This window comes from Rhinatrema bivittatum, chromosome 12 (genome assembly GCF_901001135.1).
Source record: "Rhinatrema bivittatum chromosome 12, aRhiBiv1.1, whole genome shotgun sequence".
NCBI lineage: Eukaryota > Metazoa > Chordata > Amphibia > Gymnophiona > Rhinatrematidae > Rhinatrema > Rhinatrema bivittatum.
The window spans coordinates 1,726,572-2,014,929 of NC_042626.1; the positions used below are offsets into that span (position 1 = coordinate 1,726,572).

General features: G+C 44.4%; 7 protein-coding genes and 1 pseudogene across 9 annotated transcripts; 2 read left to right on the plus strand and 6 right to left on the minus strand.

Annotated features, from left to right (window-relative positions):
* Positions 1 to 19,182: 19,182 nt before the first annotated feature.
* Positions 19,183 to 40,613, plus strand: MDFI (MyoD family inhibitor). The gene is made up of 5 exons (XM_029573712.1): positions 19,183 to 19,295; positions 19,468 to 19,487; positions 28,545 to 28,724; positions 37,233 to 37,502; positions 39,980 to 40,613. The coding sequence occupies exons 1-5, from the start codon at positions 19,285 to 19,287 to the stop codon at positions 40,234 to 40,236; spliced, it is 738 nt and encodes a 245-aa protein (XP_029429572.1). The 5' UTR covers positions 19,183 to 19,284; the 3' UTR covers positions 40,237 to 40,613.
* LOC115074231 (vegetative cell wall protein gp1-like) lies at positions 40,608 to 86,445 on the minus strand. The gene is made up of 3 exons (XM_029573520.1): positions 86,019 to 86,445; positions 41,086 to 42,146; positions 40,608 to 40,622 (listed from the first exon to the last, which is right to left on the minus strand). Exons 1-3 carry the CDS (start codon positions 86,443 to 86,445, stop codon positions 40,608 to 40,610), a joined length of 1,503 nt encoding a protein of 500 aa, XP_029429380.1.
* Positions 86,446 to 89,892: 3,447 nt separating this feature from the next.
* TFEB (transcription factor EB) lies at positions 89,893 to 164,304 on the minus strand. 2 transcript variants are annotated; one of them, XM_029572330.1, is made up of 9 exons: positions 164,158 to 164,304; positions 115,051 to 115,270; positions 114,645 to 114,902; positions 114,254 to 114,334; positions 107,156 to 107,276; positions 106,546 to 106,602; positions 105,869 to 105,944; positions 95,677 to 95,824; positions 89,893 to 95,172 (listed from the first exon to the last, which is right to left on the minus strand). In XM_029572330.1, exons 2-9 carry the CDS (start codon positions 115,240 to 115,242, stop codon positions 94,777 to 94,779), a joined length of 1,329 nt encoding a protein of 442 aa, XP_029428190.1. In that variant the 5' UTR covers positions 115,243 to 115,270; positions 164,158 to 164,304; the 3' UTR covers positions 89,893 to 94,776. The 2 variants fall into 2 exon arrangements, with proteins under 2 accessions (XP_029428190.1, XP_029428189.1); XM_029572329.1 differs by having other exon boundaries at positions 164,090 to 164,261.
* Positions 164,305 to 169,024: 4,720 nt separating this feature from the next.
* Positions 169,025 to 175,740, minus strand: LOC115073694 (gastricsin-like). Its single transcript, XM_029572326.1, has 9 exons — positions 175,618 to 175,740; positions 175,259 to 175,415; positions 174,843 to 174,960; positions 173,711 to 173,829; positions 172,439 to 172,638; positions 171,482 to 171,589; positions 170,948 to 171,095; positions 170,541 to 170,639; positions 169,025 to 169,661 (listed from the first exon to the last, which is right to left on the minus strand). The coding sequence occupies exons 1-9, from the start codon at positions 175,671 to 175,673 to the stop codon at positions 169,509 to 169,511; spliced, it is 1,158 nt and encodes a 385-aa protein (XP_029428186.1). The 5' UTR covers positions 175,674 to 175,740; the 3' UTR covers positions 169,025 to 169,508.
* Positions 175,741 to 184,326: 8,586 nt separating this feature from the next.
* On the plus strand, positions 184,327 to 248,790 carry LOC115073693 (gastricsin-like). 2 transcript variants are annotated; one of them, XM_029572325.1, is made up of 10 exons: positions 184,327 to 184,344; positions 220,485 to 220,623; positions 230,665 to 230,782; positions 237,208 to 237,326; positions 238,315 to 238,514; positions 244,106 to 244,159; positions 244,244 to 244,366; positions 247,647 to 247,794; positions 247,933 to 248,031; positions 248,445 to 248,790. In XM_029572325.1, exons 2-10 carry the CDS (start codon positions 220,510 to 220,512, stop codon positions 248,595 to 248,597), a joined length of 1,128 nt encoding a protein of 375 aa, XP_029428185.1. In that variant the 5' UTR covers positions 184,327 to 184,344; positions 220,485 to 220,509; the 3' UTR covers positions 248,598 to 248,790. The 2 variants fall into 2 exon arrangements, with proteins under 2 accessions (XP_029428185.1, XP_029428183.1); XM_029572323.1 differs by lacking the exon at positions 184,327 to 184,344 and adding an exon at positions 217,837 to 218,233.
* LOC115073698 (gastricsin-like) lies at positions 186,513 to 191,760 on the minus strand. The gene is made up of 9 exons (XM_029572331.1): positions 191,459 to 191,760; positions 190,862 to 190,991; positions 190,442 to 190,559; positions 189,999 to 190,117; positions 188,800 to 188,999; positions 188,612 to 188,719; positions 188,041 to 188,188; positions 187,639 to 187,737; positions 186,513 to 186,906 (listed from the first exon to the last, which is right to left on the minus strand). The coding sequence occupies exons 1-9, from the start codon at positions 191,512 to 191,514 to the stop codon at positions 186,754 to 186,756; spliced, it is 1,131 nt and encodes a 376-aa protein (XP_029428191.1). The 5' UTR covers positions 191,515 to 191,760; the 3' UTR covers positions 186,513 to 186,753.
* LOC115073697 lies at positions 195,019 to 201,628 on the minus strand (annotated as a pseudogene).
* A 15,135-nt stretch (positions 248,791 to 263,925) lies between the features above and the next one.
* LOC115073695 (gastricsin-like) lies at positions 263,926 to 269,827 on the minus strand. Its single transcript, XM_029572327.1, has 9 exons — positions 269,660 to 269,827; positions 269,046 to 269,184; positions 268,521 to 268,638; positions 268,180 to 268,298; positions 265,963 to 266,162; positions 265,245 to 265,367; positions 264,964 to 265,111; positions 264,615 to 264,713; positions 263,926 to 264,268 (listed from the first exon to the last, which is right to left on the minus strand). Exons 1-9 carry the CDS (start codon positions 269,713 to 269,715, stop codon positions 264,116 to 264,118), a joined length of 1,155 nt encoding a protein of 384 aa, XP_029428187.1. The 5' UTR covers positions 269,716 to 269,827; the 3' UTR covers positions 263,926 to 264,115.
* Positions 269,828 to 288,358: the final 18,531 nt, after the last annotated feature.

The following is a 288,358-nucleotide window of genomic DNA, read 5'->3' on the forward strand; positions in this document are numbered from 1 at the left end:
TGAACAGAAGGCACGGGGGTAACCTGCATGGAGCGGCAGTTGCTGCTGCCATTAACGGAAGGCAGGGGGTAACCTGCATGGAGCGGCAGTCAGTGTCGCCATGAACGGAAGGCGGGGGTAACCTGCATGGAGCGGCAGTCAGTGCCACCATGAACGGAAGGCAGGGGGTAACCTGCATGGAGTGGCAGTCGCTGCTGCCGTGAACGGAAGGCAGGGGGTAACCTGCATGGAGCGGCAGTTGCTGCCGCCATTAACGGAAGGCAGGGGGTAACCTGCATGGAGCGGCAGTTGCTGCCGCCATTAACGGAAGGCAGGGGGTAACCTGCATGGAGCGGCAGTCAGTGTCGCCATGAACGGAAGGCGGGGGTAACCTGCATGGAGCAGCAGTCAGTGCCACCATGAACGGAAGGCAGGGGGTAACCTGCATGGAGCGGCAGTCGCTGCCGCCATGAACGGAAGGCACGGGGGTAACCTGCATGGAGCGGCAGTCGCTGCCGCCATGAACGGAAGGCACGGGGGTAACCTGCATGGAGCGGCAGTCAGTGTCGCCATGAACGGAAGGCAGGGGGTAACCTGCATGGAGCGGCAGTCGCTGCCGCCATGAACGGAAGGCAGGGGGTAACCTGCATGGAGCGGCAGTCGCTGCCGCCATGAACGGAAGGCACGGGGGTAACCTGCATGGAGCGGCAGTCGCTGCCGCCATGAACGGAAGGCACGGGGGTAACCTGCATGGAGCGGCAGTCGCTGCCGCCATGAACGGAAGGCACGGGGGTAACCTGCATGGAGCGGCAGTCGCTGCCGCCGTGAACGGAAGGCAGGGGGTAACCTGCATGGAGCGGCAGTCGCTGCCGCCGTGAACGGAAGGCAGGGGGTAACCTGCATGGAGCGGCAGTCGCTGCCGCCATGAACGGAAGGCACGGGGGTAACCTGCATGGAGCGGCAGTCGCTGCCGCCATGAACGGAAGGCACGGGGGTAACCTGCATGGAGCGGCAGTCATTTACTGGGTAGAGTGGAGGCATCATTTTCGTCTTTCTCTGCCGATATTTACGAACGTTACAGCCCCAATCCATGATGAGGTTTGTAAGTGGGGGGAGGGGGAGAGGAGGACGTGGTGGCTATGGCAGTGAGGGTGGAGGGAGTGGTACCTGAGGGAAAGGGATGGCTTTAATGGGAGCTGAGTGCTGGTGATATGAGAAGTGTGCACAGCGTTGCTTGTGGGTGTGCACACAAATGTACAAACGGGGAGACCTGTTTGTTAAACTTTATTATCCGTGTCAGGAGAAAGAAGACTGCAACAGCAACGCGTAAATGAGGCTGCAGTGAGAACGAGGGAGAACAAAGCCCCTCTTGTGTGCAAGCAGGAGGCCCGGCCGGAGCCACCGATTAGGCTAATCCTCACCCCAGCTCTGCCCTGCACCTTTCCTGGCAGCGTCAGCAGGCGCGCGCAGCTCAGGAGAGCTCCTTGCACTTCCGGTACATGGGACAGGCTTAGGGGAAGGAAGGAAACATAACCTGGTACATGTGGGCACCAACGACATAGGAAAATGTGGGAGGGAGGTTCTGGAAGCCAAATTTAGGCTCTTAGGTAGAAAACTTAAATCCAGAACCTCCAGGGTAGCTTTCTCTGAAATGCTCCCTGTTCCACGCGCAGGTCCCCAGAGGCAGGCAGAGCTCCGGAGTCTCAATGCGTGGATGAGACGATGGTGCAAGAAAGAGGGATTCAGTTTTGTTAGGAACTGGGGAACCTTTTGGGAAGGGGGAGTCTCTTCCGAAGGGATGGGCTCCATCTTAACCAGGGTGGAACCAGACTGCTGGCACTAACCTTTAAAAAGGAGATAGAGCAGCTTTTAAACTAGAACAAAGGGGAAAGCCGACAAACACTCAGCAGCGCATGGTTCGGAGAGAGGTATCTTTAAAGGATACTAATGATGCATTAGAATTAGGGCATCCCGACAGTGAGGTTCCAATAATTAGAAAAGTAGTCCAAGTGCCTGTAACTAAAAACTCACCTAAGCTAAAAAATTCCAACTTATCCCTATCAATTAAAAAGGAGAATGAAAATACAAACAAAAAACAAACTTTGAAATGTTTGTATGCTAATGCCAGAAGTCTAAGAAGTAAGATGGGAGAATTAGAATGTATAGCAGTAAATGATGACATAGACTTAATTGGCATCTCAGAGACATGGTGGAAAGAGGATAACCAATGGGACAGTGCTATACCGGGGTACAAATTATATTGCAATGACAGAGAGGAGCAGTCAGGAGGAGGTGTGGCACTTTATGTCCGGGATGGTAGAGTCCAACAGGATAAACATCCTGCATGAGACTAAATATAAAATTGAATCTTTATGGGTAGAAATCCCTTGTGTATCGGGGAAGACTATAGTGATAGGGGTATACTACCGTCCACCTGGTCAAGATGGTGAGATGGACAGTGAAATGCTAAGAGAAATTAGGGAAGCTAACCAAATTGGGAGTGCAGTAATAATGGGAGACTTCAATTACCCCAATATAGACTGGGTAAATGTATCATCGGGTCACGCTAGAGAGATAACGTTCCTGGATGGAATAAATGATAGCTTTATAGAGCAATTGGTTCAGGAACCGACGAGAGGAGGAGCAATTTTAGATCTAATTATCAGTGGAGCACAGGACTTGGTGAGAGAGGTAACGGTGGTGGGGCCGCTTGGCAATAGTGACCATAATATGATCAAATTTGATTTAATGACTGGAAAAGGAACAGTGTGCAAATCCAAGGCTCTCGTGCTAAATTTTCAAAAGGGAAACTTTGATAAAATGAGAAAAATTGTTAGAAAAAAACTGAAAGGTGCAGCTACAAAAGTAAAAAATGTCCAAGAGGCGTGGTCATTGTTAAAAAATACCATTCTAGAAGCACAGTCCAGATGTATTCCACACATTAAGAAAGGTGGAAAGAAGGCAAAACGATTACCAGCATGGTTAAAAGGGGAGGTGAAAGAAGCTATTTTAGCCAAAAGATCTTCATTCAAAAATTGGAAGAAGGATCCAACAGAAGAAAATAGGATAAAGCATAAGCGTTGGCAAGTTAAATGTAAGACATTGATAAGACAGGCTAAGAGAGAATTTGAAAAGAAGTTGGCTGTAGAGGCAAAAACTCACAGTAAAAACTTTTTAAAATATATCCGAAGCAGAAAGCCTGTAAGGGAGTCAGTTGGACCGTTAGATGATCGAGGGGTTAAAGGGGCACTTAAAGAAGATAAGGCCATCGCGGAAAGATTAAATGATTTCTTTGCTTCGGTGTTTACTGAAGAGGATGTTGGGGAGGTACCCGTAATGGAGAAGGTTTTCATGGGCAATGATTCAGTTGGACTGAATCAAATCACGGTGAACCTAGAAGATGAGGTAGGCCTGATTGACAAACTGAAGAGTAGTAAATCACCTGGACCGGATGGTATACACCCCAGAGTTCTGAAGGAACTAAAAAATGAAATTTCAGACCTATTAGTAAAAATTTGTAACTTATCATTAAAATCATCCATTGTACCTGAAGACTGGAGAATAGCAAATGTAACCCCAATATTTAAAAAGGGCTCCAGGGGTGATCCAGGAAACTACAGACCGGTTAGCCTGACTTCAGTGCCAGGAAAAATAGTGGAAAGTGTTCTAAACATCAAAATCACAGAACATATAGAAAGACATGGTTTAATGGAACAAAGTCAGCATGGCTTTACCCAGGGCAAGTCTTGCCTCACAAATCTGCTTCACTTTTTTGAAGGAGTTAATAAACATGTGGATAAAGGTGAACCGGTAGATATAGTATTCTTGGATTTTCAGAAGGCGTTTGACAAAGTTCCTCATGAGAGGCTTCTAGGAAAAGTAAAAAGTCATGGGATAGGAGGAGATGTCCTTTCGTGGATTACAAACTGGCTAAAAGACAGGAAACAGAGTAGGATTAAATGGACAATTTTCTCAGTGGAAGGGAGTGGACAGTGGAGTGCCTCAGGGATCTGTATTGGGACCCTTACTTTTCAATATATTTATAAATGATCTGGAAAGAAAGGTAATCAAATTTGCAGATGACACAAAATTGTTCAGAGTTGTTAAATCACAAGCAGATTGTGATAAATTGCAGGAAGACCTTGTGAGACTGGAAAATTGGGCATCCAAATGGCAGATGAAATTTAATGTGGACAAGTGCAAGGTGATGCATATAGGGAAAAATAACCCTTGCTGTAGTTACACAATGTTGGGTTACATATTAGGTGCCACAACCCAAGAAAGAGATCTAGGTGTCATAGTGGATAACACATTGAAATTGTCGGCTCAGTGTGTGCTGCAGTCAAAAAAGCAAACAGAATGTTGGGAATTATTAGGAAGGGAATGGTGAATAAAATGGAAAATGTCATAATGCCTCTGTATCGCTCCATGGTGAGACCACACCTTGAATACTGTGTACAATTCTGGTCGCCGCATCTCAAAAAAGATATAATTGCGATGGAGAAGGTACAGAGAAGGGCAACCAAAATGATAAAGGGGATGGAACAGCTCCCCTATGAGGAAAGACTAAAGAGGTTAGGGCTGTTCAGCTTGGAGAAGAGACGGCTGAGGGGGGATATGATAGAGATGTTTAAAATCATGAGAGGTCTAGAACGGGTAGATGTGAATCGGTTATTTACTCTTTCGGATAGTAGAAAGACTAGGGGGCACTCCATGAAGTTAGCATGGGGCACATTTAAAACTAATCGGAGAAAGTTCTTTTTTACTCAACGCACAATTAAACTCTGGAATTTGTTGCCAGAGGATGTGGTTAGTGCAGTTAGTATAGCTGTGTTTAAAAAAGGAATGGATAAGTTCTTGGAGAAGTCCATTACCTGCTATTAAGTTCACTTAGAGAATAGCCACTGCCATTAGCAATGGTTACATGGAATAGACTTAGTTTTTGGGTACTTGCCAGGTTCTTATGGCCTGGATTGGCCACTGTTGGAAACAGGATGCTGGGCTTGATGGACCCTTGGTCTGACCCAGTGTGGCATTTTCTTATGTTTTATGTTATGTTCAGAGCGAGAAGAGCAGTGTCTGAGCTTTCTCTAACGAGTCTGAGGCACAGCAAATAACACTGGCAAAAACCTGCCCATGACATTTCTAAAAAATAAGTCACCAGGAACAGCCGCAGAGCTCTGGGATAAATCCACAGCAGGAGGGTGCGTGGAGGATAAAGAAAAAACCTGACACCTCTCAAAAGCAAGAGAGTCCTAAAAGGTCTCTAAGTGCTGCACTGAATGGTGGTGCTCCTCTTCTGAGCCAGCACTGACCCAGTGTCCCAGCCTGGGGTTGGAGGTCGCTCTCCTCTTCTGAGCCAGCACTGACCCAGTGTCCCAGCCTGGGGTTAGGGGTCGCTCTCCTCTTCTGAGCCAGCACTGACCCAGTGTCCCAGCCTGGGGTTAGGGGTCGCTCTCCTCTTCTGAGCCAGCACTGACCCAGTGTCCCAGCCTGGGGTTGGGGGTCGCTCTCCTCTTCTGAGCCAGCACTGACCCAGTGTCCCAGCCTGGGGTTGGGGGTCGCTCTCCTCTTCTGAGCCAGCACTGACCCAGTGTCCCAGCCTGGGGTTGGGGGTCGCTCTCCTCTTCTGAGCCAGCACTGACCCAGTGTCCCAGCCTGGGGTTGGGGGTCGCTCTCCTCTTCTGAGCCAGCACTGACCCAGTGTCCCAGCCTGGGGTTGGGGGTCGCTCTCCTCTTCTGAGCCAGCACTGACCCAGTGTCCCAGCCTGGGGTTAGGGGTCACTCTCCTTCTGAGCCAGCACTGACCCAGTGTCCCAGCCTGGGGTTAGGGATCACTCTCCTCCTCTGAGCCAGCACTGACCCAGTGTCCCAGCCTGGGGTTGGGGGTCGCTCTCCTCTTCTGAGCCAGCACTGACCCAGTGTCCCAGCCTGGGGTTAGGGAACGCTCTCCCCTCTCAGCCAGCACTGACCCAGTGTCCCAGCACAGGACAGCACAAAATCGGGAATGAAAAAAAATACAGGTTAAAGAAAATGCATTTAAAGCATCCTTGTTTGAGAAGGAATGTAAAACTTTAATCTAAGTACTATTGAGAGGCAGGAAAGTTCTCTAACCTGAAGCAGAGAGAGCACCTCAGCGAGGATTAATGCTGCTTTCCAGCCTTGAAGTGGAAAAACATTATATACATGAACATAAACAAAGTACTTGAAATTGAGGATGGAATAAATATCCATCCTGGGAGAGGTGGAAGGGACTTAAACCAAAATAAAACCAGATCCAGCAATGCAGAAGAATAAAATCTGGACTGAGCACTTCCAGCCGTTAAATGACTCAGCTATGAACTTGAGTTACTATTGCTCTCCCAAGACTGCTAACGCTTTTATAGACCAATTAAGTGAGTTGGTTTTAGAATACCCACACCTCATGTATTCATTTATTTATTTATTTAAAGTGTTTTATATTCTGCAAGGGGGGATTATAATCTACACTCAGATACCCTAACAATGGCCCAGTGCATAATTATTTTCCGGCTGATTCAGTAAAGTCCGTGGCTGCTATGAGGTTCGGGGGATTGGACGCGCATTTTCCGCCCCTTACTGAATAAGGGATAAGGGAAAACGTGCGTCCAGTGGCGGGTTAACAGTGCGCTCCGTCGGACCCCTAACCCCAGGCTGTACTGTATCGGCCCGTTTGTTAGCCATGTCTTGCACCTAATTTTGGCCCCAGATAAATCTCTTGCTAGACTTTCCGATTTTAGCATTGCTGTACATGGATCTGCTATGAACAGGGGTAAGAAACGTCCTTCCTCAAGATTGTATTAGATTAGACTAGAGAAATGATCCTAGGTATTAACGGAGCCCCCAGAGATGGGCGGGAGACAGTGGCTTCCTTAAATAACCTCCGACTCCTGCTTCACAACTGTTAAGAGGCAGAAATCATTGAGGAGAGACTGCATTTTAATATTTACAATTCTGAAATCAAGAAGGCAAAGAAAATATTTTTTAAAGTCAAGGTTAGCGTGAGTCATAACACAAAAAAACGATTTAAGGTAGATTCCCATTTATAGCACCCTGCAAACGCAGAGGCTGCTTCTCAATATTTCTAAAACCCTACGGGCAGAATTAAAGAAGGGTAACATGCATGACTACACAACAGCTAGATCCCTACTTGTGAAAAGGTAAAGCTCCGAGCAGGAGCCCATTGTGGATAGAAATCTCCCCCAGCGAGCAGCTGAAAACCACTGCGTGCCTCTTCGATACAGGTCCCTCAGGGCTTTGACAAAAACATGGGAGGCAAGTTTATTTAAACTAATTTTATATTCCACTGATCCATTATGATAATGTCAGCAAATACAACATAACAAAATAAAATAATGCAATCAATAAATACATAAAGCAGTGCAAGAAGGTGGCATGAACCAGCCACATATAGAAGCATAAAATGCACAGTATGGATGTGTGAGTCAACTCTAGATGCTGTTCTATGCTTTCAAGTCACTCAATTGCTGTTTTATTCCAAAGATTCCATGTAATAAATAGTTGCAAAGATAGTACTGTCCCCCGACCGGGCCGTGATCTTTCAAAAGCTCATCTGATAACTTCGGAGGGATAACCTCCTTCAAGGAAGCAAGAGGACATAGTTTGTGCTTGTTCTATAAAATCAGCACAAGAGGAACAGATCCTACGGAGCCTGAAAAATTGTCCAATTGTCCAATTGTTGATCTATGATAACCCCATTTCCAGTGGAAATGGGGTTATCATAGATCAACAACTCAATCTCAAAAAACAGATCAACTCCATCCTCAAAGAAGGTTTCTTCAAGCTTCACATCCTGAAGAAACTCAGACCCCTCCTCCACTATCATGACTTCCGCACCGTCGTCCAAGCCACCCTTTCCTCAAAGCTGGACTACTGTAATGCCCTCTTCCTTGGCCTACCCTCCTCCACCACCAAGCCCTTACAAATGCTCCAGAATGCCATCGCCAGGGTCATCACCAACTCAAGGAAAGCTGATCACATTACCCCAATACTCAAAGAACTCCACTGGCTCCCCATCGCATCCCGAATTCTCTTCAAAATTCTAACCATAGTGCACAAGTCCATCCACTCGCACAATTCCAATTGGTTGGATGAACCCTTTCGTCCTATACGCACTGAACGACCCACTCGCACTGTCAACAAAGGCACCCTCTCCATTCCCCCTTTGAAAAAAGCCCACCTCTCCTCTACTAGGGACCGTGCACTATCCATTGCAGGCCCTAAACAATGGAACACCCTCCCTACCACTCTCAGGCTAGAGCCATGTTACGCCAAGTTCAGAAAAAAACTTAAAACATGGCTCTTCCGACAAGCCTACCCTGACTAAGTACACCGACTTCTGCAAGATCTTGCCTACGCCTTGTATATTCCTGTAAATAGTCCGTTGCAGTTTTTATTTATTGCTTTAATTCCTCCACCTCCTGCTCTTTGTATACTCCTCCTTGTTCGCCCTCCCTGTTCATTGTAATTTCTACCTTTAAAGTTACATTGTAAACCGGTATGATGTATGCATACTAATACCGGTATATAAAAGTTTTTAAATAAATAAATAAATATTGAAGGAGAGTATTGTGGTCTGTTGGTTTGCAAAACAATGTAATTTCAAAAACCCCTTGCCCCACCTTTCTAAGAATGTCAAGAAATAAGATATATGACTGACTTATTTGGGGTCAAACTTTAAATGTGGATTGCAGTTGTTTATCCAATCTAAGAATATAAAACTGGATCTCAGTGCCCATCCAAACCAAAAAGACATCATCTATCGAGTGAAGCCATAACGGGATAAAATCCCAAAATGGAGAGGTGTATACCCGACAGAGGCATGCAATGCAGGGGCCATAGTAGCTTCGTCACCGTACCTTGAATATGCTGATAGTAGTAATGGTTGTCCACCTTTTGCTTCCATTACTCAAGCCTGGTCGCAGGTCCTTTAAGCTGATTGGTTGCCTTCTTTTTTGATGTGTTTTCAGAAATATTCCTAAGCATTTATCAATATATTATGCCATATTGAAGCCTACTGCAAATGGTATGTATAACTTTTCATTACAATATTTATTATTTTCTTATGTGGGCTCTGTAGTTTTGAACAATTTGGATTCAAGTTACAAGAAACTGAAGAGAAGGCGTAGCCAGAACTGTGTGAACCTGAACGATGATCAGTAAGAGCTTACACTGAATTCTGCAGCCAGGCAGGGAGTATAAACGAGGAAGAAGATGCTGGGAACATGAAATCCCAGTTATTCTGAATCAGTTGTAATAGATGGAGGAGAACAGAGAGAAGAACATTGCAATGGTCCAGGTGGCAGAGAACTAAAGCCTGAACCAGTTTTTGAAAATCAGAAGAGGAAAAAAATGAACTGTAATATGTAAAATACGCTTTTTGCCAACAACCAGATCTGTGGTTTCATAGGTAATTGAGAATCCATAAATACTCTTATATTAATGCAGATCAGTAAGAATAGTGATCACCACCTCACACAATTTAAAATTACATAGGTTAAATACCATTTGAACTATATATTGGAAGCTCACTTCATATTTATTTCCTGCCTTATCTTCTTTCCAGCTTGTTGCAAGCTTCCAAGTTCTCTTCCCTGTTGATTGTAACTTTGACTCTTTCCTACCTACTGTTTATCTTTCGTTTATTTGAATAGTTACCCCAGTTTTATTCTTGTTAATTGTAAACCGATCCGATATGGTTATTTACTATGAAGGTCGGTATATAAAACTGTTAAATAAATAAATAAAATAAATAAAATAAGTGAATAAATTCCTATTCACATGATAACAGACTGCAAACAATTGTGTAGAGCTGAAGGAATAGCAAAATTAGCAGTATCAGTGGTAAAAATCAATAAAATAGCATCAGCATAGAAATAATATTGAATCCCATAAGTTACTATGAGCTTAGCTAGCAGAAGCATGTAAATATTAAGAGTGGCAGGTAAGGCAGAACCTTGTGAGGCATCGGAGCTCAATGGCTTCCAAGTAGAGTGTGATACCCTAATCTCACTTGCTGATATCGCTCAGGATCTCAATGGCTTCCAAGTAGAGTGTGATACCTTAATCTCATTTGTTGATGTTGCTCAGTTAAAAAGGATAAAAACCAGATGAGAATAGATAGACCAATTCCAAGTTTTGTCAATCGCCTAAGCAAAAGCCACGATATCAAGAAAAATCATCATGTAAAAATAGACCATCTTAACCCCCTAACGCAAATAATCAGTAGTTGACAGCAACAAAGTTTCAGTCCATGTAGTTTAGGAACTCTGTATTGGTAGGGACCAAGGATTGCAAATTCAGCAAGAAAACCCTGAAGTTGGTTGAAAACCAACTTTTCAAGTAGTTTTGCTAAGAAAGGAAAATTGAAAACAAGTAAGGATGGATCTCATGTCAGTTTCTTAATCTTTGCATATATAATAGGTTTTGTCAAAGAAGAAGGAAGAACGCTCTTTAAGGAGAAAAGAGATACCATCCGAATAAGTGCCTGAACAAAAAGATCAGGACAAGTTTTGATCCATCAGCTGGAACAGACATGTAAATTGGGGAAGGTTTGAGAGTAGCTGAGTGGTAGCCATAGGATGAAAATATTTGCACCATATAAATGGAGATGGTAATTCAGACAGAAGAGTAAGGGAAAGACTGCTGCTGTTGCCATGGTTTACTTGCTCGGTAAACACCACATTAGCATTGATGGATGAATTATTCCATGCCCTATCTAGGGTTAACTCCTCCTGGACTTACTTGACTTCTCCTCAGCCTTTGACAGCATGGATCACAGTTGTTTCATTACATAAGCTACTGGATTTGGGGCTTTGGCAGAAAGTTCTGAGCTAGGTCAACTCTTTCCTTCATGGGTGAACCCAAAAATTGATTGTTGAAGAGTCTATGTCTAAATCATGGCCCATAAAATGTGGTGTCCCACAGCGTTCCTTATTGTCACCCATTTGCCTCCTCCCTCGAGATAAGTCAATCATCAAAAAAATGAACCCTGCCAACCACCCCCTCCACAGCATCCCTATACCAACCATCAAAACTATGGAACCCACCCTAACAAAAACACTCACCGATATTGTCAACCTATCCCTGACTGAAGGTAACTACCCCAACCGTCTCAAATCAGCAGTAATTAAACCAATCCTAAAAAAGAACAATCTAGACCCCGACAACCCCTCAAACTACCGCCCCATCTCGAATCTATCCCTCATAGCCAAGATCATTGAAAAGATTGTTCACTCCCAACTCACTGACCACCTTGAAAAAAATAACATCCTACATCCAACGCAATTCAGTTTCAGGAAAAACTTAAGCACAGAAACATTCCTACTCTCACTGAATGACTCAATACTGAGATGATTTGACAATGGCTATAAATACCTACTCATCCTCCTAGACCTATCAGCTGCATTTGACATGGTAAACCATACAATTCTCCTAGAACGACTGTCAGAAATTGGTCTAACCGACATAACCCTATGATGGTTCTCATCTTACCTATCTAACTGAAGCTACCAAGTATCAATTAACAACGCCCTATCCAAAAAAAATTAACCTTAACACTGGTGTTCCCCAAGGCTCTGCCCTGTCTGCCACTCTTTTCAACATATACCTACTTCCAATATGCCATCTTCTAAAAGGATCTCAGAGTCACCCACTTCCTCTACACAGATGACATACAAATACTAATACCTACCTAAATACACTGCAAGAACCCTACAAGGAAACAGCCACTCTCCTAGATTCAATCAAACAACTACTAATGTGCATGAAACTCATAATAAACATCGAAAAAAACAAAATAATAATCATGGATCAAAAACCCAGCCCTTCACCACCACCACCACTCAAGCTCGGAAATCAGATGAACCCAATCTCCCCAGTCACACACACAAGAAACCTAGGAGTCATAAATGACAATGAACTATCCTTTAAAAACCACATAACAACCAAAATTAAAGAGGGATATCACAAATTATTAACGCGAAGACGTCTAAAACCATTCCTAACCCCATATGATTTCAGAACGGTACTACAACTACTCCTCTTCTCAAACATTGATTACTGCAACTCCCTACTTCTCGGACTACCATTTTCCAACATCAAACCACTCCAAATCCTATAAAATTCAGCTGCCAGAATCCTTACAGGCACAAAAAAGAATGAACATATAACCCCTATACTTATATCACTACACTGGCTACCAATAAAATTCTGAATAGAACATAAGACACTGACCATTTTACACAAATTAATACACAAAGAACAAACAGACTGGGCAGGCATAAACTTCACTCCCCATAATCCTCAACGAAACCTACGATCAAACACCAAAGGCCTACTGACAGTCCCCTCCATCAGAACTGCACAATGCACCACAATCCGAGAAAGGGCATTCTCCATTGCCAGGTAAAAATTTGGAACACCCTTCTGACGGAACTAAGAATGCAACCCAACTTAAAAACATTGAAGAAAGATCTGAAAACATGGCTGTTCGCCAAAGCCTACAAAGACACACAAGAAAAACATAACAACCAACTCACAACAGACCTCATAACTGAACCGAATCAGACCCATATCCTACAAACAACTAACACCAAGACCACTTAATAATACCAAACTTCAACATAAATATGATAACCTTTTGTGTATACCTGAATGTACCCTCCACCTCCTGTACATATACCATTAACTAACTGCACGTGTAATTGACTCTGTTTATGAGCCATGCTCCACCTATGTAAATTGTCCTATACCGATAGAAACTTGGAAACCGTTGTGATGGCGATATCGAATGACGGTATATAAAACTCGACAAATAAATAAATAAATGGAATTTTATTTGATGCTTATTTGACCCCTAGGAAAAAAACATAACAAACCGTAGTAACAACGGCAGAAAAAGACCAAATGGTCATCCAGTCTAACCCACAGGCTTAAGTTATTTTATTTTATTGATGCAGATGACATCCAGATTTCTCTTGCCTTGGGATCAAATCCAAATGGAGCAATTAAAACCCTGAGCCACTGACTTGGTCATTTCAGCATGGAGAAAAGAAAAAAACTTAAATTGAATCCCGGAAAGACAGGAAGTTGTCCGTTCAGTCATTATCCCTGACTTCTGACTTAGAAAACCTTCTACTGGAAGTGAAAAACTGAAGTCCCTAATCTGGGCTTTATCATGGACTCTTTGTTACATCTCGAAAAACAAAAAGCTGATCTTTCAAAAATGGTGTTTTCCGGATTACACTAAGTCTGATAATTGTGTCCCTTTCTAAAGTTGCTTACACAATCAGTGGCATCGCACCTAGTTAGTAATTGACTATTCATTGGCCTTCTCAATAAATAAACTATGAAATTAGAATTGGATTAAAATTGTGAGGCTGGAGTGGCTTTTGTGGTAAAGAAAAGTGAGAGAATGTCTCCATCCTCAGTTCCACTGTTCACATTGTAAGATCTTCCGGGATCCTTTGTAGCCCGATCCCCACTCCAGGCTGAATTTTGTGCTTTCTCCTGGGTGCATTCCTGCTATGAAACTCCATGTCAAGAGATGCCAGATAAACACCTGATTTTTTATTTTTTATTTCACATTCTCTTTCAGTAAAACTTTGCTTTATTCTTTTATAATGGGGATTCTTATTTCATTCATTAACTCCTTAAATAAATTGCTTTGGGATTCAGATTGTGATCTTTCTGCAATGGGATAACATTTTAAATAGGGGCCCTTTAGAATTTTATTGAAGATAAGAGTAGGATGGATTTGGAAGTTTGGTAATATTGACAAAACTTTGTGATTTCTACATTACATATTTTTATATGCACATTATTGTATATTTTATGCTGTTCATTGTCTAGGTAGACTAATTGCATTTTTATATTTTCTGTAATGTAGGTCACAATGAGCTATTTTAAAATTGAATCTGAAATTGAAGATCTCCCTCGAGATCAAAAACACCCAAGAGAAACTAATCCTGCTGGAAAAGGTAATCAAAGATTGTCCCACACAATCTATGAAACTAGACTCAAATCTAGACCTATCAGAGGAGCTTATAAAGGCACACTCTATGTTCCTTCAACAATATCCTTACATCGGAAACGTTCCATTTCTTTAGCAGGACCCGTCCAATGGAACATGCTCCCACCAGACATCCGCCTTGAGATCTGCTTTGCTTCCTTCAAAAAGAAAATTAAAACCTGGCTCTTTAGCCAAGCTTTTCCAGAACTTTGATTATTTTTTACCTCCAGCTATCAAGATTTTCTCACCATCGCAATCCCTTTTGCAGATCACAGTTATCTTAGACAATTACGCCTTATTTTATGATTTGATTTCTCAGAGACTTTACAACTTTATCAGTGTTATTATTCGAATCTGTTTTCCATGTTTTCCAAGTTCTATAACCTTGTTATATGTACCGCCTCTTGGCATAATTTTTATGTTTCAATGTAAACCGATGTGATCTGTATTTTAATACAGGAACACCGGTATATAAAAATAAAAATAAAATAAATAGACAGAACCATGACGAGAAAAGAAGGAGCATAGGGCCCTGTTATCCATGCTCAGCTCTGCAAACCCTGCCTCTCCCTCAGAGATCCCAGGCTTTCCTGAACTCAGACACCGCTCTTCTCTCCACCACCTGCACTGGGAGGCCGTTCTGTGCATCCACCACCCTCTCTGTAAAGAAACATTTCCTAAGATTCCTCCTGAACCTGCCCCCTTTCACCCCCATCTCCTCACCCCTTGTCCTAGAGCCTCCTTTCCATTGAAAGAGGCTCAGCTCCTGTTTTACAACAAAAACCACTAAACATTTCCATTTCCAAATCTCCCACCAATCACGCGCAGTTCCTCCTCCCCAGTCATCAAATTCCCACGCTCCCTCCACCCCACTTTGTAGGATAACATTGTGTGGCCATGATGGCGCCCCTAGTGGCAGGGCCTCAGCCGTGGTGACCGGGCTCGGGACTAATTATCAGGGACGGCTTCCACAAAGTCCTTTATAGCCGATCCCTTCCTGAAGTTTCTCCCGGGAGACAGGAGTGGAGGAGAACCATAAGGAAGGAGGCTATGGGTCAGCACCACTGGTAAGGGAAGGCCCCTGAGACCAAACCTCCCCCATTCCCCACTCGAGTAAGGGTCCCCTCCCGGGCAGCCCTTTAACATAACATCTTACATCCAGGCAGAAGCTTCTTATGCACTGAAATGTATTCATTAAACCAAACTCCACAGGAAGGAAAAACACTCAACTTAACCAGCATTACCAACCCAGCTTCTCACCCTGCACAACCTGTGGGCAAAGTAGGTTTTCCCCCAGTACATTCTCCTTCCCCCAAGCATAACCTAGCACTGAAACCTCCCCCACTGCAGGACGTCTCCTCAGGCCAACTGCCCGGTCCTAATTACCCCTTTTCCTCCAGCTGCCTTAATTAAGTAAAACAACTCTCTTCCCTGCCACAAGCTCCCCGGGCTGTGCAGTCCTAAAAACCCTGTTAGAGCTGACTTAGCTTTTAGTGGAACAGGTCTGCCTGGGCACCATCCCCTCCCCCTCCCCCTCAGGCTTTGCATCTTACTTGCCTTCCCTCCAGCTCTCCTCTCTCCTTCCCTTTGGAGGGCTACTCTCTTTATATCAGATAGAGTGCCCCTCCCTAGGAAGAAACCGCCCCTGTGTTTCCCTGCCCCCAACCCTTCCTGCGGCTGACTGCCAGGGCACCTGGGAAATGTAGTTTCCTTCCTGCAAAGTAACCCTGGAAACACCCAGAGCTCTACAGCACAGAGACTCCGCTCTGGCTCAACTCATCACACATGTTATCTGACTAAAAATGTACCCGGCCAGCTCAGGGATAGGACAGGAACATTTTGGGACTGAGTTTGTTAATCAGCTAATTAGTAAGCTAAACGCCAATTTTCAGGCTGATAGAGCTGGATGACTTTAGCCAGAGAGTGGAATACCCCGGCTCACGTAGCTGGATAAGTTTAACTGCTTAACTTTCCTAGCCGACCAGCAGCTGAAAGTGAAAACAATGAAGAGAACAAAGTATGCCCCCCCCCCCCCCCATATACACACAGCACCACTACCCCTCCCACAGGGGTCTCTGAGGAATAAAGGGGACCCCCCCCCCATATACACACCCAGCAGCACTACACCTCCCACAGGGGTCTCTGAGGAATAAAGGGGACCCCCCCATATACACACACAGCACCACTACCCCTCCCACAGGGGTCTCTGAGGAATAAAGGGGACCCCCCCATATACACACCCAGCACCACTACACCTCCCACAGGGGTCTCTGAGGAATAAAGGGGACCCCCCCATATACACACCCAGCACCACTACACCTCCCACAGGGGTCTCTGAGGAATAAAGGGGACCCCCCCATATACACACCCAGCACCACTACCCCTCCCACAGGGGTCTCTGAGGAATAAAGGGGACCCCCCCATATACACACAGCACCACTACCCCTCCCACAGGGGTCTCTGAGGAATAAAGGGGACCCCCCCATATACACACCCAGCACCACTACACCTCCCACAGGGGTCTCTGAGGAATAAAGGGGACCCCCCCCATATACACACAGCACCACTACCCCTCCCACAGGGGTCTCTGAGGAATAAAGGGGACCCCCCCCATATACACACCCAGCACCACTACACCTCCCACAGGGGTCTCTGAGGAATAAAGGGGACCCCCCCATATACACACACAGCACCACTACCCCTCCCACAGGGGTCTCTGAGGAATAAAGGGGACCCCCCCATATACACACCCAGCACCACTACACCTCCCACAGGGGTCTCTGAGGAATAAAGGGGACCCCCCCATATACACACACAGCACCACTACCCCTCCCACAGGGGTCTCTGAGGAATAAAGGGGCCCCCCCCCATATACACACAGCCTGATTACCCCTCCCACAGGGCAGTCCTCAGTCCTTCACAAGTGTCTGTTTAGTGCCAACAGGGCAAGAGTGACAGGGGATCATCACATAAGGCAAAATCAGCTTATTTTACATTGTAACAAGGTAACTGGTGTGAACGGGGTGGGTGATCAGATAGCTCTGTGTGGGGGTGGGTGATCAGATAGCTCTGTGTGGGGGGTGGGTGATCACATAGCTGTATATGGGGGGTGGGTGATCAGATAGCTCTGTGTGGGGGGTGGGTGATCACATAGCTGTGTATGGGGGGTGGGTGATCAGATAGCTGTGTATGGGGGGTGGATGATCAGATAGCTCTGTATGGGGGGTGGGTGATCACATAGCTCTGTATGGGGTATCAGCTCTAAGTTTGGCAGAGGCGGGTACCTTTTAGGGTATTAAAATGTTAGAGTATTTGTTTTAACATTCTGCTATATTTGAATGTTTTGCATGGTTTCTGTTGCCATAGAAGTACATCGCTTTGGAAATTTTATTATAAAATTGGAAATAAATAAATTTATTTTTATTTTTATTTATTTTGTGCTTTTCTATACCGGCATTCACGATTGGTCATATCATGCCGGTTTACATTGAACAAGGTGTGAACAATAATAGTATAACATACAAAACTATAACATGAGCATATACAGTACAAAACTATAACACGTGCAAAGAAAAGATGAAGTTACAATAAAACAGGGATGATTCGAACTGGGAGTAGAAGAAGAAGATGATAGCAGTTTAACATAGGTGGTAGAAGGTTGCAGTAACTAGTGAAGTCTGGATCAGTTTGAAGGAGGACAAATCAGTCAGGGTCCGGAAAGGCTTGCTTGAACAACCATGTTTTAAGTCTTTTTCTGAAGGTGAGAAGGCAAGGTTCCTGCCGTAATTCTAGGGGGATGGAGTTCCATAGTGGGAACTCCATCCCCCTATCACAACTAGCAGATGATTCCTTCTTAATTCCTTTGACTGAAAAGTGATGAGAAAAATGAAGAGAGGAAGATTTAGAAAGTTGCTTTTGATTATCTTCAGATGAGGCGCTGAGTCCATTGTAAGGAATCCCTGGGTTTAATCCTTGGAGCATTGGAAAATGCCTGAATAGCCCCGCTCTGCCTGTTCTGGAGCATAGGTCAGGGGTGGGAAACAAAAGAACAGGACAAAGATTGGTGCATTCTTGTTATTATGTAAAGTTCCAGATGCAAGTTTATTCCTTAGAAAATAAAAATATTATTACCTTCAACAAGCACAAATGAATAAAGAGAAAGATATACAGACTCAGGGAAATCTAGATTTAAACTTAACAGATTTTCTAGAAAAATCATATGAGACACGTATTGAAAGCAGAGCAACTTTATTAGTGCAATTTACCTCTCTCAATGAGAGAGACACTGTATTAAAATTACATTTTAAACATCATAAACAGGAATTCTATGGATCCCCAATAAGGATCTTTCCTGACGTTGCTCGAGTGACCCAAAATAAGCGGAAGAGTTTTCTTTTGCTAAGAAAAGATGTGATTGATAGGGGAGCACAATTTACCCTTAAATATCCGTGTAGATGTATTGTAAGATATGGAGATAAAAGGTATAGTTTTACTAACCCCGATTATCTTAAGGATCATTTAGATAATGTACCTTTAAAGGCTGTATTGAAAGGGGTAGAAAGTATTCAAGTGGATGGGGAACTAGACAAATAGAGGTAATTATTATTTCCTATCAAATTGCTCCAATATAAAGGCATGGGGATCTAAATTTCTTAAAGATTTCTTGGGAATAATGGAGACTATGATGACTATAGTTGATCCTGTAAGTTAGCATTGTTAAAGAAGTTTTTGAAATTTGTAATTTCTGATATCATTGTTCTCCATTTGTTGTGTATTAATATTATGAAAAATGCAATAAAAATAAAAGAAAATAAAAAAAAAAAAAAGAAAATAAAAATATACTTAAGAAGGAAAAGAAAGCCGTGTATTATTTTCTAGAGTTGGCAGAAGTTTGGGGGAAGCAGAAAAGGGTAATAAGAAAACATGGTTGCTCTTTATAGTTTGTTGATTCTCAGAGCAGACTCCAGGATTTTTCACCCTGGTTTATTTTATTTTATTTTTTTTTAAGTTCACTGCTAACCAACTTCTTGTAGGTTGCAGGAGCTGCAAACGTCTCTCTCTTGAAGGAAACTTGTAATGCACACAGGGAATGTAATTTCCTGTAAAAAAAAAAAAAAAAAGCCTGGAGGCAGAGCTGGATTGTGGAGGGCAGGGACTGGGAAGGGATCTTTCACAAGCACAGAACGGTGGTCGGGAAGATCAGGATCAAGGATGAAGGGAAGAGAGGAGCCCGCCGGGGGTCAGCAGGGAAGAGAATGAGGTCAAGGTAAGGTAAGTGACTGACACCCACTTTCAAACTAACCAGAGAAACTCTCGAATACTCCTGGGGTGCCTGCCTAGCCAGCTGCTGTTACAGATGTGAAGAGAGCCCAGCTCACAGGGGTTCTTACCTAATCTCCGATGTCTCACCGCCTCATTTCTCTCTCCCTTCCTTCCAGGTGCTCGTCAGATGTCCCAGGTGAGAGCCCACTCTTCCAGTGCTCCTGATTTGCCCCATGGAGGACCCCCCTCCCCCCGCCCCTGGGACAGGTAAGCTGTGTGGTGCCAGCGGTGCCGAGCCTCCTCCGCCCCGGGGTGGGCACTCACCAGAAAGCACTTCTGATGCCTCTTGCAATCTTTTGCTTAGGACATGGGCCTGCTGGGTTCTAGTCCTGGCTTGGCCACAATTTGGTAAAAGCAGTTGCAGAGATAGTGAGTTCTCCAGGGCACTGAGAAGCAGATGTAACCTTGCTTTGCCTTTGCTCGTGTCTATGGATTGTGGGGCCCTCCTTGTACGGGGGAAAATCTCCCAGAGGTGGCCGATCCATTTTTACATTTAAATTACATTTCTTTTCCTTGCTTCTGCCCTTCCAGCAGCCACCTCTCGGCTCTGAGGCTTGCTGCCCCCTCTGTGGTTAGGGGCAGGTGGAGCCCTCTGCATCTTCCTTGGGGCAGCAGCTATGAAGGAGGGGCTCCTGCATTGTGCAGCAGAGCCCTGCTCTGACAAGCAGCAAAGAGAATGAATTGCAGGATCTTATCTAATCTGAGCTTTATGTATTTATTTATTTAGAATTTTTCTATACCGACATTCTTGAACAAAAATATCAAATCATATCGGTTTAATGTTTTAATGTCCTGTTAACCTTTTTTTAACTTTACATTTAGTTTATCTTAATCTTATTTTTTTATTGAATGTACTAATTGTTTAGAGAATTTTTGTTTGTTTTTATTTATTTATATTTGTAATTGATTTGATTTGATTTCTTGCTAGAAATACATTATCATTGTTTTCCTTTATTGGTAAGTACTGCTCTGCTTTGACAGCCATCCAGTTAGAATCAAATCACAATAATAATAATAATCATAGTAAGGATGGTTTTGTGCTGAGGTGTAAGTGAGGGCTCCAGGCTCATCTGTTTCACCGTTGATGGAGGTAGGAGGCGCCCTACACTGCCTATGCCAAAATCGAGGCCTGGTGCAACTCGTTGCTTTCAACAGTTAAATGAAGTTAAATGAAGTTAAATGAAGAAAAGGAGATTGAATCATCTTTGTTTCACTTCCAGGAAGGCCGAGTCAGTGCTTGCATCTGCCATGTGTTGTGCTCTGCAATCAAACAAAGTTAAACAAAAGCAGAGCACATTCAGAGGCAGAGGTTCGGAGGAGGAGGTGGAGGCACCTTGTGTGTCGCCTAAGCTAGGTTTCTGGAGCTTATGGCAGGGCTTCGGGGAGGAGGTGGAGGAGGTGGAGGCACTTTGTGTGTCGCCTTAGCTAGGTTTGTGGAGCTTATGGCAGGGCTTCGGGGAGGAGGTGGAGGAGGTGGAGGCACCTTGTGTGTCGGCTTAGCTAGGTTTCTGGAGCTTATGGCAGGGCTCCGGGGAGGAGGTGGAGGCACCTTGGGTGTCACCTAAGCTAGGTTTCTGGAGCTTATGGCAGGGCTTCGGGGAGGAGGTGGAGGCACCTTGGGTGTCACCTAAGCTAGGTTTCTGGAGCTTATGGCAGGGCTTCGGGGAGGAGGTGGAGGAGGTGGAGGCACCTTGTGTGTCGCCTTAGCTAGGTTTCTGGAGCTTATGGCAGGGCTTCGGGGAGGAGGTGGAGGCACCTTGTGTGTCGCCTTAGCTAGGTTTCTGGAGCTTATGGCAGGGCTTCAGGAAGGAGGTGGAGGCACCTTGTGTGTCGCCTAAGCTAGGTTTCTGGAGCTTATGGCAGGGCTTCGGGGAGGAGGTGGAGGCACCTTGGGTGTCACCTAAGCTAGGTTTCTGGAGCTTATGGCAGGGCTTCGGGGAGGAGGTGGAGGAGGTGGAGGCACCTTGTGTGTCGCCTTAGCTAGGTTTCTGGAGCTTATGGCAGGGCTTCGGGGAGGAGGTGGAGGCACCTTGTGTGTCGCCTTAGCTAGGTTTCTGGAGCTTATGGCAGGGCTTCGGGGAGGAGGTGGAGGCACCTTGTGTGTCGCCTTAGCTAGGTTTCTGGAGCTTATGGCAGGGCTTCGGGGAGGAGGTGGAGGCACCTTGGGTGTCACCTAAGCTAGGTTTCTGGAGCTTATGGCAGGGCTTCGGGGAGGAGGTGGAGGCACCTTGGGTGTCGCCTTAGCTAGGTTTGTGGAGCTTATGGCAGGGCTTCGGGGAGGAGGTGGAGGTGGAGGCACCTTGTGTGTCGCCTTAGCTAGGTTTCTGGAGCTTATGGCAGGGCTTCGGGGAGGAGGTGGAGGCACTTTGTGTGTCGCCTTAGCTAGGTTTCTGGAGCTTATGGCAGGGCTTCGGGGAGGAGGTGGAGGCACCTTGTGTGTCGCCTTAGCTAGGTTTCTGGAGCTTATGGCAGGGCTTCAGGAAGGAGGTGGAGGCACCTTGTGTGTCGCCTTAGCTAGGTTTCTGGAGCTTATGGCAGGGCTTCGGGGAGGAGGTGGAGGCACCTTGTGTGTCGCCTTAGCTAGGTTTCTGGAGCTTATGGCAGGGCTTCGGGGAGGAGGTGGAGGAGGTGGAGGCACTTTGTGTGTCGCCTTAGCTAGGTTTGTGGAGCTTATGGCAGGGCTTCGGGGAGGAGGTGGAGGCACCTTGTGTGTCGCCTTAGCTAGGGTTCTGGAGCTTATGGCAGGGCTTCGGGGAGGAGGTGGAGGCACCTTGTGTGTCGCCTTAGCTAGGGTTCTGGAGCTTATGGCAGGGCTTCGGGGAGGAGGTGGAGGCACCTTGGGTGTCGCCTTAGCTAGGTTTCTGGAGCTTATGCTAAGCAGTTAAAGCCTGCAGGTCCTTGGCTACCAGCAGTGGCACTTGGGGTTGTCTCCTACGTGCACCCCCGTCCCACCACCATCATCACCATCCTCCTTGTAGAAATGCTTAAGGTCACAAAACATCAGACATTTCAAATACACCCCTCTTCTCATGCAGCTGAAAAAAATGCAAACAGATGTCTCCAGATGTGCCCAGGGACTTTGACCCCACTCCCCACCCTTTCAGTACACCCCACTGGCCACCAGATGGACAGACAGACATCAATCCTTTACATAGTTCTTTCCCACATTCCTTGTGTTGCAAATCATAAAACAGTGATGAATGTAGAAGAAGCACAAAGACAAGGAAAGTGGGGAGCAGCCAGGGAATGTGCGTTTAGCTGTAATATAATACGCCCTGGGATTGTGCCTCGGAGACATGAACCTTTCTCTAATGTGTAGGAGAAGCCCTGTTCCTAAGTGTCCTGTCTTTGCCTTGCATTGCGCAGGCCTTTCTGGATCTCAGTCTGCATTATCAGGCAGTGCTGACTGTGCTGCACTGGGGACATTAAATGTACTGTGGCTCTGAAGTTCCCATGTGTCACACATAGCTCAGAAACTCAGCTCCAGGGCAGTATACACAGATCACTGACCACATCCACACCAGAGCTTGCCTCATTTTGCTAGTGGAGCCTTGGAACAAGGGGGAGGTAGGTGAGGCTGATGAAGAACAGATACCCCGCTGGAGCTTCACCATTACTAGCCCATGTTCCCCTTAGCTTGAACCATCGGGTGCCGGGGCCGGCTGGACTTACGAGGCGCCTCTGCTGCAATACAAGTCCAGAAGGAAAAATAGATGCTGAAGTGTAGGCCCAGTTCAGGAACAGCAAAGAAGCATGAGGTCAAGTACCAGGCAAGGGCCATGGTAGGCGACGTATCTCGTAGTTGGGTCCAGTCCAAGCAAAAAGCCAAAATCAGTCCAAGGAAAGGGGGAAGGAACTCAGAGACTGCAATACATTTCGCAGGAGTGAGGAGACCTATTGCCGAGGCAGGGACCTAAATTATATAGTCCCTGAGCAGCGATGTGATCAGGAAGGGCTGCGGGCATTTTCCCGCCATGGAACCTTTAAATCTGGAGGAGAGACGTGTGCGTGTGCTTAGGAGGAAGACAGGGTGCAGGAGATTCGGCGGCATCCCAGCCACGAGGCAGCATGACGGCAGCAGCGCGTCCAGCCGCGAAGGAGGGAGAGACCGTGGTGAGGAGCCGACGCCACAGGGCCACAGAGATGGCAGCAACAGGCAGCAGTCCCGCTGTTACCAGGAGCTCCAGGATGAGTGAGGCCTACTGCGGGTTCCCATGGCCGGCAGGCATAGCATGCACTTCCTGCTGATGCCTGTTCTTGGAGGCAGGTGCTGCCTGTGAGACATAGCAGCTGCCCCATGTTGACTACATTCATCATGCCTAACAAACACCAATCTACCCATCATCCTTTCTCCAGGGTAGCCTTTTCTGCAGGTTTTCCCACCTCTTTCACTGACTTTTCCATAAGTTCTCCAAATCTTGGCCTGCACTCCATGATATGCATTCATTTCAGACTCCACTCCATGATATGCAATCATTTCAGACTCCGCTCCATGATATGCATTCATTTCTGGACTCCACTCCATGATATGCATTCATTTCAGACTCTGCTCCAAGATAATCATTAATTTCTGGACTCCGCTCCATGATATGCATTCATTTCAGACTCCACTCCATGATATGCATTCATTTCAGACTCTGCTCCATGATATGCACTCATTTCTGGACTCTGCTCCATGATATGCATTCATTTCAGACTCTGCTCCATGATATGCACTCATTTCAGACTCCGCTCCATGATATGCATTCATTTCAGACTCTGCTCCATGATATGCACTCATTTCAGACTCCGCTCCATGATATGCACTCATTTCTGGACTCCGCTCCATGACATGCATTCATTTCAAACTCTGCTCCATGATATGCACTCATTTCTGGACTCTGCTCCATGATATGCATTCATTTCAGACTCTGCTCCATGATAATCATTCATTACTGGACTCCGCTCCATGATATGCATTCATTTCTGGACTCTGCTCCATGATATGCATTCATTTCAGACTCTGCTCCACGATATGCATTCATTTCTGGACTCTGCTCCATGATATGCATTCATTTCAGACTCTCCTCCATGATAATCATTCATATCTGGACTCTGCTCCATGATATGCACTCATTTCAGACTCTGCTCCATGATATGCATTCATTTCTGGACTCTGCTCCATGATATGCATTCATTTCAGACTCCGCTCCATGATATGCATTCATTTCTGGACTCCGCTCCATGATATGCACTCATTTCAGACTCTGCTCCATGATATGCATTCATTTCTGGACTCCGCTCCATGATATGCACTCATTTCTGGACTTTGCTCCATGATATGCATTCATTTCAGACTCTGCTCCATGATATGCACTCATTTCTGGACTTTGCTCCATGATATGCATTCATTTCAGACTCTGCTCCATGATGTGAGTTCATTTCAGACTCTGCTCCATGATATGCATTCATTTCTGGACTCTGCTCCATGATATGCACTCATTTCAGACTCTGCTCCATGATGTGAGTTAATTTCAGACTCTGCTCCATGACTTGCACTCATTTCTGGACTCCGCTCCATGATATGCATTCATTTCAGACTCTGCTCCATGATAATCATTCATTTCTGGACTCCGCTCCATGATATGCATTCATTTCAGACTCTGCTCCATGATATGCACTCATTTCTGGACTCCGCTCCATGATATGCATTCATTTCAGACTCTGCTCCATGATATGCACTCATTTCAGACTCCGCTCCATGATATGCACTCATTTCTGGACTCCGCTCCATGACATGCATTCATTTCAAACTCTGCTCCATGATATGCACTCATTTCTGGACTCCGCTCCATGATATGCACTCATTTCAGACTCTGCTCCATGATGTGAGTTCATTTCAGACTCTGCTCCATGATATGCACTCATTTCAGACTCTGCTCCATGATATGAGTTCATTTCAGACTCTGCTCCATGATATGCACTCATTTCTGGACTTTGCTCCATGATATGCACTCATTTCAGACTCCGCTCCATGATATGCATTCATTTCAGACTCCGCTCCATGATATGCATTCATTTCAAACTCTGCTCCATGATATGCACTCATTTCTGGACTCCGCTCCATGATATGCACTCATTTCAGACTCTGCTCCATGATATGTACTCATTTCTGGACTCCGCTCCATGACATGCATTCATTTCAAACTCTGCTCCATGATATGCACTCATTTCTGGACTCCGCTCCATGATATGCACTCATTTCAGACTCTGCTCCATGATATGAGTTCATTTCAGACTCTGCTCCATGATATGCACTCATTTCAGACTCTGCTCCATGATATGCACTCATTTCAGACTCCGCTCCATGATATGCATTCATTTCTGGACTCTGCTCCATGATATGCACTCATTTCAGACTCTGCTCCATGATATGCACTCATTTCTGGACTTTGCTCCATGATATGCACTCATTTCAGACTCTGCTCCATGATATGCACTCATTTCAGAGACGGCACAAGTAAAAGTCTTTAGGTTGTTTCAGCTCACCAGATTTTATGCCCTAGTGCCTCCTAGTGTCTCTTCTTCATCAGTTGAACTTCCATTAGCTGCTGAGCTGGGTATGTTTGTGGACCAATCCTGCTGAGAGACTAGGAGGGAGATATGTTAGAAATTATGGACTGGTTCCTAGGGACAGCCTTTGCATCCTGTTGCTGGAAAGATTTAACTGTTTCTCAGAATCCAGTGACTCCAGTCACCTAAGACCAGAAAGCAGGCTGTAGATGTTCACAAGAGTGGGACATGGTCAGTACGTAAAATGCCCCAGAGACACTGGACACTGCATAAGACATGGTGCAGACTGCCAGCTGGCACCTCAAGATCTCGGCATCAGAACTGCTGTCTTCACCTCAGAAGTTGTAGCGCAGGTCATGGACTTCTGGCAGGATTGGAATATGAGTCCATAGGTGCTAATGAGGCTTCAAAATATCCTGACAGATTTCTCAGACATGTTGCCCCCTTTCAGGACCTGATTTCTGCTTGCATGGGTAAGATTTGCTCTTCCTCCCTGTGTGTGTCTCTCTCCTCCTCATGCTGGAAAATTTCAGTAACATCAGTAGTGCATGCTGGCTCTAGATGACCTTGGACAGTGACCTTCTTCATGGTCTGTGTGTCAGAATTATTTCTCTTCATGTCCTTTATAGTAACAAAGTAGATGCTGGCTGTTAAAGACTCATTGAGTTATCCATTGTGCCCATAGGTTCAGCTTTCTGAAAATCCAAAAACACTATGATGACCTGTTCACCTTTGGCCATGTGCTTCATCACACCTTCAGAGATTAGTAAGGCATGACCCCTCATTGCTCTATCCATGCTGGGCGCTGGCTCTTCCCCATTAAACCAGGTTTAGTCGTATGACCAGTCATTTTATTCTTGGCAATAGAGTCCACCATTTTACCAAGCACTGACATTAGTCTCACCTGTCTGTAGGTTCATTTGCAAAAAGTGAACATGCATACTAAACTTTGTGAGCACTATTGGTGTGCTCACTACCCCATAAAGCACTAAGAGCAGCGGATTATGCTAAAGGCAGCACCTGGAACCCAGAAGAGGAAAACCCGGGCCAAGGAAGAGAAGGAGCCTCAGCCAGCCCCGCAACATCCATCCCTCTGATTTTTCTTATTTATTTATTGCTTTTATATACCGACATTCGATCGAGATACCACATCGGTTTACATATAACTAAATACATAAGGCAAAATCAGCTTATTTTACATTGTAACAAGGTAACTGGTGTGAACGGGGAAGAGAACATTTACATATGAGGTTATAACATTGCAACTTGGAAAATATATAAGATACCATCTAATAGTGTCTTAGGGAGGGAAATTGGGGAAGGGTTTTTTGAGGGAGGGATTTAGTATGTGGCTAGGAGAGGGGGGGGGAGTATGGTGAGGCAGGGCGGGGTAGAGAAATCTACCAACCTTCAATCAAAAGGACGTTGGCATTCACCCTCCCTCCCCCCTCTACCAGCATCCTATAGAGTCAGGGAAGAGTGGCAGAATGACAGCTCCTCCCTCCCCCCTCTACCAGCATCCTATAGAGTCAGGGAAGAGTGGCAGAATGACAGCTCCTCCCTCCCCCCTCTACCAGCATCCTATAGAGTCAGGGAAGAGTGGCAGAATGACAGCTCCTCCCTCCCCCCTCTCCCAGCATCCTATAGAGTCAGGGAAGAGTGACAGAATGACAGCTGTTCATGCCTCAGCTTGTCTGCAGTGGTCTTTGACAGACAATGCATCAGAAAGCAAATACAGTGATCCACACTCGCAGTGGTGAGCATGCAGCTCCTCCCAGCCACGGCTCAGCTACTGCAGCCTGGTCTTCTCTTGCAGACTGTTTGCACAATCGGAGACCATGCAGGACAGAGAACAAATGCAATGCAATCTGTTGGCTCTAGCGTTGTACTCAATGGATTGGGGCATTATTTTAATCCACCTCACTATAATGTCACTCTCTCAGGATGTAACCCTTAACCTCTACCACATTGTAATCTACTTTGAAACTTCTAACCAGCTTCAAAAGGCGGATTAGAAAAATTAAAGTACATTTGCATTTGTGCCATATACATTGTGCAGTGTACAAAACGATTTGAAAATCAGTTGTCATCAGTGAACATTTTCTTGTGTGCATAATTGTGAAATTGTTTTTGACGTGCAGCTTGGTGTCTCTCCTCTCTACGCCAAACTTTCCCTGAAATAGCGTAAGAGCTAAAAAGTTAGCAGCTGGTCCTGAGGCAGCCTTGGTGAGTGTGGAAGAGAGCCCAGCAGGTTAGGAGGTGGTCCAATGTCTTTTCAGACAAGTTTAGCATTTCTTCCTCTCTGCCCCCTTTCTAAGGTCTCATTATTGTGGCTATGAAATACTTTATATAAAGCCTGGTTTCACCCTGATACAGCAAGAACATTTCACAGTTTGTACATGGTCGCTTTTGGATAGAATGGTGGAGGCATAATCCTTCTCACTCTTTCACAAACTCAGCCACCCTCTGTCACCCAGATTCCCCCTCACTGCAAGACTCCTGTGCCCATTCCCAGACACACAGCAAGTCCTGGATCCCTCCCTGCTTGCCATCTCCATCACAGCATCAAACACCGGCATCTGAGACTGGTCTAACCCACTGTTTCTATAAACTTACTCTGAATGTTGGATTGATTTTTCAGACACAAGGAAAAATCCAAGTTCTTTTTACCTACAAAATTCAACGCTAGAGCCCGTAACACACAATTCAGACTGCCAGAGAGAGAAAAATGAGGGACCGCACCAGCAGGAAGCACTCAAATGCCTCAAGAACCAGACTCTCACCAATGCAGAGCTCAGAGGAAGTCAAAAGGCTGTAACAGGTGAGTCTCTGGCTCCCTTGCTGGGTTTAATTCCACCCCCACCCACCGGAGCTGATGCTGGAGACGCAGCAGATATTCAGAATATGAAGGAGGAGGAGTCTGTGAGGTTAACAAACTCTGCACCTGGGAGGACTCACTCTACTTACAAATTCAAATATTCTGGTTGAGGAGCAGTTAGTTTTTGGTGGTGGTACCCTACTAATATCTGGGGATGCAGTACATTACAGCCAATACCTGCTATTGCAAAGCAGTACAACCAGGAGAAACAGCTCAGGTGGTGCTGTCTGAGGAGCTCAAGGTGTGAAAAGGTGGTGGCCAGAGCCAGAGGGCTGCTGCAAGCAGAATAAGGAGGTGATAATGTCCCTGTACAGGGCTAGAATATTGGGTCCAATTCTGCTATTCCAGTACTGAGACCCTCACACACAGCTCTGCCAATGCACCTCACTCCTGCCCTGCAGCACCCCCTGCTATTCCAGTACTGAGACCCTCACACACAGCTCTGCCAATGCTCCTCACTCCTGCCCTGCAGCACCCCCTGCTATTCCAGTACTGAGACCCTCACACACAGCTCTGCCAATGCACCTCACTCCTGCCCTGCAGCAGCCCCTGCTATTCCAGTACTGAGACCCTCACACACAGCTCTGCCAATGCACCTCACTCCTGCCCTGCAGCACCCCCTGCTATTCCAGTACTGAGACCCTCACACACAGCTCTACCAATGCACCTCACTCCTGCCCTGCAGCACCTTCTGCTATTCCAGTACTGAGACCCTCACACACAGCTCTGCCAATGCACCTCACTCCTGCCCTGCAGCACCCCCTGCTATTCCAGTACTGAGACCCTCACACACAGCTCTGCCAATGCACCTCACTCCTGCCCTGCAGCAGCCCCTGCTATTCCAGTACTGAGACCCTCACACACAGCTCTACCAATGCACCTCACTCCTGCCCTGCAGCACCTCCTGCTATTCCAGTACTGAGACCCTCACACACAGCTCTGCCTGTGCACCTCACTCCTGCCCTGCAGCACCCCCTGCTATTCCAGTACTGAGACCCTCACACACACAGCTCTGCCCATGCACCTCACTCCTGCCCTGCAGCATCCCCTGCTATTCCAGTACTGAGACCCTCACACACACAGCTCTGCCAATGCACCTCACTCCTGCCCTGCAGCACCTCCTGCTATTTCAGTACTGAGACAACTTGGCCAAAGCAACTTGATCCTGCCATGCAGCAGCTTTCTTGCTTTGCTTCACTCATGGCTCTACTTTTTCTTAATTCGATCTTTAGGTACATGCCCTGTAGTCTGCCGCTTCCAGTCTCGGACGGGGCAGAGCCTGGACACATCCCAGTATTAGTATTGCTTCCCAGTAGTTGGCTGACATTTTCCTGGAGAGAGACAGAGTCTCCTTTGATATTTGCAGTGTGTCTCAGTCTTTGCTGTCTCTGAGCCCTCCCTGCCCCCCGCCGTCCTACATAAAGGGGCCAGTGTTCCTCAGCTATGCGGCCCCTGCCCTCCAGGCTTTCTGCTGACTCATCACTGTTTACTGAAGTGAGGCACAGAGAGAGAAAGTCGACTTTTCCTAAAAGAACAAAAAGCCACTTTTGAAACAGCCACTGAAGGGATGCACATTAGTCCCGTCCTTCCTCTTAGCTGGATATCACTAGAAAGGAGGACCAGCCTCAATTCCTAATCTTCACTTTGCCCGCCCTTATCAATCAAGTCCCCCAGTATTATTGGGGGGTGCCTATAAATATATCTCCTCAGTCAGGAGGTATGCAGGATTCTGCTTGCACCTTCACATTCTCCTCCTACTGGTGAAAAAATATGATATATTATGTGTAATACAAGGGGGAAGGTCTCCTCCTCACATGTGTTATATTAATCATAATACATAGGGAGGGCCTCTTGCATTGTCCTGTACCTCCACTTCCCATGTTATATCAAGCATAATATATGAGGAGGGTCTCCTTCTCCTGTACCTTCTCTTCCCATGAGTTATATCAAGCATAATACATGGGGAGGGTCTCCTGCCTTCTCCTGTACCTCCTCTCCCATGTGTAATATCAAGCATAATACATGGGGAGGGCCTCCTGCCTTCTCCTGTACCTCCTCTTCCCATGAGTTATATCAAGCTTAATACATGGGTAGGGTCTCCTCCTCTCCTGTACCTCCTCTTCCCATGAGTTATATCAAGCTTAATACATGGGTAGGGTCTCCTTCTCCTTCTTCTCTTGTACCTCCTCTTCCCATGAGTTGTATCAAGCTTAATACATGGGGAGGGTCTCCTGCCTTCTCCTGTACCTCCTCTTCCCATGTGTTATATCAAGCATAATACATGGGGAGGGTCTCCTGCCTTCTCCTGTACCTCATCTCCCATGTGTAATATCAAGCATAATACATGGGGAGGGTCTCCTGCCTTCTCCTGTACCTCCTCTTCCATGTGTAATATCAAGAATAATACATGGGGAGGGTCTCCTGCCTTCTCCTGTACCTCCTCTTCCCATGAGTTATATCAAGCTTAATACATGGGTAGGGTCTCCTCCCTTCTCCTGTACCTCCTCGTCCCATGAGTTATATCAAGCTTAATACATGGGTAGGGTCTCCTTCTCCTTCTTCTCTTGTACCTCCTCTTCCCATGAGTTGTATCAAGCTTAATACATGGGGAGGGTCTCCTGCCTTCTCCTGTACCTCCTCTTCCCATGTGTTATATCAAGCATAATATATTTTCCCTCCACCTTTCCCTCCCACTCACGCTCTCCTTTCTTCCTCTCCCCCCCCAGCCCACACCCTCCCACCTCTACCCTTTCTTCTCTCCCCCCTGCTCCCCTGTCCGCCTTCCCAAAACAATTACAGCCTTGCTAAAGTTATAACCCAAACAAGTAATTCTTCTATTGATTTAATGTATACAAGTACCTCATCGTATTTTATAGTTTAGAACCCAGTTACAGTTATGTTTCTTCTTATTGCTAAATTATTGTTTTGCTACTCTCTCTCTACCTGCCCTATCCTTTCTCGCTGTTCTTGCCCTGCCCCTCTCTCTCCCTTTCTTACCTGCTCCCCCTATCCCCTCCCTGTTTTTTGTATTTTCTGCCTGCTTCAGTTCTTTGTAAACCGGCGTGATATGTCCTATGAATGTCGGTATATTAAAAGTTTCTAAATAAATAAATAAATAAATAAAATAAATATATGAGGAGGGTCTCCTTCTCCTGTACCTCCTCTCCCATGAGTTATATCAAGCTTAATACATGGGTAGGGTCTCCTCCTCTCCTGTACCTCCTCTTCCCATGAGTTATATCAAGCTTAATACATGGGTATGGTCTCCTTCTTCTCCTTCTTCTCTTGTACCTCCTCTTCCCATGAGTTGTATCAAGCTTAATACATGGGGAGGGTCTCCTCCTTCTCCTGTCCCCTGATCCCATGTGTTATATCAAGCGTAATACATGGGGAGGGTCTCCTGTCTTCTTCTGTACCTCCTCTCCCATGTGTTATATCAAGCATAATACATGGGGAGGGTCTCCTGTCTTCTTCTGTACCTCCTCTCCCATGTGTTATATCAAGCATAATACATGGGGAGGGTCTCCTGCCTTTCTCTGTACCTCCTCTCCCATGTGTAATATCAAGCATAATACATGGGGAGGGTCTCCTGTCTTCTTCTGTACCTCCTCTCCCATGTGTAATATCAAGCATAATACATGGGGAGGGTCTCCTGCCTTCTCCTGTACCTCCTCTTCCCATGTGTTATATCAAGCATAATATATGAGGAGGGTCTCCTTCTTCTCCTGTACCTCCTCTCCCATGAGTTATATCAAGCTTAATACATGGGTAGGGTATCCTTCTTCTCCTTCTTCTCTTGTACCTCCTCTTCCCATGAGTTGTATCAAGCATAATACATGGGGAGGGTTTAGTTTAGTTTAGTTTATTGGGTTTTTACATACCAACACATCAGACAAGCCTTCACATCGGTTCACATATGATAAAAAGATTAGAAATACAATGACAGGGTCTCCTGTCTTCTCCTGTACCTCCTCTCCCATGTGTTATATCAAGCATAATACATGGGGAGGGTCTCCTCTCTTTTCCTGTCCCCTTCTTTCATATTCCTTTACCCCATTGTGGCACAGAAATGAGCAGGCAAGGCTTTTTGTCTTTGTGTGCTTAATTTTCAGTGCAGATAAAGCAACAGTATTTCACTTTCCCAATTCCAGCTCAGTATGCACTCCAACAGGTCTTGGAGGGGCTGCCTTCTCATTGCACTCGCTGGGACCTCCCTATGCCATTCTCTCAGCCTGCATTCTATCCCTGGCCAGAGGAGGCAGCCTGGACCCAGAATTCCCTATCCTGTCACACTCCTCTTTCCTTTGTTCCTGCACCCCCTTTCCCATGTTTTCTATCATATGTAATATGATCTTCTCCTCTCATGATATAGCAAGGGTTATAAACAGGATGGGGCTCCATTCAGGTCCCTGCATTATCACCAACTTGCTGGATTTTTAGAATGTCAGCCATAAGACAGGTGTCATTCTGTAATGGACAGACTGATGGACAAATTTTCTGCTCCTGTTGATGATGATGACTGAAAAGAGAATATAAACTGCCTCATAGATGCGCTGACCTAGCAATCCATTAGGATTTACCACTTTCCAGACTATGGATGTTAAAGTATAGATGTCAGAGACATGACAAGATGGGACCCTATGACCCATTACCCAGTCAGGGTGATACTGAATTGCTGGGTCATGATCCAATGTTGCACTAATCTGGGTTGATGTTGCTGGACAGCACACTCTGCTCCCAGGTGGCCATGAGAAGTGAAGGTGAACAGCTCTTTCCAGTATCAGTAGGATTACTGTGGATTAAGGTGCTACTCTCCTTGAGGTCCTCCTTTCTTGATAACTCTTCCTGTTCTTCACTTCCCTTGGTTTTCAAGGGTGATGAGTCAGACGAACTGAACCAAATCACTGTGAACCTGGAAGATGTTGAAGGCCAGGTTGACAAACTAAAGAGTAGCAAATCACCTGGACCGGATGGTATGCATCCTAGGGTTCTGAAGGAACTCAAAAATGAAATTTCTGATCTATTAGTTAAAATTTGTAACCTATCATTAAAATCATCTATTGTACCTGAAGACTGGAGGGTGGCCAATGTAACACCTATATTTAAAAAGGGCTCCAGGGGTGATCCTGGAAACTATAGACCAGTGAGCCTGACTTCAGTGCCAGGAAAAGTAGTGGAAAGTGTTATAAAGATCAAAATCGTAGAGCATATAGAAAGACATAGTTTAATGGAACACAGTCAACATGGATTTACCCAAGGAAAGTCTTGACTCACAAATCTGCTTCATTTTTTTGAAGGGGTTAATAAACATTTATTTATTTATTTATTTTTAATTTTTATAGACCGAAGTTCTTGTAGGAACTACAAATCAATCCGGTTTACATACAACTTTTAAATGCCCAAAAAGAGTAGTGGGCTTTACATAGAACAGTTGAACAATAAAACAGGTAACAATAGAACTAACAATAAATTATGGAACAAATAGAATAGATAACCAATTAAACATAGTAATGTAGTAATAAATATTATATAGAAAAAAAAAAAATATATAAAAGAGATAGAGTAAATGGAGTGTGAGTAAAGTATAAATACAAAGATGAAAGAGCTCAAAAATTAAGGTACAGTTGAAAAAAATTGTAATAGGAAAAAACAGTGAGATAACCCATGATTTGGGTTAAAAGACTTGATTAGGTAGCATTAGATATCTGGGAAGGCTTGACGGAAAAGCCATGTTTTTAGCTTTTTTTTGAACTCCTGATGACTTGGTTCTAGTCTTAGATCTGGGGGGAGCGCATTCCATTGGTGGGGGCCTCCTGAAGATAGTGCTCTTTTGCTCAGTGATGATTTTACCTGAGGGGCTTGCAATGTGCCTTTGTATGCGCTTCTAATTGGTCTGGATGAAGTATGAGGTTGGAGTTGGGTGCTTAATGTGATCGGAGCAAGATTGTATGTTGCTTTGTGAATAATTGTGAGCACTTTATAGAGGATCCTGTGGTTAATAGGAAGCCAATGTAGGTTACGAAGGATTGGAGTGATGTGATCTCTTTTATTAGAGTTTGTAAGTATTCTGGCAGCGGCGTTTTGAACCATTTGTAAGGGTTTGATGGTATTTGAGGGTAGACCGAGAAGGAGGGAGTTGCAATAATCAAGCTTAGATACTATGATGGATTGAAGTACTAGCCGGAAGTCAGAGAAGTGAAGGAGGGGTTTTAGCTTTCTGAGGACTTGCAGTTTGTAAAAGCAGTCCTTTGCGGTATTGTTTACAAACTTTTTTAGGTTTAGATTGTTGTCTAGCCAGGCTCCAAGATCCCTGACGTCTGGTGAGAACTTGCTAATTGAGTTTGGGTGAGAGGAGCTTGAAGAGATGGTGAGGGGATCTTGGGAGATAATGAGCATTTCGGTTTTGTTGGCATTCAATACTAAATTGAGGCTTGAGAGTAAGTCTTTAATTGGCTGTAGACAGTCATTCCAGTAGCTGATCGTTTTTTGAAGGGATTCTGAAATAGGGATAAGGATTTGGATGTCATCTGCGTAGAGGTAATGGATAAGCTTGAGGTTTGAGAGCAGGTGGCAAAGAGGGAGGAGATAGATATTGAAGAGGGTGGGTGAGAGTGAAGATCCTTGAGGGACTCCTTGATCTGAAAGAACTGGAAGCGATTCCTTGTTGTTTATCCTGACTTTATAGAATCTGTTGCTTAGGAAGGACTGAAACCAGCTGAGAGCTGAGCCTTTGATACCTATGTTGGCTAGTTGGTCTATAAGTATGGTGTGTTTTACCGTATCAAAGGCAGCGGATAGATCTAGAAGAATAAGGAGGTAGGATTGTTTTTTCTCTAGGTTGACTAGGATTGTGTCCGTAAGTGATAGTAAGAGAGATTCGGTGTTTAAGAGTTTTCGGAATCCGTATTGTGCCGGAGACAGAATGTTATGATTTTCCAGATATTCTGACAGTTGTTTGTTAACAGTTTTCTCCATTAATTTGGCTATGAGAGGTAGGTTTGCGATTGGTCGAAAGTTCGCTGGGTCTGATGGAGAGGCGTTTGGTTTTTTTAGTAGTGGTTTGAGAATGGCCAATTTTAACTGGTTGGGGACTTGGCCTTGAGAGAGTGATGTGTTAATTATATCAGAAATTTAACATGTGGATAAAGGTGAACAGGTAGATGTAGTGTATTTGGATTTCCAGAAGGCGTTTGACAAAGTTCCTCATGAGAGGCTTCTAGGAAAAGTAAAAAGTCATGGGATAGGAGGCGATGTCCTTTCGTGGATTACAAACTGGTTAAAAGACAGGAAATAGAGAGTAGGATTAAAAGGTCAATTTTCTCAGTGGAAAAGGGTAAACAGTGGAGTGCCTCAGGGATCGGTGCTTTTCAATATATATATAAATGGACCGGTGCTTTTCAATATATATATAGATTATCTGGAAAGGAATACGACGATTGAGGTTATCAAATTTGCAGATGATACAAAATTATTCAGAGTAGTTGAATCACAAGCAGATTGTAATAAATTGCAGGAAAACCTTCTGAGACTGGAAAACTGGGCATCCAAATGGCAGATGAGATTTAATGTGGATAAGTGCAAGGTGATGCATATAGGTAAAAATAACCCCATGCTATAATTACACAATGTTGGGTTCCATATTAGGTGCTACAACCCAAGAAAGAGATCTAGGCATCATAGTGGATAATACTTTAAAATCGTCAGCTCAGTGTGCTGCAGCAGTCAAAAAAGCAAACAGAATGTTAGGAATTATTAGGAAGGGAATGGTGAATAAAACGGAAAATGTCATAATGCCTCTGTATCGCTCCATGGTGAGACCACACCTTGAATACTGTGTACAATTCTGGTCACCACATCTCAAAAAAGATATAATTGCGATGGAGAAGGTACAGAGAAGGGCTACCAAAATGATAAAGGGGATGGAACAGCTCCCCTATGAGGAAAGACTAAAGAGGTTAGGACTTTTCAGCTTGGAGAAGAGACGGCTGAGGGGGATATGATAGAGGTCTTTAAAATCATTAGAGGTTTTGAACGAGTAGATGTGACTCGGTTATTTACACTTTTGGATAATAGAAGGACTAGGGTGCATTCCATGAAGTTAGCAAGTAGCACATTTAAGACTAATCTGAGAAAATTCTTTTTCACTCAGTGCACAATAAAGCTCTGGAATTTGTTGCCAGAGGATGTGGTTAGTGTAGTTAGTGTAGCTGGGTTCAAAAAAGGTTTGGATAAGTTCTTGGAAGAGAAGTCCATTACCTGCTATTAATCAAGATTACTTAGGGAATAGCCACTGCTGTTAATTGCATCAGTAGCATGGGATCTTTTTGGTGTTTGAGTAATTGCCAGGTTCTTGTGGCCTGGATTGGCCTCTGTTGGAAACAGGATGCTGAGCTTGATGACCCTTGGTCTGACCCAACATGGCAATTTCTTATGTTCTTCTGTTCCCTGTAGGTCAGCCACAGCCCAGGTCACCTTTGTTACATCTTGGCCTGGGCGACAGTACAGACCATTCACCTCTGCTACATAAAAGCATCAATCCAGTGTCAAACCTGCACAATACAAACAGAGGGACAGGGAATGGCATCTTATCCTCCAATCTCATCTCAACTAGTAACTCCCAGAAGCCTCATAGGAAGTTGCAGCCTCACTCATCCATCAACAGTCAGAGCAGCAAGAAAAGCAAATCCAGCTCATCTCAGAGCCCCAGTGAGGTCCAGCAAGGTATGTCTCACCCTACAGGGACACCATGTCCTGACCCATCACATTTAACCCACCAATGATCTCAATTCTCCCTGTAATGTTATCTTACCTCTTTCCCAATGAAGCCATCACTGAATGGTGTTTCAAACTTTCTTCAGTGACATCACACCATTACCTAGTCCATCCTGAATGATATCACATCTTCTTCAGATATTGCACAATAATGTGACAAATCAACCTTTCCTTAGTGACATCACTCCATCACCTAATGATGTTTCAGTCCATCCTGAATATCACATTTTCCTCAGATATTGCACCATAACGTGACAAATCAACCTTTCCTTAGTGACATCACTCCAATGATGTTTCAGTCCATCCTGAGTGACATCACACCATCACCTAAACTTAGTCCTTCAGGTATTGCACCATAACGTGACAAATCAACCTTTGGTTAGTGACATCACTCTATCACCTAATGATGTTTCAGTCCAACCTGCCACCACCTGAGTGATATCACATCTTCAGATATTGCACCATAATGTGACAAATCAACCTTTCCTTAGTGACATCACTCCATCACCTAATGATGTTTCAGTCCATCCTGTGACATCACACCATCACCTTCTTCAAATATTGCACCGACAAATCAACCTTTCCTTGATGTCACTAAGGAAAGGTTGATTTGTCACAGTGCAATATTTGAAGGACTAAGATTGTTATTAGGTGATGGTGTGATGTCACTCAGGATGGACTGAAACATCATTAGGTAATGTCACTAAGGAAATGTTGATTTGTCACATTATGGTGCAATATCTGAAGAAAATGTGATATTCAGGATGGACTGAAATATCATTAGGTGATGGAGTGATGTCACTACGGAAAGGTTGATTTGTCACATTATTGTGCAATATCTGAAGAAGATGTGATATCATTCAGTATGGACTGAAACATCATTAGGTAATGGAGTGATGTCACTAAGGAAAGGTTGATTTGTCACATTATGGTGCAATATCTGAAGGAGGACAGATTGATGTTTCAGTCCATTCTGAGTGATATCACACCATCACCTAATAACAATCTCAGTCCTTCAGATATTGCACCATAACGTGACAAATCAACCTTTCCGTAGTGACATCACTCCATCACTTAATGATGTTTCAGTCCTGCCTGAGTGACACCATCACCCAATAACAATCTGTTCTTCTTCAAATATTGCACCATCACGTGACAAATCAGTCTTTCCTTAGTGGCATCACTCCATCATCTAATGATGTTTCAGTCCATCCTGTGACATCACACCATTACCTAAAACTGTCCTTCATATTGCACCATAATGTGACATTACTCCACCTAATGATGTTTCAGTCCATCAGTGATATCACACCATGACCTAATAACAATCTGTCCTTTTGCACCATAACGTGACAGACCTTTCCTTAGTGACATCACTCAATCACCTAATGATATTTCAGTCCATCCAGTGACATCACACCATCACCTAAAACTGTCCTTCATATTGCACCATAATGTGACATCACTCCACCTAATGATGTTTCAGTCCATCAGTGATATCACACCATGACCTAATAACAATCTGTCCTATTGCACCATAATGTGACAGACCTTTTCTTAGTGACATCACTCAATCACCTAATGATGTTTCAGTCCATCCAGTGACATCACACCATCACCTAAAACTGTCCTTCATATTGCACCATAATGTGACATCACTCCACCTAATGATGTTTCAGTCCATCAGTGATATCACACCATGACCTAATAACAATTTGTCCTATTGTACCATAATGTGACAGACCTTTCCTTAGTGACATCACTCAATCATCTAATGATGTTTCAGTCCATCCAGTGACATCACACCATCACCTAAAACTGTCCTTCATATTGCACCATAACGTGACAAATCAACCTTTTCTCAGTGACATCCCTCCCTCCTCCCTCATGCCGTGGCCTCCTTGTGTTTGCAGTCAGCTTTCTGGGAGCTACTTGCACTACATTCGTGAACTCTGGGAGCTGCTTGCACTATATCCGTGCACTCTGGGAGTTGCTGGCATTATATCCGTGCACTCTGGGAGCTGCTGGCACTATATCCGTGCACTCTGGGAGCTGCTTGCACTACATCCGTGCACTCTGGGAGCTGCTTGCACTATATCCGTGCACTCTGGGAGCTGCTTGCACTACATCCATGCTCTCTGCTCCTTCAGGAGCTTGCAGTACTGATTCAAGCTGGGCAATGGCTCTTGTTGATAAGTTGCCTAATCATTGCCTTTTTTATTTTCTTATTCTTGCTCTTTGCTCCTCCCTTTCTGCTTCCCATTCCTGCTCTGCAATCTGTCCACTTTGCGGTTTTACATTCCGGTTTCTCTTCTCCGTCATTCTCCTCTCTGCCTTTGCATCTTTCTTTACCCTTTTCACTCTCCCCCTTCGTCCTCTGCCTTGCTTTGCCTCTATCCTTGCTCGTTCTCTCTCTGTGCATTCAGATTGCTGCGTTCACTGCATCCTGGCCTGCCTGTTCTGTGAGTTCCTGGCACTGGGTAACATTATCCTGGATTGCACCACCTGTGGATCTGGCACCTCAGATGAGTCCTCCTGCTGCTGCTGCTGCTGTGGCTCTGGGGAATGTGCTGACGGTGACTTGCCCTGTGACCTGGATTGTGGCATTGTGGATGCCTGCTGTGAGTCTGCAGACTGCCTGGAGATCTGCATGGAATGCTGTGGCCTATGTTTTTCCTCGTGAATAAAACGCTGCACTGAGAAATAGGGAAGGGAAACTCGGGCTGCTGATCATAGACCCAGGGATTCAGCTAACCCCTCTCCAAGAGGCAGAGTGACAGGAACTGAGTCAAACAAACCAGTGATCCTATGTTTGTAAGTGATGTGTCTTCATCTCACATCGTGAATTCAGGATTTAGAACAGCAGAGCTTCCTGGACATTGCAGGTTGTCCTTAATGACGCTCTGGCCAGAGCTGTAAAGAGCAGGGTCCAACAAGGATCACCCGGCAGAGGTCGTTGACACTCTTAAATCCAGGACTTGAACCGGTTCAGAAAACTGGACTTTTTTTTGTATCCATATCTGTAAATAAAGAATATTCTGAGGATTTAGAACATTATGTGTCATGTGACTGCACAAAAAGCAAAAGCAATAAAAAAGAAAAAAACTATCTTGAGTGAGGAAGATGTGCCACAGGCATCGGTGGGACGTTCTCCCTGAGAGGCTGCGCTTCCTGCTTCCATGACTTTCCAAGCTCTCCCGTCTGAGTGCTGCCTGGAGCAGGAATGCTATGGGGCACTGGTTCCCAAACCTGTACTGAGGGAGCCTCAACTAGTTGGGTTTTCAGGATAAACAATAAACATGTATGAGAGAGATTTGCATGCAGATTTATCTTATGCATATTCATTGTGGATATCCTGAACTCCTGACTGGCTGGGGGGCCATCAGGACAGATTTGGGAACCACTGGTGTAGGGGATAGTGAAGGAGTGCTGTCTCTGGGAGAGAAGGAGCTGTAGGGCATGGTGGAGGACTACTAGTGGTCGGGGACGCAATAGTGGATGGGGGAGCTGTAGAATGTGGAAAAGTGCTGACTATGAAACTAGTAGGAGATGGTGGAGGAGCACTAGCCCTGGGGTTAGCTGTAGGAGATGGTGGAGGAGCACTAGCCCTGGGGTTAGCTGTAGGAGATGGTGGAGGAGCACTAGCCCTGGGGTTAGCTGTAGGAGATGGTGGGGAAGTACTAGCCCTGGGGTTAGCTGTAGGAGATGGTGGAGGAGCACTAGCCCTGGGGTTAGCTGTAGGAGATGGTGGAGGAGCACTAGCCCTGGGGTTAGCTGTAGGAGATAGTGGAGGAGCACTAGCCCTGGGGTTAGCTGTAGGAGATGGTGGAGGAGCACTAGCCCTGGGGTTAGCTGTAGGAGATGGTGGAGGAGCACTAGCCCTGGGGTTAGCTGTAGGAGATGGTGGAGGAGCACTAGCCCTGGGGTTAGCTGTAGGAGATGGTGGAGGAGCACTAGCCCTGGGGTTAGCTGTAGGAGATGGTGGAGGAGCACTAGCCCTGGGGTTAGCTGTAGGAGATGGTGGAGGAGCACTAGCCCTGGGGTTAGCTGTAGGAGATGGTGGAGGAGCACTAGCCCTGGGGTTAGCTGTAGGAGATGGTGGAGGAGCACTAGCCCTGGGGTTAGCTGTAGGAGATGGTGGAGGAGCACTAGCCCTGGGGTTAGCTGTAGGAGATGGTGGGGAAGTACTAGCCCTGGGGTTAGCTGTAGGAGATGGTGGAGGAGCACTAGCCCTGGGGTTAGCTGTAGGAGATGGTGGAGGAGCACTAGCCCTGGGGTTAGCTGTAGGAGATAGTGGAGGAGCACTAGCCCTGGGGTTAGCTGTAGGAGATGGTGGAGGAGCACTAGCCCTGGGGTTAGCTGTAGGAGATGGTGGAGGAGCACTAGCCCTGGGGTTAGCTGTAGGAGATGGTGGAGGAGCACTAGCCCTGGGGTTAGCTGTAGGAGATGGTGGAGGAGCACTAGCCCTGGGGTTAGCTGTAGGAGATAGTGGAGGAGCACTAGCCCTGGGGTTAGCTGTAGGAGATGGTGGAGGAGCACTAGCCCTGGGGTTAGCTGTAGGAGATAGTGGAGGAGCACTAGCCCTGGGGTTAGCTGTAGGAGATTTATTTATTTATTTATTTAAATTTAAATGTATTTATTTTAATGTATCAGTCGCCTAATTGATTAAATGTTTCTAGGTGATGTACAACATTAAAATAATCTATACAATAACCACCACATCCCATTTATAACCACATCCTGTATACAACCTCATCCTATATATAACCACATTCTGTAACCTCATCCTATATTTAACCACATCCTCTATATAACCTCATCCTGTATATAACCACATCCTGTAACCTCATCCTCTATATAACCTCATCCTCTATATAACCACATCCTGTAACCTCATCCTCTATATAACCTCATCCTCTATATAACCACATCCTGTAACCACATCCTGTATATAACCTCATCCTCTATATAACCACATCCTGTAACCACATCCTGTATATAACCTCATTCTCTATATAACCACATCCTGTAACCACATCCTGTATATAACCTCATTCTCTATATAACCACATCCTGAAACCTCATCCTCTATATAACCTCATCCTGTATATAACCACATCCTGTAATATCATCCTCTATATAACCTCATCCTGTATATAACCACATCCTGTATATAGCCACATCCTGTATATAGCCACATCCTGTATATAACCACAATCTGTATATAGCCACATCCTGTATATAACCACATCCTGTATATAGCCTCATCCTGTATATAACCACAATCTGTATATAACCACATCCTGTATATAGCCACATCCTGTATATAACCACAATCTGTATATAGCCACATCCTGTATATAACCACAATCTGTATATAACCACAATCTGTATATAACCACATCCTGTATATAGCCACATCCTGTATATAACCTCATCCTCTATATAGCCACATCCTGTATATAATCCTGATCTGTAGCTATATCCTGTATAAAAACTAATTGCAGCTCATGGGCCTGTATAATTTAGTGTACCTGGGAGAATCAGTCCATTCCCAAACATCACCACTACATTTCAATACACACCTGGATTTCTGACCCCTCCCACACACTGACTGCATTTTTCTGCACATCTGGGGGATGTATTTATTTATTTTAATTTTTTACATTAGCACTTCAAAGTGGATTACCTTCAGATCCTGTAGTTATTTGGGATTCTCTCCCAGAAGTGTCACATCTGGGGGATTCATCCCCTCCCGAATATTGTGTCTGCTTTTCATTGCTGGGAAGCTATGTCTGTGGGCCTGGGCAGCTTATTAAGGTGGCAGGCTGGGTCCTGCTAATTACAGAGTGTGCTAATCACTTGGAATGGTGCTGGGTGTGGGCTTGGTGATAAATGGAGGGCTGCCAAAGATTTATTCCTAATTATCTCATTTCTCTCCCTCCATTACTTTTTATAGCATAAATTTATGGCCCTATTATGGAAGTTCATGGGGAGCTGTTTAATACTAATACTAATAATAATTAAAGCAAAGATTAATATGAAGGTAGATGCAGGCCCTGCATGGGGGCGGCAGGTCCCCAGAGTCCGCTGAGGCCTTTATCTGGCTGAGGCGCACTGTGTCCTTGCCAGCAGGGTAACTCGTCCTCAGCGTCTGTCTGTGCAGAAAGCTCCTTTCAAGGGCGACAGCGTCAATCCATCACTGCTAGAATTCTCTCCCTCCACCCTGCTCTTTTCTCCCTTCCATGATTTACTTTTTCTTACTTCTCCTGTGCTCAGTCCTCATCTCTCCCTCCCCTTCTTTCTAAAGCCCCTCTATATCTCCCCAGCACAGGACTGAGATAAGGGAAGGACTGACACTGCTGCTGTGCAATCGTCTTGGGCTAATCTGAAATCCTTCTCCCTTTTAGATGCCAAAGCATGGAAGATCCTGAGCTGCTTACACTGACAGAAGAAGTATGAAAGGAGCCGATTCTCTGCACACGGGGTTCATCTTCAGCCTTTCCTCATAGGGAGCTGTTCCATCCCCTTTATCATTTTGGTAGCCCTTCTCTGTACCTTCTCCATCGCAACTATATCCTTTTTGAGATGCGGTGACCAGAATTGTACACAGTATTCAAGGTGCGGTCTCACCATGGAGCGATACAGAGGCATTATGACATTTTCCGTTCTATTAACCATTCCCTTCCTAATAATTCCCAACATTGTTTGATTTTTTGACTGCCGCAGCACACTGAGCCGACGATTTCAATGTGTTATCCACTATGACGCCTAGATCTCTTTCCTGGGTGGTAGCTCCTAATATGGAAACAACAACAATAATCCCAACCAATCTACTGGTGTATGCTATGAAGCACCCTATTACCAGCAAACTTTTGTTAGACCCTCTATTCACAAGTAGGAATCAATCAATCTGTCTCGTTTCTCATAAGAGGACTGATTACTTTTAATTTTAATCATGTATATATTTTGTTTAAATTTTCAAATTATCTTTAAAAACAGTCCCAACAAAATTCATGGGGAAAATTCCCAACCAATAAATCCCATGGATGATATTTAGGCAAATACTTATCCACGATGAATAGGTCCCAAACGTCCCGATATGGAACATAACATCAATTAACTACAACAAGGGTTAATTTTCCCTATATGCATCACCTTGCACTTGTCCACATTAAATTTCATCTGCCATTTGGATGCCCAACAAGGTTCTCCTGTAATGTATCACAATCTGCTTGTGATTTAACTACTCTGAATAATTTTGTATCATCCGCAAATATGATAACCTCACTTGTTGTATTCCTTTCCAGATCATTTATATATATATTGAAAAGCACTGGTCCAAGTACAGATCACTGAGGCACTCCACTGTTTACCCTTTTCCACTGAGAAAATTGACCATTTAATCCTACTCTCTGTTTCCTGTTTTTTAACCAGTTTGTAATCCACAAAAGGACATTTCCTCCTATCCCATGACTTTTTAGTTTTCTTAGAAGCCTCTCATGAGGGACTTTGTCAAACGCCTTCTGAAAATCCAAATACACTACATCTACCGGTTCAACTTTATCCACATGTTTATTAACGCCTTCAAAAAAATGAAGCAGATTCTCACACAATACCAGGATGCAGTCCATATATTGGCACACAGGTTGCCTGGATCGGAATACACAACACACAGATCAATACATGCAGGGCAGACTGTCACACAATACCAGGATGCAGTTCATAGATTGGCACACACAGTGCACAGATATGCAGGGAACATATTGTTACACAATAGCAAGGTGTAATCCATAGATTGGCACACATGGTGCCTGAATTGGTACACACAGTCCACAGATCAGGGCATACATTCTTACACAATACCAGGATGCAGTCCATAGATTTACACACATGATACCTTGCTTGGTACACACAACGTGCAGATCAGTATATGCACTGCACATATTGTTATACAATACCAGGATGCAGTCCATAGATTTACACACATGATACCCGGATTGGTACACACAACGTGCAGATCAGTATATGCACTGCACATATTGTTATACAATACCAGGATGCAGTCCATAGATTTACACACATGATACTCGGATTGGTACACACAACCTGCAGATCAGTATATGCACTGCACATATTGTTATACAATACCAGGATGCAGTCCATAGATTTACACACATGATACTCGGATTGGTACACACAACCTGCAGATCAGTAAATGCACTGCACATATTGTTATACAATACCAGGATGCAGTCCATAGATTTACACACATGATACCCGGATTGGTACACACAACGTGCAGATCAGTATATGCACTGCACATATTGTTATACAATACCAGGATGCAGTCCATAGATTTACTCACCTTAGACACCCTTCATAGCATTTGAAGAAAGTGGTCCTCTGGTTCATCTCCATAAACTCTGCATTAAGAGGCAGCAAAGTGGGTGGAGTTTTTTTTAATCATAATTAACAATTAGCATGGATTGTGTTCTGCTAATTTTGTGGTTCCAAGTAATTAAGAAGTTAATTAGTGTGGTGTCAATTACGATTTAATTGGTGAGAACTTTGTAAATTGTCCTAATGCGAAAAGCAGTCACAGGAAGGGCCTAAAGGAAAGCCTGTGGAGTAGGGAGCAGAGGGACCCAGTAGCAGCGTTCACATTGCCACTGCCCTGCATGCAGCAGCTGAAAACTTGGCCAGGTAACATGTGAGGAATCTGCCATCCTGTCTATAATAACAAGATAAAAAGAAAGCCCTGTAAGGGGGTGGACACTCCAGATGATGAGAAAAGTAGGAAGTGAGCTGAGAAAGTTAAAGAGGGAGTCAAGTGCTTAGCAAGCAAGAGTTAATGCCAAAAACAGAGCTGAGTCATGTAGGAAAACATTACTACTATATTACTATATATATATACACACATCACTTCTATAGTGCTGTCTGACGTACACAGCGCTGCACAAAGCACACAAGAGACAGTCCCTTCTCAGTGGAGCTTACAATCTAATTAAGACAAACATTCAGGCAAAAGAGTCTTCCAGAATTTCATTTATTAAGAGAAAGATTAAAAACAATAAGGGTGGAAGTGGGGAGACTGAATTTGAATAATACCAGAGAGGGAGCATGGCGCACCAGCTCAGGAAGCCTCTTCCAAGCACAGGGTGCAGCCAGGGGAAAGCATGCAGTTGGGAGTTGGTGGTAGAGGAGAAGCACACAGATAGGAGGGACTTATCCAGTGAGCGGAATTTGCAATGAGCGGTATAGGGAGAGGGGAGAGGTAGTGAGGAGCTGCAGAGAGAAGGATGTTGTGGGTAAGTGGAGCTTGAATCATATGTGGGAAAGGGACTTGTGACAGATAAGTCATGCAGCTGAATTTTGCATAGATCTCATCTCCTTATCGCTGTTCAGGTTCAGCACACCTCAGATAATCTGCATCTCACGTTCCTCAGCCTTTTTTATTTATTTATTTATTTTATTTGTGTTTTTCTATACCGGCATTCACGGGAGTACGTATCATGTCGGTTTACATAAAACAAGGGGTGATCAATACATTATAACTACATAACTAAAACATAAGAGTATACATTACAGGAGTATAAACAAGTGCACGGAAGAGAAAGTTACAATAAAACAGGGGTTTTTCTAACTGGGATTAGAGTTAAAGGAAAGATAAACAAGTTTAACAAGAAGTAAAACATTGTAGTGATTGGTTTGTAGTGTCTGATTCAGTTAGAAGAGAATGTTCAATTAAATAATTGTTCTTTTAAATAAATATTTTATTTGATAGAAAATGTTCAGTATTGCTGTATTTGATTTTGCTGCAATTGATGGAAGTGAATCCTTAAGGGTCTGGAAATGCTTTCATGAACAGCCATGTTTTCAGTCTCTTTCTGAAGGTTAGGAGACATGGTTCCTGTCTTAATTCTAAGGGGATTGAGTTCCATAGTGGGGGACCTGCTATGGAGAAGGCCCGATCTCTCAATGTTATATGTTGGGTGGTATTGTTGTGTGGTACCTGTAGATATTCTCTATAAGCTTCTCTGATGGGTCTGTTGGAGGAGTGTTTTTTGAGAGCTATTTGTAGATGGAGTGGAGCCAGTCCATGGATATTCTTGTAGATTGTGGTGAGGGACTTATGAATTATTCTATAATGGATTGGTAACCAGTGAAGGTCTTTGAGGACTGGTGTAATGTGATCTCTTCTCCTTTTGTTTGTTAGTATTCTTGCTGCCGTGTTCTGTATCAATTGGAGAGGTTTAGTATGTGCTGATGGGAGGCCTAGAAGAATCGAGTTGCAGTAATCAATTTTCGCAAATATTATTGCTTGGAGCACTGTTCTATAGTCATGGAAGTGAAATAGGGGTTTTATTCTTTTTAATACGTGCAGTTTGTGGAAGCAGTCTTTGGTTGTTTGGTTGATAAATGATTTTAAATTTAACCGGTTGTCTATGGAAACTCCTAAATCTCTTACTTTTGAGGTTTGCAAGTTGGCTGGAGGGTTTGTAGTGATTTTGCAATTGTCTGGAGAGATTAGAATGAATTCGCTTTTTGTTTGGTTTAGAATTAAATTTAAGCTGGATAAGAGATCATTGATTTCATGAGAACAATTTTCCCAAAGTTCTAGAGCTTTAGTGATGGATTCTTTAATGGGGATCACAATCTGGACATCGTCGGCAAATATGAAGTGTTTAAGGTTCAATTTGTTTAGCAATTGGCAAAGCGGGAGAAGGTATAAGTTGAAAAGTGTCGGTGAGAGGGAGGAACCCTGAGGAACTCCTTGCGAAGATGGGTATCTGGGGGATTCTTTGTTGTGAATTTTAACCTTGAAACCTCTGTTTTCTAAGAATGTCTTGAACCATGTTAGTGCTGATCCTGCAATACCGATGTTCGCCAGTTGTTTTAGTAATATGGCGTGGTTGACAGTATCGAACGCTGCAGATAGGTCCAATAAAATCAGAAGGAAGGCCTGTCCTTTGTCTAGGCCCAATATAATGTAGTCAGTCAGTGAAATGAGAAGGGATTCGGTGCTTGATGCCTTTCTGAAACCAAATTGAGTAGGGAATAGAATTCCGTGTTCCTCTATGTAGTCCGATAGTTGTGTGTGGACTAGTTTCTCCATCACCTTGGCAATGAAAGGCAGATTTGAGATTGGACGGAAGTTGTTGGGATCATTGGGGTCCAAGTTAGGCTTCTTAAGGAGCGGTTTGATGGATGCTAGTTTGAGGTTGTCTGGATAGAAACCCTGGGTGAATGAGCAGTTTATGATGTCTGCTAGGGTTTTGGTTATGGTGTCCGGGATTAGCAGTAGTAATTTAGACGGGATCTGGTCTAATGGATGCGATGAGGGTTTCATTTTTTTAAGAAGTGTTTGGATCTCTGAGGAAGTGGTGAGTTCAAGAGATTGGAGGGAGATGTCTTTATTATGGAGTACGTAATTGCTAGCTGGTGAGCCTGTATTGGGCTTTAATTGTGATAGCAGGTTCGTGATTTTCTTACTGAAGAAGAGTGCCAGCTCATCAGCTTTTGTTTGAGCTTGGTTAGGTGGTATGTCAGAAGGGTTTTCATGAGTTAGATTGGAGACAAATGTGAATAGCGCTTTAGAGTCGAATATAATGTTATGAATCTTTTGAGCGTAGAAGTCCCTTTTTGTTTTTAGAGTGGAGCTCTTGTATGAATGGAGGGCGAGTTTGTATGTAGAAAGTGTAGTGGGGGAAGGAGCTTTCCGCCATTTACTTTCTTTTTGACGTAGGTTAAGTTTAAGGCTTTTGAGTTCGTTAGAAAACCATGGCTGCCTTTTTGATGCACCTTGTTTGACTTTTTTTGTTATCCATGGACACAGTTTGTTTGCCACAGATTCTGTTATGTTGGACCAGGAATTTACAGCTGTATTAGGTGATGTGACATCTATGTGTGAGAGTTCCGTGATTAGATGATTGCTGAGTTCATCCGAGGGGCATACTTTTCTGTAAAGAAATGAGTGTTGAGGGGAGTGTTTATTGTTCGTTTGGGTCATTGAGAAGGTAGTGGAGATTAAAGAATGGTCTGACCAGGGAACTTTTTGGCATGTGGGTTGTACTGTATGTGTAATACCTGGGTTCACAAAGATTAGGTCCAGTGTGTGACCAGCTTTGTGGGTGGGTTCATTGATTATTTGTTTGAATCCCATTGCAGACATGGCTGTAAGAATGGTTTCGCAGCTGGTTGAGAGTGTGGGGTTATCAACGTGCAAGTTGAAATCTCCTAGGATTATCGTTGGGAAGTCTGGTTTTAGATATGAAGCTAAGATTTCTAGGAATGGTGATGGATCTGCTTCTAGAAGTCCTGGGGGGGCATATACTAGAAGGATTAGTAGAGAGTCTGATTTGAAAAGACCTGTTTCCAATTTCGAGTCAGATTTGATTGGGTGATGAGAGAATCTAAGATCTTTCTTAGCTGCTAAGAGAATGCCCCCACCCCTTTTTTTCTGTCGTGGGATAGAGAAAAAGTCATAAGTCTGAGTTGGTAGTTGGTTAATTAATGCTATATCTGTAGATTTAAACCATGTTTCTGTTATAGCACATAGGTCTGGGTTTGCATCTAGGAGAAGATCATTTAAAATCAGAGATTTCTTGGATAGTGATTGAGCATTAAATAGAATCAGTGAGAACAGAGTGAATCCTAGAAGTTGTGTGATTGGAGTTATCATGATGGGGATGAGGGATTTGTAGGTTCGTTGATTGTAGAGTATGTTTGGTTTTCCTGAGAGTAGTGTTCTATGATGGAGAATCGGTATAGGGAGACCGTGGTACATTGTTTGCATTGTTAGGAGCAAAAGTGGTGTTAGTGAGTATTAGCTGAGTTGTCAGTGATGTGGCGACTGGATGTTAGATCAGTAGCTGAGTTGATTAATTGGTGGCGTTTAGTTGTCTAGGTATTGTTGGGTTGTCTGAGTTCACAATAGATGGTTGTTTGAGTGGTATTTGAGTTGCCTGGTGGTGGCGTCTGGTAGTCTGGGTAGTAGTTGAGTTGCCTGGTGGTGGCGTCTGGTAGTCTGGGTAGTAGTTGAGTTGTCTGGTGGTGGCGTCTGGTAGTCTGGGTAGTAGTTGAGTTGTCTGGTGGTGGCGTCTGGTAGTCTGGGTAGTAGTTGAGTTGTCTGGAGGTGGCGTCTGGTAGCCTGGGAAGTAGTTGAGTTGTCTGGTGGTAGCGTCTGGTAGTCTGGGTAGTAGTTGAGTTGTCTGGTGGTGGCGTCTGGTAGTCTGGGTAGTAGTTGAGTTGTCTGGTGGTAGCGTCTGGTAGTCTGGGTAGTAGTTGAGTTGTCTGGTGGTAGCGTTTGTTAGTTTAGTTAGTTTTGTTGTTTGTGATGTCTGTGAAGTCTGATTTTCAGTCGGTGCTGTCTGTTCGTCTGCAAATGTGGAGTCCGGTTGTCTGAGCAGTGAAGAATTATTTTTGACGCTGTGTCGTTAGTGCAGACTGTGGCGTCTCATAGGGTTGTCTGTGTTGTAGAGGGCTTGCTTGTAAGAATGGTAGTCTGAATGCTGACTGTTTGTTTGGTAATGTTGTGCTGTGAATTTGGTTGCCTCTGTGGGGTGCAGCTCCGCTCTTAGGGTCCGCACGAAGGGGCGCACAAAGGGGCAGGCCCCTTTGTTGCGCTCCTTCGGCGCGCGGCGCCTGGTGTCTTGTCGTCTTTTTAAACGTGTGCCGGCGCGCTCGGGTGACGTCAGCGGCGCGACTTCGATGATCGGAGGCAGAGGCGGCGTCGGTCGGTCGGCAGGACTAGGCCCAACCCTGGTGGACTCCTCCCCGGATCGAATCGCTCGGCCGGAGGGGCTGGATTGAGGCAGCGAGGAGCGGCTGTAAGCTGCTGTCCGAGAAGAAAAGGGCAGCGCAAAGGTAAGATCCCCGCGTGGCCGGGGCGGGGCCCACGGTGGTAGGGCGAGAGTTAAGGGCCTTACCCCGATGGGCTTGAGCGCCGGCTGCGCGGGCCTCTCTCCCAGCTCCTACTCGGGTCCGAAGATGGTTCCTTCACGGACCGGTCGTGTTGCGAGAAAAAACTTGACACATAGATCTTGACACATAGATCTCATCTCCTTATCTCTATCTTGACACATAGATCTCATCTTGACACATAGACCTTATCTTGACACATAGATCTTGACACATAGATCTCATCTCCTTATCTCTATCTTGACACATAGATCTCATCTTGACACATAGACCTTATCTTGACACATAGATCTCATCTCCTTATCTCTAGGCAGGTTCAGCACACATCAGATGATCTGCATCTCATGTTCCTCAGCCCTGACACATAGATCTCATCTCCTTATCTCTGGACAGGTTCAGCACACATCAGATGATCTGCATCTCACGTTCCTCAGCCCTGACACATAGATCTCATCTCCTTATCACTGTTCAGGTTCAGCAGACATCAGATGATCTGCATCTCATGTTCCACAGCCCTGACACATAGATCTCATCTCCTTATCTCTGGACAGATTCAGCACACATTAGATAATCTGCATCTCACGTTCCTCAGCCCTGACACATAGATGTCATCTTCTTATCACTGTTCAGGTTCAGCAGACATCAGATGATCTGCATCTCACTTCCCTCAGCCCTGACACATAGATCTCATCTCCTTATCTCCGGGCTGGTTCAGCAGACATTAGATGAACTGCATCTCATGTTCCTCAGCCCTGACACATAGATATCATATCCTTATCTCTGGACAGGTTCAGCACACATCAGATGATCTGCATCTCATGTTCCTCAGCCCTGACACATAGATCTCATCTCCTTATCACTGTTCAGGTTCAGCAGACATCAGATGATCTGCATCTAATGTTCCTCAGCCCTGACACATAGATCTCATCTCCTTATCACTGTTCAGGTTCAGCACACATCAGATGATCTGCATCTCATGTTCCTCAGCCCTGACACATAGATCTCATCTCCTTGTCTCTGGACAGGTTCAGCACATGTCAGATGATCTGCATCTCATGTTCCTCAGCCCTGACACATAGATCTCATCTCCTTATCTCTGGACAGGTTCAGCACATGTCAGATGATCTGCATCTCATGTTCCTCAGCCCTGACACATAGATCTCATCTCCTTATCTCTGGACAGGTTCAGCACATGTCAGATGATCTGCATCTCATGTTCCTCAGCCCTGACACATAGATCTCATCTCTATCAGTGGGCAGGTTCAGCACATGTCAGATAATCTGCATCTCATGTTCCTCAGCCCTGACACATAGATCTCATCTCTATCAGTGGGCAGGTTCAGCACATGTCAGATAATCTGCATCTCATGTTCCTCAGCCCTGACACATAGATCTCATCTCTATCAGTGGGCAGGTTCAGCACATGTCAGATAATCTGCATCTCATGTTCCTCAGCCCTGACACATAGATCTCATCTCCTTATCTCTGGGCAGGTTCAGCACACATCAGATGATCTGCATCTCATGTTCCTCAGCCCTGACACATAGATCTCATCTCTATCAGTGGGCAGGTTCAGCACATGTCAGATAATCTGCATCTCATGTTCCTCAGCCCTGACACATAGATCTCATCTCCTTATCTCTGGACAGGTTCAGCACATGTCAGATGATATGCATCTCATGTTCCTCAGCCCTGACACATAGATCTCATCTCTATCAGTGGGCAGGTTCAGCACATGTCAGATAATCTGCATCTCATGTTCCTCAGCCCTGACACATAGATCTCATCTCTATCAGTGGGCAGGTTCAGCACATGTCAGATAATCTGCATCTCATGTTCCTCAGCCCTGACACATAGATCTCATCTCTATCAGTGGGCAGGTTCAGCACATGTCAGATAATCTGCATCTCATGTTCCTCAGCCCTGACACATAGATCTCATCTCTATCAGTGGGCAGGTTCAGCACATGTCAGATAATCTGCATCTCATGTTCCTCAGCCCTGACACATAGATCTCATCTCCTTATCTCTGGGCAGGTTCAGCACACATCAGATGATCTGCATCTCATGTTCCTCAGCCCTGACACATAGATCTCATCTCTATCAGTGGGCAGGTTCAGCACATGTCAGATAATCTGCACCTCATGTTCCTCAGCCCTGACACATAGATCTCATCTCTATCAGTGGGCAGGTTCAGCACATGTCAGATAATCTGCATCTCATGTTCCTCAGCCCTGACACATAGATCTCATCTCTATCAGTGGGCAGGTTCAGCACATGTCAGATAATCTGCACCTCATGTTCCTCAGCCCTGACACATAGATCTCATCTCCTTATCTCTGGGCAGGTTCAGCAGACATTAGATGATCTGCATCTCACGTTCCTCAGCCCTGACACATAGATCTCATCTCCTTATCGTTGGGCAGGTTCAGCACACCTCACATGATATGCATCTCATTTTCCTCAGCCCTGACACATTCAAAATTCTCCTTGTGTTATTCTCTCCTAGTTGGTCTCTGTTATTTCCAGGCTTCTATTTTTTTACCTTGGGTGCAAAGGGAATCAAGTTGTTTTCAGCAATACAGCTTACTGAAAGTTGCTCCTACAGTCTCTGTATTACAGTACATACACATGCATGTAGCACTCCCTACAGGGGCATTTTCAACAGCTACGCACAGAATACAAAGGGTTTTGTAGGTAGACTGTCTGAAGTTTCAGCTGCTTTCACAACACACCATTTTTTCATTGCATTACAAAGAGATTTGGCGCCTGTTTTCCTGATGCACGCAAATTCACAGCCCCTGGGTGCCCAAAGCAATAGGCAAATATGCTACTGTGCTAAAAAAGACACGTTAGGGAAAATGTGCATTCCTAGCGCGTCCTTGGCATCGGGCTGTGTGAGGGTTAGGAAAACGGAAGGTCAATATGCGCCTCCGTTTTATCCCGCTTCTGGCACAATATACAGGCCTGGAGCGTAGATATTGTGTGCCCAGAATTTGTTTTCTCCCTTTTCATTTTGTCATGGTACAGATTTCTGTGGTTCCTCCAACTTCGTATTGTTGCAGTACTAAGTAGGAGGCACCACAGAAAGCATGAATTTTTGTTTTTTTTGTGAGGCCTAACGCCAGCTCCAGGGCTAGCGTTAACTTTCCTGCATTAAGAAGGGCACCTTGGGCAAGCAGTAATTTATTGCATTGCGGGGCAATAGCCTCATTTACATGACATTTACATGTGATGAGTGCAATTAGCCAGGTGGGTTTGCGATGCATCGGGGGTTATGGAGACCACTTGTTGCGCTAGGACGCACTTTATCAGCAGGTGTAATTGTGTAGGGGTAGTTTTGGTGGAGTCATTTTGTTTCGATTAAGGGCAGTAACTGCCGCTCCATGCGGGCCATCACTAAGCCTTATGATAAAGGTCAAAACCAAGCAATTGTCAAACCCATAATAAAACGACTGCTGGTAACGTTTTTCCAGCGGGCGCAGCCTTCTTGATAATTCCGACAGTTCTGCTTGAACGGGCTTTGCTGTTGGACTTGGCTGTGGACGCCGCCCTGCGTTTTTCCCTTCATGTCTGCGTATCGGTGCCCTGGGCTGTAAACGTTGGGGCCCAGTGTTGGTGGAGGAAAACAGGTGAGAGGAAGGTCAGGGGAACCTGCGTAAAGCAGCAACAATCTAGTTTGAAAGAATAGTGAGAGAGAAAAAAGGAGGATTTTTTTTTAAGGAAAATTGAAGAGCAGATAATAATCCTAGAAGTCTTTATAAGGTGGGGAAGGCTCTGTCTACATTATTTTCAGGAAAAAGTAGATTTAGAAGAAAGGAGGTAGTAGGAACTGCGATTGAGAAGGGAGGAGAGGATGGAAAGTGCTCTGGGAGAGGTGAATTCCAATAAATTGCTGGAATTTGAATAACTCGCTTATTTGCTCGATGCAAGCCCATCTTTTTTGATTGAGGGCTTTTCAGAAAGTGTCCTGAATGGCCTTTTGGACATTACTAATATTTATTTATTTATTTATTTAACATTTTTATATACCGGGCTTCATGCAGAATTTGCATATCAGCTCGGTTTACATTGTAACTGAAAAAGACATGCATGAAGAGTGCAAGTTACATAGAACAGGGTCTTAAAAACTTGGAACAGAATACATGGGTAAAATAGCTTATAACATAATAGATGAAGGAGAAACTGAAAATTATCTTAATTGTAAAGTGTTATGTTTCAGGCTTGATTGAGAGTCTTTGGATAGATTATTTGCTAGTGCGTTTTAATATTGCCCTTAGTGAAGGTAGTGTTACGAAGATTTTGAAGACAGCAGTGGTGACTCCACATTAGATCCAACTCTAATGCAGTACTTTCTGCCCACTGTCAAATTTACCATTTGTTGCAAACATTTTGGAAAAAGTTGTGACTAAACAAATAGAATTTGTGGAAGAACTGAACATTTTAGATGTAACGAATGCAGTTGCAGAAAGCATAGTAGCACGGAGTCAGTGCTGGTTACTCATATGGATGAGGCATTTCCTAGATTGGATAAGGGTGAATCGATGCGGCTGCTATCATTATATTTATCCAGAATGTTAGGAATTATTAGGAAGGGAATGGTTAATAGAACGGAAAATGTCATAATGCCTCTATCGCTCCATGGTGAGACCGCACCTTGAATACTGTGTACAATTCTGGTTGCCGCATCTCAAAAAAGATATAGTTGTGATGGAGAAGGTACAGAGAAGGGCAACCAAAATGATAAAGGGGATGGAACAGCTCCCCTATGAGGAAAGGCTGAAGAGGTTAGGGCTGTTCAGCTTGACAAAGTTCCTCATGAGAGGCTTCTAGGAAAAGTAAAAAGTCATGGGATAGGTGGCGATGTCCTTTCGTGGATTGCAAACTGGCTAAAAGACAGGAAACAGAGAGTAGGATTAAATGGGCAATTTTCTCAGTGGAAGGGAGTGGACAGTGGAGTGCCTCAGGGATCTGTATTGGGACCCTTACTGTTCAATATATTTATAAATGATCTGGAAAGAAATACGACGAGTGAGATAATCAAATTTGCAGATGACACAAAATTGTTCAGAGTAGTTAAATCACAAGCAGATTGTGATAAATTGCAGGAAGACCTTGTGAGACTGGAAAATTGGGCATCCAAATGGCAGATGAAATTTAATGTGGATAAGTGCAAGGTGATGCATATAGGGAAAAATAACCCATGCTATAGTTACACAATGTTGGGTTCCATATTAGGTGCTACAACCCAAGAAAGAGATCTAGGTGTCATAGTGGATAACACATTGAAATCGTCGGTGCAGTGTGCTGCAGCAGTCAAAAAAGCAAACAGAATGTTGGGAATTATTAGAAAAGGAATGATGAATAAAACGGAAAATGTCATAATGCCTCTGTATCGCTCCATGGTGAGACCCCACCTTGAATACTGTGTACAATTCTGGTCGCCGCATCTCAAAAAAGATATAATTGCGATGGAGAAGGTACAGAGAAGGGCTACCAAAATGATAAGGGGAATGGAACAACTCCCCTATGAGGAAAGACTAAAGAGGTTAGGACTTTTCAGCTTGGAGAAGAGACGACTGAGGGGGGATATGATAGAGGTGTTTAAAATCATGAGAGGTCTAGAACGGGTAGATGTGAATCGGTTATTTACTCTTTCGGATAGTAGAAAGACTAGGGGACACTCCATGAAGTTAGCATGGGGCACATTTAAAACTAATCGGAGAAAGTTCTTTTTTACTCAACGCACAATTAAACTCTGGAATTTGTTGCCAGAGGATGTGGTTAGTGCAGTTAGTATAGCGGTGTTTAAAAAAGGATTGGATAAGTTCTTGGAGGAGAAGTCCATTACCTGCTATTAAGTTCACTTAGAGAATAGCCACTGCCATTAGCAATGGTTACATGGAATAGACTTAGTTTTTGGGTACTTGCTAGGTTCTTATGGCCTGGATTGGCCACTGTTGGAAACAGGATGCTGGGCTTGATGGACCCTTGGTCTGACCCAGTATGGCATTTTCTTATGTTCTTATGTTCTTATGAGAAGAGACGGCTGAGGGGGGATATGATAGAGGTCTTTAAGATCATGAGAGGTCTTGAACGAGTAGATGTGAATCGGTTATTTAAACTTTCGAATAGTAGAAAGACTAGGGGGCACTCCATGAAGTTAGCAAGTAGCACATTTAAGACTAATCGGAGAAAGTTCTTTTTCACTCAACGCACAATAAAGCTCTGGAATTTGTTGCCAGAGGATGTGGTTAGTGCAGTTAGTGTAGCTGGGTTCAAAAAAGGTTTGGATAAGTTCTTGGAGGAGAAGTCCATTAACAGCTATTAATCAATTATATTTAGGGAATAGCCACTGCTATTAATTGCATCAGTAGCATGGGATCTTCTTAGTGTTTGGGTACTTGCCAGGTTCTTGTGGCCTGGATTGGCCACTGTTGGAAACAGGATGCTGGGCTTGATGGACCCTTGGTCTGACCCAGCATGGCAATTTCCTATGTTCTTATGATAAATCATGAGGGTTTACATAGTACCATAATAATGATGCCAGACAAAACCCAAATAGTCCATCCAGTCTGCCCAGCCACTCCTTGCAGGCTACCCCCATGTTTCTCTTACAGTTTGTACCTGCCACTCTGTGCCTTATGATAACCCATAAACATTGCAGCTAGTAACATTTGTTACTGGGTGATGAGCTTCCTTAAAACTTCAGACAGTCCTGATGTGCTTTGCTTATGGACGGCCGGAGAAGCAGTCCTGTGCTTTTCCCCTTAGGTCTGTGTATCAGTATCCCAAGGAATAGAAGTTGGGGCCCTCGTTTTTTTTCTGAATCCAATTCCCCTTTTCCCCTGCCATTGAAGCAAGGAGCGATGTTCCCGTTGCATGAAAAGCATCAAGGCTTATTGGTTACGGGCAGTAACCCCCATGCCTTCTGCTGTTCAACCAGCAAGTTACCCCCAGGCGCTCTTTTCCTCATTTCCATCCTCGACAGTGTTTATCCCATGCCCCTTTGAAATCTTTGACTGCTTTCTTCTTCATCACCTCTACTGGAAAGGCGTTCCAGGCATCCACCACCCTCTCCGGGAAGAAATATTTCCTGACGTTGCTTCTGAGTCGTCCTCCCCTGGATTCTTTCCAGCAGAAAAGGTTTGTTGTTGATTGTCCATCATTAAAACCTTTCAGGTATCTGCAGGTCTGTATCATATCCCCCTGCACCTCCTCTCCTCCAGGGTGAACATATTCAGATCCTTCAGCCTCTCCTCATAAGTCTTCTGATGGAGACATCCCAGCATTTTGCTCGCCCTTCTCTTTCCCTTTTGAGATTCAGTCTCCAGAACTGAACGCAGCACTCCAGGTGAGGCCTCACCAAGGGCCTGTACAGGGGGATCATCACCTCCTTTTTCCTTGAATCTTGAGTTGGAGGTGGCTGTTTTCTGAAGGACTGTCCGCAGGTGATAGTCCAACAGAGGAAGGTCTCTACCTGTACAGAGGTTCTGCAAGGGAGGCCACAGGGATCTTCTCTGTTGCTGTTTAATTTGTTTCTGGCTCCAATTGGGAAGTTAATAAAATCGTTTGGGTTTATCCCATTTATTTATGCAGATGATATGCAGATACTGGCCCCTCTGGGAAGAAGTGAATCAGTGGTTGCATTACAATTAAATGAATGTTTATTACTGGTGAAGAGAAAATGGATTGGTGTTGAATTCTAGTAAAACAGGAGTGCCAAGATTAGGTACAAAATTGTAATGTTCTCATTCTATTTTAAAAGGGGTGACTTACTACTGGCACAAGAGGTAAAATTCTTTATCTTTTGAGAAACAGTTGGTGCCTGTAGCAACATGTCTGCAGCGTGTGGCAGAGTGAGATGGATCAGACAGTTGCAGCCTTTCTTGGCTTTGGGGGCATTGAAAAGATAACCTGTGCCCTCATGCTGTTGCTTTTGAACTACTGCAATGCCATTTACTTGGGATTACCAAATAAGTTAATAAGAAAGTTGCAAGTGGTCCAGAATATGGCAGAGCGGGTGCTACTGGGCTGTGCAGGAAGAGTTCCAGCATCCCGCTGTTGGGAAGTTACATTTGTTGCTGGTCACACAGAGGTGCGTTTTAAAAAACCTTTTGCTGGCTTTTAAAACGCTGCTTGGCTTGGGACCGCTGGAATTAAAAGGCCGAATTCAGCGGTGTGAGGGAGCAAAGATCGAATCAAATATTGCAGCTGCAGTTACCACCAGTAAAAGCTTTTAGAAGAATTTGGGTACAAAAAAGATCTTTTAGTTGTGGAATGAGATACCTGAGGGGCTAAGAGAAGAACGAGATCTTTTGAAATTTCAGAGGGCTGAAACCCTGGCTGATGAGGGCAGCAGTTTTTAAAGTGTTTGGAAGGGGCTAAAACAGGTTGAGCAATAGCAGTAAATAAAGGATATTGAAGGGATTAAGTGACAGAGATGAAACGTAATTTTAATTATGTGTGCAGATTTTTACTCTTTTGTGTTTTAGTTTTATTATAGATGATGTGTATTATGATATTGATTGTTCATCGCTCTGAGCGATTCTTAATCGAGAAGAGCGATTCCAAAATGTTTTTAAAATATTAAATAAATAAATTAAATTTCCCCGCCCCCGCCAGTGAAGCAGAGAGAAATGCTGTAAATTGGTTAAGGACGTTATGCCCATGCCCTCTGCAAAGGGTAGTAACGGAAGCATATTATGTGCATGTATTTGTCAGCTCCCTTCAGATACACACACCTTTGTGAGCCACACAATCTTTCTAGTTGGTCCTTTAAAAGGTTTCAGAGCTGATGAAGGCTTCCGTTTTGTCCAGGAACTCTGTGCTAATCTGTCCATGTGAACACATGTGTTGCATGTATTTATTTATAGCTCAGCTATCTACAGTCCTAGCTGGGGAACAAACAAAACCCATACATAATAATAAGACACAAAGAACAGTAAATAAGAACAGCAGCATAGAAAAACAAATATTATACATTAAGGAAAATAGCATCCAAACCTATGACACATCATAAAAACAGTAAATAAATCAGCATTTAACATACAGCAATTAAAAGATTTGAAAACGGGACACAACCTACATATAATAGTAGAATAGAGAACTGCTCACAGCCTGATTAAATAAATATGCCTTCAGGAACTTGCAGAGTCCGACTACTGAAGGCTCATTCTTTCTTCCTTTGATTTATATTTTGCTTTTCAGGAACTTCAAAGTGGATTACATACAGACACTGTTTCTCTCCCCTGGTAAAGCGTTCCATATTAATGGCCCTGCTACATAAAACAATCCATCCCTAGGCTCATCAAGCCGAACCTAACGAAAGAGTGCACACCTTGAAGAGAGAATGAAACCTGCTTTTTATATTCTGCTTCTCAGGCACTTCAGAGCAGATTTTATTCAGGTAGTTCCCTGTCCCCAGAGGGCTCTCCCCCATTCTGTGTCTATGGGGAAATGCTCAGTAAACGAGTCCCTCAGGCAATGGAGCAGCAGCGGGATCTGAATGCTGGTTTCCATGCTTTGCAGCCACTAGGGCTACTCCTCCACTCCATAATAGGGCGAGCCCATGAATTGCTTTAAAACTAACTTTAAATTGCATTCACCAGCAAACAGGCAACCATTGGAGGTGGCTGAAACTGGAGTCACGTGGTCTCACACACTTGAAGCAGAGTCCAGACGGGTATCAGTGTTTTATACCACGAGAGCGTACAGTGAGGAAGGCCTAACAAGGACATTACAGCCTCGATAACAGATACAAGCCACTGTCATTAGGGCAGCCTCAGTGATGAACCCTGACCTGAGGGGTAAGAATCCATCATAATGTGTCAAATGACAAAACAGCAGGAGCTTCTGTAGGGGACAATTGAGATTAAAATAAAATTTCAGTCTGTCTTACATTTATAACAACTTATTGTAAAAACAAATTCTTAATGCAGCAAGACAATGGGATACTTTTGATAAAGCCTCAGAAATATTAGAAGCAACAGGAACTTAAAACTGGATGTGGTTGTCACAAATCTGATAGTCAACATCTAAATTAGCCAACAATTGGCAAAGTGGAACCTGTATAGATTTATTTATTTATTTATTTAATTCTTTTATATACCGACCTTCATGACATGAGTCATATCAGATCGGTTTACAATGATGAGAGAGGATGGTGATAATTTGCTCCCTGCACACACCCGCTTCAGGTTCAGAGGTAACTGGGACATACACTGAAAACGGCCAGATAAAAATGAACAGAACCAAGAAAAATCTTTAGAGGCAAATCCAAGATCACACAGAACACACAAAAGGACAATAAGGTCTAGCGTGTCAAAAGCTGCAGAAATATGTAAAAAAAAAACCAGAAAAAATCAAGCCTATTGTCAAATCCATGGCACAAAATGTGAAAAAATAGCAATAAAGTCTTGGATCCATGGGGAATCAGCAGATCCAGAGTCTAGGGCAAAGCCGGGCAGGATATTCCAGCTGACAACCATCTCCCCCTTGGGCTGAGCTCTGGCTGGAAGCGGAGGCACAGGCGGGTACTGAAAGCTGGCAGGAGATGAAGACAGAGCTGAAACACAGGACTGAAGTGGAGACAGGCCTGGAACTGGAACCAGAGGCACAGGCGGGTACTGAAAGCTGGCAGGAGATGAAGACAGAGCTGAAACACAGGACTGAAGTGGAGACAGGCCTGGAACTGGAACCAGAGGCACAGGCGGGTACTGAAAGCTGGCAGGAGATGGAGACAGAGCTGAAACACAGGACTGAAGTGGAGACAGGCCTGGAACTGGAACCAGAGGCACAGGCGGGTACTGAAAGCTGGCAGGAGATGGAGACAGAGCTGAAACACAGGACTTAAGTGGAGACAGGGCTGGAACTGGAGATAAGGGCTAGAGAGGGAGACACAGAAGGCAGACTGGGAACTGGGGCCACAGGGAGAACTGGACAGGACAAGACAAGAGAATACAGGAGGCCGAGGGCAGAGCTGAGCAGGACAAGAAGGCTCAAAGGCCACAGGGCAGGGCGAGGAGGCCAGAAAGGCCACAAGTAAGACAGAAGGTCAAGAAGCAAGCGAGAAGGCCACAGGAGAAGGCAGAAGGAGAGCAATGTGAGGTGGGAGAGGCTGGGGCTGCTGCATCGTGGGAGCATTAAGGAGGCTTCCTGAGGACCTCTGCTGGCAGGAAAGCTGGGACAGTGAAAACCAAACTCATAACTGCCATGTAAACTGTGTTCTTCACTTCATATGTTCAATGCGACCTTTTCCAAAACCTTTGCCAAAACTAGTAACGTAGAAATTGTACTGTAATTAGGGAAGTCAGAAACATATAATGTTGATTTCTTATGGAGTGGATGAAAAGGACTAACACCTTCAGACCCCCTCATCAGTGTAAAGAATATACCAAGAGGAAAATCAGCCAAAACCTGAACAATCTTGTTAAAAGGAACTTCAGCAAAGGCCTCTGGGATCAATACATCTTCTTCTAAATTAGCACATGCACTAACATGATGCACAAGTTCCCAATGTATTCAGCAAAAGCCTCACCGTTATCAGGGATCTGCTAAAAACCAGGACTAGGGGCAATTGAAGATTTACCAATATAAAAAAGATCTCAGATAAATATGCTTTTGTGAGGCTATCAATGCCTCTCTATACTTAATCTAAGTGGTGCTGTATCTCTCAAAACTTAGAGGCATAATATATATATGCATGTGTGTCTGTGAAGGTCACCATGACAATAGGCTGTGTGCATGTCTCTAAGGAAGACTGTGTGTGTGTGTGTGTGTGTGTGTATGTGTGTGTGGTCACTGATATAATAGGCTGTGTGCATGTCTCTAAGAACGTCAGTGTGTGGTTGAGCTTGTGTGTGTGTGTGTGGTCACTGTTATATTAGGCTGTGTGTACATCTCTAAGAATGTCAGTGTGTGGTTGAGCATGTATCTGTGTGTGTGTGTGTGTGGTCACTGTTATATTAGGCTGTGTGCATGTCTCTAAGGATGTCAGTGTGTGGTTGAGCATGTATCTGTGTGTGTGTGTGGTCACTGTTATATTAGGCTGTGTGTACATCTCTAAGAATGTCAGTGTGTGGTTGAGCATGTATCTGTGTGTGTGTGTGTGTGTGTGTGTGTGTGTGTGTGTGTGGTCACTGTTATATTAGGCTGTGTGTACATCTCTAAGAATGTCAGTGTGTGGTTGAGCATGTATCTGTGTGTGTGTGTGTGGTCACTGTTATATTAGGCTGTGTGCATGTCTCTAAGGATGTCAGTGTGTGGTTGAGCATGTATCTGTGTGTGTGTGTGTGTGTGTGGTCACTGTTATATTAGGCTGTGTGTACATCTCTAAGAATGTCAGTGTGTGGTTGAGCATGTATCTGTGTGTGTGTGTGTGTGTGTGGTCACTGTTATATTAGGCTGTGTGTACATCTCTAAGAATGTCAGTGTGTGGTTGAGCATGTATCTGTGTGTGTGTGTGGTCACTGTTATATTAGGCTGTGTGCATGTCTCTAAGGATGTCAGTGTGTGGTTGAGCATGTATCTGTGTGTGTGTGTGTGGTCACTTTTATATTAGGCTGTGTGCATGTCTCTAAGGATGTCAGTGTGTGGTTGAGCATGTATCTGTGTGTGTGTGTGTGTGTGTGTGGTCACTGTTATATTAGGCTGTGTGTACATCTCTAAGAATGTCAGTGTGTGGTTGAGCATGTATCTGTGTGTGTGTGTGGTCACTGTTATATTAGGCTGTGTGCATGTCTCTAAGAATGTCAGTGTGTGGTTGAGCATGTATCTCTGTGTGTGTGTGTGTGGTCACTGTTATATTAGGCTGTGTGTACATCTCTAAGAATGTCAGTGTGTGGTTGAGCATGTATCTGTGTGTGTGTGTGGTCACTGTTATATTAGGCTGTGTGCATATCTCTAAGGATGTCAGTGTGTGGTTGAGCATGTATCTGTGTGTGTGTGTGTGGTCACTGTTATATTAGGCTGTGTGCATGTCTCTAAGAATGTCAGTGTGTAGTTGAGCATGTATCTCTGTGTGTGTGTGTGTGTGTGGTCACTGTTATATTAGGCTGTGTGTACATCTCTAAGAATGTCAGTGTGTGGTTGAGCTTGTGTGTATGGATGTGTTTCTCTTTACAGTGAATGGAATTCAGCGCGACAGGATCTAATTAGAGACATTTTCTCTGGCCATTACACGGCAGTGAGGCCTGAGAAGTGACACATGACCCATCAGTTCCTTATTCACGTCATTAAGGAGACTCATTAGCGTCCCTGCTCCAAAGCTAAATTACTCTCACTGCTCATTTCCACATGTCATCAATTTTAATTTAGCACCCAAAGATAGCAGGAAAAAAGAAAGGGAGGAGGCCTAGGACACAAAGCAAACCGGAGACTTATGAACAAGAGAAGGAAGGAAGGACAAAAGGCATACAGAGGGGATGTCCTTGGTCCTTCTAAAGGAATGAAACCACAAAGTGAATCCCAACAACTAAACAAGTGTCTCAGAACACACCCAACGCCTGCCCCAACGTGAATCCCAACAACTAAACAAGTGTCTCAGAACACACCCAAAGCTTGCCCCAACGTGAATCCCAACAACTAAACAAGTGTCTCAGAACACACCCAAAGCCTGCCCCAGAGTGAATCCCAACAACTAAACAAGTGTCTCAGAACACACCCAACGCCTGCCCCAGAGTGAATCCCAACAACTAAACAAGTGTCTCAGAACACACCCAACGCCTGCCCCAACGTGAATCCCAACAACTAAACAAGTGTCTCAGAACACACCCAACGCCTGCCCCAACGTGAATCCCAACAACTAAACAAGTGTCTCAGAACACACCCAACGCCTGCCCCAGAGTGAATCCCAACAACTAAACAAGTGTCTCAGAACACACCCAACGCCTGCCCCAACGTGAATCCCAACAACTAAACAAGTGTCTCAGAACACACCCAACGCCTGCCCCAACGTGAATCCCAACAACTAAACAAGTGTCTCAGAACACACCCAAAGCCTACCCCAGAGTGAATCCCAACAACTAAACAAGTGTCTCAGAACACACCCAACGCCTGCCCCAGAGTGAATCCCAACAACTAAACAAGTGTCTCAGAACACACCCAACGCCTGCCCCAACGTGAATCCCAACAACTAAACAAGTGTCTCAGAACACACCCAACGCCTGCCCCAACGTGAATCCCAACAACTAAACAAGTGTCTCAGAACACACCCAACGCCTGCCCCAACGTGAATCCCAACAACTAAACAAGTGTCTCAGAACATACCCAACGCCTGCCCCAACGTGAATCCCAACAACTAAACAAGTGTCTCAGAACACACCCAAAGCCTACCCCAGAGTGAATCCCAACAACTAAACAAGTGTCTCAGAACACACCCAACGCCTGCCCCAGAGTGAATCCCAACAAGTAAACAAGTGTCTCAGAACACACCCAAAGCCTGCCCCACCGTGAATCCCAACAACTAAACAAGTGTCTCAGAACACACCCAAAGCCTGCCCCAGCGTGAATCCCAACAACTAAACAAGTGTCTCAGAACACACCCAAAGCCTGCCCCAACGTGAATCCCAACAACTAAACAAGTGTCTCAGAACACACCCAAAGCCTGCCCCAGCGTGAATCCCAACAACTAAACAAGTGTCTCAGAACACACCCAAAGCCTGCCCCAGCGTGAATCCCAACAACTAAACAAGTGTCTCAGAACACACCCAAAGCCTGCCCCAGCGTGAATCCCAACAACTAAACAAGTGTCTCAGAACACACCCAAAGCCTGCCCCAGCGTGAATCCCAACAACTAAACAAGTGTCTCAGAACACACCCAAAGCCTGCCCCAGCGTGAATCCCAACAACTAAACAAGTGTCTCAGAACACACCCAAAGCCTGCCCCAACGTGAATCCCAACAACTAAACAAGTGTCTCAGAACACACCCAAAGCCTGCCCCAGCGTGAATCCCAACAACTAAACAAGTGTCTCAGAACACACCCAAGCCTGCCCCAGCGTGAATCCCAACAACTAAACAAGTGTCTCAGAACACACCCAGAGCCTGCCCCAACGTGAATCCCAACAACTAAACAAGTGTCTCAGAACACACCCAGAGCCTGCCCCAGCGTGAATCCCAACAACTAAACAAGTGTCTCAGAACACACCCTAAGCTTGCCCCAGAGTGAATCCCAACAACTAAACAAGTGTCTCAGAACACACCCAAAGCCTGCCCCAGAGTGAATCCCAACAACTAAACAAGTGTCTCAGAACACACCCAACGCCTGCCCCAACGTTAATCCCAACAACTAAACAAGTGTCTCAGAACACACCCAAAGCCTGCCCCAACGTGAATCCCAACAACTAAACAAGTGTCTCAGAACACACCCAAAGCCTGCCCCAGAGTGAATCCCAACAACTAAACAAGTGTCTCAGAACACACCCAAAGCTTGCCCCAGAGTGAATCCCAACAACTAAACAAGTGTCTCAGAACACACCCAAAGCTTGCCCCAGAGTGAATCCCAACAACTAAACAAGTGTCTCAGAACACACCCAACGCCTGCCCCAACGTGAATCCCAACAACTAAACAAGTGTCTCAGAACACACCCAAAGCTTGCCCCAACGTGAATCCCAACAACTAAACAAGTGTCTCAGAACACACCCAAAGCCTACCCGAGAGTGAATCCCAACAACTAAACAAGTGTCTCAGAACACACCCAACGCCTGCCCCAGAGTGAATCCCAACAACTAAACAAGTGTCTCAGAACACACCCAACGCCTGCCCCAACGTGAATCCCAACAACTAAACAAGTGTCTCAGAACACACCCAACGCCTGCCCCAACGTGAATCCCAACAACTAAACAAGTGTCTCAGAACACACCCAAAGCCTACCCCAGAGTGAATCCCAACAACTAAACAAGTGTCTCAGAACACACCCAACGCCTGCCCCAGAGTGAATCCCAACAACTAAACAAGTGTCTCAGAACACACCCAACGCCTGCCCCAACGTGAATCCCAACAACTAAACAAGTGTCTCAGAACACACCCAACGCCTGCCCCAACGTGAATCCCAACAACTAAACAAGTGTCTCAGAACACACCCAACGCCTGCCCCAGAGTGAATCCCAACAACTAAACAAGTGTCTCAGAACACACCCAATGCCTGCCCCAACGTGAATCCCAACAACTAAACAAGTGTCTCAGAACACACCCAACGCCTGCCCCAACGTGAATCCCAACAACTAAACAAGTGTCTCAGAACACACCCAAAGCCTACCCCAGAGTGAATCCCAACAACTAAACAAGTGTCTCAGAACACACCCAACGCCTGCCCCAGAGTGAATCCCAACAACTAAACAAGTGTCTGAGAACACACCCAACGCCTGCCCCAACGTGAATCCCAACAACTAAACAAGTGTCTCAGAACACACCCAACGCCTGCCCCAACGTGAATCCCAACAACTAAACAAGTGTCTCAGAACACACCCAACGCCTGCCCCAGAGTGAATCCCAACAACTAAACAAGTGTCTCAGAACACACCCAACGCCTGCCCCAACGTGAATCCCAACAACTAAACAAGTGTCTCAGAACACACCCAAAGCCTACCCCAGAGTGAATCCCAACAACTAAACAAGTGTCTCAGAACACACCCAACGCCTGCCCCAGAGTGAATCCCAACAACTAAACAAGTGTCTGAGAACACACCCAACGCCTGCCCCAACGTGAATCCCAACAACTAAACAAGTGTCTCAGAACACACCCAACGCCTGCCCCAACGTGAATCCCAACAACTAAACAAGTGTCTCAGAACACACCCAACGCCTGCCCCAGAGTGAATCCCAACAACTAAACAAGTGTCTCAGAACACACCCAACGCCTGCCCCAACGTGAATCCCAACAACTAAACAAGTGTCTCAGAACACACCCAAAGCCTACCCCAGAGTGAATCCCAACAACTAAACAAGTGTCTCAGAACACACCCAACGCCTGCCCCAGAGTGAATCCCAACAACTAAACAAGTGTCTCAGAACACACCCAACGCCTGCCCCAACGTGAATCCCAACAACTAAACAAGTGTCTCAGAACACACCCAACGCCTGCCCCAACGTGAATCCCAACAACTAAACAAGTGTCTCAGAACACACCCAACGCCTGCCCCAACGTGAATCCCAACAACTAAACAAGTGTCTCAGAACACACCCAACGCCTGCCCCAGCGTGAATCCCAACAACTAAACAAGTGTCTCAGAACACACCCAAAGCCTGCCCCAGTGTGAATCCCAACAACTAAACAAGTGTCTCAGAACACACCCAACGCCTGCCCCAACGTGAATCCCAACAACTAAACAAGTGTCTCAGAACACACCCAAAGCCTGCCCCAACGTGAATCCCAACAACTAAACAAGTGTCTCAGAACACACCCAAAGCCTGCCCCAGCGTGAATCCCAACAACTAAACAAGTGTCTCAGAACACACCCAAAGCCTGCCCCAGCGTGAATCCCAACAACTAAACAAGTGTCTCAGAACACACCCAACGCCTGCCCCAACGTGAATCCCAACAACTAAACAAGTGTCTCAGAACACACCCAACGCCTGCCCCAACGTGAATCCCAACAACTAAACAAGTGTCTCAGAACACACCCAAAGCCTGCCCCAGCGTGAATCCCAACAACTAAACAAATGTCTCAGAACACACCCAAAGCCTGCCCCAACGTGAATCCCAACAACTAAACAAGTGTCTCAGAACACACCCAAAGCCTGCCCCAACGTGAATCCCAACAACTAAACAAGTGTCTCAGAACACACCCAAAGCCTGCCCCAGCGTGAATCCCAACAACTAAACAAGTGTCTCAGAACACACCCAGAGCCTGCCCCAACGTGAATCCCAACAACTAAACAAGTGTCTCAGAACACACCCAAAGCCTGCCCCAACGTGAATCCCAACAACTAAACAAGTGTCTCAGAACACACCCAGAGCCTGCCCCAACGTGAATCCCAACAACTAAACAAGTGTCTCAGAACACACCCAAAGCCTGCCCCAGCGTGAATCCCAACAACTAAACAAGTGTCTCAGAACACACCCAGAGCCTGCCCCAACGTGAATCCCAACAACTAAACAAGTGTCTCAGAACACACCCAAAGCCTGCCCCAACGTGAATCCCAACAACTAAACAAGTGTCTCAGAACACACCCAGAGCCTGCCCCAACGTGAATCCCAACAACTAAACATGTGTCTCAGAACACACCCAAAGCCTGCCCCAACGTGAATCCCAACAACTAAACAAGTGTCTCAGAACACACCCAGAGCCTGCCCCAGCGTGAATCCCAACAACTAAACAAGTGTCTCAGAACACACCCAAAGCCTGCCCCAACGTGAATCCCAACAACTAAACAAGTGTCTCAGAACACACCCAAAGCCTACCCCAGCGTGAATCCCAACAACTAAACAAGTGTCTCAGAACACACCCAAAGCCTACCCCAGCGTGAATCCCAACAACTAAACAAGTGTCTCAGAACACACCCAAAACCTACCCCAACGTGAATCCCAACAACTAAACAAGTGTCTCAGAACACACCCAAAGCCTACCCCAGCGTGAATCCCAACAACTAAACAAGTGTCTCAGAACACACCCAAAGCCTACCCCAACATGAATCCCAAGTAAACAAGTGTTTCAGAACACACCCAGAGCCTACCCACACATACACATCACTGCATCTGTCACACACATCACACTATTTCTCTCTCACACACACCATCATTCTGTGACTGTAACACATATCACACTGTTTCTCTCTGTCACACACACACATACACATCACCACATCTGTCACACCTATCACACTGTTTCTCTCTCTCACACACATACACACACCACTCTGACTATCACACACATATCATACTGTTTCTCTCTCACACACATGCATGCATATATCATTCTTTGGCTGTCACACACATATCATACTGTTTCTTTCTCTTACACAGATATCACAATGTTTCCCTCTCACATACATGCACACATCATTCTGTGGCTGTCAAACACATATCTACTGTTTCTCTCTCTGACACACATGCACACATCATTCTCTGGTTGTCACACACATATCACACTGTTTCTCTTTTTCACACACATGTACATATCACTTTGTGACTGCCACACACATATCACACTGTTTCTCACTCTCACACACATACACACATCACTTTGTGACTGTTACACACATATCACACTGATTTTCTCTCTCACACACACAAGCACACAACAGTGTTTCTCTCAGACACATACACACATCACTGTGATTGTCATACACATAGCACACTGTCTCTGTGTGACTGTTACACATATCACTGTGACTCTCTCATGCACACACACGTACACACACATCACTTTGTGTCTATTACAAATATGTTTCTCACACAAACACACACATTTCATTCTGTGTGTGAGACTCTCTTTCACACACATCTACACATATCTGTGTCTGGCACACACATACTACATTGTTTCTCACACACACTCATATATAACTCTGTGTGTCTCTCTCTATATATCTTTTTCTCAGTCTCTCGCTGACTTTTGAGAACCTTTTCTAAGACAGATTATTCCCTTAATCACTCAGGAAAAGAACCCAAGCTGATATAATATTATAATTAATTAATTCACTAAAATGGTATTAAATTTCTTTCCCCCTGTGGATATTATCTGAATTCATTGACCTTTAGAACAATCGGCATCTAATTGTAAGCAGGTTCCCATGCACGGCTGGCCAGCCAGCTCCCTTTTCCATTAATAATACCATCTAGGACGCGAGGTGTGCCTTAAATATTGTCTAAATATCACTGCCCCTCACAAGAGAAAGAAAGGAAAGGGCGGCGAGCGGGAGGTTTCCAATGACCGTGGAACACATGCTTCAGAATATCCAGTCCTTTACTCTCACCCAGCCATGTACACTCGCACGTCAGTCCTTTACTCTCACCCAGCCATGTACACTCGCACGTCAGTCCTTTACTCTCACCCAGCCATGTACACTCGCACGTCAGACCTTTACACTCACCCAGCCATGTACACTCGCACGTCAGTCCTTTACTCTCACCCAGCCATGTACACTCGCACATCAGACCTTTACTCTCACCCAGCCATGTACATTCGCACGTCAGACGTTTACTCTCACCCAGCCATGTACACTCGCACGTCAGTCCTTTACTCTCACCCAGCCATGTACACTCACACATCAGACCTTTACACTCACCCAGCCATGTACACTCGCACGTCAGACCTTTACTCTCATCCAGCCATGTACACTCGCACGTCAGACCTTTACACTCACCCCCAGCCATGTACACTCACATGTTAGTCCTTTACTCTCACCCAGCCATGTACACTCGCACGTCAGTCCTTTACTCTCACCCAGCCATGTACACCCGCACGTCAGACCTTTACTCTCACCCAGCCATGTACACTCGCACGTCAGACCTTTACACTCACCCCCAGCCATGTACACTCACATGTTAGTCCTTTACTCTCACCCAGCCATGTACACTCGCACGTCAGACCTTTACACTCACCCCAGCCATGTACACTCGCATGTCAGATCTTTACTCTCACCCAGCCATGTACACTCACATGTTAGTCCTTTACTCTCACGCAGCCATGTACACTCGCACGTCAGACCTTTACTCTCACCCAGCCATGTACACTCGCACGTCAGACCTTTACACTCACCCCAGCCCTGTACACGCGCATGTCAGACCTTTACACTCACCCCAGCCCTCTACATGTGCATGTCAGACCTTTACACTCACCCCAGCCATGTACACTCACATGTCAGACCTTTACACTCACCCCCAGCCATGTAAAATAACACATTAGTACTTTGCACTCCCCCCAGCCATGTACACTCGCACGTCAGACCTTTACACTCACCCCCAGCCATGTAAAATAACACATTAGTACTTTGCACTCCCCCCAGCCATATACACTTACATATCAGTCCTTTACACTCACCCACAGCCATGTACACTCACTCGTCAGACCTTTACACTCACCCCCAGCCATGTAAAATAACAAATCAGTCCTATACACTCTTCCAAGCCATGTACTCTCGCACGTCAGTCCTTTACACTCACCCACAGCCATGTACAATAACACATCAGTCCTAAACACTCTTCCAAGCCATGTACACTCGCTCATCAGTCCTTTACACTCACCCCCAGCCATGTAAAATAACAAATCAGTCCTATACACTCTTCCAAGCCATGTACTCTCGCACGTCAGTCCTTTACACTCACCCACAGCCATGTGCAATAACACATCAGTACTTTGCTCTCAGTCCCATCCATGTGCACTCGCACATCAGTCCTATACACTCACACCCATCCATGTACACTCATGTCAGTCCTTTCTACTCATCTCCAGCCCTGTACACTTGCACATCAGTCCTGTACACTCACACTTAGTCAAATACACTCACATGTTAGTTGTATACATTCTCACCTCAACCATATATACTCACACTTTATTCCTGTACACTCGTCCCAGCCTTGTACACTCACACATTAGTCCTGTACACTCACCCCGCCACATACAATAATACTCAGTCCTGTACACTCTCACCCAGCCATACCCAGTCCTGTACACTCAGTCCTGTACACTCTCACACATTATTCCTGTACACTCACACACAGCCATGTACACTCACGTGTCAGTTGTATACATTCTCACACCAGCCATATACAATAATATGTCAGTCAAAGGGATGTAAATTATCCTTCCTTTAATTTTGATAAATCAAGTTTTTAAAAACATGAAGAGCCTTAAACAGTCATGGTACGAATACATCAGGCTTCCAAGAAAAGTGGGAAAGAAGTGGTTACAAGCCTATCAGCAGTGATACAGTTGCATCGGACTTCCGACAAAAGTGGGGAAATATGCATAGCATGACCTTTGTTAAAACTCAAACATATTGGATAAATCAATAACAGCAGGAGTAGCAAGATCATTAGTACATTTTGAAAGTTTATGTTCTAAAATTGTCTCTGAGAAGGGGTTGATATCTAAAATATATAAACTACTATCCCCAGATCCAACACCAAACACAAGCATATAAGTGAATGGGAAAAGGATTTGGGAGTAGAGACAGAAGATACATTATGAGATCAATGAGCATATTGCTAGGAGTTTAATATCAGTATTGATAGCAGAAAGCAGATGCAAGATTTTGTATCGCTGGTACCTAGCACCCAGCAATCTGCATAAAATGTTCTCTACAGTGCCAGAAATATGCTGGAGACTATGTGGACATATTGGCACTTTTTGGCATATAAGGTGGAGCTATGGGAAAATGCAGATTTTCTGAAAGCACTAAGTGATGTTGTGAGTATCACTCTTCCACCTGATCCTAAGATCTTCCTGCTATCCATATTTTCAAACAAGTGGTCTAAAAAGAAGTTGGACTTGATGATACAAATAATTATAGCAGTCAGATGTGAAATAGCTGCTAATTGGAGGAGGGCAGATATTCCAACCTTGGACTCATTACAGAGGAGGCTTTGTAGTAGGGATATGCATTTGTTACATCTATTTCAATGGTATGTACATATGGAAACATAGAAACATAGAAATGACTGCAGAAAAGGACCAAATGATCCACCCAGTCTGCCCAGCAAACTTATGGCAGTATCTGGTGCTCTGTGTAGGTCAAGCCCATGCTTATCAGTTTCCCAGACCTTAAAAGTCAGGGTCCTCGTTGGTTGCTGTTTGAATCCAATTCCCCATTACCCCTTGCTGTTGAAGCAGAGAGCAAAGTTGTAGTTGCATCAAAGTATTAGGCTTATTGGTTAAGGGTAGTAACAGCCACATCAGCGAGTTCCCCCCATGCTTGTTTCCCTAGACCATAGATGTCAGAGTCCTTGTTGGCTGCTGTCTGAATCCAATTCCCCGTTTCCCCCTTCTGTTGAAGCAGAGAGCAATGATAGAGTTGAGTTGTATCAACAGTATGAAGGCTTATTGGTTAAGGGCAGTAACAGCCACATCAGCAAGTTACCCCCATGCTCATCTGTTTTCCCAGACTGTACAATTCAATGTTCTTGTTAGATGCTATCTGAATCCAATTCCTCTTTTCCCCTGCCGTTGAAGCAGAGAGCAATGATGGAGTTGAGTTGTATCAACAGTATGAAGGCTTATTGGTAAAGGGCAGTAACCGCCGCACCAGCAAGTTACCCCCATGCACTCTTTTCCTCATTCCCATCCTCGAGCCTTTAGGGATCAGCAGTGTTTATCTCATGCCCCTTTGAATTATTTCACTGTTTTCATTTTCACCACTTCCTCCTTGTTGTCGTCGTCATCAGCTTTCTAGTCCATGAGGGAAAATGGATTGTGTGCGTGTATCTCATTATTAAAAATGCACGGATACTCTCAGTTTCCCAGCATGTACTAGAAAGCTGGCAAGGTGTGCGCATACCTGCAGAAATATACATCCCTATTATCTAATGTATATTATATGGGAAAACCTACAGCAATGTGAAATGATAACACGAGTATTTTCCAAATGATATGGGCTTGGATATCTGGTTATAATTGATTGAGCCCCAGTCATTGGTTTGATTGGAATATCTAGTGCTGGATGATATCATCTTACCCACTGTAAAAGGGGGAACTGGGTGGTGTGGCAGGAACTGAGCCCCTTGCAGATGTCTGTTTAAGGTTTTTGTGCATAGCTGCTTGATTGGTGTTGATAACATTGTAATGGTTCTTTCTAAACTATAAAGCCTCCATGAGTGTGGGAAGACTGCATGTTTAAGATAAGAGCCGTTTACAAGTAATAAATTAATGCTATAGCAAGTAACCATATCGCAAGACAATACAACAATTCAAAATTAGTTTTCAAATTGTAATCAATTCATTTCCAAAGCTTTACAATAGTACAAAATACAAATTCTCATAAAAATTACAAAAAAGGAATAAACCACCTCAAATCAATCCTCCACACCCAATCATCCCATTACATTCTTTATGTATTCACACAAAACATCTAAAAACCTATCCTTGTTTTCATTAACACGAATTGTCTTGAATCCTCTCGTTATTTTCATTAACTTGAATTCTCTTGAGTGCCCGACATGTTTCACTCTAAAAAAGAGGTTTTTCCCAGGGGGCTTTTCTGGTTTTAACAATCATACAAATATCAGAACAATTTTGTCCACAAGGATATAAATGTATCCATATCGCAGGTCTATAAATGTTAAACATATAAAGTGCAATATTATTGCAAAACATCTTTAAATTACATGTTAAATTACCATCTTAATTATCACAATGGTAAATTATAGCAACCAAAAGCTCCAACTCTGGCTATCAATACACAGCAGTTTTTCACAGTGATCACAAGAATCCTCTCATCAGGCTTTATAACCGGGGGGTTTATCCTTTGTACAAACAATCTGTGGACAAAACCATTTATTGTAAATACATTCTTACTTCCTATACAATGAATTCCAGAGCTTAACTGTGCGCTGAGTGAAAAATGATTTTCTTCAATTTGTTTTAAATGAGCTACTTGCTAACTTCATGGAATTTCCCCTGGTTCTTCTGAGTAAATAACCGATTTACATTAATTTGTTCAAGACCTCTCATGATTTTAAACACCTCTATCATATCCCTCCTCAGCTGTCTCTTCTCCAAGCTGAACAGCCCTAACTTCCTTAGCCTTTCCTCATAGGGGAGCTGTTCCATACCACTTATCATTTTGGTTGCCCTTCTCTGTACCTTCTCCATCGCAATTATATCTTTTTTGAGATGTGGCGACCAGAATTGTACACAGTATTCAAGGTGCGGTCTCACCATGGAGCGATACAGAGGCATTATGACATTTTCCATTCTATTAACCATTCCCTTCCTAATAATTCCTAACATTCTGTTTGATTTTTTGACTGCCGCAGCACACTGAGCCAACGATTTCAATGTATTATCCACTATGATGCCTAGATCTTTTTCCTGGGTGGTAGCTCCTAATATAGAACCTAACATCGTGTAACTACAGCAAGGGTTATTTTTCCCTATATGCATCACCTTGCACTTGTCCACATTAAATTTCATCTGCCATTTGGATGCCCAATCTTCCAGTCTCGCGAGGTCCTCCTGCAATTCATCTCAAGCTGTTGAGATTTAACTACTTCTGAATAATTTTGTGTCATCCGCAAATTTGATTACCTCACTCATCATTCCCCTTTCCAGATCATTTATAAATATATTAAAAGCACCGGTCCAAGTACAGATCCCTGAGGCACTCCACTGTTTACCCTTTTCCACTGAGAAAATTGACCATTTAATCCTACTCTCTGTTTCCTGTCTTTTAGCCAGTTTGTAATCCACGAAAGGACATCGCCTCCTATCCCAGGACTTTTTAGTTTCCGTAGAAGCCTCTCATGAGGGACTTTGTCAAACACCTTCTGAAAATCCAAATACACTACATCTACCGGTTCACCTTTATCCACATGTTTATTAAAATAACCCCTTCAAAAAAGTGAAGCAGATTTGTGAGGCAGGACTTGCCTTGGGTAAAGCCATGCTGACTTTGTTCCATTAAACCATGTCTTTCTATATGTTCTGTGATTTTATTCTTTAGAACACTTTCCACTATTTTTCCTGGCACTGAAGTCAGGCTAACCGGTCTGTAGTTTCCTGGATCTCCCTGGAGCCCTTTTTAAATATGGGGGTTACATTAGCCATCCTCCAGTCTTCTTGTACAATGGATGATTTTAATTACAGGTTACAAATTTTTAATAATAAGTCTGAAATGGGATTTTTTATTTTTATTTTTTTATTTTTTGGTTCCTCCGACTTGTATGATTGTTAAAACCAGAAAAGCCCCCTGAAGAATCTTTTTTTTTTTTTTAGAGTGAAACATGTCGGGGGCCCAGGAGAATTCACGTTAATGAAAATGATAGGTCTTTAGATGTTTTGTGTGAATATGTGAAGAGATAATGGTGTGTAGGACTGATATTAGGACTAGGTTTGAGGTGGTTTATTCGTTTTTATGTAATTTTTATGAGAATTTGTGTTTTGTACAATGTAAAGTTTTGGAAATAAATTTGATAAGAAATTTTGTATTGTTATATTGATTGCAGGTTTTGGTGGCTGTGACAGGGGATCTGAGAAGAGGACGATGATGAAGCCTGGCACATCCCTTGACCTAGGACACCAGAAACCTTCCCCCCAGCAGGTCACATACTCTCGCCTACAACTGTCATGGGATGTCAGACCACGGATCTATGGACTGATCCAGAAGGCCAAGCCTCGGTTAAAGATCTTTAATGTTAAACCTATTCACTACAGCAGAAGGAAGAAACCGCTCCTCCTGTGACTGAAGTAAGGAGGCACAATGAAGGGTTTCCCTTTCTGGCAGCTGGAAGGAGGGAGGTCAACTCTCAAGGTCATTGTAGTCTGCACCTCACCTTCAAATTAATCCTCGGTACCAAGACCAGAGCGCACAGAATTTCTCAGAATGTATTTCATTTCCCAGTTCTACAAGAAGTAAATCAGCCTTTCACCATTTTTATCCCGTTTTGTGTTTCTTTTTAATTAGACCGTTAAAAATCTTCAAGGCATCGGCAGCCAGCCGTCCCAGCCTGGGAATACATTTTGATCTCAGACCTGAGAAAAAGTGAACAAACTTTGAGACTGAATCTGCAGCGGCTCATCTCCCATTTTCCCTTTCTTAATAAGGGAGATCATGTATTTCTCCTCCAGTCTCCCTGGCTGCTTTTTAATGTTAGTCATCCTGGCACATTCCCAGCACGTTGCAGTCAGATTGCAAAAGGGAACCACTGGTCCGAAAGAGCCGTGTCCAATAAACTTTCCTGTCTACAAGCAGGGGATGGGTGTGACCAAGTCCCACATGCACTTTTGGAAATCAAACGTGCTTTTTCACTCCCCCGATCAAATACTGGGAACTGTGCACAATTCTGGTCGCCGCATCTCAAAAAAGATATAATTGCGATGGAGAAGGTACAGAGAAGGGCAACCAAATGATAAAGGGGATGGAACAGCTCCCCTATGAGGAAAGGCTGAAGAGGTTAGGGCTGTTCAGCTTGGAGAAGAGACGGCTGAGGGGGGATATGATAGATGTGTTTAAAATCATGAGAGGTCTAGAACGGGTAGATGTGAATCTGTTATTTACTCTTTCGGATAATAGAAAGACTAGGGGGGACTCCATGAAGTTAGCATGGGGCACATTTAAAACTAATCGGAGAAAGTTCTTTTTTACTCAACGCACAATTAAACTCTGGAATTTGTTGCCAGAGAATGTGGTTCGTGCAGTTAGTATAGCTGTGTTTAAAAAAGGATTGGATAAGTTCTTGGAGGAGAAGTCCATTACCTGCTATTAAGGTCACTTAGAGAATAGCCACTGCCATTAGCAATGGTTACATGGAATAGACTTAGTTTTTGGGTACTTGCCAGGTTCTTATGGCCTGGATTGGCCACTGTTGGAAACAGGACGCTGGGCTTGATGGACCCTTGGTCTGACCCAGTATGGCATTTTCTTATGTTTTATGTTCTTAAAAGCCATCAATGGAAATGCCTGCTTGCAATGTGGGTAAAAGTGCATTTACAGACAGCCCAAACTTTGAAAATCCTTCTTTCTGTGCTTACTCTGTCCACTGGCTCTTTTCCATCAGAGGTATCAGCATAAGATTGGAAACTGGGCGAAGCTGGAAAATTAGCCCATCACAGTCACTGGTGAGGATGTTCTCCAGGGTCACAGGGTGAGGATCAACCCATCACAGTCACTAGTGAGGATGTCCTCCAGGGTCACAGGGTGAGGATCAGCCCATCACAGCCACTAGTGAGGATGTCCTCCAGGGTCACAGGGTGAGGATCAGCCCATCACAGCCACTAGTGAGGATGTCCTCCAGGGTCACAGGGTGAGGATCAGCATGTCACAGTCACTGGTGAGGATGTTCTCCAGGGTCACAGGGTGAGGATCAGCATGTCACAGTCACTGGTGAGGATGTTCTCCAGGGTCACAGGGTGAGGATCAGCATGTCACAGTCACTGGTGAGGATGTTCTCCAGGGTCACAGGGTGAGGATCAGCATGTCACAGTCACTGGTGAGGATGTTCTCCAGGGTCACAGGATGAGGATCAGCATGTCACAGTCACTGGTGAGGATGTTCTCCAGGGTCACAGGGTGAGGATCAGCACATCACAGCCACTAGTGAGGATGTTCTCCAGGGTCACAGGGTGAGGATCAGCATGTCACAGTCACTGGTGAGGATGTTCTCCAGGGTCACAGGGTGAGGATCAGCATGTCACAGTCACTGGTGAGGATGTTCTCCAGGGTCACCAGGTGAGGATCAGCCCATCACAGTCACTAGTGAGGATGTCCTCCAGGGTCACAGGGTGAGGATCAGCCCATCACAGTCACTAGAGTGAGGATGTCCTCCAGGGTCACAGGGTGAGGATCAGCACATCACAGCCACTAGTGAGGATGTCCTCCAGGGTCACAGGGTGAGGATCAGCCCATCACAGTCACTAGTGAGGATGTTCTCCAGGGTCTCAGGGTGAGGATCAGCATGTCACAGCCACTAGTGAGGATGTCCTCCAGGGTCACAGGGTGAGGATCAGCATGTCACAGTCACTGGTGAGGATGTTCTCCAGGGTCACAGGGTGAGGATGTTCTCCAGGGTCACAGGGTGAGGATCAGCATGTCACAGTCACTGGTGAGGATGTTCTCCAGGGTCACAGGGTGAGGATCAGCAAGTCACAGCCACTAGTGAGGATGTTCTCCAGGGTCACAGGGTGAGGATCAGCATGTCACAGTCACTGGTGAGGATCAGCACATCACAGCCACTAGTGAGGATGTTCTCCAGGGTCACAGGGTGAGGATCAGCACATCACAGCCACTAGTGAGGATGTTCTCCAGGGTCACAGGGTGAGGATCAGCACATCACAGCCACTAGTGAGGATGTTCTCCAGGGTCACAGGGTGAGGATCAGCATGTCACAGTCACTGGTGAGGATCAGCACATCACAGCCACTAGTGAGGATGTTCTCCAGGGTCACAGGGTGAGGATCAGCACATCACAGCCACTAGTGAGGATGTTCTCCAGGGTCACAGGGTGAGGATCAGCACGTCACAGCCACTAGTGAGGATGTTCTCCAGGGTCACAGGGTGAGGATCAGCATGTCACAGTCACTGGTGAGGATGTTCTCCAGGGTCACAGGGTGAGGATCAGCACATCACAGCCACTAGTGAGGATGTTCTCCAGGGTCACAGGGTGAGGATCAGCATGTCACAGCCACTAGTGAGGATGTTCTCCGGGGTCACAGGGTGAGGATCAGCCCATCACAGCCACTAGTGAGGATGTTCTCTGTTGTCACTTCTTCTGTTCATGACATCCCTTCTTGGTTCAGGAGAGACCGAGAAGCTGTAGGATACTGGGGAGCTGTGGGGTGGGGAATGAGTGAGGATAATTCCTTGCCATCTAACCCCTAATCAAGACGGGGAAGATTAAACCAAAACACCTTGAAGTTTGGAGGGCAATGAGGAGCAGAACCAGAATGAAGGGTGGAAGACTGGACTCCTGGCAGGAATATATCCTGCGATTTCCCTGTTAAAAATATTCCAGCCTGAGCAGGAGCGTGCAGGGCTGCAGTGAAAGGCTTTGGAGAACAGATTTGACAGCAGCAGCAGCGCCACCCTGTGCTCACACTGTGCAATTACCCCGCAGGCAGGGAAGTGATCTGCATTCAATGCACGGAGGAGGCTCACGGTGCTTGTGCCCTTTCACCTTTCAGTACACTGCAAGTTTAATCTTGGACTAATCAGTTGCCAATGTGTACAGTGCTGGGCAGCATGGATAGGGGAGAAAGGGAGGAGGGATGCAGGACCTGGCAGCGGGTGACAGAAAAGTAGGATGGGGATGCTGAGTGGGATGCTGTGTTAGACAGAGCTGCTGGCAATAGGCAGGAATAGCCGAGTATCAGTGCAGATCCCTGTGCACTGATACTCTGCTGTATCCACAGCCCCTGCTGAATTCCCAGCCCAAGGGAACATTCTGGTGCTACACTTCATTTACTTATTTTACTTAAAATCACTGATATCCCACAGGCTCCAGAGTTCAGGACAGGTGAAATAAAAACATTCGTAATAAAAACACATAATCATAACAATTAGACACCGTGGCCATGGACTGAGATGCATTACCTGGAGCTGACAGAAAGATTAGTTGCCTGTATTCTCTCTTATTAGATCTTCAAATGATTTCTTAAAGAGAAAGGTCTTACGAGCTTTCCGTAGCTACAGAGATAACAAGTTCCAAAGTGTGGGGCAGTGATAGAAAAGGCCATTCTCTGGTTGCATCCAGACGGACGCACCGAGGTGAGGGAAAGTCAAGAAGGGATTGGAGAGATCTGCCTAGGTTTATAATTTGAGAGTGGCGAGACCAATCTCCACTGCAGCTCCTGTCAATGCTCTCATGCTATATTCATAGCTCCTACTGATACTCTCTGAAGGAACTAAAAAATGAAATTTCAAATCTATTAGTTAAAATTTGTAACTTGTCATTAAAATCAACCATTGTACCTGAAGACTGGAGGGTGGCCAATGTAACCCCAATATTTAAAAAAGGTTCCAGGGGCGATCCGGGTAACTATAGACCAGTGAGCCTGACTTCAGTGCCGGGAAAAATAGTGGAAACTATTCTCAAGATCAAAATCTCAGAGCATATAGAGAGACATGATTTAATGGAACAAAGTCAGCATGGCTTTACCCAAGGGAAGCCCTGCCTAACAAATCTGCTTCATGAGAGGCTTCCAAGAAAACTAAAAAGTCATGGGATAGGAGGTGATGTCCTTTCGTGGATTACGAACTGGTTAAAAGACAGGAAACTGAGAGTAGGATTAAATGGAAAAGGGTAAACAGTGGAGTGCCTCAGGGATCTGTACTTGGACCGGTGCTTTTCAATATATTTATAAATGATCTGGAAAGGAATACAACGAGTGAGATAATTAAATTTGCAGATGACACAAAAGTATTCAGAGTAGTTAAATCACAAGCGGATTGTGATACATTACAGGAGGACCTTGGGAGACTGGAAAATTGGGCATCCAAATGGCAGATGAAATTTAACGTGGATAAGTGCAAGGTGCTGCATATAGGGAAAAATAACCCATGCTATAATTACACAATGTTGGGTTCCATATTAGGTGCTACCACCCAAGAAAGAGATCTAGGCGTCATAGTGGATAACACATTGAAATTGTCAGTTCAGTGTGCTGCAGCAGTCAAAAAAGCAAACAGAATGTTGGGAATTATTAGGAAGGGAATGGTGAATAAAACGGAAAATGTCATAATGCCTCTGTATCGCTCCATGGTGAGACCGCACCTTGAATACTGTGTACAATTCTGGTCGCCGCATCTAAAAAAGATATAATTGCGATGGAGAAGGTACAGAGAAGGGCTACCAAAATGATAAGGGGAATGGAACAGCTCCCCTATGAGGAAAGGCTGAAGAGGTTAGGACTTTTCAGCTTGGAGAAGAGAAGACTGAGGGGGGATATGATAGAGATGTTTAAAATCATGAGAGGTCTAGAACGAGTAGATGTGAATCGGTTATTTACTCTTTCACATAATAGAAGGACCAGGGGGCACTCCTTGAAGTTAGCATGTGGCACATTTAAAACTAATCGGAGAAAATTCTTTTTCACTCAACGCACAATAAAGCTCTGGAATTTGTTGCCAGAGGATGTGGTTAGTGCAGTTAGTGTAGCTGGGTTTAAAAAAGGTTTGGATAAGTTCTTTGAGGAGAAGTCCATTACCTGCTATTACTTAAGTTTACTTAGGGAATAGCCACTGCTATTAATTGCATCAGTACTCCAACTTGACCATGCAAGGGAATGTTTGCTCGGTGGTGATCTTGTACGGGGGTTATTCAATGAGGGTAACCGATTTGCAGTTATCCTCTCATGAACCTCCGTCTATTATTCTTTTATTAAGTTGAACAATATCTCACGAACTTTTTTTAATTTTTCAATTTTTCTAAAAATCCCTTCTCCCCTGCTGCTTTTCCGCCACCACTAATGTCTTGTTTCATACTTATCGGGACGTCGCCTCTGCAGTGTTTCATGGGTGCGGGGCTGCTTGTCCGACACGGGCCATGTTTCGGCACGATGTGCCTGCTTCAGGGACTATGGGAGAGCGCTGTGTCCGAAACTGGGTTCACAGCATGTAGGGAAACCTTTAATATATACAAGGGTTAATCCTAAACAGCAAAACCTTCTGCATACTTTATCTCATATTCAATAATAATGCTTGAATTAAGACCCACCTTGCCATTGAAAACTTACTTGTATGTAGCTTCTTTCTGTCTCACGGGCGACGCCTATTATGCTTGTCTGGGCGTCGGAACTGTTCTGACTCTTTATATATACCTGCCTGGAAGACCTACCTCCTCCTCTTTTTCAGACCGAGGCTGTCTCAGATGTGTGCTAATTCACCTAATAATGTTATGGGCCGTAGCGGACCTGACAGGGAACTATGTCTGCGGGGTATTGGGTTTCTACCTCATAAGGCGGACCTGGTGGGGAACTAGTGCTCGACACGTCCGCTATTGCTGCGTTCGATTTTTTCTATTTGAGGGCGGCGTCAATTAGACTGTGGGCGTTTTCCGGGCGGGGCTAGCTTCTTATGATAGTTGCAAATTTAATGAAGGGCGTTTTTCGGGGCGGGGCTGACAGCCGCGCCTATCTGAAAATTAATAACTTTCCCATGTTTCTTACTGATCTGCCTATTTTTTAAAAAATTGATCCCAACAATTATTCAATTTATAATGCTACTTTAACACTCTCGACGGTCCGTCGTGCAATTCATGGTGGTAGTGCTCGATCTTTCCAATGTTTCACTTGCCGGTGCCAACAGACCCGCACACAACCTGCTTATAGTGAATCTTGTATTTCTTGGTGGACGGCGGACCTAGTTGTGAACTAGTTCTTGCCACGTCCGCTGAAACTGCTAAGGCTTTCTTCTCTTTTGTCTTTATTGTCAATTTCTACTGTGGTGTTAAATAGTTGCAATTTTGATAAAGGGCGTTTTTCGGGGCGGGGCTGACAGCCGCGCTTGTCTGAAAATTAATAACTTTCCCTTGTCTCTTAATAATCTGCCTCTTTAAAAAGTTGATTTTAAAAAATTGTTGAATTTATGCGATGTTTCACTTGCCGGTGCCAGCAGACCCGCCCACTGCTTATGTATTCCTTGTTGAGAGGCGGACCTGGTTATGAAGTAGTTCTTACTACGTCCGCTTGAACTGCTAAGGCTCATTTCTTTTTATCTTTGTTTACTGGGGGCATCTTCAATCGGGCTGGGGGGCGCCGTCCTGGTTATGAAGTGGTTCTTGCTACGTCCGCTTGAACTGCTAAGGCTCATTTCTTTTTATCTTTATTTACTAGGGTCATGTTCAATCAGGCTGGGGGGCGCCGTCCTATGAACTAGCTATTTTCCTAGTGTGTGATAGGCTACTGTCCTTTTCTGGGTTATTGTTAAACCCTTAGCGTCCTCATTCTTTGAGATTGATATCCGGCTGATTTCACCAAAATACTGTCCAGTCGATTTCTCGATTAAGCCCATTCGGGGCCACTGTACCCCATGTGTCGAGCACTAGTTCCCCACCAGGTCCGCCTTATGAGGTAGAAACCCAATACCCCGCAGACATAGTTCCCTGTCAGGTCCGCTACGGCCCATAACATTATTAGGTGAATTAGCACACATCTGAGACAGCCTCGGTCTGAAAAAGAGGAGGAGGTAGGTCTTCCAGGCAGGTATATATAAAGAGTCAGAACAGTTCCGACGCCCAGACAAGCATAATAGGCGTCGCCCGTGAGACAGAAAGAAGCTACATACAAGTAAGTTTTCAATGGCAAGGTGGGTCTTAATTCAAGCATTATTATTGAATATGAGATAAAGTATGCAGAAGGTTTTGCTGTTTAGGATTAACCCTTGTATATATTAAAGGTTTCCCTACATGCTGTGAACCCAGTTTCGGACACAGCGCTCTCCCATAGTCCCTGAAGCAGGCACATCGTGCCGAAACATGGCCCGTGTCGGACAAGCAGCCCCGCACCCATGAAACACTGCAGAGGCGACGTCCCGATAAGTATGAAACAAGACATTAGTGGTGGCGGAAAAGCAGCAGGGGAGAAGGGATTTTTAGAAAAATTGAAAAATTAAAAAAAGTTCGTGAGATATTGTTCAACTTAATAAAAGAATAATAGACGGAGGTTCATGAGAGGATAACTGCAAATCGGTTACCCTCATTGAATAACCCCCGTACAAGATCACCACCGAGCAAACATTCCCTTGCATGGTCAAGTTGGAGTATTTTTGAGAAGGGAAAGAGGTTGGTTAGTGACTAATTAATTGCATCAGTAGCATGGGATCTTCTTAGTGTTTGGGTAATTGTCAGGCACTTGTAGCCTGAATTGGCCTCTATTGGAAACAGGATGCTGGGCTTGATGGACCCTTGGTCTGACCCAGTATGGCAATTTCTTATGTTCAGTGTGCAGACCCCACTGATACTCTCCTCCAGTATCCACAGCCCCCATCCATAGTCCCCGCTGATACTCTCCTCCTGTATCCACAGCCCCCATCCATAGTCCCCGCTGATACTCTGGTACAGTGTGCAGATCCCACTGATACTCTCCTCCTGTATCCACAGCCCCCATCCATAGTCCCCACTGGTGCAGTATCCCGATCCCACTGATACTCTTTGTATCCACAGCCCCCATCCGTAGTCCCCGCTGATACTCTGGTACAGTGTGCAGATCCCACTGATACTCTCCTCCTGTATCCACAGCCCCCATCCATTGTCCCTGCTGATACTCTGGTACAGTGTGCAGATCCCACTGATACTCTTTGTATCCACAGCCCCCATCCATAGTCCCCGCTGATACTCTGGTACAGAGTGCACATCCCACTGATACTCTCCTGCTGTGTCCATAGTCCCTGCTGGTGCAGTATCCAGATCCCACTGAAATTCTCCTGCTGTAGCCACAGCCCCTATCCATAGTCCCCGCTGGTGCAGTATCCAGATCCAACTGATATTCCCCTGCTGTATCCACAGCCCCTGTCCACAGCCCCCACTGGTGCAGTATCCCGATCCCACTGATACTCTTTGTATCCACAGCCCCCATCTGTAGTCCCCGCTGATACTCTGGTACAGTGTGCAGATCCCACTGATACTCTCCTCCTGTATCCACAGCCCCCGCTGATACTCTGGTACAGTGTGCAGATCCCACTGATACTCTCCTCCTGTATCCACAGCCCCCGCTGATACTCTGGTACAGAGTGCACATCCCACTGATACTCTCCTGCTGTGTCCATAGTCCCTGCTGGTGCAGTATCCAGATCCCACTGAAATTCTCCTGCTGTAGCCACAGCCCCTGTCCATAGTCCCCGCTGGTGCAGTATCCAGATCCAACTGATATTCCCCTGCTGTATCCACAGCCCCTGTCCACAGCCCCCACTGGTGCAGTATCCCGATCCCACTGATACTCTTTGTATCCACAGCCCCCATCCATAGTCCCCGCTGATACTCTGGTACAGTGTGCAGATCCCACTGATACTCTCCTCCTGTATCCACAGCCTCTGCCCATACCTCCCACTGGTGCAGTATCCCGATCCCACTGATACTCTTTGTATCCACAGCCCCCATCTGTAGTCCCCGCTGATACTCTGGTACAGTGTGCAGATCCCACTGATACTCTCCTCCTGTATCCACAGCCCCCGCTGATACTCTGGTACAGTGTGCAGATCCCACTGATACTCTCCTCCTGTATCCACAGCCTCTGCCCATACCTCCCACTGGTGCAGTATCCCGATCCCACTGATACTCTTTGTATCCACAGCCCCCATCTGTAGTCCCCGCTGATACTCTGGTACAGTGTGCAGATCCCACTGATACTCTCCTCCTGTATCCACAGCCCCCGCTGATACTCTGGTACAGTGTGCAGATCCCACTGATACTCTCCTCCTGTATCCACAGCCCCCATCCATTGTCCCTGCTGATACTCTGGTACAGTGTGCAGATCCCACTGATACTCTCCTGCTGTGTCCATAGTCCCTGCTGGTGCAGTATCCAGATCCCACTGAAATTCTCCTGCTGTAGCCACAGCCCCTGTCCATAGTCCCCGCTGGTGCAGTATCCAGATCCAACTGATATTCCCCTGCTGTATCCACAGCCCCTGTCCACAGCCCCCACTGGTGCAGTATCCCGATCCCACTGATACTCTTTGTATCCACAGCCCCCATCCATAGTCCCCGCTGATACTCTGGTACAGTGTGCAGATCCCACTGATACTCTCCTCCTGTATCCACAGCCTCTGCCCATACCTCCCACTGGTGCAGTATCCCGATCCCACTGATACTCTTTGTATCCACAGCCCCCATCTGTAGTCCCCGCTGATACTCTGGTACAGTGTGCAGATCCCACTGATACTCTCCTCCTGTATCCACAGCCCCCGCTGATACTCTGGTACAGTGTGCAGATCCCACTGATACTCTCCTCCTGTATCCACAGCCCCCGCTGATACTCTGGTACAGAGTGCACATCCCACTGATACTCTCCTGCTGTGTCCATAGTCCCTGCTGGTGCAGTATCCAGATCCCACTGAAATTCTCCTGCTGTAGCCACAGCCCCTGTCCATAGTCCCCGCTGGTGCAGTATCCAGATCCAACTGATATTCCCCTGCTGTATCCACAGCCCCTATCCACAGCCCCCACTGGTGCAGTATCCCGATCCCACTGATACTCTTTGTATCCACAGCCCCCATCCATAGTCCCCGCTGATACTCTGGTACAGTGTGCAGATCCCACTGATACTCTCCTCCTGTATCCACAGCCTCTGCCCATACCTCCCACTGGTGCAGTATCCCGATCCCACTGATACTCTTTGTATCCACAGCCCCCATCTGTAGTCCCCGCTGATACTCTGGTACAGTGTGCAGATCCCACTGATACTCTCCTCCTGTATCCACAGCCCCCGCTGATACTCTGGTACAGTGTGCAGATCCCACTGATACTCTCCTCCTGTATCCACAGCCTCTGCCCATACCTCCCACTGGTGCAGTATCCCGATCCCACTGATACTCTTTGTATCCACAGCCCCTGCCCATAGCCCCCGCTGGTGCAGTATCCAGTTCCCACTGATATTCTCCTGCTGTATCCACAGCCCCTGTCCACAGTCCCTGCTGGTGCAGTATCCAGATCCTTCTGATATTCTCCTGCTGTATCCACAGCCCCTGTCCATAGTCCCCACTGGTGCAGTATCCAGATCCCACTGATATTCTCCTGCTGTATCCACAGCCCTGTCCATAGTCCCCGCTGGTGCAGTATCCAGATCCCACTGATATTCTCCTGCTGTAGCCACAGTCCCTGTTCATAGTCCCCGCTGGTGCAGTATCCAGATCCCACTGATATTCTCCTGCTGTAGCCACAGTCCCTGTTCATAGCCCCCCGCTGGTGCAATATCCAGATCCAACTGATATTCTCCTGCTGTATCCACAGCCCCTGTCCACAGCCCCCACTGGTGCAGTATCCCGATCCCACTGATACTCTCTGTATCCACAGCCCCCATCCATAGTCCCCGCTGATACTCTGGTACAGTGTGCAGATCCCACTGATACTCTCCTCCTGCATCCACAGGCCCCATCCATAGATCCCACTGATACTCTCCTCCTGTATCCACAGCCCCCATCCATAGTCCCCGCTGATACTCTGGTACAGTGTGCAGATCCCACTGATACTCTCCTCCTGTATCCACAGCCCCCATCCATAGTCCCCGCTGATACTCTGGTACAGAGTGCACATCCCACTGATACTCTCCTGCTGTGTCCATAGTCCCCGCTAGTCCAGTATCCAGATCCCACTGAAATTCTCCTGCTGTACCCACAGCCCCTGTCCATAGTCCCCGGTGGTGCAGTATCCAGATCCTACTGATATTCTCCTGCTGTATCCACAGCCCCTATCCATAGTCCCCGCTGATACTCTGGTACGGTATCAACTCAATCTTCCTCTAACCACCAGTATGAGTCTGATTATGATTAATGCTTTCGTTTCCCTCAGGAAAGGGAGAGAAACTTACAGATTGAAAATAAATATATTTAATGTTTTGGTTTTTTTTTAAATTCCAGTTCATGATTTTGTACATTTACTTATAAAACAGTAGTAAAATTTGGAATCAAAGCCACGTGACTTAAAAAACAACTTAGAAAAAGAAATATCTGGTACACTAACAGATGCAGAGTATATATTATTCCTGCACGCCCTGGGGATGACACAACTGCTATAAGTCCTTGTTCCTGCACTCCCTGAGCACTACACATCTGCTATACACCTGATTCCTGCACTCCCTGGGCATTGCACATCTGTCATACACCTTATTCCTGCACTCCCTGGGCATTGCACATCTGCCATACACCTGTTTCCTGAACTCCCTGGGCATTGCACATCTGCCATACACCTGTTTCCTGCACTCCCTGGGCATTGCACATCTGCCATACACCTGTTTCCTGCACTCCCTGGGCATTAAAACATCTGTCATACACCTGTTTCCTGCACTCCCTGGGCATTGCACATCTGCCATACACCTGTTTCCTGCACTCCCTGGGCATTGCACATCTGCCATACACCTGTTTCCTGAACTCCCTGGGCATTGCACATCTGCCATACACATTCTTACATATACGAGATACATCACAGTGCTGTGAGTGACTGGGACTTGGAAACAGCAGAGACCTTGAGGACCTCCCCTTGGGACCTCACCAGATTTATTTGACCTTCAATAGTAAGGAGCTTGCAGTGGGACCCCATCCATCCTATACTGCTCCTCTTCTTCCCTTCTATCTTGCTGTGGGCCATTCCTCTCCACCCCCACTTCCTTAAGATCTTCAGAGGGGTCTTCACGTTGTTTATGCTCTGGTCACATATATGCACATGTTTAGATCTGTGTGTGCTGTGTCAGCGGCTGTACACGACAGCCTTCATATAGTATGTGAGCTGCATGTAGCTGTGCACATGCATATGAACATGTGTTTGCAGATTAAGTGAAGGCATATGTTTGCATGACACCTGTTTGTGATAGGATGGCTGTGCAATGACGGACTCACAGGAGACAGAATTAACACTCTGACTGGTGCACTCCAAAGCATTCTACTTGATACAGGAGCAGGAAGACTAGGCTTGGCTGATCTATAAACCCACTGCGGCAGTGCTGTCTCTCTGCTCCTTTCAGACCTGCGGCAGTGCTGTCATTCTGCTCCTCCTTTCAGTCCCACGGCAGTGCTGTCTCTCTGCTCCTCCTTTCAGACCTGCGGCAGTGCTATCTCTCTGCTCCTTTCAGACCCGTGGCAGTGCTGTCATTCTGCTCCTCTGAGACCTGCGGCAGTGCTGTCATTCTGCTCCTTTCAGACCCACGGCAATGCTGTCATTCTGCTCCTTTCAGACCCACGGCAGTGCTGTCATTCTGCTCCTCCTTTCAGACCTGCGGCAGTGCTGTCTCTCTGCTCCTCCTTTCAGACCCGCGGCAGTGCTGTCTCTCTGCTCCTCCTTTCAGACCTGCGGAGGTGCTGTCATTCTGCTTCTTTCAGACCTGCGGCAGTGCTGTCTCTCTGCTCCTCCTTTCAGACCCGCGGCAGTGCTGTCTCTCTGCTGCTACTTTCAGACCTGTGGCAGTGCTGTCTCTCTGCTCCTTTCAGACTTGCAGCAGTGCTGTCATTCTGCTCCTCCTTTCAGACCTGCGGCAGTGCTGTCATTCTGCTCCTCCTTTCAGACCCGCGGCAGTGCTGTCTCTCTGCTCCTCCTTTCAGACCCGCGGCAGTGCTGTCTCTCTGCTCCTTTCAGACCTGTGGCAGTGCTGTCATTCTGCTCCTCCTTTCAGACCCATGGTAGTGCTGTCATTCTGCTCCTCTGAGATCTGTGGCAGTGCTGTCTCTCTGCTCCTCCTTTCAGACCCGCGGCAGTGCTGTCATTCTGCTCCTCCTTTCAGACTTGCGGCAGTGCTGTCAGTCTGCTCCTTTCAGACCCACGGCAGTGCTGTCAGTCTGCTCCTCCTTTCAGACCCACTGCAGTGCTGTCAGTCTGCTTCTCCTTTCAGACTTTCGGCAGTGCTGTCTCTCTGCTCCTTTCAGACCCGCGGCAGTGCTGATATTCTGCTCCTCCTTTCAGACTTTCGGCAGTGCTGTCTCTCTGCTCCTTTCAGACCCGCGGCAGTGCTGATATTCTGCTCCTCCTTTCAGACTTGCAGCAGTGCTTCTCTCTGCTCCTTTCAGACCCGTGGCAGTGCTCTCTCTCTCTGCTCCTCCTGTCAGATCCACAGCAATGCTGTCTCTCTGCTCCTTTCGGACCCGCGGCAGTGCTGTCTCTCTGCTCCTCCTTTCAGACTTGCGGCAGTGCTGACTCTCTGCTCCTTTCAGACCCACGGCAGTGCTATCACTCTGCTCCTCCTTTCAGACTTGCGGCAGTGCTGTCTCTCTGCTCCTTTCAGACCCGCGGCAGTGCTGTCATTCTGCTCCTCCTTTCAGACCCGCGGCAGTGCTGCCATTCTGCTCCTCTGAGACCTGTGGCAGTGCTGTCTCTCTGCTCCTTTCAGACCTGCGGCAGTGCTGTCATTCTGCTACTCCTTTAGACCTGCAGCAGTGCTGTCTTTCTGCCCCTTTGAGACCTGTGGCAGTGCTGTCTCTCTGCTCCTTTCAAACCTGCGGCAGTGCTGTCATTCTGCTACTCCTTTAGACCTGCAGCAGTGCTATCATTCTGCTCCTCTGAGACCTGTGGCAGTGCTGTCTCTCTGCTCCTTTCAGACCCATGGCAGTGCTGTCACTCTGCTCTTCCTTTCAGACCTGCGGCAGTGCTGTCTCTCTGCTCCTTTCAGACCCGCGGCAGTGCTGTCACTCTGCTCTTCCTTTCAGACCCGTGGCAGTGCTGTCTCTCTGCTCCTTTCAGACCCGCGGCAGTGCTGTCATTCTGCTCCTCCTTTCAGACCTGCGGCAGTGCTGTCTCTCTGCTCCTTTCAGACCCGCGGCAGTGCTGTCACTCTGCTCTTCCTTTCAGACCTGTGGCAGTGCTGTCTCTCTGCTCCTTTCAGACCCGCGGCAGTGCTGTCATTCTGCTCCTCCTTTCAGACCCGCGGCAGTGCTGTCATTCTGCTCCTCCTTTCAGACCTGCGGCAGTGCTGTCATTCTGCTCCTCTGAGACCTGTGGCAGTGCTGTCTCTCTGCTCCTTTCAGACCTGCGGCAGTGCTGTCATTCTGCTACTCCTTTAGACCTGCAGCAGTGCTGTCTTTCTGCCCCTTTGAGACCTGTGGCAGTGCTGTCTCTCTGCTCCTTTCAGACCTGCGGCAGTGCTGTCATTCTGCTACTCCTTTAGACCTGCAGCAGTGCTATCATTCTGCTCCTCTGAGACCTGTGGCAGTGCTGTCTCTCTGCTCCTTTCAGACCCATGGCAGTGCTGTCACTCTGCTCTTCCTTTCAGACCTGCGGCAGTGCTGTCTCTCTGCTCCTTTCAGACCCGTGGCAGTGCTGTCATTCTGCTCCTCCTTTCAGACCCGCGGCAGTGCTGTCATTCTGCTCCTCCTTTCAGACCTGCGGCAGTGCTGTCATTCTGCTCCTCCTTTCAGACCTGCGGCAGTGCTGTCATTCTGCTCCTTTCAGACCCGCGGCAGTGCTGTCATTCTGCTCCTCTGAGACCTGCGGCAGTGTTGTCTCTCTGCTCCTTTCAAACCCGCAGCAGTGCTGTCATTCTGCTCCTCTGAGACCTGCGGCAGTGCTGTCATTCTGCTCCTTTCAGACCCGCGGCAGTGCTGTCATTCTGCTCCTCTGAGACCAGCAGCAGTGCTGTCTCTCTGTTCCTTTCAGACCCGCAGCAGTGCTGTCATTCTGCTCCTCTGAGACCCGCAGCCGTGCTGTCTCTCTGCTCCTTTCAGACCCGCAGCAGTGCTGTCATTCTGCTCCTCTGAGACCCGCAGCAGTGCTGTCATTCTGCTCCTCCGAGACCTGCGGCAGTGCTATCATTCTGCTCCTTTCAGACCTGTGGCAATGCTGTCTCTCTGTTCCTCTGAGACCTGCGTTGGTGCTGTCATTCTGCTCCTCTGAGACCCGCAGCAGTGCTGTCATTCTGCTCCTTTCAGATCCACGGCAGTGCTGTCATTCTTCTCCTCTGAAACCTGCGGCAGTGCTGTCATTCTGCTCCTCCTTTCAGACCTGCAGCAGTGCTGTCATTCTGCTCCTCCTTTCAGACCCGTGGCAGTGCTGTGTCTCTGCTCCTTTCAGACCTGCGGCAGTGCTGTCTCTCTGCTCGTTTCAGACCTGCGGCAGTGCTGTCATTCTGCTCCTCCTTTCAGACCTGCAGCAGTGCTGTCTCTCTGCTCGTTTCAGACCTGCGGCAGTGCTGTCATTCTGCTCCTCCGAGACCTGCGGCAGTGCTGTCATTCTGCTCCTCCGAGATCTGTGGCAGTGCTGTCTCTCTGCTCCTTTCAGACCCGCAGCAGTGCTGTCTCTCTGCTCCTCCGAAACCTGCGGAAGGCCTGTCATTCTGCCCCTTTGAGACCCCTGGCAGTGCAATCACTCTGCTCTGGAACATGGAACTGTGATGTGAGCAGGAAAGGATGGGACAGTAGTGCTTGTCCTTCATAAATTTATTCTTTCACCCAAACAGTTGAAGAAAATTTGCAGAGAAAGTGTCTGCTGCCCTTCTTGTGCTGCCTAGGATGGATGTTTAGTGACAGGGCAGAGTCAGGCTGAACAACAGTTACCGAGCTTACAGTGAGCAGTATGAGTGTGAAAAGGACATAGCCTGGCTCCTTGCACTATGGGACTGCGTGACTCTGACTGTTTCACTGCGTCCTGCCATGTGAGGTCACTGTGTCTGACTCTCTCATTCTATTACTGTGTGATGCTGTTTGCAGAGACTGCAGGTTAAAATAATTTACATTATACAGTTGGTTACATTGCACAGAGTGAAACTGGTTTATGAAACTCAAACGGCGTTCTCCTAGCTCCTGTAATCAAACATTCTGTCACAGAAGCAGATTCATACCTACAGCTTGCCCCCCGCTGCTTCATCACCCACCCCAACCCTCCCCAGATTACAGAGGAGCCTCACCGTGCTCCTGGTGACTTCTCCGATTACGGAGCTTCTGCCAGTGCTGCAGAGGGACTCGCTTTCCTATTCTAAGTGCCAGTGAAAGCTAATTCCAAGCAGCTCCACCGGGCTTCCTGGCATCCAGCAAGACTTCTATGACGTGTGCACTGCCCCCCCAAGTCTGCTATGACCCTGCTGTCACAGCACGTCCGAGTCATCCATGCTAAAACTGCTTCTCCGGCTGCTGGCCTTGGAAGCCTCAGGGGACATGGCTGAGATCAGGGGGTCAACGGAGAGCTGCAGCAAGGTGTCATCCATCAGCATCAGGTCCAGCTCCTTCCTGGACAAAGAGGGGAAGGACGTGTCAGTATCCACAGCCAGGGAGCCATGGAAGCCTCCAGCACTGTCGTTGAAGTCAAAGTCCAACTCCTGGTAGGGAGATTTTGGAGGGGGCATGTGCCGCGGCTGCAGGGCCAGGGCTCCCTCCTCCTGGCTCATTTCCTGTTTGATGAGCTGCTGGGCCAGCTCTGCTGTGTTGATGCCAGAGGGAGAGGAGGTGGGCAGTCCATGTACCCGTGCCTGCATTTCCAATTCCTGCACAGCAAAAGACACAAAAGCACAAGTGAGCTGACCTGAGCAGGAAAAGAAAGGTAATGCGTCTCTCGCCACCACCAAGACGAATGGGACGCGAAGAGAGAGAAGTGCCATGGAATCAGTAATGAGATGTCCCGGAAGCAGAGCAATGCCTCGAAACAAGGCAGCATGGACTTCAAAGGGCACATTCAAGGGAAGTAAATGATTTTCTGGAGAAGACTGAAAGGCAAATAATAAAAGAACTAAGAATAAATGACTTGTTGGGACACACGATTATAGCAACAAGAAAGGGGGAAAGCGTGGAGTTTCCTCTGCTCCTTAATATTTATAAATACTGCAAGGGACCATGTGATTGGGCTGGGAAATAAGCAAGTCTGCAAACATGACAATACATTCATGTATGAGCAAGTATCATGTACGTATGTATGTAATGCCACATGCGTGTGTGTGTGTGTGTGTGTGTGTGTGTGAGCAAGCAGCTGCAGGTCAGCAGGTGACACTAACCTGGATACGAAGCCAAAGTTGTTTGTTGGTCATTTCCAATCTCTTTGACTGGGTTTCCACTTCCCGTGATCTCTGTTGTTCCTTCTGCATGCGCCGAATGTAATCAACTGAAGCCTTCAGTATTGTCCCTTTATTCCAGCGCACATCCCTGGAAAGCAAAGCCAGAAAAGCTCTTACAGAGGGCTGCACGTGTCACACCTTAATATTTGCATGAAGGCAGAGGTGACCAGGACGCTGAAATCAGAAGATAAATGAATCCTTGAGAAAGACCTGGAAGGATGGAATTGACTCCCAGGTAAGTACTGACTGATTCATTTCAAGAATTATAATTACTTTAACAACCTGGAGGACCTAATGATACTGGGGGGCAAGCAGGCACCAGTACACACCTGGAGATATCTGAAGAGATCTGAACATGCATCCAGCCTGTGCACTTTCCCTTCTTTGAACTAACTCCGCCCACTCTTTTTGCACAGGTAAAAGTGCACAGTTGGGCAAAACTCACAGCTGCAGCTTCTCCCTCTGACTCCCCAGGCTCTGGAATTCCAACTTGCGACTAATATACTAATATTCTGTCGCTCTTATGCCTACACATCTAAACCTTCTGTCACCCAGTACACTGCACACGTATATTATACTAAGCGCACAACATACTGTGTATGCATTACCTCCACTAACTTACATTATGAGCATAAAACAGTCACGTACAAGCATAAAACTGGTTACATGTACACTTTTACATGCACTCAGCCCCAGGCTATGTTAGTGCAGTCACTTACGTGCATAAAACTGATTACATGTACACTTTTACATGCACTCAGCCCCGGGTTATGTTAGTACAGTCACGTACAAGCATAAAACTGGTTACATGTACACTTTTACATGCACTCAGCCCCGGGCTATGTTAGTGCAGTCACTTACGTGCATAAAACTGATTACATGTACACTTTTACATGCACTCAGCCCCGGGTTATGTTAGTACAGTCACGTACAAGCATAAAACTGGTTACATGTACACTTTTACATGCACTCAGCCCCGGGCTATGTTAGTGCAGTCACGTACAAGCATAAAACTGGTTACATGTACACTTTTACATGCACTCAGCCCCAGGCTATGTTAGTGCAGTCACGTACAAGCATAAAACTGGTTACATGTACACTTTTACATGCACTCAGCCCCGGGCTATGTTAGTGCAGTCACGTACAAGCATAAAACTGGTTATATGTACACTTTTACATGCACTCAACCCCGGGCTATGTTAGTGCAGTCACTTACAAGCATAAAACTGGTTACATGTACACTTTTACATGCACTCAACCCCGGGCTATGTTAATATAGTCACTTACGTGCATAAAACTGGTTACATGTACACTTTTAGATGCACTCAGCCCCGGGTTATGTTAATATAGTCACTTACGTGCATAAAACTGATTACATGTACACTTTTACATGCACTCAGCCCCGGGTTATGTTAGTGCAGTCACTTACGTGCATAAAACTGATTACATGTACACTTTTACATGCACTCAGCCCCGGGCTATGTTAGTGCAGTCACTTACGTACATAAAACTGGTTACATGTACACTTTTACATGCACTCAGCCCCGGGCTATGTTAGTGCAGTCACGTACAAGCATAAAACTGGTAACATGTACACATTTACATGCACTCAGCCCCGGGCTATGATAGTACAGTCACGTACAAGCATAAAACTGGTTACATGTACACTTTTACATGCACTCAGCCCCGGGCTATGTTAGTACAGTCACTTACGTGCATAAAACTGGTTACATGTACACTTTTACATGCACTCAGCCCCGGGCTATGTTAGTACAGTCACGTACAAGCATAAAACTGGTTACATGTACACTTTTACATGCACTCAGCCCCGGGCTATGTTAGTACAGTCACGTACAAGCATAAAACTGGTTACATGTACACTTTTACATGCACTCAGCCCCGTAAAACTGGTTACATGTACACTTTTACATGCACTCAGCCCCGGGCTATGTTAGTGCAGTCACTTACGTGCATAAAACTGGTTACATGTACACTTTTACATGCACTCAGCCCCGGGCTATGTTAGTACAGTCACGTACAAGCATAAAACTGGTTACATGTACACTTTTACATGCACTCAGCCCCGGGCTATGTTAGTACAGTCACATACAAGCATAAAACTGGTTACATGTACACATTTACATGCACTCAGCCCCGGGCTATGTTAGTGCAGTCACTTACGTGCATAAAACTGGTTACATGTACACTTTTACATGCACTCAGCCCCGGGCTATGTTAGTACAGTCACGTACAAGCATAAAACTGGTTACATGTACACATTTACATGCACTCAGCCCCAGGCTATGTTAGTGCAGTCACTTACGTGCATAAAACTGGTTACATGTACACTTTTACATGCACTCAGCCCCGGGCTATGTTAGTGCAATCACTTACGTGCATAAAACAGGTTACAAGTACACTTTTACATGCACTCAGCCCCGGGCTATGTTAGTACAGTCACATACAAGCATAAAACTGGTTACATGTACACATTTACATGCACTCAGCCCCGGGCTATGTTAGTACAGTCACATACAAGCATAAAACTGGTTACATGTACACTTTTACATGCACTCAGCCCCGGGCTATGTTAGTGCAGTCACGTACAAGCATAAAACTGGTTACATGTACACTTTTACATGCACTCAGCCCCGGGCTATGTTAGTACAGTCACGTACAAGCATAAAACTGGTTACATGTACACTTTTACATGCACTCAGCCCCGGGCTATGTTAGTACAGTCACGTACAAGCATAAAACTGGTTACATGTACACTTTTAGATGCACTCCGCCCCGGGTTATGCTAATATAGTCACTTACGTGCATAAAACTGGTTACATGTACACTTTTACATGCACTCAGCCCCGGGCTATGTTAGTACAGTCACTTACGTGCATAAAACTGGTTACATGTACACTTTTACATGCACTCAGCCCCGTAAAAATGGTTACATGTACACTTTTACATGCACTCAGCCCCGGGCTATGTTAGTGCAGTCACGTACAAGCATAAAACTGGTTACATGTACACTTTTAGATGCACTCAGCCCCGGGCTATGTTAGTACAGTCACTTACGTGCATAAAACTGGTTACATGTACACTTTTACATGCACTCAGCCCCGTAAAAATGGTTACATGTACACTTTTACATGCACTCAGCCCCGGGCTATGTTAGTACAGTCACTTACGTGCATAAAACTGGTTACATGTACACTTTTAGATGCACTCAGCCCCGGGCTATGTTAGTACAGTCACTTACGTGCATAAAACTGGTTACATGTACACTTTTACATGCACTCAGCCCCGTAAAAATGGTTACATGTACACTTTTACATGCACTCAGCCCCGGGCTATGTTAGTACAGTCACTTACGTGCATAAAACTGGTTACATGTACACTTTTACATGCACTCAGCCCCGTAAAAATGGTTACATGTACACTTTTAGATGCACTCAGCCCTGGGCTATGTTAGTACAGTCACTTACGTGCATAAAACTGGTTACATGTACACTTTTACATGCACTGAGCCCCAGGCTTTGTTAGTACAGTCACGTACAAGCATAAAACTGGTTACATGTACACTTTTACATGCACTCAGCCCCGGGCTATGTTAGTACAGTCACGTACAAGCATAAAACTGGTTACATGTACACTTTTACATGCACTCAGCCCCGGGCTATGTTAGTACAGTCACGTACAAGCATAAAACTGGTTACATGTACACTTTTACATGCACTCAGCCCCGGGCTATGTTAGTACAGTCACTTACGTGCATAAAACTGGTTACATGTACACTTTTACATGCACTCAGCCCCGGGCTATGTTAGTACAGTCACGTACAAGCATAAAACTGGTTACATGTACACTTTTACATGCACTCAGCCCCGGGCTATGTTAGTACAGTCACGTACAAGCATAAAACTGCTTACATGTACACTTTTAGATGCACTCAGCCCCGGGTTATGCTAATATAGTCACTTACGTGCATAAAACTGGTTACATGTACACTTTTACATGCACTCAGCCCCGGGCTATGTTAGTACAGTCACGTACAAGCATAAAACTGGTTACATGTACACTTTAACACACACTCAGCCCCGGGCTATGTTAGTACAGTCACGTACAAGCATAAAACTGGTTACATGTACACTTTTACATGCACTCAGCCCCAGGCTATGTTAGTGCAGTCACGTACAAGCATAAAACTGGTTACATGTACACTTTTACATGCACTCAGCCCCGGGCTATGTTAGTACAGTCACATACAAGCATAAAACTGGTTACATGTACACTTTTACATGCACTCAGCCCCGGGCTATGTTAGTGCAGTCACGTACAAGCATAAAACTGGTTACATGTACACTTTTAGATGCACTCAGCCCCGGGTTATGCTAATATAGTCACTTACGTGCATAAAACTGGTTACATGTACACTTTTACATGCACTCAGCCCCGGGCTATGTTAGTACAGTCACGTACAAGCATAAAACTGGTTACAAGTACACTTTAACACACACTCAGCCCTGGGCTATGTTAGTACAGTCATGTACAAGCATAAAACTGGTTACATGTACACATTTACATGCACTCAGCCCTGGGCTATATTAGTACAGTCACGTACAAGCATAAAACTGGTTACATGTACACTTTTACATGCACTCAGCCCCAGGCTATGTTAGTGCAGTCACTTACAAGCATAAAACTGGTTACATGTACACATTTACATGCACTCAGCCCCGGGCTATGTTAGTACAGTCACGTACAAGCATAAAACTGGTTACATGTACACTTTTACATGCACTCAGCCCCAGGCTATGTTAGTACAGTCACGTACAAGCATAAAACTGGTCACATGTACACTTTTACATGCACTCAGCCCCAGGCTATGTTAGTTCAGTCACGTAGAAGCATAAAACTGGTCACATGTACACTTTTACATGCACTCAGCCCCAGGCTATGTTAGTACAGTCACGTACAAGCATAAAACTGGTTACATGTACACTTTTACATGCACTCAGCCCCAGGCTATGTTAGTTCAGTCACGTACAAGCATAAAACTGGTTACATGTACACTTTAACACACACTCAGCCCCGGGCTATGTTAGTACAGTCATGTACAAGCATAAAACTGGTCACATGTACACTTTAACACACACTCAGCCCCGGGCTATGTTAGTACAGTCATGTACAAGCATAAAACTGGTTACATGTACACTTTTACATGCACTCAGCCCCGGGCTATGTTAGTACAGTCACGTACAAGCATAAAACTGGTTACATGTACACTTTAACACACACTCAGCCCCGGGCTATGTTAGTACAGTCACGTACAAGCATAAAACTGGTCACATGTACACTTTTACATGCACTCAGCCCCGGGCTATGTTAGTACAGTCACGTACAAGCATAAAACTGGTTACATGTACACTTTAACACACACTCAGCCCCGGGCTATGTTAGTACAGTCATGTACAAGCATAAAACTGGTTACATATACACTTTTAGATGCACTCAGCCCCGGGCTATGTTAGTACAGTCACGTACAAGCATAAAACTGGTTACATGTACACTTTTACATGCACTCAGCCCCAGGCTATGTTAGTGCAGTCACGTACAAGCATAAAACTGGTCACATGTACACTTTTACATGCACTCAGCCCCGGGCTATGTTAGTACAGTCACGTACAAGCATAAAACTGGTTACATGTACACTTTTACATGCACTCAGCCCCAGGCTATGTTAGTTCAGTCACTTACAAGCATAAAACTGGTCACATGTACACTTTTACATGCACTCAGCCCCAGGCTATGTTAGTACAGTCACGTACAAGCATAAAACTGGTTACATGTACACTTTTACATGCACTCAGCCCCGGGCTATGTTAGTACAGTCATTTCCATGCGTACAAGCCGAGACCTGAAGCTTCAGGGAACTAAAGGAAAGGCCTTTCATGAGACCCTGATGCTCTCCGAGGGTCCACACTGCTCTCAGCACACCAAGACTCAAAAACCTTCCAAAGCCTGATGTAGGCCAAGGAAGTAGGAAGGTAGAGATGACGGCCTCCAGGTAACCCCCCTCTTTCTTAATTTCCTCTTTTCAAAAGTCAAGCTACTAGACAAAAGCGATCTGCTTGATCTGAAAATATAGGACCTGTGCATATGGCCATGTGCAAATACAAATACTGAAGCGTCCACCTTCGGTACTCTGAGAAGTTCCAAAGTCTCTTCTGGAAGGGAACAGAGCTTGTCCATAGCCCTACTGACTTTCAGGCCAGTATCTGGAGTGTCCCACTCCCTGACCACCAACTGCTTCACCAATCTGTGAAAGGGCAACGTCGTGGTCAGACCTCTCAGACCCACCACGACCGGGTCCACCCTGTATTGGACTTGCTCCTCCTGTGGAACTGTAATTCCCAACTCCGCCAGCACATGAGGGATGAGGGGACCCAGTTCGTCCCCCTGAAAAAGGAGCACCACCTTGGGGTCATCACCGTCAAAGGACTGGGGCTTGTCCAAACCCTCATCCTGAGGGTCTTGGGAGCCTACAGGTGTAGGGACGTCAGGAGGGTCATTGAGGGCCACTCCCTGATACAACTCCTCTGTAGATATGAGGTCCACCCAGTGCCTTGACAGTCCGGATCCCATTGGCTCACACAGGATCCGGATCCTTACATTTCTTACTTGGTGGGCCCCCAGAAGCTCTGCTTTTAAAAGGATGGGACGTTTTGTCCCCCGGGCCAAGTAAGCCTAGCATGAATAAGATGAACTCCAGAGAAAAGAAGGGAAAATCCTGCCCATTCCTCCCCAGGGGATCCAGCTCCTCATCCTCCTCCCCCCCTGGGCTCAAATCTGCTGGGGACAGCATCGGGAGGAGATCCCCTCCTCCAGCTGCACGATCCTCCCAAGCATAAACAGTCTCCAAAATGGCTGCCGTTCCTGTGCAGTCGCGCGGCCGCGAAGCGGCTATTTCAGATCCCCGCGAGGAGCCCTCCCCACCAGGAAGGCAGCGGGAGCACATCCCAGCAGAAGAGAACCACAAGCTGTGCAGCGGCTGGAGCGAGGCATGATCGTCCCTCAGGGAAACTCACGGTCGGGGAGGAAGACTGCCACAGAAAACTCCTCTCCCCCCACAAGCCTCCCGCAGAGGAAGGACCTGAGGTGCTGCTGCCATCCCGCGATGATCAAATGCCTCAGGACGTTTAGTTTTTTTAAACTTGAAGAAACTTTAATAAAACTGTGCACTTCCCTGAAGAAGAATGGGAGCGGTGTCCCAGTCAATGATGCTAAAGGGGGTGGGAGCCAGACCACTGGCTTTCACCCCTAGTGCTGAGACCCGAGCAAAATTAGGGTCCCCAACCCTTGCTCATTCTAGCTTGCCACCAGGAGGGGACGGTCCCACCGGGACCTGCTAACCTCCTGCGAGGCACCTTGCTCCAAAATGACTCAAATCTAAAGCAGCTCTTCTTTTTTTTTTTTTTTCTTACGTTCAGAACTGCAGGTTTTGCACCTCCTCCACCTGCTGGAGACAGAAACACTGAGGGACCGCAGGTGGCACACTGGGTTATGTACAGCATCAGTGAGACTCTCTTTGTCTCCATCTGCTGGCAGGGAGTCTGGACTGATCTGGGTACATACAGAGAACTGCTAGAGACAGAGAAATACTGAGGGACTGCAGGTGGCTCACTGGGTTATGTACAGTGTCAGTGAGACTCTCTCTGTCTCCATGTGCTGGAGGGGAGGCAAAACCCAGGAGTCTGGTCTGATCTGGGTACATACAGGAAACTGCTGGAGACAGAGAAATACTGAGGGACTGCAGGTGGCACACTGGGTTATGTACAGCATCAGTGAGACTCTCTCTGTCTCCATGTGCTGGAGGGGAGGCAAAACCCAAGAGTCTGGACTGATCTGGGTACATACAGGGAACTGCTGGAGACAGAGAAATACTGAGGGACTGCAGGTGGCTCACTGGGTTATGTACAGCGTCAGTGAGACTCTCTCTGTCTCCATCTGCTGGCAGGGAGGCAAAACCCAGGAGTCTGGACTGATCCGGGTACGTACAGGGAACCAGTGTTACCTGGGTGAAAATCAGCAGTAGCTCTTAAAAAATAAGAACCAAACGGCTCTAATACCCCCTATTTTTATTTGGGTAACAATTTGCCTGGACAAAATTTAGCCAGTGAGCTGGTGGATGTGGAGTGGGCGTGTTAGAGATTCCAAACACTGGGGTTTGCCCAGATAACTCTGAATGTTATCCAGCTCACATGAATGAATGAGTGCCCTCTAAAAATTGGGTTCATAGGGATAGCTGCATGCCAGTATCACCACCGGGGTGACAGGGGCATGCCAGCATCAGCACCACAGTGACAGGGGTGTGCCAGCATTATCACCAAATGTCAGGGGCGTGTCAATGTTATCACCAAGGTGCCAGAGGCATGCCACAATTATCACCAGTGACAGGGGCATGCCAGCATTATCACCACAGTGATGGAGACGAACCATCATTATCACCACAGTGCCAGCAGCGTGCCAGCATTATCATTACGGTAACAGGGGCATTACAGCGTTATCACTATGGTGACAGGGGTGTGCCAGCATTATCACCAAAGTGTCTGGGTATGCCAGTATTATCACCACAGTGCCAGAGGCCTGCCACCATTATCACCACGGTGACAAGGGTGTGCCAGCATTATCACCAAAGTGTCTGGGTATGCCAGTATTATCACCACAGTGCCAGAGGCTTGTCACCATTATCACCACGGTGATAGGGGTGTGCCAGCATTATCACCACAGTGCCAGAGGCCTGCCACCATTATCACCACGGTGACAGGGGTGTGCCAGCATTATCACCAAAGTGTCTGGGTATGCCAGTATTATCACCACAGTGCCAGAGGCTTGTCACCATTATCACCATGGTGATAGGGGTGTGCCAGCATTATCACCAGGGTGTCAGGGTATGCCAGTATTATCACCATGGTGACAGGGGCATGCCAGCATTATCACCACAGTGCCAGAGGCGTGCCAGCATTATCACCACGGTGATAGGGATGTGCCAGCATTATCATCACAGTGCCAGAGGCGTGCCAGCATTATCACCACGGTGATAGGGATGTGCCAGCATTATCACCACAGTGCCAGAGGCTTACCACCATTATCACCACGGTGACAGAAGCGTGCCAGCATTATCACCATAGTGACAGGGGTGTGGCAGTATTATGACCAGGGTGACGGGGTGTGCCAGCATTATCACCACAGTGACAGAATGCCAGCGTTATGATCAAAGTAATAGGGGTGTGGCAGTGTTATGACCAGGGTGACGGGGTGTGCCAGCCTTATCACCACAGTGCCAGAGGCGTGCCAGCATTATCACCACTGTGATAGGGATGTGCCAGCATTATCACCACAGTGCCAGAGGCCTGCCACCATTATCACCATGGTGATAGGGGTGTGCCAGCATTATCACCAGGGTGTCAGGGTATGCCAGTATTATCACCATGGTGACAGGGGCATGCCAGCATTATCACCACAGTGCCAGAGGCGTGCCAGCATTATCACCATGGTGATAGGGATGTGCCAGCATTATCACCACAGTGCCAGAGGCGTGCCAGCATTATCACCACGGTGATAGGGGTGTGCCAGCATTATCACCACAATGCCAGAGGCTTGTCACCATTATCACCATGGTGATAGGGGTGTGCCAGCATTATCACCAGGGTGTCAGGGTGTGCCAGTATTATCACCATGGTGACAGGGGCATGCCAGCATTATCACCACAGTGCCAGAGGCGTGCCAGCATTATCACCACGGTGATAGGGATGTGCCAGCATTATCACCACAGTGCCAGAGGCGTGCCAGCATTATCACCACGGTGATAGGGATGTGCCAGCATTATCACCACAGTGCCAGAGGCGTGCCAGCATTATCACCATGGTGACAGAATGCCAGTGTTATGATCAAAGTAATAGGGGTGTGGCAGTGTTATCACCACAGTAACAGGGGCATGTCAGAGTGGGTGACTTTCAGAAGCCATTTATATGATCAACAATGCATGTACTAGCTGGGTAAAAAAATAGACTGGCCCAAGGCGTGTTTAGGCCCAGAGAGGGAAATAAAACAGAGTTCTGCTGGTACTTACAGGTCATTGACTTTAGGGATCAATGTCCCAAGCTCTTTAATACGATCATTAATGTTGAATCTTCGTCTCCTCTCAACTAAAGAGAAAAAACAAACTTATGTTCCTGTCCGCAATGCATTTCTCTGGGGCTGCACTAGGCATGCTCCCTGCACACTTATAACTCTGTCTCTGTGCCCTGAATTTGATGCATTCATCCTGCACTTTCCCCACACTCCCGACACTCCTCTCAGACTTTCCCCTTCTTATCTACATGTTCCTCACTCTTTACATCCTCTACATAGTCCCTACACATTCCTTACACTCTGTACGCTCTCCATATTCCTACAGACTCCCGCACTCTCCTCACTCCCTGCAAGCTCTCTGCACTCTCCTCATTCCCTGCAAGATCTCTGCACTCTCCTCACTCCCTGCAAGATCTCTGCACTCTCCTCATTCCCTGCAAGATCTCTGCACTCTCCTCACTCTCTATAAGCTCTCTGCACTCCATGCACACTCCTCACTCCCTGCAAGCTCTCTGCACTCCCTGCACTCTCCTCACTCCCTGCAAGCTCTCTGCACTCTCCTCACTCCCTGCAAGCTCTCTGCACTCCCTGCACTCTCTGTAAGCTCTCTGCACTTCCCCATGCCCTGCACATTCCTAAGGTCTCTGCATAGGCTGGATTCTGAATGCAACATACTCAGATTGTGATTGTCTTTCTTCTGCCGTTCTTTCGCCATCGCCCTGTTCTCTGCATCTGCAAAAGAAACATGGAGGGAAGTGAAGCATCCTATGCAAGTGTGCTCCGTGTCTTTATTTTTAATTTTATTTAGTTAAACTTGATTACTTGCCCTACTCGATCAGCCTAGAGCAAGTTACATAGCAATCATCTACCTAAAACTGAAAAAATGCTTCCTGCCTTCTCAGACAGATAGGCCTGTGCCAGTCTGCTTCCTGTCCATCCCTGAGTTAGTTAGCACTGCACTGCTGTAGAATCCTCCATCAAAGGCCAAAATTAAAGTTAACCAAGATACCAGCTCTGGCTGGTGAGCATCCATTACCCTGTGCTGATACCAGAGATGCAAGTCCCTTCCCCTCACTAACCTGCAGAAAGGAGTGACAATATCCACTTTACCAATGCACTTCCACATCAACAAACGATAGGAAAGGAACTTATACAGTTAGAGGGCACAACGAACCAATGGAAGTGCCATGGCTACATAGCAAAGGACAGAACAGGATATCTAAGAGTAAGACCCACATGGCCTACTGAAGCGATGAGCTAAGCCCAGAAACACAGCCACACATACCTGTCAATTCCCTTTTGATAGCGAGGTCTGGTGGGCAGGAGTTACTGGTGACGCCAATTAGAGATGCTGCCACACAGGGGTCATCACTGCAGAGATCCGTGTGACTGCTGGAAAATGTGAGCTACAAAGAAATACAATATGGGAACCCCAGTCAGCTATAGAGACAAAACATCCCAACATGGGATCCCCTGTCAGCCACAGAGATAAAGCATCCCAACACGGGATTCCCCGACAGCCACAGAGACAAAACATCCCAACACGGGATTCCCCGACAGCCACAGAGACAAAACATCCCAACACGGGATTCCCCGACAGCCACAGAGGCAAAACATCCTCATGGGATCCCCAATCAGCTAACGAGTCAAAACCTCCTAACACGGGATCCCCCGTCAGCCACAGAGACAAAACATCCCAACACGGGATTCCCCGACAGCCACAGAGGCAAAACATCCTCACGGGATCCCCCATCAGCTAACGAGTCAAAACATCCCAACACAGGATCCCCTCTCAGCCACAGAGACAAAACATCCCAACATGGGATCCCCCGTCAGCCACAGAGACGAAACATCCCAACACGGGATCCCCCGTCAGCTACAGAGACAAAACATCCCAACACGGGATCCCCTGTCAGCCACAGAAACAAAATATCCTCACGGGATCCCCGTCAGCCACAGAAACAAAATATCCTCACGGGATCCCCGTCAGCCACAGAAACAAAATATCCCAACACGGGATCCCCCGTCAGCTACAGAGACAAAACATCCCAACACGGGATCCCCCGTCAGCCACAGAGACAAAACATCCCAACACGGGATCCCCCGTCAGCTACAGAGACAAAATATCCTCACGGGATCCCCTGTCAGCCACAGAAACAAAATATCCTCACGGGATCCCCGTCAGCCACAGAAACAAAATATCCCAACACGGGATCCCCCGTCAGCCACAGAGACAAAACATCCCAACACGGGATCCTCTGTCAGCCACAGAGACAAAACATCCCAACACGAGATCCTCTGTCAGCCAGAGAGACAAAACATCCCAACACGGGATCCCCCGTCAGCCACAGAGACAAAACATCCCAACACGGGATCCCCCGTCAGCCACAGAGACAAAACATCCGCATGGGATCCCCTGTCAGCCACAGAGACAAAACATCCCAACACGGGATACCCCGGTCAGCCACAGAGACAAAATATCCCAACACTTAAATATAAAATTAAAATATCCCATCCTTCCCCCCTCTTCTCTTCTCCGCATACCTACCCCTTCCTCCTTCCATTGCCTACCCCATCCCCCCCTTTTTTCCTTCTTTTCCCATTCATACTTTCTTGTATTTATTTTATTTATTTATTTAACAATTTTATATACCGACCTTCATAGTAGATTACCATATCGGATCGGTTTACAGTTTAACAGAGGGAAAAAACTAGAGTAACAAATTCACGTAAACGAAAGATAACCAAAGCAGGAATAAGTCAAAGTTACAATCAACAGGGGGCGGGAACTTGGAAGCTTGCAACAAGCTGGAAAGAAGAAAAGGCCAGTAAAGTAATTTTACCGTAGAGTACAAGTTACAAACTTAAGAACGGTGCTTTAATCTGAAGTCTAAGAGTCCATTTATTTTTTTTCTTTGAGAAACGGAGTGACAGGCTGGGTAAGAAAGAAGGCCAGCTAGTGATTGTCTGATGGTTCAGGGAAGGCTTGGAGAAAGAGCCAGGTTTTAAGTCTTTTCCTGAAAGTTAATAGGCATGGCTCCAGTCTGATGTTTGATGGGATACTGTTCCAGATGGAAGGGCCTGCTGTTGAAAAGGCTCTGTCTTTGGTCGTAGCGAGGCGTGTAGCTTTAGTGGGTGGAACATTAAGAGTGCCTTTGTAAATGTCTCTAGTTGGTCTGTTAGAGGAGTAAAGTTTGAAAGGTATTTCTAGGTCAAGTTGAAGTTGATGATGGATGGTTTTATGGATTAAGGTGATTGATTTGTATAGAATTCTGTAATTTACTGGTAACCAGTGTAGGTTCCTGAGAATTGGTGATATGTGTTCGTAGCGGCTGGTACTGGTCAACAATCTTGCTGCCGCATTTTGAATCATCTGAAGAGGTTTGGTAGTGGATTTGGGGAGTCCTAGTAGAAGGGCGCTGCAGTAGTCTATTTTGGCGAACAGTAGCGCTTGGAGGACTGTCCTGAAGTCATGGAAGAATAAGAGAGGTTTAAGTCGTTTTAAGACCTGTAATCTGTAAAAGCAATCTTTCGTTGTTGAATTGACCATTTTCCTTAGGTTTAGTCGATTGTCTAGAATCACCCCAAGATCTCTAACCTGCTTACATGTGATGTGGGGGTTGAGTGGGGTTGGTTGGTGGATATTGATATCATTTGAGGAGATGAGGAGAAGCTCTGTCTTAGAAGCGTTGAGGACCAAGTTTAGGCTGTTGAGTAGGTTGGTGATGGATAAAAGGCAGTTATTCCAATGGGAGAGCGCTTTTGAGAGTGATTCTGTTATGGGGATTAGAATCTGTACGTCGTCTGCGTACAGATAATGAGTTAGATTGAGATCTGTTAACAATTGGCTGAGGGGGAGGAGGTATATGTTAAAGAGGGTTGGGGATAACGAAGATCCTTGTGGTACGCCCAGATTAGATTTTGTTAGAGGTGACTCTTTATTATTGATTTTGACTTTGTAAGTCCTATTGCTGAGGAAGGACTTGAACCAGTTGTACGCAGAACCAGAGATGCCAATATCTGCTAGGCGATCCAACAAGATGGAGTGATTGACGGTGTCGAAAGCCGCCGAGATGTCTAATAAGACTAGTAAGAAGGAGTGTCCTTTATCTAACCCTATAATAATATGGTCTGTTAGTGAGATGAGGAGGGTTTCAGTATTGCGTGATTTACAGAAACCATATTGCGAAGGGTGTAAGATCTTGTGGTCTTCCAGATAGTCAGAAAGCTGTGTGTTTACCAGTTTCTCCGTTAGTTTAGCGACGAATGGGAGGTTAGAGATGGGTCTGAAATTTGCTGGTACGTTTGGGTCTAGATTGTGTTTCTTGAGGAGGGGCTTGAGTGAAGCGGTTTTTAGGATGTCTGGGTTGCTTCCTTGGGATAGGAGGCTGTTTATTATGTTGGTCAGAGGTCCTGAGATCAAGTTTGGGATGAGAAGCAGGAGTCTCGATGGAATATTGTCAGCTGGATGGCTAGAAGGTTTCTGTCTTTTTAGAAGAGATTCAATCTCTTTGGTGGAGATTGATTCGAAACAGTCAAATTTGGGTCTGTTTAGAGAATTGGAATTCTCACCTGACTTGATGGGAGTTGTATTTGTAGGAAGGAGGGCGAGGGTATTTAAGATCTTCTGTTGGAAGTAAGAAGCAAGTTCTATGGCTTTGGAGAGAGCTTGTTCATCAGGAATAGGTGGTGGGGTTGATTTGGTGATTTGTGATACGTAAGAGAAAAGGGCCTGAGCATCATATTGAAAATGGTGTATTTTGTTTGCATAGTATTCCTTTTTTTTCTGTAGAATGGCGGTCCTGTAGTGATTTAAGAAACCCTTGTATGATGCGAGGGTTGTATTGTTTGGGGTTTTGCGCCATCTATTTTCTTTCTGGCGTAAGTCCTGTTTCATTTGTTTCAGTTCTGAGCAGAACCAAGGTTGGTTTCCCTTTTTTGTTGGGTTGAGTGACTTGGAGATTATTGGGCACCATTTGTTTGCGACTGTTTCTGTAATCTTTTGCCAGGAGGATATGGCTGAGTCAGGATTAGCTAGGTCTAGGTTGGAGAGTTCTTTGGATAGCTGATCGCCGAGTATGTCGGAAGGACATGTTTTCCTGAATTGAATGGTAGATGTGTGAGGAGAGGTGTGTGTCTGTTTGTGAGTGGAAAAGGAAGATTCTATTAAGAAATGATCTGACCAAGGGATTGGGGTACAGGAAGGTTCTGATGTGCAGATGAAGTTAGCATTAATGAATATTTGATCCAGGGTGTGACCAGCTTTATGCGTGGGGCTGTTTATGGTCTGAGTGAATCCCATCGCGCCAAGAGTGGTGAGGAGAGTTTCACAGTTGGTAGAGCGAGGTATTGCGTTTGTGTGGAGGTTGAAATCCCCCATAATTATTGTTGGAAGGTCTGAATTAATGTGTTTCACGATGGATTCTACGAGGGGTGATGGGTCTGTTTCTAGAACTCCCGGGGGAGCGTAGACTAACAGAATTTGTAGGTGTTTCGATTTGACTAGACCCAATTCTAATTTGGATTCTGTCTTGATAGAATGTGCGGTCAGTCTGAGTTCTTTCTTAGTGGCTAGAAGAAATCCGCCTCCTCTTTTTTTGAGTCTATGAAAGGTGAAGATGTCGTATGTCTGAATTGGTAGTTGATTGGTTAAGGCAATGTCAGAGTTTTTGAACCAGGTTTCTGTGATGGCACAGATGTCTGGGTTGCTATCCAAGAGGTAATCGTTGAGGATGTGTGTCTTCTTAGTTAAGGATTGCGCATTGATGAGGGTTACTGAGAGTAGCGTGAGGCCTAGAAGTTGGTTCAATGGTGATGTTGTGATAGGGATGATTCTTTTTTGTATGACATTGGTGAAGTTAGATATGGGGGTTCTCCTAAGGTTGTGGATGATTGGGATGTTATATGTGAGCATGGTGAGGATGGCTTTGGTGGAGGTTTATTTTGAGATGCGCTTGATTGGGTCTGGGTTTGGAAGCCCAATGGTGTGAGTCTGTATGATGGGTGAGTCTGAGGATGGGTGAGAGAGGGTGTCTGTCTGTATGAGTTAATTTAGATGAATTGCTGAAGGTGTTTGTAATTTAGTTGGTTCGGCTGGATAGGTGCTCTGTCCTCTGTAAGCTTGATTGGTTGTCTGAGTGGTTGCTGGGATGATTCTGGTCACAGCAGTTATATCGAGGACTATTATATTTCTGGGCTCCGATGATTGGGTTGAAAGATAACATGCTAGTATGGTGGTTAGGTAGCATCGGTTCCTTTGCTCTGTTAAAGGCCTCCCGTTGGGTCCCGGGCGGGTTCCACACATAGGGAGTGCCCAAAGGGAGTGCACTAAGGAGCGCACAAAGGAGCAGGCTCCTTTGTCGAGCTCCTTAGGCGCGCGACGCCTGGGTGTCTCTCAATTTAAATTAGGAGGCCAAATCAGGGCTGTCCCCTGATTGGCTGAAGGTGTTCGGCGTGCCCCTCGGAGGCGGAGGAAGGTGAGCCGGATGTCGTCAGCGTCTCGGTTCGACGGAGGCCGGCAGGGGCTGCCTCGTGGTCGGGGTCGGAGGCGGCCGTGGGTAAGTGAGAAATATCGGGCCTTACCCCGGCGGGTCTCCGGCGCCGATCGCACAGGCCCTGCTTCTCTGCTCTGCCGTGCTGCGTCCGTGCTGCGTCCGGAGGAAGACGCAGCACGGACGCAGCACGGCAGAGCAGAGCATGAGTTTGTATATACCTTCCTCGTTTTTCGTTTCTATTTTCATTTTCGTTATTTGACTTAAGTTATTTTTAGTTATTTCCTGTTACAACCTACTCCATATACTATTGGCATATACTTTTGTTTCTCAAATTGTTCTATGTATCATTGTTTCATTTCAATGTAAACCGGGGTGAAGGCATGTGCTAAACCTCGGTATATAAAAGCTTCAAATAAATAAATAAATAAACACGGGATCCCCTCTCAGCCACAGAGATAAAACATCCCAACACGGGATCCCCCGTCAGCCACAGAGACAAAACATCCCAACACGGGATCCCCGACAGCCAGAGAGACAAAACATCCCAACACGGGATCCCCCGTCAGCCACAGAGACAAAACATCCCAACATGGGATCCCCCGTCAGCCACAGAGACAAAACATCCCAACACGGGATCCCCGCCAGCCACAGAGACAAAACATCCCAACACGGGATCCCCCGTCAGCCACAGAGACAAAACATCCCAACACGGGATCCCCCGCCAGCCACAGAGACAAAACATCACAACATGGGATCCCCCGTCAGCCACAGAGACAAAACATCCTCTCGGGATGCCCCGTCAGCCACAGAGACAAAACATCCCAACATGGGATCCCCTGTCAGCCACAGAGGCAAAATATCCCAACACGGGATCCCCGACAGCCAGAGAGACAAAACATCCCAACACGGGATCCCCCGTCAGCCACAGAGACAAAACATCCCAACACGGGATCCCCCGTCAGCCACAGAGACAAAATATCCCAACACGGGATCCCCGACAGCCAGAGAGACAAAACATCCCAACACGGGATCCCCCGTCAGCCACAGAGACAAAACATCCCAACACGGAATCCCCCGTCAGCCACGGAGACAAAACATCCCAACACGGGATCCCCGACAGCCAGAGAGACAAAACATCCCAACACGGGATCCCCCGTCAGCCACAGAAACAAAACATCTCAACACGGGATCCCCCGTCAGCCACAGAGACAAAACATCCCAACACGGGATCCCCCGTCAGCCACAGAGACAAAACATCCCAACACGGGATCCCCCGTCAGCCACAGAGACAAAACATCCAGCCTAGAAATTTGCTGACTGTTGAAGGGTCAGAGACACATCAGTGCCTATCAGACAGAGCTGCTGAGTGTGCAGGGAAAGAGAATTTCCAGAAGCCAATGACTTGGATAAATGTTTTATTATATTTTCCCGGGTAAACTGAATATCTGGAAACTGCCTGCTCAGTTCGCAGGTAAAAGTGCATTTCTTTAGCTGGGGCAGGAGTAAGACATATGTAATGCGCACTTAACATTTCCATATCTAAAGCGTTATTTCCCAGGGGAAAAAGCAGCTGCAAACCTGAAGGCATGCTCATAGATTCCCCTTGAAAACTCGTGCGCTGTGCATGGGTTAAACGTCCCCGCAGACCTGCACTGCTGCAAGCATGTCCTGCATATCTGTAAGCAGCAGTATCAACACTCTGTTCGTTTGTAAATCTTTCTCTGTGATTTGTTTTTTGAGTTTGTAGCCTATATACATAGACAAAATACAGAGAGAAGTACAAGTGCAGTCATACGCAGACATAATGTTTGAACACAAATAAACACATATCCACGTAAACACACATGAAGACAAAGAAAGGCAGGAAGGTAGAGACTGCAATCACTTACGGTATTGGGCATGGAGACTGCAGGATCCATGTATCCCAAAACACTGTCTAAACTCATGATGTTATCGATGACATCATCCATCTGCCAGAGAAAAGCAAAGTCTTGAAGCATAGAACTATCTGCATCATCCCTACAGCACCTCCTGCTGGGAAAGGCTGGTACTGCAGGACCTGGGAGCTCCCTACACCACCCCTATAGCACCTCCTGCTGGGAAAGGCTGGTACTGCAGGACCTAGGAGCTCCCTACACCATCCCTACAGCACCTCCTGCTGGGAAAGGCTGGTACTGCAGGAGTTAAAATGAGAATAAGTAGTAAATTCTTACCCCAGGTCTCTCTACTATAGCCCCTTCCAGCTTCCCTTCTTCCCATCTCTGTGTCCTGTGTTCATACCTCTCTTTCTGGGTTGGAGCAGATATTCAGCATTGCCATTGGACTGTTGGGGGCACTATTGCCGGTTGAAGAGGAGAGAACACGGCTGCCCCTCATGCTTGGTGAAGAGGCAGCAGCTGGTGGCTTCGTGGAAGGCCTCAAGGAACTAACTTGTGCTGCAAACTTATTGCCATATGTATCTGAGAAATAGTCCCGGACTTTCCTGTCCAGAGACTGTTGCAGGTGATACGACGTGGGATTCTCCAGGTGCGTCTGAACCTGATTCATAAACAAGAGAACGAATTAACCAATTACAGACAGAAGGGGACTGGCCTGCCCTAAACTGTAAAAGGCAGTGAGGATCCCTTTGACTACACTGCATGCAGGTAAGAAACAGAAGGTGCAGCGATGGCTCAGGAAGATTCACCTTTAAGAGCTCCAGGGGCACTTGAGGAGGGCTCTGGAAGTTCACTGGAGTACTGATGGCAGGGGAGGATGCTATGGGCACATGTTGCTGCTGCGTGTAATGCAGGTGCTGCATCTGCAGACGCTCTCGCTGCTCCTCCTGCTGCACCTGCTCCCGCATTAACTGCATGCGCATACCAATGCGAGATGCCATGTTGCTCCTGTGCCTCTGACCAAACTCACTACGAGAAGACAGAGAGAAGAATTAAAGAAGGACATTTACCAGACTAACTAAGGATATGCTATGGATCTACGATACACACACACAGGCATTCACTACTGGGGGAATTACACGTTCTAGATACAGCATACAATACCGTCTAATAATAATAAGATACACACACATAGCATTCACTACTGTAGGAATTACACGTTCTAGATACAGCATACAATACTGTCTAATAATAATAATAAGATACACACACATAGCATTCACTACTGGGGGAATTACACGTTCTAGATACAGCATACAATACCGTCTAATAATAATAAGATACACACACATAGCATTCACTACTGTAGGAATTACACATTCTAGATACAGCATACAATACTGTCTAATAATAATAATTAGATACACACACACAGGCATTCACTACTGGGGGAATTACACGTTCTAGATACAGCATACAATACCGTCTAATAATAATAATAAGATACACACATAGACATTCACTACTGGGGGAATTACATGTTCTAGATACAGCATACAATACTGTCTAATAATAATAATAAGATACACACACACAGGCATTCACTACTGGGGGAATTACACGTTCTAGATACAGCATACAATACCGTCTAATAATAATAATAAGATACACACATAGCATTCACTACTGTAGAAATTACATGTTCTAGATACAGCATACAATACTGTCTAATAATAATAATAAGATACACACACACATAGCATTCACTACTGGGGGAATTACACATTCTAGATACAGCATACAATACTGTCTAATAATAATAATAAGATACACACACAGGCATTCACTACTGGGGGAATTACACGTTCTAGATACAGCATACAATACCGTCTAATAATAATAATAAGATATACACACATAGCATTCACTATTGTAGGAATTACACGTTCTAGATACAGCATACAATACTGTCTAATAATAAGATACACATATACACACATAGGCATTCAGTACTGTAGAAATTACATGTTCTAGATACAGCATATAATACTGTCTAATAATAATAAGATACACATACATAGCATTCACTACTGTAGGAATTACACGTTCTAGATACAGCATACAATACTGTCTAATAATAATAATAAGATACACACACATAGACATTCACTACTGGAGGAATTACACGTTCTAGATACAGCATACAATACCGTCTAATAATAATAAGATACACACACATAGCATTCACTACTGTAGGAATTACATGTTCTAGATATAGCATACAATACTGTCTAATAATAATAATAAGATACACACACATAGCATTCACTGTAGGAATTACATGTTCTAGATACAGCATACAATACTGTCAAATAATAATAAGATACACACACACACATAGCATTCACTACTGTAGGAATTACATGTTCTTGATACAGCATACAATACTGTCTAATAATAATAAGATACACACACACAGCATTCACTACTGTAGGAATTACATGTTCTAGATACAGCATACAATACTGTCTAATAATAATAATAAGATACACACACATAGCATTCACTATTGTAGGAATTACAAATTATTTATTTATTTAAAAGTGTTTATATACCACTTTTACAAATACAATTTAATCAAAACGGTATACAATATAAAACATACATAATAAAACCATAATATTAAAACCTAATCCACTAAAAATAAAACAATCATAATAATAAAAATCATCCATAACTAAGTAAATACTAGACATTACATCAAGTGCCTAAGTACCGCAAGAATGTACTTAAATGGATAGGCAAAGAATGAAGGGCAAGAGAGGAAGGGAACAGGAGGACTGAATGGAAAGTAAGGTGTATGATAGATTATGTGAGTTCCGTTACTGGGATTTTAAATGCAAATTGAAATAAATGAGTTTTTAAGGATTTTTTAAAATTGTCGTGTGTCACATATATGACGGAGTTCCAGAGTATTGGCCTGGCCACGGGAAAAGCTCTTTTTCGTGTGATGTCAGATCTAGCTAGACGAACTGAAGGGATATCTCGAAGGATCATAAATGTCGCGATGGTTTGTAAATACGTAAGATGGAACATAACCAAGTTGAGGGAATGAATTATGGTCAGAATTTTATATTGTATTCTACATTTTATTGGAAGCCAGTGGTAAGAGTAGAGGATTGGAGTTATATGATTTCTAAGGGACGTGCCTGAAAGTATACGTGCGGCGGCGTTCTGAACCAATTGTAGTGGGTGATTAGTAGAGTCAGGGTGGCCCAGGTAGAGAGCGTTGCAGTAGTCAAGACCAGAAAACACGAGTGATTGAAGGACAGTTCGAAAATCTTGGTGAAGCAGCAGGGGGCGAAGACATTTTAACAGATGGAGTTTGTAAAAAGATTTTTTTGTAACAGCGGAAATATGTTGTATCATTGACAGGGCAGAGTTTAACAATATTCCCAAATTGGGTGCATGTTTTACAATAGGAATAGATACTCCATTTAAAGAAAGATGAGATGGGGGACCGATGGTGGAACTAGAAATTGATGAAAAATGAACTACTTCTGTTTTGGAAGGATTTAATTTTAAACAGTTGTGGGATAGCCAGGTATTGATGGCGTTCAAGCATAAGATTACCATAGAAAGAGTAGAAGACCATGAGGAGAGGTAAGGAACCAGAAACTGAATATCGTCAGCATAAATTTTAAATTGAATATTTAGAGAGGAAAGAATGTGGCAGAGAGGGAGGAGGTAGATGCTGAAAAGAACAGGACATAAAGATGAACCTTGTGGAACACCGGATGAGATCATGTATTGATCTGATGAAAGATTACCAATGTTAATTTGTTGTGTATGGCCTGACAGGAAAGATGAAAACCATAAGAACATAAGAAAATGCCATACTGGGTCAGACCAAGGGTCCATCAAGCCCAGCATCCTGTTTCCAACAGTGGCCAATCCAGGCCATAAGAACCTGGCAAGTACCCAAAAACTAAGTCTATTCCATGTTACCATTGCTAATGGCAGTGGCTATTCTCTTAATGAACTTAATAGCAGGTAATGGACTTCTCCTCCAAGAACTTATCCAATCCTTTTTTAAACACACTATACTAACTGCACTAACCACATTCTCCGGCAACAAATTCCAGAGTTTAATTGTGCGTTGAGTAAAAAAGAACTTTCTCCGATTAGTTTTAAATGTGCCCCATGCTAACTTCATGGAGTGCCCCCTAGTCTTTCTACTATCCGAAAGAGTAAATAACCGATTCACATCTACCCGTTCTAGACCTCTCATGATTTTAAACACCTCTATCATATCCCCCCTCAGTCGTCTCTTCTCCAAGCTGAAAAGTCCTAACCTTTTTAGTCTTTCCTCATAGGGGAGTTGTTCCATTCCCCTTATCATTTTGGTAGCCCTTCTCTGTACCTTCTCCATCGCAATTATATCTTTTTTGAGATGCGGCGACCAGAATTGTACACAGTATTCAAGGTGCGGTCTCACCATGGAGCGATACAGAGGCATTATGACATTTTCCGTTTCATTCACCTTTCCCTTTCTAATAATTCCCAACATTCTGTTTGCTTTTTTGACTGCCGCAGCACACTGTACCGACGATTTCAATGTGTTATCCACTATGACACCTAGATCTCTTTCTTGGGTTGTAGCACCTAATATGGAACCCAACATTGTGTAATTATAGCATGGGTTATTTTTCCCTATATGCATCACCTTGCACTTATCCACATTAAATTTCATCAGCCATTTGGATGCCCAATTTTCCAGTCTCACAAGGTCTTCCTGCAATTTATCACAATCTGCTTGTGATTTAACTACTCTGAACAATTTTGTGTCATCTGCAAATTTGATTATCTCACTCGTCGTATTTCTTTCCAGATCATTTATAAATATATTGAACAGTAAGGGTCCCAATACAGATCCCTGAGGCACTCCACTGCCCACTCCCTTCCACTGAGAAAATTGTCCATTTAATCCTACTCTCTGTTTCCTGTCTTTTAGCCAGTTTGCAATCCATGAAAGGACATTGCCACCTATCCCATGACTTTTTACTTTTCCTAGAAGCCTCTCATGAGGAACTTTGTCAAACGCCTTCTGAAAATCCAAGTATACTATATCTACCGGTTCACCTTTATCCACATGTTTATTAACTCCTTCAAAAAAGTGAAGCAGATTTGTGAGGCAAGACTTGCCCTGGGTAAAGCCATGCTGACTTTGTTCCATTAAACCATGTCTTTCTATATGTTCTGTGATTTTGATGTTTAGAACACTTTCCACTATTTTTCCTGGCACTGAAGTCAGGCTAACCGGTCTGTAGTTTCCCGGATCACCCCTAGAGCCCTTTTAAAATATTGGGGTTACATTTGCTATCCTCCAGTCTTCAGGTACAATGGATGATTTTAATGATAAGTTACAAATTTTTACTAATAGGTCTGAAATTTCATTTTTTAGTTCCTTCAGAACTCTGGGGTGTATGCCATCCGGTCCAGGTGATTTACTACTCTTCAGTTTGTCAATCAGGCCTACCACATCTTCTAGGTTCACCGTGATTTGATTCAGTCCATCTGAATCATTACCCTTGAAAACCTTCTCCATTATGGGTACCTCCCCAACATCCTCTTCAGTAAACACCGAAGCAAAGAAATCTTTTAATCTTTCCGCGATGGCCTTATCTTCTCTAAGTGCCCCTTTAACCCCTCGATCATCTAACGGTCCAACTGACTCCCTCACAGGCTTTCTGCTTCGGATATATTTAAAAATGTTTTTACTGTGAGTTTTTGCCTCTACAGCCAACTTCTTTTCAAATTCTCTCTTAGCCTGTCTTATCAATGTCTTACATTTAACTTGCCAATGTTTATGCTTTACCCTATTTTCTTCTGTTGGATCCTTCTTCCAACTTTTGAATGAAGATCTTTTGGCTAAAATAGCTTCTTTCACCTCCCCTTTTAACCATGCCGGTAATTGTTTTGCCTTCTTTCCACCTTTCTTAATGTGTGGAATACATCTGGACTGTGCTTCTAGAATGGTATTTTTTAACAATGACCACGCCTCTTGGACATTTTTTACTTTTGTAGCTGCTCCTTTCAGTTTTTTTCTAACAATTTTTCTCATTTTATCAAAGTTTCCCTTTTGAAAGTTTAGCACGAGAGCCTTGGATTTGCACACTGTTCCTTTTCCAGTCATTAAATCAAATTTGATCATATTATGATCACTATTGCCAAGCGGCCCCACCACCGTTACCTCTCTCACCAAGTCCTTACCAGTTTAAAACAGTTGCAGAGATACCAATAGATTGTAGACCTGAAATAAAAATCTGGTGATCTAAAGTGTCAAAAGCCACAGAGGTATCTAAGAAAACAATGATAAAGTCTGTGTTGGAATCAAAGCCTCGTAGTAAAGTATCAAAAGAGGAAAGAAGAATGGTCTCTGTAGAATGGCCCTTACATTAGCCATGCTGTCCTGAGTGCAAAATATCAGGATCAGAAAGAAAATCCGATAATTGGTGTAATACTACTGATTCTAGTAGTTTCGCTAAAGATGGTAATGATGCAATAGGTCTAAGACTGTTGTAATCTAAGGGATCATTGGATTTGTTTTTTATCAGTAGAATGGAAATTTGCTTCAGACTGTCGGGAAACTGGCCTGATTCGAGAGATTGATTTATCATCGCGCAAAGAAACTTACTAACGGAGGGCCCTAGGGATTTGAAAAGAGTCCCTGAGTACGGATTCAGTGGTGAGCTGGAGCGTTTCTGCTTCTGGATTATGGTTAGTATTGTGGATTCAGAAACAGGCGTAAATTCTGACCCATTCCGACTGATTGGTGCATTACTGAAAGTGGGATAGTGTAAATGTTTAAACTCATTCGATATGTTATCCACTTTGGATTTGAAATGCTTGGCTATTTTATTACAGGTAAAGGTGTCATAGGTGGTAGAATTATTGGTATTCATAGAAGTTAGGCATCTTACAATATTGAAAAGCACACTTGGAATTCCATTTGCCACTGAGATTTTCTTAGCAAAATATGTTTTTTTGCTATGTTCAGTTCTTTATTATATTGAAGTAGACGTATTTTTTGCATCTAAAGTTTTTTTACGTCGCCAAATCTGTTCTTTCCTTCTTAGTAAAATCTTAAAGGTGTGAAGAGACTTGGAGAACCAGGGAGCGTTTGGCTTTTCTTTTTTAAAGATGACCTTTTTAATGGAGCTATTACGTCCAGTGTAGCAGTGATTGCTGAGTTCCAGATAGTAACAGTGTCATTGATAGTAGTAGCTGGGACTAAAGGCAGATTAGGCGCAAAAGAATCAATAAAGGAATCGGCGGGTATCATTTTTCTTTTCATTACTGTAAAATTACTTTTGGTATTTGAACTAATAGTTTCTACATTTAAGGTAAACTGAACAAGGTAGTGATCCAACCAAGGTACTGGTTTAATAATAGTTTTCTCTGGATTTGGGGAAGCAAACGAAGGATTGAAGAAAGCGAGGTCTAGGATATGCCCACGGATATGGGTAGGGACTCGGATCAATTGTTCCCATCCCAATCCAGACATAGCGTCTAAGAAAAAGATCACTGTAGGAGATAAAGAAATTACACATTCTAGATATAGCATACAACACTGTCTAATAAGACACACACATAGCATTCAGTACTACAGGAATTACACGTTCTAGATATAGCATACAACACTGTTTAATAAGACACACACATAGCATTCAGTACTATAGGAATTACACGTTCTAGATATAGCATACAACACTGTCTAATAAGACACACACATAGCATTCAGTACTACAGGAATTACACGTTCTAGATATAGCATACAACACTGTTTAATAAGACACACACATAGCATTCAGTACTACAGGAATTACACGTTCTAGATATAGCATACAACACTGTTTAATAAGACACACACATAGCATTCAGTACTATAGGAATTACACGTTCTAGATATAGCATACAACACTGTCTAATAAGACACACACATAGCATTCAGTACTATAGGAATTACACGTTCTAGATATAGCATACAACACTGTCTAATAAGACACACACATAGCATTCAGTACTACAGGAATTACACGTTCTAGATATAGCATACAACACTGTTTAATAAGACACACACATAGCATTCAGTACTATAGGAATTACACGTTCTAGATATAGCATACAACACTGTCTAATAAGACACACACATAGCATTCAGTACTACAGGAATTACACGTTCTAGATATAGCATACAACACTGTCTAATAAGACACACACATAGCATTCAGTACTATAGGAATTACACGTTCTAGATATAGCATTCAATACTATCAAATAATAATAATAAGACACTTACATACAGCATTCAGTACTGTAGGCTAAACACATTCTAGAAATAGCATACAATCTTGTCAAATAATAATCATAATAAGACACACACACAAAGCATTCAGTACTGTAGGAATTACACGTTCTAGATAGAGCACACAATACTGTCTAATAAACAGAGACCATTCCATCACATGCTTAGAACAGAGTAATTCAGGACACTTTTTCGGATAGCTAGAGATCTGCTGAATCATTCCCTTGATCCTGGCGAGAACTTAGCCTGAGATCTTGACTGGGATAAATTTGCAGCTTGTTTTTCAAATAAGATTTTGCAAATGCTGAATAATATTGCTGGGCTTTCAGATACTGATTTAAAGAGGGGATGGTGAATCTGTGCTGCAGAGATCTTCACTGATTGATCCTGATAACACGTCTAGGGTTATTAGATTAGGAGGGAAGTAAGGAAGCCCTTGGCAAGCTTATGGCTCAATCTCTAAACACCTTGGGAATCAGATGGGTGTGAATGCAATCGATGTCTCATTAAGAAGGGACTTTTCCTGGCTGCTCTGGAGAATGCGGTCGCTCGTCATAGGCCAGTTTCATATTTAGTGTTTCTAGGAAAGATGATTGAGAAAGTGCTAGCTGCTCTGTTGCTGGAACGGGTGAAACAGGCCAATTTCTTGGACCAATATTATTAACTGGGGTTTTGTTTAGAGAAGTGGCAGCTCCCATCGACCCTAAGTGCGGACCCCGACTCATCTGCTAAGAAAAGGTTCTCCCCCGTCTGACTTCTCCACAGGATTGCTGCAGGTGCTGTTCTCCGTGTGGCTCTCAGCGAGTCTGAGCCCAGCAGTACCCAAACTCCCCTGCTACTCTCAGAAGGCTGAGCTCAGGCACTCGTCGGGAGGTCAGAGGAGCGGGGACAGAACGGAGGGGCTGAGACTGGCTGGGATGGGCCGGGGGAAGACAGTGTGTCGGGGAGAGGAGCTGGGGAAGGGGACCCAGGACCCCTGCCTCATGCCCAGGACACCAACCAACTTGATCAGCTCCGGTCCTGCTCTCACATAGATTTGAGCCAAAGTGGTCCCCACTTAAAAAATAGTGACGCTCACTAGTTTAAGGCTGTAGCACAGAAATGGTACTGGTGAGTTTCACAGACGGCCTACAGCATCACTTAGAAAACCTTAATGCAGAGCCTTGTGCATTGGTGTTTTAAGGGTCTAACAATGTTTTTACTTTAGCAACTGCTTATATGTTCCTGGCTTTTTGTTGCATTTGGTGGGCTGCTCTTGTTGTTTTGTTTGCTTTTACTTGATTTTGTGATGTTCTGTTACTTGATTTATGATTGCAACTTTTGCAGAATTCTGTCACCCAGTTAATCTCGGGCCGTAGTGTGAAGGAACACCTCACCCCAGTGCTCTTTCACCTCTACTGGAGGACGAACCACAAAATTGCAATGCCTGTGCACAAGTTACTTTCCATGGATTAATGCTCTCCTCTGTTACACAATCCTACAAGTGCACTACGATCTTCTCAGTGGGACGTTTCAACTGTGTGGCAGGCTCGGCTGGCAGGAGGAAGGCAGTGAGCATTTCTGTAGCTGCTCTGATACTGTGCGCTCTCTCTGATCAGGCAGGCACTCTTATCTTTCTGGTCATGACTGGGGTTGATATTTGTCTATTAGTTTGCTTGCTGTGGGGTACGTATTTATTTTATTGTATGTGCTTTTATATATGCCTCCTACAGTCTAGGCATAGGCGGCCTAGACATATCGGGATAGATATTCAAATGCTACTTATCCAGATATGTGGCAGCCGCTGAATATCCAGCGGGGCAACATATCCGCTTATTATAACCAGATAAGTGCCGATATTCAGCCTTATCCAGTTAAGTTAAGCAATAGCAGGTTTGTTATCTGGATATAAATTATCCATGCTAAGTTATCCGGATAAGTCATATCTGAATAACTCTGAATGTTGGGCCCCATCATAAATAAATCCGCTTAAGAGTGGGTGATAGTGTGGACTATTCCTATTTTAAATGATCTCCTTGCTGATCCATTCACATATACCATCCCCATGCCACATCGGATTTTGTTGCAGGACCTGTTACCTCTGTGCTTGGCCTCTGGTTCCTCTCTTCCTTTGCCAGCTGAATGCCCAGGAGTGGCATGGCTCAATCCACTTTCTAAGCCACTCAGACAGGATATTAAGAAAGAGAATATAAAATGCTATCTCTACGCCTCTCTTCAGTTTTTTATGCTGTTCCGTCTTGACGAGGAAGCCTGAATTACAACCTTCAGTCAGAGCTTAGAGGACACTGTGTTCTGGGAATAAACAAATTCAGCTCCAGAAAAACCATTTCTTCTGTAAATAATTAAATTTAGATGGCTTACCTCTTGCACTTAGCTTCAAAGTCAGAGATTTAGGGGAAATCTTGCTTTCGGATTTGAATCTGGATAATCAAATTGTAGCTGTGGTCAAGAATGACTTCTGGAAACTTAATTCACCCTTATCTTGCTGTGTACATTTGAAAGCAGTAACACACAGTGGGGTTTGAAAGGGGAGCTGGAGAACTTCCTGAAGAAATGTCCATAAGCAGTTCTTAGCTCATCCCTGGGAGGCAGGTACAAGAACTGGGGATTTGCTGGCTACCTGTGACCCGGACTGGCCGCTGTCAGGCTCGATGGACCTTATTCTGAACCTGCATGACCCTGCTTTTGTCCTTATAAATTAAATAATCGCACTACACTATTGTTTACCCTTCCTGATAAGTGCAGCCAAAAACAGCTCATTCAGAAATCTGCCGCCAGATTTCACCGGTTTGAAAGCCCTTCAGCGGCTCCCAGTGGCGCTTGAAGGAAGACGGACTTTTAATTTGGGCATTACTTGTGCTTCTTTCCCTTGCAGATCTGCGAGAGTTGCTCCGCTCTGCAGCTCTGGCCGTAGGACGATTACAAGGACTTGTGGTTTTTTATTAGTATTTGATGGCTAACTTATTTTGTACTTATTGGAATAACTGTTCAGACAGGTTTTCACTATATCTTTGGTTTTTGTTTTTATTTTCTATTTGTGCAATTTTCAAATACATTTCAAGCAAACACTTGAATTGTAAAGCAATGTAAGCAAAGGCATATTAAAGTAAAGAGAGAAAACGGAAAAGAAGAAATCACCATATATATCCCGTCCCATCTCCAAGAAACGTTTCACAACATAAAGGAAGAAAGGAGGAGCCTGAGAGGCCGGAAATCAAGAAGGAGCATCACACAGACATTAGGAGAGGGACAAGGTACAGACAAAAAGCGCACAACTAGTCACAAAGCATAGGAGGCCTTCTGCTACCTGATAATACATTTACATCTAAATAGTAAGAATTGCCGTCCCCTTTTCTGAGTCTGCAGGCTCTTTCTCCAACTAAGAAGTCATTTTTTTTATTTATTTTGAACTTTTTTATACCGACATTCATGTAACAAATACATATCACATCGGTTTACAGTGAAACAATTATAGGATAAAGGCTTTACATAGAATAAGGGGATGCATAGAACTGGGCTCCGGGAAGTTAAAAATTAACACCTGCTAATATATAAGTAAGATAATAACCAAGCATTGAAACGGAACCGAAATCGAAAAGTCGTCACCTCCTGAGGGGATCTCAGAGTTATTTCCGTGGTGGGATAGAGGCACGGATCTAGTGCGGATCAAAGGTGGGAAGTCGTGGAGAGGAGATTCTTAAGGTGGATTAGCATAAAACGATTAGCATAACAACGATTAGGTCAATTTAACATAAGGATGACAGAAGGTGACTAAGGGACTGAAGTTATTGGGATGAGGAAGTGACTCGAGAGGGAGAGACGAGAGTTCGTCTATTAGGGCAAAGCTTGTCGGAGTAGCCAAGATTGTCCTGTCCAGAATGAGCCAAAGTTCGTACCATTAGGGGAATGCTTGACTGAATAGCCAGGTTTTGAGCTTTATTTGAATGTCAGCAGGCAAGGTTCTTGACGGAGATCTGGAGGGAGAGCATTAGCGGCCTCGGAGGGAACTTTCCTTCCACCCCCCCGCACCTTCCCTTCCCTTACCTAACCCACCCCCCCGGCCCTATCTAAACCCCCCCCCTAACTTTGCACACGCTGGCCAGCTGCCCCGCTCCATGTTCCGGTCCCGGGGGCTGGTCCGGAGGCTGCGGCCATGCCCCTGGAATGCCCCCGGGCCGAAACCATGCCCGTGGCGCCGCCCCCTAAATGTCGCGTCACTCCGGGCACACCCCTCGACACGCCCCTTCATACAAGCCCCGGGACTTACGCGCGTCCCGGGGCTTGCGTGCGCCGCCGAGCCTATGCAAAATAGGCTACCACCTTTCAAAGAATGATAAAATTAAATTCTCCACCTGCTCACCAACAAAAGAACTTGAAGAAAAACATGAGCACACCAAATGGAACTCATTCAAAATTAACCAAATCCTTATCAAAATGAAGCCTGCTAACCACCCACTAGATCCAACCCACGCAGGTTCCCTGAAAATAGTACACAGTGTGATCACCCCAACGATTCAACCATAAACAACCACTCACTCTCAGAAGGACTGGTCCCTGCTGGGGCAAAACAAGCAGTGAACTAAGCAATCCTAAAACATAAAACTGGAAGAGTTGACGAATGGGACAATTATTGACCAATATCCAACGTGCCTTTTATCACAAAAGTCCTAGAAAAAGCAGTGTTATCTCAATTAGAAAACTACCTAGAAGATAACAATTTTCTATATCCAAACCAATTCAGATTCAGAAAATATCGATCAACAGAAACTTTACTCATTTCTTTAATGGAGCCTGTTCTACAGGGGTTTGACAATGATGAATCTTATATCTTGGTACTAATTGATTTAACAGCAGCCTTCGCCACTGTGGCCTATTCTCTGCTGTGCCATCAGTTGAGAAGCATTGGAATAGACGGACGTTTTCTCAAATGGTTCTCTTCCTTCCTAGCAGAGAGGACATTCCAAGTCAACCACATATCTGACACCTTCCCAATCGATACAGGTGTCCCCCAGGGTTTAGCACTCTCGGCTACACTGTTCAACATGTATATGCTGCCTCTGTGTACATTGCTAGCGGAACTAGGAATCAACTTCTTCGTATTCGCAGATGACATACAATTCTACATCCCATTCGCCAAATCATTTCAAAAAACTGCATCGACACTCTCAGCATACATGCAGGCAATACAACAAGAAGTACTCAGCTGAAACGAACACTAAACATAAAAAAACTAAAATCGTGTGGTTAAGGAGAAACTCCTCCATAGTCAAACCGCCACCTCTAGACCTGGGTGATTTTAACATTGCACCCTCTGATCAAGTTCGGGACCTAGGAATACAGATTGATGAGAACTTTACAATGAAAAAGCACATAACCAAATTAATTAAAACAGGATACTCCAAGCTGAGAATATTACATCGGTTAAAACCATTACTAACAATACAGGACTGATGCACTATTTTACAAACGCTAATATTTTCAGACATAGATTACTGCAACTCCATATTACTAGGCCTACCTTCAGGACTATTAAACCACTACAGTTATTACAAAATGCCTCAGCAAGACTTTTATTAGGGCCAAGAAAATATGACCACATCACCCCCTCGCTGGTGGCACTGCACTGGCTGCCAGTACAATCCAGAATTCAGTATAAAGTAATAATAATTTTTAATATCATCAATGACAGAAACCCCTGCCTAACAGGAGTGACATTCCAACCACACACACCGCAGCGAACACTAAGATCGCAAAACAAAGGACTATTAACTGTGCGGAGTACACATCTAACACAAATAAGAGACCGAATGTTTTCCATAGCTGGCCCCAAGTTGTGTAATTCTCTACCAGAGATGTTACGTCTGATAACAGAAAGAAAGAGTTTAAAATGTGAACTGAAAACCTGGCTCTTCAAAAATGCATATGATCTATGGTAACTTAAAATATCTGTATGCAGATAACTCCACTATCAAAAACATAGATAATGTTAGAAAAAAGAGCGACTCATAAAGAGAGGTGCAAAATGTATTAAAACAACTTACTGACTAGTACGTGAAGGTTACTGAAATGGAACTTATGTATCGCAAACTGCTGACCTAGCCCCCTAGTTAACATGCTTTTCATGTTGTGTTGACCTAGAATATGAATGTTGCTTTTGTAAACCATTGTGATCTTCTTTTGGAATGATGGTATATAAAATGCCTAAATAAATAAATAAAATAAATGTTAAAGAGAGCATGGAGTCAAACAGGATAAAAGTTCTGCAGGAAACAGAATGCAATGTTGAATCTTTGTGGAGGAAATTCCATGTGAGGTGGTGGATAGAATAGCAGTTGGGGGTATATTACCATCCACCCGGCCACAGTGAACAGACAGATGATGAAATACTAACAGAAATTAGGGAAGCTAACAAAAATAGCAACACAGTAATAATGGGTGATTTCAATTATCCCAGCATTGACTGGATAAATGTCACATCAGGACAAGCTAAGAAGGTAAAGTTTCTAGAAGAAATAATTGACTGCTTCATGGAACACCTGGTACAAAAATAGACAAGAGGAGAGCTATTTTAGTCCTAGTCCTTAGTGGAAAACAGGATTTGATACAAGAGCTAACACAATTGGGGCCACTTGGCAACAGTGATCATAAGGAAATCTTTCAAAATGGAGACTATGATAAAATGATGAAAATGGTTAGGAAAAAAACTGAAAGAATCAACTGCAAAAGTCAAGAGTTTATATCAGGCATGGACCTTGTTTAAAAATACTTTCTTGGAAGCCCAGACCAGATGTATTCCATGCATTTGAAAAGGTGGCAAGAAGGCTAAGCGACTACTGGCATGTTTGAAAGATGAGGAGAGAGAGGCTATAATAGCTAAAAGAACATCTTTCAAGAAATGGAAAAGGGATCCGAATTAAGAAAACAGGAAACAGCATCAGCACTGGCAAGACAGATGCAAAGCATTGATAAGGAAAGCAAAGAAAGAATTTGAAAAGAAGCTTGCTGTGGAAGCAAAGACTCATAACACTTTTTCAAGTACATTTGAGGTAAAAAGCCTACAAGGGTTTGGACCATAATATGATCAAGAGGCAAAAGGGGCACCAAGGTAAAACAAGGCCATAGCAGAGAGATTAAACAAATTCTTTCCTTTGGTCTTACTGAGGAAGATGTAAGGCAGATACCCATGCCAGAATTAATATTTAAAGGTGATGATTCAGAGGAACTGAAATAAAACTCAGTGAACCTGGTAGATGTAATACAGCAAACTGACAAACTAAAGAGTAGCAAATCACCTAGACCAGATGGTATACATCTCAGAGTGCTGAAAGAACTAAAAAATGAAATTGTAAACCCGTTATTAGTAATCTGTAGACTATCATTAAAATCAGCTACAATATCTGAAGACTGGAGGGTAGCCAATGTAATGCCAGCTTTTAAAAAGGGGGCCAGGGGTGATCCAGGAAACTACAGACCAGTGAGCCTGATATCAGTGCTGGAGAAAATGGTTGAAACTATTCTAAAGAACAAAATTACTGAACAAATAGACAGACAAAGTTTAATGAGACAAACATGGATTTAGGAAATGGAAGTCTAATCTCACAAATTTGCTACATTTTTTTTAGAGGGCGTAAATAAACCTGTGGATAAAGCTGAGCCAGTTGATATAGGGTATCTGGATTTCCAGAAGGCATTTGACAAAGTCCCTCACGAGAGACTTGTTAGGAAATTAAAAAGTCATGGGATAGGAGGCAGTGTCCTACTGTGGATTGGGAACTGGTTAAAAGACAGAAAACAGAGAAAAGGGCTCAATGGTAAATGTTCCCAATGGAGAAAGGGGAATAGTGGAGCCCTAGGGATCTGTTCTGGGATCACTGCTTTTTAATATATTTATGAACGACCTGCAAATGGGAACAGCGAGTGAGGTGATCAAATTTGCCAATGACACAAATTAATTCAAAATTGTTAGTTGGATAATAATATTACAGTAATGAATAGATCTTTGTCTGCTGTGATTAAAACAAATACAGAAACAATTAGGGGCAGATTTTCAAAGGGATACGCGCATACTCCCCCCCCCAAAACCTGCCCCAAGCTCCCCCTGGGCGCGCCGAGCCTATGTTGCATAGGCTGCCAGCACGCGCAAAGCCCCAGGACGCGCATAAGTCCCGGGGCTTTCCTGGGGGGGCGTGTCAGGGGCGTGGCTCCGGCCCAGGGGCGTTCTGGGGGCGTGGCCGCGGCCTCTGGACCAGCCCCCGGACCGGAACATGGCGCGCCGGCAGCCGGCCCGGAGTGCGCAAGTTACGCCTGCCTTGGGGGAATTACTTAGGGGCCGAGGGCGCCGGAAAGAAAGTTCCCTCCGAGGTCACTCTGCTTTGCGCACGCCAACCCCGGATTTTAGAAGATAAGCGCGGCTACGCACGTATCTATTGAAATCCGACGTACTCTTGTTTGCTCCGGGTGCGCGATCAAAAGTACGCACTCGAGTACTTTTTAAAAATCTGCCCCTCCAGAAATGTTTAACAAGCTTCTTAGAGAGATATTGATGTATACAGAGGAGGAATTTCCTTGTTTGTCCAGAACATACTTTTTAAAAAGAGAATAGAGAGGAATATTCAAAATGTTGGTGCAGAGGACCCTCCAAGTTTGGGAATATCAACCTTCTTGGAGGAGTCCCTGGACATAATTGAGAATAGGGCAACTCGATTTCTCTCTTTTCTTTCAGAGTAAGATAAAGATAATCTATTCAGAAAGGTTTTTAGGAAGAAAGACGTCTCTTTTTGCAGGTATAAGATCCAAATTTTCCCTGAAGTCTCCAGAGCCACCCAAGCAAGGAGGAAACATTTCCTTGCATTAAAACATTGAGTTGTGGCTCTGGGGGCAACTTTCTTCTTGAAGTTTCCTTGTGTTTGTTATATAAATTATCAGGGGGAAAATTGGGGTTTACAGATCCGGTTCCTTTAGAGTCTTTTTTGTTAGATAAATCAGAAGTTGAAATTTTAGAGGTAAGGGGTAACTCCTTTCTCCAATTACTGTTATTCTATGTCTAATTAAATCTTGTAGTAGATACTGAATTTCCTATTTATTTAGATTATTGTGATATTCTCCCTCAGTTATGTTATACGTATAACAATGATATTTCTAAGTTATATTAATAATGATTGCCTTAAATTTGGGATACATATTTTGAAATTGTTTTGATGATGAAATCATTGAAGAAAATTTAATAAAGTATAAATTAAAAAAAAAAAAGTTAAATCACAAGAGGATTGAGAGACATTGCAAGAGGACCTTGCAAAACTGGGAGCCTGGGCATGCAAATGGCAAATGAAAATTAACGTGGACACGGGCAAAGTGATGCATTTAGGGGTCGATTTTACAAGCAGCCCGCGGCTGTTCACGTGCACACATGGACCCGCCAGTTTTATAACAATCACATGCCAGTCCGCGCATGCTGTAAAATCCGATGGGGGGGGGGGGGATTTTCGCTAAATATGTGCGGCGATGCAATTGGGCCTCCCCCAGTTCCCTACCCCCTACCTAACCTTCCTCCCCGCCCCCTAAACCTAAGCTAACTATTGCCAGTTTTTTCTTATTTTACTAGCACCAGTAGTTTCTGTGTTCCGGCTGCCGGCGTGCGCTTCCCCGGGGACAGCGGCTAATGGCCGGCCTGCGTCCCGCCCCACCCCTCCTCGCCCAGACCACGCCCCCCAGCCTGCACCTTCTTCAGGGCTCGGCACTTCTGTGCGTAACGGGGGTTACGCGCGTCCGGGCCCTTCCGATAATGCGCACAGCGCGCACAAGGCCTGGTCATGCGCATGACCTCCGTAATTTACGCAAAGGGCTGTCTGAAAATGTGTTTGTTAGGGAGGAATAATCCTGTCTATAGGTACACAATGCTGGGTTCTGTATTAGGAGTCACAGTTCAGGAAAAGGATCGAGGCGTCATCATTGAAACTACGTTGGAATCTTCTGCTCAATGTGCAGCAGCAGCCAAGAAAGCAAATAAAATGTTAGGGATCATTAGGAAAGGACTGGAGAATAAAACAGAGAATATCCTAACGCCTCTGTATCACTCCATGGTGCAGCCTCATCTTGAGTACTGTGTGCAGTACTGGGTCAGACCAAAGGTCCTTCAAGCCCAGTATCCTGTTCCCAACAGTGGCCAGTACAGGTCACAAGAATCTAGCAACAATGCAAACATTAAATAGCTCCCAAGCTACTAATTCTTATTGATTAAAACTGCCATACTGGGTCAGATCAAGGGTCCATCAAGCCCAGCATCCTGTTTCCAACAGAGGCCAAACCAGGCCATAAGAACCTGGCAAGTACCCAAAAACTAAGTCTATTCCATGTAACCATTGCTAATGGCAGTGGCTATTCTCTAAGTGAACTTAATAGCAGGTAATGGACTTCTCCTCCAAGAACTTATCCAATCCTTTTTTAAACCCAGCTACACTAACTGCACTAACCACCTCCTCTGGCAACAATTCCAGAGCTTAATTGTGCGTTAAGTACAAAAATATTTTCTCTTATTAATTTTAAATGTATCACCTAATTAGCTTCATTGTGTGTCCCCTGCTCTTTGTACTTTTTGAAAGAGTAAACAACTGATTAGCATTTACTGGTTTGACTCCACTCGTTACTTTATAAATCTTTATCACATCTCCCCTCAGCCGTCAGAACTCATGCAGAACCTTCTGCCAGAAAAGCTGATGCAGAACCATCATTACTGGAGCTTCTTTCATACTTACAGCCACTAAACCTGTAAATACTGCCTTAAAATTATTCCAGAAGCATCAATACTGGCCCTTCTCCTGTAGCAACCCCCAATGCTGAATCTTTTCCAGAACTACCACTAGGCCTTCTCTAGAACCTTATGCCTCAAAGCCTGTTTTGCAATCATTTCTAGCACAAAACCTGCTCCAAAACTGTTAGAGGTAAGATGAGCTCTAGAAGTAGAAAATGTGTTCCAGAAGCAGAGACATGCGGCCGGGTTCCAGAACCCTGATCCTGCTCTCGCGTCACCCTGGCAGTGGCATGGATCTAGCAGCGAATGTTTTATTGAGAAGCACTGCATGGGGCTGCTGTGGCAGTGAAGGCGAGCAGGCGCTCGGTTCTGCTTTCACTCTGACTCAGTGGGTCATGAGGGGAGGAGGAGAAAGCCTCCAGGGAGGAGAGCTCACGAGGCCTGTGCAAGGGGCTTTTCCCAGGGGAGCGCACCCTCTTCCTGTTCCTGGAACCGACTGAAGCGATAACAGACAAAGCTGCCTCCACCCTGCTGCGGTTCTGGCCCAGTCCAGAGCACAGAAATGATTGGGGGTGCTCTCTCTCTCTCTGAACACAGTAAGGGAGTCTCTGCTCAATACTGGGGGCACTCAAGCACGCCCTGCACCTACCCAGCCGGTTCCAGGAGGAAAGGGATCCCCCTGGCTCCTAAACATTGCCTACAGAAAGGTTTAAACCTGTTTTTCAATTCCTGTTTCCAAATTGTTCACATTGAGAAATTCCCAGAATTCTTTGCGAGAGGCCTGCGATTCCAACTCTGACGCCAAGGCTCCTACGGCTGCCCCCAGCTCTTATCCCCCACCAAGACAGGGACGAAACGTTTCCGAGGAGACCACACGCAGCCTGAAACACTAACTCTGCCTCCCTTCATACAAACCCGCAAAGTCTGAATCCAGTGTAGTCAGAATAAAACCCATGGGCTTGGCCAGATGCTCTCAACTGGAAACCCCTGCCGTTGACATTCAGCCCAATACTGATGCTCTGTGCTGCCTCTTAGAGAAACCAAAACTACAAGTCCCAGCATACATTGTGGCAGCACTGGCTATCCTTAGGCCTCCACTAGAAATAAATAGTTATTCCTCAGCTAAATGGAGTCTGATCGCTAAGCTCAAACGCCCAGGCAGGATGCGATAACGTCTTAGTCCACGAATGAAATCTGTCCAGAGACAGACCTGGACTCCTCCGGCTAACAGGAGCATTGTTGCCAGCTGCCAAATCACCCAGCTCTTGCACAGAGATTACTGCTGATTCCAATGCGCTGTGATATCTGAAGCTCCTGCTTCTAACCACAGCTACCAGAATGCACTGGGGCAGGATTTAAAATCTCTCTCTAGGATGCGAGTCCTTGGAGAGCAACTCCAGGAATCTCAGCAGAGGCCTTACCTGCAGCAGCCCATCTCAGTATCAGAGCACTGCACTCATCACATCTCCTCTCCTAAGCCAGCAGGGACTCCCTCTCAAGCACAGACTCCTTGTCTTACCTGCAAAGGCTGGTCCCACCAGTTTTCAGAGCACCACCCTCAGTGCGCTGTCAGAGCAGAAACATTTATGAGGGCCCAGATATCTGTCTGGGTGCCCCTGCATCCTCATCCCTACCCTGCTATGTCTCAGCGACCGTGTTAGGCTCTGGCTGTCTCTCTGGGTGCTCCTGGGTGTCTCTCACTGGCCTGCTATGTCTCAGGGATCGTGACAGGCTCTGGCTGTCTCTCTGGGTGCTCCTGGGTGTCTCTCACTGGCCTGCTTTGTCTCAGGGATGGTGTCAGGCTCTGGCTGTCTCTGTGGGTGCTCCTGGGTGTCTCTCACTGGCCTGCTATGTCTCAGGGATGGTGTCAGGCTCTGGCTGTCTCTGTGGGTGCTCCTGGGTGTCTCTCACTGGCCTGCTATGTCTCAGGGATCGTGACAGGCTCTGGCTGTCTCTCTGGGTGCTCCTGGGTGTCTCTCACTGGCCTGCTATGTCTCAGGGATGGTGTCAGGCTCTGGCTGTCTCTCTGGGTGCTCCTGGGTGTCTCTCACTGGCCTGCTATGTCTCAGGGATGGTGTCAGGCTCTGGCTGTCTCTGTGGGTGCTCCTGGGTGTCTCTCACTGGCCTGCTATGTCTCAGGGATCGTGACAGGCTCTGGCTGTCTCTGTGGGTGCTCCTGGGTGTCTCTCACTGGCCTGCTTTGTCTCAGGGATCGTGTCAGGCTCTGGCTGTCTCTGTGGGTGCTCCTGGGTGTCTCTCACTGGCCTGCTATGTCTCAGGGATCGTGACAGGCTCTGGCTGTCTCTCAGTGGCCTGCTATGTCTCAGGGATCGTGACAGGCTCTGGCTGTCTCTCTGGGTGCTCCTGGGTGTCTCTCACTGGCCTGCTATGTCTCAGGGATCGTGACAGGCTCTGGCTGTCTCTCTGGGTGCTCCTGGGTGTCTCTCACTGGCCTGCTATGTCTCAGGGATGGTGTCAGGCTCTGGCTGTCTCTCTGGGTGCTCCTGGGTGTCTCTCACTGGCCTGCTATGTCTCAGGGATGGTGTCAGGCTCTGGCTGTCTCTCTGGGTGCTCCTGGGTGTCTCTCACTGGCCTGCTATGTCTCAGGGATGGTGTCAGGCTCTGGCTGTCTCTCTGGGTGCTCCTGGGTGTCTCTCACTGGCCTGCTATGTCTCAGGGATGGTGTCAGGCTCTGGCTGTCTCTGTGGGTGCTCCAGGGTCTCTCGTTACTGATTTGTCTCAGACATTTTGAAAGACGCAGTTTCCTCTTTTCCGCTCTCACACCCATGTTAGACTTTTGCCCACAGAGAGGAAGGTCTCACACAGCTCATTCTATAAATATGAAACGAATTATTCATGCAGCTCCCTTCCCCAGTCTAAAGCTAGAAAATGAGTACAACCTGCCCCATGAGAGATTACAAAGCTCTGCTGAGGCAGGCGTTGTATCTCACAGCTGACACAGGTAAAGTATGAATTTGGGAAATGTCTCAGGGGCTACTGAGAGCAAAAGAGAGAGTGGGACAGTGGTGGGAGCTGCAGAAGTGGTTACGGATCCTCATGCTGTCTGCACACGGGCAGAATTCAAAGGCATTTTAACTTTCTGCAGATCCCTGGATCAGGACCAAGCAGCTCCTTCAGAGCCTAGAAACTAATCTACTGCTCTGAGAGAGAGCCTGGAAGAAAGCGGTCACTGCCCGTTCAAAGGCTTGGGTGCCAGGCCAGGCTGCCCCTTAGGGCTGGCTCTGGGGGAGAGCAGTCGCCAGGCTGTGAGGCTGCTGCTGGGCCTCCGGAGTGGTCTCCGGGAAGGGACATGGCAGCCAATGCCCGAGTGACTCACAGGCTCTCTTTTTAGTGCCGGCATTTCAGTAATGTGGGCAGGCAGAGAGGATTTGGGGGAAGGGAGCTGAGTGTATGGCTTTTGTGCTATAAATGCCATGCAAACATTACAGCTGTACCCAGGCCAGGACACGTGGACAGCCCCATACCCCAAAGCACACACTAAAGACCCCCCACTACACATGAGCTGGACTCCTCCGTCCCCCACTGCCTAGACCCTATCAGTCCCAGTAAGGACCTGGCAGAGTTTAATGAGGCAAAGCTCATTCTGTGCACTACACACAGCACAGGCCAGTGTGTGGGACACATGGGCATCCAAATCAGAACCTAAGACCACCATACTGGGTCAGAGCAAAGGACCATCAAGCCCAGCATCCTGCTTTCCAGTAACAGAGTAACATAGACTCTAATGGTCCATCCAGTCTGTAACTGCCGCTCCTTGCAGATTATCCCCCATTCAGATATGTTATAAGTAAAGGGGCCGATACAATACAGTGTGCTTAGCCTAGCGCAGCGTCCCAGTAACAGAGTAACATAGACTCTAATGGTCCATCCAGTCTGTAACTGCCGCTCCTTGCAGATTATCCCCCATTCAGATATGTTATAAGTAAAGGGGCCGATACAATACACTGTGCTTAGCCTAGCGCAGCGTCCCAATAACAGAGTAACATAGACTCTAATGGCACATCCAGTCTGTAACTGCCGCTCCTTGCAGATTATCCCCCATTCAGATATGTTATAAGTAAAGGGGCCGATACAATACAGTGTGCTTAGCCTAGCGCAGCGTCCAAGTAACAGAGTAACATAGACTCTAATGGTCCATCAGTCTGTAACTGCCGCTCCTTGCAGATTATCCCCCATTCAGATATGTTATAAGTAAAGGGGCCGATACAATACAGTGTGCTTAGCCTAGCGCAGCGTCCAAGTAACAGAGTAACATAGACTCTAATGGTCCATCCAGTCTGTAACTGCCGCTCCTTGCAGATTATCCCCCATTCAGATATGTTATAAGTAAAGGGGTCGATACAATACAGTGTGATTAGCCTAGCACAGCGTCCCAGTAACAGAGTAACATAGACTCTAATGGTCCATCCAGTGTGTAACTGCCGCTCCTTGCAGATTATCCCCCATTCAGATATGTTATAAGTAAAGGGGCCGATACAATACAATGTGCTTAGCCTAGCACCGCGTCCAAGTAATAGAGTAACATAGACTCTAATGGTCCATCCAGTCTGTAAGTGCCGCTCCTTGCAGATTATCCCCCATTCAGATATGTTATAAGTAAAGGGGCCGATACAATACACTGTGCTTAGCCTAGCGCAGCGTCCCAGTAACAGAGTAACATAGACTCTAATGGTCCATCCAGTCTGTAACTGCCACTCCCTGCAGATTATCCCCCATTCAGATATGTTATAAGTAAAGGGGCCGATACAATACAGTGTGCTTAGCCTAGCACAGCGTCCCAGTAACAGAGTAACATAGACTCTAATGGCCCATCCAGTCTGTAACTGCCACTCCCTGCAGATTATCCCCCATTCAGATATGTTATAAGTAAAGGGGCCGATACAATACAATGTGCTTAGCCTAGCACAGCGTCCCAGTAACAGAGTAACATAGACTCTAATGGTCCATCCAGTCTGTAACTGCCGCTCCTTGCAGATTATCCCCCATTCAGATATGTTATAAGTAAAGGGGCCGATACAATACAGTGTGCTTAGCCTAGCACAGCGTCCCAGTAACAGAGTAACATAGACTCTAATGGTCCATCCAGTCTGTAACTGCCGCTCCTTGCAGATTATCCCCCATTCAGATATGTTATAAGTAAAGGCGCCGATACAATACAGTGTGCTTAGCCTAGCACAGCGTCCAAGTAACAGAGTAACATAGACTCTAATGGTCCATCCAGTCTGTAACTGCCGCTCCTTGCAGATTATCCCCCATTCAGATATGTTATAAGTAAAGGGGTCGATACAATACAGTGTGCTTAGCCTAGCACAGCGTCCCAGTAACAGAGTAACATAGACTCTAATGGTCCATCAAGTCTGTAACTGCCACTCCCTGCAGATTATCCCCCATTCAGATATGTTATAAGTAAAGGGGTCGATACAATACACTGTGCTTAGCCTAGCGCAGCGTCCCAGTAACAGAGTAACATAGACTCTAATGGCCCATCCAGTCTGTAACTGCCGCTCCTTGCAGATTATCCCCCATTCAGATATGTTATAAGTAAAGGGGTCGATACAATACACTGTGCTTAGCCTAGCGCAGCGTCCCAATAACAGAGTAACATAGACTCTAATGGTCCATCCAGTCTGTAACTGCCGCTCCTTGCATATTATCCCCCATTCAGATATGTTATAAGTAAAGGGGCCGATACAATACAGTGTGCTTAGCCTAGCGCAGCGTCCAAGTAACAGAGTAACATAGACTCTAATGGTCCATCCAGTCTGTAACTGCCGCTCCTTGCAGATTATCCCCCATTCAGATATGTTATAAGTAAAGGGGTCGATACAATACAGTGTGCTTAGCCTAGCGCAGCGTCCCAGTAACAGAGTAACATAGACTCTAATGGTCCATCCAGTCTGTAACTGCCGCTCCTTGCAGATTATCCCCATTCAGATATGTTATAAGTAAAGGGGCCGATACAATACAGTGTGCTTAGCCTAGCGCAGCGTCCCAGTAACAGAGTAACATAGACTCTAATGGTCCATCCAGTCTGTAACTGCCGCTCCTTGCAGATTATCCCCCATTCAGATATGTTATAAGTAAAGGGGTCGATACAATACAGTGTGCTTAGCCTAGCGCAGCGTCCAAGTAACAGAGTAACATAGACTCTAATGGTCCATCCAGTCTGTAACTGCCGCTCCTTGCAGATTATCCCCCATTCAGATATGTTATAAGTAAAGGGACCGATACAATACACTGTGCTTAGACTAGCACCGCGTCCAAGTAACAGAGTAACATAGACTCTAATGGTCCATCCAGTCTGTAACTGCCGCTCCTTGCAGATTATCCCCCATTCAGATATGTTATAAGTAAAGGGGCCGATACAATACACTGTACTTAGCCTAGCGCAGCGTCCAAGTAACAGAGTAACATAGACTCTAATGGTCCATCCAGTCTGTAACTGCCGCTCCTTGCAGATTATCCCCCATTCAGATATGTTATAAGTAAAGGGGCCGATACAATACAATGTGCTTAGCCTAGCGCAGCGTCCAAGTAACAGAGTAACATAGACTCTAATGGTCCATCCAGTCAGTAACTGCCACTCCTTGCAGATTATCCCCCATTCAGATATGTTATAAGTAAAGGGGCCGATACAATACAATGTGCTTAGCCTAGCGCAGCATCCAAGTAACAGAGTAACATAGACTCTAATGGTCCACCCAGTCTGTAACTGCCGCTCCTTGCAGATTATCCCCCATTCAGATATGTTATAAGTAAAGGGGCCGATACAATACACTGTGCTTAGCCTAGCGCAGCGTCCAAGTAACAGAGTAACATAGACTCTAATGGTCCATCCAGTGTGTAACTGCCGCTCCTTGCAGATTATCCCCCATTCAGATATGTTATAAGTAAAGGCGCCGATACAATACAGTGTGCTTAGCCTAGCGCAGCGTCCAAGTAACAGAGTAACATAGACTCTAATGGTCCATCCAGTCTGTAACTGCCGCTCCTTGCAGATTATCCCCCATTCAGATATGTTATAAGTAAAGGCGCCGATACAATACAGTGTGCTTAGCCTAGCGCAGCGTCCAAGTAACAGAGTAACATAGACTCTAATGGTCCATCCAGACTGTAACTGCCGCTCCTTGCAGATTATCCCCATTCAGATATGTTATAAGTAAAGGGGCCGATACAATACAGTGTGCTTAGCCTAGCGCAGCGTCCAAGTAACAGAGTAACATAGACTCTAATGGTCCATCCAGTCTGTAACTGCCGCTCCTTGCAGATTATCCCCCATTCAGATATGTTATAAGTAAAGGGGCCGATACAATACAATGTGCTTAGCCTAGCACAGCGTCCAAGTAACAGAGTAACATAGACTCTAATGGTCCATCCAGTCTGTAACTGCCGCTCCTTGCAGATTATCCCCCATTCAGATATGTTATAAGTAAAGGGGCCGATACAATACAGTGTGCTTAGCCTAGCACAGCGTCCAAGTAACAGAGTAACATAGACTCTAATGGCACATCCAGTCTGTAACTGCCGCTCCTTGCAGATTATCCCCCATTCAGATATGTTATAAGTAAAGGGGCCGATACAATACAATGTGCTTAGCCTAGTGCAGCGTCCAAGTAACAGAGTAACATAGACTCTAATGGTCCATCCAGTCAGTAACTGCCGCTCCTTGCAGATTATCCCCCATTCAGATATGTTATAAGTAAAGGCGCCGATACAATACAGTGTGCTTAGCCTAGCGCAGCGTCCAAGTAACAGAGTAACATAGACTCTAATGGCCCATCCAGTCTGTAACTGCCGCTCCTTGCAGATTATCCCCCATTCAGATATGTTATAAGTAAAGGGGCCGATACAATACAGTGTGCTTAGCCTAGCACAGCGTCCCAGTAACAGAGTAACATAGACTCTAATGGCCCATCCAGTCTGTAACTGCCGCTCCTTGCAGATTATCCCCCATTCAGATATGTTATAAGTAAAGGGGCCGATACAATACAGTGTGCTTAGCCTAGCGCAGCGTCCAAGTAACGGAGTAACATAGACTCTAATGGTCCATCCAGTCTGTAACTGCCGCTCCTTGCAGATTATCCCCCATTCAGATATGTTATAAGTAAAGGGGCCGATACAATACAATGTGCTTAGCCTAGCGCAGCGTCCAAGTAACAGAGTAACATAGACTCTAATGGTCCATCCAGTCAGTAACTGCCGTTCCTTGCAGATTATACCCCATTCAGATATAAGTAAAGGGGCCGATACAATACAGTGTGCTTAGCCTAGCACCGCGTCCAAGTAACAGAGTAACATAGACTCTAATGGTCCATCCAGTCAGTAACTGCCGCTCCTTGCAGATTATCCCCCATTCAGATATAAGTAAAGGGGTCGATACAATACAGTGTGCTTAGCCTAGCGCAGCGTCCAAGTAACAGAGTAACATAGACTCTAATGGTCCATCCAGTCTGTAACTGCCGCTCCTTGCAGATTATCCCCCATTCAGATATGTTATAAGCAAAGGCGCCGATACAATACAGTGTGCTTAGCCTAGCGCAGCGTCCAAGTAACAGAGTAACATAGACTCTAATGGTCCATTCAGTGTGTAACTGCCGCTCCTTGCAGATTATCCCCCATTCAGATATGTTATAAGTAAAGGGGCCGATACAATACAGTGTGCTTAGCCTAGCGCAGCGTCCAAGTAACAGAGTAACATAGACTCTAATGGTCCATCCAGTGTGTAACTGCCGCTCCTTGCAGATTATCCCCCATTCAGATATGTTATAAGTAAAGGGGTCGATACAATACAGTGTGCTTAGCCTAGCGCAGCGTCCAAGTAACAGAGTAACATAGACTCTAATGGTCCATCCAGTCTGTAACTGCCGCTCCTTGCAGATTATCCCCCATTCAGATATGTTATAAGTAAAGGGGTCGATACAATACAATGTGCTTAGCCTAGCGCAGCATCCAAGTAACAGAGTAACATAGACTCTAATGGCCCATCCAGTCTGTAACTGCCGCTCCTTGCAGATTATCCCCCATTCAGATATGTTATAAGTAAAGGCGCCGATACAATACAGTGTGCTTAGCCGAGCGCAGCGTCCAAGTAACAGAGTAACATAGACTCTAATGGTCCATCCAGTCTGTAACTGCCGCTCCTTGCAGATTATCCCCCATTCAGATATGTTATAAGTAAAGGGGCCGATACAATACACTGTGCTTAGCCTAGCGCAGCGTCCAAGTAACAGAGTAACATAGACTCTAATGGTCCATCCAGTCTGTAACTGCCGCTCCTTGCAGATTATCCCCCATTCAGATATGTTATAAGTAAAGGGGCCGATACAATACACTGTGCTTAGCCTAGCGCAGCGTCCAAGTAACAGAGTAACATAGACTCTAATGGCCCATCCAGTCTGTAACTGCCGCTCCTTGCAGATTATCCCCCATTCAGATATGTTATAAGTAAAGGCGCCGATACAATACAGTGTGCTTAGCCTAGCGCAGCATCCAAGTAACAGAGTAACATAGACTCTAATGGTCCATCCAGTGTGTAACTGCCGCTCCTTGCAGATTATCCCCCATTCAGATATGTTATAAGTAAAGGGGCCGATACAATACAGTGTGCTTAGCCTAGCGCAGCGTCCAAGTAACAGAGTAACATAGACTCTAATGGTCCATCCAGTCTGTAACTGCCGCTCCTTGCAGATTATCCCCCATTCAGATATGTTATAAGTAAAGGGGCCGATACAATACAGTGTGCTTAGCCTAGCACAGCGTCCAAGTAACAGAGTAACATAGACTCTAATGGTCCATCCAGTCTGTAACTGCCGCTCCTTGCAGATTATCCCCCATTCAGATATGTTATAAGTAAAGGGGCCGATACAATACAGTGTGCTTAGCCTAGCACCGCGTCCAAGTAACAGAGTAACATAGACTCTAATGGTCCATCCAGTCTGTAACTGCCGCTCCTTGCAGATTATCCCCCATTCAGATATGTTATAAGTAAAGGGGCCGATACAATACACTGTCCTTAGCCTAGCACAGCGTCCAAGTAACAGAGTAACATAGACTCTAATGGTCCATCCAGTCTGTAACTGCCGCTCCTTGCAGATTATCCCCCATTCAGATATGTTATAAGTAAAGGGGCCGATACAATACAATGTGCTTAGCCTAGCTCAGCATCCAAGTAACAGAGTAACAAAGACTCCAATGGTCCATCCAGTCTGTAACTGCCGCTCCTTGCAGATTATCCCCCATTCAGATATGTTATAAGTAAAGGGGCCGATACAATACAGTGTGCTTAGCCTAGCGCAGCGTCCAAGTAACAGAGTAACATAGACTCTAATGGTCCATCCAGTCTGTAACTGCCGCTCCTTGCAGATTATCCCCCATTCAGATATGTTATAAGTAAAGGGGCCGATACAATACAGTGTGCTTAGCCTAGCACCGCGTCCAAGTAACAGAGTAACATAGACTCTAATGGTCCATCCAGTCTGTAACTGCCGCTCCTTGCAGATTATCCCCCATTCAGATATGTTATAAGTAAAGGGGTCGATACAATACAGTGTGCTTAGCCGAGCGCAGCGTCCAAGTAACAGAGTAACATAGACTCTAATGGCCCATCCAGTCTGTAACTGCCGCTCCTTGCAGATTATCCCCCATTCAGATATGTTATAAGTAAAGGGGCCGATACAATACAGTGTGCTTAGCCTAGCACAGCGTCCAAGTAACAGAGTAACATAGACTCTAATGGCCCATCCAGTCTGTAACTGCCGCTCCTTGCAGATTATCCCCCATTCAGATATGTTATAAGTAAAGGGGCCGATACAATACAGTGTGCTTAGCCTAGCACAGCGTCCAAGTAACAGAGTAACATAGACTCTAATGGTCCATCCAGTCTGTAACTGCCACTCCCTGCAGATTATCCCCCATTCAGATATGTTATAAGTAAAGGGGCCGATACAATACAGTGTGCTTAGCCTAGCACCGCGTCCAAGTAACAGAGTAACATAGACTCTAATGGCCCATCCAGTCTGTAACTGCCACTCCTTGCAGATTATCCCCCATTCAGATATGTTATAAGTAAAGGGGCCGATACAATACAGTGTGCTTAGCCTAGCACAGCGTCCCAGTAACAGAGTAACATAGACTCTAATGGTCCATCCAGTCTGTAAGTGCCGCTCCTTGCAGATTATCCCCCATTCAGATATGTTATAAGTAAAGGGGCCGATACAATACAGTGTGCTTAGCCTAGCACAGCGTCCAAGTAACAGAGTAACATAGACTCTAATGGTCCATCCAGTCTGTAACTGCCACTCCCTGCAGATTATCCCCCATTCAGATATGTTATAAGTAAAGGGGCCGATACAATACAGTGTGCTTAGCCTAGCGCAGCGTCCAAGTAACAGAGTAACATAGACTCTAATGGCCCATCCAGTCTGTAACTGCCACTCCTTGCAGATTATCCCCCATTCAGATATGTTATAAGTAAAGGGGCCGATACAATACAGTGTGCTTAGCCTAGCACAGCGTCCCAGTAACAGAGTAACATAGACTCTAATGGTCCATCCAGTCTGTAACTGCCACTCCCTGCAGATTATCCCCCATTCAGATATGTTATAAGTAAAGGGGCCGATACAATACAGTGTGCTTAGCCTAGCGCAGCGTCCAAGTAACAGAGTAACATAGACTCTAATGGTCCATCCAGTCTGTAACTGCCGCTCCTTGCAGATTATCCCCCATTCAGATATGTTATAAGTAAAGGGGCCGATACAATACAGTGTGCTTAGCCTAGCGCAGCGTCCAAGTAACAGAGTAACATAGACTCTAATGGTCCATCCAGTCTGTAACTGCCGCTCCTTGCAGATTATCCCCCATTCAGATATGTTATAAGTAAAGGGGTCGATACAATACAATGTGCTTAGCCTAGCACCGCGTCCAAGTAATAGAGTAACATAGACTCTAATGGTCCATCCAGTCTGTAACTGCCGCTCCTTGCAGATTATCCCCCATTCAGATATGTTATAAGTAAAGGGGTCGATACAATACAGTGTGCTTAGCCTAGCACCGCGTCCAAGTAACAGAGTAACATAGACTCTAATGGTCCATCCAGTCAGTAACTGCCGCTCCTTGCAGATTATCCCCCATTCAGATATGTTATAAGTAAAGGGGCCGATACAATACAGTGTGCTTAGCCTAGCGCAGCGTCCAAGTAACAGAGTAACATAGACTCTAATGGTCCATCCAGTCTGTAAGTGCCGCTCCTTGCAGATTATCCCCCATTCAGATATGTTATTAGTAAAGGGGCCGATACAATACAGTGTGCTTAGCTGAGCGCAACATTTAACCCGTGCTGGAACTCAGGTTTGGACGCTCGTCCACAATCCCTTATTCTATAAGGGGATTAGCATGTCCAATCCCTTACAAAGCTAATAGCGCTCATCACATGTAAATGCATCTTTATGAAGCTATTAGCTATTCTCCCCGACGCACACATTTTTACCCTCAGAAATTAGCACCTGCCCAGAGCAGGCGTTCATTTCTGAGCAGCCCAAAAAGTGTACACATTAGTGGGCACACATTATGAAAGCGAATGCTCAGCACTGAGACAATTTATTGCATCAGCCCCAAACTTCACAAGAGGTTATCCCTTTCCTTCATTCTCAGCACCTGGCAGGATGCCAGATAACTGATCCCTTGGGCTTAGAACTGGCTTTCCCTAAGTCTGCCTGGTTAATAACAGTTTGCAGACGTTCCTCCAGGAACCTATCCAGAACATTTTGAACCCCAACTAATCTAACTGCCTTAACCACATCCTCCAGCAATGAATTCCAGAGCTTAACTGTGCATTGAGTGAAAAAGAATTTTCGATAATTTGTTTTAAAATTTGTGCTACCTGCTAACTTCATGGATGTCCCCTAGTCCAGAACATTTATAAATATGTTAAAAAACACTGGTCCCAGAACACATCACTGGTGTACTCCACTATTTATCTCCTTCCTTTCAGAAAACTGACCATTTAATTCTACTCTGTTTTCTATCTTTTAACCATTTTGCAATTCACAAAAAGTTCATCACCTCCTTTCCCATGACTTTTAAATTTCCTAAGAAGTCTCTCATGAGGAACTTTATCAAACACCTTCTGAAAATCCAAATACGCCATTATCCACCAGCTCACCATTATCCAGATGCTTATTAACCCCATAAAAAAAAAAAATGTAGGAGATTGGTGAGGCAAGACATCCCTTGGGTAAATTCATGTTGGCTGTGTCCCACTACAACAGCTCTTTCTATATGTGCTGTAATTTTGTTCTGTAGAGCATAGTTTCTACTATTTTTCCAGCACTGACATCATCCCAGATCACACAACAAGTTGTGGACAAGTCGGCAGCAGAGCTATGTGTAGGATACATGGCACAGGAAAGGATGTGGGGGATGGGTAGCAGAGCTCAGTATGTAGTGTAAGTGACTCACAGTACAGTGTGTGCGTGCATGAAGAGCAGAGAGTCTGTAGGATACGTGACACACAGGACAGTGTGTGCGTGCATGGGGAGCAGAGAGTCTGTAGGATACGTGACTCACAGTACAGTGTGTGCGTGCATGGGGAGCAGAGAGTCTGTAGGATACGTGAAACACAGGACAGTGTGTGCGTGCATGGGGAGCAGAGAGTCTGTAGGATACGTGACTCACAGTACAGTGTGTGCGTGCATGGGGAGCAGAGAGTCTGTAGGATACGTGACACACAAGACAGGGTGTAGATGAGTGGGGAGCAGAGAGTCTGTAGGATACGTGACTCACAGGACAGTGTGTGCGTGCATGGGGAGCAGAGAGTCTGTAGGATACGTGACTCACAGTATAGTGTGTGCGTGCATGGGGAGCAGAGAGTCTGTAGGATACGTGACTCACAGTACAGTGTGTGCGTGCATGGGGAGCAGAGAGTCTGTAGGATACGTGACTCACAGGACAGTGTGTGCATGCATGGGGAGCAGAGAGTCTGTAGGATACGTGACTCACAGGACAGGGTGTAGATGAGTGGGGAGCAGAGAGTCTATAGGATACGTGACTCACAGGACAGTGTGTGCGTGCATGGGGAGCAGAGAGTCTGTAGGATACGTGACTCACAGGACAGTGTGTGCGTGCATGAGGAGCAGAGAGTCTGTAGGATACGTGACTCACAGGACAGTGTGTAGATGAGTGGGGAGCAGAGAGTCTGTAGGATACATGGTACACAGGACAGTGTGTGCGTGCATGGGGAGCAGAGAGTCTGTAGGATACGTGACTCACAGGACAGTGTGTGCGTGCATGGGGCGCAGAGAGTCTGTAGGATACGTGACTCACAGGACAGTGTGTGCGTGCATGGGGAGCAGAGAGTCTGTAGGATACGTGACACACAGGACAGTGTGTGCGTGCATGAGGAGCAGAGAGTCTGTAGGATACGTGACTCACAGGACAGTGTGTGCGTGCATGGGGAGCAGAGAGTCTGTAGGATACGTGACTCACAGGACAGGGTGTAGATGAGTGGGGAGCAGAGAGTCTGTAGGATACGTGACTCACAGGACAGTGTGTGCGTGCATGGGGAGCAGAGAGTCTGTAGGATACGTGACACACAGGACAGTGTGTGCGTGCATGGGGAGCAGAGAGTCTGTAGGATACGTGACTCACAGGACAGTGTGTGCGTGCATGGGGAGCAGAGAGTCTGTAGGATACGTGACTCACAGGACAGTGTGTGCGTGCATGGGGAGCAGAGAGTCTGTAGGATATGTGACACACAGGACAGTGTGTGCGTGCATGGGGAGCAGAGAGTCTGTAGGATACGTGACTCACAGGACAGTGTGTGCGTGCATGGGGAGCAGAGAGTCTGTAGGATACGTGACTCACAGGACAGGGTGTAGATGAGTGGGGAGCAGAGAGTCTGTAGGATACGTGACTCACAGGACAGTGTGTGCGTGCATGAGGAGCAGAGAGTCTGTAGGATACGTGACACACAGGACAGTGTGTGCGTGCATGGGGAGCAGAGAGTCTGTAGGATACGTGACTCACAGGACAGTGTGTGCGTGCATGGGGAGCAGAGAGTCTGTAGGATACGTGACTCACAGGACAGTGTGTGCGTGCATGGGGAGCAGAGAGTCTGTAGGATACGTGACTCACAGGACAGTGTGTGCGTGCATGAGGAGCAGAGAGTCTGTAGGATACGTGACTCACAGGACAGTGTGTGCGTACATGGGGAGCAGAGAGTCTGTAGGATACGTGACTCACAGGACAGTGTGTGCGTGCATGGGGAGCAGAGAGTCTGTAGGATACGTGACTCACAGGACAGTGTGTGCGTGCATGGGGAGCAGAGAGTCTGTAGGATACGTGACTCACAGGACAGGGTGTAGATGAGTGGGGAGCAGAGAGTCTGTAGGATACGTGACTCACAGGACAGGGTGTAGATGAGTGGGGAGCAGAGAGTCTGTAGGATACGTGACTCACAGGACAGTGTGTGCGAGCATGAGGAGCAGAGAGTCTGTAGGATACGTGACACACAGGACAGTGTGTGCGTGCATGAGGAGCAGAGAGTCTGTAGGATACGTGACTCATAGGACAGGGTGTAGATGAGTGGGGAGCAGAGAGTCTGTAGGATACGTGACTCATAGGCCAGTGTGTGCGTGCATGGGGAGCAGAGAGTCTGTAGGATACGTGACTCACAGGACAGTGTGTGCGTGCATGGAGAGCAGAGAGTCTGTAGGATACGTGACACAGGACAGTGTGTGCGTGCATGAGGAGCAGAGAGTCTGTAGGATACGTGACACAGGACAGTGTGTGCGTGCATGGGGAGCAGAGTCTGTAGGATACGTGACTCACAGGACAGTGTGTGCGTGCATGAGGAGCAGAGAGTCTGTAGGATACCTGACACAGGACAGTGTGTGCGTGCATGAGGAGCAGAGAGTCTGTAGGATACGTGACTCACAGGACAGGGTGTAGATGAGTGGGGAGCAGAGAGTCTGTAGGATACGTGACTCACAGGACAGTGTGTGCGTGCATGAGGAGCAGAGAGTCTGTAGGATACGTGACTCACAGGACAGTGTGTGCGTGCATGAGGAGCAGAGAGTCTGTAGGATACGTGACACAGGACAGTGTGTGCGTGCATGGGGAGCAGAGAGTCTGTAGGATACGTGACTCACAGGACAGTGTGTGCGTGGATGGGGAGCAGAGAGTCTGTAGGATACGTGACACACAAGACAGGGTGTAGATGAGTGGGGAGCAGAGAATCTGTAGGATACGTGACTCACAGTACAGTGTGTGCGTGCATGAGGAGCAGAGAGTCTGTAGGATACGTGACTCACAGGACAGTGTGTGCGTGCATGGGGAGCAGAGAGTCTGTAGGATACGTGACTCACAGTACAGTGTGTGCGTGCATGGGGAGCAGAGAGTCTGTAGGATACGTGACTCACAGTACAGTGTGTGCGTGCATGGGGAGCAGAGAGTCTGTAGGATACGTGACTCATAGGACAGGGTGTAGATGAGTGGGGAGCAGAGAGTCTGTAGGATACGTGACTCATAGGCCAGTGTGTGCGTGCATGGGGAGCAGAGAGTCTGTAGGATACGTGACTCACAGGACAGTGTGTGCGTGCATGGAGAGCAGAGAGTCTGTAGGATACGTGACACAGGACAGTGTGTGCGTGCATGAGGAGCAGAGAGTCTGTAGGATACGTGACACAGGACAGTGTGTGCGTGCATGGGGAGCAGAGTCTGTAGGATACGTGACTCACAGGACAGTGTGTGCGTGCATGAGGAGCAGAGAGTCTGTAGGATACCTGACACAGGACAGTGTGTGCGTGCATGAGGAGCAGAGAGTCTGTAGGATACGTGACTCACAGGACAGGGTGTAGATGAGTGGGGAGCAGAGAGTCTGTAGGATACGTGACTCACAGGACAGTGTGTGCGTGCATGAGGAGCAGAGAGTCTGTAGGATACGTGACACAGGACAGTGTGTGCGTGCATGGGGAGCAGAGAGTCTGTAGGATACGTGACTCACAGGACAGTGTGTGCGTGCATGGGGAGCAGAGAGTCTGTAGGATACGTGACACACAAGACAGGGTGTAGATGAGTGGGGAGCAGAGAGTCTGTAGGATACGTGACTCACAGGACAGTGTGTGCGTGCATGAGGAGCAGAGAGTCTGTAGGATACGTGACTCATAGGACAGGGTGTAGATGAGTGGGGAGCAGAGAGTCTGTAGGATACGTGACTCACAGGACAGTGTGTGCGTGCATGAGGAGCAGAGAGTCTGTAGGATACGTGATTCACAGGACAGTGTGTGCGTGCATGGGGAGCAGAGAGTCTGTAGGATACGTGACTCACAGGACAGGGTGTGCGTGCATGGGGAGCAGAGAGTCTGTAGGATACGTGACACACAGGACAGAGTGTGTGTGCATGGGGAGCAGAGAGTCTGTAGGATACGTGACTCACAGGACAGGGTGTAGATGAGTGGGGAGCAGAGAGTCTGTAGGATACGTGACACACAGGACAGAGTGTGTGTGCATGGGGAGCAGAGAGTCTGTAGGATACGTGACACACAAGACAGGGTGTAGATGAGTGGGGAGCAGAGAGTCTGTAGGATACATGGTACACAGGACAAGGTGTGGGTGGGTGGGTGACAGAATTTCATGTGTGGGATTTTCTGCATGCAGAAAGTGAATTCTGTGCATAAACTTGTTTTTCTTTGTGCACATTTGTAACTCCCGATGCATTAGCATATCTGTAGCTTTCTGCACTGGCAATTTAATTAATTTATTTAAAGGTTTTTCTATACCTACGTTCGCAGAGCATCACATCAGTTTACAAGTAACATGTGGGGAAACAATATATCAAAATCAAAAACTGTGCAGTACATACAACGAAGAGCATGAACATAAAGCAAAAATTAGGATATAATATAATAAAATATAACATATAATATTATATAGCATATAATAGCATATATATTATATAGCATATATATATAGCATATAAATATAGCATATATAATATTATATAGCATATAATAGCATATATAATATTATATAGCATATATATAGCATATAAATATAGCATATAATAGCATATATAATATTATATAGCATATAAATATAGCATATAATATTATATAGCATATAATAGCATATATATTATATAGCATATATATATAGCATATAAATATAGCATATAATAGCATATATAATATTATATAGCATATAAATATAGCATATAATATTATATAGCATATAATAGCATATATAATATTATATAGCATATATATAGCATATAAATATAGCATATAATATATGCTATATTTTAAAAAACTTAGCTTGTGCATTAGGGAACAGTTTTCATGCTCAGCATTTTGCATCAGCCCCTTTCTTTGTAAAGCTGAAAGTTCATAAGATAACTGATTAGTGGCTGAGAAAAACCTGACTGTCCTGAAAATACTGAGCCAGTATTAAAAAAATAAGATTTATGTGCATAAAAAATGCTTTCAGTGCAGAAAGCATATTTTTTGTATGGAAAGCATGGTTTTATGCATAAAATCTCAATTAGGGGTCCCAGCACCAGAACTCCAGCTTGTGCTATAGACTAACATCAGTCCACCTTGGACTAGGAGTTGAGTTCCCAGGGCTCCTCTGTGCATTGGGGGGTAATAGCTAATGCCTTCATTAGCAGGGGATTTCCATGCCAGATCCTTGCTGCATTGGCAGTAGAGTTTGGGCACAACTAAGGGTTAAACTTTGCGCGGTGTTGAAGGTGCTTTTTTGCATCGCCCCATGATGTGCATGTTAGCACAGGCGGTAAGCTGCCCCGTCACAGTGCTTCCCGGGCTCACTAGCCTCACACTTACAGATTTCACAAAGGTTTACTAGCCTGACAACTTGTAATACATCGGAAGGGCAATCTTCACACCTCTAAACTGAATTCCACGATGCAGGTACTCCTGGCCACATTTCAGGGATAGAAAATCAGGCAAATCAATTTATATTTTCAAATCTGTACATTACATTCTCCATAAAAATTCTGAAAGTCATTTGTACCCACGGCAAGTTTACAGGACAAGAATATAAAACTTTCCCTTTCAAATTCTGTGCAAAGTCCATGGGGAAAAGGACCGGTGAAGGTTGCACAAAAGCAAACAATTTGAAGACTGCTCTGAAAATAGTTAAAAAATAAAGAAAGGGGGAAATATATAACAACAGTAACATAAAAATACAAAGTACAGAAAGCACATGGGCAATTCCTGGGTTCTGGTGCTGGTCAGTTTTCCCAATGGAGAAAGGGGAATAGTGGAGCCCCAGGGATCTGTTCTGGGGCCACTGCTTTTTAATATATTTATAAATGATCTGCAAATGGGAACAACAAGTGAGGTGATCAAATTTGCCAATAAGAAATTGCCATGCTGGGTCAGACCAAGGGTCATCAAGCCCAGCATCCTGTTTCCAACAGAGGCCAATCCAGGCCATAAGAACCTGGCAATTACCCAAACACTAAGAAGATCCCATGCTACTGATGCAATTAATAGCAGTGGCTTGTAAACTTGATTAATAGCAGGTAATGGACTTCTCCTCCAAGAACTTATCCAAACCTTTTTTGAACCCAGCTACACTAACTGCACTAACCACATCCTCTGGCAACAAATTCCAGAGCTTTATTGTGCCTCAGTGAAAAAGAATTTTCTACGATTAGTCTTAAATGTGCTACTTGCTAACTTCATGGAGTGCCCCCTAGTCCTTCTATTATTCAAAAGTGTAAATAACTGAGTCACATCTACTCGTTCAAGACCTCTCATGATCTTAAAGACCTCTATCATATCCCCCCTCAGCCGTCTCTTCTCCAAGCTGAACAGCCCTAACCTCTTCAGCCTTTCCTCATAGGGGAGCTGTTCCATCCCCTTTATCATTTTGGTTGCCCTTCTCTGTACCTTCTCCATTGCAACTATATCAAAGTTGTTAAATCACAATAGGATTGTGAGAATTGCAGGAGGACATTGCAAAACTGGGAGCCTGGGCATACAAATGGCAAATGAAAATTAAACTTGACAAGTGCAAAGTGATGATCTTAGGGAAGAGAAACTCAAATTATAGCTACACAATGCAAGATTCCACATTACGAGTCATCACTCAGGAAAAGGATCTAGGTGTCATTGTTGGAAATATGTTGAAATCTTCTGCTCAATGTGCAGCAGCAGCCAAGAAAGCAAACATAATGCTAGGGATTATTAGGAAAGGAATGGAGAATAAAACAGAGAATATCCTAATGCCTCTGTATCGCTCCATGGTGCGACCTCATCTTCAATACTGCATGCAGTTCTGGTCACCACAGCCCAAGAAAGATACAGCAGAATTAGAAAAGGTACAGAGAAGGGCGACCAAGATGATAAAGGAGATGGAACAATTCCCCTATGAGGAAAGGCTAAAGAGGTTAGGACTCTTCAGCTTGGAGAAGAGACGGCTGAGGGGAGATAGGATAGAGGTCTATAAAATAATGAGTGGAGTGGAACGAGTAAACGTTAATCAGTTGTTTACTCTTTCGAAAAGTACAAAGACAGGGGACAGGTGATACATTTAAAATTAATAAGAGAAAATGTTTTTTCTCAATGCAAATTAAGCTTTGGAATTCGTTGCTGGAAGATGTGGTGAAAGCAGTTATTGTAGCTGCGTTTAAAAAGGTTTGGAGGAAAAGTCCGTAACCTGAATTTGGGAATAAGCAGCATGGGATCTGTTGACCTTTAGGGATCCTGCCAGGTACTTGTGACTTGGAAACAGGATGCTGGCTTGCAGGACCCTTGGTCTGACCCAGTACAGCAGGTCTTGTGTTCTTATGAACTCCCCCTGCCAAGTTTCATTTCTGGCCTGGTGGCTGCTCTTGCTGCTGTTTCTTATTTTTCCCTTAGGATTATGCAGTTATTCCTGCTCATTCTTTTCTGGAATTTTCTCTCTTGCTTTTGGGAATATACCTTCCTACTATCTTTGTATTTTGCCTCTCTCTCTCTCTGGTTTTGCACCGCTAGACCTCTTGGGGTTTCCCACACTCGGGAATGAGGCTCTTACCAGATCTGCCTTTTATACTCACAGCAGTGCATTCTGGGATTTATAGTTCTGATGATTTTCTATTAAAAGCCACACCAATGGGTTAGAAATCTGCAAGACAGGAGCACTCAGCACTTTACTCATGCCTGCCTGCTTCTCTCCTTAATGGCCCTTTGGCTACAGATTTTATTGCTAATAATCCTTCAGGGCTGTGTTGTGTGGATGCTGGGAATGTGTCACTACAAAAGGGGAGGTAGGAACATAGACATTGGACTCCTTGGTGTTCCGGCAACACAATGTAGAACTCACACAGCAGCACGGACCCCCTCTGTCACAGCTTTCCCCTCTCACTCACACTCTGTCCTTTACTGCTTTATTTCACCTCTAAAAACTATTCCCACCTCTGATATACAATCACAACCTTGACTGCTCCAAGACATAGTAACACTCTATGACTCAATCTCTGTTCTTTAACCTGGAAAGTACAGTGAGAAACACAAAGGTGAACTTTAAACTTGCCTGTTAATTCCCTTTCCTTTAGGACTGCCACACCAGTCCAGACAAGTGGGCTATGTCCCCCCTGCCAGCAGATGGGGGACAGAAAAAAGCTCAAAGCAGACTTCACTCCCCCTTTTAAAAGGTCTGGTGCTGATTTCAGGTCTTCAGTAACCCATATCAAAGCTAAGACAACCAATGGCAATTGTTTGTTTTGGTTTCCAAATCACCACCAGAACCAAACCTGATGCAGCCAAGAAACTTCACTCCATGATCATTAACCCAGGAATTAGACAATCCCTACACCAAAGTCATGATTAGGACAACTACTTTCAGAGTGGGCAACAACTTGCTCATAAGAACATACTACTGGATCAGACCAAAGGACCATCAAATATCCTAACGCCTCTGTATCACTCCATGGTGCAACCTCATCTTGAGTGTTGTGTGCAGTTCTGGTCACCTCAGCTCAAGAAAGATATAGCAGAATTAGAAAAGGTACAGAGAAGGGCGACCAAGATGATAAAGGGATGGAACAATTCCCCTATGAGGAAAGGCTGAAGAGATTAGGGCTGTTCAGCTTGGAGAAGAGACGTCTGAGGGGAGATAGGATAGAGGTCTATAAAATAATGAGTGACATGGAACGAGTAAACGCTAATCGGTTCTTTACTCTTTCAAAAAGTACAAAGACCAGGGGGACACACAATGAATTTACTAGGCTAAGGTCTTTAAAATCATGAGAGGTCTAGAACGGGTAGATGTGAATCGGTTATTTACTCTTTCAGATAATAAAAGGCCTAGGGGGCACTCCATGAAGTTAGCAAGTAGTTCATTTAAAACTAATCGGAGAAAATTATTTTTCACTCAAGGCACAATTAAGGTCTGGAATTTGTTGCCAGAGGATGTGGTTAGTGCAGTTAGTATAGCTGTGTTTAAAAAAGGATTGGATAAGTTCTTGGAGGAGAAGTCCATTACCTGCTATTAAGTTCACTTAGAGAATAGCCACTGCCATTAGCAATGGTTACATGGAATAGACTTAGTTTTTGGGTACTTGCCAGGTTCTTATGGCCTGGATTGGCCACTGTTGGAAACAGGATGCTGGGCTTGATGGACTCTTGGTCTGACCCAGTATGGCATGTTCTTATGTTCTTACATTTAAAATAAATAAGAGAAAATATTTTTGTACTCAACGCATAATTAAGCTCAGGAATTTGTTGCCAGAGATATGGTGAAAGCTGTTAGTGTAACTGTGTTTAAAAAAGGTTTGGACAAGTTCCTGGAGGAAAAGACCATAAAACATTATTGAGGTGGAGTTGCAGAAATCCTCTTCTTTATTCTCCATTCCTTTCCTAATAATCCCGAGCATTTTATTTGCTTTCTTGGCTGCTGCTGCTGCACACTGAGCAGAAGATTTCAAAGTATTTTCAACGCTGACACCTAGATCCTTCTCCTGAGTGCTGACTCCTAATGTGGAGCCTTACATTGTGTAGCTATAATTTGGGTTTCTCTTCTCTAAGTGTGTCACTTTACACTTGTCCACATTAAATTTCATTTGCTATTTACATGCCCAGTCTCCCAGTCTTGAGGTCCTATACATAGTAACATAGTAATAACGGCAGAAAAGGACCAAATGGTCCATCCAATCTGCCTCTTGCAATGTCTCTCAATCCTCTTGTGATTTAACAACTTTGAATAATTTTGCATCATCGGCAAATTTGATCACCTCACTCGCTGTTCCCATTTGCAGGTCGTTCATAAATATATTAAAAAGCACTGGTCCCAGAACAGATCCCTAGGGCTCCACTATTCCCCTTTCTTCACTGGGAACATTTACCATTGAGCCCTTCTCTCTGTTTTCTGTCTTTTAACCAGGACCCAATCCACAGTAGGACACTGCCCCCATCCCATGACTTTTTAATTTCCTAACAAGTCTCTCGTGAGGGACTTTGTCAGTAAGATGTGAGCAGATCAGTAAGATGTGATTGCGATGGAGAGGGTACAGAGAAGGGCGACCAAAATGATAGGGGGAATGGAACAGCGCCCCTGTGAGGAAAGACTGGAAGCTTGGAGAGGAGACGGCTGAGGGGGGATATGATAGAGGTGTTTAAAATCATGAGAGGTCTAGAACGGGTAGATGTGAATCGGTTATTTACTCTTTCGGATAGTAGAAAGACTAGGGGGCACTCCATGAAGTTAGCATGTGGCACATTTAAAACTAATCGGAGAAAGTTCTTTTTTACTCAACGCACAATTAAACTCTGGAATTTGTTGCCAGAGGAAGTGGTTAGTGCAGTTAGTGTAGCTGTGTTTAAAAAGGATTGGATAAGTTCTTGGAGGAGAAGTCCATTACCTGCTATTAAGTTCACTTAGAGAATAGCCACTGCCATTAGCAATGGTAACATGGAATAGACTTAGTTTTTGGGTACTTGCCAGGTTCTTATGGCCTGGATTGGCCACTGGTGGAAACAGGATGCTGGGCTTGATGGACCCTTGGTCTGACCCAGTATGGCAATTTCTTATGTTCTTATGTTCTTAAATGCTTTCTGGAAATCCAGATACACTCTATCAACTGGCTCAGCTTTATCCACAGGTTTACTTAATTCCTCACTGTCAGTTGTTTGAAAGGAAAATTGGTTCTTACCTGCTAATTCTCGTTCCTGTAGTACCACAGATCAGTCCAGAGTGGGTTTTGCCTCCCCTCCAGCAGATGGAGAAAGAGAAAGTTTTACTACACTGCCACTTAAGACGAGGAACCACCTGTAGTCCCTCAGTATTAATCTGTACCCAAGCCAGATATGTAATAACAAACCAACTAGACTCCCCCAACTGAGCAGTGGGGAGAGGGAAACCTCAAAGCTAAAAACGCTAAAACGTGCCCACACAAACCCTGAGTCGGACCAACAAAACCTTCGCCACTCTTCAGGACAAGTACCGAAAAAGAAAGATAAAGCGAGCGGACTCTCCCAACTACCCAAATCCTCCAGCGGGCGGGACTCTGGACTGACCTGTGGTACTACAGGAATGAAAATGATCAGGTAAGAATCAATTTTCCTTTCCCTGTACGTACCCGGATCAGTCCAGACTCCTGGGATGTACCAAAGCTTCCCTAAATAGGGTGGGACTGAGATAGTCCTGCTTGAAGCACACTCTCACCAAACCCCCTGGTTTCTGGGGCCTGGATATTCAGGCCATAACATCTGGCAAAAGTGTGCAACAACTTTCAAGTAGCCGCTCTACAGATCTCTTGAGGAGAAACTAGTTGACATTCGGCCCAGGAGGCCGACTGAGAACGAGTAGAATGTGCTCGAAGGCCCTTCAGAACCGGGCAACCCTGACAGATATATGCCGAACTAATAGCCTCTTCCAACCACCTCACAATTGTAGCTTTTGACGCCTTATGCCCCTTCTTGGCACCACTCCTCAGCACAAAAAAGTGGTCCGACCTCTAGGTACCTCATCAATGTCTGCTTTACGTCCAACCAACATAAATCTCTAGATTGCAGCACCAGAGGATCCAAATTTGAGAAGGACGCGAGTTCTACAGACTGATTGAAGTGAAAGGATGGGTAAGAAGGAAGGAACCATCCTCGAGGAAACTCCCTCATCTGAAAACCTCAAAAAGAGCTACCTACAGGATAAAGCTTGAATCTCGGAAATCCTACTCACTGAGCAGCTAGGCACCAAGAAAACCACTTTCAAAGTGAGATCCTTCATAGTTGTACATCACAGAGGTTCGAAGGGAGATGCACACATTCTCCTTAAGACTACATTAAGGCTCCAGGAAGGACATGGCTGCCAGATCGGGAGGGCGTAAATGCTTTACTCCCCGAAAAAATGTACAACGTCCGGATGAGCCGATAAGAGAAATCCTCAAACCTTATCCCGTAGACATCCTAACGCCGCCACCTGGACTCTGAGGGAATTGAAGGATAATCCTTTGACCAGACCATTCTGAAGGAAAGCCAAAATATGCCTCACTGATGCTCGCCTAGGATCCACTGGCTGACCGGAACACCAGGACTCAAAAACTCTCCATACCCTTGCATAGGTGAGAGAAGTGGAGATCCTTCTAGACTGCAAGAGGGTAGCGATGTCCACATCGAATAACCTTTATCTTTCAAATGCTGCCTCTCAAAAGCCAAGCTGCTAGACTGCTTTAGTGCAGTTAGTGTAGCTGTGTTTAAAAAAGGATTGGATAAGTTCTTGGAGAAGTCCATTACCTGCTATTAATTAAGTTGACTTAGAAAATAGCCACTGCTATTACTAGCAACAGTAACATGGAAGAGACAGTTTTTGGGTACTTGCCAGGTTCTTATGGCCTGGATTGGCCACTGTTGGAAACAGGATGCTGTGCTTGATGGACCCTTGGTCTGACCCAGCATGGCAAGTTCTTATGTTCTTATGATCTGCCTGATCGAAACAAATGGGATCCTTGATGCAGAAGATTCGGCAGTTGAGCAAGCCTCAATGGCCCGTCCACTACTAGGTTGACTAAGTCCGCAAACCACAGGCATCTCTGCCACTCTGGAGCTACGAGAATCTCTTTGCCTGGATGAATCTCTATTTGCCAAAGGACCTTGCCCACCAAAGGCCAAAGAGGAAACACATACTGTAGGATATCTGTTGGCCAAGGCAGAACTAACGCATCTACCCATTCTGCTTCTCTTTCTCTTCGTCAACTGAAGAAATGCAGAGCCTTGGCATTTCGTGAAGCCGCCACCAATTCTACACATGGGGGACCCCCACCCGAGACTGGCGAGACACACCACCTCCTCTGACAGCTCCCACTCCCACAGCTTAGAAAACCCGCTTGCATGTTGTCCAAGCCCATAATGTGTGAGACTGCCAAGCACTCCAGATGTTGCTCTGCCCAATCGACCAAAAGTCTGGCCTCCTGAGCCACTGCTCAATTCTTGTTACCCCCCTGCCAATTGATGTATGCTACCGCTGTCGCATTGTCCGACAAGACTCTTACCAGCCTGCCCCTCACTAGGGGGAGAAACGCCATCAGGGCCAAACACACCGCTCTGGTCTCTAGACGATTGATGGACCAGGATGCTTCCTCCGGTGACCACCGGCCTTGAACGGATTGTCTCTGACATACTGCACCCCAGCCGAAAAGACTGGCGTCGGTGGTAACGATCGTCTAGATTGGGATATCGAGATCCACACCCCAATGCAACTCGTCCAGGCAGAGCCACCATAAAAGACTTGAATGCGCAGGCTCCAGGAGAGGAAGAGACAGCTGAAAACGCTCTGACAACGGGTCCCAGCGAGACAGTAAGGCTGATTGCATAGGCCTCATATGAGCGAATTCCAAGGTAGAAGCCATAGACCCGAGCACTTGCAAGTAAACCCAGACCTTGGGTATTCGCTTGGCCAACAATCCTCAAACTTGAGCCTGTAACTTGAAAATCTGCTGCTTGGTGAGGAACACTTTTCTCGCCTTCATGTCGAAAAGCACCCCAGGAATTCCAAACTCTGGGAAGGAACCAGATGACTCTTGGCCAGAATGACGATCCACCCTAGAGATCAAAGGTGCCAGAGAACTAAATCCACTACCCTCTGGCAAAGGGATTCCAATCATCCAGAAAGGGTGGATCAGGTCTCCCTCTTTTCGGAGAGCCACAGCTCTCAGCTGACGCAGCCTTCACACGGTGTCTCTTACCACAAGTTTCTTTTCCTAGTACGAACATGGCGATATCAAAAACAGGTCTCTTAACAGTCAAGCAAATTCTAAAGCGTAACCTTGTTTTATCACACTTAGGACCCACTGCTCTGACGTGATCCTGGTCCACTCCTTGTAAAATAAAGTCAGACGGCCCCCTATCTTTGGAACTGAAAAGTGGACCAGTCTCACTTCATTGAGTGAATTTGGCCCAACTTCCACCCTGGGAGGAGCCATCTCTTCCAGGATGATGTTCCCGAAAGGACTGATTCCAGGACTGCTGCCTACCGGAGAGCTGTCTTGGAGCCGTTTCTGAGGGCCTGGGCATCTGAAATGTTTGATTCCCCTTGAGGCGGGGGCAAGAAGGAAGGAAGTTCTTTCCTTTTGGTCTACCTTCCGGCATTTTATGGACCTTATTCTCACCAAGGAACTTGATCATCTTCTCCAGGTCTTTACCAAAGAGCAATTTCCCTTTAAAAGGCAAAAATCCCAACTGTGGAGTGGAGGAGTAGCCTAGTGGTTAGCAGGTTATGAACCAGGAGACCAGAGTTCAAATCCCGCTGCCACTTGGGCAAGTCACTTTACCCTCCATTGCCTTGGGTACAAACTTAGATTGAAAGTCCTCTGAAAAAAGTGCGAAAAGCGGAATATAAAAATCCTAGAGGAAATGTCAGCAGACCAATTCCTCAGCCAGAGAAGGCGCCAGGCTGAGACTGCCGAGATCATGAACCTGGAAGACTCAGACAAAGACTTGTCCATTTGCAACTGTTGTACCCAGCGAAGACCCACTCACAACAAGGGCAAGCATCCACTTCTTCTGGCAATGGATACAACCTATCCTCGGAGGCCAACCAAGACTGGGTCCACAGCTCCCAATTCGGAATCCTCCCAAGGGACCTCTATGCCCAGCTTCTCCAGCTCTTCCTTGTGGAACAACTGCACATTAGGGTCATCTCCCTTGACGGCCGTGCTTCGCGATAGTGTCTGACTCGGGTCCTGACCAACTGCCCCCGGCCCTGAATCCAGCTCCTGGCCACCACCCTTGTCTGAATTGGCCAAAGAACTATCTGTAGCAGCTGGCAGCACCAAGGCCCTCAAGAGACTCCTGACTCTAGGTGCCCCAATATCTGCAGAGGTCCTGGCTCGCTGCGAGCATTCGATTTGACCCCTGCCTTGCTCCCCGAAGGACCCTCCCCACCGGGAGACTGTTGCCCGAGAGATGCGCCTGCGCGTCTCTGCAGGCAGTACAAGCCACTCCACGCGGCATGGAAAAAAATGCCGCAATGCAGGAAGGAGGCAGCTTAGCTGGAGCTGCCGGAAATAGGAGCGAGCAGCGTGGGAACGGACGCTCGCCAACTCTATTCAAACTCTGCTTGCCTTAGCGCCTCCATGCACCAAATGACTTTTTTTGCTTTTTTTTTTTGATTGAAAGACAAACGTATTCCGTTAGACAGGCAGCAGGCTCCACTGGTCCCTCAGGGTGAGTGATCCGGGCCCCCAGGTTTCAACCCTGGCCGGCAACAAGAAGAAGTCTGCAAGCTATAAAGGTCCCCGACCCCCTGCTCGTCTGCCTTGAGAAGCAGAGGGGATGGCCTCACCAGGACCTGGCTACCCTCTGGGAGTCCAGCACTGATGACAAGTATAAAGGCTGACTTTCTTTTTTTTGTTTGTTTGTTTGTTTTAGTTTAAGTCAGACTGTAGGCTTTGCACCTCCACCATCTGCTGGAGACAGAGAAATACTGAGGGAGTGCAGGTGGCACCTCGTATTAAGTGTCAATGTCAGTAAAACTTTCTCTGTTTCCATCTGCTGGAGGGGAGGCAAAACCCAGGAGTCTGGACTGATCTGGGTACGTACAGGGAACTTGTCTGACAGAGCCCTTGATCACTGCAACTTCCCTGGGTGCATTCTGGACTGGTCTGCTAGGACTAAAGGAAAGGAAATGAACAGGTAAATTTAAATCTCACCTTCCTTATCGCCCATGCCAGATCAGTCCAGACAAGTGGAACCTATCAAAGCTCCACCCAGGCCAGGCAGGATGAAGCCACAATAGCTACCATCTGCTGAGACAGAAAATACTGAAGAGCTGAAAGCAGCACCAGACTTTTATCAGCAAAGTGAAATTAGTTTTGAGCTTTTTTCTCTGTCTCGATCTGCTGGCAGATGGACATAACCTACTTGTCTGGACTAGTACAGCATGGACAATAGGGAATGCTGCTTTTCCTTGTGTTGCACTATTGCTGGATGTATGCATGTGTCAATCTGTACGGCATCCAGCTCACACCACAAATGGATATTCCAGTGTGACCCAGCTCACAGCTTTACCTCGCTGACCAATCATACATCTTTTATTTCACTGTATAATATTGTTCAGTGATACAGCACACATTTTTCTTTCACTGCACAGCCTAATCTGGGGATCCACCTCACATCCTCTGACACAAAGAAGTAACGCTTCCCTCCTAAGTGATGGGCTGAACTCAGAAGCCATAAAGTTAATGGCATAGATTTCACTCCTTCCCCCATCCTCTACCGTCTGGGGCTTCCTAGAAAAGGGGAGCAGGAGTCAAAATGGTTAAGACCAAGAAAACATCTCTGACTCCTGCAAATGCTATAGGGGAGTGATCCATAAGAAGAAAGCTCTAGGGCTACTCCCACCTGATTTACATTCAGTCACTAAAAATCTAATGGTACCTGAAGCATTCAACTCAGACCTGGGAGATAATCTGCAGAGTCACATACAGAAAGAAGTGACTAAGGGGGTCAGGCAGAACTTATGAGCCACAAACTGTCCAGTAATACCACAAGCCACAGGTGTGAGAGGGACACCTGCTCTCTTTCCCTGAAGTCAGGTCATCTAGTTTGCTGCTTTATAAATGTAGTGCAGTCTCCATGACCCTCTCACTGTCAGGTTCAGTGTCCTACTGCTGCATTCGAGCAGGGAACCAACCAGCCCAGATTTGACAGGGAAAACAGCAAACAAAATTCTGAAGCTCTGGAAATTATATTTGTACTGCATATCTTTGCCTGTCTAGATGCCCTGTGCACACCTGAAGGGCAGGACAGTGCAGAGGGAATAAGCCAGAGCCAGCCAGAACCTGCTGGGACAGCCCTGCATGGGAGCAGCCTTGCATGAAGCCGGGCAGAGAGCCATCGGCTCTTGCGCTTCAAAACCTTGAACTGCCGAAGGGTCCGAAGCTAATCTCTGCAGCAATGCCAGGAGCTCGCAGCCAAGTCCAGCAGGGCCCGCATTACTGGAACTCATGACACAGCCCAGACCTGTTGCAATCGCTGCTTCGGAACCTGAACTTACTGCCAGTTGCACAACAACAACAACAAGACAAGTCCTGCATGTTTTGCGAGCCTCATCAATAAAGTCATTTCGGAGGTTGGTCTTTCTGTCCTTCAAAATAGCCTTTGATCGGCGCTTAAAAATGAAAGCCCAGAAGGGAGAAAGTCTTCGTTAGCAAGCGACAAAGCAAAGCAGAAAAGTAAGTGGGGAGGCATCGGATGAGCGCGAAAAGTAAAGTCACCTTCCGGCCTGCGAGCGGCGAGAGCAGAGCCTCCTCCCCCGGAGCCGCCGCCGCCGCTCCGCACTTACCCTCCGCTGAAGGTCAGAGCCGCAAGGGGAAGGTGCGCGGCGGCACTGACAGCTGCCAGGCTCCCACCTCTGCCGCTGCCCCTGCCCCCGACACCCGCGCGCCTCCGCCTGACAGTGCCCGCAGGGGGCAGCACTGGCGCCGCCGGCCCCGCCCCCTGCCGGGAGGGCTGGGAAATGGAGTCCCTTCCGCCGCATGCTGGGAAATGGAGTCCCTCTTCTCATTAAGGAAAGTCCTTCAAGGGTCAGGGCTGCAAGCAAGATTCATACTCAGCCTAGTGCTGGGGGGAGTCCTCAGGCTCAGATGCCATGGCTGGGCCTTAATGAGACCCCCAAAGCTGGGCATCTCCCTGCCCCCCCCCCCCCATTAGTCTGGCTGAGCCACTTTCTTGGCGGGAAAGGCAAACTGACTGTGCCCTGTCTATGCCAGGCCCCTGCTGCTGGCTGGATTTTGGAGTGGGCGAGCTGGGGTTACCCTGGACATCGCCAGTATCACCCATCCCACTGCGGCTGAAGAGAGGCTTTTCTCCCAGGGGGGCCACTTGCCCAAAATCCGGTCCTGCAAAGAGGACAGTCCTAAAGCAAGACTTGTATCTAGACACAGCCAGCCTCAGAGGCCCACATCCCACCCCTCTGGCCTTTACATTCCTGGGGCTCTAGCATCTCTTCCAATATCCCGTTCCATTTTCTTGGTTCCCATGGTTTCTAGTCCTTGTCATATTAAAATAAAGAGTTTGCAACCTTAAGTAAAATATAAGGAATAAAAACTGTAGCACTGTAATAATACTTTTAGTGGGCATTTGTTTTAAATTTTGATTTTTATATGTAAAATTTGCTGTATTTGTGTATTGATCACATGTCACGCTTCAAAACTATATTAACATTACCTTGTTAGGACACTGGGGGAGGAATTTTTAAATGGACTTTTGCAGGTAAACCAGAATTTCATGTACAGACATGGCCTTTTACAAAACTGCACAGCTGATATGCATATGTCATGCTCGTACATATATGTGTAAACGTTCAGGACATGCACACACAATTGCAGATGCATTGATTAGGGCAGATTTGGTGGGATAAATTGCAAAGTGAACATATGTGAATAAATCTGATTGTGAGGTTTATGAAACAACTTAGGGTGGATCTTTTTTCTTTGACCTTTGGAACTAGCTAGTCCTCTAGGTGGCTCATTACTTGGACGATTGATGCTGGTCAGGCTTCTTGCCATTGGGTGGACTCTCTTTGGGCATGATCACGTGTGTTTTGTTTTATGATTATGGAATTATGCATGTCAATCTGATCCTCACTGAGAATTTTGAATCAGCGGCTTATAACGTTTATAAAGAAATACGATGGGTACCTATGATTGATTCCTTTTTTATTTCATTTATATTCTACTTTTGTGACAATTCAAAGCAGATTGCATTCAGGTACTGGAGGTATTTCCTTAGTGTTCCCTTGCGGGTATCTCACCAAATGTTGTACCTTAATATCCTTAACTGAAGATGAAATACAATAGAAATGATTTTCTCATGAGATGCAAAGAAGTTAGTTTTCACTGTTTCGCACAGATAGAAATGTATTTACGGCATTCTGATTATTACGGGGGGTGTGTGTGTGCCATGTAACAGCACGTGTGCGTGTGATAAACCCAGGGGAATATATTTTATTTTTATTCAAGTGGATTGCATTCAGGTACTGGAGGGTCTTTCCTGTCCCCAGAGGGCTCACAATCTGAGAGCCTGATTTACTGAGGCTTTCCCCCCATTCTGTGTCTATGGAAAACTGCTCAGTAAACCTCAGGCAATGGAGGGTGAAGTGACCTGCCCAAAGTCACAAGGAGCAGCAGTGGGATTTGATCCCTGACTTTCCCTGCTTCAGATCAAGTGGTCCATCCAGTCTGCCCAGCAAGCTTTTTTTAGGATAACGGCAGCCACTTCATGTAGGTTACCCCATGCCTTATGTTAAGGGTAAGAACATAAGAACATGCCATACTGGGTCAGACCAAGGGTCCATCAAGCCCAGCATCCTGTTTCCAACAGTGGCCAATCCAGGCCATAAGAACCTGGCAATTACCCCAAAAACTAAGTCTACCATGTTACTATTGCTAATGGCAGTGGCTATTCTCTAGAGTAAATAACCGATTCACATCTACCCGTTCTAGACCTCTCATGATCTTAAACACCTCTATCATATCCCCCCTCAGTCGTCTCTTCTCCAAGCTGAACAGCCCTAACCTCTTCAGCCTTTCCTCATAGGGGAGCTGTTCAATCCCCTTGATCATTTTGGTTGCCCTTCTCTGTACCTGCTCCATCACAATTATATCTTTTTTGAGATGTGCCACCATACTCGTACTTTTAGCTGCTGAGTTAAGGAGTGTGGCGGGAGGCAGGAGCTAGGGAAGTGAATGTACATATACCAGTGGCGTAGCCACGGGTGGGCCTGGGTGGGCAGGTGCCCACCCAACTTAGACCCAGGCCCACCCAACTGGCACCGGAACTGCAAGGCTGTCGCGGGATCCCATCCCCGCGACAGCGAAGAAGAGAACCCACGCCTCGCGCGCCATAACAGCACACACGGGGAAGCGCTGCTGCGGCCGTATGGCCAACCGGTCTTCCTGTTCGGGTGGGGGGGGGGGGAGCGGAAGCGCCGCGGGCAGCTTCCGCTTCCTCCCCCCAATGCAGGAAGATCAGCTGCCTCTCCTGCTGCCACCCGTTCTCCTGCTATCTTCGGACCAAACGGCCCGCCGAACTTCCTGTTTGGGGGAGCGGAAGCGCTGCGCACAGCTTCCGCTTTTCCCCCCAGAGCAGGAAGATCAGCTGCCTCTCCTGCTGCCACCGGACTCCTGCTATCTTCGGGCGTTGGGTCGTACTGCCCGCCGATCTTCCTGCTTGGGGGGGGGAGGGAGGAAGCGGACGTTGTGCGCTGCGCTTCCGCTCCCCCCACCCCCCCCCGACAGGAAGTTCGACAGGAAGTTCGGCGGGCAGTACAGCCCGACGCCCGAAGATAGCAGGAGTCCGGTGGTAGCAGGAGAGGCAGCTGATCTTCCTGCTCTGGGGGAGAAAGCGGAAGCTGTGCACGTGCTTGAATGTGTATGTGTAGATGAGAATGGGAGTGTGTGTGTGGGTGAAAACTGGAGCCTGGGTGTGTATGTGGGTGAGAATGGAAGCTTGAATATGTGGGTGAATGGGAGCTCGTATGTGTGGTTGAGAATGGGAGCCTGGGTTTGTGGGTGGATGAGAATGGGAGCTTGAATGTGTGTATATATGGGTGAGAATGAGAGCCTGGGTTTGTGTGGGTGGGTGAGAATGGAAGCTTGAATATGTGGATAAGAATGGGTGCTTGAATGTGTGTATGTGTGGGTGAGAATAGTACCTTAAATGTGTATATGTATGGATGAGAATGGGAGCTTGAATATGTGTGGGTGAGACTGGGAGCATGGGTTTGTGGGTGAGAATGGGAGTCTGGGTTTATGTGTGTGGGTGAGAATGGGTGCCTGGATGTGCGTCTGTGTGTGCATAAGAATATAAGCCTGGGGAGGGGTGAGAAAGTGAGAACTTGAATTTGAGCTTGGGGGGGGGGGGGGGGAAGAGCATATGAGAGTGAGAGCTTGAGTGTGTGAGAGGGAGTCTGTGAGAGAAAGCGTGTATGTGTGTGTGTGTGTGTGGAAGGGAAGAAGACAGTAATAGAAGAAAGACACTGAAAAGGAATTAGGAAATGAGCTATAAGGGAAAAAATGGGACAAAGAGACCAGGACCAACTGATTAGAAAAATACAAAGATCAGACAACAAAGGTAAAAATATATATCTATATTTTGAGATGTTAGCAATTTAAATATAAGCAACAAAACCGCTCTCTCAAAATTTATGGACAGGTAGGAGCCGTGTATAAAATCGTAATAATAAGAAGACTAAAGTACCACAAATCACCGTGAATTATGTTTGTATCATTAAGTAAACCTCATACTTAGTCGTAGATGTGAATGCTATGCTGCATAATTTGGCATTATTTATCAGTAAAAAAACAACTAGTAGACCTGCATGCCTACAGCCCACCCATGTTAACTTTGTGCCCACCCAAAAAATCAATTCTGGCTACGCCACTGACATATACGCAAGGCTTTTCCCCCTTCATTTTTGGTCCCTTATACTTCTGAAGAAATCTGTTGCGAAATGCTTCCGTTGCACAAGTAATAGTGTAATATTTCCGTAAGGAGGAATGAATTATATTATTGCGGAGTCCAAGCTTGCACCAGTCTGAGTAGTTTTCCTACGCATGGCAGCGCGAGCGCCCTAACAAGGGCAGGACTCCCGCGCTCTGTGGCGCCGGGGGCCGGATGTGACGTGAGGCGGGGGCGGGGCCTGCCGGGCGGGAAGGGGAAGGCGTCGCGACTCGCGCCGCTCTGCGTTCTCCTCAGGGGATCAGACGCTGGGGGCTGGGGACTCGCAAGCCTTATTGTACCTTCGTCCCTTGGCTTTATCACCCGTTAGGTCTCCTTCCACGCTTGTCCCTTAAGGACTGAAGTGAAATGCACCGAGTCACTTAGACGGTTTTATTTTCAGGCGTGGCCTTTAGAGAGACACTCATCTTGTAAGTCTATGATAGTAGCAGAGTGCTAGTGCCTGCTCTTAGCTGCAGTGGGAAGAAATGGTGCTGATGCCTGCCTTCAGGATAACTGAATTGTTAAAAACAGCATGGAGCCAAGTTAAATCTGTTTGTCAGAGCGGCTGTTTCAGCTCTTCCTCTTCAGTGAATGTGGACCCCAGTCATGATGGGACACTGCCCGACGTTTGGCATGTTGCTGGACTAACAGGAATTGTAAAATACCAGGAAATAAAAGTACATTTGCTGAAATGACAACAGGGCTCATCCAGGGCGATTCTATCTTTATTAGCACTACAAGCGTTTTGGGTTGTTTTACAGAAGGCTCTGCTGCTTTGGAGCCCAGGAAGGATAATCACGCAGTTGCTACATCATGGTAATGACATGCAGGGGTAGGGTTGCCAACTGACCACTTTTGGACTGGACAGCCAGGTTTTCAGGCATTCTGTACAGTGTCCAGTCAGAAGTACCGACTGGATGCTAAATGTCTGTGTCCCTGCCTCCTTTCCCATGCTGTGATTAGACAGCACAGCCCTCAGCTCCCAGTGGTTCTGCACATACATAGATACACTGTTTAGGCAGGTCACTGGCAGGATCTAAAACGTATGCAAATGAGGGGGTACTATTCCCCCACCCCCGGCCCTCAAGTGTTCAGTCCCGGTCTATGGAAAAGTTGGCAACCCTAAGCAGGGGAAGAATGCTGGGAATGAGCCAGGATGATTCGGTCCATATTAGGAGGTGATTGAGCTGTTCATGCTGACTGAGCAAAACCAACTCTATTATTGCTCATGTCAAAGACGGAGTAATATTGCCTGAGGAAGACATCACCCAAGATCCAGAGGGGCTGTCCATTCTGGGAAGGCAGATATGTTTCCTCCACACCAACCGAACAGTAACCATTGTTCTGAAAAAAAAGGTGAAATGAGAGAGACTGGAGTAAAAGCATGTCTTATACAAGTGCAAGGAGATAACAGCAGCTAATCCTCTATGCCCATACTTCCATGTCATATATGTGCCCTTAGGAGGCCAGCTGGGCAGCTCGAGCTCAGAAAAGGTAGCTGAGTATATCATTGTGGTCCTTATTGTTCTACAAAAGTAAGAGCTACAAGCATCCGAAGTCACTGGAGAGAACTGTCTTTCCCTTCGTAATGACTGTGAGTGACCCAGGGCAATCTCTAACAAGGTAGCTACTTATACTGACTTGTAGAGAGGGACTCCTAGTCTTTGCACTATGGCAACACTTAATGGCTGCACTTAGGGCACATAATTGCAGGGTTCCATAAGGAATGCTGGTGCATGGCCCCTTCATGAGGACTTGCTGCTATGATTGAGCAAACTGAATTTGGAGGAGATATAAGATGGGAGAGATATCCAGGTAGTTGTGAATGAAGGCCTCATGGTGTCAGATCCTAGGCCTGCGTCTGGCTGAGCAGTAATTCCAAAGGAAGAGGAAACAGCATTGTCAACAAAATAGGAAGCATAGAGAAATAAAAGGTGACCTGATGATATAAGATTGAGTTGGAGGAGCTGAAGATTTCTAACTATTTAATGAAGATTTCTAACTATTTAATGAAGATTTCTAACTATTTAATGTTTGAAAAGAAGCATGTCAACCTGATAATCAGAGAAAGTCTGAATGTGCTTATCAATGTAAACAAAGGTCCCTACAGCAACAGAATTGCAAATTGTGGAGGGCTGAAAATGATGGAGACTAGTGTGCATGAGGGGCCCTGCACTCAACAGTAGGGGAAATATCATGGCTAGAGGAGCTGGTTTTGCTTACCTGGAGAATGTAGGCCGAAGGAGGGAGCGGGTAAGAGACTCCATTGATGACAAAACTAATAGTTGGCAGGTTCTGGACATTGTTGCAATTCACCACATACTGTAAAGAGAAGAGATGAGTTAGTGGTCTGCCTGTGCCAGTTTTGTCCTTCAGTCTGTTCATTTGATCTGTTTCCTGGGGTTTTACTTGTCTGCTAAACCTGCATGGTCTGCCATTGTCCAGTTCTGCAGCAACTTTAATAACCAATTGAAGGTGATTAGCTGAAGTTGTACCCTCTCAATATGTTTATGCTGTCTATCTCTCATCTCTGGTAATTTTTTTTTTGTTACACTCTCCTTTTATTTTCTCCCTGTTTGTGACATGATAAGAATGATTTCTAGATTTTATCAGGAGCCTGCAGAACCTACCTCTCCATTCTGATTCTGCTGAGCACCAAGGTTCTGCAGCAGATATCCCATATACTGCTGAGGAATGGTGAGGGGAGAGGTTCCAGTGTCCACAATCCCCTGGCAGCCTTGACTGCACCAACCGGTAGCCTGGCCATTGATGGCAAACCTGGGGAGATGCGCATAGAATTCATTATGAAAACATTTATTAGCAAAGATTGTGGCAGGTATACAACCGTCATAGTCAGCCATGGAGGTTTCTAAATCAGCAGATCAAAGTCTGGCCTGCTCTGTACCCTGCGTGTGCTTGTGTGTATGTGTCCTTCAGACCCCAGGAAAAAAGCTTGATTTTGTTTTCAACAAACAGACGTTTTTCTTGTTAATGGATAGCACGCAAATCTTTCTTCTAATGGGAAATGTGCAATTTGAATAACTCTGTAAAACAGAACCTGACAGTTCATTATGGTTGTAGATGTGTCCTTTTAAAAGAATGTGGCTGGGAAGACAAGGGGCGAGGAGAAGATCAGACTCTATGAGAATGGAGAAGGGACTTACTCATTAATGCCGATCTGCCAGTATACTTCCTGGGTGACGGGAGCCCAGTTGATCTGACCAGAGTAAAGATTGTTATCCACTCCTCCAAAGATGACTTCCCCAGATTGGCTGGAAGCAAATGGTAAAACAAGACAGTGCTCAGAAGTATCAGTAGCCAGATTTTATACAGAAATTTTGTATTTCTGTTTTGCTAAGCTACTTACTACCAAGAATAAAAGAAGGATCTCTGACTTTAATTTAGTTGGTAGTTCTTTTATTTTGAGTTTATCTGCTCCTGTCACTTAATAATATATGAAGTTCTCTCTCCATGCTTTGCTATGTCGTAAGTGGGAGATGAGATATACAGAAGCAGCAGCTAATGTCAAGGGAGTGTCATCACACTGAATTAACCATAATAGAAAGATGAATACAGAAAATGGGCATTTAGAAGCTGAATTGTGATTTCCTAGCCTCCATTTCAATGTAAACCTTTTTATTGGATTAACATAATACTTTTTGTGAGGTGTTGTGTGAAATGAGATAAGGAGAAAGTTGTCCAAGTTTACAAAGACGCCATAAATCAGACGAGCAGCTTCTTAGGAAAGAAGCTGCTGCCTCTGAGGAGACAGGGTACTGCTCGTCTTCCAGTGCAGAGAGCTGCAGGCTGTATAGAAAGTGTTAATGCACAGAGAGCTGAGGGCTGCCTGAGTAACCTAGTGGTTAGAGCAGCAGGATAAGAACCAGGGAAGTAAACCTTGATACTCTCTGTGATCTTGGGCAAGTCACTTCTCCCTCCATTGCCTCAAGTACAAACTTAGGTCCTTATTTAGTGAGCATTTTCCTCATAGACACAGAATGGGAGAAAGGCTTTAGTAAATCAGGCCCCTGGATTGTAATCCCTCTGCAAACAGGGAATGTAATCCGCATTGAAATGGTTTACCAGTCACAAAAAGCAGAATATCACTAAAATAAAATTACCTGCCCATGTAAACACTGAAGATGGGATAGGTGAGCAGGTTCTGCTGAAGCATGCCCTGCATTACGGTGGTGGCGCCCCCTGCTGACATAGCAGGGTAGGCCATTCCAAAAATCCCATCAAACTTGGAATAGTAAAAGCTGCTGCCAGTTTCAGAGGTGGTGAGGCCAAATTCCTGATTTGTGATAACAAGGTTCTGGACCTGGTGGTTTGGAAAAACAGAGGATATGGTTTTTAAGTCTTAAATGTTTGTGCAGATATAAATAGCACATAACCTCAGTTCTTTTGAGCTGCTGGTCTATAGGTTAAGAATGATAGCATTCCGTGAACTATATTTCAGTTTCCTAATGAGAGCCCTTAATGAGCTCAGAGCCAGTACGCCCATTTTTTTCTGATCCAAGCATGAGGCGATGAATTCAGGATTCACTGCTGAAATATTTTTTAGTGTTTTTTTTAAAGGTACCTAAATTACAAATGTTTATGAAAACTACATAAATGAACAGTGATTGTGGATGAGGCCTTGACGACTGGTGCTAGTGCTCACAGATATCAAACTAATGCAAATTCTGCCCCTTTGTGACCAATGTACACACATATTCTGCTTCTAAATAAGAATGATGTGGCCACATGAGGGCACCACAACACAATGTGAGATGGGAGTCATTCTAATTTTATAAAAACAAGTTATTTCCTGTGTGGGAGGATGAAGATTTTCAGTCTGTGTGTGTGTGCGTGTCTAAACCTCACGTGGTGGCACTAGGGTGTTATGTGTTTTCTTTTCTATGACTGGTGATACAACACCAGGCTGCTTGACTTTGATGATTGTAACAGGACATCAAAGACTGGGAAAGGATGGAAGATATTAGAACTAAAAAGCTATTAAATAGTTCATTAGTGCCAAAGAAACTATGGTTAGTGAAGGAAGGCATGTTATATTTGGGGGATATAGATTGTTTCTTTTTTGTTGCAAACCATGATACTATCAGGACAGAATATTCTTTGAACGTTGTACATATATTTGTACATACCTTTTGGGATTGATCTCTCGTCCATGCTGGGAAGTGATCAGTGTGTCATCATATTAAAGAAATTAGAGGTTTCGTGCTAATTCATAGAGATCTGGAGATTATTGGGAGTACATCAAGTCTGTCTGATTTCTGACTGTTTGAACTCCAAACTAAACTAAATACTTCAGGGTAATTAGTGATGACTTTCTTGTTATTTTATTGGCAGATTGTTGGTTTGTCAATTAGAGGATCACTGAAGTTACTTACTGTCACAGAATCATAGCCAAAGATTCCATCAACGCTGCCACTGCCGTATGACATGGAGAACTGCTGTTGGTTGGAAGTGTAAGTAGAGGACTGACTTGGGTTGAATAATGGGTGATTTGCTAAGAACAAAATCAAAGGAGATTTTCAGTTTCTCTCTCCTAAGTGATATCAAAGTAGACCTTGCTTTATCTAAGTGACCTTCCCCTATCTGCAGAAAAGGCTTTCATTATTGCCCTCTAGATATCACCTTTTCTACAAATATGCGCCATTTCATCTTCCGATAATTACAGTATTCCTAAGACCTGAGGCTTTGCAAGCATGAGATGTATAGAGGATTAATAAGGTCCATATTCAAAAGTCATTTAGACAGATAACGTAATAGTTATCTGTCTAAGTGGCTTACCTGGCTATATTTAGCCTTTATCCAGCTAAATTCTACCCAACTAATAAGTTAGGAGGCTAGAATTTAGCTGAATAAGTTAGGGGCGGTCCAGGGGCATAACTGGGAGAAATTGAGTTATCCAGCTACATCTGGTCGTATCAAAGAGCTGTCCTAAAGTTAGCTGGCTGACTAATTAAGATAGCCAGCCATATTCAGTAGTGTGGTTACACTGTTGAATATGCCTCCAAATTTAGCTGGATACGTTTATCCTGCTAACTTTGCTGTCTGGACTGTATCTGAATATGGACCTCAACATGTCTGGAGGGGAGACCAGAAAAGCCCTGGTAGGTATTACTGGGCTTGAGATTTTCTGTTTGCTTCTGAGAGTTCAGTGTTTAGTAATCTACTTTCTAGAACAGGTATCATAGGATCTAGAGTTAGGTACTTTAGGTGATTTGAATTCTAAACTTTTCTACTGAGGCGTTGGTACTAAATTGTAATCACTTGGTATGGAAGAAGATAAAGCGAGATAGGGACAAAAAACAATGAATGATATTATCTTCTACTCATAGTAACATAGTAGTGATGGCAGAAAAAGACCAAATGGTCCATCCAGTCTGCCCAGCAAGTTTCTTATGGTAGTAACTGCCACTCCGTGCAAACTCTTTTTGATCTTTTTAGAAGGTGAAATGACTTGTGGTCCACACTGTAACATCTGTCTCATTATACAACAGTAACTAATATACTCACTGCAGGCCTGGCTCTGGCAGTAGGTGGAGGCCACCCAGAGGTTGGAGGAGCCGGTGTCAAACAGAACCAGGAAGTTCTGGGGAGGAGTTCCAATGCTGATCTCTCCGAAGTAATATGTCTGAAGAAGAACATAGCTCACTGAGCTGGATGTTTCAGCATAGACAAAAAGTAGAAGAAAACTCTTGATAAACCAGACCTTCTGGTTGGATATTTTTGAGTGAGCCAATGGGTCATTTTAGTTCAGTACAAAAGATACATCAGAGAGGGTATGTTCTGGATTCTGTTGATTTGAAATAATATACAAAGATGGGGAAGAGAAAGAAGAAGATGAGATTACCTGGACAGTGTTAGCCAGAGAGTTGCAGGACTATAGGAGAGTGACTAGGGAAAGAGAAATGAGAGAAGCCGGCACTCACGTCCATATACAGAGGTTCTGCTGCGATGGCAAGTTTGTTGACGTTGTTGAAATTGTACTTTGCAGCTGGATCCCTCTTGAATGTCTTTAGGTAATCCTGGAGGACCCCATGCTCTTTCATGTTTTGTCGGATAGACTTATATTTATTCAGAGGGACTCTGTCCAGGAAAAAGGGAAATGTGGCATTAGTTGGATCAAAAAATCTGCTTTGCTTTATGGACATTTTTGTTTTTTTAATAGTTTGTTATATGAACTCAGCTGTTTTCTCGCTTTCGACAGCTTTATTATTAAAATTGCGCACTTTCAGTGATCAATTTTTGAGTCTCCTACATACTGCAGACAAGGACTTGGAGTACTCACCTCACTAGTCCCTCAGAGAGCTGAAGGCACAGCATTGTGAGGATCATCCACTTCATCTTGGTAAGCTTTTCAGCCTATTCCTGGAAAGGCTTTGGGTCAGAACTGAAGAAGCTGGACTCCAGGAGGGGATGACCAGCTGTCCCTTTTATATTTGAGTGTCTGCATTTTTCCCCCTCCCATTTTCTCATCCTCCCCTAACCTGGTATAGTTGCTGTGTGAGTGTGTGTTCACTGTGTCAACACTTCTTTAATTACTTTTCCACTTAAGAGTGCTGTTAAGGGATTCTTTAGATTGGACTTTTCCAGTAAAGTGTGGACATACATAGATAAGTAGCCTGATTAGCAAAAGGAAGGAAATCTGTTGCAGAAAGAAAAGTGCTGTTATCCAGAACTCAGCAAGCCAGGCTCATAACCTTCAAGGTTCAAGCAGAAATCTCTATTAATATACAGAGGAGAAGTTAAGGATAGTCTTGAAATGGAAATTTAAGATAATATGTCATGGGATAGGGGGCAGTGTCCAATTGTGGATTGGGACCTGATTAAAAAATAGAAAACAGAGAGTAGGGCTAAATGGTCAGTTTTCTCAATGGAGAAAGGTGAATAGTAGAATGCCAAAGGGATATGTTGTGGGACCACTGCTTTTTAATATATTTATAAATGACCTGGAAATGGGAACAATAAGGGAGGTGATCAGATTTGCCTCTGACACAAAGTTATTCAAAGTTGTTAAATCACAAGAGGATTGTGAGACATTGCAAGAGGACCTTGCAAAACTGGGAAACTGGGCATGCAAATGGCAAATGAAATTTAATGTGGACAAGTGTAAAGTGACACACTTAGAGAAGAGAAACCCAAATTATAGCTACACATTGCAAGGTTCCACATTAGGATTCACTGTTCAGGAAAAGGATCTATGTGTCATTGTTGAAAATGTGTTGAAATCTGCTCAGTGTAGGGTGGCTACCCAGAAGGCAAATAGAATGCTAGGGATTATTCGGAAAGGAAAGGAGAATAAAACAGAGAATATCATAATGCGTCTGTATCGCTCCATGGTGCAACCTCATCTTGAGTATTGTGTGCAGTTCTTGCACCACAGCTCAGAAAAGAAATAGCAGAATTAGAAAAGGTACAGAGAAGGGAGACCAAGATGATAAAGGAGATGGAACAAGTCCTCTATGAGAAAAGGCTAAAGAGGTTAGGACTCTTTTTATTGTAACTGAGGGGAGATAAGAAAGAGTTCTATAAAATAACATAAGAACATAAGAAATTGCCATACTGGGTCCATCAAGCCCATTAAGTAGATCCCATGCTACTGATGCTAGTAATATTTATTTATTTATTTATTTATTTATTTAACAACTTTTAATATACCGACGTTCGTGAGGCACATCACGCCGGTTTACAAGTAACTCAGTTAAAGGAGGAAATTACAATGAACAGGGGGCCGGGGGATGGGAGCAGGCCAGAAAGGGGGGGGGGGGGGGGGGGGGGAAAGGGAGACAGGAAGAAGAGAGGGAAAGATAGGTAGCATGAGTGAGAGTATAAAAAACAACCGTTAACATAAGAAATAAAAGGAACTTATTTACAGAAATAGCAGTGGCTATTCCCTAAGTCAGCCTGATTAATAGTAGTTAATAGACTTCTCCTCCAAGAACTTATCCAAACCTTTTTTGAACCCGGCTACACTAACTGCACTAATCACATCCTCTGGCAACAAATTCCAGAACTTAATTGTGCGTTGAGTGAAAAAGAATTTTCTCTGATTGGTTTAAATGCTAACTTCATGGAGTGCCCCCTAGTCCTTCTGTTATCCGAAAGAGTAAATAACCAATTCACATCTACCCGTTCTAGACCTCTCATGATTTTAAACACCTCTATCATATCCCCCCTCAGCTGTCTCTTCTCCAAGCTGAAAAGTCCTAACCTCTTCAGTCTTTCCTCATAGGAGAGCTGTTCCATCCCCTTTATCATTTTGGTCGCCCTTCTCTGTACCTTCTCCATCGCAACTATATCCTTTTTGAGATGCGGTGACCAGAATTGCACACAGTATTCAAGGTGCGGTCTCACCATGGAGCGATACAGAGGCATTATGACATTTTCCGTTTTATTCACCATTCCCTTCCTAATAATTCCCAACATTCTGTTTGCTTTTTTGACTGCCGCAGCACACTGAGCCGACGATTTCAATGTATTATCCACTATGATGCCTAGATCTCTTTCTTGGGTAGACGCACCTAATATGGAACCCAACACTGTGTAATTATAGCAAGGGTTATTTTTCCCTATATGCATCACCTTGCACTTTTCCACATTAAATTTCATCTGCCATTTGTTGTGGACGCTGCTTAAATTTATAGTGATGCTGCGGAGCTTTATAAAATGTTATTAAATAAATTAGAACAGCGCCGACAAGAACAGGCAAGGTGATACGGTGTCCTGCAGTAGCGTGACTTCAAACTTTAGCAAAATCAACAATAAAATACCAGGTAGTATTGTTCTTCATGGAACATGGTGTTTAAAGGAAGAGGTTAACTCATGTTTAAAAGCAGAGATTTTCTTTGGACATTTCTTGAAGGTTCCACTGTAGTCTTCCCGGTATTCAAGCACACAGAGTGAAGTGCATTTTGGTTTATAAAATGAATGACTGATGATTACAACCATTAGCACATAGGGGGTTATTTCAATTATCCCCCAACTTTCACAAGGGTACATTGAGCAGTATTTCATGTGCTGGAACCTGTGCTATAAGTATGATGGTCATTCAAAAAATTAATTAATTAAAAAAAATGTTGCAATTAAAAATTGACGGATTTCATATATTTTTTCTACTCGATTGCACTATGAAGTGAGAGCTTTATTTTTGCTTGCTTTCTGCCTCAGTTATGCGGTTGTTCGATGCAGGTCCTATCAGACCTTATTCTTGTGATATCTGGATATATCCAAATTTTCTGTCCATGAAATAACTGCGAACAGTTACGAAGAAAAAAACCTGACAACAGAATTTCTATCTGACATAAATATGAAAGAAACCAACAAAGTTCCTCTTTTGAGAATAACTGTCTCCTGGGATAATTCAAGAATATTTGTCAGATTTAAAGAAGAACCTGGCACTTGATTTTCAGATGTTCCATCTTCATTTTGAGGCAAATAGTCAATTTTTGAAATAACAGGCATGGCATCTGATGGAATTTTGAGAATCTGAGATAGATAACTCTTAAACAAATCATACGGGGAAATCATTTTAATAAGTGGAAAGTTAAGAACCCTCATATTCAGAATTCTCATTCTCAACATTCTCCAGCTTTTTAGAATAAATCAAATCAGATTGAACCCCCAACTTGTGCTGGACATTCTCAGTTGTAGAGATCCGGGATTCCAGTTCCTCAGACTTTGCAGCATGAGTAGCAACCAGGCTTTCAGTAGCAAGAACCTGGTGATTAGTATCTAGAGAAACGGTGGTTAAAGAAGAAAGAAACAAGTGCATTCCAGACTGCCCAAAGTTATCACGGCAAGCTTAATCAGCAGTGGTCTAGATATCAGACATAACTTGGTAACTCCATCGCCTACTCTCGTAGGGATGTTAATGCCTTCCTCAGTACTGGGGAGAGTTGTAGCAGGAACAAAACCCATAGATTCATCTGTTCTCAAAGGCTCCGGTGAAAGTGGAGCCACAATATTTCTTCCAGAGTCCTCTGGTCCAATCCCTCCCAGCGACTGCATTCCATGCCCCCCTTCTGGGTGCAATGACTGAGCTGTCTTACTAATAATTAAAGAACTGTAAATATGATGTATTCAATGATATCTTGGCAATACAACTCCATTGGGAAGATTTTCAAAGGGTTATGCGCGTAACCCCCGAAAACCTACCCCCAAACCCCCCCTGCGCGCGCCGAGCCTATCTTGCAAAGCCCCGGGACGCGCGTGTTGCGGCTGGCCCTTCATCGGGGGCGTGTCACAGCCGGCGCGTCATCGGGGGCGTTCCGGGGGTGTGACCACGGCCTCCAGACCGGACCATGGTGCGCCGGCGGCCGGCCCGGCGCGTGCAAGTTTAACTTGTGCAACAAAGGTAGGGGGGGTTTAGATAGGGCTGGGGGGTGGGTTAGGTAGGGGAAGGGAGGGGACAGTACGGGGGGTGGAGGGAATGGAGGCAGGCTGCGCGGCTCGGCGTGTGCAGGCTGCCGATTTTGGGCAGCCTTGCACACGCCGACCCCGGATTTTAACAGATACGCACAGCTACCCGTGTATCTATTGAAATTCAGCGTACTTTTATAAAATCTGCCCCCATATGCGAAAACATATATTGTTATATTGTGAATGGAGATCTCGTAAATATTACCGAGAGTCCCTCTTTGTTTTGAATCTCTCATTGTGCCGACTTACGGTCTTAATTTATACACAGTCAAATGATATGAGTTACGACTGGTATGACCTTTTAATCATTGATCTCCCCTCACTGTGTCTATTATTCAATTTTTTAAAAAATTTTGAAATTTTTCTTAATGCTTAATAGCAAGGACACATCATTTTCTTGCGGTCTCTCAAACCAACTTAGTACCATAGGAACAGCCCAACTGCCGGACACAGCTCCTGTTTCGCTGGTTCTTCAGGGGCATGCAGTACTTCTTTTAAATTATCTGAGATATAAAAGACCAAAATATCTTACTTGTGTTCACCCAGACATTAGATCGTTATAGACATTTTTTGGCCCATAGTTTTATTTATTTATTTATTTAAAAATTTTTATATACCGCACTAGGGGTAGTTACCTATCCACCTTAGCGGTTTACATCATAAAACGTACATAATGTTGGACATATTATAAAATTACAAACTTTACATACGTTCCTTGCTTTTAAACCTGTGCACTACTTCAGCTACAGTCAATCACTATACCACTGATGTTATATCTAACGACCAATGGAATACGTTCAATGATTTTAGATCAGCGACATCCACTTGACACAGTCATTCATACTATCTGGGGTTTGGGAAGACAATTTAAAAATCCACCATTGCTCTTGAAAATTAAATTGTTGTTGGAGATCTCCAGGTAATGTTTTGTCCTCTCGTACTGAGGACAAGTCTCCCAGGGCTACTGCCCAGGAGGGAAGGTTTAGGCCGGCCATCATAGTTGGTGATTCAATTATTAGAAATGTAGATAGCAGGGTGGCTGGTGGACGTGAGGATCGCCTGGTAACATGCCTGCCTGGTGCGAAGATGGAAGACCTCACGCGTCACCTAGATAGGATTATAGACAGTGCTGGGGAGGAGCTGGCTGTTGCGGTACATGTGGGCACCAACGACATAGGAAAACGTGGGAGAGAAGTTCTGGAAGCCAAATTTAGACTCTTAGGTAGAAAACTTAAATCCAGAACCTCCAGGGTAGCATTCTCTGAAATGCTCCCTGTTCCACGTGCAGGTCAACAGAGGCAGGCAGAGCTCCAGAGTTTCAATGCGTGGATGAGACGATGGTGCAGGGAAGAGGGGTAACTCTATGAGCTGTCTTACTGGCAGAAAAAGCAGTATAGGCAGGAGAAGGTATTGTTGGCACACCGGGGCTGAGTGACACAACTTCGGCCATCAGAGCCGACACTCGCTCTGCTTCGGAGATTGAAGCAGCCTGCATATCCAGTGGAGTTAACGGTGGAGCCGCGAAAAATCTCTCAATCCAGGGCTGCTGTGATTCCAATAAGAGAGAAAAACAGATATTCTCCTTTAGTTTTGCCTTCTGTTTGGTATGAGGCATATCGGCAGCAAGAAAATTAAATGAAGGAACAGAGGACGGAGAGAGCTCTTTCAGCATACATCTCAGGGAGCAGCCATCTTGGTTCCCCCCAAATTTTCTGATGTTCACTCTGAATCATCCCCCCCTGGGGTTTCATTTTGTGACCTCTAGTTCTATTGTTTTCTTTCCAATGGAAAAGGTTTGAAGTGCATGTATCATATCATAGGTCTGTGTCCTCTCTCCCCTGCACCTCCTCTCTTCCAGGGGGTACATATTCAGGTCCTTCAGCTTTTCCTGATAAGTCATTGGATGGAGACCCCCACACCATTTTGGTTGCCCTTCTCTGGACCGCCTTCATCCTCTCTCTATCCTTTTTTAGATAGAACAGAGTCGGCTCTGCTTGTGTCATTACAGCTCAGTAAAGAAAAGGGTGGGGGGAGAACGCCAGAGGTGGTGAGACAGTATGAAAAGGGCCTGTACCTAATAATGAGTGAGAAGGTCAATATCCTTATTAAGTCTGTTTGTGTTTGATTATCTTCATTTCAAATGCTTTCCATTCTTGTGTAGTCTTAAAGTTCCCTTTAAGTACCCTGATTGTGAGGTAGTGAAGAGAGTGATCTTCCTGCTACTTGAACTTTCCAAATCCAGAATGGGCTTTGCTCCCTTCTCAGAATCTTGGTGCTCGCTCCCTGCAGCTTTGCTCCTGTCCTGATCTGTGCGAATGCATACTCAGACTAAGAGAATTGTTAGCTCATGGGGTGCATACATGTGATGAACATCCTATTTTAACTGTCTCTGCTCCATATTTCTGAGGTGGGAGCCGAGAGCTATGACTGAAGAACATTTTCTCATATGACTTTCTGATGAATTGTGTAGATTATTGAGCCACATAACTAATAGCTGCAATCTCTAATCAGTGCTGTGTTGTGGAAGGGGCAGAGATAAGGATTATCTATTCAGATATTAATCAAGAAGTGGGGCGGCAAGAAATCTGGGAGTAATTGGCACTTCAAATAAATGAAATCAAATATTAGTGTTTTAGGGACATACAGCAGAGGTTATAGAATAGAGCAAGGTGAATTTTATGTTCCTATCATGCGGAAGCAAGTGGTATACTAGGTACAATTAAGCATTGTCCAGTTAAAACAAAGACATTTATTATCACAGCAAATGGAAAGGCAGAGCCGCTGCACTTTATGTCTCAGCATGCAAAGGTCCCTGCCTCGGTTACTAACGAACCTTCCAGGAGTGTGGGATGGGAGTGTGATACTTGTGAGTATGTTCACTCTCTGCATCCACTTGCACTGCACGAAAATACCTCAAGAGCTGCCGGAAGGCCTTGGACGTTCATTACCTGTCCAAGTATCAAAAGGTTTTGCAGGCAGGTGTAGAATAATGGGACAGACAGAGCTTTTCCATCCTTTCTCTTTCTGGGACTTTGTTCTTTGCTATCACTGCCTTCTTTCTTACCTTCACTTTTCTCAGACTGCTCTAGTACTCAGAAATCTTTGGATGCTGAGAGCATTTCTCTTGATATTACCTCCTTTTTTTGGGGGGGGGGGAGAGAAGGTGAAGAGGTTTGCTGAAGGACACGTGTGGGGTTTCTGCTGGTTCTTGTACTTTAATTCGTAAAATTGTTTCCTCTCGTGCATATCTCTGCCTCTTATTATGTCCTTCCACTTGCCTCACAATGTGGCTTCATGCTGATTTTCTGTATTTTCTGTTTCTATTATATTTTATTCCCTTTCCTTTTGTAAATTTTGACTTGTAAATATGAACTGTGTGCATTACTTTAGAAATAAGAAGCAATTCTCTGCAAGGCCTTGCAGAAGTGTTAGTTTGAGACTGACCAGCGAATGAAAGCTGGACCCTGCTGGTGTAATTACTGCTAAAACTCCAATACTGTGGTGCAGAAGATTGAGAAATAGAAAAGTCAGAGAGCATAAAAAGAAAAACAAGTTACCATAGCAAGTAATGTCTAATAGGGTTGTGCTATCATGCATTAAATCAAGTTAACATGTACTAAAAGAAATTTACAGTGTGGAAAAATGAAACAAAAAAGAGACACATTTTTCCACAGCAAACCCTTAATATCTAGTTGCCCACAAAGCACTCTGCAGTCTGTTTGAGGAATTGGGCTCGGGACTGGGAAACACTCTGAAGAGAGCAGGGTTGAGCAGATGAATAGTCGTGATAGGGGCTGCTGCCTTCAACCATTGTTAAAATCAATTGTTTTATAAGTTAAGAACATACGAAATTGCCATACTGGGTCAGACCAAGCACCCATCAAGCCCAGCATCCTGTTTCCAACAAAGGCCAAAACCAGGCCACAAGAACCTGGCAATTACCCAAACACTAAGAAGATCCCATGCTACTGATGCAATTAATAGCAGTGGCTATTCCCTAAAATAAACTTGATTAATAGCAGGTAATGGACTTCTCCTCCAAGAACTTATCCAAACCTTTTTTGAACCCAGCTACACTAACTGCACTAACAACATCCTCTGGCAACAAATTCCAGAGCTTTATTGTGCGTTGAGTGAAAAAGAATTTTCTCTGATTAGTCTTAAATGTGCTACTTGCTAACTTCATGGAGTGCCTCCTAATCCTTCTATTATGCGAAAGAGTAAATAACTGATTCACATTTACCTGTTCTAGACCTCTCATGATTTTAAAGACCTCTATCATATCCCCCCTCAGTCGTCTCTTCTCCAAGCTAAACAGCCCTAACCTCTTTAGTCTTTCCTCATAGAGTTGCTGTTCCATTCCCTTTATCATTTCGGTCGCCCTTCGTCGCAACAATATCTTTTTTGAGATGCGGCGACCAGAATTGTACACAGTATTCAAGGTGCGGTCTCACCATGGAGCGATATAGAGGCATTATGACATTTTCCGTTTTATTCACCGTTCCCTTTCTAATAATTCCTAATATTCTGTGCAGGTGGTTCTAATCAGACCCTAGGAAGCAGCATGTTGCAGGGAGCTATGCAGGAGCGTTTGGAGGTAAGAGGTGTTACAGCTGTCTTATTAACATTTTATATTTAATTTGCCAGTGCTTATACTTTGCTATTTTCTTCCTTAGGTCCAGCTTTCCATTTTTCTAAAAGGATACCTTTTTAGTTCTAATAGCCTCGCTGGCAATTGTTTGGTCTTCTGTCTTTTTTTAACTTGTGCATTACATTTTATCTGGGCTTCCAAGATGGTATTTTTAAATAATTTCCTGCCTTATGCAAACTTATAACCCTTACAACTGCTCCTTCTGGTTTCCTCATTTTATCAATGTCTCCCTTTTTAAAGTTATATATTATCTCCCATTAGTAATTATCTCAAGTTTGAATAAACTATGATCACTGATGCAAAGCACCTTCACCACCAATACTCCAGAAACTGTTCCAGTGATCGAAAGTAGCTGCCCCTTTCATTGGTTCCAGAACTAGCTGTTCCATGAAACAGTCATTAGTGGCATCTAGAAACTTTACTTCCCTTACTGGCGAGAATGATACTGGCCTGATGAGACATTCATCCAATCAATATTGGAGTACTTGAAATGTCCCATTATTATGTTTTCCTTTTTACTAGCCTATCTAATCTCTTAACATTTCAGAGTGTATCTCACCATCCTAGTTGGGTGGACCATAGTATACCCCCACTGCTATACTCTTTCCCCGTCATACATGGAATTTCTGTTTATAGAGGGGCGGATTTTAAAAGCCCTACGCGCACTGGGCCTAAAGCCCCAGGACACGTGTAAGTCTTGGGGCTTGCAAAAAGGGATGGGGCATGAGCAGTCAGGGGTGGGGCGGGGCCAGAGGCCTCTGACACAGCGGCCATTGCCACTGTGTCAGAGGATCGAGTGCCGGCAGACTGACGGTGCGCGCAACTTGTGCCTGCCCGGAGGTAGGCGCAAAAGGTAAGACAAAGGTCAGGGGGGGTTAGAGTAGGGCTGAGGGGGGAAGGTTAGGGGAAGGGGAGGGAAGCTCAGGATAGGAGGGAACGGGGGAAGGCAGCGCAGCTTGGCACGCTCAAGGTGCACAATTGTGCACCCCCTTGCACGCCGACCCCTGATTTTATAACTTGCGCACGCCCGTGCACCTTGTACCTAGGACATTTCTCGCAGGCCCACAGGCAGCCTAGAAATTACCCCATTTATGTCTATATCTTTAATGCCGTACATTCGTATTCTTATTTTCTAGACTTCTGATATAAACCCCTAAATATATTCTTTTTTTTTCCCTATTCCCAGCCTGCTTATTTTTATCCATTGGTTCAAGTCTTTTGGAATCTTTCATTTTGTCTGCTATTTATTTATTTATTTTTAATTCATGGTTTTTATATACCGGCGTTCATCCAAGGATATCGCGTCGGTTTACAGTAAAAACAAAACGTCAGAGCGCCTCAGGTACCGCTACTTTTTCTTAGCAGGATAATTCTAATTTCCCTTTTTTTTACAGTATCTCTTGGAGATACGTCACTATGAGCAATGTGCTCCTGAGAGACTGTTGGTTTACCTCCAAGATCTAGTTTAGAACCTGCTCTGTTTTCTATTTAATTGTTGGGAGCTGCAGCCGGGCTCAATTCTGCTTAAGGCGGATCCTGTCTCATTTGCCTCCTCTTTATATTTTTGCATAGTAAACAGAAATCCTGCTACCCCAGTTTTGGACCTGTGCTATGTCCCAGTCAATGTTCCCTCCATGGAGTGACTAGGTGTGTGCAAATTTGGATTTTTTGTGAGCAACAACTTTTGAGTGTCAGTATTAACATAGCACAAAGAAAAATGTGAGTATGTGAGTAAGCATGTAAAACCTGTGAGCGATGCTCCAAAATGTATGAGCAATCACTTAGAGGGAACTATGGTCCCAGTGTGGTAAATGTTCACTGAAAGAGCCCCGTTATGGGAGTGTGGAGTTTAGGTGATAGGTTTGTAGGGCAGGAAGGACTCTAGACAATAAAACAAAAAAATGGATGGATTTGTGGGAAGTTTCAGAGCCTTCTTGCCCATTCCCAGTTCTCTCTTGTTCTATAGAGAACATTTTTTTTACATGTGTTGCTATGCTAGAAGAGTTTTGATAGAAATGAATGCCTTCAAAGGGTTAGGAGTGAGAAGTTATTTGCTCTTGCTTTTTCGTTTTCTCAGGATCTGTACATAAGAATGATGATCCAGTTTTGGAAAATCAGAGGTAGTTTATCTTTAATTAGCTATGTTGTGGAAATTAAGAATATATTTGCAGAAAACTAGGTATTAGTTTGATCAATGTTTTTGTTGAAATAATTGAGAAGAAAGCAATGCAACTTTTATAATATTGAAGCCAACAAAAGAAGTCCAAGGACAGTCACAGAGTCTGTAGATCAGAGCGTTTGTGAGAATGGTGCCAAGACAGCTATCTGTTATATCTCCAGTGGTTTTTGCTGAGGCTATGCTAGAGCAGCAAAGCCCACTTGGTTGTTGCCGAAATCATAGACGGAGTAGTATTGCCTGAGGAAGACATCGCCCAGAATCCAGAGAGGCTGTCCATTCCGGGATGGAAGATACGTGGGCTCCACTAAGATGATGCAGTAGCCATTACTCTGTAAGGGAGGCAGAACATTAGCAATTTTATCTGACTAGTGGGCGGGCATGTGGATGAGAATCAGCTGGGCAGCCTCTGGTCAAGGCACACTTAAACAATATGAACAATTCTTCTGTTTATTTACCTCCTGTCCCTCTGTGTTCTGCCATTTATCATCTTATAATGAACGGACTGTACTGACTGGAATATTCTAGAACAGGGTTATTTAGTCCTAGCCCTGAAGGGATGCAAACATGTCAGGTTTTCAGGATATTCCTAATCAATATGCATCAGATAGATTTGCATACAATGGAGACAGTGCATTCAAATTTAACTCATGCATATTCATGCATATTGGGAGCTGGGAGTGAACACCTCTGTTCTAGAGCATTGGCTTTCATATCCCTTAGGATATAGAATTAGTGCCCATATTTCCACGTAAAGCTCCAATGTTTGGAATTATTTATTCATGAGAATAGCAAACTATAAGAAACATATTTAAACAGTTAGTGCAGGTCATTAGCTGGGAAGCTATAATCTAGAGGAAGGGGTAGGCAACTCTGGTACAAAGAATATATATGAGGTATATTTGCATACACTGCCTCCATATCTCATGCATATTCATTGTGGATACCTGAAAACCAGGCCTGTTTCTGGTATTCCAGGATGGAGTTGTCTAGCCCTGATCTAGAGCTACCTAAAAGCCTCTTTGGGAAAAGAGCTGGATAATAAGGTGGCTGTGCCCACATACCTGGAGAATGTAGGCGGAAGGAGAGAGAGAAAACTCAACTCCATTGATGGTGAAACTGATGGTGGGCAAGTTGTGGACATTGTTGCAGTTTATCAGATACTGTGATAGAAAAAAGAGAGGCAGTTATACCCCTGGAACCAATGAGCAATGCCAGCCGCCAGCTCTGCCCTAGAACCTTACCTAGCTTTTTTATGGGATCGGGCCCCTTGTCCTCCCTGCTTTAAGGACGGGAGCCTCCCTACTCACGCATCTCTTTCCCTTGCCCAATAAGTCAATGCAGCTTACGTTTATTCAGAGAATGTGGAAGAATTTATACAGACTTTGGAAGACTTTGCTGATAGTTACCTCCACTCATCTTTTTCTCGTCTTCCTCGTAGTTTCTCACATCCTCTGCTAACTTACCTCTCCATTTTGACTCTGTTGAGCCCCTACATACTGGAGGAAATTGCCAATGTACTGCTGTGGAATAGTGAGGGAAGGGGTCCCAGTGTCCACAATCCCCTGGCAGCCTTGGTTACACCAGCCTGTGGCCTGGCCATTGATAGAAAACATAAAGTTTTCATTATGAAAAATGATTGCAACATAACTATTTTAATGTAATGTATTTTATTTTAGATTTATGTTCTGCCTTTCTCAGCTGTCCTGAAGCTGGAGTGTGGAATTCCTGATGCATCCCATAGACTCGGGCGTTTGCCCTGCTGGTGTCCATCCAGCCCAGCTGTTGATCATGCTTCCAACAAATAGAACACATGTTTTTCTTACTGCTGATTATTCTGCACACTATTGAAGCGGATAGAAAGAGATCTGCAGTTTAAATACTTTTTCTGAAGTTTAGTTGTGAGGAGATTTTGGGACAGGAACATTCTCATCATTAGCGGAGTTTGTATCCATAAGTGTAGAAAAAGCCACTTATGGTGAATGGAGCTGGATAAACATGAAAGTCAGGTTAATATGGGAATGGAAGTGGACTTACTCCTCAATGCCGATCTGCCAATATATTTCCTGAGTGACAGGAGCCCAGTGAATCTGACCAGAGTACAGATTAGAATCAACTCCTCCGAAGACGACTTCACCAGCTTGACTAGGAAGAGAAGGAAGAAAGCAGAGTTACCGTCTGATGAAGCTGGCGTAAGGGGTGATGTGTGAGGCCGCTCCCCTTACTCGTTCAGATAGAAGCTGAAGATGGGTTGGTTGAGGAGGCCCTGCTGCAGCATCCCCTGCACAGCTGTGGAGGCGCCCCCTGCTGACAGCGACTGGTAGGCCATTCCAAAAATCCCATCAAACCTGGCATAGTAGAAGAAGCTGCTGGGCTCGGTGACACTCAGCCCAATTTCCTGGTTTGTGATTACAAGGCTCTGGACCTAGTGGGAATTAATGAAACTTCTTTAGCGTTTCAGGAATAATTATGAGACCATTTACATGTCTCAGATTTCTTTCTTATTCCGACCAGACTGAGTCTGTGCCTTCATAACTTGTATTGTGTGTTTGCTTCTGTCTGTCTTTGTTTCAAGAAAACAAAAGCCATTGTAGTTTTATCTGAGGGATGCAAATCTTCTCATAGCACTTCCATAGTTTCAGATATTTATTGTCCCTCCACCAAGCTTGGGCTCCTATATTTTCTGGGTAATTTTCAAGCTGTCCACGGGAATGTTTTATCCCTGCACTTTGTACGCTCAAATGTCTGCAGCTGTTTCTGTGGACATTGGCAGCTGCATTTGTGTGGGGACTTTTTTCCTGGAAAGTAACAGACATAGAGTAGGAAATGCAATCTCCATCCTCTGATTTCTTTCCCTGACCTAAACATGTCCCAGAATGCTTCCTCTCAGTGGCCATCATGGAAGAACGCTGGACCTTTAGCAGCATCAAAGGGCTGATCAACTCTGTTCATGGCTCTGAAAATTGCCCTGTATAGTACAATTACAGAAAATTCCTATGTGGGGCGCGAGTGTTTGGAGCCTGAACCAATCGTTAGGGTCCTTGCTGTTTATGGCTATCTGTGCTTCCCCCTTTGCTGTGCCGTATGCCTGGAATAGACTTCCTGTTGGTGCATCTCACTCCCTCTCTGGCCATAGTCAGGTGCAGTCTGAAAAAAACACCTTTTTGAGGCTGCTTTTAAATCCTAAACACTTCCCACAAGACTCTTGTTTGTTATATGATTGTAAGCTCCAAGGAGCAGGGACTCTCTTATGTGTGTCTCTTCAATGCTGTGCACTTTAAAAATAAGAAAATTAAAAGGAATGGTTACAGGTTTGGTTTCTGATTAGCAGATTTCGTTTAATTAAGTGGATTTATAGGAAAATAAAAAAGTGGACATCTGTTTCAGGTGTTCTCCATGCGTAAATGATGACATCATTACTTACTGTCACAGTGTCGTAGCCCAGCACTCCTGTCATGCTGCCGCTGCCATAGGACATGGAGAACTGCTCTCCCTGAGAGCTGTAGGTAGAAGACTGGTTGGGGTTGAATAACCGGTGGTTACCTGAAGGCAGCCAACAGGATAATGTTTCATCTCAAAAATCTTGTTTTTTTAAAATAAATGTGCTTTTAAAATGTAAATATCTGTTGTGTCACTTGATGCCAGATCAGATTCTGACAATCTAACCTCTGTAACACACTTGCCAAGCTGCAAGTTTTTTTTATGTTGAGATGGAACTGAGATATTTAAGTGTTTGGGGAGTAAGGTAAATAACTGAGGTGCTTTTGTTGCATCTCATTGTATAACAGGGGCTAACAGCAATGACACCAAGCAGGGATTTGAGTCAGTGCTGCCAGCAGTGACCCACAGTGTAATGGTGCTACTCACTGCAGGCCTGGCTCTGGCAGTAGGCGGAGGCCACCCAGAGGTTGGAGGAGCCGGTGTCGAAGACAACTAAGAAGTTCTGGGGAGGAGTTCCAATGCTGATCTCTCCATAGTAAAAGGTCTAAAAGAGAAAAGCAATCACATGAGGCGTTCTTCCACATTTTTCCTTCATCACAGTAGTGTTAAAATCCCTTTCTGATGTTCTAGTCTTATGCTGGTGTCGGATTTAGCAGATACTGTAGCTCCAAAAACTCCCTTACTCATCCTAGAAGGTGAAAGCAGAACTTGTTTTTTCAATAAAATGTTGCATGTATTAGGACTGGTGTATTCTTCCAAAACTGAGGCAGACAGATTAGCTCTGAATGACTTTGTGATTAATATACTGAGGCAGGAGACTAAGACTAGAGAAGATCTTATACTCACATCAAGGTACATGGATTCCACAACAACAGCAAAGTTACTAAGCTTATTGTAGCTGTACTTGGCAGCTGGATCCCTCGTGTATGTCCTGAAGGAATCTTCTCGGCTGGATTTATGTTTCATCAGAGGAACTCTGCATGGGATAAAAACATGGGGAATCCACTGACCATCTGGTTTACTTCAGCTTCACTTCTGGCTTTTGGGAGTTTGTGCTGATACCTTGCTCCTTGGATTCTAATGTTTTAATTTTATTAGCTGTTAGCCGCTTTGAGTAATATTCTGTACTGGAAAGGCAAGATGTAAATCAAAATTTTATTGTATTTTATGCTGATTTTGCATTAACACTAAAGGATCCCATTAGGATTGCAGGGAGGTTGATCCAGCCCTGGTTTTTCTTCATTGCATGCAGGTATTTATAGCTTTACTTTTCTTAAGGAATGCATTAGGGAAATCAGAATAAGTCCCAACATGCAATGGGGTAAAACCAGGATTGGATTAACCTGTCCTGAAAATCTGGAGCCAGTTGGCAACCCTAGATCCCATATAGGCTGAGCCCCTGAGCACTAGAATACAGTTTCAAGCCTGCGCCGGAGTACTCACCTCACTAGTGCATCAGAGAGCTGGAGGCACAGCAGTGCAAGAACCAGCACCTTCATGTTTCTCAGAGCCCTCTGACCAGCTCCAGTAGAGAAGAAGATTGGGCTCAGATTTTAAGGACGTTATATATGTGTATAGGAGACGCCCACTTTCCATTGCTCCACTAGTGAGTACACTTCTTCATCTTAAGAATATCATTGGCCCTGTCTTCTCTCATTAAAGAAAGTGCACTGTTTCTGTGACTATTAAATAATAAAGATAAGAGTCGTATTATAAGAGGAAACAAACATATTGTTACCAGAACATTTAGTGTTATCTTAGATCCATTGTGAACCTGCTTTACTAAATCAATGTTTGCAGTTTTCAGCACTCCCTTGGAGAATTCATACCAAGCACTGAAAAGCTGTTTGTGATTTACTGTGAACATAATTTTTAATTTCATTTCAACAATGACTTTATCAGCATTTCTTTAGCACACGTGGAAGGTTATGGTTGCATAGGTGCCAGCTCTGTGAGTGCAGTGTTTGCTTGAATACCCCCAGTATTGAGCATCCTCCTTCAGTGTGTCCGGGGAGGGGTAATGTGTGTTGTGTTTAGCATCCCCAGTCATTTTGAAAAGTTGCTTCCTATGAATTGGGTTGGTGGCTCTGTAGTTGTGTCCATTTTCTTTTTGGACGTTTCCCATTACTCGCTGTATATATTGCACTATTTTTTCCATTCTCATAAACCCAAATTCAATTCTGAAAATTCCCCATCCATTCTGAGACAACAAACAGATCGATAATATTATTCTAATCCCTATTCAGGACAACTTCTTGAAGTAACAGGTTCTGCCTGATTCCTTTACAAAGAAAAGACAAATTTTTAATCTATTTGTGATGCATCAAAATGCTATCTTTGCCAATTTATCAATAAACACTAAAGAAATGCATTAATACAGGAAAGAAGGCAAAAGAGAAAGATCTCGCCCGTTACTTCACTTAACCCAGAAGAAGATCACTTTTCCAATAAGAACTTTGTTCCTTAGGTGACTTTTGTCCCCATGAAATGAATCCAGATTGATGTGCTATCTTTTTTCATGATATTTTGGCAGTAAAGTTGAATACCCAACCAATTGCAGTTGTAGTCTGCCATTGCCATCTCTAAAATACCCAATCTGTGTGCCCTTTCTGCTTTTCACAGGCAGACAAGTCTCAAATACATGTTTAAATTCCCAGTCCGTCACTGGGCCTACTAGTCTAATGTTATTTCTCCTTCCTCGATTTCCCTGATTATCTACACGCTCTACAAGTTTTGCATTTTGCACTTCCATAGCTGTGATGCATGCTTCCATGGTTTCACGAGATACAGGGCTTCGCTGCTGCAGTTTTTGTGATGTGTAGATCTTGCCCCTCTTAACTCTGCAATGTCAGATTGCAGTTTAGAAACGTTTTGCTCTAATACTGCAGCAACAGTCTGTGATATTTCTCAGATTATCTCCTCTGACAGAGTCTATAGGCTTAATTCTTTACCCAGTTATGCATCGGTAGTCATCTTAAGCTCCAGCGGCCTACTGCGATCTCATGGTGCTTGTGGAGTTTTTGGAGGCATCTCGTTGTATTCTTTATCCATTCTCTGCCTTTCTGTTTCTTACTGGGATCTCTGAGTCCATGGTCAAGACATTTACCTGGTTAAGTTTGGCACTTACCCAGATAAACACCAGGATTAAAGAATCCCGCTGGTCTGGTTGCCCCAGACATACCCTGCTAACTTTTTATCTCTGGGACATTCCAGGGTGGGGCTAGCTGGCCAGTGGCTGAAAATGGTGTACTATGTGTTTACAGGGTTAGAGGTGAAGGAAAGCTGCTATTAATGATCGAGCTGATTGGAAGCCTCTTCCTGGGGCCCACTCTGTCTGCCATTATCATGTGAGGACCTTTCCCCCAATATGTGAACTCTAAAACATCCCAAGGCTCAAGGAGACCTATTCTCACTTATGTACATAATCCTATGACAGACATTTACACCACTCTGTAGTTATTATTAGAATTATATTATTATAATGTCAATTACCATGAATCCATCACCAACCTAAAATGTGCTCAGACTTTGGGAACATCATAAAACATAACAGAAATCTCTAACACAGAAGGTTATGATCTCTGTAGTATATTCGCCCTATAACAGACACAACCAGGAAACCTTCTTGGTGTGACTGGAGAAAAGGTTCATTTTTTTCACATCTGATAATTCACATTGTTAATGTTACTATACCTTGTATTTTCAGTTTCTATTTTAATTTTGTATTTTTAACTTTGTATTTTTAATTTCTATTTTAAGTTTGTACACTGTCATGATTGAAAACCAGAATGACGGTATATAAAAGTTTTTAAACAAATAAATCTGGTGGCTATCTCTGATTATCTAGATATATTCATGAGAAATTATTTCATGAATCTTGCAAATATCATGGCTTAAAATACTCCTTGACCCTACTGTTGTTCTTCATGGCATGCCATCTAAGGAAGCATTTCCTGCTACAAATCAGTGACCCATATGTTAGCCACTGCAAGGCATAATGTAGCCTTCTGCTAGAGATCATCCACAACTCCCTCAAAGGCTTCTTAATTATTGTAGTTCTGGCCAAGCAATTTTCTCCTGCTTCTTGGAATCAGCCTCTGTTGGGCTTTGGCGCCATCAGCCTTCATTTGTAACTATCCTAGCTTCTCCCTGCACTTGCCTATTTTATATCCTGCCCCTACCTAGCCTAGCCATTGCAGTGACCACAGACTGTGAGATACAATATGCATGCATTCTAAATCTGGCCACTAGATGTCACCATTGACTTACTGCTGAGACTCTGGCTTCATGTGCATCCCAGGACTATGAACACCACCTGTTTGACATCCTTGGCCCTGGAGAACATAGACCTGAGCTAGGAATCTACCCCAGATCCTTTACATGGCAGCGTGCAGCACTGGCCTGGCCCAGAACTCTGCAGGTTCTATCGGGTGCTTGCTGTTCCTACCTCTCCATACTGATTCTGTTGAGCACCAAGATACTGCAGCAGATATCCCATATACTGCTGAGGAACGGTGAGGAGAGAGGTACCAGTATCCACAATCCCCTGGCAGCCTTGATTGCACCAACCGGTAGCCTGGCCATTGATGGCAAACCTGGGGAGATGCGCATAGAATTCATTATGAAAACATTTATTAGCAAAGATTGTGGCAGGTATACAACCGTCATAGTCAGCCATGGAGGTTTCTAAATCAGCAGATCTAAGTCTGGCCTGCTCTGTAGCCTGCGTGTGCTTGTGTGTATCTGTCTTTCAGGCCCCTTTCTTTTCAACAAACAGACCGTTTTTCTTGTTAAGGGGCAGCACACAAACCTTTCTTCTGATGGGAATTTTATTGCCCGCCCTGAACGGAGGAAGGCAGGCAATAAATATTTTAAAATAAATAATAAATAAATGAATTGTGCAATTTGAATAATTCTGTAGCATGGAACCTGTCAATTAATAGCAAACTTAGGGACACATACGAAGTTACACATTTACAATTATAAAGAGATGCATTGGCCCAGTAGAGTTTAGTGCAGACGCTTCCGATCTCCTTAAGACTTCCAGATACAATTCTTTCCTTACCCTAAGAAATACAAGCAGGCTGTACTGAGTGAGAGCCATTTCTTCATACGCCATCCAAGGATTCTTTCCTATCAAAAGTTCCACCCATTATCATAACTTCCTTTTAATGATTACTCTTTATGAATAAAGAAGTCAAATTAGTTATTGTCAGAATCCAATTTATAGTGAATGACAGCAACAAATGTTCTTTTTTATAAAAAATACAAGTGATCAGGATTCTACAAAACATAGCTTCCATTTCAGTGCAGGAAAAAGAGAACATACCTTACTTTCAGGGAGGGAAGCGGCTTAGGATAGGTCTTGTCCCATAGACACAGATTGGAAAGAGATCTTAGTGATTGGCATCTGGCTTAGAGGAAGGAAGAAGTCTCTCTGGTTTATACAGCTCCCCCTCCTCTGCAGATGAAGGAAGGAATAATACACAGAAGGCAGTTCTGAGGCACAAGATAAAATCAAATGCTTCATGCACGCAAGAGATTATGATATTTTTTTGACTTTAAATTCTGTATTTACTGTATATATTCTTTCCCTGCAGACTGAGACTGAGGGGTGCATTACCTGTCCATATACACGCTGAAGATGGGATAGGTAAGTGCCCTGCATGACTGTAGTGGCACCACCTGCTGACAAAGATGGATAGGCCATGCCAAAAATCCCGCTAAATGCAGCATAGATGAAGTTTGTTCCCAGTTCATTCACACTGAGGCCAAATTCTTGGTTTGTAATGGCAAGGCCTTGAACCTAAATGGCATAAAAGAAAATCACACGTGACTAGCAAATTATGAGATGTATAAACTGCCGAGTTATGGTTCAGTTTAGAAGTATAAAATGCTGGCTGGGGCTGCCAATATCTTCCCCTACAACGGCACTGACCAAGGATTAAGAAATGGTGTTTCAGGTGCTAGTGGACCTAGTTCAATAGTTTTTTGGGGGGTTTTTTCTTCTCTGGAGCATTTCACTTCTGTCCATACTAGTTATTAGTTGAGATTAATGAAGATGGCCTAAATTAGTAAAGAATACAGGCTATAAGGCAGACATGCACACAGCAAGGTATGAAGAGAATAAGAAAAAATGATAGAGTCAATTTTACAATTTCTCTCATTATGTGATCAAGCGTTGTGTCTCTATTAAGAAGACAAGGAAGGTGGAAGGACTAAGGGTGGCCATGAAGAAGCATCCTTAAGAGCTTGGAGCAAGTTACAAGAGTCTTCCGATGTTTCTATCTGAGACCAGAAATGTATTACACTTAAATCCAGCACATTAAACAAGACATTACAATGGAAATATTGGAGGTCCATGCCTGTGGTTTATGGCTTTGAAGACATGTTAAAAGTCATAAGGCGTCAGTAAAACTTGTTTGATGTGTGCTAAATTTCTTGGAATTATATAACTTACAAGAATAGACTGTATAGTGCTTTTCTCCCATTTTATGCCTATGGACAGGTTATTTGATAAACCAAGTCCATAACTGCTCACAGTATTCTTTGTAATGCATTATTAATAGAATCAGTATTATCGATTCATTCAAGATTTAGGATTATCCAGCAAACTAACTGTCACAGTGTCATAGCCAAAGATAGCAGTGAGGCTGCCGCTGCCGTACGACATAGAGAATTGCTGTTGGTTGGAGGTGTAGGTAGAGGACTGACTCGGATTGAATAATGGGTGATTCTCTAAAGCAAGGAGGGTTTCACATTTTAGCTGAAGAAGGAGTTATACATGTAATAAATACTTTTCTAATGTAAACTCTTCATAGTTGTTAAGATCCAGACAAGTCTGAGAGAAAGAAGTATTAGAAGTAAAAATTTGAAGGGCCATATTCAGCGCCACTTAAGCCAGATAAGTTCAGACTTATCCGGCTAAATGGTATCGTTTCAATATTTGGCCACAATCAGTGGCTGCTACTAAGCCAGATTACTGTTTATCCAGATAAATAGTTATCCAGCTAAGTGAGGGATGGAAAGGAGGCATTAGCTACTTATCAGCTAACTTAATTGTATTAGTCTAAAGTTAGCTGAATAAACTTATCCGGCTCACTGTTAGATAGAAACATAGAAATGACGGCAGAAGAAGACCAAACGGCCCATCCAGTCTGCCCAGCAAGTTTTGCATTTTTTTTTTCCTCATACTTATCTGTTACTCTTGGCTCTTAGTAACCTTTTGGTTCTATTTCCCTTCCACCCCCACCATTAATGTAGAGAGCAGTGTTGGAACTGCATCAAAGTGAAATATCTAGCTTAATTAGTTAGGGGTAGTAACCACCGCAATAAGCAAGCTACACCCATGCTTATTTGTTTACTCAGACTATGTAATTCAGTTCTTGTTGGTTGTTGTCTGTATATAGATCCACTTTTCTTCATTCCCCCTGCCATTGAAGCAGAGAGCTATGCTGGATATGCGTGAAGTATCAGACTTTCTCCCCTGCCGTTGAAGCAGAGAGCTATGCTGGATATGCATGAAGTATCAGTCTTTCTCCCCTGCCATTGAAGCAGAGAGCTATGCTGGATATGCATGAAGTATCAGTCTTTCTTCCCTGCCATTGAAGCAGAGAGCTATGCTGGATATGCATTGAAAGTGAAGTATCAGGCTTATTTGGTTTGGGGTAGTAACCGCCGTAACAAGCAAGCTACTCCCCGCTTTTTTGTGAATGCAAATCCTTTTTTCCACATTTCCTCTTGCCGTTGAAGCTTAGAGCAATGTTGGAGTCGCATTAACAGTGTGCGTGTTTATTGAATAAGGTTATTATCTCCAGGTAGTAGCCGTCATTCCCGCGAGCCACCCACCCTTCATTCACATCCTCTAGACTTTATGGATCCACAGTGTTTATCCCACGCCCCTTTGAAGTCCTTCACAGTTCTGGTCTTCACCACTTCTTCCGGAAGGGCATTCCAGGCATCCACCACCCTCTCCGTGAAGAAATACTTCCTGACATTGGTTCTGAGTCTTCCTCCCTGAAGCTTCAAATCGTGACCCCTGGTTCTGTTGATTTTTTTCCGACAGAAAAGGTTTGTCGTTGTCTTTGGATCATTAAAACCTTTCAAGTATCTGAAAGTCTGTATCATATCACCTCTGCTCCTCCTTTCCTCCAGGGAGTACATATTTAGATTCTTCAATCCCTCCTCATAAGTCATTCGATGAAGACCCTCCACCTTTTTGGTCGCCCTTCTCTGGACCACCTCCATCCTGTCTCTGTCTCTTCGGAGATACGGTCTCCAGAACTGGACAGAGTACTCCAGGTGAGGCCTCACCAAGGACCTGTACAAGGGGATAATCACCTCCTTTTTCTTACTCGATATTCCTCTCTCTATGCAGCCCAGAATTCTTCTGGCTTTAGCTATCTCCTTGTCACATTGTTTCGCCGACTTCAGATCATTAGACACCATCACCCCAAGGTCCCTCTCCTGCTCCGTGCAGATAGCCAGTTATATTCAGTGGCCAAGTTAGCAGATAATTTTAACTGAATATGGACCTCTCTGGTTGTAGAAGGCAATTTTCAAAGTCATTTCCAGGGGACGGGGTACAATAATGTTTTATGCAAGGAAAGGGCTGCTCTCTATGCATAAAAGTCCACGCAGAGACAGGCAATGTTGCTAGGGGAGGAGTTAGCACTTATACTCCTGTGCATAAGCTGGAAAAAATACAATTCTGCACACAGTTTGGAAGTTGCTCTCTTAAAGGTGAATTTCCAAAATGTTACGCATGTAAAAATTAGCATATGCGCATGTAAGTAGCATCTCCTCGCATATTTTATGAAATTAAAAAATACGTGTGGATTTTCACTTTCACATGCACACGTCTGGGACATTCCTGGTCTATTTTTATCATGCGTGCACATTTTCCAGCTTACTCGCATATTTTTACGCCTGCTAATTATCTAGTGTAAGTGATATTAAACTTGTTTTTGGGGTGGAACTGGGTGGCATTCAGGTTGCAGAACCAGGAAGGACTCAATGACCTGGAGAAGGACTGCGAGAACTTGTGGACTATTTATTTATTTATTTTATTTAAAAATGTTTACATACCGCTTTTACAAACAAAGTTTAGTCTAATTAATTAATTAATGAAACTAATTAGCAAACTGGTTAATTTCATGGATGTGCGCATGTTTTAAATTGTCCAACTTGTAAATCCTGACTCACACAAGTAAGTCCTGGTTTTCTTTCACACATAAAGTCTATACCCAGGGACAGTAACTTTCATATATTGGCGCGTGCCTGGGGATGCTACCATTTTATAACTTGAGGAATGTATATGTGCATGTAATAAAACAGCCTGACCATGTGCACGTAAATCCCGCTTCTACCGCACATGTCGAGGAATTTTAAAAGGGGCAGGCGTCCACGCCATTGTCAGTTTCACCAGTGCGTCCACCAATTCGCTCAGTTAACAGCTCGGTCCTCCAAACTCCCCAGGCCCCTGGTTACTCTAGGTCCTTTGAACTCCTGAGAAATGGCCCCATCTTTTCAAAAACCTTTAGAGACGTGCATGCAGCAGGAGATTCGTGTGCATACTGCATCTAGGGGGCTTCTAAAATTAGGTGGGTGCTTGCATCCCCTAATTGATGCACGCATCCGGCTTTTAAATCTACCTCATGTACTTTAAAAATGGGTAGATAAAGTACTTGTGCTGAGTGGATTGAAATATGTGGTTTTAATGCATTGCATGTATTCACGCATTGACGTACTGTATGTACACGCATGTATTTTACATGTGTGCATGTTATAAAGTGCTACGCCAGCCACGTTCATGTGTATCTGCTGCTGGGTGCAATTTTTTTCACGTTCTCCTCCCTGATTTCTGCTTCCCAGTTTTGCAAGTGTTTATCTTTGACTTGCTTTGTGGCTTTTCTTTATGAAAATATTTTTGTCCAGCTGGAATCAATTCTTTCAACAGAACCTCCCTGATAGGATGATGAGACTTGGCTGTCTAAAGATCTCTGACATTGAAGCCATCTGTTATCAATCTTTCTGTACTGTATGAAGTTTTATTTTTCAAAAACATCTTGTATTCCACATCCTCCAAAATACAATGTTCAGTGCATATTCCACCAGCACAGTCATAATAGTCACAAGTGCAAGAAAGCAAGACACAATAAAAAACATTAAAATAAAAATAGCAGTCATCATTTAGTTCTCTTAACCAGGCGTTTGAAGGCAGATTAAAGCCAGTTTAAGCCTGCACTGTCTTCAGTAATTGTAAACTGCAGTTAGAAAGTCCATGAAATGAAGAGATCAGAACATCTTGTTATTATAAATAGCAGCCCCGATATACTCACTGCAGGCCTGGCTCTGGCAGTAAGGTTGGAGGAGCCGGTGTCAAACAGAACCAGGAAGTTCTGGGGAGGACTTCCAATGCTGATCTCTCCATAGTAGCTTGCCTGGTGACAAGAGAAGACAGTATTTTTGTTAAGGAGACCCTTTCTTAAGTAGAATTATTTTGTGAAGATTTTATGATTTTCCCCTGTGGATGGATCATTAGTAAACTCAAAAATAATTTCTTGTTTAGAGGCTACAGCACCCCTGAGAGAGGCAGTCATGAAAGGTATTGGAGAACCACCTGTTTTCTCATTAAATATATATAGAACAGAATTAAAATTCATCAATTAGAATTGATCTCCATCTGCTAGTAGAAATTCACTGGAATTTTATATTTGGCAGCAGTAATAGGAAAATAAATCATAAAAATATATATTTTTTGGGATATTTACTATGGTCTGTGGTTTGGTAGCTATAGTCCCCCATGGATTTAGGGTTGGTACATCCAGCAAATAAATGATCAGCGATGCCTGGGAAGGGAAGGTGGATCGTGCTAAGGTTAAGAAAAGAGTTAATGTGCACCCACCAAAAAGAATATAAGTCCCTTTAGTGAGCAGGGAGCAAGTTGCTACTTACATCCATGTTCATAGGTTCATATAGGTTTAAGAACATAGGTTTAAGAACGCTGGCTCCTGTACATTGTAGTTATTATATTATAGTTGTCGTATTTATTTATATATTGTTATGCCAATCATTATTATCTATAGTTCCTGTTACTGTAAATGCATATGATACCCCTTTATTTAGTTCCCATTCTTAAAATACTTCTAATTGTTATCACACCTTTCCCCATTATTTTTCATTTGTTACTTGTATTCGATCGTTACTTGTAAGGGCCCTGCCCAAAAGTTATTTGTTTTATGTAAACCGATACGATGTGCGAACGGTTATCGGTATAGAAGAGACTTTAAATAAATAAATAAATAAATATGCAATAGCAAACTTATTGAAGTTGTACATAATGGCTGGATCTCTCTTATGTATCTTCATGAATTCTTCCATTACACCCCTCTCCTTCATCTCCTCTCGAATAGATTTGAATTTTTTCAGAGGGACTCTGTGCAGGATAATGAGAGATGTAAGAATTGGAGAAAACTGGACACCCTGTTCTACCTCATTTTTGTGAGGACGTTCTTCATGCTTGGTTCTGCCTTCTCTTCTTAGCTTGAAGACTCACCTGAGCAGCCCCTGGGAGAGCTGGAGACAGAGCAGCACGAAGATCAGATGTCTCATGTTGGCCAGCTGCTTGAGTCACCTCTGAAGAGAATGGTCCCATAGAAAGCAAAATGGCTCCTTATATACATAGAAAGACGGCAGAAGAAGACCAAATGGTCCATCCAGTCTGCCCAACAAGCTTTCACTTTTTTTTTTCTCCCCCATATTTATCTGTTTCTCTTGTCCCTTGTAAGTGACTTTTTGTTCTATTTCCCTTCCACCCTGCCATCCCTTCCACCCCCGATATCGATCTATTTCCCTTCCACCCCCGCCATCGATGTAGTTAGCAGCGCTGGAACTGCATCTAAGTGCTGGAGCTGCATCTAAGTGAAGTATCAGTGCTAGAGCTGCATCTAATTGAAGTATCTAGCTAATTGTTTAGGAGTAGTAACCGCCGTCATAGCAAGCTACTCCCACTCATGTTTATCCAGCCTGTGCAACTCAGTCCTTGTTGGTTGTTGTTCGAATATAAATCATCTTTACTTCATTCCCCTTGCCGTTGAAGCAGAGATCTTTTCCTCATTCCCCCTGCCGTTGAAGCAGAGAACTATGCTGGATATCATTGAGAGTGAAGTATCAGGCTAATTTGGTTTGGGGTAGTAACCGCCGTATCAAGCTAGCTACTCCCCTGCTTTTTTGTGGATACAAAACCTTTTTTTGTTTTCTATTTCCTCTTGCCATTGAAGCATAGAGCAATGTTGGAGTCGCATTAATCATGTGTATATTTATTTAATTAGGAAATTAATCTCCAGGTAGTAGCCATCATTCCCATAAGCCGCCCCCATTCCTCTTCACTTCATTCACATCCTCTATACTTTATGGATCCACAGTGTTTATCCCATGCTTCTTTGAAATCCTTCACAGTTTTGCTCTTCACCACTTCCTCCGGAAGGCCATTCCAGGCATCCACCACCCTCTCCGTGAAGAAATACTTCCTGACATTGGTTCTGAGTCTTCCTTCCTGGAGTTTTAAATCGTGACCCCTGGTTCTGCTGATTTTTTCCCAATGGAAAAGGTTTGCAACATCCAGGCCTTTCTCTTCTCCCTCCATTATCCCTCATTTTCCCAACATTACACATATTCTCTATTGGGGTTCATATCCTATTATCAGTTTTTCCTGTATGGAAAGTTAAGACCTATTTTTCCTATAAACCTTTTTGCAGTTGAAAACAAAGTAGAGCCATTAACTAATAAAGATAAAAGTATCTGTTGATAAAGAAAGATAAAGAAAAACAAATGTGGTAGTGAAAAGGAACCGAGTGTTATCCAAAACTTAATAAATCAGTCAGTGACCCCATGATCTATGGAGGAGAAAGCAGCAGCATCTGTTCCTGGATTTACTGTGGAAAATCACCAGAGAGCTAGAAAAGCTGGATGAAGGAGTAAAATAAATGGATGTGGCTGAATTGGGTTCCCCTCCCATTCCTTCGGCGTACAGCGAAGCCCTTATCAGCACTATATCATAGGAAGGATGGAAGTAATGGAGGCAGGAGAGCCAGCAGACTGCATCAACATGCAAACAAGCCACCTCCTGGTTCCAAGCAAAGGACAAATAGGACACACAAAATGAAACAATGGTGCACAGGTTGTAAATCACAAAGCTTCCAGAGTCCCTGCACCCTTTGCAGTAGAAGAAGAACGGAAGCGTGCTGTTAGGCACACAAATCTTAAACTTTTCAATCCTTTGAGTGAAAATCAACTTAATGTTGGTTGAGGATGATTAATAAATATAGCTCTGGGAAATCTTAGGACTTGAAAAAGTTTGGAGAGAGGTGCAATAGTGGAATATATTCTTTAGAGTTTGTGTGTGTCTGAGATAATAAGCAAGCCAGAGGGAGTTAATTCTAGTGTCTGTCTTTCCCTCCACCCATCCTTAGCTCAATCCTTGATTTATAGGCAAGAGACACTTTCTCGTTAAAAATCAATCAGGCACTTATCTAAATCATACTATTGCACCAGTCCTTATTGAGAGTTTAATCATCCCCTTGTAGGACACTAAATTTAAAGTACTCTAATTCCAACTCCCTTAATAACCTAAACTTAACTAGGAACTCAACAAAATTAAGATGAAGACAGCAGTTCAGCAGCAAGAGGGGGGCTTTCCAGTCTTTTGCATTGAGTGTCACATGTATGTTTTTTTACCTGCCGGTGAGAGCTTGTATGTGCGCACCCGGGGCAAATAGCTCCTGCCTCTCAGAGAACAAGTCCGAACTCTGGAGGCTAAAGTGGCAGACCTGGAGGAGCTGAGGCAGACAGAGAGGTACATTGATGAGACCTTCAGGGCCATAGTAGTAGCCAAGTCCCAAATCCAGTCTGGCAGCCCTGGTGATGCCTTGGATTAGAAAGGTCTCCCGGTTGGAGAACATCACCATGGTGTAGCAGGAAGTGATCCTATAGCAAGGGACGGCTCTCCAGGTGATGCATTGTCCCCTCACATTGAGGACAAGTCTCCCAAGCAGTAGCCCAGGCAGGAGGAAATTGTTAGGTCGGCCATCATAGTTGGTGATTCGATTATTAGAAATGAAGATAACTGGGTGGCTGGTGGACATGAGGACCGCCTGATAACTTGCCTGCCTGGTGCAAAGGTGGCGGACCTCACTCGTCACCTAGATAGGATTATAGACAGTGCTGGGGAGGAGCCGGCTGTCATGGTACATGTGGGCACTGATGACATAAGAAAATGTGGAAGAGAGGTTCTGGAAGCCAAATTTAGGATTTTAGGTAGAAAGCTGAAATCCAGAACCTCCGGGGTGGCATTCTCTGAAATGCTTCCTGTTCCATGCGCAGGTCACCAGAGGCAGGCAGAGCTCCAGAGTTTCAATGTGTGGATGAGATGATGGTGCAAGGAAGAAGGATTCAGTTTTGTAAGGAACTGGGGAAACTTTTGGGGAAGGGGGAGACTTTTCCAAAAGGACGGGCTCCACCTTAACTAGAGTGGAACCAGGCTGTTGTCACTAACTTTTAAAAAGGAGATAGAGCAGCTTTTAAACTAGAACAAGGGGGAAAGCCGACAGTCACTCAGCAGTGCATGGTTCAGAGGAATGTATCCTTGAAGGATACTAATGAAACAGGAGAGTTAGGGCATCCCAACAGAGAGGTTCCAATAAAACACCTGAAAACCTAACTAAATACAGAAAGCACCTGGCCTATTATAAACAAGTTATCCTCAACACAAAGAAACAATATTACAGTACTAAAATAGAAAAATTCACAAATAACCCAAGAACCCTCTTCACCATTGTAAAAAATCTCACTAATGACAAAACTGATGCTCCCCAAAACCTACCAGTAAACAGATGTAATGAAATAGCCACGTTCTTCAATGACAAAATTATGAACCTAAACAAGATTCCAAACACAACTAAACAAAATATTAAAATGCAAAAAAGAGACGTTAAACAATGGGCGGAATTCAATGAAATATCAGAATTAGAAGTCGAAACCATGCTAAAAAGAATAAACACTGCCCCACATGCATATGACATAATACCAACCATGGACTTAAAAAAAGTAGCCAACACAGTCTCCCCGATACTAACAAAGATTATCAATCTATCCTTAACAGAAGGAACCATGCCAGACACACTAAAAGGGGCAATCGTAAAACCAATTTTAAAGAAAAAAAACAGTGATCCAAGCATTCTGAACAATTGTAGACCAGTATCTAACTTACCAGTAATCGCAAAATTAATAGAAAAAACTATACAAAATCAACTAGCTGAACACTTAGAGAACAACAATATCCTATACCCATCACAACATGGCTTTCGCAAAAACTACAGCACAGAAACTCTACTGCTCGCCCTAACAGACAAGATCATGAGAGGCTTTGACAGTGGTAAACGGTACATCTTAATGATGCTAGACCTATCAGCAGCATTTGATACTGTAAAGCATAACATCCTACTAAATAGATTAGAAGAAATAGGATTAAGTAACAAAACAATCAAATGGTTCAAATCATATCTAAATAATAGATACTACCACGTACAGATCAAAGACGTAATGTCAAAAAAATAAACCTTCAAACAGGAGTCCCACAGGGTTCAGCTTTATCGGCCACCCTATTCGGCGTATACCTCCTACCATTATGTCACCTGCTAGCTGGTCTAGGCATCTCACACTACATATATGCTGATGATATTCAACTAATTTTACCCATTGATGACACAATTGAAAAGACTCTGAACATAGCCAATATGTATCTGGATATCATCAAACAGTTACTAAACCAAATGGAATTAGTTATTAACATAGAGAAAACAGAATTCCTACACTTGGAACGTAAAAATATTGAAATCATCCAAAACCCAATCATACTAAAAAATAATCAAAAAATAGAATTAGCAGAGAAAGTAAGAAACCTTGGAGTGATAATTGACACAGAGCTTAACCTGAAACAACACATATCTTTAAAAGTAAGGGAAGGATACGCCAAACTCATGACTCTTAGAAGACTAAAACCACTACTAACAACTAATAACTTTGGGCCTAGGTGGTTAAACCTCTCTCCATTGAGAGAATCCACGCCCTGGGATTGAAGAACTAGTGCTAGAGAAATTGATACTCAGCCCAGGACTGAGTGTATCCCTTTCACAAGTTTAGCCCTATCACCGAAGCAGAGGGCTACATTCACTTCTATCTTGTCCCCCCTCAATCTTCTTTTTTCAAAACTAAAAAGCCCTACTTTTTTTAGCCTTTCTTCATATGAGAGATGCCCCAATCCTCTCATCATTGTGGTTGCCTGCTGTATCTTCTCAAGCTTCACTACATCCTTTTTAAGATGGGGTGACCAGAGCTGTATGCAGTACTTCATATGAGGTCATCCAGAGCTCTATACAGAGGCATGTTGATGCCTTGAGTGAAACTAGGGCTGAATCAAATCTAATCTAATCTGAGGTTTATATACTGCCTTTCTGATCCACCAATACAAAATATATAATCAAATACAAGTTCTTATTTTTTTGCTTATTTTTTTTTTTTTATATTAAAAATGTATAGGCCACACCATTCCATGATTTAGGCAACTTCCATACATACATTCATAAAAATACATTAAAAAAAACCATCAACAAACAATACAAGTAATACATTACTTAAAATGTACATCACTAAAAAGACTAGTAAAATATAATAATTACACGCACCTGCAACCCCAATAATCCAAAAGTGTTCCCCATCTATTCATTACGCTTTCTTTACTTAATGAAAAGCTTTTCTAAATAAGGGGTAGATTTTAATAAAGTATGCGCCGAGCTGCGCAGCCTGCCTCCGTTCCCTCTGAGGCCGCTCCGAAATCGGAGCGGCCTCAGAAGGTGTTGCATATAGGGAAAAATAACCCTTGCTGTAGTTACACGATGTTAGGTTCCATATTAGGAGCTACCACCCAGGAAAAAGATCTAGGCATCATAGCGGATAATACTTTAAAATCGTCGGCTCAGTGTGCTGCAGCAGTCAAAAAAACAAACAGAATGTTAGGAATTATTAGGAAGGGAATGGTTAATAGAACGGAAAATGTCATAATGCCTCTATATCGCTTCATGGTGAGACCGCACCTTGAATACTGTGTACAATTCTGGTCGCCGCATCTCAAAAAAGATATAGTTGCGATGAAGAAGGTACAGAGAAGGGCAACCAAAATGATAAAGGGGATGGAACAGCTCCCCTATGAGGAAAGGATGAAGAGGTTAGGGCTGTTCAGCTTGGAGAAGAGATGGCTGAGGGGGGATATGATAGAGGTCTTTAAGATCATGAGAGGTCTTGAACGAGTAGATGTGACTCGGTTATTTACACTTTCGAATATTAGAAGGACTAGGGGGCATTCCTTGAAGTTAGCAAGTAACACATTTAAGACTAATCGGAGAAAATTCTTTTTCACTCAACGCACAATAAAGATGTGGAATTTGTTGCCAGAGGATGTGGTTAGTGCAGTTAGTGTAGTTGGGTTCAAAAAAGGTTTGGATAAGTTCTTGGAGGAGAAGTCCATTAACGGCTATTAATCAAGTTTACTTAGGGAATAGCCACTGCTATTAATTGCATCAGTAGCATGGGAGCTTCTTAGTGTTTGGGTAATTGCCAGGTTCTTGTGGCCTGGTTTTGGCCTCTGTTGGAAACAGGATGCTGGGCTTGATGGACCCTTGGTCTGACCCAGCATGGCAATTTCTTATGTTCTTATGTTCCCTGCACCTTCCCCTCCCTTCCCCTACCTAACCCACCCTCCCAGCCCTATCTAAACCCCCCTACCTTTGTTGGCAAAGTTATGCCTGCGCGATTCCCCGGCCCGTGAGCAGTTTTGGAGGGCTCGGCCACATCCCCGAAATGCCCCCGGGCCGGAACCACGCCCATGGCCCCGCCCCGGATGATGTGCCACCGCGACACGCCCCCGACACTCCCCCAGGAAAGCCCCAGGACTTACGCGCGTCCCCGGGTCTTGCGTGCGCCGCCGAGCCTAATCAACATAGGCTCAGTGCACGCAGGGGCAGCTTGGGGTAGATTTTCAGGGGGGTACGCACGTATCTTACGCGCATACCCCTTTGAAAATCTGCCCCTAAGTGAATCTGCAGCTACTTCCATGAGGCAATGTTATAACATACACACACGTATGCTCATATTTTAAAAAATAGTCTAGGCGTGCGTATGTGTGTTCCCGATTTTGCAACTGGTCACGCACAACTGTGCACATCTGGGTATGAGACACACAAGTGGGGGGATTTTATAACAGGAGTGAATCCACGCCATGACCAGTTTCACCAGTCCATCTATCAGTTCTCCCAGTCTAGAGTTAGGTCCTCAAAATCCTCCAATTCTTTAGCCTGCACTCCCCCCAGTTACCCAAGACCCCTTAAAACGCCAGGGATGCTTTATTTTTTTTACTTACACTTCCTCCATAGCAGATGTAAAGTTACGTGGCACGTGCCCAGGTGCATAAGTTCTCGTGTGAACTTCTCGTGGCACAGCCCGGAATACTCATGCCAAGCCCACATCATGTCCACACCACATCCTTTTTTCATTCCACAAGAGATATTAGCGTATCAGGAGATGAGCATGCATGTAGGTGGCTTTTAAAATTGGATGGACACGGGCATGACCTACAAGCGTGCATATCTCCCGATTTTGGTGCATGCCTGGCTTTTAAAATTCACCTTTATATGTTTTGCTACAGGCCTGTTTGACACCTGCCACTGAAAAAAAGTCTCTCTCTTGATTCACAAAGACGTAATGACCTTATGACTAGGGAAATCAAGTAAACACTGTACATACTAAATACAGAAACAAATTAATGCATTTAAAATACACAATACTTAATACTGCAGTATAAAAACAATATTAATGCAGTTCCAGCAGCAAGGTAACAATCCACTCACAGTGGGGAAACAAGCTGCTGGCTTTACAATCTAAAGTTACATGAAAATCCTCCCTCCCAAAGAAAAGGGCAAAAGTGTGTATTTGGGACTGAAAAATAAAAAAAGTCCCATAAGTTTTATTATCAGAGTGGGCTCTTTTTAGAATTCATTTGCCTGGAGACTAGCATTTTGTAGCAGAAATTAGCCATTGTCTGCAGGTCTTCCTGTGTGAGGCAACTACAAGCTAAGAGGAATTGATTTTTCCTGCAAGTAATCTCAACTGTTTAGTTCCCTCCTTCCCTACCCCTCTATCTACCCAGTCCTGAGATTACTTTTCTTAAATAGTCTGCCCTGGACTCCTACTTCATTGTCTTCAATTAATTCATCTCCCATTACATAGTACTTCTTTACAGCACAGAGAATAGAAACTTACAGGCCGATGCAATATTGGGTGCTCAGGTCAGGAAATCACTAAACATGTGGTTGGACGCGCATTTTGGACAGACGCTCGATGCAATGCCAGGATTAGCATGTCCAAAACACGCATCTAAACCAGCCTGTAGCTAACAGCGCTTATCATATGTAAATTCCATGTTGATGAGGCTAGTAGCGATTCAAAAAAGTGCTGCACGGCCAATGTACCCATTGTAAGTGGCAAATGTAATGACAGCCCGGGAGCTGGTGTTAAGACATGCCGCGCTCAAGGGCTCAACCAAAAAAACAAAATTCTGGTCTTTGTGGCTCCTCCTAAAAGTATACACGGTCCAGGCCATGTATGTTCTGCAGGTAGCGGGAGAAAATGGACACTCATATTGAGAGCCACATCTCCTGGGCGCCCGATGCTGAGGAGGCACTAAGGATGCACAATTCCCCCTAGTGCCTCCTTTTTAATGCTGCAGCTCATTAGCCTACTGAATCATGCTTCTGGGAGAGGTGGATGGATGCACATAAGGAGAGCGGGCGCTTAATCATGAGAACCTATTTTTCGCACACCGTTATTGTATTGGCCTGTTAAACTGTTATATTGCTTGTAAAATTTGGATTTCACATTCTGCCTATTAATCTTTTCTAGCTTGTTTTTAATACTTTAGCTTTTATTTCAAATACCTATTAAAAATCTTTTGCTAGAGCCTAAATTTTATCATACCTTATTTAAAGAATTTTAAGGGATTAGTGATAATTAAGAAAAGGTCTTTCATTCAATACAACAACTGTGATGCTTATGTCCCACGAATTATAATTTGGAGAATCAAAGGTTGTCCATTTTGTCTTTAATGAAAATAGAGCTGACTCATCTGAAAGAGGAATTTTCCAAGTTTCGATTAACCTTCCCTTCCTTCAACCATCCAGTATCTCTCGCCCATATCCCACAGAGGATTCAGAAACTCAAGAAAAAATGGTTTACAGTGGGCTCTTGTGGAACAAGACATGTGACAAAGAGACACCCAATGTCCCCAACTTTGCAGCATCCTGTGCATCAACCCCCACTCCCACAGAGATGTCAGACATCCAGGATTCAGAAACACAGGAATAATTGGATAACAGTGGGATCTGGCAGAATAAGGCTGTGATGAAGAGACACCCACTCTCCCCACTGTTACCCCTACATGTGAAGGCAGCAAAGCAATGTGACAAGGCAAAAGCTAAAGCCAGAAGAATGCTGGGCTGCACAGAGAGAGGAATTTCGAGTAAGAAAAAGGAGGTAGTGATGCACTTGTACAGGTCCTTGGTGAGGCCTCACCTGTAGTACTGTGTTCATTACTGGAGACCGTATCTCAAAACAGATAGGGACAGGATGGAGGCAGTCCAAAGAAGGCGACCAAAATGTTGTGGGGTCTGTATCAGAAGATTTATGAGGAAAGGCTGAAGGATCGGAATATGTACACCCTGGAAGAGAGGAAGTGCATGGGGATATAATACAGACCTTCAAATACCCAAAAGGATTTAACGATGCACAAATTTTAAACCCTTTTCATAGTAGAACTAGAGATTACAAAGTGAAAAAACGCCGCGGCTGTGCCGCGCCGGTGGAAGGAGAGATAGTGGAAAGCTTCGAGCGGTTAAAAATCTTGGTGTTAAAATTGCGTAGAGTGCTGACAATACGAAATGGTGTCAGTGAAAAAGTAACTGAGGAGAGAAAAATGGCAATAATGAAGTGAGGAATTGCAATGAGGAACTGGAAATGAAAGGAATTGTGTAGGGACAAAAGCTTTAGGTTCCCCAATAAACTTTGAATTGGAAGTGGAATTATAAGTCTAAAACATCCAGCCATTAATCATGCCATTTGCACATAACTTGTAATTTGACTTGTATATCGTTTAACCATTTTATTCTTTCCTATTTCTTCCTCTTCACCAAGTTTTGCTACCCTTGTTAATTGTAACTGTACCTTCGGTCACCTCAGTTCTAGTTTGATGTATTTAATGCACTCCCGTTTCATGTAAACCAGCAAGATATGTTCTCATGATTGCCGGTATATAAAAACCTTAAATAAATAAAATAAATTATTCAGAAGTCGCTGAAAGTGAGCATAAAAATCATCCCCTGAAGAAACCAACGGGTGAAACAGGAGCTTCCTGTCGGGACATTTGTTAAAATTAAGATCAAGAGGGAGTACGGTTAAAGTGAGATCAAAAAGGGATTAACACTGAAAGAAACATGATAAGTTTAGGGGACATTGATCAATAGGGATACCAGCTACAAAAAGTGTTTTTGAAGTCATTTGTTTACATTGTAACAAGATTAAAGGGATATGTTTACATTGTAATTAGGGATTGTTGCAATATTTATGTAACATTTATGTGGTTGATGTTAATGTGAAACAGTGATGTATTGTTAATTTTAAAACATTGTGTATAGTATGATGTTTAGATGAATGAATGAGTGTGAGTGTTTGGAAATATAGGGTATGTTTTATGTATTTTAAATAATATAAGGAATAAAATTTGAAATATTTGAAATGTAAATACGGGTATACTATTTGTGAATTTACCAGTTATAATACCTGTAGTCAACCTGGTACAGGAAAATCTAATTTATTTTTGCCAATACAGACTGAGGATGATTATCTTTGTCAGTTTGCTGACCCACTCTGTGAACTCTCTCATATTGCAGCCCTTTTTCTATATCATGCATTCCTATCTTTTGCAGAAGCCAACTTTCTATCATTTTAATCAAGTCAGCATCTTTGGCGGATTCAGGGAGACCTATTACTTGTAAATTGTTTCTTTCTTGATCTTCTTCCCTCTCGATCAGTTTTGTATTTTGGCCTGCAAAGCGGCGATTTGCCTCTCAAGCAGCAGTCGTGTCTTCCTGAGAGGAGATGTTCAGTTCCTCTCAGAGCGCCCCTCCAGGCCCTCTTTAATATCCTTTATGGCTACTTGCAGTTTTATCATCTATTGCAGTGGTTTATTTTTGGAGATTTGCACAATCATTTCCTAAGACAAAGCCATTTGATTTGCCTCACCTCCATTTGCCGCTTCAGCCGCCATTCCTGCTACACTGCTCTTTGTTCAATCCCATGTGACACGTGTTGGTTTAGTGCTCATAGCCAGAGATTTGCGACTCAAAATAAAGTTTTCTGGCCTGCTCAGAATTCTTACTGGCTATGTGTTGTTTCTCATAGTGCACAATAATGAGGATAATTTGGGTAAGTTATTCGTCAGGGAGGACTGCGAGAGCTCTTACCGCTGTGACTTCTCAGCTTTCCGCTATAATCAGAAGTTGAGATAAGTGATTTTACTCGCCCTAGTCAAGGATTCAAGCTCCGACATCAGCCTTTTCCTAGTAAGTTAATATTTTCTGGTTCTATTCCATAATAAGATAAGAAACTGGCTCGATAAGGGAAGCAAACATGGTTTTGGAAGAGAAAAGGTGTTATCAAAAACATATAACCTTCAAATGTTCAAAAAGAAATCTAGTTAGTCCTTCTAAATGTAAGTCAGGTTATAGGAAGAGAAAGAGTCCATTATCTTGGATCATCACGAGTTCCTTCTGTGCCAGCTTCCTAGCTATGATGCAGGGAAACACAGGAAAGCTCTGTCATAGCAGGTCTTTGAACGAAATGTCCTCATCCCTCAAAAATGGTGTTTCCTTGGGGCAGCAACTGCTATTTAAAATCTAAATACATTTGAATACCCACTGATCTGTTTACCATCCAGGAATGGATCCATCAACCTGTTAAACATGTCCATAGCTGTATTATTTATTTATTTATTTGCTTTTATATACCGACATTCGTTGGAGTACATCACATCGGTTCACATTATAACAGTTGGAATAGTATGACAGGGGAGTCGTACTACTTATACATTGTAACATTAACCTTAATGGGGAACATTAAAACGTATATAGCATTAAACCTTAGTGTGTGAACATTAAACAAATATAACGATAAATATTAAGGGTTGGTTATTGATATTTCAAATTTGAGAACTGGGCTAGGGTGCCTCATTAACCGAGGCAGTATATACAATATATACAATAGGGTATCACAGATACAATATATACAGAATGGCATGTACCAGTTTTAACTGGAAGGTTAAAGTGTCTTAATAATGATACATGGAGACATTGGGGGGGGGGAGGGTAAGGGGCAGGGAGTATGACGTGGAGCAAGAAGGGAGGGGTTGGGGGGGATTAGTTTGTGTGTTGGTAGGCTTTATAGAATAGCCATGTTTTCAATTGCTTTTTGAATGATTGGGTGGAGGGTTCCAGTCTGAGTTGGGAGGGTAGCTTGTTCCAGAGGGTGGGGCCAGCTACTGAGAAGGTACGTTGTCTGGTGGAGGTAAGGAGCACTAATTTTGTGTGGGGGATAGCAGGCAGGCCTGTGTTTTGGGATCGCAGGTTTCTCTGGTAGTTTTGGGGTTGGGGAGGGTCTTTAGACCAATTGATTTTTCGGTTGTTGATGGTTTTGTGCAGGAGGGTGAGGATTTTGTATTGTGACCTGTGTGTTATGGGGAGCCAGTGGAGTTCTTTTAGAATGGGGGTGATGTGTGATGAACGGTTGGTGTTTGTGAAAGATCTGGCTGCTACGTTTTGCAGCAGCTGGAGAGGTTTTGTGGTGGAGGCAGGAAGTCCGAGAAGGAGGGAGTTACAGTAGTCCAACTTGGAGAGCACGAGGGATTGTAGTATGGTGCAGTAATCATGGTGGAATAGTAGTGGTTTGAGTTTTTTGAGGAGTTGGAGTTTATAAAAGCCCTCTTTGATTGTTAGGTTGATGTGTTTTTTCATGTTGAGTTCTGAGTCGAGGGTGATACCAAGATCTCTAACTTCATTGGTGAGAAAGGTGTTTGATTGACTGGGTGTATCTTTCACACTTTTATCAGAGTAAAGCCTCCTTCGTCTGGGGAGGGCAGAGTGTAGACACCTTCCACAGTTTTACCCCTCTCAGGGTAAAATCTTCTTCCTCTGGAGTTACATCTACTTCTGATTGTCTTCATGATCTCTTAGTTTTTCCTGCAAGATCCTTGTTTGAATGTAACATGTCTTTGTACAGTGCAATTATATCCCCTTCTAATCTTATTCATCTTTGATAGAAAGAAACTGGAGTCTTTGCTTTTACAGTTGTCTGTTTTCTGGTTCCTTGATATCCTTCATGAAGCGTGGGACCCAGAAATGTGAACCATAATCCTGATGTGGCCTTATTATATAAGAGTCTTATATAATGAGATAATGTTCATATCTGTCAATGACACTCATGTTTATTATATGCCAGAACTTATACAGTATAATGATATAACATCCATATCTGTCAATACTACTCAAGTAGCACATTTAAGACTAATCGGAGAAAATTCTTTTTCACTCAACGCACAATAAAGCTCTGGAATTTGTTGCCAGAAGATGTGGTTAGTGCAGTTAGTGTAGCTGGGTTCAAAAAAGGTTTGGATAAGTTCTTGGAGGAGAAGTCCATTAATGGCTATTAACCAATTTTATTTAGGGAATAGCCACTGCTATTAATTGCATCAGTAGCATGGGATCTTCTTAGTGTTTGGGTAATTGCCAGGTTCTTGTGGCCTGGTTTTGGCCTCTGTTGGAAACAGGATGCTAGGCTTGATGGACCCTTGGTCTGACCCAGCATGGAAATTTCTTATGTTCTTATGTTTATTACATACCATAATTTATATAATAAGATAACGTCCCTATCTATCAATGCTACTCATGTTTATTACATCCCAGAGCTTGTATAATATCATGTTCATATCTGTCAATGCTATTCATGTTTATTACATGCCAGAATTTATATAATAACAAGATAACATCCATATCTGTCAATGATATTCATGTTTATTTCATGCCAAAACTTATATAATAACAAGCTAATGTCCATATCTGCCAATGCTACTCATATTTATTACATGCCAGAATTTATATAATAACAAGATAACATCCATATCTGTCAATGATATTCATGTTTATTTCATGCCAAAACTTATATAATAATGAGATAATGTCCATATCTGTCAATGCTACTCATGTTTATTACATTCCAGAATTTATTTTATAATGAGATAAGGTCCTATCTGTCAATGCTACTTATGTTTATTATATCCCAGAACTTATATATTGAATCGTTCATATCTGTCAATGCTCCTCATGTTTATTACATGCCAGAGCTTTAACATCCATATCTGTCAATGCTGTTCATGTTTATTACATGCCCAAATTTATATAATAATGAGATAACATCCATATCTGATAATGCTACTCATGTTTATTACATGCCAGAACTTATATAATCAATTACGAGCACGAAAGTCCTATAGCACCCAATATAAAGGAGGGAATAGCTGCCCAATAACACAAAAATAGATATCAGCCAAGGACCCAGATTCTCAACTTAATAATCGTGTAAGTACACAGTATAGTCCTATATGTAGCAGACCTCATACATAGTATACATGTTTCATGCTAATTAGCATAGGTATACCGCAGTATAATCATTGGTCATATAGTGTCCAAAGTTTTTTTTAAGAATTTTCTTCTGCATACGTGAACATTAAAGCCTATTGGCATTTTGTGACATTGCAAGTTTTGCATAACATTACAATCAAGCACTTAGCTTAATAGTTCCGAGGAGTAAGCAGAGACATGGAGGTGAGGACGAGCACGGTGGCAGGCCCGACACGGACCGTGTTTCGGCTTAAAAGCCTTCTTCAAGGGCAAAAGGTGTATGTAGATAAGTTAGCTGCATCTTAAGCATGAAATTTTTCTCCTCCTGTCCTTGGCTGATATCTATTTTTGTGAGAACTTATATAATGTCATAATCCGCTATGCTGATGGGAGGAGCAATCAGATAGGAGTAGCAATCTAATGTATTACGTAGGTGGAGTAGCAATCTGTTGTTATAGACTGCTGGAGATAGTAGTGGGTGGATCCTTGGGCTGGTGGCAGATGACCTCACCCCCAGGGGAAGATCCCGAGAGGGACCACCGGCTAGGCTTAGAGTATGGAGACAGACACACTCTAGTTCTTTTATTAAACAGGTCTTGAAGCCACCAGAGGTGGCAGTAGTGAGCTGAAGTGCCCGATAGGGCTGAAGTCCCTCAGATACTGGAACAGCGATCCCTGGAAGGCTGAGCTGTTGAGAAGCTGTAGACAGTGAGTAGGCAGGGTATGCAGAGTTCATGAACAGAACTAGATGACAACACTCACATATTGGTCTCAGGGAGCTCAGGAGCTGGAAAGGATAGGCCCTTGAGGAATGAGTACCTGGTTCCAGGGAAAGCTCTGAGACAGAGATGGTAACTCACAATGATGTAGACAGTGATGGCTTCCAGGCAGAAGAGAATCAGCAGATAGTCAGGAACAAGGGCCCTCGAGGAGTGAGTACCGGTTCCTGTCTGTAAACCTGAAAGGCAAAGAGAGAGCGAGGCCCCGAGGAGTGGGTACCTCTGGTAAGTCCGAGGAGGCAGAGTAGCTTAGGCAGGGTAACCGAGTAAACCTTGTCCTAACCCTTTGCTAACTCGGTTTGTTAGCGATATCAGAGACCTTTAAATATCGGAAGTGGATGACATCATCTCAGGGGGACGCCCCTGAGGTTCGCGCCCTTGCTGTTACTTCACTCGGAGCAAGCGCGCGCCCTAGGCTTCAGGCAACATGGCGGTTCTGCAGTGTCGAGCCGGTCCAGGGACGCCGGAGGGAGATGGCATGGAGATGCCGCGGCAGCCAGCCGTCCATCAGACCCGGAGGGAGTCACCACAGAGGTAAAGAGGGCGGAGTGAAGACGTCGGGCAGTGACGGTCACAACATATAATAATGAAGTACCATCTTGATGGAGGCTCATCTTCTGTTGACCTTCAAGAAAATGCTCTCTGCCATCTCTGCCTTTGTAGAAACAGAGGATGGCAGCAAAGACTCCATCTGTGCTCTTCTCCCTCCCTTCGCTTGCATGCTTGGATTCTGCCACTTTATGTCAGGTTTTACTGCTCTATCTGTGAAACTCTATATTTAAATAATTCAAGGAAAAGTGAATAGAATGCCCTATAGATTTGGGGACTCCCCCTTTTTTGTCAGGTTGCTGTGTGGGTAGGGAATGTTATCATGTTCCTATATTTTGGGTCACATGCCACCTATCATCAAAAGTCTACAAAAGGGAAGATTACAGAGGCAAGATTAATTTTTGTTTTTCAGGCTGGCATGTTTGTAAGTGGATAAGAATTTTGTTCCTGGTTCCCCCAATCACTTTATGAATCCAGTAGCAGGTAACGTTTGCAGATGGAGACTTGTCAGTGTTTCAGGGACATGCAAGAGTTCAGCCTGTCATTGGCAAATTGATAAAGATTTGCATAATACTTGTATCTTGGCAGTAGGTGGCAGGGTTGGTGCCAGCAGTCGTGTGTGGGTGGCAGCCCCAAGGATATATAAGAGTGCAGTGGACGTGAGCCTCCCGCATTGTTTAGTTCTGCTAAGTGTAGCAGCTTTTCAGTTCAGATCGTGGGGGCCCTTGCTTCTGTACTTCAGTTGACGTGGTAGTGTAGTGTGAATGTTGTGTTAGTCAGCATCGACACACAGAAACAAGGGTCAACAAACAAGTTGTAGATGATATCTTTTTATAGACTTAATGAATCTGTGATTAGCCTACATCAGGCCTGTACAAAGTGAATGAGGAATTTTCTGGATGGTGCTTTCTCCTGGCGAGATTTATCTTTGAAAACAGAAAAATACCTGGAGTGTTCCTAAAAATTCCTATCAGAAATTGGTGGTTATCAGACTTAAAGAACATGAAGTGCCTGCTCCTGGTGCTGGCCTGCCTCCAGCTTTCTGAGGCACTACAGAGGTGAGTGTGATTGGGCACCAAGGCCTCAGCAGGGATTAAGCACATTGTGCACTTTAATGTGTTACTTCACCCGCCTGTCTCCATCCTGCGTCTGCGAGACTAACTCAGTAGGAAGGGTGAGAAGGGAGATGAGCTGGGCCGTCTGGTCATTATTGTTAGGTTATGGGTTTTTTTTTATTTACGTGTTTTAAACATCCTTAGACAGCAAACAAGCTCATCATTGAATGGGTCAAAGAAACATATTAAACTTTAAGTATTAAATTATTCATTCTATCCATACATATGCAGACAAAAGAAATCTTTACCAGCAAAATATATGACCCGGTATAAAGAAATAGGGAGATCCATAATTACAAACAGGAGCTCATATAACAAGAAATGTTAAAAGAAATAAAGGAGGTTTCAACATTATATAATATACCATGTTAGGTTTAGGTAGTACTTTGATTAATGGGGGAATAGGAATCAAGAAAAGAATGTAGTTGAGGTGGGTCAAAAAAAACATATATTATTTAATTTCAAGACACATTTACTTGGATAGCGAATAGTAATCTGGGCTCCAAGATCTGTTGCCTCCTGGCACATAACCAGAAACCCCTTCCTTCGCAATTGAGTAATTTTAGTTATATCAGGATAGACCCATATCTTCTGACCAAGGTAAAGTTTCTCTCTATTTCGTAGAAAAGGTCTCAATATTGAGTCTCTATCCGATGAAAACACAAAACTAACAAGCAAAGTCCCCCGAAAATCTATTTCTTCCTCTGACGATTGCTCAAGAAGATCTGTTAGATTACCAATTCCTGATGGCTGTTCTACTCTATTCTGCAATTCGTTTCCTTCTTTCTTCTCAGTATTTAGGAAATATATCTTCACAATAGGTGGTATTGCTTCCTGAGGCATTTGTAAAATTTCCAACAGATATTTTTTGAATTGCCCTAACGGTGATATTAAATTGACATGGAAAATTTAATATTCTCAGATTTCTATATTTCATCTCATTTTATCAGTTAAAACCATAATGTTTTTAAATTACATATATTTAAGTTAAGTTAAACTAATATACGTTATCCAATCTGTTCTTTGTTATACCATGTTCTGCTCCCCAGTTACCATAATGTACTAAGTTGTTGTATCTGTAAACCGGAGTGAAGGCATCTAGCTAAATTTCGGAATAAAAAAGCAAGTAAATAAAATAAATAAATACATTTTCCATATTTTCCTTGAATTTGCCAATTCCCCTTGAACCAATGCAGATTGTGTAGTTTGTAACTGGGAAACTCGAATTTCCAAATCCTCCAATTTATTAGAATGTGATGCCAACAATGGATTCATTTGTGTTTCAGTCAAAATTGAGGATAATGTTACTATTGATGATTCTAAGGAAAGTAATGCTTTCCAAACAATTTCCAAGGTTATTTTTTGTGGTTTGTCCATACTCAAAACTGTAGTAGTGCTTACCCCACCTTCCTGACGGCGTTCCTGCCCCAATCCTGGGGGCGCGGTCAGGCCTACTTGCCCCTCTGGTGTAGAGGTTGACGGGGTTGGGTCTAGATTTTTTCCTGCACTTGTTTCCAGCCATTGCTGCAGCACGTGTGTTGGGAACCCAATTCCACCGAGAACCTGGGCGCTTGCGGCAGTATCACCTGTTTTCTCTCGAAGGGCCTTGGCTCTTCCGGCAACATTGGTCGGATAACCGGACCCGAATCCAGGGATTGCACAAAGCGAGGAGGTGAGGGTGTCATGGGAGCCCCAGGGCTCAACGATGTTTGTAAGTCCAACGGTGTCGGTGTTTGCTCCTCACTGGCAACCGTAGCGGACACCCCACCCGGGGATAATGTGTTCACCGGGGAGAAGACGCCCTCGATAGTAGCTTGAGAAAACACAGGTATCAGAGTGGTCGAGGTTTCCACTCTTATTTTGTCTTTTCTCTTAGTATGAGGCATTAGAGTAGTATAAGTAATTAGAGCCAAGATCGGAGCTCCCAGGTTATGGGTTTCTAATAAAAACCTTTTTTCATATACAATAAAATATAAAAGCTGCTGCAACAACAAATTACAGTATTTAAACTTGAAAACAGGTTTATTAATAATACTGATTTGAAAAATTAAGAGAAATGTTGCTAAATACTCAACCTGGCTATTTCCAAATATTTAACATAAAGGGGGAAGGGAGAGGAAGAATAACGCACATGAAAAGAAAGAGAGAAGGGTCTCTTGGCCCCACTCATGCACTTTTTTTTCGCCCTGCATAGGGTTCCTCTGAAAAGGTTCAAGTCCATGAGGGAGACTATGAAAGAGCAAGGACTGGAGCCATCCAGTGTTGACCCCGGCACCAAGTACATCTTTAGTAACTCGAATGTTACTGAGGAGCCCTTAGCCAACTACATGGATGTAAGTACAGCGTCCCAGTGAGTCTCGCACTGCATTCCCTCAGATCATTTATCAATCCATGCTAGTGGAATTCCTGGGATTAAATGTTAATTAAAGGGTTCGTCCACATTTAACACACCCTCATTTGATGGTTATGATAACCTTTTAAAAAGTGATTAAGGACATTGTGCACTTTAATGTCTTTCTTCACCCTCCTTTTTTTATTATTTATATTTTATTGAATTTTCAAACATAAACTGTTGCGATCCCGGGTCGGTCCCGGGATCGCCGCCTACCTGGTCGCGGCTCCGGCACCACCCCGTGTTCCCCAGGCCTCCGGGGGTCCCCGCTGCCGCAGCCCCAACGTCGGGCAGCTTCCCCCGGGCCTGCAGGGCCCTCTGCGGCCTCGTGGCTGCCTCGCCGGAGCAGCCGGCGTCCTTCGGCATCTGGCCCCGCCCCCTAGACGCGCGCGTCTGAGGCCAGGATTTAAAGGAGCCAGCGCGGGAAACCTCGGGGACGCCCCTTGATGACATCAGACGCTGCAGGGTACTTAAGCCCTGCAGCTGGACCAGAACAACGCCTTGCAACGAGGTTCCCAGGTAATTCCTGCTTCCTGTTGCTGCGTTCTCGTGTCCTCTTGTTCTTCGTGCTTCCTGATCCCGGATTGGCTTACGACGTTCCCTGGCTCTCGACTCTGGACTGGCTTACGACGACTCTCTGGCTTCTGACCCCGGACCGGCTTACGTTGACTCTCTGGCTTCTGACCCCGGACCGGCTTACGTTGACTCTTCGGCTCTTGACCTCGGACTGGCTTTCGGTGACCCATTGGTTCCTGACTCTGGACTGGCGAGCGACAACTCTTCGGCACTTGGACTTCAACAGCCGCGGCCCTCGCGGGCCCTCCTAAGTCCCAGCGGCCGGGTCCCTACAGGCTCCTCCTGGGGGGACTCCGGCTTCCAGGGTGAATCTCCTAAGTCCCAGCGGCCGAACTCCTACGAGCTCCTCTCGGGGGAGGATCGGCTTCCAGGGCGAAGATCTTCCCACCATTGGACCAGCTCCGTCGTCTCCACTCTCCTCGCCAAAGCCCTTGGTCGCATAGGGCTTCCAGAGTTCATCCTTCGGCCAGTCCCGAACCCGTCTTTGCCGCCTCCCGGTCGGGGCCATTGCTGCCACCACCTACAGCAACTGCTCCTCTGGTTCCGACCGGCCCAAGGGTCCACGACTCCAACATAAACATCAAAGAATACACTTTGTTACGGAAACATGGCATCATATACGCAATAGATTTATATAAATCAAAAATAAGAAATTATAACAAAGGAAAATCCCTTACTTGTTACCCTTTACACCATTATGAATATGGGGGAGGAGGGAACAGAGGAGAAAACAAAGGACATTTTATATCTAAAACAGCAGAATAGGCGTCCCTGAATTACACTTTTTTTCAAAATGATGAGTAGTAATTCTCAAGCATCAGCTGAGCTCTTTTCCATTGTATAAAATCCTTTAACTGTTCGGGCTGGAAAAAAATGTAACAGTCTTGATTATAAGAACATAAGAACATAAGAAAATGCCATACTGGGTCAGACCAAGGGTCCATCAAGCCCAGCATCCTGTTTCCAACAGTGGCCAATCCAGGCCATAAGAACCTGGCAAGTACCCACTGCACACTTGCAGGGAAACCTCAGGAAAAATTAAGCTCCTAAGGCCAGTGTCTCCTGCTTCAATGCCAGAAAGCTTTTTCTTTTTATCTGGATATATTCTCATTTTTACATCCATTTTCTTAAACTATGCTTTCATTCCATCTGCGAGATCTTTCTCGTTGTAGAATGGAATCAGTAGTCTGCTTCTTTCCTTTATTTCGAAACCCGAAGATTCTAAGAACTCTATCAAGTTAGCAAAGTCTCTAGGAGTTTCCTGTTTATTCTGTCTGTTCTTATTTGGCAGAAAATATACTCTGTCCAGGGGTGGGGTATTTTGAACAGGAAATTCCAATATTTCAGTAAAGTATCTTTTAATTGTACTCCGAGGAAATTCCCCCACAATCCTGGTAAAATTCAGTATATGTAAGTTGAGATGTCTTAGCACATTTTCAATTATCTCTATTATTTGATTGATGTTCCTACAGTCTTGAATAATAACATTTTGTACAGATTTTACTTGTTTAATTTTATTTTCCAATTTTTCAAATTTCCCTGTCACTTCCTGCTTCTGTGTTTCAAAGTTTTTATTCAGCAAATCCATTTGTTGAGAAAGTACATTAATTTTATCTGAACAGTCTCCACAGGATTTCGCTATGGCTGATGTTAAATGCCAGAGCACTTCCAATGTCACCACCTCAGGCTTTACCAAGCCTACCAATGCTCCAGTGGAGGGATCAGAGGATATTGCAGGCCTCATTCCTCGACCTCCCGCCTGCACCTCTCCGCTCTCCTGTTCAGATTCACCGGGCACAGTCACGTCTATCTCCTGGAGGCTGATGGCAAGAGAATCCTGCGGCGAAGCTCCCTCCTCCTGTGAGTGCTGGATCTCGACTTCGGAGTCCATCCTCGAGCGTGGCGTCGAGGTTTCTCTATGCTCCGGTGGTGGCCTCTCATCAGGTGGGCTTAGCGATATTTCGTCCGTGGTTAGATCTGCTTCTCCTCCTACGGTTCCAGCAGCCGGAATGCTATTCCCTTCTTGTACGGGTAATTTGGTGCATTGTTGGATGGTTTTTTGCCCGGGAGGGAGGGTGGTAACGGAGGGGTAATTCCTCACCCTGCCTTTTCTTTTTGGCGGCATTATGAATGCAGGAAAGCAGTTTACTCAGGAAAATACACCAGCAGCAAACAGCAATGCAACCAGTCAGGGCGCCATCTTGACTCCACCACCATTACTTCACCCTCCTGTCTCCATCCAATGTTCTGTGAGAGATGCGTGGGCCAGACCGGAGCACTACTGGAAACCAAAGCAAAACCCTCACAATATAGGAAAATAGCCAGTGGGCCAGTAAGTATGCTACGAAAGAAAGGCAACGTGCAGCTGGGTTTGATGAAACAAATTCAAACATGCACAATTTCTGACATAGAGTTTAAGGACAAGAAAGGAAGAAACTAGCTGATCCTTTTCTTGATTCTTGGTTAACTTCATTTTTTTCCAAAATGAAACTAAAAAGGACAGCCAGCTGTTCTCAATCTCAAAGAAGTAAGGGCAGCCAGCTGTTCTCAACTTCATTAACGTAGGTGCAGCCAGCTGTTCTCACCCTCACTAAAGTAAGGGCCGCCAGCTGTTCTCACCCTCACTAAAGTAAGGGCAGCCAGCTGTTCTCACCTTCAATAACGTAGGTGCAGCCAGCTGTTCTCACCTTCAATAACATAGGTGCAGCCAGCTGTTCTCACCCTCACTAAGGTAAGGACAGCCAGCTTTGCTGACCTTCACTGACGTAAGGGCCGATCTGTTTGTAGGAAATCTAAATTTTGCTATGAATGAGAAGCACTGGTTCTTTAGGGACTGTCTGAGTTCACTTTTCTCATACATAGTGGGATTAATATTCAGCTGCACCACTGAATATACCCGGATAAGTTAGAGTTAGCCGGATATGTGGTATCTGTCTAACTTCAGACCTGCCCTATGGCACGGCTAATTCTTCTCCTCCCTGGAATTCCTCTCTCCCGCCCCAGGAATGCCCCCAGCTTTCCCTGCTAAATTCAATCCAGATAATTCGCTATCCATGTAGAATTTAGCCAGATGACATCCAAGATGGCGGCCTAGGGAGAGGTCGCAGTAAAGTGGGCTCTGCTAAACAGCATTCATTCCTCGATTTTTCATGCCACATGCTAAGAGGAAAGACAGGATCCGGCAGGATTCCTCGCTGCCTACCGTGATGACGCCTTCCCAACCCATGATTGCTCCAACTGCAGTTTCTACTCCAGGCAGGTCCGCTGGGGTATTGAGCGAGGAACACGCTGACTTACCTCTGGACATACAAACGTCACTGAGTCCTGGAGCGCCCGAGACGCCCTCTCCTCCGACCCACAGCAACATCCAAAACCTGGGCTGGAGAAGGGCACGGCAACGGAGGTGGGGAGAGGATTGTTTGCTGCGAGCGCAGTTGAGGACAGCACTGCGGTAACAGAGGAACAACAGAGCCTGGAAGGTAGAAGGGAGAGATGGGCTGATGAAATACCGAGAGCTTCCGGTTTCAATCCGACGGAGGAAGGGGACTCGACCAACGAAATTGAACAAATTTCAGAAGTTTGTCGAGGAGCCAAGGTAGGCACCAGCCACATTCAAAAATTGGTTAACCTGGAGAAGCTGAGTTGTCCGAAGCCATTTCCTGCACCACAGACCTGTACCGGGGGTAAGAAAAGCCTCTCTTGCCCCAACGGAGTGACGTGGTGGAACGTGCCTGCGGGGTGGAGCCCGAAGTCGGAAGCCGGAGATAAAAAGCTGACTCTCCTGCGAGATACCTGAGAAGCTGAGTTGTTCGAAGCCATTTCCTGCACCACAGACCTGTACCGGGGGTAAGAGAAGCCTCTCTCGCCCCAACGGAGTGACGTGGTGGAACGTGCCTGCGGAGTGGAGCCCGGAGTCGGAAGCCGGAGATAAAAAGCTAACCCTCCTTGCGGCGCGCAGTCGACGCCGGCGCGCTGTCAAAGCCGCACACGTCTAAGGGGCGCGCGGCCACGACAGGCTTAGCCAGGCTTTGCCAGGATTTGAACTGGATTTGAACAGCAGCTCTCAGGTAGGAAGAGTGTTTCCTGTAATTTATTCGGAACTCACTTCTCCACTATAAGGGAATCCTTTTCCGATACGAATATTAAGGTAAATCCACCAAAAGAGACCGTTCGATAGTGATATTTGATTTACCTAGTATTATGCCACACACTAAGAGGAAGGCGAAGTTGAAGCCAACCTCTAGTGATGAAGCTTTGCAAATTGGACAACGAACTGTCTCCAAATGGTTGGGTTCCCCTCAAATAACCCCTGAAGTGCGGGCCGCGATGACGGAGGTTTCTGAGCAAAACCTTCTTCAAATGGCCACTGAAATATCTCTAAGTCCAGGGGCACCGGCTGTACCATCACCACCAGGCTTTGAAGGGTTTGTCCCTTATGGAGAGCCAGGTACTGCTCAAGAATCCCGAGATGTCTTGGAAAATAGGGGAAATAATCTGGAAAGAGAGAGAGAGGGGATTCAACATATTATTGTAAACCCACTAGAAACCAATGAGATGGAACTAAGTACAAGTGGAGGAAGTCAACTAAGCCCTAAAGAGACAAGTAAACCATTGACTAAACCTGTAAAAACTGCAAAATTAGACCCAATAAGAACTGCTGTATTAAAACCAGGAAATATCACTTTAGAAACAATTTGGACATATATGGTGAAATTGGATACCTCTATTGTTAACTTAACTGAAGAAGTTAGGAAAGTTAATAATTCTTTGATGGATAATATTAGTAAGACGGAAGAACATCAGAAGGAAATGATTAAATTAGATAGGTTATTAGGAGTAGAGAAAATTCAGGAACATCAGATAAAGAATGAGGGGGAAATACAAAGAAAACTTGAAAATTTGGAAAATACTGTTAAATCATTGAACTTAAGGGTAATTAATTTCCCAATCACCAGATATATGAGCCCAATTGATTTATTTAAAGCTTACGTAACGAAAGTTTTGAATATACCAGAACAGAGTCAACCTGTGATAGTGAGAGCCTTTTATTTGGGGGTAAGGAAAAAAGAGCAGGAAATAATAGATAGTATACAAAATATACCAGTGGACAATCAAGTTCAAATACATGGAAAGGAAAGTCAGGAAGAAACTTCAGTTAATATATCAGAGTTACTACAAAAATCTCAGGATGAGATGGAGATTAAAAGTAGAGGCACCCTGTTAATACAGTTTGCCTTTATTAGTGATAAAGATAACATCATTAAGTTTTTCTTTCGTAATAGATCTAAAACTTTCTATGGGCAAAAGTTGTGGATCTTCCCTGACTTAGCTAAGAATACTCAAGCTCGGAGGAAGAATTTCCTGGTTTTTAGGAAAGAGGTTGTAGACAAGGGGGGGTTTTTTCTTTTAAAATACCCCTGTAGATGTGTGGTAAAATTAGAGGGGAAAGATTATTCCTTTACAGAACCAGAACATCTGGGGAAACTTCTTGGGAAATAATGCTAGTTAGTAGAAGTATGAAGGGGTAATAAATACCTTAATAAGTGGTTTGTTGTCTATTTCCTTTGTTGAACATGCTCAGGATTACAATTAAAGGTTTCTCTTATGTTTTCTTGATGTTAGATCAGCACAAATAGAGTAATATTTGTTTTCATATGGTGAAATGTTGGAATTGTTTATTTCTAAATTGTTCTGTGATTACCACAATATTGATTGTTGTTTTACAACTTTGAAAATTCATAAATTAAAAATTAAAAAAAAAATTGGTTAACCTTAGAGACGGTATGGAGTGCTCTGGTAACTCTAGAAAAAGCAATTACTTCATTAACTTTGGCTTTGAACAATAACCAGGAGAGCATTAAAAAGATTGAACCTGTGATAGCACGGCATGAAGTAAAATTTAAAGAATTGGATTCCAAACTTGAAGTGATGCAAGAGTTACAATTAAACCTTGTGAAATCTGACTTGGAAAATAATAGAAAATTTAGAAAATACACAAAGATATTTGAATTTAAGGGTTTTACATTTTCCGCAAGTAAAGATGATCTCATTGAGAGACCAATTCAAGAAATACCTGATAGAAACCCTTCAAGTTTCCCCTGAAGCAATCCCACCAATTGCAAATATATACTTCGAAAATAAACCAAGTCTGGCTAACCCACCTTTGAATGTTGGCAGTAACCTAACAGCTTTTCTTGAGTCATCAACGGAGGAGCAAATTGAATCACGAGGAACAGTTTCCGTTTCCTTTGTCTTCAGGATGGACAGAGATATGATCTTAAAATTATTTCTGCGAAATCAGGAAAAGCTATTTTACGGGCAAAAAATCAGAATTTTCCCAGACATTATTAAATCAACACAAATTCGGAGAAAAAAGATGCTTGAGATGTGCCAGGAGGCAAGGTTGATGGGTGCCAAGATAACTATAAGATACCCTTGCAAATCTGTATTAAGTTTGAATAATGCCTGCTATATTTTCTATGAACCGTGTTGCGGTTCTGGCCGCGAGTGCCGCGACCAGACCCTTACCTCTGTGCTCCTGGACCTACTCCTGCTTCTGGAGGCCTGGTTTGCGCCCTGTTTGGTGGTGTCCCCGCGGGGACCGCGCCGCCGGGAACCTTCCCATGGACGCCCTGCTTCTAGGCGCACGCCACTTGGACGCTTTTCTAGGCCGTTTCCCGCCAGCAGTGACTCTGCCTAGTTCCTGACGTCAGACGCCGCGGCCTTGATAAGCCGGCCGCGGACATTCAGTCTTTGCCTTGCAATGGGTTTACCTCCCGGTTCCCTGTTGCTGCCTTGCTATTCGCTCCGTTCCTGCTTGCCTGCTACAGTACCTGCTTGCCTTCTACAGTACCCGAGTCCTGCTACAGTTCCTGCCTGGTTCCAGTACCCGAGTCCTGCTACAGATCCTGCCTGCTTCCAGTACCCAAGTCCTGCTACAGTTCCTGAGTTCCTGAGTTCAGAACCTGAGCCCCGTTACAGTACTGATCTACTGTCCTAGTCTGGTTCCAGTTCCCAGTCCTGATCAACAACCCGCCTAAATCCCAGCGGCTGGGCCCCTACGGGCTCCTCCCGGGGGGGGCTTCGGCTTCCAAGGGTGAAGCCGCCTAAGTCCCAGTGGTTGGGCTCCTACGGGATCCTTCCGGGGGAGTACCAGCTTCCAGGGTGAAGAGCACCTCTACGTCCTGCCTGAACATCTGCCTCCCGGCCTGCCACATACTAGAGACATTGACCACCTTTCCCAGTCTCCTGCAGGTCAGCCCAAGGGTCCACTAAATTGAGACTTCATAACAAACCGGACCATCTTTGTACATTTATAGATAGCCATAAGAATGTGGCCAGTGTGACCTAAGTCTTGAGCCTAGAGAGAATGTCTATTATCCTCCCTATTTTATTTTATTTTTTGCTAAATAATTGTATAGATAATGTTCCTATATATCTTGGATCCCACAATATTACCGCTTAAATAATTAAATATGATAGGGGGGAAAGACGGAAACAATTATATGTTTGATATTTTTCCTTTAATTTGTATTGACCTTTACAATGATCTCCAGTGATGTGAACAATTGGAATTTATTCTGTAAATCATGTTAAATCATATAAATAAAGAATTTAAAAAAAAAAAGAATTTTGCCAGATAAGACTTAAATATGCGGCTAAGCCATTTGGACAGATAACTTTCCTGTTATCCATCTAAATTGTTTTTGAATATGTACCATATATGGAGGTACCTCTATATATGGTTATTCACCACTAGTGGCTTTTGAATATGTACCCCATTGTGTCACAGTTTATATAATTATGGAATCTTAACAGCAGTAAAATCAGGCTGGCCCAATGGCAGTGCTGTGAAGGACTTGATTTCTACTTCTGGGTCAAGTTCTCTGTTCCCTGGGTGGCCGGAGCTCGCAGTCACAGTCTCAGGGGAAAGGGAGTCTCAGCCATTGTTCAGCAGTGACCTCTGCTGGCCAGAGGAAGCTGCATTCGCTGGCTTCTGACCATGGACTGTTGTCATGAGTTGGCTTAATGATAGAGGGTTTAGAAAAGGGGTTAAAAGCGGGAAGGTGCATGTTGCCATAGCCCCAGAAAATGTTGATTTCAATTGAGTGGAATTCCAAGGAAGCATGAAGAAATTAACAGACCAGGAGCTAGAAACATTTAGTGTTACACTCCCATGGACCAGCGCTTTCATTTCAATCCCAGTCCATGTCAAAGCACCGCGTTCTGATGAAGAGAGGCGTCCGCGGCAGGATATCTCTAGTAGCTCTCTCACGCCTGGACACTGACTCAGACACGCAGCCTCCTTAAGCACGGCAGGAAAAGCCTGCATTCCCTTTTGATGAGTTCACTGCCTCCAGCCCTTAAAAGGGTCTTGCCCCCATCAATCCAGGCCTTGGCAATAGATCAACTTCCTGAAAGTGGTGCTTTGCGACAGCGTTCCTGCATTCCTGTTCCTGGTTCCTGTCTTGGTGTCTGGTCTGTGCGTTTGTGTCATGCCTTGTTGTAGTTAAGTCTTCGTCCCTTCCTCCCCTGTCTTCACTGTCTTCGCTCCTTTCCCTCACCGTCCCACTGTCTCTCCATTTCTCCTGGTTCTTCGAATAGATCTCTGGCTTGACCCCTGCTTCAACTCTGACACTGATTGATCTCCACCTGCTACTGACCACTGCCTGGACACCAACTCTGACTGACCTCCACTTGTCTCTGACTACTGCCTGGTCATCGACTCTGATTGACCTCCACCTGCCACCGATCACTGCCTGGACACCGACTGACTGAATTATCTCTGCCTTCCACTGACCACTGCCTGGACACTGACTCTGACTGACCTCCACCTGTCTCTGACCACTGCCAAATCTTGACCCCACTGCTACTCCTTCTACAATTTTATTCTCTCTATGGATCTTTGCTTCATCAGCAGAGGCCTGCGCTTAAGTCCAGCCGGTCCTGGCACCCGAGGGCTCAACCTGCGGGAAACAAGGGCTGGTAAAGGTGAAGCTCCAGTTGGGCCTCTGCTTCAGCCAGCTCCGCCAGCCGATGGTGGGGACCTGCAAGGCTCCTCCCTGCAGGTTGCGCCAACCTCACCTCAGTGCAAGGGTCCATGCTCGCATCATTTAGGCTTTGATTCGTCAAAGTTTTTTCTATGGACACATAATGGCAGAAAAGCATAGTGAATCAGGCCCATAACAATCTCATGTTTCCTCCTTAAGAATTCACAGGTCTTTGTCAGCTTTTCCCAAGAGACACATATAGTTTGGCTTCTCCACTGAGATGCTGCTTTCAAAAGTTTGAACTTAGTAGCACCTTAGCAGTAGTAAACCTCATGAGTTCAGAGCAACTGACTGCCAGATGTATTTTCAATAGGACATGCAATTAGTAACCCTAACACATTTCCTTTTCACTGTAGATGTCTTACTATGGAGAGATCAGCATTGGAACTCCTCCCCAGAACTTCCTGGTTTTGTTTGACACCGGCTCCTCCAACCTCTGGGTGGCCTCCACCTACTGCCAGAGCCAGGCCTGCAGTGAGTAGCACAGGGTGACCAGGGAAGCTTTACACAAATTTATCAAACAGCCTTGTGCTCTTTCATTAGCATGGATGCTACATGAACCTAGAAAGCATCAATAAAGGTTAATAATATAGTCAATAATCCCATAGTCTAGAGCTGCAGCCATTCATTACTGTTAGAAATCCGTTCTCATGGGACACCTGGCTACCTTTCTGCAGGTGAAATAAAAATCTATGACAGTGATCAATTGTGAGTCAATGAGTTGGCTCGAAATGCAAATATTCCTGACCTTACAAATTCATAGCAATGATTGCTCAAACAAGTCTCTCTCTGGTACTCATGGGTTGGAATCAGGATGAGTAAGGAGAGGTGTGAGAGTTGAAGGAGACGTAAGTAGCAGGAGGGGGACTGGAGTGGGTTGCCTTCAGGAGTTAGAGCTATGAGTCCCATGTCCCATATTGGATTCTGGTGTTTATAAGGAAGAGGAATCTGGAGAGTGTGATTCCATGTTCTTGGGTAAAGAAGGGGAGCTAATACATAAGAACATAAGAAATTGCCTTACTGGGTCAGACCAAGGGTCCATCAAGCCCAGTATCCTGCTTCCAACAGTGGACAATCCAAGTCACGAGTACATGGCAAGTACCCAAACATTAAATAGCTTCCAAGCTACTGATGCTGGTAACAAGCAATGCCTACCCATCAAGTCAACTTGAATAACAGCAGGTCTTCTCTCCAGTAACTTATCCAAACTTTTTTAAAACCAGCTGTGCTAACTGCTTTAACCACATCCTCTGGCAATGAATTCCAGAGCGTAATTGTGCATTGAATTAAAAATAATTTGCTCCAATTTGTTTTAAATGTGCTACTTGCTAACTTCATAGAGTGCCTCCTAGTTCTTCTATTACCTGAAAGAGTAAATAACCGATTCACATCTACTCGTTCAAGACCTCTCATGATCTTAAAGACCTCTATCATATCCCCCCTCAGCCGTCTCTTCTCCAGGCTGAACAGCTCTAATCTCTTTAACCTTTCCTCATAGGGGAACCGTTCCATCCCGTTTATCATTTTGGTCAACTTTATCTGTATCTTCTCCAGTGCAGGTATATCTTTTTTGAGATGCAGCGACCAGAATTGTACACAGTATTCAAGGTGCGGTCTCACCATGGAGCGATACAGAGGCATTATGACATTTTCCGTTTTATTCACCATTCCCTTCCTAATAATTCCTAACATTCTGTTTGCTTTTTTGACTGCCGCAGCACACTGAGCCGACAATTTCAATGTATTATCCACTATGATGCCTACATCTCTTTCCTGGGTGGTAGCTCCTAATATGGAACCTAACATCGTGTAACTACAGCAAGGGTTATTCTTCCCTATATGCATCACCTTGCACTTGTCTACATTAAATTTCATCTGCCACATGGACGCCCAATCTTTCAGTCACTAAAGGTCCTCCTGCAATTTATCACACTCCGCTTGTGATTTAAGTACTCTGAATAATTTAGTAACATTCCCCTGTCCAGATCATTTATAAATATATTAAAAAGCACCGATGCAAGTACAGATCTCTGAGGCACTCCAGTTAAGAACATAAAAACATGTCATACTGGGTCAGACCAAGGGTCCATCAAGCCCAGCATCCTGTTTCCAACAGTGGCCAATCCAGGCCATAAGAACCTGGTAAGTACCCAAAAACTAAGTCTATTCCATGTTACCGTTGCTAGTAATAGCGATGGTTATTATCTAAGTCAACTTAATTAATAGCAGGTAATGGACTTCTCCTCCAAGAACTTATCCAATCCTTTTTTTAAACACAGCTACACTAACTGCACTAACCACATCCTCTGGCAACAAATTCCAGAGTTTAATTGTGCGTTGAGTGAAAAAGAAGTTTCTCCGATTAGTTTTAAATGTGCCCCATGCTAACTTCATGGAGTGCCCCCTAGTCTTTCTATTATCCGAAAGAGTAAATAACCGATTCATTCTAGACCTCTCATGATTTTAAACACCTGTATCATATCCCCCCTCAGCTGTCTCTTCTCCAAGCTGAAAAGTCCTAGCCTCTTTAGTCTTTCCTCATAGAGGAGCTGTTCCATTCCCTTTATCATTTTGGTCTCCCTTCTCTGTACCTTCTCCATCGCAATTATATCTTTTTTGAGATGCGGCGACCAGAATTGTACACAGTATTCAAGGTGCGGTCTCACCATTGAGCGATACAGAGGCATTATGACATTTTCCGTTTTATTCACCATTCCCTTTCTAATAATTCCCAACATTCTGTTTGCTTGTTTGACTGCCGCAGCACACTGAACCGACGATTTCAATGTGTTATCCACTATGATGCTTAGATCTCTTTCTTGGGTAGTAGCACCTAATATGGAACCTAACATTGTGTAACTATAACATGGGTTATTTTTCCCTATATGCATCACCTTGCACTTGTCCACATTAAATTTCATCTGCCATTTTGATGCCCAATTTTCCAGCCTCACAAGGTCTTCCTGCAATTTATCACAATCTGCTTGTGATTTAACTACTCTGAACAATTTTGTATCATCTGCAAATTTGATTACCTCATTCATCGTATTTCTTTCAAGATCATTTATAAATATATTGAAAAGTAAGGGTCCCAATACAGATCCCTGAGGCACTCCACTGTCCACTCCCTTCCACTGAGAAAATTGTCCATTTAATCCTACCCTCTGTTTCCTGTCTTTTACCCAGTTTGTAATCCACGAAAGGACATCGCCACCTATCCCATTACTTTTTATTTTTCCTAGAAGCCTCTCATTAGGAACTTTGTCAAATGCCTTCTGAAAATCCAAGCACACTACATCTACCAGTTCACCTTTATCCACGTGTTTATTAACTCCTTCAAAAAAGTGAAGCAGATTTGTGAGGCAAAGCCATACTGACTTTGTTCCATTAAACCATGTCTTTCTATATGTTCTGTGATTTTGATGTTTAGAATTCTTTCCACTATTTTTCCTGGCACTGAAGTCAGGTTAACCGGTCTGTAGTTTCCTGGATCGCCCCTGGAGCCCTTTTTAAATATTGGGGTTACATTAGCCACCCTCCAGTCTTCAGGTACAATGGATGATTTTAATGACAGGTTACAAATTTTTACTAATAGGTCTGAAATTTCGTTTTTTATTTCCTTCAGAACTCTGGGGTGTATACCATCCGGTCCAGGTGATTTACTACTCTTAAATTTGTCAATCAGGTCTACCACATCTTCTAGGTTCACCGTGATTTGGTTCAATCCATCTGAATCATTACCCATGAAAACCTTCTCCACTGAGAAAACTAACCATTTAATCCATTTCTTGTGTTTTAACCAGTTTGTAATCCACGAAAGTACATTGCCTCCTATCCCATGATTTTTTAATTTTCTTAGAAGCCTTTCACCGTGATTTGGTTCAATCCATCTGAATCATTACCCATGAAAACCTTCTCCACTGAGAAAACTAACCATTTAATCCATTTCTTGTGTTTTAACCAGTTTGTAATCCACGAAAGGACATCGCCACCTATCCCATTACTTTTTATTTTTCCTAGAAGCCTCTCATTAGGAACTTTGTCAAATGCCTTCTGAAAATCCAAGCACACTACATCTATCAGTTCACCTTTATCCACATGTTTATTAACTCCTTCAAAAAAGTGAAACAGATTTGTGAGGCAAGACTTGCCTTGGGTAAAGCCATACTGACTTTGTTCCATTAAACCATGTCTTTCTATATGTTCTGTGATTTTGATGTTTAGAATTCTTTCCACTATTTTTCCTGGCACTGAAGTCAGGTTAACCGGTCTGTAGTTTCCTGGATCGCCCCTGGAGCCCTTTTTAAATATTGGGGTTACATTAGCCACCCTCCAGTCTTCAGGTACAATGGATGATTTTAATGACAGGTTACAAATTTTTACTAATAGGTCTGAAATTTCGTTTTTTATTTCCTTCAGAACTCTGGGGTGTATACCATCCGGTCCAGGTGATTTACTACTCTTAAGTTTGTCAATCAGGTCTACCACATCTTCTAGGTTCACCGTGATTTGGTTCAGTCCATCTGAATCATTACCCATGAAAACCTTCTCCACTGAGAAAACTAACCATTTAATCCATTTCTTGTGTTTTAACCAGTTTGTAATCCACGAAAGTACATCGCCTCCTATCCCATGATTTTTTAATTTTCTTAGAAGCCTTTCATGGGGAAATTTGTCAAACGCCTTCTGGAAATCCAAATATCTTACATCTATAGGCTCACCTTTATCCATATTTTTATTAACCTCTTTAAAAAACTGTAGCAGATTTGTAAGGCAAGACTTCCCTTGGGTAAATCCATGCTGGCTGTATCCCATCAAACCATGTCTATATGCTCTGTGTATTTATTCTTTATAACAGTTTCCATGATTTTTCCTGGCACTGAAGTCAGGCTCACCAGTCTATAGTTTCCTGGATCACTCCTGGAGCCCTTTTTAAATATCGGGGTTTCATTTGACACTTTCCAGTCTTCAAGTACAACAGATGATTTTAATAATAGGTTACAAATTACTAGAAATAAATCCGAAATTTCATTTTTTAGTTCTTTCAGAACCCTGAGGTGTATAACATCCAGTCCAGATGATTTGCTGCTCTTCAGTTTGTCAGTCTGGCCTACCACATCTTCCAGGTTCACCGTGATTTGGTTCAGTTCATCTGAATCATCACCCTTGAAAACCATCTCCGGAATGGGTATCTCCCCAACATCTTAACATAGAAACATAGAAAAGGACCAAACCGGTCCATGCTGTCTGCCCAGCAAGCTTATGGTAGCATCTGCTGCACCATACAAGTCACCCCCTTACTTAGTTTCCCAAACTGTCAAAGTCAGGGTCCTTGTTGGTTGTTGTTTGAGTCCAATTCCCCGTCACCTCTTGCCATTGAAGCAGAGAGCAATGATGGAGTTGCATCAACAGTAGGAAGGCTTATTGGTTAAAGGGCAGTAACCGCCCCACCAGCAAGTTACCCCCATGCGCCCTTTTCTTCATTTCCATCCTCGACCCTTTTACGGATCCACAGTGTTTATCCCATGCACAGTTTTTGTCTTCACCACCTCCTCCGGAAGGGCATTCCAGGAATCCACCACCCTTTCCATGAAGAAATATTTCCTGATGTTGGTTCTGAGTCGTCCTCCCTGGAGTTTCATTTCATGACCCTTAGTTCTACTGATTTCTTCTTTTGTAAACACGGAAGCAAAGAATTTGTTTAGTCTTTCCGCGATGGCCTTATCTTCCCTAAGTGCCCCTTTAACCCCTCGATCATCTAACGGTCCCACCGACTCCCTTGCAGGCTTCCCAATTTAGATATATTTTTTAAATGAGTTTTTGTCTCTGCGGCCAGTTTCTTTTCAAATTCTCTGTCTTATCAATGTTTTACATTTAATTTGCCAATGCTTATGCTTTTTCCTAGTTTCTTTAGATGGATTCGTCTTCCAATTTTTGAAACAGGTTTTTTTTTGGCTAAAATAGCCTCTTTCACTCCACTTTTTAACCAAGCTGGCAGTCATTTGGCCTTCCTTTCAACTTTCATAACGCGTGCAATACTTCTGGACTGCGCTTCTAAAATGGTATTTTTAAACAATGTCCACGTCTGTTATACACTCTTAACCTTTGTAGCTGCACATTTCAATTTTTTTCTATCTTCCTTTTATCAAAGTTTCCCTTTTGAAAGTTCAGTGCTAGAGCTGTAGATTTCCTTATTGCCCCCCTTCCAGTCCTTAGTTCAAATTTGATCATGTTATGATCACTATTGCCAAGCAGCCCCACCACCAAATCCTGAGTTCCACTAAAAATTAGATCTAAAATAGCTCCCTGTCTCGGTTCTTGAACCAGTTGCTCTATGAAGAAGCCATTTATTCCATCCTTGGTACCTGAATATTAAAGGATGTAAGTTCTGTATTCCATTTAATGGAGAGTTGTGGAGGAATAGTGGAAGGAGATATTCTAAATCCTGGAATGCAAATTATCTCCCATCTCACTGAATGTTAGCTTGGCCGAGTATCCCATGAACTCTGAGCAAATTCTCTATATGTCATGTACATAGTTGCTGGATGAATATCCCAGAAAATAATAGTTAAATGCTTGATTGGACTCGGAGTGGAGTGAATTTTGTGGGACCTCAAGGATGGCAGGCACCTAATGTACTACAGAGGAACAGGGTTCATGACCAGACAAGAAGAGTGACCTACGCCACTGCCTCTATTACTCTATCTGCATGAACCCACCAAATAAATTAGAAAGCCTGATTCATAGTCCAAATGTATCAGATGCAGGGAAGGGATAATATAACTAGACCAAATTTTCAGCAGGCATCCATTCCTCTGACAATGAGAGGGAAATAACACAGCTGGAAATTTTGTGCCATCTCTGGGGTGGTAAATTACTTTGTTCTATTTTTTATCTAGCAAACCACCCACTGTTCAGTCCCAACCAGTCCTCCACCTACACTTCCAACCAGCAGCAGTTCTCCATTGCATATGGAACTGGCAGCCTCACCGGCATCCTCGGATATGACACAGTGACAGTAAGTGACACATGGACACCTGAAGGGTGGAAAGCAGAGGCATAATTTTTTGTGATGAGGAATTTTTATTGAAGGAAACAAAACACATTGCATGTTAAAGTTTATTGCATCACCCCTAAAAGCTTTAAAGTGGATGCACTGCTTCCTTCTTGGGCAGTGATGCCTAATTAACTTTAGAAAATCTATTAACTGGTTTTCAAAATTTGAATTCTTTAGAACTGAAATAAATCATAATGGTTTTCTCTATTGATTCTATACTTGGTACAGTTTTATTTATATTTGTTCTTGTAAATATTTTCAACCATGTGTTGCTGCAATATTTATTTATTTAGCATTTTTATATACAGATATTCCTTTGGAACATCTAATCAGTTTACAGAAAACGTAATGTAGCAACAGGCTTTACAAAAAAACATTGGATAATAATACAAATGCGAGAAGAAAAAGAGCAAGGGGAGGAATTAACTATGGGTAAAATTATAACCATAGTTAACTAAATATGGCTCTGTTGCAGCTGGGCCACATAAAAAGCAGCAGATGGGAAGGTCCCCTAGTAAGGGCTGTTGAACACTCCCTTCAATGGATTCTCTGACAAAATGCCTGTGTCGTAGGAGCAGTGGTGTTTGCAGACAGAGCACTCCAGGGACTTTGTTGTCCCAGCAGCTGCTTATAACTTGAGCAGAAACTTTCTAGCTGAGGCTTCATCAGGTAAAATGTGCTTTGTTCTGTCTTCAAGTGACTATTGCTCATTTTGTGGATGATCCATGGCACTGTCATCACCAGGCTTCATTTCCAAATCTAAAAAGTCTCTACTACTGCATTTAGCATATCAGAAAGCCCAGAGAAGAGTATTACTCTCCTGGTCTTCAACTACTGGAAACAGCCTATGGGGTAATAATACTGAGGGATTGCCTTTCATATTATAAGTCTGGTTTATCTTTGTCTGAGCTGTACAAAATGTCATGCATTATATTATTTTCTTCTTCAGATTGAAAACACTTCCATTGAACAACAAGAATTTGGACTGAGTGTGAGTGAGCCTGGCTACAGCTTTGTGTATGCTTCATTTGATGGAATTCTGGGATTGGCTTATCCATCCATTTCAGTAGCTAATGCCACCACGGTTTTGGAGGGTATGATGCAAGAAAACCTACTTAATGCACCAATCTTCAGTGTCTACCTGAAGGGGTAAAGTGTCCTTACTTCATTACTTCTAGTATAGTTCTGATAAATTGTCCCCCAGGTTCTAGCAAACACATTAACTCTGGTCTCTAGTCTGCAGAATTCATCGGTGTGAGAAAGGTTACACACAGGAATACATCTCCTGAGACTTTGAGTCCAATGAGCCTTTTCAGCTCAAATAGCCATTTTAGGCATAAAAGATTAGAGGTGGATATTCAAAAGTCATTTAGATGGATAACTGAAAAGTTATCCATTAAATGGTTACCCGGCTATATTCAAAGCCATATGCGACTAAATTCTAGCCACATAATGACTTATGCAGCTTGAATTTAGCTGCATAAGTCAGGGGCATTCTAGGGATGGGCGGGAGGCATGCCGCTGAATATCCCTGTTAAGTTAGCCGGATAACTATATCCAGCCAACTTAACTAGCTCTGCAGCTGAATATCGGCCCCATACCTACTACCCATAACTAATCAAGCTTGATATTTCACTTGGTTGCAGCTCCATCACTGCTCTCTACATTAATGGTGGGGGTGGAAGGGAAATAGAACCAAAGAGCTAAGAGAAACAGATAAGTATGAGAAAAAAAAATGTGTGAAGCTTGCTGGGCAGACTGGATGGGCCGTTTGGTCTTCTTCTGCTGTCATTTCTATGTTTCTATGTTTCTATATGTTACCTTGCTGGATCAGACCAAGATGCATCAAGGACAGCATCCTGTCTCCTGAAGTGACCAGTCCATGTCACAAGTAACCAGTAGGGATGTGCATTCATTTTTTCTATTTTGTTGACTTTATAGTACACATGAAAAATTGATATTATGCGCATAACCCATTATTAAAACTACATGCATAATATCTGTTTTTTTGTGCGTACTATAAAGTCGGTGAGGTATGCATATACCCATTGAAATGGAAGAAACGAATGCACGTTCCTAGTAACCATCAGATCCCAAAATGTAGGTCTGTTTCTTGTATTTCATTCCCAGGAATAGCAATAGATTTCTTTAGTCTACTTGGCTAAAACATAGCTCATCACCTGGACCAGATGGTATACAATCAGAGTGCTGAAAGAATTGAGAAATGAAATTGCGGACCTGTTACTGGACATTTTTAAACTATCAATAACATTTTCTATGGCACCTGAAGACTGGAAGGTTGCCAATGTATCGCCAAATTTTAAAAAGGGATCAAGGGGTGATCAATGAGTCAGATGTCTGTGCCAGGCAAAATGTTAGAACAAAACTGCTGAACATATAGATAGGCATAGTTTAATGGGAAAAAGCCAACATGGATTTAGCCAAGGGAAGTCTTGCTTCATAAATTTGCTACATTTTTTTGAATGAGTAAATAAACAGGAGGATAAAGGTGAGCAAGTTGATATAGTGTAAAGGATTTCCAGAAGGCATTTGACAAAGTCCCTCATGAGAGACTTCATAGGAAATTAGAAAATCTTGAGATAGGGGGCAGTGTCCTAAAAGATAGAAAATAGAGAGTAGGGCTAAATGGTAAATTTTCCGTTACACTCCTGCACTTACCAACGCGGCTCGGAGCCACAGTCAGCCTGCTTTCTTCCCGCGGCAGGAAGCCACATTCAGCTGGTTGTTCCGCGGACAGGACGCTGCTGCCTCAGCGTCAGGCCTGGGCGCTGCCTGCTCAGCTTCCCTGCACTGCTCAGCGGCAGCATGGCCACTGACCATGGTTCTGATACTTCCTGTTCCTGTCTTCCTAAGGTGCGGGCCGCGCCTCCTTCACAGATTTAAAGGGCCCGCGGCCGGATATGCCCTGGGCCTCACCTGGACGCCTCCCGGGGCCCCACCTGCACGCCTCCCTATATAAGGGCCCAGCTTCCAGTCCTTCGGTGCCTTCGCAAGGAGTTAGTCTCTTCTATGGACTTCTCGTCTTCGCTCCTGTTGTTATTTCCTGTTCTTCGTGGGATTCCTTGTTGTTCTTCATGTTCCTGGTCTCTTCTGGATATCCCTCGTCTTCTCCTGATGTTCTGTGGTCTTCCTGATATTGTATGATGTTCCTGATGTTCCTTCCTGATGCCTCGTCTCCACTTTTGCTTCCTGAACCCTTGGTTCCTTGTAGTCACTTCTCCTGGTGTGCCATGTCGTGTTTCATCACCTCATGGCATGAGCCTATCTTTTCGTCTGCAGCATAAGCCTCCGGAGGGTCATCCTCGCCTGAAGCCAAGCCTCGCCTTGGTCCCGTGTCTCATGCCTGAAGCCAAGCCAAGCCTCGCCTTGGTCCCGTGTCTCATGCCTGAAGCCAAGTCTCATCTTGGTCCCCTATCCTGAATCTCGTCTTGGCCCTCGGATGTTCTTGTGGCTGCTCTGTCCATGCCTAAGACTCTGACTGAACCTGTGCCATTCCAGCGTGGTCTGTGACCAGCCATAGGCGGCTGTGTAGGGCACGCCTTGGTACAGGCTTCTACTGAATCTTCGCCATGTTCCGGCTTCATCTTCCACGTATTCGTCTGAAGTCTGCCTTGCACTCAAGCATGGTCCGCGACCAGTCCCGAGGGTCCACCCTGTGGTGGGCTGTGTAGGGCGCACTGCGTCGCAGCCTCAACCCAGTACTAGACTTTGTTCCTGTACCTTGATCCTGAGTCTTCACATCCCAAGCTTCTCGTCTGTGTCTTCACATCTCCAAGTTCCTCGTCTTGAGTCTTCATGTTCCAGAGCTTTCGTCTTCCCTCATCTTCTGTCCAGCCTGCTGCCTTTGCCGTTGCCAGCGGCAGGTCCGAAAGGGCTTGGAGTAGTCGGAGGACCACTCAGAGACCAACCTTGCATGGTTGGCCTCACCCAGGCTGTGCAGGTCGGCAGGGGCCTGGCTTCCTGGTCTCAGCCCATGCTTGGACATGTCTCACCAGCCTCGGTTCTGCCTTGGAAACCTCTGGGGTTATGCCGAGGTCCAAGGGCACACAATCTCCTCAGAAATGGGCCCGCTCTCCCAGTGCTCCCCAATATTTTCCCAATGGAAAAAGATGAATAGTGGAGCCCCAGGGATCTGTTCTTGTACCAATGCTTTTAAATATATTTATAAATGACCTGGAAATGGGAACAAGTGAGGTGATCAAATTTGTTGATGACACAAAATTAGTGAAAGTTGTCAAATCACAAGAGGGTTATGAGAAATTGCAAGAAGACATTGCAAAACTGGGAGATCGGGCATGCAAATGGCAATTGAAATTTCATGTAGACAACTGCAAAGTGATGCACTTAGGGAAGAGAAACCCAAATTATAGTAACAAAGTGCAAGGTTCCACATTAGGAGTCAGCACTCAGGAGAAGGATCTAGGTGTCAGCCTCCAGCCTTCCTTCACGGTCTGACCCAGTATGGCATATCTTATGTTTTTATGTTTTACCTGCTTTGCCATTCATTCTGGTAGCTCCAACACACTTTGACATATTAATAGACATTGTTAATCAGTCTTTACAGTTGGGGGAGGTGCCAGGAAATTTGAAAAAAACAGTAGTGAGTCTTGTACAGCATGAACTAATGATCTTACTGCATCAAATCTTTGCTCTTTCAGCAAGGTATTGGAAAAATGGGTATTGATACAGCTAGAAGGGTTTATAGATGGTAACCGGATTTTGCATAAAACTGAATTTGGTGCCCGTAAGGGACAGAAGGAAGACATTACTAGTATCATTTTTTATGATATGTATAACACTCTGGATCATAGTTGAAGTGGAATCCTGGTGCAGTTTGATGTAAGCGCCGTGTTTGACACTATCCCTCATCCTAAATTGCTAAGAAGATTGCAAGCGTTGGGAATTGGAGGTATGGGAATTTGATATTCTCAGTCACATTTAGAAGGTTTATTTTAATAATATCTGTTCATATGGGAGTCCCACAAGCTTCTTCCTTATCTATTCACATTCGTTCTCTGGCTGATGTGTTGGACTCTGGGATTTTGATGGTGTACAATTTTATATTCCGAGTTCTTCCGTTAAGGAATTCCCCTTAGCATCTCTTAATGCTAGTCTGAATAGGATAAGAACATAAGAAAATGCCATACTGGGTCAGACCAAGGGTCCATCAAGCCCAGCATCCTGTTTCCAACAGTGGCCAATCCAGGCCATAAGAACCTGGCAAGTACCCAAAAACTAAGTCTATTCCATGTAACCATTGCTAATGGCAGTGGCTATTCTCTAAGTGAACTTAATAGCAGGTAATGGACTTCTCCTCCAAGAACTTATCCAATCCTTTTTTAAACCCAGCTATACTAACTGCACTAACCACATCCTCTGGCAACAAATTCCAGAGTTTAATTGTGCGTTGAGTAAAAAAGAACTTTCTCCGATTAGTTTTAAATGTGCCCCATGCTAACTTCATGGAGTGTCCCCCTAGTCTTTCTACTATCCGATATCCCATATGAACAGATATTATTAAAATAAGTGAATGGAAAATAAATAAATACAAATAGCAAGACTGTAGTAATGTGCTGTGGCATTGTTGATCCTCTTTCACATCGCATGGATTTTGATTTTCATGGCCATGTTGTTCGGATATGCGATGAGACGGGTGAACTCTTGCACTCCAAAATCCCAAGTAGCAAATATAGAAAGAGTGTCTTTTGCTAAATTAAGAATGATTCATTCTCTTAAATATATATTTTATCTGTTGATGATTTAGGAATGTTAGTCCAGGCAGCTTGATTACTGTCATTCCCTTGATTTAGGATTACCAAATATTTAACTAGGATCTTGGAGTCAGGCCAGAACACTGCTTATTCGGATGATTTTTCATTTGCCTTGGGGAAGCAGTTTGACCACTTTTAGAATGAAATTGCACTGCTACCCAGGGCTGATAGAGTTCAGTTCAAGGTACCAGCTATGTCACACAAATCTCTTTACGAATACGGTTATTGTCTTGCTGGCAAGCTTAAAAAGCACATTCCTGCACGTAATTTGAGGTCATTATATCAAAATGTAATTGCAATAGCATCGCACACTTCTTTTAGGTTGCAAGCTACTAAACAGCGTGCTTTTGTACTAGCTGTTCCAAAGGTGTGGAATACATTACCTTTAGATGTGGGAAAAGAAAGTGATTATTTAAGATTTAAGGAAAATGGAAAAGGCTTTCTTGTTTAAAAAGGCATATGCAGGTTTCCTACAATGCTGATGAATGGCAACTACTGTAATTTCATGTGTGCTAGAATCTCTTGTATGGATTTTAGACTATATTTTATTGCATGTATAGTTGCAATCTGCAATGCATTTGGAGAAATAGTGGATAATTAGATGAAATAAATAAATAAAATTTGCATGTGCTGCTAGGTCAAGCTTTGACTATTTCTTCACTTTATTGTACAGTAACTAAGGATCCTCTGTGCTTATCCCATGCGTTCTTAAAGTCTGCTATGGTTTCAGCTTCCAGCATTCCATGCATCCTCCGCTTACTCCGGTTTGTTCCTGGCACTTCTCGGCCTCTTCCCTTGCACTCAGCAGTGACAGAACAGACCAACAGTGTAACCCTGGTTAGAAAACTCAGTTTAGGAAGAGAGGAATGGTGCTGTAATCTCAGGTTTCCACAGAGCAGTGAGAGCTCTAATTCTCTGAATATAAGTAACTTCCTTTTGTCTCCGCAGCCTGGGTGAGGACTCCTTCAGTGGCTCAGGAGAGGATGCTTCTGGAAGTTCCAGGTAGCTTTTCCTGTTAATCACCAAGTAAATGGTTCAGCACTTTGCAGGTTATTATGTTTAAAGATGTCTTTAATCTGTTTCCAGCCAGGAAGAATCTCTGTACGGAGGTGAAGTTATCTTTGGAGGGACTGACCCCACTCTTTACACCGGTGATATTTACTGGACCGAGGTCACTGAACAAGCTTACTGGCAAATTGCCATTGAGGAGTAAGTGTGCTGGAATTTACATTGTCTGTATTTTGATGGTCTCTATACTTTAAATTTTCAATAGATGACTATCTAACATTTAGGAAACAGCTGAAAGCTCACTATCTCCACCTGGCCTTTTCCTAAACTTCTGCCCTAATGCTGTGCTTAACTCTCTTTGCTGTGTTTTTATGATTGTTCTGCTTTTCTGTTGCTTGTATGGTGTCTGTGTTACGGCCCCGGGTCCCCTACCTACCCCGAGCTTGGTCCGGTCCGCAAAAGATTCGTCAAGGCCTGTTCAGGCCTCTGCCGCGACTCTCCCTCCTCGAGGGAGACGCCGGCCCCTAGGCGCGCGCGCAGGGGCTGGGGATTTAAAGGGGCCAGCGCAGGAAAACCTCTGGGCCGTCCCAGGATGACGTCACACGCCCAGACTACTTCAGCCCTGCTTCCTGGTTCCTTCTTCGCCTTGCAACGAGGTTCCACAGGTCTCCTGTCTGCTAGTTGCTGTGTTCCTTGGACTGCTCTTCGTCTCCGACCCGGCTTGACTCCTGACTCTCCTCCGCCTCATCCCTTGGTTCCGGTTCTCCTTCTGACCTCTGGTTCTGACCCGGTTCTGTCCACAACTCCATCTCCTGTCTCATCCCTGGCTTGGTTCCTCCTGCGACTCCTGGTTTCCGACTCGGCTTCGTTCCTGGACTCTGACTTTGGCCATCGTTGCTCCTCTGGTTCCTGGTGTTCGCCGGCCCCGAAGATTCGCCTAAGTCCCAGCGGCCGGGTCCCTACGGGCTCCTCCTGGGGGGGCTCCGGCTTCCAGGGTGAATCTCCAAAAGTCCCAGTGGCTGGACTCCTAAGGGCTCCTCCCAGGGGAGTACCGGTCTCCAGGGTGAAGACTCTTCAGTCACCAGGGCCCAATGTCGTCCGTCCTTCCTCTGGTTACCGAGTCCTTGGTCGCATAGGACTCCACCTTAGTCCAGTGTCTCAGCTTGCTCCGAGTTCCCCGAACCGCCTCCCGGTTGGGACACTTGCTGTGGACCTCTACAGCACTCCATCCTCTGTTCCAACCGGCCCAAGGGTCCACGATCACAACAGTCTGTCCTATTATATTATTGCTCTTTAATATGATTTGCTAAGCTGCTGTTGTTCTCTGTGTGCTGTCTGCCCAGAGATGAGCAGATTATAAGAATCTGAAAATAATTAAGGGGAGCCTGTAGTAGAATGGCATGGACGGGAATGATTTTCTTCAAAAGTCATTCAGATGACAAGACTAGACTGGGCAGAGATCTAGCCGGGTCACTGCATTTTCATTCTTCAGTCTGCTGGTCAGCATGTAACCTTGACCGAGTCACTTCCATGCTCTTAAACCATTTATCTGATAACATGCTCTGTATACTGCTGAGTCTATTTAACTAATAAATAGGATTAGGATTATATCATCAGCATCTATGGATTGAGAGTTTGACAGATGGGTCTCAGAAGGTAATGCACCTCCCCACCCCCAGCCAGGTTCAAGTTTAAAAGAACTGTAAACTGGAAAAGGGAGAGAAACCTCAAATATAATTAAATTTTTACTTTATTTATTTATTTGCTTTTATATACCGACATTCGTTGGTGTACATCACATCGGTTCACATTATAACAGGATGGTAGCAAGACGGCGGGTCATGCTATTTTACATTGTAACATTAACTTATGCGTAGGAACAGTTTTAAACGGAACATAAAGGAACATGGGGACCGTACTGTGTACATGGCAACAATTTAGAAATACTTTATAAATGGGGATTTTATACATTACTTATTAACATTGCAATCTTTATAAGTAAATTAAACATAGTAACCTATATACAATGAGGCTTTCTTGTGGTGTCTGTGGGACAGAGGAGAGGGGGGGGGGAGGAGGAGTTAGGTCGCAAGTTGGTAGGCTTTCTGGAACAGCCATGTTTTCAGATGTTTTTTGAATGTTTGGAGGGAAGGTTCCAGTCTGAGGTGGGAGGGTAGCTGGTTCCAGGGGGTTGGACCTGCTACTGTGAAAGAGCGTTGTCTAGTAGAAGTCAGGTTGGCATGTTTTGTATGTGGAATGGTCAGGAGAACTGTGTTTTGGGAGCGCAGGCATTTCTGGCTATGACGTAGTTGGGGAGGGTTTTTGGTCCATTTGATTTTTTGGTTGTTGATGGTTTTGTGAAGTATGGTGAGGGTTTTGTATTGAGATCTGTGTGATATGGGGAGCCAGTGTAGAGCTTTTAGGGTAGGGGTGATGAGTGAGGTTCGGTTGGTGTTTGTGAGGGATCTGGCTGCAGCGTTTTGGAGGAACTGAAGTGGTTTTGTGGTGGTGGCGGGCAGACCGAGGAGGAGGGAATTACAGTAGTCTAGCTTGGATAGTATGAGGGTTTGGAGTACTGTGCGGTAGTCGTGGTGGAATAGGAGTGGTTTGAGTTTCTTGAGGATTTTTAGTTTGTAGAAACCTTCTTTGATTGTCAGGTTGATGTGTTTCTTCAAGTTGAGGTTTGAGTCAAGGTGGATGCCTAGGTCTCTGACCTCGTTGGAAAGTGTGGTGAGTGGCTGGTTGGAGGTGCTGACTTTGCTAGCGTTGGATGTGTTTTTGTTTGATAAGTAAAGGATTTCGGGTTTTTTGTGGTTGAGGGTGAGTGATATCTGCGTGAGGAGATTTGATATTTGGAGGGAGAGAGAGGTCCAGAGGGTGATGGTGTTAGGTATGCTTTCTTTGATGGGGAGAAGAATCTGGACGTCGTCTGCGTAGATGAAGAATGTGAGGTCCAGACTAGAGAGGAGTTTACAGATTCATGAATTCATGAATTTGCTGCTTGGGAAGTACGGAATACTACACCTCGGTCACATATGCAGACTGCAAACAGACTCTCACTAAATGCAGAAGAAGTGACCAGAAATAGAAAGATGCAGGCAAAACTGAACAGCAAAGTCTGTATGCAATCCAGAAACCTGTGCAAAATACAAAGAGATCAGAGAGGCTGTTTCCCCAAACTGAAAGAGAAAATCAAAGATTTCCTACAAAGGAATGAGCAGAACAAAATTCTGTATAATGGTGGGGAAAGAAAAGAAACAGCGGCTACAGCAGCATCCTGCCACCAGGCCAGGAAGGAAACCTGCCCAGAGACCATAGGGACCAGCACCAGAACCTGGAAATAGTTCTTATTATCCTTTCTCTACCCTGGAATATTATTTTTACTAGTCTCAGTATTTCGTAAATTTCTTTCCATTTATTTGAGATCATTTTATATATTAAAGTGATCTCAGTCTGAATTCTGGTTTGAATTTGCCTGCAGGTTCGCCATCAATGGTCAGGCTACTGGCTGGTGCAGCCAAGGCTGCCAGGGGATTGTGGACACAGGAACCTCTCTCCTCACCGTCCCTGAACAGTACATGGATGATCTGTTAGCGTCTATTGGAGCAGAGAAGAACGAGAGTGGTGAGGTAGGTCTGGTGGACACTGCTTGAGAGGGGGGTCTACAGCGCTTTAGAAGGACGAGGTGGAAGGATGGGCAGGTGGGATGTAGGAGTCACGTCTGATAAAGAGAGAGTCTGCATGAAGCCTCTTTTCCATCATCACAGAGCGTGCTGATGTGTAGTGAGATCCAGACCATGCCCACCATCAGCTTCACCATCAATGGTGCCTCCCTCCCTTTAACACCATCTGCCTACGTTCTGCAGGTAAGGATTTGTATCACACCATATCGTAAAAGTATTTACACATCAGCTCTAAACTGAAGGCTCCTGAAAAGTGAGTGTGGCCAGGACAGGAAAAGGAAGTTAAGAACCTGACACTGACCTTCAGCTGCTCTGGCACTACTAGATCCTCCTTCCCTCCCTCCTTCCCAGGAGATAGAAAATTAAAGCCCTCCTGGTCTTCCCACTGCATCCCAGCCAAATGTACAAGTCGGGTGGGAGGAGCAACTCCCTCCAGCCCCTCCTCTGCTATCCTCCCTCCCAAACTCTTGCCTCCTACCAGCCTGGCATCCCCTCTTGCTCTGTCTGCTCTTGCAGCTTTTGAGAAGGGTGCCCGTGTATTCTGCCTCTCTCCTAGGCTTTGCTTCCACATTGTAATTCATTATTTGTTTAAACAGAGCAATGGGACCTGCTTTCTTGGTATCTCATCCACTTATGTGCCATCGCAGAACGGGCAGCCCCTCTGGATCCTGGGTGATGTCTTTCTTCGGGAGTATTACACCATCTTTGATTTTGGGAACAATCAAATTGGCTTTGCTGCAGCAGTTTAGACCTTTTGCATTTGCTTCAGTTCAAAGCTGATTTACTTTTGAAAGACAAACCATCTGCCCTTATTGCATTTTCACTTCAAAGTCATGATGAAATTAGCATGTAAGCTCGCTGGGGCAGGAAGTCAAAGTACCTGTATGTAATTTGATATTCAAGGGCATATAAACGCTGGAATAATAATAATGAGATTCTCTAGATTGTTGCAAATAAGTCTTTTTTCTGACTTAAGGCTATCGAAAGACTTTTAGTTTCAGGAAGTGAACATCAAAATAGAATTTATCCTCTGTTAAGTGCCCCATTACTGTTGCATTATTAATTAGATCTGTGTGTATTTCTGTATGAAACAGGTGGCAGCCCAGTAGGTAATGGTACACTTATGTGTGATGATCTAAAGCTGCATCTCGGTGTCCTCCAGGCTACATTTTCAGCACTGCGTTAACTCCAGACTCTCCTGGAAACTGTCCTGCTGGCTGAGTGATAGCTTCCCACTTCAATTCCCGGATCGCTGGGGGTTAGGGATGCTGCAGAGGCAGCACTTATAACCCCTGGGGGAGTGAGTCAGCATGGGAGCTGGGTTCCTGGCAGGAGCTCCAGTGCATGGCTGCTGGCCTCAGAATCACTGTTGCAAGAAGCACGAGTGGGTTTGATGGAGAAGTCTACGAAACTAGGGAAAAGTCTCCTCTTAGCTGTGGATAAAGACTCATGGCACCAGATCTCAGCCCTGGTTCTGATCCAAATGAAACAAAAAAAAGAGAAAGGAGAAACTGCCCAGCTACAACTTATGGCAGTACCTCACACTTTAAGGAGCCTTCTTCTGTGAACTTCATCCCTCGAACCCTAGATGTGATTTGCCTGCCAGGGTGGTCAGCGCCTTCCTCCATTACCTTGTTTAAGGGCACTTCCCTCATGACAGACTTCTCAGAAAATTGAGAGTTAATGGGATAGGAGGCAGTGTCATATTAGCAGGAAACAGAGGGAGGGCTAAACGATCAGTTTTCCAAATGGAGAAAGGTTCCTAGTGGAGTAGCACTGGGATCTGTGCTGTTTAACATGTTCATGCGTGATCTGGAGAAAGGAACAGTGAGTGAGGGGATGAAATCTGCAGATGACACAAAATTATTCAAATGTATTAAAACAAAAGCAGATTGTGAGGAACTGCAGAAGGAAGCTAACCAATTTGGCAGTGCAATAATAATGGGAGATTTCAATTACCCCAATACTGACTGGGTAAATGTAACATCAGGACTTGCTAGAGACATAAAGTTCCCAGATGTAATAAATGATTGCTTCATGGAGCAATTGGTTCAGGAACCAATGAGAGAGGGAGCAATTTTAGATTTAATTCTTAGTGGAACGCAAGATTTGGTGAGAGAGGTGGTGGGGCATTTGGCAATAGTGATCATAACATGATCAAAAAATGGTTTTTTAATTTTTTATTTATGCAATTTCAGATATATTATTACGTCATATATCAAAGGTATAAGAGGTCCATTATAAGAACATAAGAACATAAGAAATTGCCATGCTGGGTCAGGCCAAGGGTCCATCAAGCCCAGCATCCTGTTTATAACATCTCAAACCCAGCATCCTGTTTATAATATCTCAAAAAGGAAAACAATTTAAATGATTAGAATTAAACATAGATCTCTAAACTTTTAGGAAATCATGGGACCAAGAGGTACATTCAGGTAATTAAGGAGCTCAAAATCTAATTTATATCCAATATAAAAGGCATAAGCCATCACAAGACACATTCCCCCCTACTATATATTATAGCACTTCATCCCCTCCCATCTAGGAAAGCCCTTAATTGATCTGATTCAAAAAAGATGTATTTTTCTTGTTGGAATTTTATAAAACATTTACAAGGATATCTTAGCTGCATACTGGCTCCCCTATTTACCACCTCAGCTCTCATGAGTAGAAACGTTCTCCTTCGCTCCTGTGTGGAGCGGACAATGTCGGGGTATATCCAAACACTTTGTCCATGATACTGGGTAGCTCTGTTTCTAAAGAAGAAGGCAAAGGTGTAGCCAGTAATGTGCCCTTGTTTTGATTTCCATTTGCAAGGACATCTCAATCAACTCGGAGACATTCAATGATGATTGTTCTTGGATTTCCTCAGAGCCCCTTAAAGGCAAACTCTTCTTTGAAACAGAGAAGGCTTTGGAAACAACAGGGGTTATTTCCTTAGGAATCTTTAAGCAATCATTCAAATATTCGTAGATTCAAATAGCGAAGAGTATTCGCTATATTTTCAAACTTCCTCTCATTATTAATCTCAGATTTTATTAAATTACTCTGGATATTTTCAACTGTTGTAATCTTTTCCTCCAGCTTCACTATTTTCTCTTGATGTGTATTCATTATTTTTCCAGTATTTAAACCTCTTTTATTCAATTCTAGAAATGCTTGTGTTAAAGTAGTGTTAGCTGATTCAATAGACTTCAAAACTTTCCACAAAGTATCCAAAGTCACAACTGGGGGTTTTTGTAACGAAAATACATTTTGAGACTGCAATGTTACCAGGTCTTGAAGTGCTGTATCAGCTTCGATGTCCTGTGCCAGTTCAATCGTTTGGGGTTCAAATGTGGAGGTAACCCCTCTCTCCATTACTCCTCCACCTCCGGTCGCCAGCCCACCGCTTTCTCCGTCAGACTCAATGGGAGGCTGCTCTCTCCTCCTCAGCACCAGATCACACGTTGTTTGCTAGTGATCTGGTGTCTCGGGTGCCCCCGGGCTGAGCAAGATCTCGTCGGCCACAGAGAGTGTTCCGAGCTCCTGGGACTCTCTCCCAGCGGCCCTCGCCTCTGGCAGTTTCGGGGTGGATTTGTAGAAGCTCTCAGTCTTCAATTGTTGAAATCCTTCTTCCTTTGTGGTAACATTTTCTTTAAGTCGCGCTTTTCGCTTTGTATTTATTTAATTTATTTATTAACTTTTTTATACCGACATTCGTGGGAAACATCACGCCGGTTTACATCATAACTGAAGAAAGGCAGGAAAATACAAAAAACAGGGGCAGGGGGGAGGGGAGCAGCAAGGAAAATAGAGGCGAAAGCGTCAGCAGCAGAAGGAGGCAGCAGGAAGGCAAGAGGTATGTGGCATGTCGAGATAATCTGAAGTAGTTCAGAGGTAATTTCGAAAAAGCAACAATAGGTATTACGAGAGCTCCTTACACAGGCCTCATGTGGCGGCTATCTTGGTCCAAAGTGAATATGATCAAATTTTAACTAATAACTGGAAGGGGGACAATAAGTAAATCTGCAGCTCTAACACTAAATTTTCAAAAGGGAAACTTTGATAAAATGAGGAAAATAGTTAGAAAAAAACTGAAAGGTGCAGCTGCAAAGGTTAAAAGTGTTCAACAGGCATGGACATTGTTTAAAAATACAATCTTAGAGGCGCAGTCCATATGTATTCCACACATTAAGAAAGGTGGAAGGAAGGCAAAACGATTACCGGCATGGTTAAAAGGTGAGGTGAAAGAGGCTATTTTAGCCAAAAAAAACATCCTTCAAAAATTGGAAGAAGGATCCATCTGAAAAAAATAGGATAAAGCATAAGCATTGTCAAGTTAAGTGTAAAACATTGATAAGACAGGTGAAGAGAGAATTTGAAATGAAGTTGACCATAGAGGCAAAAACTCATAATAAAAACTTTTTAAAATATATCCAAAGCAAGAAACCTGTGAGGGAGTCGGTTGGACCATTAGATGACAGAGGGGTTAAAGGGGCTCTTAGGGAAGATAAGGCCATTGCAGAAAGACTAAATGAATTCTTTGCTTCTGTGTTTACTAATGAGGATGTTGGGGAGATACCAGTTCCGGAGATGGTTTTCAAGGGTGATGAGTCAGACGAACTGAACCAAATCACTCTAAATCTGGAAGATGTAGTAGACCAGATTGACAAACTAAAGAGTAGCAAATCACCTGGACCAGACGGCATGCATCCTAGGGTACTGAAGGAACTAAAAAATGAAATTTCTGATCTATTAGTTAAAATTTGTAATCTATCATTAAAATCATCTATTGTACCTGAAGACTGGAGGGTGGCCGATGTAACCCCAATATTTAAAAGAGGCTCCAGGGGGTAATCCAGGAAACTATAGACCAATGAGCCTGACTTCAGTGCCAGGAAAAATAGTGGAAACTATTCTCAAGATCAAAATCGTAGAGCATATAGAAAGACATGATTTAATGGAACACAGTCAACATGGATTTACTCAAGGGAAGTCTTGCCTAACAATTCTGCTTCATTTTTTTGAAGGGGTTAATAAACATGTGGATAAAGGTGAACCGGTAGATGTAGTGTATTTGGATTTTCAGAACGGGTTTGACAAAGTCCCCCATGAGAGGCTTCTAAGAAAACTAAAAAGTCATGGGATAGGAGGCAATGTCCTTTTGTGGATTACAAACTGGTTAAAAGACAGGAAACAGAGAGTAGGATTAAATGGTCAATTTTCTCAGTGGAAAAGGGTAAACAGTGGAGTGCCTCAAGGATCTGTACTTGGACTGGTGCTTTTCAATATATTTATAAATGATCTAGAAAGGAATACGACAAGTGAGGTTATCAAATTTGCGGATGATACAAAATTACATTACATTACAGGAGGATCTTGCAAGACTGGAAGATTTGGGCATGCAAATGGCAGATGAAATTTAATGTGGACAAGTGCAAGGTGGTGCATATAGGGAAAAATAACCCTAGCTGTAGTTACACGATGTTAGGTTCCATATTAGGAACTACCACCCAGGAAAAAGATCTAGGCATCATAGTGGATAATACTTTGAAATCGTCGGCTCAGTGTGCTGCAGCAGTCAAAAAAGCAAACAGAATGTTAGGAATTATTAGGAAGGGAATGTTTAATAAAATGGAAAATGTCATATAGTCTCTGTATAACTCCATGGTGAGACCACACCTTGAATACTGTGTACAATTCTGGTCACTGCATCTCAAAAAAGATATAGTTGCAATGGAGAAGATACAGAGAAGGGCAACCAAAATGATAAAGGGGATAGAACAGCTCCCCTATGAGGAAATACTAAAGAGGTTAGGGCTGTTCGGCTTGGAGAAGAGACGGCTGAGGGGGGATATGATAGAGGTCTTGAATGAGTAGATGTGAATCGGTTATTTACACTTTTGGATAATAGAAGGACTAGGGGGCATTCCATGAAGTTAGCAAGTAGCACATTTAAGACTAATTGGAGAAAATTCTTTTTCACTCAACACACAATTAAGCTTTGGAATTTGTTACCAGAGGATGTTGTTAGTGCAGTTAGTGTAGCTGGGTTCAAAAAAGGTCTGGAAACAAACAGTCTAACTTCAGTTAGTCAGCCTGAGTGACTCACTGCTCCCTTGATTAACAAATGTTGGTCCCTATTCAAACCCAATCACACTACCTCAACACCTTTCCAAGGTGAGTAACTGAGCTGAACTATTCAACTTTTTTACTTAGGTATACACTGCTCCTAGCTTATTTCTAGCTTTTGGCTACTTTTTGGGTTGGGTTTTGTTTTTTTTGTGGGGGTTTTTTTTTTCCAATACAAGCACTCAGTTAGTATTAAATACAAACACTCAGTTCTTTAAAAGTCTGGAGAACACTCAGTTCTGCAGACTTTTAAAAATAAACACACTACCTACTGCTACCTTATTGACTGACTAAAAATACAGTCTAACTTGTTTATTCACTGCCTACCTACTGCTACCTTATTGACTGACTATTTAAAAACTGTTTATTCACAGCCTTTCTGACTATTAAAGGCACAAACACACTAAATAATATTCCCAAATAGTTAACTTTGCCCCAATACTTTTAAAAAAGACAATGTCCCAAGTAAAAACTTACTGATTCCTTTCAGCTACCAGCAAGGTGATCCTCTCCTCTCAGTGTTCCCACTGGAATGTGGGTTACTGAGCTCTTTCCTTTTAATTTATAATGTGCTTCTAAGGTAAATTAGTGCACAACTGCTAAGAAAAATGTATACTTTGTAAACCGTTATGATGGCTCTACCGAATGACAGTATATAAAACTCAATAAATAAATAAATAAACCAGGATCTCTCAACTGCACACAGAAGAAAGGTATCAGGTTTCTTTGCTCCCAACTTAACCTCACAGATTTTTGGTGACTCTTACATCCCGAAGAAAAGGATTATACACGCATGTCTCCAGATCCCACCTCTCACTCTCGAGGATTGACTATATTTTATCTTTATAAGATATGTTCGTAAAAATTCAAACCACAGACATAGAAACTTTAGTGATTTCTGATCATGCCCCAGTAACTATGTTGCTAAGATTAAGATCAGGCCTTACCCCACCACCAAGGTGGAGATTCCCGGCATATCTTAAAGATGATGTATCCTTCCACACATTTCTCAAAGATAAATGGACATCTTTCATGGCCACTAACCAACAACACGCCGGGGAACCCCAACTGTTTTGGGAAACTGGAAAAGCAGTGGTATGAGGGGAAATAATAGCTTACATACATGCCCGCACCAAACAATTAAACAAGGACATCCTATACTTGGAAGGGGAACTAAAAAAGACAAACATGACCTCAACCAAGCACCCACTATCGAAAACAGAAAACCTTTTTACCAGTACTTAAACCGTTTAAACACACTCCTCAATTTTCGAGCCCAATACACTTTACATCAAGGAGAAACGCTTTTATTTAAATATGGGGATAAACCGGGAAAATTAATGGCAAACCTCGTCTGATCTGCAAAGCAGAAATCCCACATCCTCCAGATGAAAACAAAAAATGGTGTCATTACTACAAAGCAATCGGATATCAGAGAATCCCTACGTAGCTTTTACGACGAGCTTTACACAAAGGAATAGGATGCAGCGGAGGAAGACGAGAAAACCTTTTTCCAAGGCCTCCAATTACAGAAGCTTTCAGACTCCCAAAATGCGTTTTTAAATAGGCCTATTCAGCCCATTGAGGTGCTGCAGGCGATAAACTCTACGTAGTCCGGTAAATCCCCAGGACCCGATGAGTTCTCCTACGATTTTTATAAAATTCTTAGCGCACATCTGGCTGCCCCATTGACCAACTTTTACATTGCAGGTTTGGAGCGGCAAAATTTCCCAGACTCTTTTAATCTCGCTTATATTACCGTCTTACCTAAACCGGGCAAAGACTCCTTATTGCCAGCCTCATACAAGCCAATCTCGCTTCTGAACTGCGACTTAAAGATTTTAGCCAAAGTACTAGCGGAACAGCTAAATATAATTCTCCCTTCTTTGATTTCTTTGGCCCAGGTAGGTTTTGTCAAAGGGAGGAAACCAAATGTAAATATTGTCAAACTCATCTCTGCTTACACCATTTGTCAATCTCAAAACATCCCAGCCTTGGCTATTGGGTTTGACTCAGAGAAAGCATTTGACAGGGTGTCATGGGCATACCTATTCAAGGTACTCGGCAGATTTGGATTTAGGGGTGAATTCTTACGGTACATTCAACTATTGTACCATTGTCCCATCTCCCAAATAGTCTCTAATGGTTTCCTGTCAGGGGCGGTACACATCCAGAGAGGAGTTCGTCAAGGCTTCCCACTCTCACCACTTCTCTATATTCTCTCAATTGACCCCTTATTACAATGATTGGAAGCATCTATGGCAGTAAAGGGATTTGGGGGCCCAAAATATATTTTCAAGGTGGCGGCATTTGCTGATGATGTGTTAGTCTTTTTAACTGATCCCTGCAGCCCTTTCCATACAACATCATTTTGGACGGTTTGCAGGGTTAAAAATTAACAAAGATAAATCAGAAGCCATGGATGTGACAGGCACAGTACAGCCTACCTGGCAAGGGAGTTTTCTTTTAAAGTGGGTAACCAATGATCTTAAATATTTAGGAATTAAAATCCCCCTAAATATACAAAAAATCTATCAGGTTAACATAAAATCCCTAATGCAGCATTCCATCGCTGTTCTAGCCCGCTGGCAATCACTGCCATTATCGCTTATGGGTCGAGTACAATTATTATTCAAAATGATAATACTTCCTAAGTGGTTGTATCTCATGCAGATGGTTCCCCTGAGGTTCAAACAACGAGATCTCAAAGTTCTCAATAAAGCGTTGCGGCTGCATTTGTGGCAGGGTAAGCGCGCACGGATTCCTCTTTCAGTGTTGATTAGACCATTAGAAGAGGGTGGAATAGGTTTGCCGAATCTCAGTCTTTATAATTTAGCGTGCTGCCTTCGCTATACTCAAGACTGGCTACTAGCACAATCACATGTTACGCCCCATAGGATGTTGTTAGAATGGTATGGAGTGGCATCATTAAATCCTTTTCTCCATACCCCCACTAAATTCATACCGCGGCACTTAAAGAATCATCTTTTATTAATAATATATATATTTTGGGCCCCCAAATCCCTTTACTGCCATAGATGCTTCCAATCATTGTAATAAGGGGTCAATTGAGAGAATATAGAGAAGTGGTGAGAGTGGGAAGCCTTGACGAACTCCTCTCTGGATGTGTACCGCCCCTGACAGGAAACCATTAGAGACTACTTGCCGGCACGCTTGGTTAAAGTTGTGCAATTACAGGCAGTATAAGACACGGTTGACATCACTGCTTACTATAGCACATAATCCCCTCTTCATTCCCGGATCCGATAATAGTGTTTTTTTTGATATGGCAGAAACATGGCCTAATAATCATATACTAATTGTATGACCCCAAAACAGAGAAATTGCTAACGCCAGTAGAGTTGCAGATTAATTTCCAGCTGCCCACGCTCGACCACTTTGCTATACTTCAAGTTAGGCACTTCCTCCGCAGTAATCTTTCTGGATTAACAAATTTACAGATGGCTAAAAGAATCTGCGAGATTCTGAAAGCCGAAGGAACTGCTTGCCCACCACTATCGGCCTTTCATAGAGAACTCACTAAATACACTGAAATGCAGTCCTTGCACCAATTGCATACTAAATGGTCCGAATGGCCCTCCTTTAAAGTACCATGTCATGATTTCAAACTCATTTTCGCCACTCTTTCAACCATCTCAGAGAATGTCTTTTTAAAAGAATCTTACTATAAATTTTTATGGCAGATCTACATTCCGCAGTCCAAAGCATTTGTTATGAAAATCACAGAATCCCCAAAATGCGTGAAATGTAAGGTGCAGGAAGGAACATTTACACATTCCTTTTGGGAATGTCCAGTTATACTCGCTTTTTGGGAAGCGCTTCAACGGAAATGCGCTCAACTACTACATGTGACTTTACCCTTAAACCCCAATTTATGGCTATTTGGGACACTGACTGAACAAGATAGACTATTAACAAAACCCAATCTCTTATTTCTACGCAAAGCGGGTTTGATTGGATGCAAAGTTATTCTCTCGCACTGGACCACAGCTCATAGCCCAGATAAAGAACAGTGGTTCTCTGATTTGCTTCGTTTATTCTCCTTTGAATATGTAGTGGCCCAAACATCGTCTTTTAAGAAGCACACTTTACATCAACAGACATGGGAAGCTTTTTCACTATTCATCTCCCCTTCTACAACTTTACCTACGGACAGGTAGAGCCACTCATTTTGATCACCTATAGTGGATGTTCTATAGACTTGAAGGACCACGTAGATAGGTAGGCCTACACCTAGGGGCAGATTTTCAAAGGGGTACATGCGTAAGATACGTGCATACCACCCGAAAACCTGCCCCAAGTTCCCCCTGTGCGCGCTGAGCCTATATTAAATAGGCTCGGCGGCGCGCGCAAGCCCCGAGACGCCGTGTTGGGCGTGTCGCGGCAGCGCGGCATTTGGGGGCAGGGTCGTGGACGTGGTTCTGGCCTGGGGGCATTTCGGGGGTGTGGCTGAGGCCTCCAAAACTGCTCCCGGGCCGGGGAATCACATTCCGGCGGCCGGCCTGGTGTGCGCAAGTTACGCCTGCCTTGGGCAGGCGTAACTTGTCCAATAAAGGTAGGGGGGGTTAGATAGGGCTGGGGGGGGTGGGTTAGGTAGGGGAAGGAAGGGGAAGGTGCAGGGGAGTGGGAGGGAACGGAGGCAGGCAGCGCGGCTCAGCGCGCGCAGGCTGCCGATTTTGCGCAGCCTTGCGCGTGCCGATCCCGGATTTTAAAAGATACGCGTGGCTACGCGCGTATCTATTAAAATCCGGCGTACTTTTGTTTGCGTCGGTCGCACGAACAAAAGTACACGTGGGCACAGTTTTTTTAAATCTACCCCTTAATGTATAGCTGATCTGCAAATGGAAGGGGGAGAACCCACCTTCTCTAGGTCTGGAATACTCTCCTAGTGCTGGCGCGTGAACAGCTGGCAAACTTACTTCCCACCACATAGATTAGAGACGGGCACTACTAAAGTGGTTAAACTGGTTAAATGTGTTTTCGAGAGCTTACGGTTCCAATTATCTCAGACAGAACACACCATCCTTAATCATTTATCTTGTCCCTAGTTTCTGGCATTCCAATACAATATAGTTACTCGTATGGTCCTTATTTGGAGAGAGGGGAGGGGGGGAAGGGGGGAGGGCATAACTATGGGTAAGGGATACAGTGAAGATAACTGCCTGCTCTATATTCTTTAATGGATTTACCAAATGATATATCATAAGGCTTCCTTTTTAACAATGCTCAATAGATCCAATTCTTTGTTTAGTGAAGGCAGCTACCAAGCGGCTCAGAATGGGTACACTATGCAGACAAGTAGTTATTTGATTCTTTGAGTGTTTGATTGTTTACTTGTTGGTTGTCTTATCTTCTTGTATCTTCACAAAACAAAATTCAATAAATATATTATCAAAAAAAAATTTCATTTATTCATTCTATTCATTTACCATCAAAGTCAACTGTGGAAGCAATGCATGCTATTTTGGGCTACCAAATAGTGGTTTTCTAATCATTTCTAATAAAACTTGTGGGTAGACTTCACCAGAAGGATGAAGGACACTCCAATGTGCCAAGTCTATGTCAACATGACACCAAAAGTAGCCTGAATAGCCCAAGGAATCATACATCTGTTAGGCTAACTGGCACTTGCTCTAAAGTCTTTTCTGTCTTAGATCTTGAATTGTTGAATAATATCAAATGGTCTTTGTGTTAGTACTGTTGATTATATGAGGTTTTAAAAGGCATTGAAAACCTTTTTTTCTCTGAAGCTTTTAATTAATGTTTGTATATTTTGTTTTATCTGACTATGTATTTTATGGTGATTTTTTTGCACTGTATGTTTTATTGGGGATTTTGGCTGTAATCTGCATTGATGCTCTGTGAATTGCAGATATAAATCTGTGAAATAAATAATAATAAATAATGAGGCAAAATGGTGCCAGCGGTGGGAAGAGTTCTCCAAGGCACTGTGAGAGGAGCAAAGCAGCAGCAAGAGTGGCCAGAATACCCCAAAGCTTCAAAAGAGGGGAAAAGCAACACCAAATGTGGCCTGAACAGCTCCAGGCACCATGAAGGGGGAATGAAGCACCTAAAGTTGCAGCAAAAACCTCAAGGCACTGGCAAAGGGTCAAAGCATAAGAAAAAGTGGCACGAAGACTCCAAAGCACTATGAGAGGCACACAGCAGTCACCCACAGTGGCAAGAACACCCCAAGGCTCCAAATGCATAGCAAAGAGCCCCAACCAAATTGGTACAAAACCCTAGGCAGGGAGAAACAAAGGAAATCCCTGGAGGAAGGCTGATGCAGTTTCTGTAGGGCATCATTTGAGGAAGGGGCTGGTGATTCAGACATGGAGATGGTCTTCTACTTTGCTGGAGTATAATCTCAGGCCTGCCATTATCATTTGCTTCCTTCACTTCCTCACTGAATGCTAAGATGCTATTAACTAGAGGCCCCAAATTCTCTTCAGCAATCAGCTGTTTAATATCCTCTTATTAAGGGAATCCAAGACACAATTCTTCTTCTGAATCAGTTTTTTAAATACTGCTTCCATTACCTCAGAAGCACTAATCATGGAGAAATGAAGTGCTGATTTTGGATGTTGTACTTCTTCTGCCTCTATCCTTACCCCTACCCTACTAAAACCAGCCTCTCCTGCTTTTTGCCATTCCTCCAAAGCAAGAGGAAGAGGAACAAGTTTATAGATGTACTGAGCTTCTCACCAGTGCCACTCATACTCAATCAAGTTGACAGACTGAGTTCACTTCAGTGCTTAGCAAGCACTGCCAAGCAGAGTTAGCAGCTAGCCAGTGGCACAAACTCAATGCTGTCTGGCAATGCTTCAAAGTATGTGCAAAATTCTCTTACACACACACACACACAAACACACACACATACACAGTGTATGCATATGCAATGCTGACTGACTCTATTTCCATGCACAAAAAAACTGTCAGAGAAGAAATTGATAAGTCTGGCAAGGCTGCTCTTCAATCTATCTCTGTAATCTGCACTATAAGCAATGCCCTGCCACTGTGCAGAGTCAGACAGAGACAAAAAACCCCACTGCTATTTGTTCACTGCTTCTCTATCTCCATTGCCATGAACCAGTGAACAGACAGATGCATTACCTGAATCTCTCTCTCAAAGTGAGCTTACTGTGACTGTGGCAGTGAAGATAACAAAATGCCCTTTGCCAATGCCAAAATTCTTCTCTCTCTTTCTTTTTAAACCTTTTCTTTCAATTTAACAAAAAGACGTGCTTTCCCTGTGAAATACAACTTAGAAAAAAAAAATTTTTTTCACATTCACAGACCTTTTAGTGGGAGGATGTCAGCTTCACTTGATTACTTGATCCAGATGCCACTTACTGGCTACATTTAAAAAATACTTCATCTTGGTTGGTCCTGCATTCTGTCCACTTGCCTACTTCTCCCATGTCAGATCCATTTAGACTACCTCATAGGCATTGAGTCAGCTTCAGGAGAAAATTCCCTGTCTCACTGAAACACTTTTACATGGGACATAGGCTTGAATGGGAAACAAGCAAACAAAATTAAAACTTTTGTTTATATTTGTGGGCAGCCTCCATTCATTTTGCAGGGCCAATAATGAAAGAAAAGTGGTTTTATTTGTATCATTTTACAGATTTGTTTCAAATGAATGCACATCTCTGCTGTGAAGTGTCTGGGAGTCCTGTTAGACTCTATGCTTTCTGGACACAATCACATATAGTTTGTTTCTCCCTTTTTATTTATAGATCTGTAAATTAAAAATTGTATTTTTTTGGAAGAAAGGGATCTTAAAATGGTTATACATGCTTTGGTGGACTACTGTAACATTCTTTACCAGGAGCTGTCTAGTGTGAGATTTAAAAGGCTTCAATAGCTCAAGAATACAGCACTGAGTTTATTGGCAGGACCGAAGGGTGGGGATCACATTATCCCTGTGCTGTATAGATTGGGAGGACTGAAGGGTTAGCAATACATTGCCTTTGTGCAGTATAGATTGATGGGACTGAAGGATGAGGATCACATTACCCCTGTGCTGTATAGATTGATGGGTTTGAAGGGTGAGGATCACATTACTCCTGTGCTGTATAGATTGGGAGGAGTGAAGGGTGAGGATCACATTACCCCTGTGCTGTATAGATTGGGAGGACTGAAGGATGGGGATCACATTATCCCTGTGCTGTATAGATTGGGAGGACTGAAGGGTGAGGATCACATTACCCCTGTGCTGTATAGATTGATGGGTTTGAAGGGTGAGGATCACATTACTCCTGTGCTGTATAGATTGGGAGGAGTGAAGGGTGAGGATCACATTACCCCTGTGCTGTATAGATTGGGAGGACTGAAGGGTGAGGATCACATTACCCCTGTGCTGTATAGATTGATGGGACTGTAGGAAAGGGATCACATTACCCCTGTGTTGTATAGATTGGTGGGACTGTAGGGAAGGGATCACATTACCCCTGTGTTGTATAGATTGGTGGGACTGTAGGGAAGGGATCACAATACCCCTGTGCTGTATAGATTGGTGGGACTGTAGGGAAGGGATCACATTACCCCTGTGATGTATGGATTGCCAGGACTGAAGAGGGGTGATAACATTGTCGCTGTGCTGTACAGATTGCATCAGTTGCGATTATGTGTATTATGTCATGTGTTTGTATTGGGCAGAAGATTTATGTGAGGAAGGTGAGGACTATGTGGATATATCAAGGATAATTTAGTAAAGTAGAAGACAACAGATATTTGAGCTTAGCTCTCACCTACTGGAATAACTGTCTTCTATCCATTACTAATCTTCTCAACAGCTTAAACTTGGTCCTCAACGCCTCAAAGACGGAACTTCTCTTCATCTCTTCAAATGAAAACAATCTTCCTCCACCTTCACCGCACAATGCTCACATCACCTGTACGCACGTTAGAGACCTTGGGGTAATAATAGACAATCGTCTAAACCTTAAAAAAATGGTCAACACAACTACCAAAGACAGTTTCTTCAGACTACAGGTTTTGAAACGACTGAGACCACTCTTATTTTTCCAAGACTTCAGGACAGTCCTCCAGGCTCTTCTGTTCGCCAAAATAGATTACTGCAGTGCCCTCTTTCTAGGCCTCCCTAAATCTACCACCAAACCACTGCAGATGTTACAAAATGCGGCAGCGAGACTGCTGACCAACACCAGCCGCGGTGAACACATCTCCCCCGTCCTCAGAAACCTACATTGGTTACCAGTAAATTTCAGAATCCTGTACAAATCTATTACCCTAATACACAAAACCATCCATCAGCAACTCCAACTCGACCTGGATATCCCTTTCAAACTCCACTCCTCTAACAGACCAACGAGAGATATCCACAAAGGCACTCTGAAATTTCCCCCTACTAAAGCCACTCGCCTCTCTACGACCAAAGACAGAGCTTTTTCAATTGCAGGCCCAGCTATCTGGAACAATATCCCAGCAAATCTCAGATTGGAACCCTGCCTCTTAACCTTCAGAAAAAGACTAAAGACGTGGCTCTTTCACCAAGCCTTCCCAGATCCACCGGATAATCACTAGTTTGAGCCTCACTTCTTACAAGGACCTTGACACACTTCCTCCTGAACAATGGACACTGGCATTTCCTGGTTAAAGCATATGCTCTAACCCGTTAAATTATTCGTATCATGTTATATTTATTCTACCTGCCTCTATCTTCCTTCCAGCTTGTCTTTAAGCCTCCAAGTTTTCCATACCTTGTTGATTGTAACTTTGACTTATTCCTTTTCCTTTGTTATCTATTATTTACCAGAATTGTTACCTCAGTTTTACCCTTTGTTAAAATGTAAACCGATCCGATATGGTTATCTACTATGAAGGTCGGTATAGAAAACTGCTAAATAAATAAATAAATAAATAAATTAACCACTTGTAGCAGATTTCTTTCCAATAACACACAAAAATGAGACATTTGCTGTCAAGCAGTTTATTTCTTTGCAGCTGTGCTTAGGAACCAAGAATTCCTTCTCTGGAGTGTTCAGAAGAGAATATAAGTGTGCGGAGAGACATGAATCAATGGGTCATGCAACAGGAACACTGCACTGTGACCTTAACAAGAGACTGAGAACTGTTAGGCTCCTGTGCGGAACGATTCGTTGATCTAAGCTACCATGGCAAAGCCAACCTGGTTATTGCCAACATCGTAGACAGAGTAATATTCCCTGAGGAAGACGTCACCCAGGATCCAGAGGGGCTGTCCATTCTGGGAGGGCAGGTAAGTTGGTGAGATCCCAACCGAGCAGTAACCATTGCTCTGGAAAAGCAAAAATAAGATCTTGGATTAAAACCTCCTGCTCTTACGTTAAAGAGTAAGGGGAGAACTAGAAGGCTGGTTATGGACACAGCAAACCACGAGCTGTCAATGAAGGTAACAGGCAGAGGAAAGAATGATACACGCAGATATTAAAGAAACAGAGTGCCAAAGGAGCTTATGATTATTCAGAGATGTTCAATTACCACACCCACTCTCAGAGTACGACAAGCAAGGTCTGCACTTTCACACCAGAAATCAAACATCGCTATTTTAGACCCATGAAACCGATTTTGTTTTGCAGAACTGAAGGGCCTCTCCCTCCCCTCTTTATCATAGAAATCTCTACCTGGAGAATGTAGGCCGAAGGAGGCAGAGGGAAGGAGACTCCACTGATGGTGAAGCTGATGGTGGGCAGGTTCTGGATGTTGCTGCAGCTTACTACATACTGTGAAAGGAGAGAACAGCCAATCTAATGACTACAAAACTGTGAGGCAGTGTGACAGCCCCAACCTGCCACTGTGATACCCACAACCCAAGAGTGCAAAGTTCCTCAGCTCTACCAGAGCCGCCTCCTGAATCTCACTTTCACATTAGATAACAGCTCCTACCTATCTCCAAGAAAACAGGCAACAGGTTAGTAACGTCCCCTTTTCTTGCTCCCATCACCTGCTGGAAATATTCTCTCCTGGACTCACTTCACCATTTTGATCCTGCTGAGCTCCAATATACTGCATGAGGGTGGAAAACGTCTGCTGGGGGGCAGTAAGAAGAGAAGTCCCAGTGTCCACAATCGCCTGACAGCCCTGACTGCACCAGCCCGTTGCCTGGCCGTTCACAGAGAAGCTGGAAAGCAAACACAAGGAAAGCCCTGATGCACAAAGTAGTTAAGAGTCTCGAATCTGCTATGTGGAGTAATACAAGTTCAGGGGAAAAATCAAATGGAGGAAAATATGAAATAAAAATGAAAACCCCTTACCCTTGAATGCCAATCTGCCAATACTCTTGTTGGGTGACTGGAGTCCAGTAAATCTGACCACTGTAATAGTTTGAATCAACTCCTCCAAAGACAAGCTCTCCTCCAGCCTGACTGCTCTCCTGCCTGATAACAAAAATGCACAATTTAGTCTGAGTAATTGCAGAAGATGGAAGCGTTCCTTAGCACACAATAGACAGACTTATAGGGAAATTTCAGGCAGCCAAGGTAAATCGATTCAAAATCGTCCTCTCCAATAATATGCTGAGAAAAGCACAATTCAAGTCGCCCTTGCTGACTTCAACAATCGCTCGATTTTCTCAACAACAAATCTTTTCTTATGCGGATTCATTAACAAATTCCCTTCTTTACAACGTCAACCAATGGGTTTTATTCTCAAAATTATAAAAATTCAAATTTATTAGGACTACAAAGACTTGCAAATACGAACATATTTGGATTTAAGTGCCTGCCTTTTCAAACCTGTGCTGAAGGAGAGTTACAATTCAGTGCAGTAAGGTAGGTTCCTGTCCCAAAGAGTTTACAATGTAAGTTGATGCCTGAGGCCATTGGAGATCATGTGACTTGCCCAAAGTCACAAGAAAGATTAGAGCAAGATTTGAACCATGGCTGCCCTGGTTCTCAATCCACTGCTCCAAATACTAGGCCACTCCTCCATATTTGCTGTAGCAGAAAGAGAAAATGAAGAAAGATGCCTTACCCGCTCAGGTAGAAGCCGAAGATTGGTTGGTTGATCAGATTCTGTTGCATCATGCCCTGCATAACGGTGGTGGCACTTTCTACTGAAAGGGAAGGGTAGGCCAGTCCCAGGATGCCATCAAACATAGCATAGACAAAGTTGGTGCCTGGCTCGTTCACACTCAGACCAAATTCCTGTTGTGTGATGGCAATGTTCTGGATCTGAAGAGTAGGAGAACATCCATTCTGTGTCACTGCTATTGTGCAGAGGGATAGAAGGGGAAATCTACCATTTGGCAAATCAGTAGATTAGGATGAATGTCTATGGGATTCTTTCCAACCTGGAATTGTTGGTGGAATTTGGGGAATTTGCTTGATTTTGGTGGCTTGGGATGGAGCCTATGAATGGTTGGTTCTAATAGATCTCACTGTTGGTAGAGAGGCTGATTTTTTTCAGTGAGGGTATTGATGCTTAGGGCTTGCTTGAGCCCTAAGTTTAGTTGTGACTGTGAGGATGGTGATGTCTTGGGGAGTCATTATTTGATTAGGTTTTTAAGATTTGTATTGATTGTTGTTACTGGCTTATGTTTTGTGTGTTTTGATCATGCTTTGTAAATTGTTATTCTGGTTAACTTATAACCCGCCATGAGTTTTATTGATAGGGTGAGCAATCAAACTGAACTACATAAATCCTATTACCTCGGTTCACTGTGCTCAATATTTGGAAGCCCACAAACCTGTCTGGCAGGCACTCTCTCCCACTCTCCTTTTCCTAAAATCCTGCTGAAACCTCCGAGGGAGTCCCAGTACAAGTTCAGCTAAATGACCAAGTCCCAAGCATGCCCTCAGGCATACCCTCAGCTTCACTATGGACACTACTCCCATCCGAGGCGGAACAAGACATATTGAGATCGATCGTCAAAAAATCTGAACTCCTAACATTGGGCACCTAAGTTAAGATCTTAAATTAGGCCACAGTTTTCAGTCAAGCTTAGGGCCTAAATTTTCAGCTGAATATTCACCTAAATTTAGGCCCCTAAGTTAGGTGCCTAGTTCTGAAAATCAATGCTAAGCTCCAAAGTTTTTTTCCCACCCTAACTCCATCCTTGTAGGTGCCTTGTGAAACTTTCAAAAGGGTCAATTTAGGAGCCAAACTCCATAAGTTAGAAGCCTAAACCCTTTGAAAACTCGGGCTCTTTGTGCCTGGAGCATCATTGGTGTAATGATAAATACCACATGGTCTTTCTCCTCTCATACCACACTCAGCCTCGGGGATTCTCTCTACATGTCGGGGTGGGGGTGATCTGATGGAGTGGCAGAGCTGGGAGCCATATTTCATTGATATTGGTTTCTGCTCTGTGGGCCCGTTGGGAATGCTGCAGAGGCAATGCTCACAACCCCCCGGGGAAGGATGTCATAGCCCTTCTGCAGCAAAGAGTGCACTTATTCAGGGTTCTTGAAGGATGCATGGTCACTATTCGACTGAACTAAACAAGAGGGAATTAAAAACTGGGAAAATCTCCAGGAAACTGTACGTGAAGGTTACGATACCATTGTTCCAGATCTGATTGAAAGCCCAAAATTTCCTGTGTCTTTTATGAATGCTGTAATTAAGATTTATCCTGACTTAGCCTCTTCAGCACAAGCTAGACGAAGAGGATTTTTAACCCTCCATCAAGATGTTATAGATATTGGTTTTTCTTTTTTGTTAAGATTTCCGTGTAAATGCTTTCTGACCACTTCATCCCCAGGACACCCTTTGATATATGCTTTTTGGTTAAAATGGAAGAATAATTTTGGTTTATGTAATTTTCTCAATTTATTGGAAATGTTTTTTCTCCATGTACTTTCATTGCAAAACTTTTGTTTTTGTAAATTAAAAAGCTTGATAAATAAAGAATTAAAAAAAAAAAGAAAGCCCAACAAAACCAGAAGTGGAAACTGCTGGGAGTCTGGGACATAGAAGAAGGGGGCATGAGAGCCAGAAAACTGACCTTAAAGTTAGTGAATGCTTAATAAAGTGAACACTGTCCACCAAGCATTAATAGAACATGAGGGATTCTGACACCAGGGGAGCCAACTTTTCAAAATGATTAGGCATGCTTCTAAACTAAACAGAAATTACCCTTCCCTAGCCTCAGTGAAGGAGTTTGTTCAATATTGGGGGTGCTCAAGCACCCAGTGCACCCACAACGCTGGTACCTATGTCTATGTGCTGACTGTGATGGTCGTCACTTACTGTCACTGTGTCATATCCAAGGATCCCAGTGAGGCTGCCGGTTCCATATGCAATGGAGAACTGCTGCTGGTTGGAAGTGTAGGTGGAGGACTGGCTGGGATTGAACTGTGGGTGGTTTGCTAGATAGAAAGGAGAACAGAATTAGATTTCTAGTTTTCAGCCACAATCAGTGAATACAATTCACAATCAATGAACCCAATTGTTACATAAACCATCTTCAACCTGGACACACCATAAGCAGCAAATCAATTCAAAATGACCCTTGGAGTCTAAGGCCAATAATAGTGCCTGAACCTGAAGCAAGCAGAATAAATGTCCCCTGGGCACCCTGTGCTACTCACTGCAGGCCTGGCTCTGGCAGTAGGTGGAGGCCACCCAGAGGTTGGAGGAGCCGGTGTCAAACAGGACCAGGAAGTTCTGGGGAGGCGTTCCAATGCTGATCTCTCCATAGTAAGACATCTAGACAGAAGGCAGAGAAAGAACTAGGAGCATCCATCACTGCCATCTCTCTTGTTTCCGATTAATTACTTCCAATAGCACTATCAGAGTTTGGTAAAGGGAGGATAGGATTCACGCCATCACTTGGAGCTCTTCTAATTAAAGTAAAAAGCAATGTCTTAGAAAGAGGTTAGCTCCGATGTCCTCTAATTCCCACCTGCTTATTGCAGCCTGGCAAAATAAAAGGCAGAAAGCCGAGGTGAAGAACCAGTCACAAATTAGCTGGATGGGAAAGAAGTATTTGTATCCCAGAGATACAGAAGAGGGCGCTTTTAAGGTTTAATAAACAGTTTTCCTTTTAAATATCAATTTATTTTGGAAGAGGAGAAAATGTGCATGAGAGAGATGAGAACTGCCATGATACTCACGTCCATGTAGTTGGCGAGTGGTTCATAAGCAACACCAAAGTTATTGAAATGATATTTGGTTCCGGGATCCACTCTGGGAGCCTTAAGTCCATGCTCACGCATCACTTCCCTCATGGACTTGAACCTCTTCAGGGGGATCCTACAGAGATTGAAGAAAGACTGAAATAGGCAATGCTGTAGACCCCTCTGCCCACCCCCTTCATTCCATTGCTTGCAGATCTGTCACCTCTTTGTCACTTCATTCCCAGTGGTGGAAACCTGATGGTGAGTGACAATAACCTCCGTATTGGAGGTTGAGCATTCAGCATTTTCACTCTGACTGGATCCTGCCTTATGTTGAAGTGTTTTAGTCTGTGAAGGATGATCCTTTAGAAGGATGCTCCTCAAAGTATAACAAGCTAAAATTAAACATCACCATCTATGTTACTTGGATTTATTGTTCATTCAAATCTTCAGTTCATTACCACACAATGCTCAGAGAGCACTCACTTTAGTGAGGAGTTGGATTTAACATTAACCATGTTGTGGAAGGGCAGGCTAGATAGGCTGTGTGGTCTTTTTCTCTTTCTAAAACATGCCTGGATAAAAGAAGCCTTCTGTTAATGCATCCTCACCTCACCAGCCCCTCAGAGAGGTGGAGGCACACCATCGCTAGGATCAGCCACTTCATCTTCGTAGCTCCAGAGAAACCTTCAGTCCTGAGAACTGGGCTGAAGTCCGATGTTGAGACACTGGTTTATATATCCCTGGGGCTGGCACTTACCCTGCTGGACTGCTGACAGTCACACCGTCGCCAACAGACGTATCAATTAAATCAAACTTTTATCAGTGGTCCAATGGCATGCTTGGCTATTTATGATCAAACACCTCTATCTCTGAAACATTATTTACCTTGGCATAAATCTCTTGATTTTCTCATTCCTAAAATAAAGGTTAAACAACAAGTTGTAGGTGATACTTTTTATTGGAGAAACTGAATGCATTTGTGGTGGTTTTTAAGAGTTACGCTCCCTCCAATGGATCTATATTTATTTGTATCTAAGTGAACTAAATGGCACTCACAGCAGGGCTTAATTTGTAGATAAAAAGGAAGTTTGACCATGGATGGGGTGGTGAGATGAGCGGGGGCAGCTGTGACATCTGTTACAGTCCCGGGCCGTGCCCCGGTCCCTCCGCCTACCTCAGGACCGGCCCAGGCCGCAGGAACTCGTCTTCGGCCGTCCAGGCCCGACATGACTTCCACCGCGGCTCTCCCTTCACGGGGGAGATGCCGCCGACCCAACACGCTGGGCCCCGCCCCCTAGGCACGCTCGCACACGGGGGCTCGGCACTTAAAGGGGCCAGCGCGGGAAATCAAGGGGATGGCCTTCAGATGACATCAGACGCTGCAGGGTATTTAAACCCTGCAGCTTGGTCAATTCCCTGCCTTGCAACTAGGTTCTCTCAGTTCTCTGAGTTTCGAGTTGCTGCTTTGGATCTTGGATCGTCTCTTCTGACTTCTGGCTTCTGACCCGGCTTCGTCCATTGACTCCGTCTTCAGCTTCCGCCCCTGGCTTTGGTTTCAGACTTCTGGCTTCTGACCCTGCTCCGTCCAATGACTCTAATTCCAGCTTCCGCCCCTGGCTTTGGCTTCGGACTTCTGGTTTCTGACCCGGCTTCGTTCTTGGACTTTGACTTCAGCTTCATCCACCTCCACAGGTATCCGGTTCTTGCTGGCCCAGAGGATTCTCCTAAGTCCCAGCGGCTCAGGCTCTCACGGGCTCCTCCCTGGGGAGCTGCGGGCTTCCGAGGGTGAAGACTCTCCAGCCTCCTGGGCCCTGCCTTCCTCATCGACCATCTCTTCGGCCGCCTCCTGGATCCTTGGTCGCATAGGGTCCCTAAGTCCAAGAGGTCCGGGTCCCTATGGGCTCCTCCTGAGGGGACCTCGGTCTTCCAGTGGTGAAGCCTTCTTCAGAGTCTCTCTCTCCAGCGCTGCCTCCCGGCTGCGACTCTCACTGTGGGTCCCCACAGTACAACACCTCAGTCTCAGTCGGCCCAAGGGTCCACAACCATAACAACATCTCTCTCTCACGCACAAATAACCGAACGCACTCTTCCCAGAGGACGGCTGGGGTTTGGGGATGCAGAAGAAGGCAGATAAAGAGAATGGGGGTCTTTCTTATTAACCCCTCCTCTCTGCCCTAGTGATCCTTCATCCCCAGCAGCCCCCCGAGCATATAAATTCATCAGTAATCCTCGTCCTCTCCACAGTGGTCATAAAGTCCCTAAACCTAACCCCCTATTCCTGGTGATTCAGCCCCTCTTCTCCCTGGAATATCACCCTCTCCAGCAACTCTCCTCCTCAGCCAGTGAAGTCAGAATCAGCTGGCTGCCTGGAGAGCAGGAGCAAACAGGTGTGCACGGTCCGCTGTCCTCAGGCTCCATGGACAGTCTCCTTGGGTCTTGCTCATTGCCTTCTTGGGAGTGGAAGGAAGAGAGGAAAGTCATGTGCGCCCCTCACTCTCTCTCCTTCCCTCCTCCCTCCTTCACTCTTCCTCCACCCTCTCAGATCACTTCACTCAGAGACTGCCCCCAACTCTGACCAACTCACAATTAATCCCAAAGAATTTTTAAAATAGCTAAATCTCTTACCAACTCTTCCACTGAATCCTCGAGTACATCTTCAGTTTTTTCAAGTGGAATTCATTGTGGTGACTTTCTTGACCATTTCATAGGAAAAGTCACCACACTGACTGCCTCTTTTGCTACCGTATCTGATTGGCTTCTCTCTTCGAATACTGAGCCTTAGTCTCTCTGGAGTGAATTTGATCCTATTTCCATACTTGAACTTGGTCAGTTGCTATCCAAATTAAACCCTGCATTTTGTGCTTTAAATTCCTGTAACATTTTGGTATTGAAAGGGATTAGACTTTCTATACTACCTTCTTTATTGGTCTTTCTGAAAGCTCTCTACCTAAGTCTTTGAAGAAAGCATCAGTTAGGCCTCTTTTAAAGAAAACCAATTTAAATCCATCTCATGTTAATAATTTCTTTGCTTCCCTTTTTGACAAAATTAATTGAGAGCAGTGTACTTACTCAATTGACTAATTTCGTGGAGGACAAAAGGATTTTGGACCCTCATCAATACGGCTTTCAGAAAGATTTGACAGGATAGATCACACAATTATTTTACATTGCCTGCATGAATATGGCATTTTGGGCACAGTTTTACAATGATTTTCTTCTTTCCTCTCACAACGTTGCATGAGAGTTGCGTTTGAGGATAAATCTTCTGAATGGGCCAAGATTAAAACTGGTGTACCACAGGGATCAGCTCTTTCGGCAATGCTGTTCAACTTATATTTAACTCCATTATGCAACGTCTTAGCTGGGTTATATGAAGGTTATAAACTTTATGCAGATGAAGTATAATTTTTTGTTAAAGTTCGGTCCTATTGGACTGAGATGGTTGATTTAGTAAATCTTTGCATATCAACCATTAGGCGATGGTTATTTTTTAACAAACTGTCGCTAAATATTGCAAAAACCCAGTGTTTGTTGATTCATCATCAACATTCTACAATCAGGATTGAGAACACTTTTATTTGATCTTACTTCTAATATCTGGAACTTAGGCATCCTGATTGATCCTGTTTTGTCATTTTGTCCTCATATTAAGAGTCTAATCAAGACTGGCTTTTTAAAACTCTATATATTATGTGGCCTTAAAAGATTACTAGTCATGGCTGATTTTCCGACCATAGTTCAGTCCTCTATTCTACCCATTATTGATTACTGCAACTGAGAGGAGGGGATCACCTTGCTGGTAGCTGAAAAGAATCAGTAAGTACTCTATCTCTTTTATATTTATTTTCTATATAATATTTATTACTATATTACTATGTTTAATTGGTTATCTATTCTATTTGTTCCAGCATTATTGTTAGTTCTATTGTTACCTGTTTTATTGTTCAACTGTTCTATGTAAAGCCCACTACTCTTTTTGGGCATTTAAAAGTTGTATGTAAACCGGATTGATTTGTAGTTCCTACAAGAACTTCGGTCTATAAAAATTAAAAATAAATAAAATAAAATAAATAAATAAGTACTGCTTGGGGAAATTTTTAAAACTTAAAAGTATTCCGGAGAAGTAAAACTATTGGGGTATATTACTTAGTGTGTTTGTGTGTCTGAATTGAATAGCTAGTCAGAGGGTAGGCAAAATTTAGGAGTTTTGTATTAAATAGGTAGCTGGAAAGGCGGGTAAAAACCAGGATTTTGTGTGTTTTGTATTAAATAGGTAGTCAGAAAGGCAGACAAAAAACAGAAGTTTGAGTGTTTGTATTTCCCAATCCTCCCACCTCTCTCCCTCCTACCCCCTAGCTCATCCTTTAATTTAAAGGCAGGTGACACTTTCACGCTTCAAATAAATAAATAAAATTAAAAAATTATAGAAAAAATAAAAATATTAATCAACCTTTTAACTTAAATTCAGAAATTCCCAACACTTTATCAAGAGTTTAATCATTCCCTTGTAGGTCACTACCAGATATATAGTGAATATATATACTAAGGACCCTAATTGTACGCAGTCCTACTCCAATAGAAACCTAAAACCTAAATAGCAACTGAACAAATTTAAGATGAAGGCAGCAGTCCATCAGCAAGAGGGGAGCCTCCCAGTCTTCTGCATCGAGTGTCACATGTATGACTTTTTACCCGCCAGTGAGAAGTTGTACATGTGCATCCAATGCAAAGAGCTCCTATCTCTCAGAGAAAGAATTCGATCTCTGGAGGCTAGAGTGGCAGATCTGGAGGAGCTGAGGCAGGCAGAGAGGTATATAGATGAGACCTTCAGGGACATAGTAGCCAAGACCCAACTTCAGTTAGTCAGCCAGAGTGACTCACTGCTCTCTTGATTAACAAATGTTGGTACCTAATGAAACCAAATCACACTGCCTCAACACCTTTCCAAAGTGAGTAACTGAACTGAACTTTTCAGCCTTTTTACTTAGGTATACACTGCTCCTAGCTTATTTCTAGCTTCTAGCTACTTTTTTCTTTTTTTTTGTTTTGTTTTGGAGGGGGTTTTTTTGTTTTTAATATACAAACACTCTAACTTCTGCTTACTAGCTGCCTTACTGACTGACTATTTAAAAATACAAACAGTCTAACTTCTGTTTATTTGCTGCCTTACTGACTATTAAAAGCACAAACACACTAAATAATATTCCCAAATAGTTAACTTTGCCCCAATACTTTTAAAAAAGACAATGTCCCAAGCAAAAACTTACTGATTCCTTTCAGCCACCAGCAAGGTGATCCTCTCCTCTCAGTGCTTCTTAAAATCCTAACAGCAGGCAAGCTGGCTGCAAAAACTTGGCTGCAGATCTTTAAATCACACTGAATTTAATTATGGTCCAATCAAGGAATAGGAATACAGGACCAGGTGATAGTATCATCTCTCATCCAGTCATTCCAAATAAAAACCAAGTCTAAAATATGACCCAGTATATATGTAGACTCTTGTATAAGTGGAGTCCATCCTAAGGCACCCATAGTATTTAAAAGATAATCGCTGCTGAGATAGAACCACATGAGAATTAAAATCACCTAATACTAAAGTATTCTTAACATCTGCTTTAATAGCTAATAAAAAATCCATGAAGGCTGTAATAAAGCCAGCTAAATAACCTGGGGGTGGGGGCAATAAATCAAGCAAATGCCCCATATTAATGAGGAGGTGAAAATGAATTCCAATGGTGGCAAATCCTCTATAGGAACTATTGAAGGGATCAACAACCCAGCCCTTGATTATTCTCTCGTGAGTTTGGAAAAACTCATATTCTGGTAATCTAAGTTGATTTTAGGAAACTGTATCTGAAGGCAAGAGCCAAAGTTCTGTCACACATAAAACATCTGGGAAGGTGTCCCTAAGTAAATCAACTAAGACGGAATTTTCCGCTGAATTGACAAAGAAACAAACTTGTTCCCTGTAATCTTTTGCTTTCTTGCCAGCTGATAATTCCCCTAGGACATGTTTGGTTTCCATGATTGTGATACACTTCCCTAGATAAGCAGAAAATGGATTTTATAGCCATTAGAGGAGAACAGGCTCTCCAGGTCTTCTTAACATGTCTTTATTTTTGAAGGACATGCAGATAGCAGATGTCCAAGGGGCAAGAGGTTTGTGTTTCTTTCCTAGATCATGGAATTAAGAGTCAACACCCACGTTGTAGGTGAGACCTTTATACTGGAGCTAACTTAATACATCTGGGACGAGCTTTTGAGAATTCTCTTTTCATGACGTCAGTGGAGAAACAGTTTGGTTATACTGTGCTGACGCAGGCCCAAAACCTAGCTGACTGTACCAGAGTAACTATACTGCTTCTTCACACCTCTGGAAAGCTCCTCACAGATGTATTTAATCCTATACAAAGTTTTCAGCTACAACGTGATGTCAGACCCTTATTTCCATGAATCTAAGTGGACTAACATAGCAACCACTGCTCTTTCCTGGATCATAAGGAAATCTATAAAGCGTTGAACAGTGAAGTACCACAGTACATTAGTGAAATGCTCATTAATATATAGGCCTGCCAGACCTTTAAGATCTACTGGGCGCTGTTTAATGGATGCAAAATTGTCCGAGTCAAGAGATAGACTGTGCTGACAGGCCCTACACTTTGGAACTAGTTACCTGCTGCATTTTTGCAAAACATATTAATATGTAAGAGTTTTTCCCATTTCATAGGCATATTCTATGGGGCTGATATTGAAAGATTGAAACATCAAACTTAAGAAGTTGGATACGTAGATCTTCCTAAATTAAAATTAACTCCTGCTGAGCACTTAAATTCGGGCTCCTACAAAGTGATGGTTGGAGGGTCAAGTAGGAAGAAATAAATTGGGCAGTGGTGATTTTCAGTAATCCATGCCTGTTACTTGCCTAAATGTAGACAAATAAATAGCAACCCTAAATTTTGGACCCTCAGTTTTAGGTTTCTAAAGATAAAAACACTTTAGCTCTTAGATCAGGCACTTGGCTTCCTTTGAATATTGGACAATAATAGTGTAAAGCCCACATAAATCACTCCACCTCACAGGTGTACGTGTCAGATATCCCTACAACTAAAGGCTGTCTCAGAGATATTAGGAGAGGCTGGATCAGAAGATAAAATAGTAAATAAACAAACTATGTTACTATTGCAAGTAATATAAGCAAAATCAGTGCATGCCTACTTATATAACACATTTAGATTCTTATACTTTCTAGGAAACAGAAGCATGTGGCAATTATAGTAAAACAAGAATTTATTACTAGTATTGAAAAATGATGAAAATTAGCTTTTTGTAAGTTCTAACCGAAAACCACTAATCCCGCCCTTTATCTCAATTCAATTTGCTTCAAGAAAATAAAAAAAGAATGAATTTTCAAAATTCCCGCCTCAATTCTGTCCAGAATATTAACATAGGTTCTCAGTTCAGTCTCATGTGATTGTTGAATACTTTAAGCAAACTTTTCTACAGTCCAGATTGATGATGAAGCAGTTGCTGATACTTGAGAGATCTGCAATGGTGCTCCACATGGACCAGATGATCTTCTCCAAAGTAAAAGAAAATTCCCTCTCTTAATGAATAAACTCACAATAAATCTTCTAAAATTTTCCCTAAACTAAGTTAGCCTATACTAATAGTGTGCAGGCAGTATGACAGTACTGTTTATCTAGCTTGAAATAAAACAAAATCAGGAAATATCTAAAAATCACCTTTCTTCCCTTGCTACAAAATAACACACTGTCTGTTTCAGTACCGCTGGATAAGTAATTTTATTCAGCTTCCGGAAACTTGTTACGAGCAGCAAGCGGGAAGCTACCTCTCTCTCTCCTTTCTAAAACAGAAACAGCTTCATCTGCTCTTAGCACTGCATAACTTCTCCATGTAAACCTATGCACAGAATGAACATTAAAGTCTGCCTAAGTGCTATCCATACCACAACTCTGCCCTTGAACGCCTGCCATGAGTGGATGTAAACGTACAAGGCAAACCAGATGTTATAAGCAAGAGGCTCTGAAAATTATGTCTTAAGACAGCAATTTTCAGACAATTTTACCTGGCCTTCCGATTTTGTGGATAATTTAATCCAAATTGTACAAGAGCAAGGTTGGGCAGGGAGAGGATGGAACTGGCAGAAAACACCCACTACTACTATTATTATTATAGAAACATAGAATTGACGTCAGAAAAAGACCAGATGGTCCATCGAGTCTGCCTCGCAATCTTGTGTTTGAATTTGAATCACAGACCTTTAGTCTGGACCCTTTCATTATCATTAATTGAAACTGTTGACCCCATGCCTCTTATCTTTAGCTCCATAGAGGGTCCAAAGACTCTAACCCATTCCCTAATTGATTTCTTAACCTGTATTCTTCTTCGCTGTTTCCCTTTTACTTCCTTCCTCATGTTACTGCTCATCCCCCTGACTCATGGGTTTATTTCCCTAAGGATCTACATAGTCTATCCCATGCCCTTTTAAAGTCCTTTATTGTCTTCTTTCTCACTATCTCCTCCGGAAGGGCGTTCCAAGCATTCCTGACATTCAATTTGCGTTTACCCCCCTGGAGTTTCATATCATGACCCCTAGTTCCCTTTATATCTTTCAAGTAGAAGAGGTTTGTTTTTAGTTGTGAATTGTTTTTACCTTTCATGTATCTGAAGGTCTGTATCATGTCCCCTCTGCATCTCCTCTCTTCCAGTGTATATATATTTAGGGTCCTCAACCTATTCTCATAGGTCATATGATGGAGGCCCCCACCATTTTGGTCACCTTTCTCTGAACCGCCTCCACTCTATCTCTGTCCCCCTTAAGATACGGACACCAGAACTGAACACAGTACTCCAGGTTGGGCCTGACCAAGGATCTCTACAAGGGAATTATCACTTCTTTTTTCTTACTCATCAGAATATACTTTGCAAACAGAATGTTGGGAATGATTAGAAAGGGAATGGTGAATAAAACAGAAAATGTCATAATGCCTCTGTATTGCTCCATGGTGAGACTGCACCTTGAATACTGTGTACAATTCTGGTCGCTGCATCTCAAAAAAGATATAGTTGTGATGGGGAAGGTACAGAGAAGGGCGACCAAAATGATAAGGGGAATGGAACAGCTCCCCTATGAGGAAAGACTAAAGAGGTTAGGACTTTTCAGCTTGGAGAAGAGACGGCTGAAGGGGGATATGATAGAGATGTTTAAAATCATGAGAGGTCTAGATCAGGTAAATGTGAATAGGTTATTTACTCTTTCGGATAATAGAAAGACTAGGGGGCACTCCATGAAGTTAGCATGTGGTACATTTAAAACTAATCGGAGAAAGTTCTTTTTTACTCAACGCACAATTAAACTCTGGAATTTGTTGCCAGGGGATGTGGTTAGTGCAGTTAGTGTAGCTGGGTTTAAAAAAGGTTTGGATAAGTTCTTGGAGGAGAAGTCCATTACCTGCTATTAATTAAGTTGACTTAGAAAATAGCCACTGCTATTACTGGCATCAGTAGCATGGGATAGACTTCGTTTTTGGGTAGTTGCCAGGTTCTTATGGCCTGGATTGGCCACTGTTGGAAACAGGATGCTATGCTTGATGGACCCTTGGTCTGACCCATTATGGTATGTTCTTATGTTCTTACTAGATATTCCTCTTTCTATGCAGCCCAACATTCTTCTGGCTTTAGCAATCACCCTATCATACTGTTTTGCCATCTTCAGATCACTAGACACTGTGATCCCTAAATCCCTCTCTTGCTCCGTACTTATCAGTTCTTCACTTCCCATTACATACAGTTCCTTTGGGTTGCCTCTCCCCAGATGCATTACTCTGTACTTCTTTACACTGAAGCTCAGCTGCTATGTTTCAGACCTCTTCTCTAGCTTTCTTAGAACACTTCTCATTTTCTCCGCTCCTTCCGGTGTGTCCACCCTATTGCAGATCTTAGTATCATCTGCAAATAGACAGACTTTACCCTCAATCCCTTCCATTATATCGCTCATGAAGATATTGAACAGTACTGGCCCCAACACCAATACCTGCGGCACACCACTCAACACCCCTCTCTCCTCAGAGTAGGTTGCATTCACCATCACACTGTCTTCTATCCGTCAGCCAGTTTGCAATCCATGTCACCATCTTGTCACTCAGCAAAACTTCTCATTTTGTTTAGAAGTTTTCGTGCGGGACCATATCAAATACTTTGCTAAAGTCCAAGTAGACTACATCCAGCACTCTTCCATGATTCAATTCTCTCATCACATAGTCAAAGAAATCTATCAAATTCGTCAGACAGGACCTCCCCCTGGTGAATCCATGTTGTCTTGATCCAGCACCCCTCTGAATTCCAGATAGTTTACTATCCTTTCCTACAATAGTTTCTCCATCAAATTACCCACCACCGAAGTAAGGCTAGCTGGCCTGTGGTTTCCAGCCACATCTCTGCTCCCACTCTTGTGTAACGGTACCACCACCGCTCTTCTCCAATCCTTTGACACTGTGCACGAATCTAGTGATCTGTTGAACAGGACACTTAGCGGACTCACCAGTAAATCTCTGAGCTCCTTCAGCACCCTGGGGTGAATTTCTCTGGCCCCCATGGCTTTATCCACTTCCATGTTTCCTAGCTCCTCCCATACTTCATTGTCTGAAAATGGCTTGCCATCTAGTGCACTTCCAAACACAGCCTTGTTAATCAGCAGCGGTCCATCTCCTGGGTTTTCTGTGGTGAACACTGAACTGAAGTATTTGTTTAATATTTGTGCCATTTCAATGTCCTCCTCCACATACTGATCCTCGCCATCTCTTAATCTCAGTAATCTCTTAATCTCAGCATGCCTCTTTGGACTCTTCTCTTTTCACTGATGTATCTGAAAAATGTTTTGTTTCCTTGCTTACCCTCTTTGGCAATCCTTTCCTCCGCCTGACTTTTTGCTTTCCTAATTTATTTTTTAATCTCTCTTAGGGCCTCATTTTCTAAAGTATCGCAGGCCTGCGATACTTTAGGTAATGAGGAGCGGGGGGTCGAAACGGGGGGCGGTCCTGCACTAGCCGGCAGCAATCACACCGCCGCGGTGCGATCACTGCCGATTTTGCACCCAATAGCGCCACCATAGAAGGTGTAGCTATTGGGCGCAAAATAGGACACGAAAAGGCCCTTACCTTTTCGTCATCCGCGGTGTCTTTGCGGAGTCGGCCCCGGTGATGCCCCGATTCCTCCTCTTCCGGGGCCGACTCCACCCCCATCTTGGTATCGCACGCAATAAGGGACTTTTCGTGTGCAAAACGTCCCTTATCGCGTGCGATCCGTCTGGTAAATGACCCCCTAAGTGCCTTCAGATATTCTACCCTGTGTTTTTCTATTTGGGATCTCTTGTATTTCTCGAAGGCCATTTTTTTTGTTTTTATAATGTCAGCCATTTCCTTTGTGTACCAGATTGGCTTTTTTTTTCTTTTACTTTTTCTTACTTGCTTAACATAAAGATTTCTTGCATTTTTGATTGAATCTTTTATCTTGACCCACTGTAGCTGCACCTCATTCTCTTCCTCCCAGTCTTTTAGCTCTGCTTCTAAGTACTTCCCCATTTTAACAAAGTTCATATTTTTAAAATTCAGAACTCGGGTCTTTGTGTGACTGGTACTCCTCCTGTTCGCAATCTCAAACCATACCGTTTTATAATCACTGGTGCTGAGATGGGCTCCCACCCAAACATTTGAATCATTATCTTCGTTAGTGAGCACCAAGTCACTAATTTTTAATTCTTTTAAAAAAATGATGTTCACAAACTATTGGACCTATGATTATTTAAGACCCATCATCAGTGAAAACACTAGAGACAAAAGAATTTTCCTCCAGCATCTGCGGAATGTTATGACAGTCCTCACTTTACAAGAAATTGTTTTGTGCTTATCTCGATATTAAATTTAAAGACTAAGACTTAAGCACTGGAAAATTTAAGAAAGTTTTTTTTGAGGATGTTTTTGTATGTATATTGATTGTACATCTGTACAGCTCTGGACTCTTTCTTTTTGTGATTGACTATTGAATTGTCCAGATATGGCACATACTCAGTAGGACAACGTATTAAGTTTTTCACAGGATCATCTTAATGAGATGACTAAACGCACCTCACTTTTGTAGATAATGAACCGGAAGAACACACATCTAGCTGGACTGAGTTGATTGTACTGCAAAAAAGCTTGATACTCACAGATTTACATAGTGCTACTTTAGTGGAATATTTAAAACACAAACATATTCCTAGGGGTTTGCGGGAGTCTAAAGAACCCAAGGTTTATACAGAAATTCCTGAGTTTTTTGAAAAATGGTTATACATGTGAACAAATGTTCTATGGACTTCATGTTGTTAATTATTGAACAAGCCCTTGGAGCTACATAAAAAAACCATAGTGTATTTGATTCTATAAAAAAATGACATGGTAATTTATCAGTTCAAATAAAAACATTATCTCATAGGCTGACTAAGAAAAATTAATTATAATAAATTCTAGTATCCCCACTTTCAGTAATGTCCACTTTGTGTCAGTGTGGTCTAGAAAATAATATGGCACTGTCTGCCAGCCAAGAGAGCTTCCTGCTGTTACAGAAATATTTCCAAGGAACTTCAAAGCATTTAACAGTCCACTCTAAACACAGTTAAATACCTTTCCCATTGTCTTTCAAATAACATTTGTTGCCCTACAATTTGACATTCCTGACTTCAAAAAGGATTGCATGAAGCTGTTAAATGTAGCCGAATAAATAGCAGGCCTACATTTAGGGAATCCATTTTATGATTTTAAAGATAGGGCAAGTTTAGCCAAAGACTTAGGTACCTGAGTCAGTGTAATGTAATTACTTCTGACTACTCTGCTGAGGATGTATTTAGAGGTTAGGCCATAGTGGATTCTTACCCAGTTACCAGGAGGTCAAAATTCAAAGTGCATTCAGTGCTATTTAGCCAGATAAATGGGACTTATGCGGCTAAGTAGTGGCCATTGAATATGCGCACACATTCAGCAGCTACTGCTTAGCCGTATAAGTCCCTTATAGGGGTAAAATGTTAGCCACATAAGAAGTAGGTGTGTAGTGGGCGGATCAGGGCAGAGTGAGTTATCTGTACAACTTATGTGACTAACTGCTGATATTTGAACTTAGCCGCATAAGTTGTATGGCTAAGCTAGACGTGCCATAGAGCAAGTCTAAACTTAGCAGATTAGACTTATATGGCTAAATGCTCAGTTACATGCGTATATATATAGCAGTAAAGTCATGCCACTGACTATACATCGTAACTTAGATGGATAGGTTCTAACCAGCTAAGTTACCTAAACGGCCAGCTTTGAATATTGATCTCAGTCTAGTTGCAAGGCCACCAGCCAACCTCTAAGTAAATTTATATTTACTATTTTGCACTGTGAAATGCTAAAAAATGCTTACAAATAGGCAAGAATCTGAGAACTGTAGAGCCAGTAGTTCCCAGAAGGGAAAGCAAGTAATTAACTGATACTGAAGTCTGAGACAGTGAAGGCCACACAGCTGTTTTTGGAACTGATAAGAGTATGCAGCAAGGAGGGAGACATTGCTTCTCTCCCAAGCAAATTGCCAGATTTTAATGTATAAGAAGTGAATAGCTAGAGGGGAGAGAGATCACTTCCTGGACATGACAGCACAATCTGATCTCTTGGAAAATGTAAGCTTTATATATGTGTAGTAAATGTTATTTATTTATTTATTTAGTGCTTTTCTATACCAGCATTCACGATAGGACCGCATCATGCCGGTTTACATTAAACAGGGGGTGAAACAATAATAGGATACAGTAAAAAAACTTTAACATGTGCAAAGCAAACTGAAGTTACAATAAACAGTGATGATTCGAACTGGGAATAGAAGAAGAGGGCAATAGCAATTTAACATATATAGCAGTAAGTTACAGTAATCTGGTGATGCCTGACTATGGTTGTTGGAGACTTAAGAGTCAGTTAGGGTCTGGAAATGCTTGCTTAAACAACCAAGTTTTGAGTCTTTTTCTGAAAGTTAGAAGGCAAGGTTCCTGTCGCAGATCAGGTGGGATGGAGTTCCATAGCGGGGGTCCTGCTGTGGAGAAGGCCCGATCTCTCAAGGTACTTGAAGATATTCTCTGTAAGCCTCTCTAATGGGTCTGGAGGAGGAGTATTTTTTAAGAGTTATTTGTAGATGGAGTGGAGCAAGGCCATGGATAGATTTGTAGATTGTGGTGATGGACTTATGAATAATTCTGTAGTGAATTGGCAGCCAATGTAAGTCTTTGAGGACGGGATAAATGTGGTCTCTTCTCCTCGTATTTGTTAGTATTCTGGCTGCCGTGTTCTGGGCCATTTGAAGAGGTTTGGTATGAGATGAAGGGAGACCTAGTAAGATAGCGTTACAGTAGTCTATCTTAGAGAAGATTATTGCTTGCAGAACTGTTCTGTAATCATGAAAGTGAAAGAGGGGTTTTATTCTTTTTAGGACATGTAGTTTGTGAACAGTCTTTAGTTGTTTGGTTAATAAATGATTTTAGGTTTAGCCGGTTATCTATAATAACTCCAAGGTCTGTTACTTGTGAGATTTGCAAGTTGGCTGGTGGGTTCCTAGTAAGGTTGCTGTTTTCGGGGGAAATGAGAAGGAATTCGCTTTTTGATGAATTTAGTATTAAGTTTAAACTGGTAAGGAGGCCATTGATTTCCTGGAAACAGTTTTCCCAGAATTCTAGTGTTTTTGTGATAGATTCTTTGAGGGGGATTACGATCTGGACATCATCTGCGTATAGGAAGTGTTTAAAGTTCAATTTTGTTAACAACTGGCAAAGTGGGAGAAGGTAAATGTTGAAAAGTGTAGGTGAGAGGGAGGAGCCCTGCGGAACTCCTAGTGTAGAAGGATACCGGTGGGATTCTTTGTTGTGGATTTTAACCTTGAAGCCTCTATTCTCTAGGAATGTCTTGAACCAGGTCAGTGCTGTTCCTGTGATGCCGATGTTCACCAGCTGATTTAGTAGTATGGAGTGGTTAACGGTGTCGAATGCTGCCGAAAGGTCCAGTAGGATCAGTAGGAAGGCCTGACCTTTGTCGAGGCCCGTGATGAGGTAGTCTGTCAGGGAGATGAGTAAGGATTCAGTACTTGAAGCTTTTCTGAATCCGTATTGAGTAGGGATGTGAATCGTTTTTCAACGATTAAAATTATCGTCCGATAATGTTTATATCGTCTTAAATCGTTATAGAACACGATACAATAGAAATTCTAACGATTTATCGTTAAAAATCGTTAAATCGTGTTAGTGCGCACTAACTCGAGTTAGTGCGCACTAACTCCCCGTTAGTGCGCACTAACTCGATTTAGTGCGCACTAACTGAAAATGATACAAATAAACACTTTCCAGGTCACTGAAGGTCAGTTAGGAATGAATATGTGTTCCTATTGGCTGGCAGCCCTCTTATCTATTGATATTACCAAGGTTACCACTGAGGTGATGGTTGGGGGGATGGGAAATGGAACTGGAAACTAACGAACACCAACAGAAAATGAAACAAAGTGTTCACACTTCCCAGGTCAGTAAAGGTCACTTAGGAATGAATATGTATGTATGTATTCCTATTGGCTGGCTGTGCTCTTATCTATTGATGTTACCAATATGGTTGGGGGGATGTGAAATGGAAACAGTTGGAAGCTTGACAAAAAAAGTAATGTAATGATCAGCACTCACGTGACTAGAACTTGTTTGTTTATTATTTTTGTTAGCAGGCACCTGAAATGCTAGTGCATGTTGAATTTGCCAATCACTGTGCATTTTAGAAAGGTGGTCCTGGCTGGAACTGTACACAGTTCAAATATATGTAATTGATTGTTGGTAAGTGTATTTTTTAAGTAGCCACACTGGCACCAGTATGTTTACTTTTCCTCCTACTTAACTCACTAGCTCAGCTTTGTAAGAAGGGCTTCTCTGCTTGTGTGTTGTTTTTGTTTGGTGTGAGGAGAGCAGAAACATCAGATCTTTATTCAATCTACTACAGTCATCTCTTACAGTGCCCTATCCCTATTAATACCAGGAGTGTTGTGATCTTCCTGCACACAGTGCCCTAACCCTGATACCAGTCTGAGACAGCTCCCTCCCTGCATTACTAGTGAGAGGCTGGCTTCACAGACAGGGGGCAGCTGCCTGACCCTCACTCCTGACATCCCCCATGTCCCAGCTAGTGAATGGTGTGTGGGTGAGGGGGGGGGGGAGGATGGTGAAGTCTGAGACAGCTCCCTCCCTGCATTACTAGTGAGAGGCTGGCTTCACAGACAGGGGGGAGCTGCCTGACCCTCACTCCTGACTTCCCCCATGTCCCAGCTAGTGAATGGTGTGTGGGTGAGGGGGGGGGGGAGGATGGTGAAGTCTGAGACAGCTCCCTCCCTGCATTACTAGTGAGAGGCTGGCTTCACAGACAGGGGGGAGCTGCCTGACCCTCACTCCTGACTTCCCCCATGTCCCAGCTAGTGAATGGTGTGTGGGTGAGGGGGGGGGGGGGAGGATGGTGAAGTCTGAGACAGCTCCCTCCCTGCATTACTAGTGAGAGGCTGGCTTCACAGACAGGGGGGAGCTGCCTGACCCTCACTCCTGACTTCCCCCATGTCCCAGCTAGTGAATGGTGTGTGGGTGAGGGGGGGGGAGGATGGTGAAGTCTGAGACAGCTCCCTCCCTGCATTACTAGTGAGAGGCTGGCTTCACAGACAGGGGGGAGCTGCCTGACCCTCACTCCTGACTTCCCCCATGTCCCAGCTAGTGAATGGTGTGTGGGTGAGGGGGGGGGGAGGATGGTGAAGTCTGAGACAGCTCCCTCCCTGCATTACTAGTGAGAGGCTGGCTTCACAGACAGGGGGGGAGCTGCCTGACCCTCACTCCTGACTTCCCCCATGTCCCAGCTAGTGAATGGTGTGTGGGTGAGGGGGGGGGGGGAGGATGGTGAAGTCTGAGACAGCTCCCTCCCTGCATTACTAGTGAGAGGCTGGCTTCACAGACAGGGGGGAGCTGCCTGACCCTCACTCCTGACTTCCCCCATGTCCCAGCTAGTGAATGGTGTGTGGGTGAGGGGGGGGGAGGATGGTGAAGTCTGAGACAGCTCCCTCCCTGCATTACTAGTGAGAGGCTGGCTTCACAGACAGGGGGGAGCTGCCTGACCCTCACTCCTGACTTCCCCCATGTCCCAGCTAGTGAATGGTGTGTGGGTGAGGGGGGGGGGGGAGGATGGTGAAGTCTGAGACAGCTACCTCCCTGCATTACTAGTGAGAGGCTGGCTTCACAGACAGGGGGGAGCTGCCAGACCCTCAACTCCTGACTTCCCCCATGTCCCAGCTAGTGAATGGTGTGTGGGTGAGGGGGGGGGGGAGGATGGTGAAGTCTGAGACAGCTCCCTCCCTGCATTACTAGTGAGAGGCTGGCTTCACAGACAGGGGGGAGCTGCCTGACCCTCACTCCTGACTTCCCCCATGTCCCAGCTAGTGAATGGTGTGTGGGGGAGGGGGGGGGGGAGGATGGTGAAGTCTGAGACAGCTCCCTCCCTGCATTACTAGTGAGAGGCTGGCTTCACAGACAGGGGGGAGCTGCCTGACCCTCACTCCTGACTTCCCCCATGTCCCAGCTAGTGAATGGTGTGTGGGTGAGGGGGGGGGGGGGGGAGGATGGTGAAGTCTGAGACAGCTCCCTCCCTGCATTACTAGTGAGAGGCTGGCTTCACAGACAGGGGGGAGCTGCCTGACCCTCACTCCTGGCTTCCCCCATGTCCCAGCTAGTGAATGGTGTGTGGGTGAGGGTGGGGGGGGAGGATGGTGAAGTCTGAGACAGCTCCCTCCCTGCATTACTAGTGAGAGGCTGGCTTCGCAGACAGGGGGGAGCTGCCTGACCCTCACTCCTGACTTCCCCCATGTCCCAGCTAGTGAATGGTGTGTGGGTGAGGGGGGGGGGGGAGGATGGTGAAGTCTGAGACAGCTCCCTCCCTGCATTACTAGTGAGAGGCTGGCTTCACAGACAGGGGGGAGCTGCCTGACCCTCACTCCTGACTTCCCCCATGTCCCAGCTAGTGAATGGTGTGTGGGTGGGGGGGGGGGGGGAGGATGGTGAAGTCTGAGACAGCTCCCTCCCTGCATTACTAGTGAGAGGCTGGCTTCGCAGACAGGGGGGAGCTGCCTGACCCTCACTCCTGACTTCCCCCATGTCCCAGCTAGTGAATGGTGTGTGGGTGAGGGGGGGGGGGGAGGATGGTGAAGTCTGAGACAGCTCCCTCCCTGCATTACTAGTGAGAGGCTGGCTTCACAGACAGGGGGGAGCTGCCTGACCCTCACTCCTGACTTCCCCCATGTCCCAGCTAGTGAATGGTGTGTGGGTGAGGGGGGGGGGGGAGGATGGTGAAGTCTGAGACAGCTCCCTCCCTGCATTACTAGTGAGAGGCTGGCTTCACAGACAGGGGGGAGCTGCCTGTCCCTCACTCCTGACTTCCCCCATGTCCCAGCTAGTGAATGGTGTGTGGGTGAGGGGGGGGGGTGGATGGTGAAGTCTGAGACAGCTCCCTCCCTGCATTACTAGTGAGAGGCTGGCTTCACAGACAGGGGGGAGCTGCCTGACCCTCACTCCTGACTTCCCCCATGTCCCAGCTAGTGAATGGTGTGTGGGTAAGGGGGGGGGGGGAGGATGGTGAAGTCTGAGACAGCTCCCTCCCTGCATTACTAGTGAGAGGCTGGCTTCACAGACAGGGGGGAGCTGCCTGACCCTCACTCCTCCGGGGTATTGTGATCTTCCTGCACACAGTGCCCTATCCCTGATACCAGGGGTGTTGTGATCTTCCTGCATGCAGTGCCCTATCCCTATTAATACCAGGAGTGTTGTGATCTTCCTGCATGCAATGCCCTATCCCTATTAATACCAGGAGTGTTGTGATCTTCCTGCACGCAGTGCCCTATCCCTGATATCGGGATGTGTGCAAGAAGATCACAACACCCCCGGTATCAGGAATAGGGCACTGTGTGCAGGAAGATCACAACACCCCCAGTATCAGGAATAGGGCACTGTGTGCAGGAAGATCACAACACCCCTGGTATTAGGGATAGGGCACTGTGTGCAGGAAGATCACAACACTCCTGGTATTAATAGGGATAGGGCACTGTGTGCAGGAAGATCACAATACCCCTGGTATCAGGGTTAGGGCACAAGTTCTAGTCACATTGACTGATCACATTACTTGTTTTGTCAAGCTACCAACTGTTTCCATTTCCCATCCCCCATATACTGTCAGTAG

Coding starts and splice junctions, on each gene's coding strand:
- LOC115073694 (XM_029572326.1), bottom strand. CDS start 175,673: ATGAAGTGGATGATCCTCACAATGCTGTGCCTTCAGCTCTCTGAGGGA. Junction 172,639..173,710: donor TTGGCTATGATTCTGTGACA/GTAAGTAACTTC, acceptor CCAAACCACCAG/GTCCAGAACCTTGTTATCAC. Junction 171,096..171,481: donor TGGCAGATCGGCATTAATGA/GTAAGTCCCTTC, acceptor GCATCTCCCCAG/GTTTGCCATCAATGGCCAGG.
- LOC115074231 (XM_029573520.1), bottom strand. CDS start 86,445: ATGGACACAGCAGGAGAGTATCAGTGGGATGTGCACTCTGTACCAGAG. Junction 42,147..86,018: donor GATACTGGAGGAGAGTATCA/GTGGGGTCTGCA, acceptor AATCTCCTACAG/CTAACCCCAGGGCTAGTGCT.
- MDFI (XM_029573712.1), top strand. Junction 19,488..28,544: donor GTGCTCGTCAGATGTCCCAG/GTGAGAGCCCAC, acceptor TTGATTTTTCAG/ACACAAGGAAAAATCCAAGT. Junction 28,725..37,232: donor AAGTCAAAAGGCTGTAACAG/GTGAGTCTCTGG, acceptor TGTTCCCTGTAG/GTCAGCCACAGCCCAGGTCA.
- LOC115073695 (XM_029572327.1), bottom strand. CDS start 269,715: ATGAAGTGGCTGATCCTAGCGATGGTGTGCCTCCACCTCTCTGAGGGG. Junction 268,639..269,045: donor CACTCGCCAACTACATGGAC/GTGAGTATCATG, acceptor CCTTCTGTCTAG/ATGTCTTACTATGGAGAGAT. Junction 268,299..268,520: donor CTGCCAGAGCCAGGCCTGCA/GTGAGTAGCACA, acceptor CTTTCTATCTAG/CAAACCACCCACAGTTCAAT.
- LOC115073698 (XM_029572331.1), bottom strand. CDS start 191,514: ATGAAGGTGCTGGTTCTTGCACTGCTGTGCCTCCAGCTCTCTGATGCA. Junction 190,118..190,441: donor CTGCCAGAGCCAGGCCTGCA/GTGAGTAGCACC, acceptor GGCTGCCTTCAG/GTAACCACCGGTTATTCAAC. Junction 189,000..189,998: donor TGGGCTACGACACTGTGACA/GTAAGTAATGAT, acceptor AATTCCCACTAG/GTCCAGAGCCTTGTAATCAC.
- LOC115073693 (XM_029572323.1), top strand. CDS start 218,178: ATGAAGTGCCTGCTCCTGGTGCTGGCCTGCCTCCAGCTTTCTGAGGCA. Junction 244,367..247,646: donor TGGCAAATTGCCATTGAGGA/GTAAGTGTGCTG, acceptor ATTTGCCTGCAG/GTTCGCCATCAATGGTCAGG. Junction 247,795..247,932: donor AGAAGAACGAGAGTGGTGAG/GTAGGTCTGGTG, acceptor CCATCATCACAG/AGCGTGCTGATGTGTAGTGA.
- TFEB (XM_029572330.1), bottom strand. CDS start 115,242: ATGGCATCTCGCATTGGTATGCGCATGCAGTTAATGCGGGAGCAGGTG. Junction 114,903..115,050: donor TGCCCCTGGAGCTCTTAAAG/GTGAATCTTCCT, acceptor TTTATGAATCAG/GTTCAGACGCACCTGGAGAA. Junction 106,603..107,155: donor TATCAAAAGGGAATTGACAG/GTATGTGTGGCT, acceptor TTTCTTTTGCAG/ATGCAGAGAACAGGGCGATG.